At 42.3% G+C, this 245,000-nt stretch overlaps 2 protein-coding genes, 1 long non-coding RNA gene and 6 pseudogenes across 9 annotated transcripts, besides 18 other annotated features; 3 read left to right on the top strand and 6 right to left on the bottom strand.

The window, feature by feature from the left end:
* Positions 1-1,583: 1,583 nt before the first annotated feature.
* Positions 1,584-51,622, bottom strand: REL (REL proto-oncogene, NF-kB subunit). 4 transcript variants are annotated; one of them, NM_002908.4, is made up of 11 exons: positions 51,346-51,622; positions 41,371-41,513; positions 38,651-38,799; positions 32,113-32,204; positions 16,179-16,319; positions 14,901-15,005; positions 14,590-14,802; positions 13,087-13,155; positions 12,718-12,813; positions 12,554-12,622; positions 1,584-11,433 (listed from the first exon to the last, which is right to left on the bottom strand). In NM_002908.4, the coding sequence occupies exons 1-11, from the start codon at positions 51,353-51,355 to the stop codon at positions 10,661-10,663; spliced, it is 1,860 nt and encodes a 619-aa protein (NP_002899.1). In that variant the 5' UTR covers positions 51,356-51,622; the 3' UTR covers positions 1,584-10,660. The 4 variants fall into 4 exon arrangements, with proteins under 4 accessions (NP_002899.1, NP_001278675.1, NP_001424954.1 ...); NM_001291746.2 differs by lacking the exon at positions 12,718-12,813; NM_001438025.1 differs by lacking the exons at positions 12,554-12,622; positions 12,718-12,813.
* On the bottom strand, positions 21,754-21,893 carry RNU4-51P (RNA, U4 small nuclear 51, pseudogene; annotated as a pseudogene).
* Positions 24,788-25,082: a silencer, noted in NCBI's record as "tiled region #13586; HepG2 Repressive non-DNase unmatched - State 15:Elon". NCBI's record gives its function as "represses a minimal TATA promoter and a strong SV40 promoter by Sharpr-MPRA in HepG2 cells {active_cell/tissue: HepG2}" and the evidence as "EXISTENCE:reporter gene assay evidence [ECO:0000049][PMID:27701403]".
* Positions 51,210-51,879: an enhancer, noted in NCBI's record as "H3K27ac hESC enhancer chr2:61108452-61109121 (GRCh37/hg19 assembly coordinates)". NCBI's record gives its function as "activates a minimal SCP1, AML or CMV promoter by ChIP-STARR-seq in primed H9 embryonic stem cells {active_cell/tissue: H9 hESC(primed)}" and the evidence as "EXISTENCE:reporter gene assay evidence [ECO:0000049][PMID:30033119]".
* Positions 51,210-52,027: a biological region, named in NCBI's record as "H3K27ac hESC enhancer GRCh37_chr2:61108452-61109121".
* Positions 51,488-52,027: a silencer, noted in NCBI's record as "silent region_11521". NCBI's record gives its function as "represses an Ori minimal core promoter by ATAC-STARR-seq in GM12878 lymphoblastoid cells {active_cell/tissue: GM12878}" and the evidence as "EXISTENCE:reporter gene assay evidence [ECO:0000049][PMID:35858748]".
* Positions 51,882-85,436, top strand: REL-DT (REL divergent transcript). Its single transcript, NR_033980.1, has 3 exons — positions 51,882-51,964; positions 76,276-76,422; positions 83,962-85,436. It is a non-coding gene; the product is annotated as an REL divergent transcript (long non-coding RNA).
* Positions 59,414-59,463: an enhancer, noted in NCBI's record as "active region_15825". NCBI's record gives its function as "activates an Ori minimal core promoter by ATAC-STARR-seq in GM12878 lymphoblastoid cells {active_cell/tissue: GM12878}" and the evidence as "EXISTENCE:reporter gene assay evidence [ECO:0000049][PMID:35858748]".
* Positions 59,494-59,593: an enhancer, noted in NCBI's record as "active region_15824". NCBI's record gives its function as "activates an Ori minimal core promoter by ATAC-STARR-seq in GM12878 lymphoblastoid cells {active_cell/tissue: GM12878}" and the evidence as "EXISTENCE:reporter gene assay evidence [ECO:0000049][PMID:35858748]".
* On the bottom strand, positions 80,411-80,976 carry RPL21P33 (ribosomal protein L21 pseudogene 33; annotated as a pseudogene).
* Positions 88,730-88,949: an enhancer, noted in NCBI's record as "active region_15823". NCBI's record gives its function as "activates an Ori minimal core promoter by ATAC-STARR-seq in GM12878 lymphoblastoid cells {active_cell/tissue: GM12878}" and the evidence as "EXISTENCE:reporter gene assay evidence [ECO:0000049][PMID:35858748]".
* Positions 91,708-92,127: an enhancer, noted in NCBI's record as "active region_15822". NCBI's record gives its function as "activates an Ori minimal core promoter by ATAC-STARR-seq in GM12878 lymphoblastoid cells {active_cell/tissue: GM12878}" and the evidence as "EXISTENCE:reporter gene assay evidence [ECO:0000049][PMID:35858748]".
* Positions 98,598-98,717: an enhancer, noted in NCBI's record as "active region_15821". NCBI's record gives its function as "activates an Ori minimal core promoter by ATAC-STARR-seq in GM12878 lymphoblastoid cells {active_cell/tissue: GM12878}" and the evidence as "EXISTENCE:reporter gene assay evidence [ECO:0000049][PMID:35858748]".
* Positions 98,828-98,877: an enhancer, noted in NCBI's record as "active region_15820". NCBI's record gives its function as "activates an Ori minimal core promoter by ATAC-STARR-seq in GM12878 lymphoblastoid cells {active_cell/tissue: GM12878}" and the evidence as "EXISTENCE:reporter gene assay evidence [ECO:0000049][PMID:35858748]".
* Positions 98,908-98,967: an enhancer, noted in NCBI's record as "active region_15819". NCBI's record gives its function as "activates an Ori minimal core promoter by ATAC-STARR-seq in GM12878 lymphoblastoid cells {active_cell/tissue: GM12878}" and the evidence as "EXISTENCE:reporter gene assay evidence [ECO:0000049][PMID:35858748]".
* On the top strand, positions 101,267-101,532 carry RN7SL632P (RNA, 7SL, cytoplasmic 632, pseudogene; annotated as a pseudogene).
* Positions 101,922-102,151: a silencer, noted in NCBI's record as "fragment chr2:61058180-61058409 (GRCh37/hg19 assembly coordinates)". NCBI's record gives its function as "represses an EF-1alpha promoter that drives an FKBP-Casp9 reporter gene in an ReSE screen in K562 erythroleukemia cells {active_cell/tissue: K562}" and the evidence as "EXISTENCE:reporter gene assay evidence [ECO:0000049][PMID:32094911]".
* Positions 113,491-113,540: a silencer, noted in NCBI's record as "silent region_11520". NCBI's record gives its function as "represses an Ori minimal core promoter by ATAC-STARR-seq in GM12878 lymphoblastoid cells {active_cell/tissue: GM12878}" and the evidence as "EXISTENCE:reporter gene assay evidence [ECO:0000049][PMID:35858748]".
* Positions 125,842-125,941: an enhancer, noted in NCBI's record as "active region_15818". NCBI's record gives its function as "activates an Ori minimal core promoter by ATAC-STARR-seq in GM12878 lymphoblastoid cells {active_cell/tissue: GM12878}" and the evidence as "EXISTENCE:reporter gene assay evidence [ECO:0000049][PMID:35858748]".
* PAPOLG (poly(A) polymerase gamma) lies at positions 131,110-176,928 on the bottom strand. 4 transcript variants are annotated; one of them, NM_022894.4, is made up of 22 exons: positions 176,701-176,928; positions 172,901-173,062; positions 171,389-171,455; positions 164,645-164,726; positions 164,306-164,415; positions 162,685-162,738; positions 161,566-161,677; positions 158,073-158,162; positions 153,421-153,559; positions 152,417-152,489; positions 151,191-151,311; positions 150,426-150,510; positions 149,987-150,040; positions 146,130-146,249; positions 145,576-145,685; positions 141,314-141,435; positions 140,907-141,067; positions 139,481-139,569; positions 139,005-139,225; positions 138,421-138,486; positions 138,176-138,232; positions 131,110-136,134 (listed from the first exon to the last, which is right to left on the bottom strand). In NM_022894.4, exons 1-22 carry the CDS (start codon positions 176,715-176,717, stop codon positions 136,036-136,038), a joined length of 2,211 nt encoding a protein of 736 aa, NP_075045.2. In that variant the 5' UTR covers positions 176,718-176,928; the 3' UTR covers positions 131,110-136,035. The 4 variants fall into 4 exon arrangements, 3 of the variants coding, with proteins under 3 accessions (NP_075045.2, XP_005264558.1, XP_005264557.1); XM_005264501.3 differs by having other exon boundaries at positions 176,847-176,928; XM_005264500.5 differs by lacking the exon at positions 138,421-138,486.
* Positions 173,569-174,068: an enhancer, noted in NCBI's record as "H3K4me1 hESC enhancer chr2:60986263-60986762 (GRCh37/hg19 assembly coordinates)". NCBI's record gives its function as "activates a minimal SCP1, AML or CMV promoter by ChIP-STARR-seq in naive H9 embryonic stem cells {active_cell/tissue: H9 hESC(naive)}" and the evidence as "EXISTENCE:reporter gene assay evidence [ECO:0000049][PMID:30033119]".
* Positions 176,703-177,012: an enhancer, noted in NCBI's record as "active region_15817". NCBI's record gives its function as "activates an Ori minimal core promoter by ATAC-STARR-seq in GM12878 lymphoblastoid cells {active_cell/tissue: GM12878}" and the evidence as "EXISTENCE:reporter gene assay evidence [ECO:0000049][PMID:35858748]".
* Positions 190,071-191,034: an enhancer, noted in NCBI's record as "OCT4-NANOG-H3K4me1 hESC enhancer chr2:60969297-60970260 (GRCh37/hg19 assembly coordinates)". NCBI's record gives its function as "activates a minimal SCP1, AML or CMV promoter by ChIP-STARR-seq in naive H9 embryonic stem cells {active_cell/tissue: H9 hESC(naive)}" and the evidence as "EXISTENCE:reporter gene assay evidence [ECO:0000049][PMID:30033119]".
* Positions 197,068-197,266: a silencer, noted in NCBI's record as "fragment chr2:60963065-60963263 (GRCh37/hg19 assembly coordinates)". NCBI's record gives its function as "represses an EF-1alpha promoter that drives an FKBP-Casp9 reporter gene in an ReSE screen in HepG2 liver carcinoma cells {active_cell/tissue: HepG2}" and the evidence as "EXISTENCE:reporter gene assay evidence [ECO:0000049][PMID:32094911]".
* On the top strand, positions 197,271-198,806 carry ATP1B3P1 (ATPase Na+/K+ transporting subunit beta 3 pseudogene 1; annotated as a pseudogene).
* On the bottom strand, positions 213,455-213,556 carry RNU6-612P (RNA, U6 small nuclear 612, pseudogene; annotated as a pseudogene).
* On the bottom strand, positions 221,262-221,745 carry RPL26P13 (ribosomal protein L26 pseudogene 13; annotated as a pseudogene).

The raw sequence follows: 245,000 nt of genomic DNA, 5'->3' as shown, positions 1-245,000 counted from the left end.
CAACAGGTTTAAGACATGCAAATGCTTACCATCACTTACCAGGAAAATGCAAATTTAAAACCACAGTGAGGCACCGCCTCAAAACTATTAGAATGGCTATTACCAAAAAAGATGAAAGACAACAAGTGTTGGCAAGGATACGGAGTAAAGAGAACTTCTGGCACACTGTTGGTGGGAATATAAACAGAAAACAAAATTTAAAATAGAACTACCACATGATCCAGCAATCCTACTATTTAGGTATATGTATCCCAAGGAAATAAAATCAGTATGTTGAAGAGATATCTGACTCCCATGGTCTCTGCAGCATTATTCATAATAGCCAAGATATGGCATCAACCTATGCATCAATCAATCAATAGATAAATGAAGAAAATGTGGTGTATATGTACAATGAAATATTATTCACCCATAAGAAAGGAAATTCTGTCATTTGAAACAACGTGGATGAACCTGAAGAACATTATGTTAAGTGAAATAAGTCAGGCACAGAAAGACAACTACTGCATGATCTCACCTATATGTGGAATCTAAAATAGTTGAACTCATAGAAGTAGGGTAGAATGGTTGTTACTAGAACTGCGGAGGTGAGAGTGGGATAGGGGTTGCGGAGTTGGGGAGATGTTGGTCAAAGGATTTAAAATTTCAGCTTGATAGGAATAAGTTTAAGAGATCTACTGTACAACATGGTGACTATAGTTAATAACAAATATATTCTTCAAAGTTGCTAAGAGTAGATCTTAAGTGTTCTTACAAAATAACTAAGTGAAGTAATACATGTTCATTAGCTCAGTTTAGCCATTCCACAACGTATGCATATTTCAAAACATCATGTTGAACAAGATAAATATTAATATATACAGTTTTGTCAATTAAAAAAAAAAGGATTTAAGAAAAGAGGAGGCCAGGCCAGCTATGGTGACTCACGCTTGTAATCCCAGCACTTTGGGAGGCCAAGGCGGGTGAATCACTTGAGCCCAAGAGTTTGAGACCAGCCTGGGTAACATGATGAAACTCTGACAAAAAATACAAAAATTGGCCAGGCATGGTGGCATGCGCCTGTAGTCCCAGCTACTTGGGAGGCTGAGGCGGGAGGATCTCTTGAGCCCAGGAGGCAGAAGTTGCAGTGAGATGTGATTGTGCCACTGCACTCCAGCCTTGATGACAGAGTGAGACTCTGTCTCAAAAAAGAGAAGAGACACCCTAGATCTCCATCCTTCTCTCTCTCTACCATGTGAGGATGATGGGAAGGCAGCCCTCTGCAAGCCAGGAGGAGAGCCTCAGCAGAAACCGTCCTAGTACCCCTGATCTCGGACTTTCAGCCTCCAGGACTCTGAAAACAGATTTTTGTTGGTTAAGCCAGAAAAGGAAAAAGGAAAAAAATCTTGTAAAAAGGCACTTCAGTACTCTACAAAATTATTTCAAAGGACAGTTACAAATGCAACCATATTCAGCAACAGCATTCCATAAAAATGTCTAATGTTTCTAAGCAACTAAAACTACCTTTTCCTGTTAGGAAGATGCTATAAATATGAAGAAAATCTGATATTTTAAAAGTTAAATAGCAACAAAATTTCAGCAAGTGTTTTAGAATTTTTCCATTTATTATCAAGAAAAAAATCACTATATACAAAGATATTGCAAATGTAATAAAATATTCTGTATAATAAACAGCATTTTGGCATTTTAAAAACAACTGTATCTTGATACTAAACTTAACATTAAATAATTGAACAGTACCTGAGAACTTTAAAAAAATCACTTTCATCAGTGCCTCCAAATTCATTTCAGTCATTAAGCATCTACAAATACTCAGTCAAAAAAAATAGGATTTTGGTATTCTGCTGGGATCTACATTCATCACAGCCAAAGGTATTTTAAGTACATACTTTTAAAACAGAAATCACTTCTAAAGGGTTCACCTGGTCAAAAACCATACATTTAAGAACGCTGGTTACCCAAAAGCTTTGTGTTTTCCTTGCCACATCATCTTAAAGCTACTTGAACTGTGAGACAGTGACCAACATTATTAGCTAATTACCCAGTAAAAATTGAGTGTATCACCAATGAAGTCTCATTAAATTCAGTTCCACAAATGGATCCTCAAATATTCCAACCTTATCTATATTTTATTACATCTTATGGAAAACTATGTTTGATTAGATAATAAAGTTTAAGAGGAAAAATGGGCAAGATGAATGTTTGATACTTTTACCAAAAATTTATATTTCATTTACTTGCTGATTTCCCTGAAAACTCAATTTGTTGAAGAAGCAACATGCTGTACTAATTACTGTGTATTACTATTCACACACAAGTGTTTAATGAATTTTACTTGTAATTCTTTAAATTTTTGAAAGTCCAATAGTAAACTAAAGTTGTGGAAACAACTGATAAGAATATTAGAGGATAATAAATTCTACATCTTTAAATAGGTAAGTACTAGCTGGTGGTATTTTCCTAAAGCCACAGACATTTAGAATAAATAGAGTGATTACTTTTGAAAACTTTGATCTGTATTTTGTTTATTAATAGGGCATGAGTGGTTTTGTCTGTGCTTTTTGCATGCATGAAAAACATTACAGACATGATTACTTTCAAGATTCAATCCTACCCACTGTTAACTTTGTGCTTAACTAAACTCTGCTAAGATGTATTAGTTAAAATATTAATTTGACTACGTCTTAGGCAAAAAAAAGGCATAAAACTAGATACAGACAACCCATACATTTATCTCTGATTAGTCACCTATTTCTGGGCTTATAATAAATGATAAGCCAAAAGAAGGCTCTCCAAAGCTGGGCAATAACTAGTTAATGCTAATGAGAAGTCCATCTCAGGTTTCTTACTAAAGAACCTAATCCATAATGATTTTTCTCACTCTGCTGTGTATTAGATAACTAGAAGGAGTATCTAAATTAAAGATTAATCCGGGACATAGGATATACAGATATTGGTTTATTAACAATATTTGATTCGCACTATATAATTTACAGTGTTTCTTCTTATGTACCATTTTATTTAGTACAACACAACCTGTTAGGTAGCAGGCTGGGTATTACCTGAGTAAAAAGTCCCTATTCTTTCCATTTCTCCATGCTATTTAAAAGCATGTGGTGATCCTTCAATAAATTAAAGATATAACAAATTATTTGATGCCATTAGGCGGCCTGGATCACCAATTCTAAGTCTTTTTTTTTTTTGAGACAGGGTCTTGCCCAGGCTGGAGTGCAGTGGCGTAATCACTGCTCACTACAGACTCAACCTCCTGGGTTCAAGGGATCCTCCCACCTCAGCCTCCCTAATAGCTGGGACCACAGGCACATGTCACCATGCCTGGCTTTCTTTTTCTTATTTATTTATTTATTTATTTTTTATTATACTTTAAGCTTTAGGGTACATGTGCACATTGTGCAGGTTACTTACATATGTATACATGTGCCATGCTGGTGCACTGCACCCACTAACTCGTCATCTAGCATTAGGTATATCTCCCAATGCTATCCCTCCCCCCTCCCCCCACCCCACAACAGTCCCCAGTGTGATATTCCCCTTCCTGTGTCCATGTGTTCTCATTGTTCAATTCCCACCTATGAGTGAGAATATGTGGTGTTTGGTTTCTTGTTCTTGCGATAGTTTACTGAGAATGATGTTTTCCAATTTCATCCATGTCCCTACAAAGGACATGAATTCATCATTTTTTATGGCTGCATAGTATTCCATGGTGTATATGTGCCACATTTTCTTAATCCAGTCTATCATTGTTGGACATTTGGGTTGGTTCCAAGTCTTTGCTATTGTGAATAATGCCGCAATAAACATACGTGTGCATGTGTCTTTATAGCAGCATGATTTATAGTCCTTTGGGTATATACCCAGTAATGGGATGGCTGGGTCAAACGGTATTTCCAGTTCTACATCCCTGAGGAATCGCCACACTGACTTCCACAATGGTTGAACTAGTTTACAGTCCCACCAACAGTGTAAAAGTGTTCCTATTTCTCCACATCCTCTCCAGCACCTGTTGTCTCCTGACTTTTTAATGATTGCCATTCTAACTGGTGTGAGATGGTATCTCATTGTGGTTTTGATTTGCATTTCTCTGATGGCCAGTCATGATGAGCATTTTTTCATGTGTTTTTTGGCTGCATAAATGTCTTCTTTTGAGAAGTGTCTGTTCATGTCCTTCGCCCACTTTTTGATGGGGTTGTTTTTTTCTTGTAAATTTGTTTGAGTTCATTGTAGATTCTGGATATTAGCCCTTTGTCAGATAAGTAGGTTGCGAAAATTTTCTCCCATTTTGTAGGTTGCCTGTTCACTCTGATGGTAGTTTCTTTTGCTGTGCAGCAGCTCTTTAGTTTAATTAGATCCCATTTGTCAATTTTGGCTTTTGTTGCCATTGCTTTTGGTGTTTTAGACATGAAGTCCTTGCCCATGCCTATGTCCTGAATGGTAATGCCTAGGTTTTCTTCTAGGGTTTTTATGGTTTTAGGTCTAACGTTTAAGTCTTTAATCCATCTTGAATTGATTTTTGTATAAGGTGTAAGGAAGGGATCCAGTTTCAGCTTTCTACATATGGCTAGCCAGTTTTCCCAGCACCATTTATTAAATAGGGAATCCTTTCCCCATTGCTTGTTTTTCTCAGGTTTGTCAAAGATCAGATAGTTGTAGATATGCGGCGTTATTTCTGAGGGCTCTGTTCTGTTCCAGTGATCTATATCTCTGTTTTGGTACCAGTACCATGCTGTTTTGGTTACTGTAGCCTTGTAGTATAGTTTGAAGTCAGGTAGTGTGATGCCTCCAGCTTTGTTCTTTTGGCTTAGGATTGACTTGGCGATATGGGCTCTTTTTTGGTTCCATATGAACTTTAAAGTAGTTTTTTCCAATTCTGTGAAGAAAGGCATTGGTAGCTTGATGGGGATGGCACTGAATCTGTAAATTACCTTGGGCAGTATGGCCATTTTCACGATATTGATTCTTCCTACCCATGAGCATGGAATGTTCTTCCATTTGGTTGTATCCTCTTTTTTTTTTTTTTTTTGCAGAGACAGGTTTTCCTTATATTACCCAGGCTAGTCTTGAACTCCTGGGCTCAAGCAATCCCCCTACCTCGGCCTCCCAAAGTGCTGGGATTACAGGCGTGATCCATCCACCATGCCAGTGCCCTGCTCCATGTCTCTCTTAACATGGAAACCATCATGAGTTTTCCTGAAGTATTAGGTTAGACGTTGACAACCCAGCTGTTTCTGTTCACTATGGTTGTGAGAAGCCCAGTTATTTAAAAGGCCATTAAGATTGAAAATAGATTTAGAGGTGTAGGTACAGACTGGGAAGGGGCATGAAGGAAATTTCAGGGGTGCTGGAAATGTCCTAAACATGGTGGTGACATGGGTGTTAACATACATAAAAATTAATTAAGCTGTACATTTAAAATTAGTCCCCTTTATGCATTTTACTCTACATGTGTTATCCTTGCAAAGAAAAAGACTGACATCTTTGAGAGCAAGAGTTTTTGTCTTATTCACCTCTGTATAATTTCCAACATCGTGCTTTGCACATTGGACATTCAAAAAATGTTATACAAGATTGACTGCATCAATACTGGAGTGTTGTGTGAGGGTTAGGTGCTGAGGCTGAGAAGTGTATGAGGGAGACCTGAGATTAAACCTGCCACATAAAGTGGAGAGAAGTAGCAAGGTCAGGGCTATGAAATAATCCCAAAAACTTTAGAATTTCTACATAATACAGTTGACACTACTATTCTCAATAGAGCTGCTTTCAGTCTCAAAGGGCTGTGGTATGTGTGCGTGTGTGTGTGGTAAAAAAGGGAAGCAGCAGGTCAAGGAAGAGAAGTGTTATTTCACAAGACTTAAGTAATCTTGTCATTGCTGCTTTTCCTGCCAGAAAATCATTACCTTTCCCTTTAAAAATCATTTCCATATACATTTTACTAACTCCCATGTCAATTTCACCCTTCCTTTTCTAATAATAGCTACTATTTATTCAGCACCAACTAGTATACTAGGGACTATGCTGGGTGCTGGAGTCCCAATGACGAAAGAGACAAACACTTAAATAAGAGGATGTCCGTAATACAGGCATGTACAAAGCTTCACCTCAAGTAAGGAGGCAGGACCAACCTTCATACAGAAGCCCAGCCTTCAAGGATGAGTGTTCTAGTTCCAGAAGAGCAGAGGCAGAGTGGGTAACATGCTAAAGGTATGGAGGCCTGAGAGAATTGTTTTTTTTCAAGGAATGCTAGCTATGTAATAAGGAATAGGGAGAACATGGTATTTTAACTGGAACATATGGAAAAGATTATTACTAGGGAAAAAAGAATGAAGGCCTTTACTAAGAAGGCAGCAGGAATTAAGAAGGGACATATTCAAGAGGAGACAAGCTCAAAAGGACTTGATGATTAAGTATGAGTGTGATGGAGAAAAAGAATACAATACTTTGAGGTTCCTAGTAAGTATCTTGGGTGGCGTGGTAAATGGTAATGCCATTATGGAAGGTAAAGAAGAGAGCGAGCCAGTTTATCAGGACATTCAGGTAGCATGAAAGAAAACTGAACCTGTGGGCTCTGATAAGATCATCGGAGGGCGGGTAGGGGGAAATAGCACCAACTGAGGGGAGGGGTCAAGACTCATGGGAAATAAATCTCAGGGAGGAATCTTGACTACCACAGAAAACCCAGAGGAGTATGCAAAGAGGGAAGTATAGGAGGTTATACATAGGTCAAGCAGTGTGAGGACTGAAAAAAAGACACTAGATTTGACAAGGCGGGCAGTCTCCGCTCATCTTTCCCAGAATATCCTAAGAAAATTGTAGGAGCTAAAGACAGAGATGGCTGGGCTAAGGAATAACTGGGAAGGGAGAAAATGGAGGCTGGAGGCATTTCAGAAGTCAGGATGCAAATGCATCCAAGTGGTAGGAAAGGTTTTATTTGGTCTTTCCTTTTAGGCTAATGAAGACATTTACCATGTTTATACAAAGAAAGGAATCACTAAGTGGTGATGTAAGGATAAAGTAAACACAGCCTGGCAGAGAAAGGAGGAGGGATCCAGTGCACAAGTAGAGTTCAGAAAAAGTGCCTCAGATACTAAAAGCAGGTGTTAAAAGAGCAGGTGAAAGCATGAATATATGTAGAGACAGAGGAGAAACGTTACCAAATTCATTTTAAATTAAAGTCTATACAGGGTCAAAAAATAGCACCTGAAAAATGAAAAATCCATTGGGAATATTCTACACACAGAGGTAGCAGAACCTTAATTCTGCTTACACCGCAAAACTAGCCAACACTTATTTAGTTTTAAAAAAATATTCTAAACACAGATGTAGCAGAACCTTAATTCGGCTTATACTTACTTATACTAAGTAGCCAACGCTTAATTAGTTTAAAGAAAAAAACCCATGCAGCTATTCTAACAGTCAGTGTTTAAACTGATTGGTGCTAATTAATCCAAAACTATGAGATTCTGTATTAAAAAAAAAAAAAATCTCCCCACCTATCATCCATCATCATCTAGAGACATCCTGGGTTCACATTTTGAACAGAAAAGAAATTGTGCCTTCAGGTTTTTCTTTCTCCCTGGTAAGTTCTATTTATGTGCTTATGATTTTAAAAATTTATTTTAATTTATATTTTTAAGTAAAAAAATTACTTTCTACCTTTTTTATTGAATTCTATGATTCTTGTGAGATTTCATAATGGCTGCTCATGAAAAATTTATAATACAGAAATATTTCCTTTTGAAATAATAATTTCTGAGGAATATTAATGGTACTCAGGGGTCTTTCTTTTTTTTTCTTCCTGAACCATCCTGAGCCCAAGTCTCACTTTGCTGTCTTCCCTATTTCCCAGTATCATTTAACTGAGAATTTTTGTTTTTATGGCATTCACACATTTTTCTATTTGACCGAAACGACTAGTTTATGTAAAGTTATGGTTTGGTTAGACATCGTGTAAGTAAAATGACAGACTGTTTCTTGCTAGGAAGATATTCAACATTTAGGGCAGGTTCTAGTTGTAAAACAAACTAGGTAAAGTTAATTACTTAGCATAATGATAATTCCATCATAATTAAGATTACTGCCCAACTTTAATCTGTAATAATAAAATATAATGATCTAATTAACCCTTACAATGTCTTTGGGAAATAAAAGGGCAAAATAAATAATTATATATCAAATGAAAACTCCAAAATATAACTACGTTTTGAAGCAAAGTGAAAGGTTTCTAAATGCCAGAATTACCAAAAGTCACGAAACACAAACAGCAAATAAAGTGTAATGTTACAGCTATAACAACTCACATAAAGTATGCAGAAACAACTAGGAAACACTGAGAATTTTAAATCTGATTAAGGAGCTAGTAGAGATTACCCAGCATTCAGCTCACCATTTGAAACCAGCCAAATGAATATGTGACAAGTCTCTTTTAAAAATCTTGCACTTTGAAAAGGAAATGTGTTATAAGTGTTACTCAATCTGGAAGTTGCAATGAGCTTGACAATGTCAAAACATGGATTTAGAGATTCTCAATGAACCTCTAATGTTTTACCTTCAATAAAATCTCTTTTCATAAAAGGAAAAAAAAGATTACCCAAATTCTACCATCATTTTGCCACTGGGATTATTTTCCTTTCAAACAATTTGGATGACCATTATTATTCCTGGACTTGAATGTACACGATTCTCATAAACCCAATGTCACACTAAGTAAAACTGCAAAAATCATATACGTCTTATAATTAAAGTTATTATTTCTTTCAAAAACCAAAGTTCTATTAGTAATACTTTTAATGTTCAATAAACATTTACTGAGTGTTTAATATAAGGTAGGCATTTTTCTACAAATTGGAGATTCAACAATAAAGCACAAAAATTTCTGTCCTTAGAAAGTTTATATTTCGGTATGGGAAAACAAACAGTAAATGAATAAATACTTAGTAAAGTCAGATCGTGGTGAGTGCTATGGACATACATAAAGCAGGGGGGAAAGGGAATGCTGATGTATATATTCAAGGACGACCTGCTCAGGTAACAGTGGAGTGACACCTGAAGGATGTAAGAGTGAACTATGCATTTTTCTGGGAGAACAACATTCAAGGCAGAGGGAATACCAAGTACAGACTGTCCAAGGCAAGTGCATACTTGATGCTTTGAGGAGCACTGAGGCCAAGGTGCCTGGAGCTGCATGAGGAGGTGGGATATGGTGGTACCTGAGGTAGGACAGGGAGTCTAGGCCTGCAACTTTTAAGGACTTTGACTGCTCTGAGTGAGATGAGAAGCCAATGAATGGTTTTGAGCAGATGAATGGTATGAGTTGACTTGTTTTAAAAATAATCATTCTGGCTACTTTATGGGGAACAGACTGTAGGAATGCAAGGATATAAGAAGAATTTTTGTAGATGACAGCTTCAATCCAGGGAAGAGATGATGGTGGCTTGGAATAGGGCGTTAATAGTAGAGGTCAAAAGAGGTGGTCAGCTTTAGATATATTGTGAAGGTAGGGTCTACCAGATTTGCTAATGGATTGGATATGGGTGCTAAAAGAAGAATCAAGGATGACTTCAGGGTTTTTGGCCTGAGCAACCAGAAGTATGGCATTGCCATTTACTGAGTTGGAGAAGACTGAAGGAGAAGCAAGTTTGGGAGGGAAGACCAAGAATTCAGTTTTGGATATGCTGAGTGTGAGCTTTAATTAGATTTCTAGATAGAGATGTCAAATAGGCAGTTTTATGAGATCACAGGGAGTGAGGACATCTAAGAAAGGCGAATGGTCCAAGGAAACTTCTTCCCCTTAAAAAATGAGTGTACAGCTAAAATCATAAGCAACTTTAAAGGCATAGATTGAAATAGTATAAAATGTAGAAAACCTCCCATACCTTGAAAGCTCACTTCAACTGCCTTCTGCCCAACTTAACATTTTAAAGACATTTTGATATACATACAAATCTAAGCTCCAAGAAGCCTAAGAAAACCCCTTAGGGGTTACCTTGGCCCATGGGCCTCAAAAATAAAAAATTAAGTTTTTCAATGGCATAGCCATTACAAGTTTTATCTTAAATTTGCTTGAAATTTAAGAATACATTAAAACATTATAAAAAGAAATATAAAAAAGTGTGTTTTTTTTGTTTTTTTTTTTTTGAGACAGAGTCTCACTCTGTCACCCAGGCTGGAGTGCGGTGGTGTGATCTCAGCTCACTGCAACCTCTGCTTCCTGGGTTCAAACAATTATTGTGCCTCAGCCTCCCAAGTAGCTGACAGTACAGGCACGTACCACCATGCTCAGCTAATTTTTGTATTTTTAGTAGAGACGGGGTTTCACCATGTTGGCCAGGCTGGTCTCGAATTCCTGGTCTCAAGTGATCCACCCGCCTTGGCCTCCCAAAGTGCTAGGATTACAGGTGTGAGCCCCTGCGCCTGGCCTCTGAGTTGTCTTTTTATGACAGCTTCCAATTTTGTATTCGCTATGTCCAAAGTTGTATGCTTCTTCCCTGAAAAAAGTTTTTTATATTCTCAAATACAGTATTATATTCTCAGTCAGTATTATATATACAGTATAAATATAGTATTATATCCCCAGTTAGACAAATACAAAATGCTGCATCTATATAGGTGGTATCAAGATTTAAAAGGATTTAAATCTTGCAAGTTATACTTGAAAAAATTCATATGGAAAGGAGTCACTCAATTGCTCATTTTGCATACTGCCAATACCTGAATACTGACTATCTTGAACAAAACCATGACTGTTTGGATTAGTACTGTTTGATGGTCCCGACTCATTTATCATGCTGTTATCTGCACAACTGAAGTCAGATCCCTCAAATGCATCTGATTGTGAAACAAAAACAGTAGTATTGGAATTGGCGCCTGCTGACATACTGGAAGAGGACATCTGATGGAGCTGTCTCAAGTCTCTTGGGTCTAACACTGAATTACATGAGGGGTTTTCAAGATTCATGCTCAGAAGTCTTGGATTATCAGTCTCTCCCATGCTGTCACTGCTGGTTGTCATCATATTCACAGAACAATTAGACAGCATGTTGGGATCAGAAATACCATATAAATCTGCTGATGGCATGGATGACGCTTCCATTCCGACTATGTCATCGGCATTGTTGTAAATGCAAGCATTAGAAGCATTTAAATCATTCCCAACAGGTATTCTCAGGAATGGTGGGATACCTTGCGAATTAGAAGGAAGTGTCCTTGTTGAAAAACTACTCAGTGGGTTTGTATTGCCTGAGCGTGGGGTGGGGTGGGCCACTGATGACCAGCTTGAAGAAGGCAGAGGTGCCATTGAGGCATGATGTGACAATCCACTTGAGATGGGCCCAGGTGAGGGATAGTAGGATTCTGCTTGACTTGAAACCCCTGTAGGCATTTCTCTCACAACTGCATCATGAGAAAACAAGTTTGGTTCTGTGGGAGGAAAAATTTATTTTACGAAATTAAAATGAACAAAATTATAAAAAGCATTTCTAAATTAAAATTGCATAAGCACACAAATATATATAAAGAAAAATGTCAAGGAAACCAATGTAACATTTCAAATAAAAAAATGTAAAAAGCACTAAAATTATTACACGAATCCAAAATGAAATTCTGTAACGTATATACCATTTTACAAATACAGGTAAAATGATTTTGGCAAGTTACTTTGGCATATGTAATTTCACTTCAATTAAATATGAAAATCTAGTTTCTGAGGCTCTATAAAGGTATTTTTGAAAACTAAAAGATAAATATTAGAATTACAATTAATGGGATTCCAAATAGCCAAAATCATCTCTTACTCTTCACTTTTAGGAGAAAATGGAAGGATGGAGACAACACTCATTAGGGATAAGAAAATACACATAACTTTTAAGATATATTACAACAGAACCCTAAGAGACTATAAAATTCACAGTCAGAAAAAAATTACAGAAAAAATTAATTCTGTATCTATTTACATATTATACAAATGCTTTACAAACTAAACCAGGAAAAAGCAATGATTTAAGAATGTACGTGGGGGAAAAAAGACTTCTTCTAATTAGCCCTCGGTTGAATTACCTAAACTAGGGATTGGCAATTTTTTTTTCTGTAAAAAGTCAGATTGTAAATATTTTAGGCTTTGTGAGCTATATACAGCCTCTGTTGGAACTATTCAACCCTGTTGCCATAGTGTTAAAAAAAAAAAGCAGTTTAGAGATAATATTTAATCAAATATTCATGGCCGTGTTCCAGTAAAATGTTATTTATAAAAACAGGTAACTAACCAAATCAGTAACATTTTTTCATAACGCAATGTAATTAATAAAATTGCTACCATATGAACAACATGTAATTTCTTGAACAATAAATCCCAAAAACATAATCAGTTTCTAACACAACCTTCAGAAGCCATGCTTAATTCATTCTATACTGAAAGCATGAAAAATCTGGAGAGAAAATTTTCAAAGAAGCAGTTATTCATTCCTAAAAATAGAATTCCAATATATTGTGCAAAGTACTGGTCTTTCTGATCACAAGAAATATGCTATAGGAAATAAAATACCTTTTTTGAAGTATCTTCCTTCTCCAATTGAACCGAGGAGACCAGGTCTTGGTCTCTCAGGAAAATTAACTGTTAGGATAAAGTTTTTCCATTATTAAATGTCATTTGAAAAATAACATTATCAGTTAAAATCTGAAAAACTGGCCGGGCGTGGTGGCTCCCACCTGTAATCCCAGCACTTTGGGAGGCCAAGGTGGGTGGATCACCTGATGTCAGGAGTTCAAGACCATCCTGGTCAACATGGCGAAACCCTGTTTCTACTAAAAATACAAAAATTAGCCGGGTGTGGTGGCACATGCCTGTAATCTCAGCTACCCGGGAGGCTGAGGCAGGAGAATTGTTGAACCTGGGGGGCAGAGGTTGCAGTGAGTTGAGATTGCCCTACTGCACTCCAGCCTGGGTGACAGAGAGAGATGCTATCTCAAAAAACAAACAAACAACAAAACAAAACAAAAATAATAAAATTTGAAAAACTGAATAAAGTAAATAAAACAAAACCTATTTAAATATGAATCGATCCAAACTATTCTTACCGTGATCCTGGCACAGTTTCTGGAAAAGCAGAGTTGTCTTTTGTTTCTTTGCTTTATTGCCGTAAGTATCTGATTAGAAAGAAACCAGGAAAGCAGATAAAAAATTATAGGATTGTATCCTCTCCTTTAATAAACAAATATTTTATTCACATATAGAAAATGTTTTCAATAAATATGTATGTAAGTTGGATTTAATAAGTATTATAGAATATGTCCCAAATCAGTAGTATCAGTAGAAAAGGATATTTTTCTCTTAGTAAAAAATTGTTTAAAGTAATCTCAGCACTTTGGGAGGCTGAGGCAGGTGGATCACTTGAGCGCAGGAGTTTGAGGCCAACCTAAGCAACATGACAAAACCCTGTCTCCATAAAAAAACAGAAAAATTGGCCAGGCGCAGTGGCTCATACCTGCAATCCCAGCACTTTGGGAGGCTGAGGTGGGTGAATCACCTGAGGTCAGGAGTTTGAGACCAGCCTGGCCAACATGGTGAAACCCCATCTCTACTAAAAATACAAAATGAGTCGGGTGTGGTGGCGCATGCCTGTAGTCCCAGCTACCTGGGAGGCTGAGACAGGAGAATTGCTTGAACCCAGGAGGCAGAAGCTGCAGTGAGCCAGGATTGCGCCACTGTACTCCAGCCTGGGCAAGACAGAGCAAGACTCCATCTCAAAAACAAAAAAACAAAAAAACAAAAAAACCCCACAAAAATTAGCCAAGTGTGGTGGTGCGCACCTATAGTCCCAGGTACTCACGAGGCTGAGGTGGGATGATCACCTGAGCCCAGGAGGCTGAGGCTCTGGTGAGCCACGATCATGCCACTGTACTCCAGCTTGAGTGACAGAGTGAGACCCTGTCTCAAAAAAAACCCAAAACAAGCTGTTTAAAATATTCATCTTGTTTTCTTATCACACAAGTCAATAATGTCAACTAATGCAATAAGGTTTGATAAGAAACCAATATAGAGACTACTCTCTGAGTGGTAAGTGCACAAAGACTAAAACAGACCTTCAAAAATAAAATAGAAATTTTAGTAAGCAGTTTAGATACTTTGAAATTATTCCATACTAATCAAACCTCTTCTTGAAGAAAGAGATGCAGAGACCAGCCTAGCCAACATGGTGAAACCCTGTCTCTACTAAAAATACAAAAGTAGTAGCCCAGCGTGGTGGCACGTGCCTATAGTCCCAGCTACTCAGGAGGCTGAGGCAGAAGAATCGCTTGAACCCGGGAGGAGGAGGTTACAGTGAGCTAAGATTGCGCCACTGCACTCTAGCCTGGGTGACAGTGAGACTCTGTCTCAAAAACAAAACAAAACAAAACAAAAAACAACCCAACAAATAAAGAGATGCAAAGAGCATAAAGAAAAAACCAACAGAAAGCTTCCAGGAAAAGAAACATAAATTATGAATATACATAACTGTACTCAAATGAATATTACAAGAAGATGTTATTAGCAGGACCACTTCAAGAAATATATAAATTATTACCAGCAAAATGTCATACCTTTTTCATCTGGCAGATATCTAAAATCCATAGATTCACTAACTTCCTGGTCAGAAGGTCTCCGCAACTGCATTTTTACTGTTACGGGTTCTGTGATAGCTTTGCAATATGGTGGAGTTTTGAAAACAATGGCTACTTGACGGTGTACATCAGCTTGTGAAAAGATGCCTTTTGCTTCCCAATCGTTCAACACAAAACGAACTTCTATGTCATCTAGTCAATAAGAAACCAAAAAAAAAAAAATGGGAAAACAAAGTAACTGCATCTATTAATCTAAAATTTATTCTAAATTCAATGAAATAAATAAATACCTTTCTGAACTTTGTCACAAAGTAGAAATATTTCATCTCCTCCTCTGACACTTCCACAATTCTTGTTTACACGACAAATCCTTAATTCTGCAGTATTTGGAGCACCTAAATATAAAGGATTTTCAAAAAAATGAGTTGCTACCTTAGTAATATTTTATTTCTTTTTGCAGGGAAGAATTTGAGGAAAAGCATTCACAGAATAAAAGTTTTAGTGTATAGATAAATGACACTAAATACATTAATCATCTATTTATCTGTCCACTTCCTTTCTAACTGCTTTACTTTAGACTTTGTGGCTTCATTTCTAGGTAATGACATATTCTCTAATTACATCTCCCTGCTTCTAAATTCTGATTCCGCCAATCAATCCTACCCACTGTCACCAGATTAATCTTCATAAATCATGACCACATCCCCATGGCAATACAATTTTCCCTATGGCAATACATCTCCCTATGGCAATACAACTTTCATGCTTCCTTTATAGCCCTAAGTCTCTCTATCCTTCTACACATAAAACAGGTATATCATACACCATTGGTGGACGTATATCTAAGTCTATGTACACACACACACACGTACACACACACACACACACACACACACACACACACAGTATTTTGGGGGAAAGTTTCATAATCTTTCAAAATGAGATATATCCATATCCTTTGAGCCAGCATTTGCCATGCAGTGAGCCATGACTGCACCACTGCACTCCAGCCTGGGTGACAGAGTGAGACCCTGTCTCCAAAAAAAAAAAAAAAACCAATAAAAAAAAATATACAAGAATATGTATTGCAGTACAGTTTGCTAGGCCAAAAAGAAAAAATGAGAAAAGAAACAAACCAAATGCCTTGTAAGAGGGTAATTAATAAAATTATGATATAACTACATAATAAAATATGCTGCTACTGAAAAGAATAAGGTGATTAAAAGGAAAATGTCCAAGATATATGGTAAGAAGAAAGTTAGTTTTTAAAACAATCATCACTTATGATTTTAAGTTGCCAAAATTGTACTGTGTCAAAAATGATGATGATGACAATGTATCTGTGTATATACAGGAAGAAGAAACTGGTAAAATATGCACCTAAGGATAGTGATTATCTCTGGAGGATGAGATTAGAGAAGATTTCCTTTCTGTTATATATTTCTCTAATGTCTGGAAGTTTTCCTATCATGAATATATTGTTTTCCTAATTACCAAAATAATTTTAAGAATTAAACTATTACAAAAAACAAGTTAAGACTACAAATATAAGAAAATGAAGTACTTACGGTTGTCATAAATTGGGTTCGAGACAACAGGAGGAAGAGCAGTCGTCAAATTACCATGTTCATCAGGGAGAAAAACTTGAAAACACAGTCTCACCACATTGAGGTCACAATCTTCAATATCATTCAGCTGTTTTTCAGGGACTGAATAGAAAAAAAAAATTTTTTAAATGTAATAGTCACATAGACCTAAAGACTTGCTAGGTCCTCCTCCCTGCCCATTATAGCCAATAACCTTGAATAGCATCCAAATATGTATGAATAAAAATAGAACAGTATACAATCTCAAGAATGCCTTTTATCATTCTTATCAAGTAATCACTATCTAACAGTATTTGATAAATTATAGCCATGTTCAGGAAGTAACTATCCCCTCACCTGGGATTTAAAGCAAAATCCCAAGTTGACATTAATAACAAATCAAAGTTTTAAAAAATAGTTGCAGGTTTGTACACAACAAAGAATGGCATTTACCCATTCATTCAACAAGTATGTATTTGGTCCAGTTGTTGTGTTAAGGACTCTGTAAATTATCTCCTAAATCTGTACAAGAATTACTTTCATCCCCATTTTACAAACGAGGAACTGAGTTTAGTTCGTTTTTTTGACATGGGGGTCTCACTCTGTTGCCCAGGCTGGAGTGCAGTGATGCGATTTTGGTTCACCTCAACCTCCGCCTCCCAGGCTCAAGTGATCTTCCCATCTCAGCCTCCTGAGTAGCTGGGACTACAGGCACATGCCACCACGCCCAGCTAATTTTTCTATTTTTTTGTAGAGATGGGGTTTCACTATGTTGCCCAGGGTGGTCTCAAACTCCCAGGCTCAAGTGATCCACCCACCTTGGCCTCCCAAAGTGTTGGGATTATGGGCGTGAGCCACTGAGCCTGGCCTGGAACTGACTGTAAAGAGATGAATTACTTGCCCAAAGTTTCACAGTGACAGGGTGGAAATGTGAACTCAAGTCATTAAATTTAGAGCCTATGCTTTTAAAAATTGAAATCTATTAGAAAATTGTACATGTGTTGTACATAAAAATGACATACACAAGAGTATCTACTAAATGTGGATCAACATTTTAAGGATGAAATACCAAGAAACAAAAAAATGTTAAGATAGCTAGTTTCCATAAGAAATTTTACGTGCAAACTTAAAAAATGTTTTAATTAAAAATTTTACAGTTCTATAAAACTAGAAAAGCTCATGATAGAATATAGTATAATAGTTTGTTAAATTAGTATTTGAACCAGAAATCCAGTTCCAAAAGAAAATATTGCCTTTTCAAATGCCATAAGCTATAGCAATAAGTCATATTTTTAAAAAGCAAGACATGCACATTATTTACATAACAATTTTACTTTGCAAAGTATTAAATTTTGAAACACTAAATTTAGAAACATAGTTAAGCCCAAATTCCTTATTTTACAGGCAATAACTAATAAAACTGATAATGTATTTTGTACTGTTTTTATTTAATGACATTGAGAGTCTACTTAGCTATCACAACATTTATAAGTATCCCAGTATTAGCATTCTTATGCTTAATCTTTGAAACAGTGCATAAAAACACATCTGTACTCTGTACAACTGAAAGGTCAAAATGTTATGATACCAACACTTGTGTTACAGCAGCATACTCTACTGGCACTATTGTGTAGGCAATATGAGAGCTACCTCTTCAAAATCCATTTTTACAGCATTATAAATGTAGCATTCAAGATATTAGTGTCTCTCAATTGCAAAGATGAGTAATCAATATGCAAAAAAGATAAATTTGTAGCTAGATGTTCCTGGTAAGTTTAAAAACAAACCTATGTGAACTCTGTGAATGGATAAACAAAGTGTGGTATAGACCTACAATGGAATAAACTCAGCAATAAAAGAGAACAAACTGGCCAGGCGTGGTGGCTCACACCTGTAATCCCAGCACTTTGGGAGGCCGAGGTGGGTGGATCATGAGGTTGGGAGATCGAGACCATCCTGGCTAACACGGTGAAACCCCGCCTCTACTAAAAATACAAAAAATTAGCCAGGCGTGGTGGCGGGCGCCTATAATCCCAGCTACTTGGGAGGCTGAGGCAGGAGAATGGTGAACCCGAGAGGCAGAGCTTGCAGTGAGCCGAAATTGTGCCACTGCACTCCAGCCTGGGCGACAGAGCAAGACTCCATCTCAAAAAAAAAAAAAAAACAAAAAAACAAGCTATGGGTATACACTCCCAAATGAATGTATCTCAAAACCATGTTGAGCAAAAGAAACCAGATACAAAAGTATACTGTATGCTTCCATTTACATGCAGTTTTAGAAAAGATTAATCTCCAGTGACAGAAGGCAGATTAGTAATTGCCTGAGGCAGAGGCAGGGTAGGGAACTGAGCGAGAAGGGGACCAGGGAAATTTTAGGGGGTGATGGAAATGTTCCATAGCTTGATTGTGGTTATGTAGCAGGACATATTCGGGTAGATTTTATTGTATCTCAATAAAAGTTTATTTTAAATATTTTTAAATGGCACATAAAAGAAAAATAAACAAACTGGTCAATAAGCCAAAGTTCAAAAACATTTAGTCACATAATAGTTCTACTACAGGGAAGAAATTCTACTTACTTCTCAAAAAAAATCACTGTTTATGAGATTTTGCTTTGAATCTTCTCAATGTGTGGAAATACAATTACTACTGCATCAGAATTACTTTCATCTCTGCACAACATGGTTAAAAACTACTGACAGGCAAGAATCATGACAGATACCCGTTTTTACCCAATGCAAGATTCAGTGTAAGGCTGAAACCCCAGCTCAAAGCTTCTTTTCTATAAAGCCTAACTTCATCCTCTGCAATGGAGGGAATATTTCTCCTCTCTAAATCAGTGCAAGACTTGACCTATACCTTTCTTATGCCCTTAAAAGTTTTAAAATCTTACATGATAATCATTTATGTATGCCTCTTCTATCCTATTAGACAAAGTTTCAAATGAAGTCAGAAGGGATGTCTGATGTATCTCCACTAGGTGTTGAACCTAGTAGTGATATTTATTATACATTTTCTCAATTAACATAAATGACTGAAGAATTACTTAAAGTCCTATTGAACAACCAAACATTTAGATACTTTTACAAGTTACTGAAGAAAGCATAAAGTAAACGTTAATAAAAAGAAGTTCTACTTTGGTAATGATAGATGATAATCTGTAAACTGGACCAATTCAACCATGAGAATAAAGTGGACAAAATATGAAACAAAATTTCTCTAATGACATTAGAGAGCTAACAAGGTCATGAAAAACCATGCGACCAAGATATGAGAGAAGAAAACCCACAGTTCAGAATGAGAGGCCACTTTTATCTGAATATAGCCTGACAATTTTCTAAGAGATGGTTAAGAAGATTGAGATGAACTCTCAATAAACTATAGGGAAAAAATAAAGGAGTTGAGAGTTTGCCAAGGATGTGGGATCTGATAAATACCCAAGGCTTTGGGGGATTTGAGGTCTGAAAGAGCTATACCCTAGGAGTAAGGGTGAACTGGAAACATATCAGATTTCAGGGATGAAAGCCCAACTTCAAATAACCTAAATCATTCACTGATTTTAGGTGACCTGGGATTGCTAGTGTACCCGGCCACTAGCCAGAAGAAAATTTTCTGCAGGGAGATAATATTGTAGGCCTAAAATCTTTACTCTTTTTCACAGAAAATGACTGGTATTTTATCTTAAATAACCACACATATGAGGAGGCAAAATAAAAAATTTTTTTTTAAAAGAAAGCAACAGGCAATAAAAACATACCACAAAGGATCCAAATAATGAAGTTTTCAGACATATAATTTAAAGTAACTATACTTAATATATTCAAGGAATTAAGATTGAGAGTTTACTGGAGAACTTGAAACTGAAAAAAAGGAATCAAATTCTAGAACTGAAAAATATAATAAATTGAAATTAAGAATATAATCAAATTTATCAAAAGTTTTATAGAAAACACTTTGTGTCTTGTCTTTTTATACCTCAAGGATTAAAATGTTTACCAACATAGTCTACCAAAAGTTTTTAAAATGTTGATTCACTTTTAAAGCCTTTAATCCATCTTCAGCTGATATTTGTATATGATGTGAGGTAGGGAATCCGACTTAATTAAATAACTATTTTTTTTTCAAGCTTCATTTCTCAAACATTTCCTCCTTTCCTCTTGATATGACATGCCACCTCTGTCATACACTAAAGTCGCATATTTCCTTAGCTCTGTTTCTGGGCTCTCAATTCTTTTTTCAATAATTATACATTTTTATTTTATCTTATAAAAATTGGGTGAATATGTAGATTTAAATTGACAAAACTGTGTATTGAACAGTTTTGTCTTTTATAGCTTAGAAGAAAGATTTTGGGCAAAAATGAAATCTCTCTTTTGGAAATGATTTATTTCTATTTTATAATACTTCTGAGCACTGTTGCAACTTCAGAAGATCTTTTATATTTTTAATTTCAAATCTGCTTATATACACAGTAAGTCTTCACTTAATGTCTTCTAGGATGATGTCTATAGGTTCTTGGAAATTGCAACTTCAAGCGAAACAACACCATAATAAAACCAATTTTACCATAGGCTAATCAATATTAATAAGAGTTAAGTTTCTACGGCAGACTATGGGTCACAAAAACATCACTAAATTTATAAGACCAAAACGCTTGCAATATTAAATATTGAAATAAATCTGAGCTATACATACATTTAAGAAAGATTAATAAAAACAAGTTAAGATAATGATTTACCCAATTATTCCAGTTCAGGGTCACAGGTGATTGGAGTCTCTTCTGGGCTCTCAATTCTACTCCAATGAGTCAATCTATCTATTCTTATCCCAATATGACACTGCCTTAATTAGTATTAATACTTCTATCTGATGAGGTCAATTTCTCCTCATTGTTCTTTTTCTATATTCTGTTCCTGTTTAGAATTATCACATTTAATATGGAGTTGCATTGAATCTACTTATCAATTGGGGGAAAATGACTTTTTTTTTTTTTTTTTTTTTTTTTGAGACAGTCTTGCTCTTTGCCCAGGCTGGAGTGCAGTGGCACGATCTCAGCTCACTGCAACCTCCGCCTCCCGGGTTCAAGTGATTCTCCTGCCTCAGCCTCCCGAGTAGCTGGGACTACAGGCCTGTGCCACCACGCCCAGCTAATTTTGTATTTTAAGTAGAGATGGGGTTTCATCATCTTGGCCAGGATGGTCTCAACCTCTTGACCTTGTGATCCGCCCGCCTCGGCCTCCCAAAGTGCTGGGATTACAGGTGTGAGCTACCACGCCCGGCCTGGGAAAATGACATTTTTACAATATTACTATTAGAGAACACGGAATACCTCTCCATTTATTTAAGTATTCTCTAAGATCTCATAATAAAATTTTATAATTTTCCCTAAAGAAATCTTATCATTTCTTTGATTTGTTTCTACATACTTCATATCTCCTGACAATATTTGTTTTAATGATGTTTTCCAGTTATTTGCTGCTGAGATATGGAAATATGACTGACCTTTATATATTAATTTTACATCCACTAACCCTTTTAAACTTTATTTTTTATTCAGTCTCCAAAAAGACTGTCAAAAATTGCCAATGCTGACTATACTGCAAGTCATGACAGCAGGATATTAGGAAAAAGTTTTCAATTAACAATAACCACTCCTAAGATAAACCTCACTTGGCTATACTGCCAATGCACAAAGCTCACTCTTTTAAACTTATCTAAATAATCCATTTATATATCTTTTGGGTTATCACTATAATAATTTCAAATAATTATAGTTTTATTTCCTCATTTTTCAATCCTATGCCTCTACTTTTTGGGGGGTCTTACTGTACACTGGCTACAATGCTCACTGCTCTGGCTATGACCTTCACTACGATGTTGAATACAAGTGGTAAAAGTGTGCCTTGGTTTCTCATTCTTAACTTCAAAGCGAATGTTTCTGATATTTCTCTTATTTAGGATAATGCTTGCTGTAGGCATTTTAATAGATACATATCATTCTATAATACAAAATGCAGTGTTTTATTCTGTAATGTCAAAATTGATACTCAGTTTTGTTTGTTTTGTTTGAGACAGAGTCTCACTCTGTCGCCCAGGTTAGAGTGCAGTGTTGTGATCTTGGCTCACTGCAGCCTCTGCCTCCAGGGTTCAAGAGATTCTAACGCCTCAGCCTCCCAAGCAGCTAGGATTACAGGCATGCACCACCATGCCTGGCTAAGTTTTGTATTTTTAGTAGAGACGGGGTTTCACCATGTTGGCCAAGGTGGTCTGGAACTCCTGACCTCAAGTGATCCACCCACCTTGGGCCCCCAGTGTTGGGATTACAGGTGTGAGTGGCCGTGCCTGGCCTGATACTCAGTTTTAACATTTGCAGAAACTAACGGAAGGAAGCATGAGACCAATCGACTTCTCTCAAATTCCTCTTAAACTAGTTTAAAATTTCACTTTGTAGTTAGTCAAAATATAAGGTAATAACTGTTCTCCTGTTCTCCTTCCTTTTTATGTTTTTTTTTTTTTTGTTTTTTGTTTTTTTTTTGAGATGGAGTCTCACTCTGTCACCCAGGCTGGAGTGCAGTGATGTGAGCTTGGCTCCCTGCAAGCTCCGCCTCCCGGGTTCACGCCATTCTCCCGTCTCAGCCTCCCGAGTAGCTGGGACTACAGGCGCCCGCCACCATGCCCGGCTAATTTTTTGTATTTTTAGTAGAGACGGAGTTTCACCCTGTTAGCCAGGATGGTCTTGATCTCCTGAACTCGTGATCTGCGCACCTCAGCCTCCCAAAGTGCTGGGATTACAGGTGTGAGCCACCGTGCCCAGCCCCTTCCTTTTTATGTTAAATGTTTAATCTACCTTTAGAAAGAAATATCACTCCTTTAACCCTAAAATCAGTAGGTGTGTAATGAGAATTTCATTCTTAACCAAGAAGATATTATCATGCTATATTTTTCATAAGCAGGAATTAAATTTTAAAAATCAATTATGTCTACTAGCTCTAGAAGTGTAACATTTCTAAAATTCTAATACTGTCAAACACTACTGAAATAAAAATAAATAACAAGGCAAAAATACACAGCATATGGAATAATAATTTTATTTTTTTTGAGATGGAGTCTTGCTCTGTCGCCAGGCTGGAGTGCAGTGGCGCCATCTCAGCTGACTGCAACCCCCGCCTCCTGGTTCAACTGATTCTCCTCCTGCCTCAGCCTCCCAAGTAGCTAGGACTAGAGGTGCACGCCACCATGCCCAGCTAATTTTTGTATTTTTAGTAGAGATAGGGTTTCATTATGTTGGCCAGGATGGTCTGTATCTCTTGACCTCGTGATCCGCCCATCTCGGCCTCCCAAAGTGCTGGGATTACAGGCGTGAGCCACTGCGCCCAGCCTGGAATAACAATTTTAAGAACTATGTCTCAGTCGGGCATGGTGGCTCATGCCTGTAATCTCAGCACTTTTGGAAACCGAGGCAGGAGGATCACTTAAGCCCAGGAGTTCAAGACCAGCCTGGGCAACATACGGAGACCCTGTCTCTACAAATAATAGAAAAAAAAAAAATGAACTAAGTCTCACTTAAGGAAAAATATAAAATTTAGTTATAATTAATTTACATTTTTGTTACTTAAAAAGTATATAAAGTATCCCCTATGTATAATAATAAAAGTTGACATTTAAGTGTTCATGTGCCAGGCAAACAGTAAAGGTGCTAGAAGTATACTAGAAGTATATCATTAATTTACTCAACCTTTCAACATACTTATTGAGTATCTATTATGTGCTACCATAGTAAAGTGTTAGATACAAATTTGAAAAGACAATGCCTGACCTTAGTGAGATGAGTATCTGGATGAGAAATAGATACATAAACTAAAATTATATAATACAACATGAAAAACTTTATAATGGAAATATGCTCAAGGAATACTGAAAGCAAGAAAGTACACAAGTTCTGCCTAGGGTAATGAAAAAAAGGCTTCGAAAACTCTGACTGCAATAAAGAAAGGACAATGAAGTACACATGAGCCATTTTTTCAAACTTTAAGTTTTCAGTTGTAAGGAAAGGCTTTTTCTTGTATTAGACCAGACTTTAGAGATAAGAATCTATGTTAGACTACTTATTAAACTGTATTCCCTTTCAGACTACTAAGTAATGTAGTTTTCCCAAACTCAACTGTATAGCAGCCTTTTACTCTCATAACAACTCAAGATTCTCTACATGGGAAAACAGTAAACTACCTAATAAAACTTAATTGCAAATTCTTTATTGTCAAAATCAATTTTATTGCACAAAATTTAATATACAGTTTAGATATTCTATGGAGTTTAACTGCCGCATACTAGAAATCCTAACATTTCATTACCAAAGTACATAACTAGAAAATGATATATAATTACAAATTTTTTTCAGCTTTTGCAGTTAAGAGTCCTCTACAAAGTCTAACTGCCACTCTTGTTCTAGCTAAGTAAACACTGTTAAAATCTGATATTGGAGTCCCTAATTAAATTCCTCACCCAATTTAGACTTTGGCAATTAGACAATTTGAATAATCCTTTACTTGAAGCCTCAAATTTGACAGTATTAGACTGCTTTATGCCCCGTTTGCTAGAGACTGTTTCTTAGTTTTAAAGAACAAATGGCAAGAAAGATAAAGGCCGGCCTTAAAACACACTAGTTGGGGAATCTATTGTGTGCAGGTAGGAAACTCAATAGCTCAAGGCACTTAGCTGAGAAGATAGAGATAACAGTAAAACAAATACATTGTTTAGGTGCCAAAGTGAAATGGAAACAAGATTCCATCACAGACCCTGTCCACAAGTAGCATGAAATTAATATTTTAAGAAAATTCCTGAAGAATCAAATGATCTAACAGATAACACAAAACTTTCAATGATTAATTGCTGAGTATACCGTATAATTAGGAAGATGTTATCTCAGACTTAAGAGAACTGAGAAGGCTTTCAGGGCATCTCAGGTAAGGAAAACAACTGTGATATTTTTGGTAGAAAAGTACAAATAAGGCGGGGCGTGGTGGCTCAAGCCTGTAATCCCAGCACTTTGGGAGGCCGAGGTGGACGGAACACGAGATCAGGAGACCGAGGCCATCCTGGCTAACACGGTGGAACCCTGTCTCTACTAAAAAATACAAAAAAATTAGCTGGGCATGGTGGCGGGCACCTGTAGTCCTAGCTACTCGGGAGGCTGAGGCAGGAGAATGGTGTGAACCTGGGAGACAGAGCTTGCAGTGAGCCGAGATCACACCACTGCACTCCAGCCTGGGCAACAGAGCGAGACTCCGTAAAAAAAAAAAAAAGAAAAGTACAAATATGACATGTTCGTCCATTTATTCTTTCAACCGTTTTAGTTTGTTTGTTTTTTTGATACGGGGTCTCACTGTCACCCAGGCTGAAGTGCAGTGGCACAATCTGGGCTCACTGCAACCCAGCCTGATAGGCTCAAGTGATCCTCCTACCTCAGCCTCTGGAGCAGGCTGGGACTTGCAGCACGCACCCATGCCCAGCCAATTTTTTGTAGAGATGGGGTTTCACCACATTGCCCAGGCTGGTCTCGAACTAGACTCAAGTGATCCACCCATCTTGGCCTCCCCAAGGGCTGGGATTACAGGCATGAGCCACCGTGCCTGGCCCTTTTAACACATTTTAATTAAGCTTCTTTCATGTGCCAGAGATACAAGGAAGACAGTCCTCATCCTCCAGAATTTCATGATTTAGTGTAGGAAAAACATGTAATCAAAGTTATAGCAAACCATATTAGAAATATGTACAGGTACTGGCTGGGTGCGGTGGCTCACGCCTGTAATCCCAGTACTCTGGGAGGCCAAGGTGGGCGGATCACCTGAGGTCAGGAGTTCAAGACCAGCCTGGCCATGGTGAAACCCCATCTCTACTAAAAATACAAAAAAAATTAGCTGGGCATGGTGGCGCGTGCCTGTAGTCCCAGCTACTCAGAAGGCTGAGGCAGGAGAATTGCTTGAACCTGGGAGGTGGAGGTTGCGGTAAGCCAAGATTGCACCATTGCACTCCAGCCTGGGCAACAAGAGCGAAACTCTGTCTCGGAAAAGAAAAAAAAAAAAAAAATATATATATATATATATATACACACACACACATACACACACGCACACACACACACATACATACACACACATATATATATACACACACACACAGGTACTTTGGGAAAACAGAGAGAAGGTCAGGGAAGGCTTTAAAGACGATGTGATCCTTAAACTTGGAGGGTGAGTAAGAAAAATTCACCAGGCAGATCAGGGTATTTCATGCAAAGGAACTGCATGTATAAAAGCACAGAGGTAAGAAAGAACATGGCTCTTCTAACAGTGCAGATAGTTCAGAACGGCAAAAACAAGTAAGTGCATGTGTGCACTCAGTGGTAGAGGAAGGAGGGGTAGGAAGCTGAGGTACAGAATGAAAGCTAGAATGGAAAGGAAGGCTTCCAGATTATGAAGGGCTTTAAAGGCCATATTTGAGAAGCTGAACTCAGCATGTAGATCAGATCAAAGTTTCTCAGAGTATACTCTGTGGATCACTTGCATCAGAATCATCTCAGATAGAGATTTTCAAATTGTAGCTTGGGAACCACTGATTGTAAAATTAATTTAGTGGGCTGGGTAAGCACTAACAATGCAAGAGAGAAAGAAAAAGAAGGGAAAGGAAAGGTACAGAATAGAATTGAGTACACTGCATGTAGTGGGGCGATATGGTTTGGCTCTGTGTCTCCACCCAAATCTCATCTTGAATTGTACTCCCATAATTCTCATGTGTTGTGGGAGGGACCCAGTGGGAGATAATTTGAATCATGGGGGTGGTTTCCCCCATACTGCTCTCGTGGTAGTGAATAAGTCTCACAAGATATGATGGTTTTATCAGGGATTTCCGCTTTTGCATTTTCCTCATTTTCTCTTGCTGCCACCATCTAAGAAGTGCCTTTCACCTCCGCCATGATTCTGAGGCCTCCCCAGCCATGTGGAACTGTAAGTCCAATTAAACTTCTTTTTCTTCACAGTCTCAGGTGTGTCTTTATCAGCAGAGTGAAAACGGACTAATACATAGGGTATCGCTGTCCTAAGGGTGTGGTGTATGTATATATATTGAACTCAAAAACAAAATCTATTTCTTACTGTGGGTCATGGTGAAAGAGTTAAGAAATACTGATCTAGATGTTTGTTAAAATGCAGATTCCCAGCACACCTGTCTTTCAAGTCACCTGCTTGGCCCTCTTCCAAGTGTATTTTTCTTCCTTTCCTTCCTGCTCTAAGGCTTTTTAATAAACTTTCACTCCTGCTCTAAAACTTGTCTCGGTCTCTCCTTCTGTCTCCTGAGGAGGCAAGAATTGGGGCTGCTGCAGACCCGAACAGATACTTTTGGCTGCTAACACACTTTGGTGCCATGTGACTCGGATAAGTTATTATTTTAAAAATATTTTTTAAAATGTAGATTCCCAGGACCCATACCAGCCCTATCAAATTAGTGGAAGTGTGGCCTGAAATCTACATTTTTAACAGTACTAAGATATTCCTATGCACATTCAAATTGAGAACCACTGCTGAAAGGCTCGGGAAGGAATGAATTTGCAAACAGGCTGGGTGTGGTGGCTCATGCCTGTAATCCCAGCACTTTGGGAGGCTGAGGCGGGCGGATCACAAGGTCAGGAGATTGAGACCATCCTGGCTAACACGATGAAACCCCATCTCTACTAAAAATACAAAAAATTAGCCGGGTGCGGTGGCGGGTGCCTATAGTCCCAGCTACTCGGGAGGCTGAGGCAGGAGAATGGTGTGAACCCGGGAGGCGGAGCTTGCAGTGAGCCGAGATCGTGCCACTGCACTCCAGCCTGGGCGACAGAGGGAGACTCCATCACAAACAAACAAAGAAAAAACAAGTAAACAACAACAGGAAACATAAATAGTGGGAAGGATTAACTGGCAGGATTGTTCCTTCCCCAAATCAATATTCATCCAGGCGGCATGGTAGAGTTGTTAAAACCATGACCTTAGAGTCAGGGGCTCCCTATGTTCAAATCCTAGCTCTACCACTCATCAGCTATATAACCTTGAACAAATTACTTTCCTTTTCTTTACTTAGAGACGGGGTCTTGTTCCGTCGCTCAGGCTGAAGTGCAATAGTGAGAACACCGTTCACTGCAGCCTTGACCTCCCAGGCTGAAGCAATTTTCCTACCTCGGCCTCCTGAGTAGCTAAGACCACAGTTGTGCACCCCTGCATCTGGTTAATTAAAAAAAATTTTTGTAGAGATGGGGTTTTACCATGTTGCCCAGGCTGATCTCAAACTCCTGGGCTCAAGCAATCCTCTCCACCTTGGCCTCCCAAAGTGCTGGGATTACAGGCATAAGACACCGTGCCTGGCCTACTTGATTTTTTTTTTTTTTAATTATTTTTTTTGAGATGGAGTTTCACTCTTGTTGCCCAGGTTGGAGTCCAATGGCGTGATCTCGGCTCACCACAACCTCCGCCTCCTGGGTTCAAGCGATTCTCCTGCCTTAGCCTCCTGAGTAGCTGGGATCACAGGTGTGCGCCACCACGCCCGGCTAATTTTTTTTTTTTTTTTAATTGAGACAGAGTCTCGTTCTGTCGCCCAGGCTGGAGTGCAGTGGAGCAATCTTGGCTTACTGCAACCTCCACCTCCTGGGTTCAAGCGAATCTCCTGCTTCAGCCTCCCAAGTAGCTGGGACTACAGGCGCGTGCCACCACGTCCAGCCAATTTTTTGTGTTTTTAGTAGAGACAAGGTTTCACCATGTTGGTCAGGCTGGTCTCGAACTCCTGATCTCGTGATCCCCCCACCTCGGCCTCCCAAAGTGCTGGGATTACAAGCCTGAGTTCACTTTTCTATGCTTCCATTTTCTTATTTTTAAAATTGAGTTATTAATAGTACCTATTTCGTAGGCTGTTATAAGGATTAAATGAAATAAAATATATAAAGCACTTACTATCTACCAACAACTATTTTAATTGCCATTATGAGAATTCACTATTAATATCATGCCTGAGTCGGGCCCAGTGGCTCACACCTGTAATCCCAGCACTTTGGGAGGCCAAGGCAGGCGGATCACTGGACCCCAGGAGTTTGAAATCAGCCTGGAGAATATGGCAAAACCCATCTCTACAAAAAATACAGAAACTCTGGCCAGGCGTGGTGGCTAACACCTGTAATCCCAACACTTTGGGAGGCTGAGGCAGGAGGATCACTTGAGGTTGGGAGTTCAACACCAGGCTGGCTGACATGGTGAAACCCTGTGTCTAATAAAAATACAAAAATTAGCCAGGCGTAGTATACATCTACAATTCCAACTACTCGAGAGGCTGAGGCACGAGAATCGCTTGAACCCAGGAGGTGAGGGTTGCAGCAAGTCGAGATTGTGACACTGCACTCCAGCCTGGGTGACAGAGTGAGACTCTGTCTCAAAAAAAAAAATTAGCTGGGCATGGTGATGCACACCTGTAATCCCAGCTACTTAGGAGGCTGAGGTGGGAGAATCACCTGAGCCTGGGAGGTCAAGGCTGCAGTGAGCTGTGATCACATCACTGCACTCCAGCCCGGGCATCTCAAAAAACAAGCCTGATTCTGAGCTGCCAAAACTAAGAAAAAGAAATTCCACAGACAGCATCTTCCTTTTTAATGCCTTTACCACTGGAGTCAAGGAACCTGCATATGAATTCCAGGTCTGCCACTTATATTTGCAGCATGATTTGGGACAGTTAAATAACAAAAGTCTTGGCATTCTCTTCCATAAAGCAGAATTGTTCCAACGATTAAATAAAGTAGTGTGCATAAAGCACTAACGTTTACTCCCTGACATACAAGAAGTGCTTAATAAATGATAGCTATCACTTATAATTTCCTTGTTTTATATTGCATCTAGACTTACCTGCCTCTTTAAAAGTCTGGCCTATTAATTTGGCAATGAATCACAATTTTAAATGAGCATACTCTTGACCCAGAAATTTTCCACTTCCAAAAATTTATCCTAGGGAAATAATCACACAAGAGCTCACAGTGTATATTCAGTGGAGCTTTTAAAACAAAATGAAAACAACATACATGTTCATTAATAGAAGACTAAATAGACCGGGTGCAGTGGCTCATGCCTGTAATCCCAGCACTTTAGAAGGCCGAGGCAAGTGGATTGCTGAGCTCAGGAGTTTTGAGACCAGCCTGGGCAACATGGCGAGACCCTGTCTCTACAAAAAATACAAAAACTAGCTGGGCATGGGCATGGTGGTGCACCAACAACTTGGGAGGCTGAGGTGGGATGACCGCTTGAGCCCAGGATGTCAACGCCGCAGTGATCTGTGATCACATCACTGCACTCCATCCTGGGCGACAGAGCAAGACTACCTCAAAAAAAAAAAAAAAAAAGATGACTAAATAAACAAATTATGTTCTACCCAAACAATAAAATATTCTGTTAAAAAAAAAAACAGATTTGTAAGTATTGACATGGAAAGTTTAAGGTATATTCCTGAGTGGAAAAAAATGAAGGAGTAGAATAGGATATATAGCATGATTCCTTTTTTATAAAATATATATGTCTACATATAACTACACATGTATAAAGAAAATTCTAGAAAAATATACATCAAACTTAATAGCAGTCTCCCCTGGTAAGACTGGAAGGGAAGAAGGTGACTTTTACTTTCCGCTTTATACTAAATAGTGTGAAAAATAAAACCTAAAGAGATGCAGATCTTATGGTTCATAAAACAGTAATTACCTGTGAATATATTCCTTAAATTATCAACATATCTCTTAAATTATTTTTATACATCCAGGAAAAATACAAACCAACAGTATAAGGATGTCTCAAATATGACCAAGAAATATATTCTTTGAAAATATTACAGTCATTTAATTCCTGACTTCTGCATATTTAAGTAGCTGCAAAGACTTCAGAATGGAGGCTACTCTAAGTATAGGATGCCAGCATCTAGTGTGGTAGTACTTATCTATTCAAACAATACAGAGTGCTTACAAGTAACAGTTAGCCAGGGAGTATTAAGCATTTATACTTACAGCATGAGGCAGATAGTACCATAAGTATAAATACTTAATAAATGCTATCCCCAATAAAATTCACTGAACAGTAAATATCTAGTCATATACACAAATATGCTATGAAAATACTTTGTGTGATTTCTATTATTTCTATGCTTCTTCTTCCACATTGGGATTAAGTGTTACCCTTGAGCTAAATGCACTCCAATACCTTATAAACACAGTGCCTATTTAACACTCAAAAGGGGGGAGTGTATGTTGTCTGCTGGAAGTGGCATAAGGAAGGCCATGTTCAAAAGGATCACAACATTTTGAAGTTTTATTATATAAAACAGTGACACTCTCCAACAATACCAAAAACCTCTCTGTGCATAAGATTTTTTTCAACAACTGTGAAGAAACTATTTTAAATAGTATACGTCATTCCTCAGATACAGGTACATGTCAACAAGTAGAAAAGTAAACACAGAACTTAAAACACAGGTTGAAGATATAAATAGCTGGGCACAATGGCTCACGCCTGTAATCCCAGCACTTTGGGATGCCAAAGCGGGTAGATCACCTGATGTCAGGAGTTCGAGACCAGCCTGGCTAACATGGTGAAACCCCGTCTCTACTTAAAATACAAAAATTAGCTGGGTGTGATGGTGGGCGCCTATAATCCCAGCTACTCCGGAGGCTGAGGCTGAGGCAGGAGAATTGCTTGAACCTGGGAGGCGGAGGTTGCAGTGAGCTGAGATCGCGCCATTGCACTCCAGCCTGGCGACAAGAGCAAAACTCCGTCTCAAAAAAAAAAAAAAAAAAAAAAAGAGAAAGAAAAAAGAAACAGAAATCAACACCCAAATAAATAGAAATGATTTTATCAAACATACTTACCATTGAATGGATTGATTCCTGCCTTTATTCTTGTAATAATAGCTTCTTTTACTTCTTTTTTCTTCACACATCGAATACCCAAATTTTGGAAACTAGCAGGAAAAAAACAATATTCAAAACTGCATTATAAACACAAGGAATATTGCAAAAATCAAACATATAGCAATACTGAAGTTATCATGCTGTCAGTTGTACATACCAAAGCATGAACGTGCTTCCAATTGCTCTGATAAAGATGAGAGAGTAAGAAGTGGGATTATATGGCTGGGCGCGTGGCTTGTGCCTGTAATCCCAGCACTTTGGGAGGCCAAGGCAGGTGGATCACCTGAGGTCAGGAGTTCCAGACCAGCCTGATCAACATGGAGAAACCCCGTCTCTACTAAAAATACAAAATTAGCCAGGCATAGTGGCACATGCTTGTAATCTCAGCTACTCGGGAGGCTGAGGCAGGAGAATCACTTGAGCCTGGGAGGCAGAGGTTGCGGTAAGCCGAGATCACGCCATTGCACTCCAGCCTGGGCAACAAAAGCAAAACTCTGCCTCAAAAAAAAAAAAAGAAGTGGGGTTGTACTTCTAAGAACTGTTAAAAGAAAAATAATATATACTATATCATTTTAACATACAGTGTTTTACAATTACTAATATGCCTATGTCAAACATACCAAAATATAGATTAACAGTAAAGCAATATTAAATGGTAAAATTTGCCTCCCAAACAAATTCAGAATCAAATCAATAAAGTCTGTTTGATAATGTAAAGCAAAAGCTGTAAAGAGATGTTCACAGGTTGAAGCCCACAGGTATGTTTTGCTAGGCTCACAAAAGTGTTGCCTATATTTTTAAAAATCTGCACAGGTTATCTACATTTAGAAATCAGGTAATTGCATATGAACATCTGGATTTCCGGCTTCTCTTGTACATTTTAAAGACCTGGCAATACTAGGTTGGCACAGAAACAACAGGCTAGGGACTAAGCCCCATTTATTCAGGGCTCTTTAGTTTGCTACAGTGCCTGTTAGTCCTCCTACACTTGATCCACACCACTCATTTATGCTGCTTGCCTAGCTCCACAGAGATTTGCTTTTTGAGCCCTGAATTCACTGTTATTAGCAGTAGAATATGTTTTGTGCCACATTATATAAAGTTATAGCCATTCATCATAAAAAATTACTAAAATGTTTTTGTATTAGAAAGAAGTTTAATGCTAACAATATTTAACAAGTTTCAAAATGTCATTTATGAAAAACTTCCCAATAGCTACAAATACTACTAATTTGCATATGTGTAGCATAGACGATGGTGGGGGGAACTCCCCCACCACCACCAGTCATACTTGTTCCCACATGGAAAAACCATGACATCAGTAAAATTGGGTGGGCGTGAATAAGGAAGCAAAACTCAATTATAATAACATTACTATTGTTCAAACTTCACATGGCACTTGCAACCGGAGGCTACTTTGTCTGCCTGTCTCCATACTCATGCTGTCTTATGCTCATGTTCTTCACATCTACAATTTTGCTAGCATCTAAAATATCTTTCACATTTCCTTCCTCTGCCTCCAATAACTACAAAAATAAATCTTAAAAAACATTTTTTTTTGAGATGATCTCACTCTGCCACCCAGGCTGGAATGCAGTGGCACCATACCGGCTCACTGCAACCTCTGCCTCCCAGGCTCGGGTGATCCTCCCACCTCAGCCTCCTGAGTAGCTGGACTACAGGTACATGACACCCTACCTGGCTAATTTTTGTATTTTTGTAGAGCCAGGGTTTCACCAGGTTGCCCAGGCTGGTCTTAAGCTCCTGGACTCAAGCAGTCCACCTGCCTCAGCCTCCCAAAGTGCTCGGATTATAGGCATGAGCCACTATGCTTGGTCAGCTAAATCTTGAATTCTTAATCCTTTCTTGAAATCTTGCAACTATAATCCTCTTCCTCAAAAGTATTTCCACTTCTTTGAAAGATTCTTGGTTTGATTCTTTTTCTTTGGTAAAAGATTTTATAGAATTCTTCATATTAATACATTTATATTACTTCATTTTGTTTCATCTGAATAATCTCATATTTGACTGCTATTCACGGAATATTAGGGGTGGTGGTAATTTTTGAAATTCTGAAATGAAGGATCAAGAGATTGTTTGAATCAATTATTCATTCATTCATTCACAGACATTCAACAAGCTTTGGGGTTCGTACTATATACCAAAAACTCTGCAAAGTAATGGGGATATACAATCCCTTTCCTCAAGAAGCTTACAGTCTAGTGGAAAGATTGGCAAACTGTAACTCATGGACCAAATCCAACATCTTGTCTGTCTTTGCAAATAAAGTTTTATTGGAACACAGCCAAACTGATGTTTACATATTATCTATGGCTGCTTTCATGCTACAACAGCAGAGCTGAGCAACAGAGACCATACAGCTTGCAAAACCCCAAACATTTACTATCTAGTACTTTACAGAAAAAGTCTGGTAGTCTCTGGTCAAGTGGATATACATTAAATAATCACACATACACAAATGCTAAACTGCAATCATAACAAGTTTTATGAAGGAGGTATACATGATGTTATGGGAGCCTATGCTGGAACAGAAGAAAAACACTTCCAGGCAAAAGGAACAGGCCACACAAAGACCCCTAGAAAAGAGCAGTGGAAACAGAGGAAACTAAAGGAAGGCATTGTGAGTGGAGTATAAAAATTAAGGAAAGCAGAGTTTAATAGAAGGCTAGAAATAAAGGTGGGTCATGTGGGCCTTATAGGCTATATAGAAGGAATGCTGTCTTTATTCCAAGAGCCAAATAAACCCATTAAAATGTTTTAAGCAAGGGAAAGACAATTTCATTTGTATTTTAAAAGATCACACTGGCTAAAGCGAGGAAAGATAGAGGGTTTGGAAAAGGTACAAAATGGTTAATGCAAGACCAGTCAGGAGGTTATTCCAGCAGCCCCAGTTTAGGCTATAGTGGTAGTATGACGGTGATGAATTTCACTGAGTGAAGTGGATAGATTCAAAACCAGTTGAGAAGGTAACTGTTAGTAGATTCAATGTGTACACCTGGATGAGGAATGTCAGAGATGACACCTATAGGTCTTTTATCGCAATCACTAACATACGGCACATTGGAAGAAGACCAGTTATGAGGGGAAAGAGATATGATCACAGTAAAATCACGTTTGGGGAATATTCTATTTGAAGTGCTTTTTTTTTTTTTTTTTTAAAGAGATACAATCTCGCTCTGTTGCCCAGGCTGGACTCAAACTCCTGGGCTCAAGCAATCCTCCTGCTTTGGCCTCCTGAGTAGCTGTAACTACAGGCATGGGCCACTGTGCCCCGCTACTTAAGGTACTTTTGAGACATTTAAGGGAATATGTTGAGAAGGCAATCAGACTTACTACCATTCCCCACCAGAAGGAACCAAGAATCTCTGGAAAAAGCTGATGACTTCAGGGCTGGGGCAAGCAAAGCACAAGTTGGCCAGGCACGGTGGCTCATGCCTGTAATCTCAGCATTTCGGGAGGCTGAGGCAGGAGGATCACCTGAGGTCACGAGTTTGAGACAAGCCTGGCCAACATGATGAAACCCCGTATCTACTAAAAATACAAAAATTACCTGGGTGTGGTAGTGCACGCCTGTAATTCCAGCTACTTGGGAGGCCAAGGCACAAAAATTGCATGAACTTGGGAGGGGAAGGTTGCAGTGAGGTGAGATCGCACCACCGCACTCCAGCCTGGGCAACAGAGCAAGGCTCTGTCTCAAAAAAAAAGGAAAAAAAAAAAGAAAAAAGAAAAGCACAAGTCTTGAACATTTCATTTTGTCAGAAAGTAAAAAAGTGCTCAAAGAAAGATGACGGCATATCAAAAAAACACAGGAGACAGTTTGAAGAGGCTTGCATTAGTCAAATCTGGGTCAATTTGAAAATCAAAAGAATAACAGAATAACTATAATATATTAAATACAAGAATGCATGAGTTTACAGTGATACTTTTTAAATGGAGAAAGAGAGGAAGGGAAAGTTCTTCTTTATAATAGAATGCCAAGATAATATCGCCAATAATGTAAAAAACTGAAGGGATATTTTTAGAGTTATACTGCATCACTTCTATAGATTTCTTGCCCAAAATGTTTCATGTTAACATGAAAATATTATTCATGTTATTCATGTTAAATATAATGTTACCTATAGTGTGTAATCCTTAATGGGATCCTGAATTGGGGAGAGAGTTGGAACAGCCATAAAGAGCATTATTAGGACAATAAGTGAGGTGGTCCAAAAATTTAACTGCCTGTAACTAAGAAAGAACAGCCAGAAAAGCAGGAAGTAAAATGGAAGTTTGTTTTCACAGAAAGCAAGGAATAAAAATGTTTCAAGTAAGGAGTGATCACAGTGTAAAATGTTGTTGGGAGGTCAAGTAATATAGACAAATATTTGCCAAGTGTGTATAATACTAGATATTTTCTTTTGTGTTATTATTGTAAGAGGAGCATTTAAAGTATTTTTTTCTAAATGGTTATTACTAATATATGTGGAGACTATTAATCTCTTTTCTGTTGCCATTAGTTCATTTTTCCCCAAAAGCCAATACATGTTCATTACAAAAATGAATTATAAAATATAAGTTAAAAGAAAAACATAAAACCCTACAATCTTACCCACCCAGACAACTACTATTAATACCTTAGTATTAACATATACACATCATGTATATGTATAAATTTATCTTAAACAAAAATAAAATTATTCTTTACATATTGTTTTAAAACCTATTTATCTGGCCAGGTGCCGTGGCTCACGCTTGTAATCCCAGCACTTTGGGAGGCTGAGGCACGTGGATCACCTGAGGTCAGGAATTCGAGACCAGCCCAGCCAACATGGTGAAACCCTGTCTCTAATGGTTTAAATACCAAAAAATTAGCTGGGCATGGTGGCACATGCCTGTAATATCAGCTAACATGGGAGGCTGAGGCAGGAGAATCACTTGAACCAGGGAGGTGGAGGTTGCAGTGAGCCGAAATCACACCACTTCACTGCAGCCTGGGCAACAAAGCAAGACTGTCTCAAAAAGAAAAAAAAAAACAAAAAACAGAAAACCTATTTATCTAATATATTGTGACTATATTTACATACCAATAGACATATTGGCAATATGATTTTTAAGGCTGTACAGGAGTACATTGCATGAATGTATCAGTTTATTTAATTAATCCCCTTTGCTTACTATTTGGATTGCTTCTAGCTTTTTGCCATTACAAAGAGAACTGCAATGAACAGCATTAGAGCATAATGTCTGAACACACTTAATTATTTTCTGAGGCTAAACTCCTAGAAGTGGAACAGCTGGCTCAAGAGGCATTAATATTTTTCAGGCTTTTGCCATGTAGTTAAATTGCCTACCAGACGTCTTTATTAATTTACATTCTAACATGATGAATGGGCCCATCTTCTGGTAGCCTCACTATCATGAAGTATTACATGACTATTTTTATCTTAGAACTATTGTTGTATGTTAATTCTATAACCTGCCACTTTCTAAATAATAACTCTAGAGTTTTCCAGTTGATTTTTCTCACATCCAGGCATTTTTATGTTAACTGTAAATGGGCGTGGCACAGCAGCTCACGCCTGTAATCCCAAGCACTTTGGGAGGCCAAGGTGGACAGACTGCCTGAGTCCAGGAGTTCAAGACCACCCTCGGCAACAAGCAAAACCCCATCTCTACAAAAAATACAAAAATTAGCCGGGCATGGTGGTACATGCCTGCAGTCCCAGCTACTCAGGAGGCTGAGGCTGAAGATCACTTGAGTCTGGAGGTGAAGGTTGCAATGGGCCGAGATCATGCCACTGCACTCCAGCCTGGGTAACAGAGCGAGACCTTGTCTCAAAATAATAATAATAATAAGTTAACTATAAATGAAAAGACAGAGGCTAGGCACGGTGTCTCACACCTGTAATCCCAGCACTTTGGGAGGCCGAGGCAGGCAGATCACCTGAGGTCGGGAGTTCCAGACCAGCCTGACCAACATGGAGAAACCCCATCTCTACTAAAAATACAAAAAAATTAGCCAGGCGTGGTGGTGCATGCCTGTAATCCCAGCTACTCGGGAGGCTGAGGCAGAAGAATCGCTTGAACCCAGGAGGTGGAGGTTGCAGTGAGCCGAGATTGCGCCATTGCACTTTAGCCTAGGCAACAAGGGTAAAACTCCATCTCAAAAAAAAAAAAAAAAAAAAAAGACAGAGTGAATAATTATTTCAAAAACTGTCCACCCCAAGAAAGGAAATCACAGTATACAAGAAGTTTACGTTTACTTTTAATAACAATAAAAATGTCTTCCTGCTAACTATCATAAGATGTGTCTACTAATAAAGAATGAAAGGGTAGTTCTAATGCAAATAGTAAAAATGTAAGTGTAAAATACAGTAAATAGAAGTAGAATGAGAAAATTATTCTGCTAAAAAGTAACAGATTGTCATGGAGAAGAAACAGAACATCCTATGTCTTATCTTATTTCTGAAGATGTCTGTAACTGTGTACTTACAACAAAGGTCTGCGTTCTTGTCCAAATTCTGCTTCATAGTAGCCGTCTCTGCAGTCTTTTCCAACTAAATCATGAGGATGAGGTTTATATGGGTCATTCTTTGTTACTAATGTAATTCTCACTTTTCCTTTTCCATAATAGTTCATAATCTGAAAAAAGGGGGAAATTAAATACATGATCCAAATAGACTGCATTATAAACTGATCTACTAAATGAGAATTCAATTTACATTAATTATAATGTAATTGGCACTAGATAAATAAAATCCAGCTGACGAACAACTGCAGTTTAGATGAAACTTTCCAGAGAATACCAGTACAGAAAAACTTACCTCTCAGTTTCTTGACATATTTTCTGCCCTAATTTCAATTGGTCATATCATTTGACTGGGCTTATTTTCCTTTCAAAACAAGTAAAACTCTACCCAAATTTTATCCATAGAACATGAGAAAACAGATGTTAAGTCACTAAATGCCCAGCTCTTTAACGTACTGTCATACCATAAACATTCCTTGAAAATATATTTAAGCCGTATTGGAAAGGATAGCACATAAATATGATCATTTTACTTAATATATGACATTTCACTTCACAAAAATATTTGTTCAGTAAGCATACCCCAAGTGTTTACTCTAGAATAGGCAATAAATCAAATTGAGTTTAACAACATCAAATTTCACATAGAAAGTATAGCTAGAACACAGAGTAAAAAGGAGAGTTTAACATGGAAGAGGAAGGAGGACAGGAATTAATGCTTAGTTTGAAAGCTAGTAAAGTTGCAAGAACAAAGCAGGGACTATAAAAACCAGCATACCACAAAGGAGCAAGGTAAAGTAAGAATGGGTAGCTTACAAGGTAGAGGGCACTAAAATCCATAATTTTGAATTTAAATAGAATTTGAAAGTAACCAAGAAGTATTACATTTCTTTCTGTATGAAAGAGAAGGTAATTGCTCAAGACTATAAGTAGGCAAATACAAAACTCAAGCTGTAAAGTGTTTAGGACCTACTGGAATGGTAAAAATACATATCTTAGAAATAGAGATGCATAGGATAAGATGAATTATGAAGAAAAGTTTAAAAATGACTCAAAAAACTGGACAAATAGTATTTCCTTATTTCCTTTTTATTAGCATCTCATCCATTTTAACATTTAAAAGACTTAGATAACCCAAATCCATATTACTGCCAAAAATGTGATAAAAATAGAAATCTGGAATTCAATATATATAATTTTGCCATTGGTTTATTCTATAATTCAGCAATTCCCTTTAAGTTCATCAACAGAATAGATTTTGTAAATAATCTAGTTATAAAACAGTGAATTAAGATCTGTTGATAAAAGTAACACTTTTCAAAAACAAAAACAAAAAGCAACACTTTTCAAAATCTACTTTGCCATTAAAGTTTTTAATTGGCATTTAAAGGATAAACCCTTCATTGAAAGTCAAAGAAAAATAGTTTACAAATAGAAAATAGAAATTTAGTACATTGGGCTGGGCATGTTGGCTCACACCTATAATCTCAGCACTTTGGGAGACCAAGGCAGTCGGATCACGAGGTCAGGAGATTGAGACCATCCTGGCTAACATGGTGAAACCCTGTCTCTACTAAAAATACAAAAATTAGCTGGGCGTGGTAGGGGGCGCCTGTAGTCCCAGCTACTCGGGAGGCTGAGACGGGAGAACTGCTTGAACCTGGGAGGTGGAGCTTGCAGTGAGCTGAGATCACGCCACTGCCCTCCAGCCTGGGCAACAGAGTGAGACTCCGTCTCAAAAAAATAAAAAATAAAAAAATAAATAAATTTAGTACATCTTGGCTGGACGCAGTGGCTCACGCCTATAATCCCAGCGCTTTGGGAGGCCGAGATGGGTGGATCACCTGATGTCAAGAGTTGGAGACCAGCCTGGCCAACATGGTGAAACCCCGTCTCTACTAAAAAATACAAAAATCAGCTGGGCGTGGTGGTGGGCGTCTGTAATCCCAGCTACTCGGTAGGCTGAGGCAGGAGAATCACTTGAACCCAGGAGGCGGAGGTTGCAGTGAGCTGAGATCACGACATTGCACTCCAGCCTGGGCGACAAGTGTGAAACTCCGTCTCAAAAATAAATAAATAAATAAATTTAGTACATCTTATAACTATTAGTATGTTTACCAAAGTCATTTTTGGTCAAAAGCTTTTTAAAATTTATGCTAATGTGAAAAAACTGCATTTATAAAGTGGTATTTCAAATCAGTCAATGACCCAGAGAATCAGAGACAAGCAATAAAGTTAAGAAAAAGGAGAAAAAAATGTTCTAGCCCTAAGACTAGCCAAGAAGAATTATGATTGAGTTCTCAAATCCATGTTTAATCTACAGAATAATATCACTCACCTCTGCAGAGAATGGGTTTTCCTTATTATCTCTGTGTTCCATGAAAAAGAACATGATCCAAAAGTTGCCAGTGTACTCTCAACATTGAGTCGCTCTACTTAGGTTAATACACAAGCACCATAGAACTATCTGCAGTGGGGAAGACTCCATTTTATATTTAAGAAATGTCCTTAGACATCTATCTAATAGATGTCTTTTTGACAGATCCGTTTAAAAAAAAAAAGGAAAAAAGAAAAAGATAAACCTGTGGAGATGACTGTGAAGAAACTGGCCCTTTAAAATAATTGCTATAGCTAGTATATGAAGCAACTAATAGTGAGATAGACACAGAAGAAGGGTCTATTACCTGGATAGAAGGGTATGTTCGGTTGTTGTCTGTGCTGTGCTCCCCTGGAATGCTGCCTGCTGATCGCCCTTCACATTTGTATCTAAAACGCATTCCCCTCTGCCTGGGTTGTTCAATTATCTCTATATACGGGTTATACGCACCTGAAAAGTTTTTAAAAAGGAGGAGGTCAGTGAGATTAATATAGCAATTAATAATGGATTTTAACATTCTGTTTTTTTTATAACAGCAGACTAAAACAAAGATTTTTTTCCTCCTAACATTAAATAACAAGACCGAAATGTTATCTTGGAGATTGGCTGGGAGAGGCACCTTTTTTTCCCATTCAAATTGAGTCCCTATGTAGTGTCAAAACAAGTCATTCAAACCATATTGACTGGTTAGCACTTTATAGCTTAATATCTATAGCTAACGTCAATATGAAGTTCTGAGATAACCACTTCAGAGATATCTGCCTCCCACGTGAGACCTAGCAGAAGGGTTTCCCCCAAGATTCCCCAAGAAGGGTAAAGAAGGCAGTATTCAGAAGTAAAATATCACACTCCTAAAGTGAGTTAAATATATTTAACTGCTTGATTTTACATCATATTCATAATACTGAATGAAAAGACCATTCACTGAAAATGAAAATGCATTTAAATCCTTGCAGAAGCATATGTAAGTTTTTTATATCTCCATTCAAATATTAAAGGACTTACACACAGTATATCAAAACAAGCCCCAGGAGGGACTTTAGGCTCAAAGAATGTGCAATCAGTCCCATGCAAACCTTTTCTAAAGACATAATAGAGAAAAAAAAGTATTCACTTTCTATAATAACTAAAATTCAAAATATGCATCTGCAGAATGAACTGCTGCTACATATAATAACATGGACGACTCTCAAAATGATTATGCTGAGTGAAAGAAGTTAGACCAGAAGAGCACATACTGTATGATTCCATTTATATGAAACCCTAGGATATGTAAAGTAATATACAATGAACGATAGCAGATCACTGGTTGCCTAAGAACAGGGATATATGGTGGATAGGAAAGGCAGGGGGGACATTATCTTGTGATGATGATTCCAGGGTTGTATACATATGTCAAAACTTGTCAAATTGCATACTTTAAAAGTACAGTTTGTTGTACATAAATTATATGTCAATAAAGCTATTTAAAATGTATGCAACTTTACTTTTATTATCCAAATTGTGGGGGAAAAGGTAAATAGACACTCAACTGTACTTGCAAGTAGGGGAGTTAATAGGGGTGTGAAGATGTTTTCCATTAAAAAATAATAATAATGTGTCCCTTAATCACTTTAGTGCTGACTAAGGCTTATCCTGTTAGAACGCAAGCAATCCTGAGAAATGGTAACACAGTGGGCCTTATCAGAACAGTATGGAGAAGAGGCCTTTAGAATCCTACCCCAGCTACTTCTTAACAGTAAGACCAAGGAAATGTGATTAAAATTAAAAATCTCTTAGTTTCCTCCTCTGTAAAATAGGAATAATCATAATAGCACCTACCTCATTGGGTTGTTGTGAAGATGACAGATTATATGTGCTAAATTCTTACGAAGTGTCATATATACATACACATTCAATAAATGTTGTCTACGTGAAAAAATGCTCATCATCACTGGCCATCAGAGAAATGCAAATCAAAACCACAATGAGATACCATCTTACACCAGTTAGAATGGCGATCATTAAAAAGTCAGGAAACAACAGGTGCTGGAGAGGATGTGAAGAAATAGGAACACTTTTACACAGTTGGTGGGACTGTAAGCTAGTTCAACCATTGTGGAAGTCAGTGTGGCGATTCCTCAGGGATCTAGAACTAGAAATACCATTTTACCCAGCCATCCCATTACTGGGTATATACCCAAAAGATTATAAATCATGCTGCTATAAAGACACATGCACAAGTATGTTTATTGCGGCACTCTTCACAATAGCAAAGACTTGGAACCAACCCAAATGTCCAACAATGATAGACTGGATTAAGAAAATGTGGCACATATACACCATGGAATACTATGCAGCCATAAAAAAGGATAAGCTCATGTCCTTTGTAGGGACATAGATGAAGCTGGAAACTATCGTGAGGACAAAAAAACCAAACACCGCATGTTCTCACTCATGGGTGGGAATTGATCAATGAGAACACATGGACACAGGAAGGGGAACATCACACACCAGGGCCTGTTGTGGGGTGGGGGAAGGGGGGAGGGAAAGCATTAGGAGATATACCTAATGTTAAATGACAAGTTAATGGGTGCAGCACACCAACATGGCACATGTATACATATGTAACAAAGCCGCACGATGTGTACATGTACCCTAAAACTTAAAGTGTAAAAAAATAAAAAATAAAAAAAAATGGTGTCTATTATTTCAGATGCTTTCTTGAAAACAATGATTTAGTGATACTATGGTGGTATCCCAACTGTCACTCTAAAGGACCTTATAGAAGAGCAAGGCAAACAACATATATTATTAGACTACAGAAGGAAGGAAAGCACTAACAAAATTCTGCGGAAATAAGAGCGAAAGAGTCAGGAATGCCCAACTGTGTCAGTGGAAAAAGAGCGGTTAATGAAGCAAAAGAGCGGAGGAAATGAAGAGGAAAAAGGTAGGTATTCTAGGGAAAAGGGAACAGTGTGTCCACAGAGGAGGGTTTATTTAAGAATCACCAATGTAAATGGAACACACTTTCTCTCTTAAAAAGAGAACTAAAAGTCAGAGCACACTTGGCAATGTGGATTTCATTTTATGTGTGATGAAATCAATGAATATTTTGATGCAGGCAAATCACATGATCAGATTTGCATTTTAGAGTAAAAGTTTTAGTCACAGTGAACAGATAGAAAAAAGAAAGCAATGTCATCAGTTTAGAGACCACTATAATAATGTGGGCAATGATGAGGGTATCTCTGATATATGGCAGTGATAAGATGAATGAAGGATTATTTAAAAGATAAAATTGACAGCACCTGGTGCCTGAACAGTAGGGTTAAGAGAAATTAAAGAATCACTGATAGCTCAGAAATTAAAGAATCATTGATGATTCCATGGCTTCTACTTTGGGTTACTGAATAAAGTATTACTGTAACTTTCAATTTTATTCTGTATGGTGTAAACTCCCTGTGTTTGAATCTACTACCTATTTGTTTATTCAGAAGATGAAGAGCCAGAGAAAACTGACTTTAACCTAAACAAGTTCATAATCCTTATTTCAGTTTTACTCAAAAACATAAGATATGCAGATGAGTATTTCACGATTTTATCCTTGCATATTTTAAAGATTTCAAATTCACATTGCAATTTCAAATATTTCATACCCTTATATATCCTTGTAGGAGTATTTAAGAAAGTATATTTTCCTCTTAAAAACTGTTAAAATCAACATTACTTTTTAAGTCACATTTTAAATAATTTATGTGGCTGAAGTAAAGGCCAAATAAATCCCTGCCCACTACTTATTTAAAGGTGTCTTGGTGGGAAACTGATATAAAATGACATCGTTAATGATAAGTGTTTAACTTTGGGAAGAGAGAGTGTGAATAAAACTGCTAGGTTCATAGTGAGCATTCAAATATTTCACTGAGGCTGGGCATGGTGGCTCATACCTGTAATCCCAGCACTTTGGGAGGCCAAAGTGGGTGGATCACTTGAGGTCAGGAGTTCCAGACCAGCCTGGAAAACATGGTGAAACCCCATCTCTACTAAAAATACAAAAAATTAGCGGGATGTGGTGGCAGGCACCTGTAATCCCAGCTACTTGGGAGACTGAGGCAAGAGAATTGCTTGAACCCAGGAGGTGGAGGCTGCAGTGAGCCAAGATTGTACCACTGCACTCTAGCCTGGGTGACAGAGTGAGACTCCGTCTCAAAAAAAAAAACAAACAAAACACAAAAACAACAACAAAAAAACCCAAAACTTCATTGGTTACATGACACTTCTTTAGATTGTTTACAAAAAGAACAGAAAAGTAGTTGTTGAAAAGATTAAATATTTTTAAATAGTAAAAATTACATAAATATCAGTTATCATATAATATTGAGTATTTAAAGTCCTTGGAATTTATTTTTCCTACTGCAGAAGCTCTTAATTGGTAAAAATTAACAAGCTGGGGGAATGTAGAGTATTACAACCAAGTAACACAGTATACTGTAATACTCTACATTCCCCCAGCTGGAAATAATCTCCCCTCCTTTAAACTACCATAGTATTCTGTGTATAGCAATTATTCCAAATAACTGTAATTTAGGGAAAACTTACCGTCTTATTTCTTCTTGAGATAAAGCTACTTGTTTTATTTCTTCAAGCTACTTGAAGGCAGAAATTGTGTTTAACTCATCAGTGCCTTGTACAGAGATATTCATTAAACATCTATTGAATGAATGACTAAAAAATCTTAAGGTCTTTTGTTTATACAAGTTATTCAAACGTTAAATAATCATATAAGTGATTAGTCAGATTTTTTAATTAGATTCCACTACTAAGGAAAAAAAAATAGTGCTTTATAGGTACCAGGATTGCTACACCTCAGTATTTCCTCATACTCATTCCTATTTTGATTTATCTGTGTTTATGATTTTTAAAAAACTTCCCAGCTATAAATCATTTATATAATGCATCAGTACAATGCACCAGTTATCTCCTTCCTCAGTACTGTGCTTTGCACAATGCCATTCTTCCTGAATATAAAATGTGTTGAAATGTAGTCATCTATGGAGTGCAAGAGGGTAAAACATAAATCAGGAAATTGTAGGGAAAATAAGTACTCTTAACTAAGATAACCTCAAATCGCCACAGTTTTGAAAAGCACCAAAACGTCTCCAAAATTGACTCTAAACAAATTGATTACTGTATTTTTCTTTAAGCAACACTATGCAAAGCTGGGACTGACCCCTATATTCTGAATAGTATTTTAAAAGGCTAATATACATCAGAATAACTTCTAAAATACAGCCAAAATGTTTGTAAGATATATCTATGTTTTTATTTGCGCTTAGGCAAGAAAGAGTGCTATTTTAAAACATAGTGCCTATCTAATAAAGCATGAGCTTTTAAAATAAAAAAATTACATTGAAATGTTTAAATGGATCATAAATTATCGGAAATAGACACATTATTAACAAACACTTTATTGCTAGAATTAGCAACCAGCATCAAGTATACAGAAAAAAAAGCTAATTATTGTAATTATAACATTATTTTAAGACCCCTTTATATACATTTCTCATTTGATCCTCTTAACTTTAATCTCCATTTGAAAAATAATAGAAATTATTATCCCATCTTACACATGATAAAACTAAAGTTGAAAATTATATGAAGTTATAATAAAAATGAATTATGAATGGTATGCTAATATGGCAGTGCCAAATTTAAAAAACAAGCATAAAAGCAACTGGAGGTAATAACTGATACAGCACATAATCTGCAATCTAAAATAAATGCAACTTAATTTAAGAAGATAATGCATCCTGGTATAGCCAAATGAGTATTTAGATCCAAAGAAATCCCTAGAACAGAGTTCATACTGGGGATGTACATCAGAATCACCTAGGTAGTTTTTTCAAAACATACATGTCCTTACCCCACTTGAGATGTTTAGAAGATAAAGAAATCTTCATAGTTTTTAAAGCCCAGATACACGTTGCTGAAAAAGCCTTCCAAGAAATTCTAACACACTCCTGATTAAGAATAATTGTCTTAAAACATGAAGTGGAAGCAACAATGCACATATTGAGAGAAGTAATCTAAAAATTCAGGTACAAATATGGACTGGGACGTGAGTAAATTAGGCAAAGCAATTCTGGCTACTTGTAACTTGAACTTGTGTTTATCTCCCACTTAAAAAAGAACCTTATTCAAATGCAAGCAAGAAAAAATGACAATATAGAGATAACCTTCAAATGCTTTCATTTATTTAAAAAGTAAATAATTTACAACACAAATATTTTAACTCTTGCAACACATCACACAAATGATTGTCACACCAGTGTGTCAACACCACAGTTGAGAATAGCTGACTAGACTGCATGTCTCTCATAAAGGTCCTCGGTGACAGACTTTGCCTGAGACCTAAAGGAGCCAATGGAGCTAACAATATATATTTTTCCAAATATCACCTCTACTCAATTTGGAGAAAAAGAAAATAAGATCTATTATTTTTTTCCTCAAACTAGGTCTCTCATCAGCCAAAGGCTATGCCAATATATCAGGCTGACTTTATTACTCCAATACATCAGGCTGACTTTCAACTGGGCCTTAAGAATCAAAGAAAGGAAATTTTCAGATGAGTATTCAACTGATTTATGCACTACAAGGTAAAAACTGTAAAAGATTCTGGCAATAGGGATTCTGTTACCAAGGGGGAAAAAAGGTAAGTCTTGAAAAAACTCTTGCACGTGCCAGGGTAAAATAAATAAATTTTAAAAGCTGTCCTAGATTATACAGGTATTAAAGTTAAAAACAAATGGCAAGACCAAATCACCTCTGTTTTAAAAATAAAAACAGAGGAGGCCCAGATAAATATGAATTTCAGAAAAACAATTTTATCCCATGCAATATTTGGGTCATGTGCCTACAAACAAAATCATTTTCAGAGAACCCATATGAGAGAAAGTTGGAACAAAATGAAATTCTGAGTCCCTTAAATTGTATTTGAGAAAGATACTATGCATAACCTAGATGTTCCTAATTATGATTCATTGTCTGGCTCCTCCCTAGTCATTACATTAACTCATTCCCTTTATCTGTGCCTATCATACGTCACCTTAATTATTTAACTCCATTGTTATTTCTATTTTTTCATGTGTTGCATTTCTGAAACATTCATGCTCATGTGTGGCATTTTACTTAAAAAAAGAAGTCATTTACTGTAGCTATCCATTCCTAACTTCCAGCTCTGTTATTAAAGATTAAGTTGCCTCACACTTACTTCCATTTCTCCCCTTTAATCGAGAAAAACAACAATTCTCTTGAAATTCACACTACAAATAGTTGGTAAGAAGTGAGGTTTACAAAAACAATTCATTTCTGTACTTCCTTCCTATTGTGTGACACAGAAGAACCATACTAAGAAAAATGTGAAGAAAAATAAATTATCTAAATTTTAAAACATTTTACCAAAGACAGCACTAATTATTAGTTAACAGAGCTATATGCCACACAAAGACATTTTGCTCTTTTTACTGGAACAATGAGAAGGTTTAAATTCAGACATAAAATATCTAATTTTACTTATATTAAATAGAATAAATATACAAAAGCAACAACTGCCTACTATGCATACCTTAGATGGGTTTGGGAACATTTTTCTTCACTATATCTATTATTAATTATGTCAAAAGACTGTGATCAAGGTGTAATTTTTTTAAAAAGCAACGAAAGGCAGCTTAATACAAGCTGTGAAATCCTAATTAATCTGCTAACTTATCTAAACAAAATTTAGAATCATATTATATACATGATTTTAAACTACATTCTAACTTACATAATTTTGCTTATAAGATTATGATTTATGTTACTTTTACATTATAGCTATCACATATTCAACTACATATACCTATTTACATATGACATCTGGTAAGAAATGAAGAAATGCTCTTAAATACTTCGTAATGAATAAAAGTTACTTTCTGAGGTTTTAATACTACCTTACTACAAACAGAATCTAAACTAGACAATGAAAAACTAAGCAATTTCTTTTTTTTTTTTTTTTTGGTCACTCTTCCGGTTAAATTACTGTTTCAAAACAGAATAGGAATTTAGAATTTTATTAGTGAATCTTTTTCTTTCTCTAAGGTCTTTATAACAGATTAAGGAAAAGTACACAGATTCCTGTAAACATTTTTTTTTTTTTATTCCAGGCCTGGCAGTTTTCTAACAACTGAATTACAATTTAAATAACTTGTTACATTTTAAATAGTCCCATTTTAATGCAACTCTTAGAAAAGACCAAAAAAAAAAAAAAAAAAGTTAATCACCCTTCAACTTCTAAACCTTTAAAACTTTCCATTTCTTTAAACATTTCCTCCTTACTTTTAGGGAATCCTTCCTCCTCACAACAGCACAAAATACAGTGTCAATGAACAAATTTAAATTGTATCAAATTTTAAAATCCTGTGGGTCTTACAATACTCTATATAGAAATGGTTGTTTCCTCTCTCAACTGAAAAAATTAGAAGTATTAAATTCATGCAATATATCAATAAAGTTTGATTAAATCGCCAAGAGCCTGAACTTACTTATAATGCTAGGCATTCTCCATTACTTCCAAACAAAATCTTTCTGATAACCAATACATTAACAAAATATTTGAAGTCATCTTAGCACTTCTAATCTACACATGCTTTGAATTCATAAATTTACACGATTATCTGAAAGTCTGGTGTCACTTAAGTGGGAAAAGGGAAAGTTGAAATATTTTAAACTACACTTAGTATTCTCACAACCACAAACAAACTGAAATCAAATGTCATGTGAAACACCCCAATTTCCTTTTCTGCCTACAGCAATAGCTATGGCATTGTTCTGCTCAACCTTTTAAAAAGGTTCTTTAAGCTTCCTACTTCCTCATCTCTACTAGACATCAGCCTACTTCTGAGGGTCACTGGACCAGGCAGTTTGGGGATAAGAGTCAAGTTCATAAACGGGGCCCCCTCTTCATTCTCTTAGTACAGCATTTAACATGCATTTAGCCCTCCCTGCCTTTGCTCACGCTGCTTCCTCTGTCTGGAAAGTGTCCCCCACTCACCTTGCCAAAATCCTGGTAAAAGACCAACTCGACCCCAGGCTACTTGATTTATCCCCCCGCCCCGGCTCTCCCGTCCCCCTCAACCTTAAGCTCCAGGCAGCCCCAACCACATCTGTGTATATAGGAGACTTTCTTGCTCTGCAATGTTTCTTACAAACTTATTCCCCCCCAAAGGGAGAGATCGAGCATTTATTAAGGGAAAATATATAGTCACATAAGTGATAAAGTTGTATTCATTCCTACTCATTATTTTAAAGCTCGGATATTCTAAAACTCCTCTTTCCCCTTATTTCCAGCGAGGAGGAAGGGGGATTCAACGTCTCTATTCGTCAGATTAGGAACCTTGAGCTTTATCTCACAGTAAAAACTACATTTTTTTTTTTTTTAAATAGAGACAGGGTCTCCCTCTGTCGCCCAGGCTGGAGTGCAGGGGCGCGATCTCGGCTCACTGCAACCTCCACCTCCCAGGTTCAAGCGATTCTCCTGCCTCAGCTTCCCGAGTAGCTGGGATTACAGGCGCGCGCCACCACGCCCCGCTGATTTTTGTATTTTTAGTAGAGACGGGGTTTCACCATGTTTGCCAGGCTGGTCTCAAACTCCTGACCTCTGGTTATCCACCCGCCTCGGCCTCCCAAAGTGCTGGGAATACAGGCATGAGCCACCGCGCCCGGCCTACACTTGGTCGAAGCAACATTAACACTTAAAATACCACGGATTTTCTAATTCGTGTTAAAATACCACGGATGATTTTTAAAGCCGTGACACATTTTGTACAACTGTCAGTACAAGGGGGATCACCTCTTTGCATTTGATGAAATTAAACTAAAAAGGGGGAGAGAGCTTGCCCGAGGTCTGAAGGTTCCTCATTCCTGTTCTAAAACATAAAACCACCATCTTCAATACATATACATTTTTAATGAGAACTCTTCGTCCTCCTTTGGTTCGCTTATGACTTCCCTAATCCTAAAATCAAGTCGTTGGGAATTTCTAAGGTTCCTGCTATGACAACAGGATCGAATTACAGAGCGTGGCTTGGATTCTGCACGCAAACCCTGAAGCAGGTAACTTTTTTAAAAGCTGACAATTTTACCATATGAGATTTTAAAGACAGAACGCGCCCCAGCAAAAACTGAGCTCCCTAAACTCACTGCGGCAGGACCCCCTTCAGAAGAGCTCCTTTCCCCCGGCCCAGGCCCGCGCCCCATGAACACTCACCGGAGGCCATGGCTCCGCTCCCCGCACCTTCCCGCAGGCAGCTCCCAGCGTCCTGGCCGGAGGCGGCCGCAGTCAGTCAGTCAGGAGGCCGAGGGACCTCTGCCGGCGGGGCCCCCAGTCCCCCGACCACCCTAGAGGCCTCCTCCTTCTTCCCGCCCTCCGCTGGGTTTGCGGCTCACACCTTCCCAACCCCTGAATTCTTGCACCCCGGGTCACCCAGCGTCGCCGTCCACCGTACGGGAGCCAGGGGCAGGGGGCGGAGCGGGGAGAGCCGAGTGCTGGCCCAGCCGAGAGGCGAGCAGCCTGGCGGGAGGGGAATTTCCCGCGGCTGACGTAGGCCCGACGCAGCAACCCTCACCCGGAGGCGTGGGCGGGGCGACCTCGCGGCCGCCGCGCGCGCGACCGCCCCCAGCGCCCCGCCCCTGCCTGTCCCCGCGCACGCTCCCCGCCGGCCCCCACGCATACGCCCCCGGCGCTGCTGCGGCGGCTGGCTTGGGAGGGGGTCGAGGGAGCGGGAGCTTGGGGTGGGCTTCGGGAGCGCAGGGAACGGCGGGAGCCGGGAGGTGACGGCTAGCAGCGTGAGAAGGCCGCTGGCTCCTGAGAAATCCCCCTCCTCCAGGTTGTTCTTCCGAGTGTGGTTTAAAGTTCAGGAGCGGGCGGGAGGGTGCGGATGACGTAGAGAGGGCCGGCCGCTGGGGAGCTTTTGGGGGCGCGCGGGGCCGACTCTCCCGGCCTGGGAGGGCGACGGCCGGGGTTTTCGAGAGGTGGTTCCCCCTCTTCCCGACTTCGCACATGCAAATCTCCACCCCCGCGCCAGCGGCGGGACGTTGCGCCCTGTAGGGGGAAGTGGTGCTGCGGCGGGGGTCCTGTCTTCTTCTGTAATTCCTGTATTTGCATACGGGGACCCCCCCCCCGACTGATTTTTTTTCCTCCATCTAAATTGCGAGGGTACTGTGAACTTTACGTATTTTACCTACTGAAACCCGTTTAAACTCAAAAGGTCCGCACTTGGAGTTCGTTGTCTCATTAGGCAGTGCACTGAAGTTTAGTGGACACTATATCCTGAGATTTCACACAGATGCCAAGAAAGGCGGAAATGGAGCACACATTTAGTGCATTAAAGGACCTAGGATAACTTCGTTTCCTTCATTTGAATAGTACCTGCTATGCATCAGATAATGTCCATACTTAATCTATGACGTATTTATTATTCCTAACTTTATAGATGAAGTATTCGGGGTTCAGAGAAGTTACTTCAACATACAGTACTTCAGAATGCTGATAAAAGGCACAGTTTAAAGCCAGGGTTGTCTGACTCCAAAGCTCCATGCCCTTGCCCCTGTCCCTTACTAGTTAAAATTAGTACGGAGAGGTAATGGGGAATATCAGCCTGCCATACAAGTGCCCAAAACTGGGGGACCCATATGGGCAAATAATTTAAAATATCCTGCCAACCCCAAACTGTTCTTTCCACGAAATGCGCAATGTACAACAAAAGAATGAAACAGTTTTATTATTGGATATGTACTAAAACGTACCATGATGCACATCACAGGCAATCCACTGAAGAGAGTGCAAAGACCAAAAAAAAGGAAATCTCACCTTTTCATATGGTCAGGCACGTACAATCCATTACATACCTATTAATTGTCTTTATCCAAAGGAAAATAATGGGAAGTTATCTTGGAACCAAGAGCCAAGGCTTAAACCCTCCTAGAGACAGAAACATGGAGCACCATCCTTGATGTTCACATTTCCAAGAGATGGCTCCGAGGCCCGCAAGAAAGACCTTCTGAGGACGCAAAACTAGCAAGAGGCTTATTTAGCTTTTTAAAATATGTACATACATTTCAAAGAGACGGAAAACATTTTCAGTTCTCTGAAGGAATTTCAAAATGAAAAGTGACTGGGGGAGAGGAAAGTTCTGAGGAGGTGACATTTGAGCTGAGTCCTCAGTTTAAGAAAGAGCCGGCCAGGCGCAGTGGCTCATGCCTGTAATCCCAGCACTTTGGGAGGCTGAGGCAAGTGGATCACGAGGTTGGGAGTTCAAGACCAGTCTGGCCAAGATGGTGAAACCCCGTCTCTACTAAAAATACAAAAATTAGCCAGGCGTGGTGGCGGGCGCCTGTAACCCCAGCTACTCAGGAGGCTGAGGTAGAGAATTGCTTGAACCTGGGAGGCGGAGGTTGCGGTGAGCCGAGATCATGCCACTTGCACTCCAGCCTGGGCGACAGAGCGAGACTCCGTCTCAGAAAAAAAAAAAAAAAAAAAAAAAGGCCATTCACAGGGAGATTCAGGGAAAGAACATTCCAGCTGGGGGAACAGCAGGCAGCAGGTCCTTGAGATAGGAAAGAGCACAGTCAAGAATTGTCCCTCATCCTCATGACCTTCAAACGTCTCATCAAACATTCACTTTCATGTAGTTGAAATGCCTATTTTAATAATATATGGTTAGAACACAACTCCCTTTCATATATAGATATAAAATATTTTTGTATGGTTTTTAATATATACTGAATTTCCCAGGAATGCAAATATTGTATAAATTGAGGGCAGACTTTTATTAAAAAATGTTTTAAAAGTTGGAAAATTGTAACTCTGACAGCTCATCAATACAACACAGTATGCCAGCTGTGGTGGCTCACACCTGTAATCCCAGAACTTTGGGAGGCCGAGGCGGGTGGATTACCTGAGGTCAGGAGTTCAACACCAGCCTGGGCAACATGGTGAAACCCTGTCGCTACTAAAAATACAAAAATTAGCTGGGCGTAGTGGTGTGCTCCTGTAATCCCAGCTACTTGAGAGGCTGAGGCACGAGAATCGCTAGAACTGGGGAGGTGGAGGTTGCAGTGAGCCGAGATCACACCATTGCATTCTAGCCTGGATGACAGAGCAAGACTGTGTCTCAGAAAACAAACAAACAAAAAACCACAGTAGTATCAGGCTGCATTTGCAGCACTTGCATTCACACTGATTCTAGGTACAAGTACAAACATCTGGCAACTTCATTATGTCTTTTTTTTTTTTTTGGAGACAGGGTCTTGCTCTGTCACCAAGGCTGGAATGCACTGGCATGAACACAGCTCACTGCAGCCTCCACCTCCTGGGCTCAAGCTATCCTCCTACCTCATCCTCCCAAACAGCTGGGACTACATGCCCGTGCTACCACACCCAACCCATTATGTCTTTTTTTTTTAAGAGACGGGGTCTTGCTATGTTGCCCAGGCTGGTCTCGAACTCCTGGGCTCAAATGATCTTCCCGCCTCAGCCTCCCAAAGTGCCGGGATTATAGGCATGAGCCACTGCATCTGGCCCCATTATGTCTTTTGATGTAGTTATGCCCAAGCATTTACATACTGTAGTCGATATTATTTTCCTAGAAATTGCTTTCTTTTTAATTCTTGATATTGCTGTTAGAACATAATTTTTATTTATTTGAAAATATTCATGTAAGGTAGATTATGAATTTCACTTCAACCTACTAAAGGGGATGTTACAAATATATGTTATAAAACAGTGGGCACTGATCTGAAAGGGCAGAGAACCTTTAGAACCTTTAGAACTGTTGATGCTAAAGAACTTACCTTAAACATATGAAAAAAAATTTTTTAATGATGCAGCAGTTAAAAAGTCACAATCCTCCAGGAAAGAAACAAATCTGATTAGCAAATGGATGTGTTCTGAGTCTGTGATCGCAGAATATGAAAAAGTAAGAGTGAGGGGTCAAAAGTGAAATTGCTCCATAAGATATTTTTTTGTTGTTGAAAGAACAAGACACCCATCATTAAATTGAATGGATACAGTTAACAACAGTTTCAGAATAAAATCAAACGTTGTGGTCACCATAGGTTCATAGAACTGGAACAAACATATATTATTTTGGCATTCTTGAGCTTTCCCAGGCAGTAACTAAAGGTGACCGAAGTCATCATCCTAGGGGCATGCTAGTATTTGTTTAGGTCTGTTAGTGTGGGGCATGGATAAAATAATGTGTGCTCAGTATCTGCAGTAGTTACAGGCCAAGGCTGAAGCCTAGTGGAGAACAGGGCTCAGAGAAGCCTCTTCAGAGTGTCATCAAGGAGAGTCTTTGTAACCCACTACCCGGATTAAGATACAGAACGCTTCTAGCCAGCCACTCAGAAGGCTGCCTCGGAGCTGCTTCTAGTCAATATCCACCCCCAAAAGGCACCCGATATTCTGACCTCCTTGACAATAATTAGTTGTATCTGTTTTTGAACTTGATATGAATGGATTCATACAGTGTATACTCTTTTAAGTATGACTTTCTCACTTAACAATTGTATGTGTCATGTCCGTACTGTGTGACAGTAGTACATTCTTTTTCATTATTGGGGAGAAATCCATTGTATGAATATAGCACATTTTATTTATCCAGTCTACTGTTGATAAATATTTGAGTTGTGTCCACATAGTTGTCCATCTTTTGGTGGTTATAAGCACTTATTTCTGTTGATATACACCCAAGAGTAGTACTGCTGGATCATATGGTAAATACATGTTAGTTTTAGTAGACACTGCCAGTTTTCCAGGGTTGTTGTACCAAATTATACTCCCACAAAAAAACTTAAGAGGCCGGACGGACACGGTGGCTCACGCCTGTAATCCCAGCACTTTGGGAGGCCGAGGCAGGTGGATCACCGGAGGTCGGGAGTTCGAGACCAGCCTGACCAACATGGAGAAATCCTGTCTCTACTAAAGATACAAAATTAGCCCGGCATGGTGGCGCATGCCTGTAATCCCAGCTACTTGGGAGGGTGAGGCAGGAGAATCGCTTGAACCCGGGAGGCGGAGGTTCCAGTGAGCTGAGATTGCACCACTGCACTCCACTCCAGCCTGGGCAACAAGAGTGAAACTCCTTCTAAAAAACAACAACAACAACAACAACAAAACTTAAGATAATTCCATTTGTTTCACCAACACTTGGTATTGTCCTTTTAATTTTAGCCAGTCTGATGGAGGTGTAGCAGTACCTTCTTGTGGTTTTTATATACATTTCCCTGATAACTAGAGATGCTGAACTCCTTTCCTTTCTTTCTTTTTTTTTTTTTTTTGAGACGGAGTCTTGCTTTATCGCCCAGGCTGGAGTACAGTGGCGCAATCTCGGCTCACTGGAACCTTCACCTCTCAGGTTCAAGCGATTCTTCTGCCTCAGCCTCCCAAGTAACTAGGACTACAGGCAAGCCCACTGTGCACGGCTAATTTGTGTATTTTTGTTTTGTCTTATTTTATTTTATTTTTGTATTGTTAATAGAGACGGGGTTTCTCCGTGTTGGTCAGACTAGTCTCAAACTCCCGACCTCAGGTGATCCGCCTGCCTTGGCCTCCCAAAGTGCTGGGCTTACAGGCGTGAGCCACTGCGCCCGGTTGTATTTTTTTTTTTTTTTTAGAAGAGACGGAGTTTCACCATATTGGCTAGGCTGGTCTCCAACTCCTGACCTCGTGATCCACCCCGCTCTGCCTAACAAAGTGCTGGGATTACAGGCGTGAGCCACTGTGCCTGGCCAAGATACTGAACACCTTTTTACAAATGTACTAGTCATTTGGCTCTCCTCCTTTGCAGAGTACCTGTTTGAGTCTTTTGCACATTAGAAAAGAAAATGGGGCCAGACGCGGTGGCTCACGCTTGTAATCCCAGCACTTTGGGAGGGCGAGGTGGGCAGATCACGAGGTCAGTAGTTCGAGACCAGTCTGACCAACATGGTGAAACCCCGTCTCTACTAAAAATACAAAAATTAGCTGGGCATGATGGCACGCACATGTAATCCCAGCTGCTCAGAAGGCTGAGGCAGGAGAATCGCTTGAACCTGGGAGGCAGAGATTGCAGTGAGCCAAGATCACACCACTACACTCCAGCCGGGGGACAGAGCGAGAAAACATCTCAAAAAAAAAAAAAAATTGGATTATCTATCTTTTTCTTATTGATTTGTAGACATTCTTTATGTATTCTGGATATGAGTATACCAGTTGGGTCCTTTGGGAAGCAAGTACCAATATGAAATTAACAGTGCAAGAGATTTATTGGGGGTAACATCTATGAAAGATAAAGGGGAAAGAAAAAAGTTATAGGCAGGGAAAATCTTAAGATGCAGGTCTGACACTGGTGAAAAGAAAGGGGGAAGGAAGGTAAATTTGGTAGAAAGAAAATGAGATGGGAGTGCATCTTTGAGGAAGTCTCAGTAAATCCAATGGGGAGCTCTAACACAAACACTGTGCACAGAGATAGTTAGCCCTTATACTACCTCTGTACTTAATAATTGGGTAGGTGGCTCCAAGGAAATATGTGGCTTTGGCTTGAAAGCTGAGGCAGATCCTCTCTAGAATGGAGATCTGAGCAGAGCACCTCTATGGATGCCACAGAATTGTTATAAAATATATGCATTGCAAGTATCCTCTCCTAGTCTGTGGCTTGCCTTTTCATTATCTTAGTGAAGCTTTTTAACTTAGTGTTAATTAAGTCTGATTTATTTTCTTTGATAGTGTTTTTTGTGAATGTTAGAGAACTCTTCTTGGACTGAGGTTATGAAAATATTTTCCTATGTTCTAGAAGTTTTATAATACTCAGTAATATTTAATGGAGGCTCTGAAAAACATCTGCGGAATTCTCTGTGTTTCACAGCTAAAGGCCCTGGCTTTGCAAACACACAGGCCTGGATTTGAATCTTAGCTTGTCCTAGATTGTTAGCTGTGAGACTCTGGGCAAGTCCCTTAGCCTCTCTGTGCCTGTTTGCTTATCTGTAAAATAGGGGTAGTAATATGGTACCTACCTCACAGGCTTCTTGTGAGGGCTAATTGAGATCACTAATACAAAGTGCCTGACACAGGGAAAGCCCTCAGAAATGTTGGCAGGTTTTTTTCCTGTTTTATCATAAAAATGTTTGGGGCCAGGCATGGTGGCTCATGCCTGTAATCCTAGCACTTTGGGATGCCAAGGTGGGAGGATCGCTTGATCCAGGAGTTCAAGACCAGCCTGGACAACAAAATGAGACACCATCTCTACAAAAGATTTTTTTTTTTTTAATTAGCCAGGTGTGGTGACACATACCTGTGGTTCCAGCTAAGCCCAGAAGGTCAAGGCTATAGTGAGCCATGATCCTGGCACTGCATTCCAGCCTGGGCAACAGAGAAAGACCCGTCTCAAAAAAAAAAAAAAAAAAAATTCAAATATACAGCCAAACTGAAAGATTTTTTTTCCGGGAACATATGTATACCCACTAACTAGATTCCACCATTAACATTTTGCTGCACTTGCCTTATCACCTGTCTGTTTATTTTTCCATCCCTCTGTCTATCCATTCATCTATCTGGTTTTTAAAAATGTATTTCAAAATAAGTTGCAGACACTGGTACTTTGCCCTCTGAATAAGTCAGCACGTATGACTGTGATTCTTACACTACTCTAATAACCAGAGTGATTGTATCTGTTGGATTCATTGGGGTTCTCCCTCAGATAATTCTAGATAAATGGCCAAATTTCGTCTTTGATACCCCCATTATCTGAGTTACCTGTCTTCCGTTATGTAGTTTATGTAGATGCTTTACATCAATTTAAGCCACATGGTTCTCTTACAAAAAATTAAACCTTATCGAGAGTATGCCCTAGTCCCAGTTAGCATACTGCAAATCACTGCCCAACTCTCTGTAGTGAGGAGGTGTCCTTCCTATTAAGGACAAATAGCTGCAACAGCTGGGTTCAACCACTATGAGTGAATTTTACCAGTACTGTTGGCCAAACCCCACTCCTGCTCTCCTGTTTACTTACTGCATTAGTATTGTTTGAGATCTCTGAAACTCAATTATGTGATTTATAAGGTTGTAAAAAACAAAACTTAAGGGCAAAAAAAAAAAAAACAAAAAACCCATAAAGAATGAGAGCCAGGTGTGGTGGCTCACCCATGTAATTCCAGCACTTTGGAGACCAGGAGTTGGAGACCAACCTGGGCAGCATAGTGAGACCCCCATCTGTACAAAAAAAAACAAAAAAAAATTAGCCAGGTTTGGGGGCATGCACCTGTAATATTAGCTACTTGAGAGACTGAGGTGGGAGGATCACTTGAACCCAGGAGTTTGAGGCTGCAGTGAGCTATGAACACACCACTGCACTCCAGTCTGGGTGACAGAGCAAGACCCTGTCTCTTAAAAAAAATTCATAAATAGTTTGGTGTGTGGCAGCAGACCCAGATCCTGTCATCACTTTTGCCTGCTGTCCCTCCTATCTAAGACAAGTTCATGTGCTGCCGTCTTTAAAGCACACTTTAGGAGAAAGGGATAGTCCCTAAAGTAAAAACTATACCTCTGAGGAAACCTGCCCCACTCACCTATTTTCATTTAAGGAACTGAAACATAAGATTAATGAACACCCAGAGAAATGAAATCTTAGTACATAAAAACTCCAAAAAGCATTCGTAAAATATCCATTGTTAAAAATTTTCTTGGCTGGGCACAGCGGCTCACACCTGTAATCTCAACATTTTGGGAGGCTGAGGCAGGAGGATTGCTTGAGCCCAGGATTTCAAAACCAGCCTGGGCAACATAGCGAGACCCTGTCTCTATTTAAAAAAAAAAAAAAAAATCGGCAGGGCGCAGTGGCTCACGCCTGTAATCCTAGCACTTTGGGAGGCCGAGGCGGGCATATCACTTGAGGTCAGGAGTTTGAAACCAGCTTGGCCATCATGGTGAAAACCCATCTCTACTAAAAATACAAAAAATTAGCTGGGCATGGTGGTGCACGCCTGTAATCCCAGCTACTCAGGAGGCTGAGGCAGGAGAATCGCTTGAAGCTGGGAGGTAGAGGTTGCAGTGAGCCGATCTCGTGCCACCGCACTCCAGCCTGGGCGACAAAGCAAGACTACATCTCAAAAAAAAAAAAAATCTCTTTTTAATCTTTTTGTTTATATTGTGTAGGCCCTATACTGTGGTATGCTAGTTTTGCGTATATAGCACTGCCTAGAAGTATGACACAGTGTGCTAACTTGGGTTTCTCTAACTGTAGTAATGTCTGATGTGTCACAACCATGAGATCCAGTGATTACTTGTTCCAATTTAGAATTAACATTTTTCAGAACAAGTAATGAAGTCATCATCACCTTCAAGTCATATGGTGCCTCTTTTATGTCTCAACAGGAGAGAGTTAGTTCAATTTTAAGGTTGGAAGGAACCCTGTAGATCATTTAGTTCATCTCCCTCGTTTTACACATGAGGAAAATGAGGCACAGGAAGTTTAAGTACCTTGCCCGTGTTCATTAGGTAGTTAATTGCTGAGTTGAAACTTGAAACCAGACCTCCAGACTCTTTGTTTCTTTTTCACTATGTCACATCACATTTCAAAATATGACCTAAGATATAAAACAATATAACTGGCAGCCATAATCTTACTAATAAAAATGCAAATATATGAAGGTTTAGCGTTCACAGGTTCCATATCTTTTAAGACTCTTCATGTTCTTTTCCCCAAAATTCTCAATTCAATACCTGTGTAGGAAAAGTAAAAATCAGTGCATTTACTTCTTTAATTAAAGGCATTGACTGTGTCTTGTTCATCTTTTATTCCCTAGAGTGGCTAGTACAGTGCCTTTAGCATTGTAGATGCTCATTAAATGTCGAATAAAATATAAATTATTACACATTGAATCACACCAGTATTGATATGAGTGACAATGTATCACCACTGGGCGTTAGATACCATCAAGAAAAACAAAAAGAGGCACAAGGCTCAACTCCTACCCAAAGTGATAACTATGCCTGCAGAGAGGTATGATAGTGATTATATTAAGACGGGTATCAAAATCATGGATTACTGTCATGAAAGCAAGCAAGCTGGGCCAACCAGTTACTAAGTTCATATGTATATTTTACTTATTTATTTTTAGATTGAGATGGAATCTCACTATTGTTGCCCAGAGCTGGTCTCAAACTCCTGGGCTCAAGCAGCCCTCCCACCTCAGCCTGCCAAAGTGCTGGGATTATAGGCGTGAACCACTACTCCCGGACCTAAATTCTTTAATAACATTCAAAGTCTTTAATTTTTTGCTAAAATATGTTTATTTTTAAATTACAACCTAAAAAAAGACACATATAAAACATTAAAGAAAGGCTGGGCATGGTGGCTCACACCTGTAATCCCAGCAGTTTGGGAGACCATGGTGGCAGGATCAGTTGAGGCTAGGAGTTCAAGACCAGCCTGGGCAACATGGTGAGACCCTGTCTCTATAAAACAAAACAAATAAACAAAATTAAATAAAGATTGGAGAAAAGAAGAAAACTCACTTATAATTCTGCCTCACTAATACAGACATCACCTACGTGCATGTGTGAGTATGTGTGTATGTGTTGTCTTCTAGAGCTTTTTCATATGCAGGCTTTGGTTTATTTCTTCTGCTATTACTTGATCATGGTAAAAAAATTAAGGCAGAGAAAATGAAAGTCAAGTAAAATGACCAACCCCTATGCAAAAAATAACCAAGAGTAGTGATTTGGAGTATATCCTCATGTAACTTTTATATATTTTATATCACTATGTATCATTTATACATAAACTTTGGTAGCCTGGATTTTTTTTTTCACCTGACATTATATTACATTTGCCATAGATTTTTTTTTTTTTCTTTTAGAGACCAGCTGTCACCCTGCAGTGGCACAGTCACGGCTCACTGTAGCTTCAAATTCCTGGGCTCAAGTGATTCTCCTGCTTCAGCGTCATGAGTAGCTGGGATTACAGGGACAAGCCACCACACCTGGCTAATTTTAAAATTATTTTTGTAGAGATGGGGTCTCCCTATGTTGCCCAGGCTGGTCTCAAACTCCTGGGTTCAAGCAGTCCTCCTGCCTTGGCCTCCCACCGTGCTGAGATTATAGGCGTGAGCCATCGGGCCCGACCTGGATTTTATACTGAGCACTATAAGGAAGGAAATTGTCTAGAGAATAGATATCCTAGGAAACTGGGAATGGTTCCAAGCCTTGTAGGTCCTAATCAGCTTAAAGAACAGATTTTATATAACCAGGGAGTTGAAAAATTGGAAAAGTAGGAAATTGTGAGCAGGAGGTTGGGCTTTCTAAGTTATCGCATAAAAAAACCAGGCTTGGGCTGGGCGTGGTGGCTCACGCCTGTAATCCCAGCACTGTGGGAGGCCAAGGCGGGTGGATCACGAGGTCAGGAGATTGAGACCATCCTGGCTAACAAGGTGAAACCCTGTCTCTACTAAAAATACAAAATGTTAGCCAGGTGTGGTGGCGGGCGCCTGTAGTCCCAGCTACTTGGGAGGCTGAGGCAGGAGAATGGCGTGGATCTGGGAGGCAGAGCTTGCAGTGAGCCAAGATCGTGCCACTGCACTCCAGCCTGGTGACAGAGCAAGACTCTGTCTCAAAAAAAAAAAAAAAAACAAAAATAGCCAGGCTTGTATTTAGATATCTAACACCACTGAAATTGAAGACAAGCATAACTTTCACATAATATTTACAGCAATCTATCAAAAAGTCTAATGAGATTTAAAATATATTAAACCTAATTTTGGATATTCCAGATGAAATGTTTTCATTTTCTTTCTTTCTTTTTTTAAGACAAAATCTCACTCTGTCGCCAGGCTGGAGTGCTGTGTCGTGATCTCGGCTCGCTGCAACCTCTGACTCCCTGGTTCAAGTGATTCTCCTGCCTCAGCCTCCCAAGTAGCTGGGATTACAGGCACGCGCCACCATGCCCAGCTAATTTTTTTTCTGTATTTTTAATAGAGACAAGGTTTCACCGTGTTGGCCAGGATGGTCTCAATCTCCTGACCTTGTGATCCGCCCGCCCCTGCCTCCCAAAGTGCTGGGATTACAGGCTTTGGGAGCCACCGTGCCCAGCTGAAATGTTTTCATTTTCATAGTAAATGTATACATCTTTATTTTTACTTAGTGCTTAATTAAAAGTGATAGATCAAGTCGGGTGTGGTGGCTAATGCCTGTAATCCCAGCACTTTGGGAGGCCGAGGTGGGGAGATCACTTGAGGTCAGGAGTTTGAGACCAGCCTGGCCAGCCTGGTAAAACCCTGTCTCTACCAAAAATACAAAAAATTAGCCAGGAGTGGTGTTGCACACCTGTAATCCTAGCTACTTGGGAGGCTGAGGCAGGATAATTGCTTGAACCCGGGAGGCGGAGGTTGCAGTGAGCCAAGATCGTGCCACTGCCCTCCAGCCTGGGCAACAGAGCGAGACTCCATGTCAAAAAAAAAAAAAAAGGTGATACATCAATATTATAAATAATATACTTTCCTATTACTGGGTGTATTTTGAATACTTTTTTTACCTTAGACTTTTGAAACAATCTTGGTCACATTACTTTTTTTTTTTTTTGATACAGAGCCTCACTCTGTCGTCCAGGCTGGAGTGCAGTGGCACAATCTCGGCTCACTGCAACCTCCACCTCCTGGGTTTAAGTGATTCTCAATACCTCAGCCTCCTGAGTAGCTGGGACTATAGGCATGTGCCATCACGCCTGGCTAATTTTTGTATTTTTAGTAGAGATGGGGTTTCACCATGTTGGCCAGGCTGGTCTCAAACTCCTGACCTCAGGTGATGCACCTGCCTTGGCCTCCCAAAATTCTGGGATTCCGTGTGCAGCCTGGAATAGGTTTTTGCTGTGGTTTGAATGTGTCCCTCAACATTCATGTGTTGGAAGCCTAATTCCCAATGTCATAATATTAAGAGGTGGGGCCTTTAAGAGATGATTAAGTCATAAGGGTGGTGCCTTCATGGATAGGATTAGGGCCCTTATAAAAGGACTCAAGGTTGAAGGGGGAGCTCTCTTGCACTCTTACCCTTCTGCCATGTGATGACACACCAAGAAGGTCGTTGCAAAATGTCAGCACCTTGATCTTGGACTTCCCACCCTCCAGAACTGTGAGAAAATGAATTTCTGTTCTTTATAAATTACTCAGTCTCCAATATTCTTTTATGGCAGCTCAAACGAACTGAAATAGTTCTTTGGGTTTTTTTTTTCCTACTCATAAAAAGGAGCACCCAGGAATTCACTAGACTTTGCTGTGTCTGCATGTGATAAGTAAACCACAGAAGCCATTTTAAGACATGAGTTAAAAATAAAGCCACCATGGGCTGGGCACAGTGGCTCATGCCTGTAATCTCAGCACTTTGGGAGGCCAAGGCAGGCAGATCACTTGAGGCCAGGAGTTCAAGACCAGCCTGGTCAACATGGCCAAACCCCGTTTCTACTAAAACTACAAAAATTAGCCAGGCGTGGTGGTGCACGCCTGTAATCCAGCTACTTGGGAGGCTGAGGCATGAGAATCGCTTGAACCTGGGAGGTGCAGGTTTCAGGGAGCCAAGATTATGCCACTGCATTGCAGCCTGGCAACAGAGTGAGACCCTTTCTCAAAAAATAAAAATAAAGCCACCATACTGAAGATGTTAGAGTAGAAAGAATTGGAAGGAATCTGAGTTTTTGGTGACATGATTAGCTGCTGAATTGGAACCATCCTACCTCAGACTCCTCGTTATATGAGATAATAAATATTCCATTATGATGTAAACCAGTTGAGTTTCCTGTTATTTGCAGCCGAAAATAAGAGAGATCCAACTATCCCTAAAAGAGAGACTCAGTCTGGCTGAGGTCTGAGCTCCTGAAAAATGGTCTCCACCATGTATTTCCTTAAACTGAGCATTTAATTCTATCAATCTTAAGACATAGTACTTTAATTTTCACTTCCTGTATTATACTTAACAGTTACCGTACGCGTACTGTTGCTCAAGACCACTGGCGGATTCAGAAATAGAACACAGTGCCTAGGTCAAAATGGAAGTTTATAACTTTAATGAAGCCCTTTGACAGAGGACAGGAAGTCAAAGTCAACCAAACAGGAAGTAGGCAGAGCAGAACAGAGCAGCCGGAAATATTTGGGCCTGGCACAAGAATTGGTCTATATACAGAACATATATAAAACAAACAAAATATTTAGAGCTGAAATCTTTAAATTTGTAAACACTTAAAGGGGATCATTTAAAGAAGAAAGAGAAGGAAAACAAGGAAGTAAAAGGAAGACAGAAATGTCTCTTGCCAGAGTAATTATTGCGTAAACCAAAGAATGTTTCTGCACAGCTTGTAGCAGTTTTAAAACATTATTTAATTAAATTAATTAATTTATTTTCAAGGCAGGGTATTGCTCTATCTCCAGGCAGGAGAGCAGTGGTACAATCACCGCTCACTGCAGCCTCCATCTTCCAGGCTCAAGCAGTCCTCCCACCTTAGCCCACCAAGCAGCTGGGACCACATTAGGTGCACACCACCAGGCCCAGCTAGTTTCAGTTTTAAAACATACCTGCAAATTCCTTGATCTCCCCCCCATGATGAGGTGAACTTTGTGGCCCTCCCTTTGAATTTGGGCCAAACATTAGTGACTAGTTGACCAGTAGGGTATGGCAGAAATGATTCTCTGTGACCTTCCGGACTCAGTCAAAAAAGGTGGTGCAGATTCTCCCTGGTTCTCTGGACCCTGCATTAGAGCCTTGAGCCACTATCTAAGAAGCATTACTACCCTGAGACCATCATGCTGCGAGGAAGCACAAACTAATTCGTGTAAACAGATCACATGGAGAGGCCCTGACATCCCAAGCTCTCCCAATGCCTGCTCTTCCATCTCCTGCCACTGCATGTAAGACATTAAGCCAGAACCACTCAGTGGAGCTCTTCCTGAATTCCTGACCCACAGAAACCATGAGATAATAAAATGATTGTTGTTGTTTTAAGCCAGTAAGCTTTGGGGTGGATTGTTAATGCAGCAATAGATAACCAGAACAGTAGATGAGGTGATTTAAATGCTATGGCTTTTTAATAAGTAAGGAAAGAACTCAAGGACTCATTAAAAGTCATTATAACTAATTACTATAACCATCAAGATGAAGTGGTAGTTTCCAGTCAGAGGACCTGTTAGCAATAATAAAAGCAAATAATTATTGGTGAGGCCAAGCGTGGTTTAAAAAAAAATCTCGCTTCTGAAAGAACACTTTAGTTAAAATGAAATATTTAAATACTATGCCATATTTCTCAAGAGCAATTTGTGCAAGCAATTCTCTTTTTACCACTTTTTCTTCACATCTCAGAGATTCATAGTATCTATAAGCTATGACAGATATTTGGGCTGATTCCTGATATATCATAACTCAGCAACTCAAAAAGCTACAAGCTGGGAGATTGAGGACTCCTATGCACTGGGTACCACTTTCTTGGCCTTTGGATATTCAATCATTTAACATTTCTGTAAGGGAAATGTAGCCAGTGGGACCCTATCTGTGGGATAAATTTCATGATGGAAAAGATAGGATGTTAGAGGTGTCAAAGACTCCTAAGACTCACACTTACAGTATTGATTCTTGTTTTAAAGTGTTAAAAGGACATAAATAAAAATTAAGATCAGTCAAAGCAAATACAGAAAAGTGATATGGAAAATGTATATGAAATGTCCAGAGTAGGCAAATCCATAGACAGAAAATAGATGAGTGATTGCCTGGGGCCAGGGGTACATGGGGTCTGACTACTAAGGGATTTCTTATGGGGTGCTGAAAATGTTCTAAAATTAATTGTAATGATGGTTGTAAAATTGAATTTACTAATATCCATTAAATTGTATACTTTAAATGGATGAACTGCACAGATGAATTGCATGGTGTGTGAATTATATCTCAAAGCTGTTATAAAAAAAGTAACTGGAAAATTATAGAAGATGAAAACAGATTAAAAATAGATCCTTTTTATCAGAATAAAAATGTTTCTACCTATGCTTAGAAATTCCCTGGCTAAATGAGTAGGTGACACTGAGATTCCTCTAGAGAAGAGTTCAGCAAACTTTTTCTCTAGTAGGCCACATAGAAAATATTTTGCAGCCTGGGCAACATAGCAAGACCCCATCTCTACAAAAAAATTTTTGAAAATTAGCTGGATATGGTAACCTGTGCCTGTAGTCCTAGCTACTTGGGAGGCTGAAGTGGGAGGATTCCTTGAACCCAGGAATTGGAGGTTATAGTAAGCTATAATCAGCACCACTGCACTCCAGCCTGGGCAACAGAGACTCTGTCTCTATTTTTTAAAAAAGAAAATATTTTAGGATTTGTGGGTGTGTTAGTCCGTTCTCATACTGCTTCTAAAGACATAACTGAGACTGGGTAATTTATAAAGGAAAGAGGCTTACTTGACTCACAGTTCAGCATAGCTGGAGAGGCCTCAGGAAACTTACAATCATGGCAGAAGGGGAAGTAAACACATCCTTCTTCACATGGCGTCTGGAAGGAGAAGTGCTGAGCAAAGGAGGAAAAGCCCCTTATAAAACTATCAGATCTGTGAGAACTCACTCACTATCATGAGAACATCCTGGGGCTAACTGCCCCCATGATTCAATTACCTCCCACTGGGTCCCTCCACAACAGGTGGGGATTATGGGAAGTACAGTTCAAGAAGAGATTTGGGTAGGGACACAGAAAAACCGAATCAGTGGGCCAAGAGGCAAAATTGTGGATATTATGTAGGTCCTCATATAACAAGAGAAAACAAACTTCTGCACATTTTAAATAGATGAAATTAAAACTTTAACAATAATTTAGTACAATGTTTTTGTAATAGAAGTCTACTAATGAGAAGACAGATTCCTTTTCGGGGGATAATATTTTGTTTAAGTGATGTTTAAAGTTAGTGTTTCCTATCATCAGATTGACTGCAAATGTTATTCTGAAAAAAATAATTCCTAGTTCATGGGTCATACAAAATCAGGCAGTGGGGCTGGATTTGGCCCATGGGCTATATAGTTTGCCACCCTGTGCTCTAGAGGAATAAATTCCTAAAGGTTGATACATCATTTCTTAGGGCTTCTGTAACAAAGTATCACAAACTAGGTGGCTTAAAATAACAGAAATGTATTGTCTCACAGTTCTAGAGGTCAAAAGCCTTAAAGCAAAGTGTTGGCAAGGCCATGCCCCCTCCAAAGGCTCTAGAGGAGGATGCTTCCTTTCCTCTTCCAGCTTTTAGTAGCCTCAGGTGTTCCTGGCTTGTAGCAGCACAGCTCAAATCTCTGCCTCTGTCTTTATGTGGTCTTTTTCCCTCTGTGTCTGCGTCTGTGTCTGTGTTTTGTCTCCTCTTCTTCTAAGGACACCAGTCATACACTAATTCAGTATGATCTCATCTTTTTTTTTTTTTTTTTTTTTTTTTTTGAGATGGAGTCTTGCTCTGTCTCCCAGGCTGGAGTGCAATGGTGCAATCTTGGCTAACTGCAACCTCCGCCTCCTGGGTTCAAGCGATTCTCATGCCTCAGCCTCCCAAGTAGCTGGGATTACAGCTGCCTGCCACTGTGCCCAGCTAATTTTTGTATTTTTTAGTAGAGATGGGGTTTTGCCATGTTGGCCAGGCTGGTCTCAAACTCCTGACCTCAGGTGATCACTCCACCTCGGCCTCCCAAAGTGCTGGGATTACAGGTGTGAGCCACCACTCCCAGCCTGATATCATCTTAACTAACTACATCTGAGATTCTAGAGAGGGCTAATATTTGTTTCTTTAGTTTGTTTCCACTTTAAAACTTTTTAAAACAATATAATGTGTAAAGATTCTAGTAACACCCACCACCCCCAAAAGAAGAAAATGATAAAGCTCACAAATTTGAAATCCATCCCTGTTTGTGCCGTCAGAATCTGGGATGTCTCAGTATGGTAAAGTTTGGAGGTTTTATGGATTGTCTCATGCACCAGAAGGGTAGCTAGAAACATCAGGCCACACCTATAATTTAACTTTCTTGAGGGAGAGGAGATAAACTCTTGGAAGCAGAGATGCCTTTTGACCTGTGAGACTGTTGCGTATGTTGTATTTACCAGTAGACCATGGACAGGTGGGAGCAGCAGAGTTGTCTCATGGATTTCCTCTTTATGACTGAGACTTCAATGGTTAAAATTTGAAAAAAAAAAAAAAAAAAAAAAAATTTCCTCTTTAACCATGTTATCTTCAACTGAGCAATTTTGGTGTTCAAAGAAGTGCTTTGCAGTCATAAAATCATGAAATGTTCACATTGGAAGAAACCTCACTTCCTCTAGCTTAACAGATGAAGAAACTGAGGCTCAAAGTGAAAAAACTATGGGCTCAACATCATTCATTCATTCAACAGATGTGTATTAAACAACCACCACAAGGCAGGCTGTGTGCTAGGCCCTGAGACCTAGAAGTGAACAAGGTAGACACAGTTCCAATTCAGAAGGAGCTTCAGGTCTAGAGGACTTGACCACATAGAAAGTGACCACATATCGATAATGGTGACAAGTGTTACACAGGACAAGTGCAGGAGCTGGAGCCCAGGCAAGGAATGAAAGGGCCGGGCTGGGCATGTGGGAGCTGATGGATGGAGCTTTCTGGGCAGATGGAACTGGAATGGAATGTTTGATGTTCTGAGGTGGGGAGGAGCAAGGCGTTTAAAGGAATAGAGAAGGCCAGTGTGTCCGGAGTGCTGTGTGTGAAGATAAATTAGTTCTTCATGAAGCAAGCCAGGGGAAAGATCTTGAAGGGCCTTTTAAGCTATGGTGAGCCCTTGGACTTGATCCTTAAAAAAAGCTTTTTTTTCCCTCTCACTCTCCTTCCCAATGGACTTTATCATATGACCAGTTGGGAGCCCTAAAAGCTTCTAAGCAGGACAATATCATGCTCAGATTTGATTTTAAAACACGTGAAAGGCCTTGCATACTGATTGAAGAATGGTTGAGAGATCAGGGAAGAAGAGAGCTGAGCTCATAGAACTGTAAGTTAATGCTATGTCCAGGCAAGAGTTGATGATGGCTTGTACTGGGGTATAGCTATGATGGTGGAGAGAAGTGGATGGATTGGATAAATGATCTGTTCATAGGATTTACTGTATCTGAAAATTCATATATAGAAGGATGAAAAAGAAGGTGTCAAGAATGACTTTCAGGTTTTGGGCATGAGCAACAGTATGGAGAGTGGTAACATAGAATGAAACAGGAAACACTGGAGGAGCCCCAGGTTTGAGGGTAGAAAGAGGAAGATGATGAGTTTGCTGTGAGTATGTTCAATGAGGAGCCTGTGGAACAACAAGACAGCTGTCTATATGAGTCTGAAACTGGAGATATACATTTGAGAGTGGTTGTTGGGATTTAAGGGAACCAGTGAATGATGTCCCATACATTCCGAGTGCAGAAGCAGCTGAGAACTAGATATTGATCTTGGGAATCAAAAGTCTCAATTTTTTTATTGGTTAAACTGGATTATAGAATGGATCTTTTATCCATAGACAAAATTGGGCTTTTTAATATCTTCCCCCTGAATTTCACCTATTGGACCCTGATATAGTTTGGATGTCGCCTTCAAATCTCATGTTGAGATGTAATCCCCAGTGTTGAAGGGGGGCCTGGTAGGAGGTATTTGGGTCATGGGGGTGGATCCCTCAAGGCTTGGTGCTGTCTGCCGCATAGTGAGTGAGTTCTCAGGAGATACGGTCTGAAAGTGTGTGGCACCGTCACTCCCTCCCACTCCACCCCCATGCACTCCTGTTTCCTCCATGTGACGTGCCTGCTCCTGCTTCCCATTCCATGGTGAGTAAAAGCTTCCTGAGGCCTCCCTAGAAGCAGATGCCGGCACTGTACAGCCTGCAGAACTATGAGCCAATGAAACCTCATTTCTTACACATTACGTAGTCTCCAGTATTTCTTTATAGGAACGCAGGAATGGCCTAATACAGCGCCCAACTGCAGACCTCCCTACTGCAGAACAGAGCCTGGCCCAGTAAGATTGTGTTTTGTAGGAGAGAGGACTGGGTGCCTGGTGCAGGGGCACCAACCCAGAGAGGAAGGGAGAGGAGAGGAGAGAGAGGCACTCAGCTGTCTGTGAGTCACCCACTTCGGGAAGGACTAAGTGTTCCAACAGGAAACAGATGGTACATTCAAAGTGGAACCTGAAGAGAGTTTAGCAAAGGGACACCACCTTTAACCATGTCCACACCTTGCGGAGGTGTGGGCAAGGTTAAAAGTACCAACAGGGGATGCAGATGCATCCAGGAACTAGATACTAGGAAGTTCTAGTAGGGACAAGGGGCGGGAGCTGTTACGGTAACTCAGTGGGAGCTGTTGCCAAGGCAGGCAGAGATGCTGCTCAACAGGAATGTGGCAGAGGAAAGAAGCCAGAGCCAAAACTGGCCAGGTGTGAGTGTGGGCTGTGGGGGGAGGTAAATATCGTCCTGTCTACTCGCTCTTCGCCCCTTATAACTCCCTCCTATCGATGAAACCCACCAGAAGCCAGAGGACTGTCATGAGTAGGGAATGTAGTCTGCAGCAGTCAGCCTGCCCAGGCACAGAGCAGGGCAGAGAAGGGTGGAGAGTGGGCCATTCGAAAATTACCAGCATGGGTAATGAGGGCTGGAGAGAGGACAAGAGGCATCACTCTGCTCTCCTACCAGTGAAATTCCCTGAGGTGAGCCTTGGAGACCTGCTACCCTGCTCCCATTTTATAAGGCTCACCTCCACCTCTCTCTCCATAAAATCCATTGCTCTTTTGAATTTTTTCTTCAACCACTCATGGGTAGTTAGCTTTTGTTCCAAAAAGGCTGTGAAGTGGGAGCAGAACCATTCTTTAATTAAATTATCAATGCCTACTGCATCTTGGGGTGAAAACTCATCACTGTCCTATTTCTTAATCTCATATGTCCTCAGCTGTAGCATCCAATTGGCTCACCAGAAGATATGAAGTAGATCAAATGATAATAGAAATGTATGACAATATGCTGTCTGACAGTGATACAATGCCAATAAAATGGAAATGTCCTAAATAACCTACTTTTATTACAGTGTTGCATTGAGTCTAAGATGTCCATGTTCATTTTCTTCCCCCACATTTTTTTTTTTTAAGAGACTAGGTCTTGCTATGTTGCCCAGGCTGGTCTTGAACTCCTAGGCTCAAGATATTATCCCACCTAAGCCTCCCGAGTAGCTGGGATTGCAGGCACCCACCACCATGCCTGGCAATTTTTCGTATTTTAACCTCTCTGAAATTGTTATTCATATTACAGTCTCATCATCCAGGCTGCAGTTACGATGGAGTTGTCATTGTCTGCACATGTGTATTAAAACTTTAAGAACAGATACCAGCAACTTGGAAGAAAATCCTGGAGACAAAACGAAGCACTCTGCTATAAAATGCTCTATCATCAGTGCTCTTGGTGACACAGAGAGTGACACTGAGATGCACACAGGCCATTCTGAATTAAAAAGTGATTCAGTCAGAAAGAAAGATGAGTAGTTGCAGGGGCTGGGGGAGCAGGAGGAGTGGAACAGGGAGTGACTGCTAATAGATACAGGGTTTCTTTGGGGAGTGATAGAAATGTTCTGGAATATTCCCTTGAAGGATTTTAATTTAAAAAGAAATCAAGAGAAATGTTCTAGAATAGATAGTGGTGGGTTGTACAACTTTGTGAATGCACTAAAAACACTGAATTATACACTTCAAAGGGATGTATTTTATGGTGTGTGAATTATATCTTAGTTTTCAAAAAGTGATTCAGAACATGGGGAAAAGCTTGATAATGAGCACATGAGAACTCTACACTTACTGTGCATCCAAAATTATTTCAAAATAAAAAACTTAAAAAAACCTTTTGGAATATCATCCAAAATTGAGGTCCTATATAGAAAAATCTGTATTCAGAGTATGTTACTGGCTTGTGTGAACTATGTCTTAGGGGGGAAAAAGACATTCAATAAAAACTTGTCCAACTTTCAGCTGGGCGTGGTGGCTCATGCCTGTAATCCCAGCACTTTGGGAGGCCGAGGCATGTGGATCACCTGAGGTCAGGAGTTCGAGACCAGCCTGACCAACATGGTGAAACCCCGTCTCTACTAAAAATACAAAAATTAGCCAGGTGTGGTGGCAGGCTTCTGTAATCTCAGCTACTAGAGAGGCCAAGGCAGGAGAATCGCTTGAACCCAGGAGGTGGAGGTTGCAGTGAGCTGAGATTGCGCCATTACACTGTAGCCTGGGCGACAACAGTGAAACTCTGTCTAAAAATAAAAACAAACAAAAAAAACTTGTTCAACTTTGAAAGCAAAGATGATTCAGAATATTTGGATTCCTAATATAAAGAGCTTCTAAGAGTACTTTACGTTATTTTGCTTCTATTTTCCTTTTTATGCATGCACAAGAGCAACCTATGATACAAATCTATGTCCAAGTAAGTCTGAAATAGGTTGTTAATGAAGTATAAACATTTTAAGTGACAAAAGAGCATTTTGTCAAAGTTTAGCCAGCATTTTTCCCCTTCTTAATAGTATGTTATTAAATACATTCCCAAGGAGGTATGCCCCCCAAATCAAATTTCCTTTCTCTTATAAGGTAAAGACCAAGGATATTAAAGTCCATGAAGATCTCCTGCACTCTCATACCGTTCAGCCTCAGCCCAGGGCCTTCACTCAGTGACCGCAGCCAATGTCTCTTGTGTGTTCCACTTTTAGAGTCCATCGGGTTAAAAGGACAGAGAAGATTATCCCAGCACCAGCCCCACACCTGACTTAGAAAACATGAACTAATCTGCTGGCCCCTACAGCAGTTAGACCAGTTATATCAGTCCTGATTCTAGGTTATGAGCCACAGAAACCAACATTGCCTGATTTAAGCAAAGAAGGAATTTATCCATAGTCCATTGGGTAGTTGGGGGAATTACAGGGAAGACAGGAAAACCTGGCTTTGCATAGTATGACCTGTGAACTAGTCTGAAGAAGGCATTGGTGGCAACTGAGCGGTGTCCCCATCATCATGGGGAATTCTCTGTTGGGCCTCATCTGTGCATTGCTGACTCCTGGTTCAAAGTCCAGAGTGGGTCCATCTCGCTGGCCGAGCCTTGGTCACATGGCTGCATCTTGGCCACATGACTGCAAAGGAAGCTGGGAAAGTAAGTGACATTTTATGCTTCTATAAAAGGAGATAGACTCTGCCTCCCACCAAGACTTTTAAGGAGGGGAAAGAGGTTCAGTTGATGAACAGACAAAAATCATATGAACATCTACTTCACCAATCAAAATAAAGTCCCCAGAATCCCAGAATACACACATAGTATTGGCACCAGCTAACAAGCCTAGCAGAGGCCCAGCAGTATCTGTGGGAAGTAGAGAAAACAGAAAAGAAAAAAACTTTTAGATATCAGCCTTGTCTTAATACCTCTCAATCTATGTCGGTTTTCCGTAGTTCTTGACTGGTGAACTTTACACTGTGTTAGGAGAAGTCTTTCATCAGGAAGTTAATTATGGCCTAGGGCACGTCTGGAAATTGAAACCTTCCTGGCCTCTTGCAAAATTTAGAAATTTTCAGTGATGCTTTAGAAGTTACTGGAGAATCCTGGGGCCCGGCGTGGTGGCTCACGCCTGTAATCCCAGCACTTTGGGAGGCTGAGGCGGGCAGATCACGGGGTCAGGAGATCGAGACTATCCCGGTTAACACGGTGAAGCCCTGTCTCTACTAAAAATACAAAAAATTAGCCAGGCATGGTGGCGGGTGCTTGTAGTCCCACCTACTCGGGAGGCTGAGGCAGGAGAATGGCATGAACCCAGGAGGCGGAGCTTGCAGTGAGCCGAGATCCCGCCACTGCACTCCAGCCTGGGCGACAGAGAGAGACTCCATCTCAAAAAAAAAAAAAAAAAAAGTTACTGGAGAATCCTTTCTTCCCCATTCTGTAGATTTAAAGCCCCTTAATTTCCATTTCCCCTGTGTCCCCGTCGAGCCAGGAACACAGCCCCATGTCCCCTCGTAAGCAGCCATTGGAATGGTGTGCTGGTAAACTGGCTCTCTCAAATAAATAAATGAATAAGCCCTGATTGGCAATATTTTCTCATTTGGTGTAAATACTCTCTCTGTGGAAGATTTTAAGCTGTTAAGGTTGTGCCATGCAAAATTCCTAAATATTTATCACCCCTTTTGAATGCCTAGGAGCGATTGCCCTCGCTCTGTCACCCAGGCTGGAGTGCAGTAGTGCAATCTCGGCTCACTGGAATTCCCGCCTCCCTGGTTCATGCGGTTCTCCTGCCTCAGCCTCCCAAGTAGTTGGGATTACAGGTGCATGCCACCGCACCAGGCTGATTTTTGTATTTTTAGTAGAGACAGGGTTTTGCTTTGCCACGTTGGCCAGGTTGGTCTTGAACTCCTGCCCTCAAATGATCTGCCCGCCTTGGCCTCCCAAAGTACTGGGATTACAGGTGTGAGCTACTGTGCCCGGCCGTTGCCTGGATTTTCATAAGGCTGTGATACCTACCTCTTGGGGCAGTTTTCTCACTTGTTTAATCTGGAGAATCACTAGTAGTGGATTCCTCAACTGAAGCTGCTATGGAATGTATGTTCCCAGGGGCAGAGGTCTTCATTTTGTTCACTGCTGTACTCCCAGTGCCTAGAACAGTACCTGGCACATAGAAGGTTCTTAGTACATGTTTGTCTGTGGTTCTGAGGCTTTTCACTAAGGCCTAGTGAGGACAAATATCTCTGCCATGTGCTGGTCCACAGAGCACTGCCTTTCCCTGCCTTGAGGATTAAAGCTGTGTCAAAGGCAGCAGCAGATTACGTTATGTTCTGTCTTTTACGGAGAAGTGGAATATGTGTGTGATCGTCTATATGCCTCTGTTGTTCCACTTCTCTTTTTGGGACAGGGCAGCCCAGTCTTTCACATTTTACCTTGCTTCTTCAGTTGACCATTTCCTTCTTTATCGCATGTCAGCCAGCACTGTTTGCTGTACTGATTAGTGTTTTCATCTTTATTTCCCTTTGTTTTTGAGTCAGGACATTTGTTCTTCTGATATGCTCCTTAAGTTCTGTTTCATGGGGTACACTATAGTGAGCAGTATGAAATTATGAAGTTTTGAATCTGCAAACAACATGACTGTTGAAACATATCTTGTCCTTCTTTCTCCTTGCAGGTGGTTTTGTCCTTTTGGACCAATTATCTAACCTGGGCCTGGACTCCATCTACCACTGTCCTGCCTGGTTCACTGCAGCTCACTTCATCTTCCTGTGCCTTCTCTGAAAGGGCCCCTCCAAAAGTTTCCTGGGTATGTCCCCTCAAGGTACATACCATGACTACATTCCCACCTGTAGTATTCTAATTGAACCACCTTGAAACTCACTGGTAATGCTGGACACATTCTGTGCCCATCTTCCCAGACCTCCCTCCCCAAATCCTGCCACAGTTGCACGACTACCTGGTATAACTTTTGTAGTCTTTAAAGGGCGATTTCCCCAGTTAAACTTACTGTTGACTCCTTATCTGACCTTTTAAGAGAGGACCTCTCAAGAGCTTCCTGGAACTATGCTCCCTGGTTGAGGGTGGGGTAGGTGTGTAGATTATTCCATTCTCTTCTCTGAAATCTCTCCTTTTTTATTGGAGTTCTTTGGACCCGAGTCACCCTTTCCGGCCTAGTAGTAGCCAAAGGAAAAGAGTCTCTATTAATAATACCTTATTTGAGAGCAGTTGGGTCCAAGCATATCTCCCTTTGCCTTTTAGATTGGACTAGTCTTGCCTTCACAATCAAAACATTTCTCTTAAGGAAATCCTTCCCTCTACATGGCAATGGTGGTAAGGCTCAGCTTTAGCCAGTCAGCATGGACACTGGCTGCAAACAACCCAGGTGTGTCTCTGGCTGAACCCCAGGCTTCTTCCCCTGCTGTCCTCCCTTCCCCCATTATCAGCCTAGCTGCATTACTTCTCTTTCTCTCCAACTGCTCTCATTCTGACTTCAAGGTCAGCGTGTCTCAACCAGTTCAGCTCCTCCTTGATTCTTGGAGACAGTGTGTTCTTGCCACAGGTCTTTTTACTATTCATTTTTGGTTTTTTGGTTTCTTTTTTTTTTTTTGAGATGGAGTCTTGCTCTGTTGCCCAGGCTGGAGTGTAGGGGCGTGATCTTGGCTCACTCCAACCTCCATCTCCCGGGTTCAAGTGACTCTCCTACCTCAGTTTCCCTAGTAGCTGGGATTACAGGCATGCGCCACCATACCTGGCTAATTTTTGTATTTTTAGTAGAGACGGGGTTTCGCCATGTTGGCCAGGCTGGTCTCAAACTCCTGACCTCGAGTGATCTGCCTGCCTCAGCCTTCCAAAGTGCTGGGATTATAGGCATGAGCCACCACGCCTGGCCAGTTTTTTTCTTTTTTTCTTTTTTTTTTTTTTTTAGACAGGGTCTTGCTCTGTGCCCAGGCTAACTAAGTGCAGTGGTACAGTCATGGCTCACTGCAGCCTTGATATCCCGGGCTCAAGCAATCCTCCCATCTCAGCCTCCTGTGTAGCTGGGACTATAGGCATTTATAAACAGCCACTCCTGGTTAATTATTTATTTATTTTTTTTAGAGATGAGGTCTCATTATGTTGCCCAGGCTGGTCTCAAACTCCTGGAGGCATGCAGTCTCCCCTCCTTGTTCTCCCAAAGTGCTGGGATTACAGGTGTGAGCCACCCCATCCAACCTATTCCTCTTAATCTTTGGTTTTACTAATATTTTCATTAATGCCCCAAAAGATGGCCAGCCACCTGTAAAATAAGGTCCCCAGTTTCTCTATCTGTTCATTGATAAAAAGCCACTACCCTCTGTGGCTGAACCTCCAAATCTGGGTCTCTGATCAAAACCATGGCCAGGGTTAAGTAACAAATCTACAGAGGACTTTAAACTATGCCATGGGTTTTGAGGGTGATTCTAGGAGTCTGGAGGTAAGTGTACAGAATCAGGATATTAATTCCACCACAGTTCTTTTCTTGGCCCTAAAATCGGATTCAGGTCAACATAACATAAATAGGAAGAGAATTTGAAGCAGTTGATTGAATGCGTGGAAGGCTAGAACCACACAGGCTAGTGTACTCTAACCCAGTGGTCCTCAGACCAGTAGCATCACCTAGGAACTTGTTAGAAATGCAAATTCCTAGATTTTACCCCAGACCTACTCAATCATGGAGTGGAAGCCCAGGAAACTGTATTTTAATAAGCTTACTCAGTGACTTTTATGCATGTGAGAGTTTGAGAACCGAAGCTGTAGCCCACATGGAGCTTAGCTTCCTTTGGCCTGTCCCTGCCTGAGAAGCATGATAGGCACGACAAAAAAGTATCCCAACTACTGATATCTAAAGAATGTAGTCACTGAAGCTCTGCAAGTTTTAAGTGACTGAACGATTCCTCTAATGTTGGCGGCACCTGCTTAGATCTATCAGTTACAAAAGTCTGCGCAACCTGTGTATACTAAGGTAGCAAAGGCCTGAGTTTGCTGAGGTCCTGTGACACCAGTCTCATTAAACTGCTGTATCCTAAATAAGTCAAGGACCTAGAATCCCCTCCTGTCCAAAGCATCCTTCTTACTGGGTGTATCTTAAGTCTCCATCCCTGTGCCCGTTCCTTAAGCTTTCCTGGGCTTTGGGCCCTGTGCGGGTTTTGAGGGTGGTGGTAGACGTACGCATCATCTACCTTCCACTGAGTTGGAACCAACTGAGAAGTAGAATGAGTCCACAGCTAGGGATCAATATCAACTTTATTGCTGATAAAGTTGGATTGGAAAATGCAGCTGGGACTCTGCAGACACCACTAATCTTCCTAATGCCTTCCCCCGCACTGAATCTCCCCACTCCGCTGTGGACCTCCCCTCGGCAGAGGCAGAGGCCCCTTGGTGAAATTGCCAGACCACCCATGTGGTCCAGTTTGGCTCCCTAGAGCTTATGCAGCCTTTCCCCAAACCCCACTTCCATCCCCCCATCGGTTCATTTACCTGGTCTTTGGAAAAGAGTGGTAAATGGTGGAGAGACAGCCAGGGGAGGTGATCCAGTACTGTCCCCTCTGGGATGGACGTGAAGATAGAGAAATAAGGCTTTCCCTGGCTGTGGGAATCATATCTTAGGTCATGGAAAGAGTCGAGAATAGGAAGAGAGGAAGGTCAGGACTGAGGCTTGAGTGAAGCTTACATGTAAACATGGTTGCAAGGAGGAAGCCCCAAACTAAGAGGAAAAAGGAGAGTAGGAGGAGAAACCCAAGGAGCGTGTGGCATCACAGAGGCAGAGGCAAGAGCATTTTAAGGAGAGAGTGATCCGCAGGGTCAGAGTTTCCTAAGTGGGCAGTAATATGAGGAACAAAACCAATTCCTTGGACTTAGCCACATGGAACCACTGGTGACTTTACAGAAGGGTGGAAAGGGGAACTGAGGTTTAAGGTAGTCACTGGAAGGAGACAGGGTGTCCAGGGGGAGGCTAGAACTTGTTTGAACACTGACACAGAAGGACAGCCACATGTACTGTGGAGGCTATGGTGGGGGCTATAGCCCAGGCCCCACACTCCTGGCCAGGCACCTTGGGTACAGGCTCTGTCAGTCTATCTGGAGGACCTTCCCTAATTTGCACAAAAATCCTTCGTGAGCTAACACCTGCCCTGGATAGGAAAGATCTCCCAGCTTGAGTCCTGAGATACCTCCAAACCCCAATTAGGGCAGCAGCGACAAAGGCACTTCTTCATTTAGAGTTTGCCTGCAATTTTGTTAGGACCTAATTATGTTAGCACCCATTGATCAAGTATTTAAATTCTAATCTGATAAAACATCTAAACTCTCCCTTAGTGACAACTCCTTAGTTTCCTAGGAACCACACTTTAGATTAACAAGGAGGGGACTGCAAAGGCAACGGGGCAACTCTGACTCTCAGGATGGGAGAGCATCTCCCTGGACCAATTGCTGCCGTCTCTCCTGTCTTGATCCTCAGAGCCCATATTCCCTAAGAGCTGGTCTTCAGGCATGGTTTTTAGAACCATGGATTTGACTCTTATTTACAATATCTTACCTTTTTCAATTAAATAACTTCCAACTATGATATCATAGAAACATTACTACCACCAGAGACATCTTAATAATAAGCTGCCCCTGCTAATACCACACGCGTACAATTTCCCACACAACTTATCATATGTTCACATTTCTAGAAAACCAAAATAAATGGGATTGGAAAAAACTGTTTAGCAATTTTGGTCAGGGTGCATTTATTTATTTATTTATTTGTTGTTGTTGTTTTCTTTTTTTCTTCCCTTTTTTTTTTTAACAGTCCAGAGGTCTTTTAATTTTTTTTTACACCGATTACACCATGAATTCATCATAGGGAAGAGAGTCCAGCAGCTCAGGCTGTTTCCTGTTGGCTCTCACACAGTGCACTTCTCCGGGTGAAGCAGGCTGGCACCTCAGTTGAACCCAAGTGCCTTCCTCATTGGCTTCCTTCTTTTTCTGATCATTTTCCGTCACATGTTTCAGGAAGCTATGGCGGCTGTGCTTAATAATGCTATGGTGGCTGTGCTCAATAAATACCCACATTAATTCTCTTGGCAAGAATCTTGCCCTCAACTTGTTTGTTTACAACAATGCCAACAGCATGCTGTGGAACACTGTAGACTCTTCCAGTCTCTCCGTGATAACATTTGTGGGACATTCCTTTTTGAACAGTACACATTCCCTTATGTCTACAATATCACCTTTCTCGCAGATTGGCATATATGTGGCCAAAGGAACAACTCCATGTTTTCTAAAAGGCCTAGAGAACACGGGTTGCGTGCCTCACCTCTTTGTGTTTGTCATTTTGGGAAATTACTGGAAGATGCCAGTTCTGGCTGAAAGGGTCATTTAGTTCATATTAAGATTTAAATCTGGCTGGGTGCGGTGGCTCACACCTGTAACTCCAGCACTTTGGCAAGTTGAGGCAGGAGGATCCCTTAAGCTCAGGGTTCAAGACCAACCTGGGCAACAAAGTGAGACCTTGTCTCTAAATACAAAAAGAAGAAAAAGATATAAATGTGTTATTAAAGGGGAAAATTAGGATCGATGCTAAAAGTTTATTTTAAATTGGCCTCAGGATAATTTAGATATATAAATTATTTTTTAATACACACACACATGCACACACACGCACACACACTCCTATGAAACAACCAGAGTTCCTTTATTTTATTTTATTTTTTAGTTTTTTTTTTTTTTTGCCTTAGATCCAGGGACAGACTGGATGACAGCCAGATTTGAAATGTCTGCACTTTGGGTGCTATAATTAGGAGTCAATCAACTATTTTATGTTAATAAAAATCTACCCATGTTTCTGGTATGCCAAGGTAATAGAAATGACAAAACAAAATGATTTATTATCAGGAAATGACTGAAGGAGATAACTGCAATATAAAAGATAAAGAATGATAATTACTGTTATACATGTGGTAGCCAGAAACTTAGACCGTTTTCTGGGGAAAAAAATTAGTACAGGCACATTATCCACTGTAGGACATTTATGACAAACTCTTTTTTAGGAGGTTAAAATATGATACTGGAATGTAATAGGCTTCAAAATAACATAATAATAAAACATGTTAGGGACTTATTTACAGATGAAAATGACTTCTAATGGGATTTTGGCACTTCCTTTCTACAGGGTCCAAGGTGGGGTGATCTATGCAAAAGTCCATTCTAGGCTTAACAAGGCCTTCTAGAAGTTTTAACATATTCTAGTCTTCCTGCAAGGCCTAGGAGGGAACCAGCTATATCCTGTCCTGGAGATGGAGGATGCACGACCACTTTGAAGAGACATAACAGATCTATGTAGAGGAATGGTTCCTGGGTTCAGACAGGGCTATTGCACGCAGGAGTGAAGAGAGAGGGGTCAGGATGGCCCCCTGTGTGTACAAAATTGTTGCCAATGGGGATGTGGGGTGGGCATTGGGGAATGAAAATGAAAGGAAATAAATACATAAATAAAACAAAAGTGACCTTTTACCACCCAAATATATAATAAGGATGATGATGATGTGCCATGAACTGGGGAGTAGGATTAATGGTTCAATTAAAAATGCATACATCAGCTGGGCACCGTGGCTCATGCCTGTAATCCCAGCACTTTGGAGGCTGAGGCAGGCAGATCACCTGAGGTTAGGAGTTCGAGACCAGTCTAGCCAACATGGTGAAATCCTGTCTCTACTAAAAATACAAAAATTAGCCAGGTGTGGTGGCAGGCGCCTGTAATCCCAGCTACTTGGGAGGCTGAGGCATGAGAATCACTTGAACCTAGGAGGCAGAAGTTTCAGTGAGCCGAGATCGCACCACTGCATTCCAGCCTGGGAGATAGAGTGAGACTCTGTCTCAAAACAAACAAACAAACAAAAAATGCATCACACATACATGAATAAAATATACCCAAAGAGAGCAAGGTTTGTTATCAAGTAGGTTTGTTTTCAGTGCCTTTTTACTTTCCACTCACCTCCTTTCACATTCCTGCTTTCCTAGCTTTTCTTTCCCCAATCTTGGGATGGCCCCCTGGCTGCCCAGGGACTCCTCACTGTGAGCTCCTCCCCAGGGAGCATCCCATGCTGTCCACACATTCTCCTTTCTCTCTTCCTTGGTATCTTTCTGTCCTCTGCTTCATTCATTAGAACTGGCAAGAGGGCCCTTGCCCTGAGTCCTGCACTTTAGAGGGGCCTGCTCCTGCCATGCCCCTCTCCATGGGGTGAAGAGTCCTTAGGACCAAGGGGACTCCTCCCCAGCCTGGAGCCCATGCTCTCCTTCAAGATCACAGTTTGGGAACCTGAGAACTCAAAGAGCCCCAGCTCTCCTGCAGGCCTGTTCCCAGTATCGGTGGTCTCAAGGGCAGACTACGTTCGTGGTGTGTGCATCCCAAAGCCCAGAGTACCCAAGGGGCAGCTGGACAGAGCTTGAAAGTGCAGGCAGGGGTGCCCACATACCTATACGGGAGGCCCCTGTGGTGTGGGAGGGATCCAGGGTGGGAGGAGAAGGGAGGCTGGACATGAGCTGGGGCTAGGGGCTGGCTGGCCCTTCATGTGCCACCACTTCTGGCAGAGAAGTCTAAGTAGAGTCTGAGAATTCTGAAGTTGAACCCAGCCTTCCAAATTGTCATCAGGGTAGGAAGATGGAACATATTTCATCAGTTTGTTGGCTTGATTATAACTTTTAAATATTTAGACACACATGGTGTAGACCTCTTTTGGAACTGGCAGGTGTAAAGGATTGTCTTGGATTGAACCCTCTGCCTTCCACAAGGACATCTGGGGCTTTGAAAGGTGGCCCCTGGAAACATGGGGTCTTTACCCAAGGAAGGGCTATCCTGATCAGAGCACGGTAAATACTGTGGCAAGGGGTTGGTGCAACAGAGTCTTTGGTCTCCCTCTGATCACACTAGGTAAGTGGCTGCCTCATCTGTCTTTGATGGCTGGTCCCAGCTGGAGGATGGGTTGGCCATTCAGTGATCACTACTGTATATAAATGAGCAAAGCAAACTGCCCCCTGTCTACCAGGCACTGGGGCTGTCAGCATCTCCTCCACCCTCTCCCACCTTTAACTTACACAGGCTGAAAATAGCTTTTTAATTTTTTTCTTAGGACATGCCACTGGATAGTGTTGGTTTTTTTTTTTTTTTTTTTTTTTTTTTTTTGAGATAGAGTCTTGCTTAGTCACCCAGACTGGAGTGCAGTGTTGCAATCTCAGCTAAGTGCAGCCTCTGCCTCCTGGGTTCAAGTGATTCTCCTGCCTCAACCTCCTGAATAGCTGGGATTACAGGCGTGAGCCACCACACCCTGCTAATTTTTTTTTTTCGTATTTTTTTTAGTAGAGATGGGGTTTCACCATGTTTCCAAGGCTGGTCTCGAACTCCTGGGACCTCAAGTGATCCGCCCACCTCGGGCTCCCGAAGTGCTGGGATTATAGGCATGAACCACCGTGCCTGACCAGGATGATGGGAATTTTTAATGGGAAGGCTGTGACACAACCTAAAAGAGGCACCATTAGTGAGGCAAGCAGGCAGAAGTCTTTGGATAGGAGGAGCAATGAACCTGGGAGAGAGCATCGAGCAGGGGCACATGTGGAGAACCTGCTTCGGAACCTATTAGAGGCAGAAAAGACCCTGGGCAAGTCCAGTTCCCATGGATCAGGCATTCCTTGGATTGTCCGCCCTGCATTTGTCTTCTCTCTTTCCCTTTTCCTTGCAGTACCCCGAGGCTCCCACTCCTGTTCCCGGAACCAAGCTAGGTCCGGCTGCATTTTCTGGAGGCTCAATAACAAGAAGCAGACAAACTAGGAAAGAAGGGAATTGACTACTATAGCCGGATACAGGGAGAAGGCCGGAGATAATTCCACCAGACCAACTCAAAAGTGTTAAAATTTTCTTAGTGCAGTCTAGCATTCGCCTAAGTCTATTGGTAACTAATTTTGTTTCAACTAGAAGGTCAGAGGCAAAAAAAAGAAATGCTAAGTCCGATTAAAAGGGCCCCAGTACCTTCAAGGCCTGTCTATGGTGGTACGGAGTGATTATTTCTATCTTATCTCTTTTACAGCTTGGTCTGGAGAGCTGCCTTAGACTTCCCAATGAATTTATTAAAACAGCTGCCTCTGTAACCTTGACTTGTCTCAGATTTTGTCGACCTGAGATGGGTCCTGGCACTAGGAATGTAAAACTGTCTCTATTATTTTGGTTTGCTCCAGCAAGGGAGAAGCCCATGCAAGGCTCCTACTGACTGTATGTTTCATTTCTAGCTTGGATGTCTCAGCACCGATTTCTCTAGGTTTAACTATTTGCTCAATGTTCAGGCAGCACTGTGGAAATCTGTCTGTGTAACGGGTGCTACGCAGGCCTGTCTGTGCGACTGTCATGCAGGCCTGTCTGTGCGATTGTCAGGGAGAATTGGCCTGCCACACTCCCACTCATTTCTGCATTCTCATTAAGGCATATTAAGGATTAGAAAGGGATTGCTAGGCCAGGCCTGGCTAGTCTTCCTTAAATGGAACTTTCAGAAGGAAAGGGGAAAACCAAAACAATTTCCCCCTTCAACTTTTTAACTGTGTTTCTCTTGGGCCAAAGACCTCTTAGGGATTTCCCCCGGGAGCTCTTTTTGCGAAGGATGTTTTGTTTTTCCTTTGTGAATAGGGACTAATTCATTCATTAAAGCAACATCTACTGAGCTTGTATTACAGGTAAGCACTGCTCCAGGTGCTGGGGAAAACGGAGTGAACTGAAATCACAAAAACCCTGCAGCGCTCATGCCATGTACGTTCTATTGAGGAAAACAAGCAATAAACAAGATTAATAATAACAGCAAGCGTGTGTGCACACGTGTGTGCGAGTGTGTTCGGTGGTGAGAAGTGCTAGGGAAAAAATAAAGGAGAGTGGCCAGGGAAAGCAGCACTGAGAAGGTGACAGTTAAAGACCTGGGCCAGGCACAGTGGCTCACACCTGTAATCCCACCACTTTGTGAGGCCGAGGTGGGCAGATCACCTGAGGTCAGGAGTTCGAGACCAGCCTGGCCAACATGGCGAAACCCCGTCTCTACTAAAAATACAAAAATTAGCCGGGCGTGGTAGCAGGAGCCTGTAATCCCAGCTACTCGGGAGGCTGAGGCAGGAGAATCCGTGGTAGCAGGAGCTTGTAATCCCAGTTACTCCGGAGGCTGAGGCAGGAGAATCACTTGAACCCGAGAGGCAGAGGTTGCAGTGGGCAGAGATCGCGCTACTCAGCCTAGGTGACGAAGCAAGACTCTGTCTCAAAAACAAACAAACAAACAAAAAAAGGGAGGAGGAGGGAAGAGGCATGAGAACATCAGGAGGTGAAGCGTTCCCAGCACAAAGAACAAGTGCAAAGGCCAGAGGCAGGAGCAAGCCTGGCAAGGTTAGGGATCCGTCCGCAGGCCAGCGCGGCTGAATTGAGAACAGGGTGAGCATGAGAAAGAGTAGAAGGTGATGTCAGAAAGGTGTAGGTGGGTGGGTGGGGGTCATGGAGGGCTTTTCTTAGGACTTGGATCTACTCTGAACCAGATGGGAAGCCACTGTATAATCTAAGCAGTGCAGGGACAAGATCTGAGTTACATTTTAACAAGACCACTCTGGCTGCTGGATTGAGAATAAACTGTGAAGGACAAGGGTGAGACCAGTTAGGAGACTATGGCAGTAATCCAGGGAAGAGAAGAAAGTATCTTAGACCAGGGCAGTAGTAATTGAGACAGTGAGAAGTTGTGAGATTCTGGAAATATTTTGAAAATAGAGTTACTCGGGAGACTGAGGCAGGAGAATCGCTTGGACCCGGGAGACGGAGAATAAACTGTGAAGGACAAGGGTGAGACCAGTTAGGAGACTACTGCAGTAATCCAGGGAATTTGACTTGAGCAACCAAAAAAAGGGAATTGCCATGAACTGAAAGAGATGACTTAACGGGTCCAGGTTTGGGGAAGATCAGGTATTCAGTTACGGGAGTTGACATCCCTGTGAGATGTCCTAGTGGAAAGGCCAAGTAACTAGTCAGTTTGGAATTCAGTGGAGAGGTCAGGGCCTGGAGATAAATTTTGGGAGTCCGGAATTAATAAATGGCATTTAAAGCCAAAAGATGATGGCTGGGTGCCGTGGCTCACACCTGTAATTCCAACACTTTGGGAGGCTGAGGCGAGTGGATCATTTGATGCCAGGAGTTCGAGACTAACCTGGCCAACCTGGCAAAACCCCGTCTCTACTACAAATACAAAAATTAGCCAGGCATGGTGGCGCACACCTGTGGTCCCAGCTACTTGGGAGGCTGAGGCATTAGAATCACTTGAACCAGGAAGGCGGAGGTTGCAGTGAGCCAAGAACGCATCACTGCACTCCAGCCTGGGCGACAGCAAGACTCTGTCTCAAAAATAAAGTAAAATAAAATAAAGCCAAAAGATGATGAGATTTTTGAGAAAATGATGGTAGATGGAAAAGAGAAGTCCAAGGCATGAACCCTGAAACAGTCTAGTGTTTATGATTACGAAGAAGAGGAAAACAAGCAAAAAAGACAGGAGGGCCAGCCAGTGAGACAGGAGGAAAATAAGGAGAGTGTGTTGTGTGTCCTGGAAGCCAAGCAAAGATGAATCAAAAAGGGAGCAATTGACCATGCCCAGTGCTGCTGATGGAGCAAGTAAGATGAGGACTGGGGAATCCACTATTGCATTTAGGAAAGTCAAAGTCATTGGTGACCTTGAGAAGAGCTGTGCCAATGGAGTGGAGAGGGTGAAAGTCTCATAGAAAAGGTTAAAAAATGAAGAAACATTGGGAGGCCTAGGCAGGCAGATCACCTGAGGTCGGGGGTTCAAGACCTGCCTGACCAACATGTAGAAACCCCGTCCCTACTCAAAATACAAAATTAGCCAGGTGTGGTGGCACATGCCTGTAATACCAGCCCCTCAGGAAGCTGAGGCAGGAGAATCGCTTGAACCCGGGAGGCGGAGGTTGCGGTGAGCCAAGATGGCACCATTGCACTCCAGCCTGGCCGACAGAGCGAACCTCTGTCTCCGTAAACAAACAAACAAAGCAAACAAACAAAGCAAACAAACAAACAAAGCAAAGCAAACAAACAAAGAATTTGAGTCAGTGACCACAGACAACTCTTTGAAGGACATTAGTTGTAAGTGGAAGAGAGAAATGGAAGTAGAGGAGGAAGAAGAGTTGGGAGAGTTTTTTTAAAGATAGGAGAAGCTGGGTGTGGTGGCTCACTCCTATAATCCCAGCACTTTAGGAGGCTGAGGTGGGCAGATCCCTTGAGCCCAGGAGTCTGAGACCAGCTTGGGAAACATGATGAAACCCCATCTCTACAAAAAATACAAAAATTAGCCAGGTGTGGTGGTGCATGTCTGTGGTCCCACCTATTCAGGAGGCTGAGGTGGGAGGATCGCCTGAGCCTGGGAGGTCGAGGTGGCAGTGAGCCATGATTGCATCGCTGCATTCCAGCCTGGGTGACAGAGCAAGACCCTGTCTCAAAAAAAAAAAAAAATAGGAGAAATAATTGCCTTTTAAATTTATGGAAAAGATCCAATAGAGAGGAAAAAACAGGATTCAGTAGAGAGGGAAAAATTGAAGATGTAGAGGACTCATGGGCTGTTTCTGGTAGTATTAAGAATATCAGGCTGGGCGCAGTGGTGCACATCTGTAACACCAGCACCTTGAGAAGCTGGGGTGGGAGGATGGCCTTAGCCCAGGACTTCAGACCAGCCCGGGCAACACAGTGAGACCCCATCTCTACATAAATAAGTAAATAAAATTTAAAAATTAGCTGGGCTTGGTGGTACATGTCTGTAATCCCAGCAACTCAGGAGGCTGAAGCAGTAGGATTGCTTGAGCCCAGGAGTTTGAGGTTACAGTAAGCTATGATAGCACCACTGCACTCCAGCCTGGGTAACAGAGCAAGACACTGTCTAAAAATAAAAATTAAAAAATCTACATTGTATTAAATGCTTACTATATGTTTGTTTTTATAGATAATATTCTCTTCTTAGAACCTAAAGTATGTATATTATTATTCCTATTTTACTAATGAGGAAATCGAGACTCGAAGAAATTGAACCCTTTGTCTAAGGTCACCCGGTGAGGACAGGGAAGAGCTGGGGGTCAGAGCCTAGCTGGTCTGAGGGACACTCAGGCCAAATTGCTCCTGAAGGCACCCTTCACTTTTCTGGTTGTGTAGAGTCCCAGGCACAGAAGGGACACATTTCCTGTTCTTCATTCCTGTCTGAAGGGAGGGTCTCTGTGTTTCTCACAACCAAGGCCTGAGACTTTGGTGGCAGGGAAAGTCTGAGTCATTTATTCTGCTTTCTTTTTTTTCTTAAACTCTGGTACAGAAACTCTCAAACAACTGAGAAGGTGCCTCGACATCTGATTTGCCCCAAACCTCTATACACTGGACATCTTCTGAATAAGGCTGTGTTGTATGTTGGGACAAGCAAAGGGATGGAAATCAAGAATTCTGGGTTTTAGTCCTGACTGTCACTACATGGCTGTGTTACTTCTGGTAAGTCAATTAACTTTGCGTTGTGTCCTCATTAGCAAAAAGGGAACACAAATGTCTGTACTGTTTTCTTCCTGGATAGTTGTGAAGACATCATAGTCTATGCCCTGTATCCCTAGCACTCCAGCACACGTGAGACCATATGCCATTTGCAAAGCATGTGATATATGATGGCATTGGTGGTTCTTCTCCTCATGCACAGCAGAATCACCCAGGGAGCTTTTACGTATACTGTTTTCTTGCTAGAATGTGGAGCAACTAGAATTCACAAACATTGCGGAGCAACTAGAATTCACAAACATTGCTAATGGGAGTATAAATTGGTAGAATCACTTTGAAAAGCAGTTTGGCAGCATCTACTAAAATTGAACCAAATCCTACCCTGCAATCCAGCAATTCTGCTCCTCAGTTTATACCCAGATAAAAGTGTGCGCACATGCACTGGAAGGCACATACAAGGATGTTTGCAGCAGCATTATTTGTAATTGCTCAAACTAGAAACAACTCAAATGCCCAGCAGAACAGACAAATTGTGATATACCCAGTTATGCAAATATAAAAAAATGTATGCTTTGTGATAATTCACTGAGTTGCACACATGACTTGTGCACTTTTTTGGCTATTTATATATTACTTCAACTAGAAAACAAAACTGGCTGGGCACGATGGCTCATGCCTGTAATCCCAGCACTTTAGGAGGCTGAGGCACAAGGATTGCTTGAGCCTAGGAGTTTAAGGCTGCAGTAAGCCATGACTGAACCACTGCACCCCAACCCTGGGCAATGGAGCAAGACCCTGTCTCAAAAACAAAACACACACAGAAAAAAAACAAAAAGCAAAACTGCTGCTTAGTTTCCCACCCCAGACCAATTAAATTAGAAGCCTGCGGGTGGGGCCCGGGACAGGTGTTTTCAGGAGTGCAGCCAGGGGTGAGAACACTGCCCTCTCCTTTGTTGGTGCCATTCCGTCCCAGGGGGAAGATCGAGGACTGTGTCTGGGTGCTGCTGAAAGTGCCTCTAGGTGGTGGGGGGACAGGGCTGTCTTCGGGAGGGAAGGAAGGCAACAGGAATGGCCCACACCTCCACACCTCTGAAAGTGAGGACAGGCTTCTCCCCTGAGGTAGTGAATGAAGACTACCACCAGCCTTCAGGGGCTGCTCCTGACCGTCCTCCCTTAAGCAATTCCTGAATTTAATTTCAGGCTTACTATTCAGAACAGTTGCAGCTTTTCGGTATTTTTATTTGCCTGGTCCTTTGTGGAGGTTTTGTCTCTTCATTTGTATTTTTGTGTTTTACTGTAGTGGCCTAGTTTAAATTCTTTTCTGTCTTCCTTTTAATACTATAATCTCTTAGCCTACAAATTAAACAACCACATCCAATTGTGCCATCATCTGCCAGGTGGTGTGGGCTGGTTTTCTAACTCTTGTCCTACATGTGAGGGACAAATTCTGAATGCATGCCACTCTTAGTCTTCGCTATTCGCGACTATTCTCAATTAAGAAAAGGCTTATAAACGTGGAGACCCTTTAGTATCTCCTGACTTTATTCTGATTTCTTTTTTCTATGGATCTCCTCTGTGGAGATATTCTGGTTTCATAAATGAAAAACATTTATGGGTCAAGCTATGTAGCTTGATAAAAGATCCTACTACAATTTTAACAAATCAGGGGTTTTACCAAAATAATACCACTAGACCTCAACTTAAATAGCATTTTAACAAGACTGTGGCCTCTTTAACATTTGTTAAAATAGCTAGATATAGATTTTTAAAGTTATTTTTATTACATAATATTGAAGATATTATCAAAAGAAATAAACTTTGTTATAATTCTAAACTCATAGCAAAAATTATATAGATTTTGTGTATTATATAGATTATATAAGGACCTTGAAATAATGCACAAATGTCTTTCTAGATGCAAACACATTCTTCATATGACCATTATAATTTCTGAAAGAAAATCTGTATACATACATATGTATTATGTGGGAAAAAAAAGCCATCTACTGTGGCTATCATCGGATTATGAATGATTTCACATGTTTTCACTTTTTTTTTTTTTTTTTTTTTTTTTTGAGGTGGAATCTCACTCTCGTCCAGGCTGGAGTACAGTGGTGCCATCTCGGCTCACTGCAACCTCTGCGTCCTGGGTTCAATCAATTCTCCTGCCTCAGCCTCCTGAGTAGCTGGGATTACAGGCACATGCCACCATGTCCGTCTACTTTTTGTATTTTTAGTAGAGGTGGAGTTGCACCATGTTGGCCAGGCTGGTCTCAAGCTCCTGACCTCAGGTGATCCACCTCCCAAAGTGCTGGGATTACAGGCATGAGCCACCGCGCCCGGCCTGTTTTCACTTTTGTTTGTATTTTTTTGCTTCAGTAAAAAAGAGTTGAGAATAAGTAGAAAATAAGAAATATAGGCATCCTTCTGTATGTTGCAATGAAGGTCTTAATAGCAAAGAAACTGGCTTCTGGGACCAGCAGTATCAGCATCACCTGGGAACTTGTTAGAAATGCAAATTCTTGAGCCCACCCCAGACCTGCTAAATTAGAAACTCTGGGGGTAGGTCCAGCAATCTGCTTTAAGGAAACCTCAAGGTGACTCTGATGCATACTAAATTTGAAGACCACTGTTCTAAAGGATAGCACAAAACCAATTTGGCAAATGCTTAAGAGAGATCCAGTCTGGGAATAGATGTTTTGTTTTGTTCAATTTGGTCTCTGCCCCTTCCCTTCCTCAGCCAACCCGATTCATCTTGCTGCAATCAAACCTGTACCAGTGTTTCTCAACCCTGGCTGGGGAGCTCTTAAAAATGCCTGTGCCCAGGTGTCTCTCCAGGCCAATCTAATCACACCCTCTGTGGATGGGTCCCGGGCATCCAGGTGCTCCTGCTGTGCGCCAGGCTTGACAAATTCTGTTCTATATTCAGGTACTTTTGCGGTTGAAACAGATGATTGTTAACACCTGCCCTCAACTTCTTTCATTTATTTCCTGCAGACTCTGTGAAGCAGAACTCGGGCCTCTAGCGTCTGCTAGTCTAGATCTAAAGGTGTTTCCTGAGGGACAGTTTGGCCTGGCATGCAGGTACCTCTGCAGACCACAACAGTGCACCGAAAACACCCCCTCCCAGCACGCACACAAGTCTGGCTCCTCAGCCAAACATCAAACACCAACACTGCTGCCCATGCCAGATGCCAAGTGAGATAATGTGTGTTATACCCTTAGTGTGTTACAAAGAGAAAAGATTAATAAATGTTAGCTATCCTTATCTTCATTATCTAAATAAGGCATGTGGATCTCTTTTCATTTAAACTCACAAAATACCTGCTTAGAAGGCCTATCATGGTTGTTTCATCTTGAATTTTGTAACCATCAACTTTCATGTGAAGCCAGTGAGGGACCACTCACAGTCATGAGGGATGTTCTAAGCCAGCAGTTCTTAAAATGTGTATCACACGGGATCTTGTTAGAAATGTAAACTCTGGGCCCGGCACGGTGGCTCACGCCTGTAATCCCAGCACTTTGGGAGGCCGAGGCAGGCGGATCACGAGGTCAGGAGATTGAGACCATCCTGGCTAACACAGTGAAACCCCGTCTCTACTAAAAATACAAAAAATCAGCTGGGCGTGGTGGGCACCTGTAGTCCCAGCTACTCGGGAGGCTGAGGCAGGAGAATGGCGTGAACCCGGAAGGCGGAGCTTGCAGTGAGCCGAGATCACGCCACTGCACTCCAGCCTGGGTGACAGAGCAAGACTCCGTCTCAAAAAAAAGAAAAGAAAAGAAATGCAAACTCCGCTAGGCCTGGCGGCTTGTGCCTGTAATCCCAGTGCTTTAGGAGGCTAAGGTGGGAGAATTCTTCAGCTCAGGAGTTCAAGACCAGCCTGGGGAACATAGTGAGACCGCCCCCCACTGCCCCCACTCCACCACTTCCCTGCTCATAAATGAATGAGTAAAAAGAAATGCAAATTCTTTATTTTATTTATTGTTTTTGAGACAGGGTCTCACTCTGTTGCCCAGGCTGGAGTGCAGTAGCTCCATCTCGGCTCACTGCAGCCTCCATCTCCTGGGTTCAAGTGATTCTCCTGCCTCAGCCTCCCGAGTAGCTGGGATTACAGGCACCTGCCACCATGCCCAGCTGATTTTTGTATTTTTAGTAGAGGTGGGGTTTCACCATGTTGGCCAGGCTGATCTGGAACTCGTGGCCTCAAGCCATCCACCCGCCTCAGCCTCCCAAAGTGCTGGGACTACAGGTATGAGCCACCATGCCCAGCCAAGAAATGCAAATTCTTGAGGCCTACCTCAGTACTACTATATCAAAAACCCTGGAGGTGGTGCCCAGCCACCCATTTTCACAAGGCCCCCTGTGTTTCTGATGCATGCTCAGGTTTAAGAACTGCTGCTCTAAGCCTTCAGCCTCTCGAGCTTGTTGGAAATGCATGACCTCAGGCCCCACCCCAGATGACTGATTTAGAATCCCCAGGTCATTCAGATGCACATTAGAGCTTGAAAAGCACTGCTCTCGACTGTCCCCCACGGTCAGATTAGAATTAGAGCACCAGAAAGGGGTACTCTTAGATCAAAGCTTCTCGGCACCCCACAGAAATGCTGTCACAAGACAACAATTTAGGTGTAAGAAATCAACACATGAAAGACATTTCTGTATCTGTGAAAAAGAATTTTACTGCCATTCACCATCCCTGGATAAAGATTCTGTCAGCTTTCTTAGAGTTTAGAGCAAGCACGTGTGTCCTTTTTTAGAAAAGAAGGTGAAGTTATGAAACTCATGATACCTAAATTGCCAGGACACTTTCATTTTAGCTCAATTCTTTTTTTATTTTTTGAGATGGAGTCTCGCTCTATTGCCCAGGTTGGAGTGTAGTGGCGTGGTCTCGGCTCACTGCAACCTCCGCCTCCTGGGTTCAAGTGATTCTCCTGCCTCAGCTTCCCGAGTAGCTGGGATTACAGGTGCCCGCCACCATGCCTGGCTAATTTTTGTATTTTTAGTAGAGACAGGGTTTCACCATGTTGGCCAGGCTGGTTTTGAACTTCTGACCTCAAGTGATCTGCCTGCCTCGGCCTCCCAAAGTGCTAGGATTACAGACATGAGCTACGGCGCCCAGCATTTTAGCTCAATTCTAAGAAATATTCTTAGTCTAGGTTTTCTCATATAGCTCTCTCTTCTCTTGCTTAAAGTGATCTTTGCTTTCCATTCTTGTTTTAACAATCTATTATGGCTGCATTTTTTAAATAAGTAGCTTCAAATATTGTGTGAGAACATAAGGAGAAATATCTTTTCCTCACCCATCGCTAGGTTTACAGTGGAGAAAGCTCTATAACAAAAGACAGATTAACAAGAGAAAAACATGCAAATTTATTTGGTATGTTTTATGTGACACAGGGGCCTTTTAAGCAAATGAATACCCAAAGAAACAGACTTGTGTATTATTGCTGGCTTTGATGAAGAGTGGACGGTCATGGAGAAATATAACAGGACAAAGGGGATATGATCTAATGATAATAAACTGCAGGGAGCTTAGCAACATACGTTTGTTCAAATTCTTCTTTGTGTTCCTATGTCTTCAGAGATAAGAATGTTCCTTTCTTCTGACCGGGCACGGCACGGTGGCTCACTCTTGTAATCCCAGAACTTTGGGAGGCTGAGGTGGGCAAATCGCTTGAGCCCTGGAGTTCGAGACCAGCCTAGACAACATGGTGAAACCCTGTCTCTACTAAAAATACAAAAATTAGCCAGGCTTGGTGGCACATGCCTGTAATCCCAGCTACTTGAGAGGCTGAGGCAGGAAAATCACTTGAACCCAGGAGGCAGAGGTTGCAGTGAGCTGAGATCGCGCCACTGCACTCCAGCCTGGGTGACAGAGTGAGACTCTGTCTCAAAAAAAAAAAAAAAAAAAAGAAAAGAAAAAAGACTGTTCCTTTCTTCTGGATATAGGGAGGGCACCTCTTGAATAAAAGTCTTATGATCTGCTTCAGGGCAGAAGGGCAGGGAAGGGTCAGAGAGACCTTCCAGTAAATGGCTTCTCAAATTCCTTCAGCTTGAAATACTCAGTGTGCCAAGGTGCTGTATTTTGGGGATACCATGTCCTGAACCACATCAGGGCTACTAAGAAATGAATGTCTGTGCTATGTCTTGAAGCATCTCTGCCTGGATAGAGCACAGTGACCCCAAGAGCTCCATTCAGATTCCCTTTGCTCCATGAAGTGTTCCTGCTGTTCCCTGGACAGCTGTAATTAATATGGCCCCAGATAACACAGTTTGTGATTTATCATTATACATCACACTCTGCCTTATATTTTGAGGTATGTTTGTAAAGTGCTTAGGGTAGTGTAGGAACATACTACACACTCAAATGATGATGATGGCCATTATTATTGCTGTTGTTTATGTATATATATGTGTCATTCCTACTCAACTGTAAGCCTTGTTGGGGTGAGGAGAGGACCTTATTTACTGATGGATTCCCAAGCGAGCCTGGTTTATGCTGCACTCATAACAGTTTCTTACATATAACATTAATGAGAATAAATATTAGAGTACTTTGAAAAGGAAGACATGATTTATTATCATGAATTGGAGCATTGGGTCTCAGCTAATCCTATCCAAAAGAAGCTGTTTGACCAACAAGAGCACCACATCCCCTAGCCTCAGCCCCAGAGGGCAGCAGAAAAAAAAAGGAAGTGAAGGATAAATGTCACCGAAATTCTCAGTGAAACAGAAGAAACTCTGACCAAAACCAAAATGGAACCCACTGAAAATGTTAATGGTCATTTTTAGTAAGTCACAAGAAGGTTAAGAAATGCTATTTTAATAAGTAGAACAATTTCATTTTCCATATAGCCTTGGAAATTGAGATCTAGATGGTTTCTTTTACCTAGTCTCACATCAACTTTGCACCTCTTTAGCTGAAAGCAATATGGTTTCGCCTTCATAACTTGTGGAAAAAAAGAAGCAAAAGGGATAATATCTTAAGTAATTGTTTACAAGAGAAAAGCACGTTGGAAGTGAATGTTATATGTAGGATTATCCAACATAGTATTCTGGGAGGAAAAAGTTCAGACAGGAGAAGAAAATTGAGCAAAGAATAAGTTTGCATGATGTATAGAAGCAGGTTCATGGAGAAACCAATAAAGTCTGAGCCCCAGCTTCTTCCAACACCCCAAGAGGGGCCCTAGCGATTTTGTGTTTACAATTATGCATTAGTGTTCATGAAAAGGGCTTCCTAAGGTGCATACGTTTCAGGCTCTATAAAACTTGAACCACTCCTGATGAAATGCCTGTAAATTTGTGTAGCTCTTGTTTCTCAGCTTTACCTTTTTGCAATCATTTAGCTCTGCCTTGCTAAATGAAGTGATGCAACAACTGGGGACTTGGCCATAAGGAAGAAGGTCCTTGGAGAACTGCTATTTGGGGAGATTATCACAGCTGAGTTCAAAGTAGTAAAATGTGGACACTAGTATGGTTTTCATCAAGGATTATCATTGTACTTCTAGGGTAGTGATTCCCAACCAGGGGCAAATTCTACCCCCAGCGGGGAGGGCTGCTACTGGCATCTAGTGGGTAGAGGCCAAGGATACTGCTAAACATCTTATAATCCACAGGGCAACCTCCACAGCAAAGAATTATCTGGCACCATATCTGGTTAGTGCTGAGGTTTAGAAACTGTTCTAGGGTGCTCCTTTTACTACAAGTCAATTGACAATCCAAGTTGTCAAAATGAATGACCAGCAGCGTAAGGTAACATCTCAAAGGCATTCTGTCTCAAAGGCATTTGTTGGGTCTGTCATAAACCATTGTTCATCATATATCTGGCTCTTCCTTCTGTACACACACATAGGAAGGTTGTTAGGGCAGTGACTTGAACGAAAACTGGTGGAAACCTGTCTGATGCTAACGGCTGCGAAACAGGGAGTCCTAGAATTACAGGCACCGGAGTGGTGCTTTGTTGTGCAAACCCTGATCAAAAGATCAGCCTCCCTAAAACTAGAGTTTAGACACTTCCTTCACGGATGTGAATGTCCACACAATGTTAATGGAAATGTCAATCCCTCTCCCCAGCTGCTGAGATCCCACTCCCAGGCTGCTGAACCCTACCAGTTAAAGTCCCAGAGTTACCAATGGACTGCCCCAAATTCCTGCCCTTGGACCTTTGCTGGTCCTTTACCACCTCATGGCCTTCCTTCTAGTCCCCTTCTGACTATCTCTGTAATAGTCCCATGGCGGCTCATTTCCCCAAAGCCCCTAAACCATCCTTTCCCTGTTACCCTTCTGTGGATGCCTACACCTCCTGCTTCCCTGAGATGAGTTACAGTAGTAATCACAGCTGCTACCATGTATGCAGCAGCCATAAGCACTAGGCTGGCGCCATAACTACACTTCATCTGCGAGGCGAGTATCAATAACCTTGTCTTGCAGATGATGAATCCCGGGTTTAAAGAGGCAACTTCCTCCAAGTCACAATGCAGGCACTTGGTCCTCCAAGTCACAATGCAGGCACTTGGTCCCAGGACTGCCTGGCTCCAGTAGGAACTCCCTATGCTTACTTCTCTCCTCTCCCCAGAAAAATCTGTTTTTATATTGATCCCTGGATTTATTTTTTCTTTCTTTCTTTCTTTCTTTCTTTCTTTCTTTCTTTCTTTCTTTCTTTCTTTCTTTCTTTCTTTCTTTCTTTCTTTCTTTTTCTTCTTCTTTTTGAGATGGAGTCTTGCTTTGTGGCCCAGCTGGAGTGCAGTGGAGCAATCTCAGCTCACTGCAACCTCTGCCTCCCAGGTTTAAGTGATTCTCCTGCCTCAGCCTCCTGAGTAGCTGGGATTACAGGCATGCACCACCACGCCTGGCTCATTGTTTTTTTGTATTTTTAGTACAGTTGGGGTTTTGCCATGTGGGCCAGGCTGGTCTCGAACTCCTGACCTCAGGTGATCTGCCCACCTCGGCCTCCCAAAGTGCTGGGATTATAGGCGTGAGCAACCGTGCCCGGCCAATCCCTGGATTTTAGATGAGGAAAAGTTCTTTCAAACCAAAGTTGACTCCTCCATCTTGATCTTGTTCTGCTGTCTCCCACTGTCCTTCACTCTGTCTTTTATCTATCACAGCCTCCTAGCTCCTCTCTAGCGGCTCCTTCCTTTACAAATGCACCCCCGACCCTGCTTCACGAGCAAAGTCCTGCCTCATCTGCTTCCTTTGCTTCACTGTCAACTTGTCAAAGGTAAGAGGGTCTCAGTTTGGCCACTCGTCTGCTCCCTCATTCATTTCCTGTCCTGTCCATGAACAAAGTCTTGCTCTCTTCCCTGGCCCCGTGCCTCAGGATGGTGATTTGTCTGTGTACCCTTGGGACCCTCTGCTCTCTCTGGATGGAGACCATGTCTACCTCCCACCCTTTTGTTTCTCAGTGCCTGGGACAGTGCCCTGAAGAGTGTGCGTGATGGGGATGACCTCACATTCAGACCAAGGCAAAAACCAGATAAACCCCTCCCTCCCAGGGGGCCAGGGAGATGGCTGAAGCAGGGCTCCTAGGGAAATTCCTTCGGGCTGGAGCTCTATTCAACAGAATGACAACACACTATTGACATATTTAGAGCAGTGATTACCTCATGGAAATACCCTATTTTCACCAGGGACTGAGATCCAAGCTTCATATCTAAATGTCATGTATCTCTTCACTATAACTGAGGCTCTGAGAAAACAGAAACACATGACTACATACTAGGGGATTCAATTCCTGTTTTTCCTTCCTGTTTGTCCTCTTCTAAAATAAAAAAAAGAAACTTCTTGGTATTGTTATCCTGAGGGTATATTACTCCTACATATGTGGAGATAAAGTTAAATGAAACAAGTAGTTTCTGAGCTGTTGGCAGTAAAGGCCATCCATTTTTAAAAGGAAATTAAGTAACATCTAAATCTATATTTGATGGCAAAGATCCCTGCTCTGGGTAATTCCATTCTCATACCCTCTCCACTGAAATGTCTGTAGGAATTTCCATAAGTTGGTATTAGGCTTCTGTCTAACCTTCATCCATCTATCTACTGGTTCATTCCTTAATTCAATAAATCTTTATCCAACCTGTATGCTCAGTCATTGGACAAGAGAGAAGAAAGACACTGTGCCTGTTCTCAAAGAGCGAAGTCTAACGTGGCACCTACAATTCAGGGTGACAGGTGCTGGATAAGAGAAATGTAGGGTGTGGCAGGAACATCCACATAGACGCTGACCCCAGACTTGGGGGCAGCCAGTCAGGGACAGTTTCTAGGAGAAAGTAACATCTAAGGTAAACTCTAAAAGCGGTAGGTGAAGGTGGAAGGGGTCAGGTTGCGAGGAGAGGCTGACCAAACAAGAGAGAATAACGTTTAGAAGGCCCAGGTCAAGGGAGAGAGAAACAGAGACAGAAAGACAGAAGAGAGTTTTAAGGGACCAACAAGTTAATGCTTACTGGATCAGAGAAGAGGAGATGAATGGAGAAAGATTCAGGCACATGAAGTGGGTGCCATTATCATCCCCACATCGCAGATGTGGAACTGAGGCACTGAGAGGTTAAGTAACTTGCCCAAGGTCATCCAGCTAGTACGTAGCAGATCCTGACTAAGCCTAGTATCTGTGCCCTTCACTGCTGCCTTTGAGATCATTTTCTTTTCTTTTTTTGGAGACCGGGTCTCGCTCTGTTGCCTAGGCTGGAGTGCAGTGTTGTGATCGCAGTTCACTGCAGGCTTGATGAGATAATTTTCAAAATTCCCTCCCAGCTATGGTTTGGAGGCTCCAGGAGAAAAGAGTAGATTGAGGCAGTAATTTTATATTCAGTGGGAAGTCTAAGGGGGAATGTCAGCCCCAGAAAACCTGTCCTCCTCTGCCTGCTGCCCTCCATAAGTCAGATTAAGGCAAAAGTACTGCTATTCTGGGGGGATTTTCATTTCAATCGGGTAGGGCCCAGCACGTTTTCAGCACCCTAACTAGCAGGGGAGATTGAGGGAGACATTTTGGGATAGGGGTCCAGCCTGTGTCCCTTCAAGGGGATAAATATGAGGGACCACATCATCATATAATCAGAGGCATCTTTTTGCCTAGAAAGGTTGGTATGAATCACTAAGCTCTTAATTTTCTGTCAGAGAATGACTTAGGCTCTTGAAAGTTACACATTAGAAGGTTTTTTTCCCCCTTATAATTACGAATGGCATAAGTGAGAATTACTCAAGTTGACTCAAGGAGTAAATTGTTTTATTCAAAGGAGCTGAGTTTTGTTTCATTCAGTGACTGATTTTGAGCTTCATAGCCCTTAAGGGGGAAGACAAATAGGCTTTAATGCCATACATTTTGCAAGGGAAGACTTCAAAGTGGTGAAGTGTGTGAACAGTTCACCCAAGGGTGGGACATGGAGAGCAGACTTCTCACGACCAGATAATTTCTCATGGGCAATTACCCACCAGTGAGATTAACCCTTTACCCAATGAGAAATTGAACATTTGTTCACAATTAATACTCCCTAGAATAAAAATTCTTCAGTTTGAGAAGTGTCACCCCCAAATGCTCACTTTTCTTGTTTCATTCCAGTTGCCTAGTTCCTTCTCAAGGGATAGACTAATCCCTTAGCTGCTGAGACCAGCTTGAGTTGAAAGGCCCATCTCCAAGACCGCCTATGGTGATATGGATGAGGACTTTTCCATGTTTATTTTCAACACTGGTGGAGTTGATGGTCTGGAGAGTATGTGTGCACATACATATAATATAAAATATTATACATATTATATATACACAAACATATATTATGTGTGTGTATATATATAAATATATATGAAACTGGATATATGTCATGAGTTGGATTGGAAAAGGAGCTTTGGAAAAGCTGATGACCAATGACTATGAGCATGAACATATTGGTTTGGTTAAGGCAGAAAGAGTGTGTGTGTTTTGTATCCTTGTTTATACCAGTACCTAGGGAACTCAAAGTCACATGGAAATTGGATATGGTTTATCAGTTAGCTCTGTCTACTCAAACCATTCCTCCCACCAAAAAATGGACAGCCCTTTTACTACTATTTAAAACTCTTTCTTCCACTTGGCCAGATCTGATTTTGTAATTCCTTTCAGGCAAGTGGATAGAAAGCTTGGTGAAAACTTCTGCTTGTTGAATTATTGTATAAATCATTAGTTGATTCATCACTATGAAAATTCAGGAATGCCGGCTATAATGTGCTATGCTGATCAGGTGTCTGCTCTGCTCTGATTTTGGCATCAATGTGGTGACCTCCCAGGAGCAGGGGACCACTGGGTTGCCTAAGGAGGGGTAAACCAGCCCAGGTTGGAAATGGAGCAGGTCAAAACTCCCGAGCTGATCAGTAGCAGCATCGCACCTGTGAATAGTCACTGCCCTCCAGCATGGGCAACATAGTAAGACCCTGTCTCTAAAAGAAAAAAAAGAAAGAGAGAAAAGAAAAATCAGGAATGTCATTTATATAGTGATTAACCCGTTTTTTCATTGGGACATAGGCTGACATATGTGCCCTTTAGATCCATACTGTGGTCAGAAAATTAGCAGTTAGCAATAAGCCTTTATCCTTGTTTATTTCTCTGTTGCCATTGAGTTTTCTTGTCACAGTAGTGAGAAAATAGATGGCATGGCACTTCTGGCTTGGAAGTCATTGAGAGAGTGATTGAATGGAAGAGGAGAAGGGAAGTGAACGACTAACAAACTCAACTCTACCAAACCAGTGTCTTCATGAGTGCTGGAACAATAAGCATGCCATGGTGGTTCTCATTCCACAACCATTTATTCATTCAGACAAATAGAGCTTACTATGAGCACACACTAGGAAGACACAAGGTCTGACCTCGAGAGCTCACGCTAGGACTTGCCCAAAAGTGGGCCCATCAAAGGTGCTGAAAAGAACAGACGTGCATTTGCAATCAGCAGGCTGCCTCCCCTTTTCACAAGGCACAATGGATTGAGTTATCTTCCACATTCCTCAGTCCTGAACTTACCTGTATTAGTAAAGTTGAGAGGGACAGGCTCAGAATGATTTAGACAAAAGAGGAGATTGATTGGAAGGCATGTAACAGAAAGTTCAACAACCAAATCACAGGAAGGGCAGGGCATCAGGAATGAGGGAACCAGCGAATCCCTCCCTCCCTCACCCCTGCTCTCCATTCCACACTCCTCTCTGGCCAACTCACTTCCTTCTCTCTCTGTGGAGAGGGGCTCTCCCCACAATGGTGGTGCCCCAGCCTCACATCTTCCAGACTTTATCCTTTTCCTTCTTTGTCTCTTTAGTAGGCTCAGCCCCCTACCTGCCCATCAAATGCTGGAGTTCCTCCAGGCTGCATCCTAAGCCCTCTTACTCCCTCCCTGAGATCTTGCTCATGTGAGGTCAATCACCACCTCTACCTAAAGGATTCTCAAATGTATTCTCCAACACAGGCCTTTCTCCAAGCTCTAGGCCTGTGTATCCAAATGCCTTCCTGATATCTACTCTTGGGTATCTCAAAGGCATCTGAAACTTTCCCCTTCTTTCTTGGTAACAGAATCCCCATGTTGTTGGAAGTGGCAATGAACTCAGTGAAAACACGACATTTCCCAGCATCTCTTGCAGCCAGAGGTAGACAATGAGATGTAAATGGAAGTAATTAGATTGAGTTCCTGCAAAAGTCCTTCACAAAAGGCTGATTCAGCTGGATGTTTTGCCATTTTCATCCTTATGCCTTCCTCCTTCTGCCTGGCATGTGGACATAATAGCTAGTGCTACAGTGGTCATCTTGAGACTATGAGAACTTGAAGATGGAAACTAGCACCCAAAATGGCAGAGAGAATCGTAGAAGGATTTTGGGATAAAGGTACCTATTTCCTAGCTTTAGACAACTTTTAGGTGAGAAATTATAAATTTCTATCTTATTGAAGTCCCCTCTATTTATAACTAGAAGCCAAACACAATTCCTAACAGATATAACAGCCTCCTCCTACCCTTCCAGCCTTATCTGGAACCTGGCCCCCCTGCACCCTTCTCCCTCTCTCGTCACACTGCCCTCTTGCTCTCCCTGCACTTGCCATGCCCTCTCCTGCCACTCAGTCTTCTCACATGCCATTCCCACTACCTAGATCTCAGCTCCGTCATCGTTTCCTTGGGGAAACCATCCTTGACCTACTTCCCCAGGTAGTTCCCCCACCACAGGTTCTCAAAGTGCCACCAGCCTCTCTTTTTTTGCATCTGTCTTCAGTGTAATTTTATATTTATTTGCATCAGCTTTGGACTCACACATATCCCTCTCACTAGATTGTAAGCTCTGGGGAGGCAGGGACTTTGACTTTTCCTTTTCTTACTACTGTATTTTTATACCTAAGCACGGTATTATAATAAGTGTTCACCCCAAAAGAGAAAAATGTTGAATACATTAATGCACCACAAAGGAATTACTCAGACCTCTCTGGTCTATGTTTTTAAAATCCTGGGGAAGAATTCTGAATGGCCTAGCTAGGACCAAGTTTCCACCTCAGGACTGTGGCCAAGAGCAGGCTCTATAAGAATGTGGCTGGCCGGGTGCAGTGGCTCACACCTGTAATCCCAGCACCTTGGGAGGCCAAGGCAGGATGATCCCTTGAGCCTGGGAGTTTGAGACCAGCCTGGACACCAAGCCAGACCCAGCCTCTAAATAAAAATAGAAAATAAAATTAGCCCAATGTGGTGGCATGTGCCTGTTTTCCCAGCTACTTGGGAGGCTGAGGTGGGAGGATGGCTTGAACCCAGGAGTTTGAGACTGCATTGAGACAATGATTGCACCACTGTACTCCAGCCTAGGTGACAGAGCAGATCCTGTCAAAAAAAAAAAAAAAAAAGAAAAGAAAGAAGAAAGAAAGAAAGAATGAACGTGGCAGCCCCCATTCAAACCACATGTCCAGAATAGGGAAAACAATAATCCCAAAAGAAACGAAAGGAGATGGGCAGAACAATAAACATCCACACTCTTAAGGCCATCCTTGATGCATATTTTAATATGATTTTACCTGGAGGAGAGCCTGTGGAAGGAGAGTACACAATATAATTTGGCTCAGGTCCTCCATGCCCTAGGAAAGGATGTGGTCCCCAAACTCCTCTACATAAGGCTGGGACAACCTTGTCATATTCCCCCGGGGTCTATTATGCATTCATTGTCAATAGATTAAAAAATGAGATACGCTGTTTTATCTGAATTTATGATTCCCATTCAGTTCAACAGACACCTTGAATAAAATATAAGCTCTTCGCTTAGCCCAAAGCCCTTACCCCCTCATACCTCCACTCCTTCCTGCCCCCCATTGAGTTCCATCCACTCAGGCCTCCTCTGATTTCTCAAAGCCTGAGCTCAGTCCTGCCTGGGGAACTTTACACTGCTGTCCCCCTCTGCCTGAAACTCTCTGCCCCTAGATCTGGGCAAGGCTGGCTCCTGCGGAGGCCGAGCCAGCAGGGCTGCCAGTTTGGGCACTGCACAGAGATGCTGGACTGTGGGGGTGGTGATATCTGAAATTCAGTCCCAGTGCTGTCTGCTAAGTCTTGTGCTCTGAGAAGAGGTACATTTTTCTTCACCAAATACAGCATCCTGTAGCAAAGTCAAGGGTCCTTGGAGCTACATTTGGCTAATGGGGAGATCTTTGTCTAATTTATATACACCACATAAGGCTAGTAGTGGTGGCTGGGCTAGAGGGCCTCCTCATCAGAGCTGGAGAATTTTCTCCCCTACTGGATGATGACCATGTGGCTAAGTTGACACTAGAGCCAGAATCTTGAAACTTAGGACAAAGGTCACCTGGTCGCCAGTCGACCCCTCTAACTGAAGATGAGGGAGAGGGAGCTTCAGAGGGTGATCCCAAAAGCTGGTTCTGGGCTCTGCCTGTCTCCGTACTTTTTCAGTTCAGTTACTTCTTCACCTATGCACTCCATGGCCCACTATCTGAACTCCCAACATGTGTGAACCAGGGATTACAGACCCTGCTCTCAGGGAGTTTGCAGTCCACAGGGAGATACAAATAAAATAATCACACCAACAACATGGACATTAAACTGTGATGAGTGCCAGGTGCAGTGGCTCACGCCTGTAATCCTAGCACTTTGGGAGGCTAAGACGGCAGGATCACTTGGGGTCAGGAGTTTGAGACCAGCCTGGTCAACATGGTGAAACCCCTTCTCTACTAAAAATACAAAAATTAGCCGGGAGTGGTGGCACACGCCTATAACCCCAGCTACTGGGGAGGCTGAGGCAGGAGAATCGCTTGAACCTGGGAGGCAGAAGTTGCAGTGAGCTGAGATGGTGCCACTGCACTCCAGCCTGGGCCACAGAGCCAGACTCCGTCTCAAACAAACAAACAAAAACTGTGATGAGGGCCAGAAAGGAGGAGTGGGTGGGCTTTGAGAGCACGAGGTGGAGGAACTTCACCTAAGGTGGAGGGGTGGGGGTGAGAAGACGTCCTTGAAGAAGTGATTCCAGTTGAGAATAGAAGGACAGTGGCTGGGTGCGATGACTCATGCTTGTAATCTCAGCACTTTGGGAGGCTGCGGTGGGTGGATCACTTGAGCCCAGGAGTTCAAGACCAGCCAGGGCAACGTGGGGAGTCCCGGTCTCTACAAAAAATAAATAACTAGCTGGGTGCAGTGGCATGTGCCTATAGTCCCAGCTACTTGGGAGGCTGAGGTGCAAGGATCTGCTTGAGCCCGGAAGATCGAGGCTGCAGTGAACCATGCGTGTGCCACTGCACTCCAGCCTGGATGACAGAGTGAGACTTCGTCTCAAAAAAACAAAAAAAGAGACTAGGGGATGGGTAGGAGGTGACCAGGCAGAGAAAGGATGGGACATGTGGAAAGCAGTAGCCTGGTCCAAAGAAGTTCTTAAAGGAAAAACTTCAGCCAAATTAAATTTAAGAGTTTGAGCATAAAAGGATTCGCCAATCAGGCAGCCTGCTGAGCCAGAGTAGGCTCAGAGACTCCAGTGCAGTCACATAGTGGAAGAAGATTTATTGACAGAAAAAGGAAAGCGATGTACAGAAAATGAAAGTGAGGTACAGAAACAGCTGGACTGAAGCCAGGTGCAGTGGCTCACACCTGTAATCCCAGAACTTTGGGAGGCTGAGGCAGACAGATCACCTGAGGTCAGGAGTTCGAGACCAGCCTAGCCAACATGGTGAAACCCTGTCTCTACTAAAAATGCAAAAATTAGCTGGGTGTGGGGTCATGCACCTGTAATCCCAGCTACTCAGGAGGCTGCGGTGGGAGAATGGCTTGAACCTGGGAGGCAGAGGTTGCAGTGAGCTGAGATCACTCCACTGCACTCCAGCCTGGGCCACAGAGCAAGACTCCATCTCAAAAAACAAAAAAGGAAAAGAAAAGAAAAGAAAAGAAACAGCTGGATTGGTTATAGCTCGGCATTTGCCTTATTTGAGCGCAGTTTGAACAGTTGGCTACATTTGATTGGCCAAAACTCAGTGATTGGCACAAGAGTAGGCTACAGTCTGTTTACAATTCCATTTAGGTTATAGTTCATGATGTACAGAAAAACATTTAGGCTGAACTTAAAATATGTAAAGAGGTAGCTTCAGGCTAAACTTGATATAACAAAATACAGAGGCCTGGACCCAGCTCATGGTGCAGGTCATGCTAGTGCCCAGAAGTGTTTCAAACAAGGCTTTTTGTCTTTTAAGAATCTGCTGTTATTCATCACTGAGATGACATCTGCATATCATTCTGGCAAGTGTTCCCTCAGGTCCAAGTAGAGCATGACTCAGTGGCATGTTGGAGAAGGTTCCTTTCTGCTCGCATGGGCTGACTGCGCATATCCCTTCCCAACTGCACATTCAGTGATGTCACATTGGTCTAGTGGCACTGTTGCTTATGGTGGCAGTATTTGCACCAGGGAAATCAGCACACACTGCAAAGCAGGGCATTTTGTTTTTCTTAGAGAGCTGATGATAAATATTTACTAGCATGCCACAGCATGAGCCACCTTTCACAGTCCCAGAGAAGATGCCCAATTTCTCAGAGCATCACAAATTTTCTTGAAAAGATTGGATTTATGACAAAGTGACACGACAGCCTTTGGATCCTGCCTCAGACAGCTGGAAAAAGCTGCTGCCAACCTACTAAAGATCTAGCATGATTTCTGTCACTCATGGAATGTTTCCTGCAATGGGCTTTCAAGAAACAGAACTTCCTAACTGCTGTCATTTGAGGGGGATGGAGGGGGTTGGACTTGGCCAGTCAGCACTGCTTGCTAATTCCCTCCATGGCCAGAGACTGTTACCACGTCCTGGGACAAATAGTAAAGGCACCTAGGACCTCATCTCTCTCCTCTGAGGACTAGCAGTTGATTAGCAACATAGGACAGTTAGAAATTATGGGTGTAGGCCAGGCACAGTGGCTCATGCCTGTAATCCCAGCACTTTGGGAGGCCGAGGTGGGCAGATCACCAGAGGTCAGGAGTTCGAGACCAGCCTGACCAACATGGCTAAACCCCATCTCTACTAAAAATACAAAAAAATTTAGCCAGGCCTGGTGGCGGGTGCCTGTAATCCCAGCTACTCAGGAGGCTGAGGCAGGAGGATGGCTTGAGCCCGGGAGGCAGAGGTTGCCGTGAGCCGAGATTGCGCCACTGCACTCCGGCCTGGGGCAACAGAGCGAGACTCTGTCTCAAAAAAACAATACAAAACAAAACAAAAAACAAAACAAAACAAAAAACCCAAAAGCAAAACAAAACATAAAAACAAACAAAAAGACCTCACAAATTATGTGTGTAATTCTGTAATTCTGATCCCCAGCTTTCTACCACCCTCGTGCTTTTGGGAGGGCCTGATTCAGATGAAGAGTCTCCTGAGAGCATGGATTGTCTCAGATGAAGAGTCTCCTGAGAGCATGAACTGTCTCAGGTATCCGTGTGTTCCTCAGTGTCTGGCTTGGTGACTGGCACACAATCTTGCACTAGATACTGGCTTTTGAATTAATGCACGCCGTGAAAGAGAACCCAGAAAGTCTGCACAGCTAGAGCTTCTCCTCACCCTGGGTTCTTTGTGATTTGACTTGCTGGTGATTTCTATTTATCCTGCTAAACTCAACTCAGGGGAGCCCTGGAAGCCCCTCCTAGTACGCTGACACTGGGGAGATATGATCCTCCTTATCACAAGGTATCCCCAGTACCTGTCCCCCCAGGTGGTTCTCCCCACTCTGAGTGTCTACATCTCATTCATTCCTCCAGTCCCAGTCCTTGGCACAGTGCTTGGTACAGAATAGGTGCCAGTGACTATTTAATGTGTGAATGAGGGGCTGAAGCTAGTGCAAACAGGAGCTTAAAGTTCAGGAAAGATTGGAGAAAGCGACACTTAACAAGCTCCTTCTGTATGCCAGGTATATGAAGGACAGCGCAGAACACGGCACCCCAAAATATGCTACTTTGGCATAGGATTATTTTGAGCTGACAACCATTGAGAAGAAGCAGATACATGAAAGGCTCTCTGCTTGCCCTCTATTTGCCCAAAAGCAAGACACAAATTTTTTTTTTTTTTTTTTTTGAGATGGAGTTTCACTCTTGTTGCCCACTCTTTTTACTCCCAGGCTGGAGTGCAATGGTGTGATCTCGGCTCACTGCAACCTCTGCCTCCCAGGTTCAAACATTTCCGCTGCCTCAGCCTTGTGAGTGTCTGGGACTACAGGCATGCACCACCACACCCGGCTAATTTTTGTATTATTAGTAGAGACAAAGTTTCACCATGTTGGCCAGGCTGGTCTCGAACTCCTGACCTCAGGTGATCCGCATGCCTTGGCCTCCCAAAGTGTTGGGATTACAGACATGAGCTGTGGCGCCTGGCCCAGGACACCAATTTGTAAAGGTTTCTCCTCCTCTCCTCTCTACCAAGAAGGACAGAAGTTAATCACTGGCGAGAAGTCTAGACCTTTATAAACCCAGAGAGGGCACCAGAGGAATACGTACGTACGTGTGATGCACATGTTAATCTATTTTTCGTCAGTTGAATTTACAGGGCCCCAGCTGGAAAATTTAGGAGAGTAGAGGGAAAAAGATTTTCTTCCCCTACGCATTGTACAAAGTCCTTGCATACTTTCTCTCTTTTAATTTTTACAACCCCTTGAGGTAAATTCTACTATTCCCATTTTACAGAGGAGGAACTGAAGATCAGAGCTGTTAAGTAACTTACTCAAAGTCACACAGCTCATCAAAGGAGGGCCTCCTATTAGCGTCCAAATATAACGTTGTGCCTTCTACTGCACAGTGATGTAGGGTGGGCTGGAGTCAGAACACTCAATTGTAGCCCATGAGACACTGCTGGGTATAAGGACCCCTTTCTTTGCCTGCTGCTTGCCTGCAACATTACCACCTTCACCCCTTGAAGCCAGTTTGTCTGCATATTGATTTGATTTAGGCTTACAGGACTTCAGGGTCTATTTCCATTGTGCTTCTCAAGGAACATTTTGCAATATTTGTTTCATTCACTTCAAGTTCTTAAGACTTATGTTTTCCCATTTATGGGTACATGGACCAAGAAGCTGATGGAATCAGTAAGTGTATTTTGCTGAAACTCTTGACCAGTGTGTCTTACAGTGAAAACTAAGACTAAAATCCTAAGCCCCCAGTCAACTGCATGGACCCACTCTTGGTCAAGGGGAACCCCCGAGACAGCCGAAAAACAGACTACCTGGCCATAATGGGAAGGAGGGTCAGACCAGCCTCATTATACCCACTCCCTTTTGGAGTTTAGGCACAACTGGCCAGCCTTAATGTTAAAATAGAGATCACAAGACTGACAAAACAGATTCTTTGTGGCACTAAGATTCCAGATTTTAAACCATGCGAGGCCAGGGTGAAGTCATGCCTGCAGGCCATCAATTTTGCTATGTAGCATCCTTATCTTAATTTAAAACATTCTTTTTTGCTGACGCCAAATTTTAGACAGAGCCTTACTCCTTTAACCAACTGTAAATTAAAGAATATCTGAATCCACTTATAACCTGTAAGCCCTCCACGTCAAGATATCCCGCCTTTTTGGGTCATACCAATATATACCTTCCATGTATTGATTTATGTGTTTGCCTGTAACTCTTGCCTCTCTAAAATGTATAAAAGCAAACTAATCTGACTGCCTTTGGCACACTTTTTTTTTTTTTTTTTTTTTTTGAGACAGAGTCTTGCTCTGTTGCCCAGGCTGGAGTGCAGTGGCGTGATCTCAGCTCACTGCAACCTCTGCCTCCCGGGTTCACGTCATTCTCCTGCCTCAGCCTCCTGAGTAGCTGGGATTACAGATGCCTGCCACCATGCCCGGCTAATTTTTTGTATTTTTAGTAGAGACGGGGTTTCACCATGTTGGCCAGGCTGGTCTGAAACTCCTGACCTCAGGTGATCTGCCTGCCTCAGCCTTTCAAAGTGCTGGGGTTACAGGCGTGAGCCACCTTGCCCGGCCACCTTTGGCATACTTTCTTGGGACCTCTTGAGGCTGTGTTTCCCCAGGCCATGGTCATTCACATTGGCTCAGAATAAACCTCTTTAAAATATTGTACACAGTTTGTTTTTTTCCATTAACAGAGTGTAGCTCCAGGATAACCTGCATCAGAATCCCTGGAGCCATGGGTAAGATTTAGCGTCTCAGCCCATAGAGCAGGTCCTTGGATGAGACCCTGAAATATGCATCTTACCCAGGAACCCCTGTCTGAATGTTTTGAAGGAATTTTCAAGGATCTGTTTAAAATTTTAAGGTACAATTTACATAGAGCTAAGTACACAAATCTTAAGTGTATTATAGCTAGAATTTTTATATAAGGGTACAGATTTTAACCTAATTACACATTTGTGGAATAACCATTCAAATCAAGATAGGGAAGAAAAATTTCCCTCTAAGTCTTCCCTGAGGTACATACTATGCTGACTGTCACCGTGGGCTAGTTTTTGTTGTTCTTGAACTTCATAGATCATACAGCACATACTCTTTTGCATCTGTTTCCTTTTACTTATACTATGCTTTTGCAATTTGTCCATGTTGTATGTGTAGCAGTAGTTAGTTCCTTTTTACTGCTGGTAAAATTGCATTGTATGAATATAGCCCCATTTACTTATATATTGATTGTCTTGTTGAAGTTCATTTCGATTGTTTCCAGTTTGTGGTTATTATGAATAAAGCTGCTGCGAGCATTCTTGTAATAGTCTTTTGGCTGTCTTGGGGACTTGAGGTTTTCTTGGGCAACTACCTAGGAGTGAAACTGCATCAGGCTTAAGGTTTGACAGAGAGGTAGGTGAGGGCTTATATATAACCATGAACAAGTAATGCATGTTGGGCAGGAACATCAACAGCTGCCACCCCAAAGGAAGAGAAGGCCTGGTGGGGCACTCAGTGGCTGAGCCTAGCTCATGGACTTCCAAAAGGTGATATTGAGGCTGGGCACGGTGGCTCACGCCTGTAATCTCAGCACTTTGGGAGGTCGAGGTGGGAGGATCATGAGGTCAGGAGTTTGAGACCAGCCTGGCCAGCATGGCAAAACCCTGTCTCTACTAAAAATACAAAAATTAGCTGGGTATGACGGTGTGTGCCTGTAGTCCCAGCTACTTGGGAGGCTGAAGCATGAGCATCGCTTGAACCTGGAAGGTGGAGGTTGCAGTGAGCCAAGATTGTGCCACTGCACTCCAGCCTGGGCGAAGAGCGAGACTCCATCTCAAAAACCCCAAAAATCAAAAGGTGATATTGCCCCCAAGGGGCTGAAAATTGTTTACTGAGAGGGATGTGTATGTGGAAAAAAATCTTAGACATTACAATGGTTTGTGGCCTTTAGATATGCTGACATACAGTAATGTCATGGGGAGAGGAGCGATAAGAAAAAAAATATCTTCCAAGGCTCCTGAGGGGGTGAAAATGAAAAAAGCTTGAGAAACATCAGTCTAGATAAGTCTGGACTTTCTCATATCTCCAAAGCAGAACCTGCAAGGGTGATCTCACTCTTTGGTCAAGGAGAGTAAATTGGGAATAATAAGCCTCACAACGCAGAGATGCCCAGGGAAAACCAAACAGCTAGGCCAGGTGTAGTAGCTGCCGTCTAACATCCCAGCACTTTGGGAGGCCAAGGCAGGTGGATAGCTTGAGCCCAGGAGTTCAAGACCAGCCTGGGCAACATGGGGAAACCCCATCTCTATAAAAAATACAAAAATTAGCCAGAAGTGGTGGTACATACCTGTAGCCCTAGCTACTAGGAAAGCTGAGGTGGGAGGATCACTTGAGCCTGGGAGGTTGAGGCTGCAGAGAGCCAGGATCGTGATGTGGACAGGAGACAAGGAAGTACTGGGTAGAACAGGGTGGTTCCCCGGCAAAGACCTCACCCTCAAGCCTGAAGACCTGTGGCCCTAAACGAGGACAGGCATTCCTGTTTTCACGCCCCAAAAGTTGCCTTTTGGCCTGCCATGGCCCCTATCCTGTACCATCCTGTACCCATATAAACACCAAACCCCAGGCTCCAGAAGCAGACAAGCAGGTGAAAAGATGAGAAGACAAGCAGATGCAGGGTGGAATGGAGGGCGCGGCAGAGAAAGACAGAAGAGGAGAAACATCTGAACGCCGAGAGGAGTTGGGCTGTTGGTGGTGGGAGAGGAGTTCAGCTCTGGACGGCCCGGCTCCAGGGGAAGACTGTCTTCCCACTCCATCCCCTGCTTCTGTCTCTCTATCCATCCCCGCTGAGAGCCACCTCCACTACTCAGTGAAATTCTCACATTTATCCTTCAAGTTCGTGTGTGACTGGTTTTTCTGGGATGCTGGACAAGAGCTTAGGATACAGAAAGCTGTCACATTGGCCCTCTGCCCTTGCGGAAAGGCAGAGGGTCCACGGAGCTGGTTAACACTTGAGCCGTCCATGGACCGCAAGGCTAAAGGGGCACATTGTAACACACGCCCACTTGGGCCCCTGCACCTGTCCATCTGCGTGCTCCCCCTCCCTTAAGGGCTTTGAGCAACGGTGGCGGTGGCGACCCAACAGGTGAGCCACACCCCTGTTGTGCATCCTGCGGGGGGATCAGGGAACTCTACCATTTCGGTCATGCCACTGCACTCCAGCCTGGGTGACAGAACGACACCCTGTCTCCAAAATAAATAAATAAAACAAAAACTAAAACTAAAACTCCCAAATCGCTAAATTCTTGTGTGCATGTCGGGTAGGGTAGGGGCTTGTAGGGACAAGGACACAATGGCGCCCTGAAAGGACAGGTAAGTAACCACAGTCTAGATAGATCCTGCTCTAGTCGGCACAGGGACCACCTGACATAGAAGAGGAAAAGTTTCTTGGGTTCACACCTTTCGTTGAGGGAGGAAGTGATGAATGTCTCCGTAGGCCCTGCTGGGCGTCACTGAAGATCAGATCCGGCGTGGAGGAAGCTCGGGAACCACAACACAGCCGCCACACTCGAGGCTTACTCGGCACCTCTCACCCATTGTTCTCCTTTAACTCATGCATGATGTTTCCGCCCTCAGCAGGTCTTCCCTTGTGAGCGAATGGAAAGAAAGTAAAAAATCTGGAAAGAATGAATGCACCAAAGAGAGAGCAAAAACCATGAATCAAGCCAGAGGGAGACACACTCAGCCCACAGACACCAGGAAGGAAGGGAGGCTTTGAGAGAAGGCTTGCAGCTCTCCTTCACCCCTGTTCTCTGTAAGCCAGGTGTCTGGTGGGCCGCTCACTGCATCTGAGGGGTATGTGGCCAGCTGTGAGAAGGACCACAGGGGCAGTGCACCCCACCAGGCCAGGCACTGCCTTCAGCCCTGGATGATACATACCGGCAGTGTAGGACGGTGGTGGAACCCACTCATAACCAGTGTGGCCTGAGCAGGTTACAGACCCATCCATTCTTTAGCTTTCTGTGCTTTGGTCTCCTCATCTGCAGAACAGGGCTGGGAATAATGGTCTCTTCCTCACTGTGGTGTTACGAGGATTCAATTGGTGAATATATGTTAAGTACTCAGAACAGATCTTGGGACATAGTCTCGCTATGTGGGCACTGGCTTTCTTTTTTTTTTTTTTGAGACAGGGTCTCGCTCTGTTGCTCAGGCTGGAGTACAGTGGCAAGATCATGGCTCACTGCAGCCTTGAACTCCTGGGCTCAAGGGATCCTCCCCACTCAGCTTCCCAAATAGCTAGGACCATGGGTGTGCTACTATCCTTGGCTAATTTTAAATATATATTTTGTAGAGATGGGGTCTTGCTACATCGCCCAGCCTGGTCTTGAATTCCTGGCCTCAAGTGATTCTCCCACCTTGGCCTCCCAAAGCATTGGAATTACAGATGTGAGCCACCACACCCCACCAAGGACTGGCTTTTATTATTACAAAAAACAAGTGATACCGGCCCTCAAGTTGCTCCCACACTAGGGAGGGTACCACCTTTCCATTTCTTATTCAACTGAAAAGGCTGACAGGAAAGAATGACTTTAATAATACTTTTGCCTGTTCTTATCTAGACTTCAGGCAGGGATACTGCTGCCCCCTTGGGGTTGTCATTTCTTGACTGACTCACTTTCCCCTTCTTTCCCCCTCAGCAGCCAGGCTCCCAAAGGGGATGATCACTGACTTTGGGGTGGGGGTGGGATATGTAGCCAAGAGGAAATGTTGATCGAACCCCTGATGACTCATGAGTCACTCTACGTTGGACTCCACAGGGTGAGGTCACAGTACAGACAGGGAGCCCAAGCTCAGGGTCTGAAATGGAGCTTGGCCAAGAAATGGAGCTGTTTTCACACAAGGGATGCTTCAGAGCCGTGGCGGTAACTGTGGACCCTGCACATCACATTCTCTTCCTTCCCATGTTAGTTTGTTAAGAGGGATATGATGAGCTGGGGTCACGAAAACACAGGTACGATTGATTCCTCTGCTTGTTGGTGTGGCTTTCAGGGGCCCAGCTTATTTGTTCTGTGTCCACCTACCCATAGATCCTTCAACCTCCTTGGGAAGCCATCGAATGAATTATTCTGAGCATCACGGGTTGCATTATCCAGGAAACAGTTTCCACGACGGCAGTTTGTGCACAGAAAGTTTATTGGGGAATGCTGTCAAGATTAACACCTGTGTGGGGAGAGCAGGAAGCCAGATGAATAGAGGAAGAAGCTGAACTTTAATGCTGTGGAAACAATGGCTTCCACCAATGCCACAAGGAGCTCTGGAGCAAGGATGGCCCTTTGAAATTGGAGCATAGGGCAGGTTGCTACCCTTGTATTGACCATGGGATACAGCCCCTGCTCTAGAAAGTAGTAATGGCCTTGAGTGAGGCAGCTTCTCCTCAGCCCAGGGCAAACCCTGGAAAAGATGCAGCTGCAAGCTCCAGCTGCCAACACTCCTGGGAGCTGGCATTATCAACACCTCTACTGCAGCCCAGCATCCACCACACTGGGCATAGGCTTTAGACCTTTCTTACTTTTACCAAGTGTGTTTGTTTGTTTGTTTGTTTGTTTTGACAGTCTCACTCTGTTTCCCAGGCTGGAGTGCAGTGGTGTGATCTAGGCTCGCCGCAACCTCTGCCTCCAGGTTCAAGTGATTCTCCTGCCTCAGCCTCCAGAGTAGCTGGGATTACAGACATGAACCACCACGCCCGGCTAATTTTTTGCATTTTTAGTCAAGACAGGTTTCACCATGTTGGCCAGGCTGGTCTCAAACTCCTGACCTCAGGTGACCCGCCCATCTTGGCCTCCCAAAGTGCTGGGATTACAGGTGTGAACCACCGCACCCAGCCACTGCCACGAGTTTAAATCGTTTGCATTCTCTACGATCTTTAAGTATGATAGTTAGGGACACAGGTTTTGAAGTCTGACAGACTTGTGTTCACATCCCATTCCTGCCATTCATTTGACAATATTTATGGAGTATCTCTCTATTTCAGGTGCTGTTCAAGGCACTGAGGGTACAGCAGGGAATAAAAGAGGTAAAAGCCCTGCCTCTGGGGCTGATGTTCCATGAGTGACAGGAGGACACAGATGATTAAAAGAGAAACATGGAATACATGATGATTAGTGCCATGTGATAATATATACTTATTACACTTAAAAAATTAAGTGGGGCATGTGGGGGCGGGGCCAGGGGGGAGGAGGGAACTCAGGAAAGGCTTCCCTGAGAGGTGTGGCCATGGAGAGATCAGGGAAGCTGGATTGGGGGTTGGGGGAAACTGTGCAAAGACCCTGGGAAGAAGGTGTGCTGGGGGTGTACAAGGCACGCAAGGAGGAAGAGAAAATGGGTAGAGAACAGGGTTTCAGAAGTAGATAAAATCAGAGAGGTTTATATGAAATATCCAGAATGGGCAAATCTATAGGCACAGAAAGCAAGTTGCTTAGGGCTACAGGAGTAGGCACAATGGGGAGAGGTGACTTTGGGGTGCAAGTTTCTTCTTGAAATAATGAAAATAACCTGAAAGGCACTGAGATGACAACAGCTGCACAGCTCTGTGAATATATGGAAAGTTATACAATGGTTTTTTCAATGTACGCTTTAAATGAGTGAACTGTGTGGTGTGTGAATTGTATCTTAATAAAGCTATTTATTGTGTGTGGGTTTTTTTTTTTTTTTTAATGGAGTCTCGCTCTGTCGCCCAGGCTGGAGTGCAATGGTGCGATCTCAGCTCACTGCAACCTTTGCCTCCCAGGTTTAAGAGCTTCTCCTGCCTCAGCCTCCTGAGTAGCTGTGATTACAGGCACCTGCCACCATGCCCGGCTAAATTTTTTTTGTATTTTTAGTAGAGACGGGTTATCACCATGTTGGCCAGGCTGCTTTTGAATTCCTGACTTCAAGTGATCTGCCTGCCTCGGCCTCCTAAAGTGCTAGGATTACAGGTGTGAGCCACTGCGCCTGGCCAATAAAGCTATTTAAAGAATCAGAGTAGTGACTGACACGGGACTGTACCATGCAGAGCCTGGTGGTCCACGGTCAGGATTTGCACTTTGACTCAGATGGGACACTACCAGTTGGTTTTAACCAGAAGAGTGAAATGATAAGATTTACATTAAAAAAGAATCCCAGGCTGGGCACAGTGGTTCACGCCTGTAATCCCAGCACTTTGGGAGGCCAAGGCAGGTGGATCATGAGATCGAGAGATCGAGACCATCCTGGCCAACATGGTGAAAACCCGTCACTACCAAAAACACGAAAATTAGCTGGGTGTGGTGGCGCACCCCTGTAGTCCCAGCTACTAGAGAGGCTGAGGCAGGAGAATTGCTTGAACCCCGGAGGTGGAGGTTGCAGTGAGCCGAGATCGTGCCACTACACTCTAGCCTGGCAACAGAGCGAGATTCCATCCCAAAAACAAACAAACAAACAAACAAAAAAAGAATCCCCGCTGAGACATGGTGGCTCACACCTGTAATCCCAGCACTTTGGGAGTCCGAGGGGGAGGATTGCTTGAGCCCGGGAGTTTGAGACCAGCCCAGGCAACTATTGCAAGACCCCATATCTATTTCAAAAATTAAAATAAATAACAAAAAAAAAGAAAAAGAAAAGACTCCCTCTGCTGCTGTGTTGAGAATTGGCTGAAGGGGGACACTCGTGGATGCAGGGAGAGGAGCAAGGAGCTTAATGCAAGAATCCAGGTAAGAGGTGATGGTGGCTTCCAACCAGGTGCTGGAAGCAGGGGCGCAAGTGGTTGAAGGTAGACATGCTTCAATATCAGAGCTGGCAGCAAGTGCCCCGAGTATGGCTGGCTGTGGGTGTGTGAGAGAGAGGAGCTGAGGTTTCTTGGTTCTAGCTGGTTCTGGAGTGGAGCTGCCATTTACTAGGATGGAGACAGCTGTGGAAGCAACACATTTGGGGTTGGAATCAGGAGTTTCTGTATGATGTGTGAAGTCTGAGAGGCCTGTGAGAGAGACCTCCTAGGCAGTTGGGAATTGTGTCCAGAATTCAACATGGGAGCAGTCTGCGCAGGAGACTGTGCAGGAATCTGGGAGCCATCAGCATATCATGGAATTTATTCTTAAGACGGGATCAGACCCTCAGGAGATGCAGAGACACACGAGTTACAGACAAGTGTCTAACCCTTTGAGGCTTATTGTCAAAGCTATAGGATATCTACCTTGCATGGTGGTTGTGAGTGAACAGCCGATGCAGAATGGACCCAGTGCTCAGTGGGTAGCTCTCTCCCACTGAATTTTTTTTTTTTTTTTTTGGTCTCAGAATGGCACTATTGTCGGCTTAGCTCCCTTTGGATCTTAGTGTCTTCAGTCTTCTTTCTTTTTTTTTCTGTACCCTTATTAGAAGTGAAGGCTAATCCTCAGCCTTATTATTTAACTACTTGATCCAGCTCAACACTGAGCACCAACTGAGAAAAAGCTGCTCTGCTAGAACATCAGCTACCTGAGGATCCTGGCCCACACTTTCCACTCCTCAGGGATGCACCTTCCAATGGAGAAAACAGAAAACCCCATCGCCTTCCTGAGAATGTACGGCCAACAGCAAGGCTGTGCAGGTGCAACACTGGACTGGGGCTGGGGAGACATTAATTCAGACTGGGGACATTTGTGGGACTCATCAAGGAAGCAGAACATGAGCTTGAGCTTGAGAGTTGAAAAGGAATGTGTTGGGGAAAGATGAAGAGCAGATGGGGTGGGAGTGGAAGGGAGGGCAGCACAGGCAGATGTGACGAGAACAGACCAGAGAAATCCTTTATGGCTAAAGCAGGGTGTTTGTGGTGATAGGGTAGAGGGGACTCAGACTGGCTTGAGCTAGACTGGAGGAGTTGACAGGGGGCCACTCCATGTTAGCAAGCATCACCCACGGGTACACCCCGAGTTGTCTAGTTCCCAGAATTCCTCCCCTAAAATCTTTTGGCTCCTCTCACTCTTAAGCCCAGCACATTAACTCATTAGTTTAGACGAGACTGCCATTTTCTGCCCAGCCATCCAGGAGCTAACCTCCTCTATTCCCGTCCTGTGGTTCTATCGCTGTGGCCCATCTCTTGCCAGCATCCTCAACTGTTTGCCTCTTTGGCTTTTGACCCATCATCTTATAAACTTTGAGTCCTGGATCATTTCAATAGCTTCTCTCTCTTCTTTTATTTCAGGATGTCGAGGTGGTTGGACAACAATCCTTCAACTGCATATGGCAGGAGCTTTAACTTTGTTGCCCCTAGTCTCAACTGGGTCCTTAGGAGTACTGTTCCATTCTTTTATGCATCCTTACCCAGCTTAATTTTCCATTTTCATGGTGGCCATGCCAAACCTTTGTTCCTCTTCTTAACTTGTTCTCAGCAAAGAAAATGGAAGGCTTTTGGGCTCATGCTCCTTCAAATGTTTGCCTTCCCTGCATGCAAACTTGTGTACTTTATTTTATTTTATCTTTGAGACAGGGTCTCGCTCTGTCACCCAGGCTGGAGTGCAGTACATGAACATGGCTCACTGGAATGAGGCGCTTCTTTATGCCACCACTCACAACAACCACGGAAGGTAGATCTCCTATAGCTTTGACAACTAAGCCTCAAAGGGTCAGACACTTGGCCATGACTTGTGTGTCTCTGCTCCTCCTGAGGGTCTGATCCAGTCTCAAGACTAAATTCCATGAATACGCTGATGGCTCCTAGATTCTATCTCCTGCATAGATGACTCCCATGCTGAATTCTGGACACAATTCCCAAATGCGTATGGCCTCTCTCATAAGCCTCTCAGGACTTCACATATCACAGAGAAACTCCTGATTCCACCCCAAAATGTGTTGCTCCTGCAGCTGTCTCCATTCTAGAGATAGCTTCCACCTCCTGGGCTCAATTGATCCTCCCACCTCAGCCTCCTGAGTAGCTGGGACTACAGGTGCACATCACCATGCCTGGCTAATTTTTGTATTTATTTTTTGTAGAGACAGGGTTTCACCATGTTGCCCAGCCTGGTCTGGAACTCTGGTGCCCAAGTAATCCACCTGCCAGGCGTGAGCCACTGTGCCTGGCCACTTGTCTACTTATTAGCTGTCTATTGCTGTGTAATAAATTACTCCAAAACTGAATGTCTTAGAACAATAAACATTTATTATCTTATAGTCTATAGACTCTGGTTTTGGTTTAGTTGAGTATCTCTCCTTCGGAGTCTCTCATAAGATTGCAATCAAGCTATTGGCTGGAGCTGCAGTCACCTCCAGGCTTGACGGGCTGAAGGCTCCTAAGGTCGTTCATGCAGCTTTACATAGGGTTGACTTAAAACAATATGACAGCTGACTTCCCCCAGGGCGAGCAATCCAAGAGAGAACAAGACAGAGTGCCTGTGATATTATGATATATATAACATATTACATATATGTGTGTATTTTTGTCCACAGTTCCTGGCTGATAACTCCTATAGTCCTTCTTAGGAGTTATGTGACTCCTAAGTTAAGTGACTAAAACAATAAGCATATCTTTTGTTAAAGTATTTGTCCCTTTGTCCTTGGTTCCTAAAGTAGCTTCAGAATGATAAAGGTGAAAGACAGTGTTTTGTTATAATGTTGGGGCACTTTAGGCCTCAGGAAGCAGAATCTCTTTCTCTGACCTTCTCCTGCGCCCCTTTCACCTGATCTTTTTTTCTCCCCAAGGCAGGCCATAGGAACTAAAAGTATAATCTTCCCCCACCTTTCTGCCTTGGTACTGGTCATAAATAAATTCTCTGGCCTACTTTGTCTGATTGTAGGTTATAAGACCCCCATTTTAGAAGGGGTCGTGCCCCATACCCAGGAGAAAGGAATGCTGCACAGAGGGCCAAGAAGAATCTAAACCGATGGGCCTTGCTGAATTTCCTCACTCAGCCTATTCTTATTAGATTATACCCTTTCGGTCCAATCACATTTCTACATAGTTGTCCAGGCTTCAGTCATGCCTATCCAATGAAGTCTCCAGGCCCAGGAAGACGGGGCATGTCAATCTTCTGAACAGCTGAACTCATGGAGGCTTCCAGGAAGGTGAATAAAAACTCATTAAAGAGGCCAGGCGTGGTGGCTCATGCCTGTAATCCCAGCACTGTGGGAGTCTGAGGCAGGTGGATCACTTGAGGCCAGGAATTTGAGATCAGCCTGGCGAAACTCTGTCTCTACTAAAAACACAAAAATTAGCCGGGTGTGGTGGCAGGTGCATGTAATCTCTGCTACTAGGGTGGATGAGGCAGGATAATTCCTTGAACCCCGGAGGCAGAGGTTGCAGTGAGCCAAGATAGCGCCGCTGCACTCCAGCCTGAGCAAGTCTTAAAATAAATAAATAAATTTTAAAATAAATAAATAAATAAAATAATAAATCAGTAAACGTAAGTGTTTCCCAGAGTTTCATGAGCCACTCCAGCAAATGAATCATGCCTACAGAGGGCATCGTGGGAACCCCAACTTGAAGCTGGTCAGTCTGAAGTTACGGAGGCCTAGACTTGCGACTGGTGTCTGAAGTGGGGGCAGTCTTGTGGGACTGAGCCCTCAACTTGTGGGATCTGATGCTATCTCCAGGTAGATGGTGTCAGTGTCAGAACAAAACTGAATTAGAAGACATCCAGCTGGTGTCCACTGCAGAACTGACTGCTCGCTTGCTGGTGGGGAGATATCTCCACACATTTGCTCACAGAAGTCTTCTGTGCTGATTACTGTGATATGACAGCAGAGGAAAAAGTTTGTTTTTCAATACAGTGCCGAAGATGAAAGCCACATGCTTTTTATAACCTAATATATCAGAAGTGACATCCCATCACTTGTACAGTATCCTTTTTTTTTTTTTTTTGAGGCAGAGTCTCTCTGTCACCCAGGCTGGAGTGCAGTCGCACGATCTCAGTTCACTGCAACCTCTGCCTCCCAGGTTCAAGGGATTCTCATGCCTCAGCCTTTCGAGGAGCTGGGACTACAGGCATGCACCACCACGCCTGGCTAATTTTTGTATTTTTAGTAGAGACAGAGTTTCTTTTTTCTTTCTTTCTTTTTTTTTGAGACGGAGTTTCGTTTTGTTGCCCTTGTCGGAGTGCAATGGCACAATCTCAGCTCACCGCAACCTCTGCCTCCCAGGTTCAAGTGATTCTCCTGCTTCAGCCCCCCGCATAGCTGGGATTACAGGCATGCGCCACCACACCCGGCTAATTTTGCATTTTCAGTAGAGACGGGGTTTCTCCATATTGGTCAGGCTGGTCTCGAACTCCTGACCTGAGGTGATCTGCCTGCCTCGGCCTCCCAAAGTGCTGGGATTACAAGCATGAGCCACCATGCCTGGCCGAGACAGGGTTTCACTATGTTGGCCAGGGTGGTCTCGAACTCCTGACCTAAAATGAGCTGCCTGCCTCGGCCTCCCAAAATGCTGGGATTAAAGGTGTACACCACCACACCCAGCTATGTGAATAGTATTTTATGTGCTAGACGTGGGTCAATAAGTGTAGTGCCCCCTCAAGGGGAGGGGTTACACCAAAGCATGAACACCAGGAGGCACAGATCGTTGGGGGCCATCTTAGAAGCTGCCTACCACAACTTCTCCTCTTCTTTCCATGTTTCTACTTGCCTCCAGGGCCAGTTCCTCAATATGTGCAAATGTCCCTGTCTTCTGGCTCTGGCTCTATAGAGTATCCACCATTGTTCCATTGCCTTCTTCCCCTCAACCTTAAGCCATGTCCATAAATCTCCCAAGTTAAAAATAAACCTTCCCTCCACCTTGATCTATGACCAGTAGTCTCTCCTTCTTTCCCCTGCAACTCTTCTTGAGAATGTGACCTTTCTTCTCTGCAATCACTTCCACCTCCACAGCACTGCTCTGCTAAGGTCATCAGTGACCTCCAAATGCCAAATCACATACATACCTTTTAATCCAAGTCTTAGTTGTCCTCCGCAGCACTGAATGCCATTAACCCTCCTCTTCAGCTTCTCCTGTCTTGCTGACTTCACCTTTTTGGCCTCCTCTATCTTCACTTACCCCTAAATCTGAGATTGTCCAGGCTTTGCCCACACTCCTTGGATTCACTCCCTCTGACTCCCCACCTCCCGTACTTCCAGCACCTCTATGTTCTGATTACTATTGCTGCTGTGAATTTTAGTCTTCCAACTCACATGTGAAAGAAGTAACACAGGTTTTTTTGGGGTTTTTTTGTTTGTTTTGTTTTTGTTTTTTTAGACAGAGTCTTGCTCAGTCTACCTAGGCTGGAGTGCAGTGGCACCATCTCGGTTCACTGCAACCTCTGCCTCCCAGGTTCAAGTGATTCTCCTGTCTCAGGCTCCCGAGTAGCTGGGATTATAGGCGCCCACCACCACGCTTGGCTAATTTTTGTATTTTTAGTAGAGACGGGGTTTCACCATGTTGGCCAGGCTGGTCTCGAACTCCTGACCTCAGGTGATCCACTCACCTCGGTCCCCAAAGTGCTGCGATTACAGGCGTGAGCCACTGCACCTGGCCATGACACACTTCCTGACTTTGTTTAAATCAACTTCAATCTGATATTGAGCCGCCTTCTACTGAGCTGACAGGAAATTAATCTCAGTAATTGCTGAATGTCCCACATTCTACCCAGGGGTGTGCCAAAGTCGGCTCCTCCTGGGAAGTCTTGCTAGGCAAAGGCACTGGTCTTCGGCTCATGCTAATCACTGCTGAGGTGCTTCCTGGTCTGACTGCATTGTCCCTTGAGGTTTAATAGCCTTGCTGCTTAGAGCAGAGGAACCTTTGGCAAAGTGAATGCTCCCAGGCCTGGGGTCCAGCCTTCCTAACTACACAGATCAAACCACCCCCTTTAGGACTTGTCACCTCCACCAGTGACCTGACATGGAGCAGCACCCAGACCCCAGTCTGCTGTAACCTGCTATTTCCTCTCTCCCAATCCCAGGGTGACTCTCTTCTCTCTCCTCTTGCAACTCTCAAAGTCCCCACCCCACGAACACCAAACAAAGACAACCAGTATCTGTTCTTTACCCTGCAAAAACATCTCAGGAAAGGAACTAGGCCTGGCCACCAGCTTGGAATGCAGAGAAGGGAAAAACAGCAAACAAAACACAAATTAGCCTGGCACGGTGGCTCACACCTGTGATCCCAACACTTAGGGAGGCTGAGGTGGGAGGATCACTTGAGGCCAGGAGTTTGAGACCAGCCTGGGCAACATAGGGAGACCACAATTCTCCAAAAAAAATTTTTTTTAAAGCTGGGCATAGTCTCAGCTACTTGGGAGGCTGAGGCAGAAGGATCGCTTGAGCCCAGGAGGTCAACACTGCAGTGAGCCGGGATCACACCACTGCACTCCAGTCTGGGCAAGAGAATGAGCCTCTGTTCCAAAAAACAAACCAACCCACACAAATTAATACTGTTGGGAGCCTGCCAGTGGGATTCAATACACGACACTCTCTTTTCTCCCTTGTGAGTTTAGGACACAGACGGAGTCCAAAACATTTGCCTTATTACTAATACAGCTCATTGAAGACAGCGGCTTTGAGTGTGCTCCAAGCACGGGCTCTTCACAGTCAAGGCCACCCGCAGACACAGCAGAGCCACTGCGCAGGGCGGGAAAAACGTAAAAGGGAGGAGCCACAGGGTGTGGCCGCACATGCTTAGTTCCCTCCCCAAGCTGACCAATCGGGTAAGCCACCCCTCCTGCTTGTCAGGGCAAAGCCCAGAGCGGCCCGGAGTTCCTGCAGCAGGTCTGGGGAGGTAGGAACCGAGATTCCCGCTTAACAAATATCCATAAAGATGAGTCTGTCACGCTGTGAAGCCTGGACATCCAGCCAAGGCCTCTCTCTAGGGCTCCAGACCAATACTTCCCATGGTCTACCGTACATCTCCACGTGGATGGCCATGAGGCTAGCTCCAGTTCAACACCCCCAAATCTAAATTCAGGTACCCTCTCCCGCAGCCCTCCCCTGGTATCTCAGAGTTGATTAATGACAATACAGTCAGCCTTCCAGTCCAAGGAAGGTGGGCACCCTCCTCCACTCTTCCCTGAATACAGTTTGTCAGCGACCCCATCCTTTCTACCTCCAAAGTTTGGAACGTATTCCTTTATGTTACTTTAGTTTCTTCTCCCCATACTGCAGGAGCCTCCTTATCCTTACCATCTCCATGCCTCTGTCTTTTCCTCTCCCTCTCTTGTCCATGGGAAGCAGGACTCTGTCTACATTCCAGCCTCATACCTTTTCCCCAAATGCAACTAATGCTCCTTTCACACAGCCCTACTACAACATCCAATTTCCAGAACCTTTCCAGCCTTCCACCTCCCCCAGCTTTCACCTGGAAAACTCTTAATTGGCCTACAACATTCAGCTCTGGGGTTGTTGTTCCCCAACACCATCCCTGACCAAGGCAGAATTAAGGGGTCCCTCTGCAGTGCTCCCAACAGCACAGCATAACCTAGATATTTGTCAGCTAACTTTCTACCAGTCTGAGAGGTCCTTCAGTGTAGGGACAGGTTTAAATCTTGTTTATGCTCTGGGTGCCTAGCTAGCTCAATGCCAGGTGGATGCTAGGGGCTCGATAAACATTTATGGAATGAATAGCCATGTCCCACGGGCCCCATCAATTTAACCTTGTCAAGCCCATAGCATCTTTTCTTCTCTGCTTCCCCACGCCCTTCACCTGGTGACCTTGGTGCAGCTAATTGGTTGAAGAGTGCACAGGGAATTTAATGGTGCTTTCCCTCTGGTGTGCTCAGCTGGAGGCAGGCAAAGCAGGCTTCTCAGCAGGCAGTGAGTGGGCCATGCTAGGGGAGTGACTGCTTTGTGCAACCTCGGGGCCTCCTGCAAATCAGACTCAATCGCCTTCACTTCCTGTGCTTAGGGAGATTAGATACTGCCTAATCAACGCCAATTTTTTTTCTTTTCTTAATATTTGAAACTACCAAGTACCAGTTGCCATCCTAGTGGGTGGCTTTCAGAAATCCCCTCTTTTCTGGTGTTTGACTTCTTGTGAGTTTCAAGAAACCAATCTATTTGGAAAGAACCTGCACATAGAAGTTCTTTGAACTGCTGAGAAGCCCTGGCAGGAAGTGACTTGGGATCTGGGTTAGACAGTTTTGTCTCACTCCCAGGAGAGGTGGGAGTAATGAGATACAGTTGCATCTGTGTGTGGGCGTGGCTTTAGATCATTCCTGTGGCCATCTCTCCATGTGTGGCCCATTTTCTAGATCTAGTCAGAGCTGAAATTAGGATGGCTGTTTCTGCTATAGAACATCTATTACACATTGGTGCTGCACTTTGCCAGGCATTCTGGGAGTCCTGGGCTGGCAGAGATGAGCCTGATAAGCTTTTTCATCTCAGTTTAATGTTATAATCTTTTGTTGTTTGTTTTTTTGAGACAAGGTCTCACTGTCACCCGGGATGGAATGCAGTGGTGTGATCACCGCTCACTGCAGCCTCAACCTCCCAGGCTCAGATGATTCTCCTCCCTCAGCCTCCCGAGCAGCTGGGACCACAGGCATGTGACACCATGCCCGGCTAATTTTTTAATTATTTGTTGAGACAGGGTCTTCCTATGTTGCGCGGGTTGGCCTTGAACTCCTGGGATCAAGTGATCCATCTGCCTTGGCCTCCCGAAGTGCTAGGATTACAGGTATGAGCCACCATGCCTGGCCCTATTATAATCTTTAAGTGAACTAAAGTACTCAGTGAAAAACTTTTTTCTTTTCTTTTTTTGCCAGAGACAGGATCTCACTTAGTTGCCTAGGCTGGAATGTGGTGGCACAATCATAGCTCACTGTAACCTTCAACTCTTGGGCTCAAGCAAACCTCCTTCCTCAACCTCCCAAGTAGCTGGGACTACAGGCACATACCACCATGCTTGGCTGATGTTTTCTTTTGTAGAGACAGGAGTCTCACTGTGTTGCCCAGGCTGGTCTTGAACTCCTGGCTTCAAGTGATCCTCTCGCCTTAACCTCCCAAAGTGTTGAGATTACAGGCATGAACCACTGAGCCAGGCCTTCAGGGAAACTTTGTAAGAATTCAATGAGTTCTACACATTTCTCTGAATAAAACTGTTTTGAGAGGTATACTTGGAGAAGGGCTTGGTAACAGGGCAAAGGCCATGTATTTTCACACTATTGCACAGGAGGTGGAGATCTATTCCTCAGTCTGGCTGGAGAGACAGACACTGGCCTTCTTCCCCGATTCTTGTGATGTATTTTTAGGAGAAGGGACGCTCACTGTGGGTCAAGCACGATGCATAGTGTATGACATATGCTATTTCATGTAACTCATCATGCCACAAAAAAACTCTTGAACTCCACTTTATACTAGGAACTTTTGGATTGCCTCTTTTAATCCATTTAGCAGCTTTTTGGGTGTAGAGTCTGTTATGATCGTCACCACTTTTTCAGAAGAGAAAACTGAGGGACTGAGGCATTAACTTCCACCATTTCTTATAGTCAATAAGTAAGTGCTAGAGCTGGCAACTGAGGCTAGGCCATTGAACTACAGAGCCTCTTAAACCCTTCATTTTTTGTCATATGAAATAAGTGTTGAGATTCCACTTTACAGATTAGTAACCTTGAACCCAAAGGTTAAGCAATTTGTCCAAGGTCTCACAGGTGGTAAGAGATGTAGCTGAGGTATCTACGTAGGTCTGTGGGCTTCAAAGTCTGCAACATTCTCCTACCCCCTACTGGTTAGACAGTGGATATATTAGTTTAAAAGTCAAAAAGTTCAGCTGGGCGCGGCAGCTCACGTCTGTAATCCTGGCACTTTGGGAGGCCGAGGCGGGCAGATCTCCTGAGGTCAGGAGTTCGAGACCAGCCTGGCCAACATGGCGAAACTCTGTCTCTATTAAAAATACAAAAATTAGTTGGGCATGGTGGCACATGCCTGTAATTCCAGCTACTCAGGAGGCTGAGACAGGAGAATCACTTGAACCTGGGAAACAGAGGTTATAGTGAGCTGAGATTGTGCCAGTGCACTCCAGCCTGGGCAACAGACCGAGACTCTGTCTCAAAAAAAAAAAAAAAAAAAAAAAAATCTACTTTCCTATTTCTCATTCTTGATATCTGCTCCCTAGAGGCAAACATTTTCATAATTTTAAGACTTTTCTCCTACTGATTACTTACAAATTTCTAAATAACTTGCATATATTATCCTAGATTTTTGTCTTAGATATTTACTACTCACTGCCACTGAAGATGAGGATTTCACTCTCACACCCTGTCCTACCTCCCTCCCCGATTCTTCCGAATATAGTTACAATTTTTGGCTAGTTCAATATTCTCTATTCTCTACTTGTAAAGACTATGTGACCATTCACAGCCAAGCCACTGATGGCAGCAGTGGCCCACCTGGAGCGGCTGCAGCAGGGAAGGTGCGGCCAGGGCTGCGTGTGCCATGGAGCCAGCAGGAGCCTGGAACAGGCGGGACCCCTGCCCACTTCTGAATTGGAAGGGCAGGAGCCTGATGTTCCTGGGTGCAGCTGCAGCCACCCAGTCACGACTGCGGACCCAGGCATCCCTAGCTTTTAGGGACCTGGGAAGCCCCTCTTCCCCGACAGGCTCGGAAGTGCCTGCTCCCGCTGCTTGGCCTTTCCCTGCTCCCGGCTCCCACTCCAGGGTAGAGCAAAGTTGGAGCCGAGCTTGGGTGCTGTCACGACCCGGCCAGGTGTGTGTGCGCCCGGAGTGGCGCCGACACACCAGCCCCCTGCTGCCTAAGCCCCTCCGGACTTTGGGCACCGAGGAGCACAGGATGGGGGCCAAGGGGGTACTGACGGTGGCTCCACGTGGGCCTGCAGGTGCCCCTTGGTAGGAACAGCCTGGGCACCTGCCTGCCTCAGCCTCCCACAGTGCTGGGATTACAGGTGTGAGCCACTGTGCCCGGCACAGACAACGTGTCTTAATGGCCTCAGGAAGTTTTGTTTGCCTTCTTGCATCTTAGTTCCTTCATTGGGCTTCTCTTTAAGATAATCCTATTTAAATTTAAAAACAAAACAATCCTACCCCTCAAACCAAACAAGGACTCATGTGTTTTCCTCTTAAATATTTTCTGGGTATTCACTACATAAAGATTTTTGGATAAAGCTCACTTTCTTTTTTTTTTTTTTTTTTTTTTTTAAGACATGGAATCTCACTCTATCACCCAGGGTGGAGTGGAGTGGCGTGATCATAGCTCACTGCGGCCTTGACCTGCTGGGCTCCAGCAGTCTGTCCACCTCAGCCTCTTGAGTAGCTGGGACTACAGGTGAGCACCACCACACTGGGCTAATTTTATTTGTAGAGACACTATGTTGGCCAGGCTGGTCTTCAGCTCCTGGCTTCAAGCGATCCTCCTTCCTTGGTCTCCCAAAGTGCTGGGATTACGGGCATGAGCCACTGTGCTTGGCCGGAGGTCACTATTCTCAAACCTACAATCTTGTCAGGGGAAACAGGTAAACTGAGCATTACACAAGTCAGAATAATTTAAACGTTCAAACGTACAAGTAACATACTGAAAAGGTAAGAGTCTGGCTAGGGTATCATGGAAGTCTCTATGCAGCAGTAAGCCAAAAATGTCAATAATCAAAGATTGGCAAGGAAGGCCCTGAAGTATATATTTTTAAACACTATCCATTAAAACAGTTTGGTTGGATCATATGGTTTGAAAGATGGTTTTTAGGATAGGGGATTAAAAAGCAGTACATTATTTTATTTTTATTTTTTGAGATGGAGTCTCACTCTGTCTCCCCCAGGCTGGAGTGCAGTTGTGCGATCTTGGCTCACTGCAGCCTCTGCCTCCCGGGTTCAAGTGATTCTCCTGTCTCAGCCTCTCAAGTAGCAGGGATTACAGGTGCATGCCACTACCACCTGGCTAATTTTTGTATTTTTAGTAGAGACGGAGTTTCACCATGTTGGCCAGGCTGATCTTGAACTCCTGACCTCAGGCCATCCACCCGCCTCAGCCTCCCAAAGTGCTGGGATTACAGGAGTGAGCCACCATGCCTGGCCCAATATATTTTTCTTTATTTTTTGAGACAGGATCTCACTCTGTTGCCCAGGCGGGAGTGCAGTGGCATGATCTCGGCTCACAGCAACTCTGCCTCACAGGCTCAAGCAATTCTGCCTCAGCCTCCTGAGTAGCTGGGATTACAGGTGCATGCCACTACCACCTGGCTAATTTTTGTATTTTTAGTAGAGACGGGACTTCACCATCTTGGCCAGGCTGGTCTTGAACTCCTGACCTCAAATGATCCACCTGCCTCAGCCTCCCAGCGTGCTAGGATTACAGGTGTGAGCCACTGCACCCGACCCCAATACGTTTTATTTTTGTCCTTAGTACTGTAACACATTTGGATCCACGAAGAACCTGTTATGATGTTAATTGACTTTAGAAAACATTTTATCACAGCATGGTAATTGTGTTAGTATGTTATGTCCTAGGAGCAGTGAGTTGCCCCAACCAGAAATTTACACTCCAGAGATGGCCACCTAGCAATCCAATCGAGAAGCCCACACTTCAAAAGTGACTACTAGAAGCCCTTGTTATCCATAGCTCAATCAATGCAGACTTTGCCAATTAGCTTAATAAATGTCAAATGTGTTTCCATTGGTGACATGAACAGCTTGCTAGTAATACTAACGACGCAGACACAAGCTCTTATTTGTGAATTCAGCACTAGCACATGGATTGGCTAAAAACCAGTCACTGTCCATTCTTACAAGAGGTTTAAGAATGTAACGAGCCCTGTAACCTGTACTTGTATGCATAGTACCCACAGCTTGATCCTGTGTCCAGCCATTATTAGTACGGAGGACTGATTGCCTGATCCTGATCAGAAGGGTGACAGAATTTTGCCCCTAGTGCTTGACATAGACACCTCAAGTGGCCTTTTCATGAAAGGGTGGTCAGACCACCAAAAGGGACAGAAAGCTGGGACACTCCATTAAGGTTATAGAGCAGACTGTATAAACTGTTGTGCCACCGCTTGCTGATAAACGTTTAATAAATGATTCTGTGTGATGCACATTAGGTCTGAGCTTTGCATTCATACTAAGTGGGTAGTAGATACCATTATCTACCAAAAAGAGTCTGAGTGGTAAATGACAAAATTGGTTGTCACTGAAAAGTTAAGACTTCTGGTACTTTTGAGTTAGTCCCAAATAACATCACTCAATCATCACCTATTTATCAAAGCAATTTTATTTGATTACTTATTCCAGGCAAATAATGAGGTTCATGTGTACAACTAAGAAATCAGACAATCCAAATAAAAGGCAGGGTAAATTAATATGAACTACACAAACAGCTAGCTAGAAAGGAACAGCAGCTCCATTCATTTTACATAGTACTGTAGAGTGATGTAGCACCATTAATCTCAAAGATATCCTAAGTACTTTCTAAGATAAGTACGTGGGTCTTTGTTCAAATGTAGCAATAGCTTAAAACTTATAGCAAGCTTGATGATCATCTTATGTTCAACTAATTTCAAATATAAAAGTATATCCGAAAAATTATTTCAGAAAAAATAGGGGCTGGGCACGGTGGCTCACGCCTGTAATCCCAGAACTTTGGGAGGCCGAGGCGGGTGCATCACTGGAGGTCAGGAGTTTGAGACCAGCCTGGCCAACATGTTGAAACCCCATCTCTACAAAAATTAGCCAGGCCCACATGGTGGCGGGCGCCTGTAGTCCCAGCTACTTGGGAGGCTGAGGTAGGAGAATCGCTTGCACCTGGGAGGTGGAGGTTGCAATGAGCCAAGATTGCGCCACTGCATTCCAGCCTGGGTGACGGAGCGAGACTCCATCTTAAAAAAAAAGAAAAGAAAAAATAGACAATTTGGGGGATGACGTGACCTTATGCAATTGGAAAAAAAAAACCATTATTGAGACTGGTTTTCTTCCATCATCTGCACTATTTGCTACTATGACCAATTTAAATTCTAAGCTTTGGATGATTTAATAGGTAGTTATTTGAACACACATACAATTTTATTTATACAAAGTTTTTTTTTTTCCCTAAACTATCACTTTTATATTTATTGGTCTGTTTAGTTTGTTCTGGCCTGAACTACAAACATGGAGGAGCAAGAGAGTTTTCATGCTACAGAACTCAACATTTTGGGATCTTTAATGATTTATTCTATTTTCTACCATTTCTAATGATCATTCTAAGCTATTGTACTGTGATAATATTGGGTTGAAATTTGTTGAACTAAAGTTTGACCCTGTTAACGAATCTAAGTTATCATGAGGCCATCTGTAAATCTGAGATTAAGCATTTTTCTAAATACCGAGGACTTTACAGTTTCATTTTAGGTTATAAACTTAGAAATTCAGAATTCCAGAGTCCCTCACCAGCCCATTTTACTAGTTAGGAGCCACAGCACATTTTCAGAAATATACCACAGCAAAATCAAAAGTAGAAAATTATATAATATTCCAGGATTATTCAATCCTGGTGGTTCCTAACCCTAACTCCCATACTTTTGCCACTTCGAGAAGCTGATCTAAACTATGCACTTTCCCCAAGAAAAATGCATGTAAACTAGAACTTCTTATACACAATTATAAAGGATTCCCTAAGGGTTCATGATTCTCAAGTTAGGAATTCCTATTTCAAAGGTGTGGAACATAGTGGAAAATAAGTTTAGCCCATTTTGATATTGCCCATCTTTACCTAATTGCTACTATAGTGAAGTAAGCATTTTAATAATGCTACTAAATTGCTGCTTTAAAACAAAGCACTCATTTTAAACACTAACATAGATTTTTAAAATTCATTCTCCTGGCTGGGCACAGTAGCTTATGCCTGTAATCCCAGCACTTAGGGTGGCCGAAGCAGCCAGATCACTTGAGGTGAGGAGTTCAAGACCACCCTGGCCAACATGGTGAAATCCCATTTCTACTGAAAATACGAAAATTAGCTGGGCATGGCACAGGCCTGTAATTCCAGCTACTTGGGAGGCTGAGGCAAGAGAATCACTTGAACCCGGGAGGCAGAGGTTGCAGTGAGGTGAGATCATGCCACTGTGCTCCAGACTGGGTGACAGAGTGAAACTCTTGTCTTCATAAAAAAATAAAAAATAAAAAAATAATAATTCTCCTGTCCCAGTTTTACAAAGTTTTAAGCCATGTACCTCTATCTTGAATTGGTTAAGTCCCTAAGGTTTAAGCTAGCAGGTAATTGTTTTCCTTTCATACATATTCTCCAGAGCTACTGAAAAATGAGCAAATTAAAATGTAATGCCCTTGTGAAAATGAACATGTGTCTATATACTGAAGAACAGATTATTTGACTTCATAAAATATACTTCTAGGTATTTTTTCACACTTGAAAACAAACACGGCCGGGTGCGGTGGTTCACGCCTGTAATCCCAGCACTTTGGGACGCCGAGGCAGGTGGATCACCTGAGGTCACAAGTTCGAGACCAGCCTGGCCAACATGGTGAAACGCTGTCTGTACTAAAAATACAAAAATTAGCTGGGCGAGGTGGTGGGTGCCTGTAATCCCAGCTACTTGGGAGGCTGAGGCAAGAGAATAGCTTGAACTCGGGAGGTGAAGGTTGCAGTGAGCCGAGATTGGGCTACTGCACTCCAGCCTGGGCAACAAGAGCAAAACTCTGTCTCAAACAAAACAAAACAAAACAAAACAAAACAAAACAAACACATGTACTTAGTGCCTCTCATCATAACACAAAATCCCAGATCATACTTTCTCCTTTTTTACTTGGAACTAGTACAATGGAAGCTTCCCACCAAGTTAACGAAATGTACTCAAAGTTCTACCTACTGGTCAGGATAGAAAATATTTTATTTCTGACAAACCCCACCATCTCAAAAGTATTTTATCAACTCCTCAGTTACCAAACAGGTTGAAGAATGCTATCTTTGAGGACTCTAATGTTGACTCATTGACATGTTGAATGGGCTCCTTAATCTAAAATAAATGCCTATCCTATAGTACAAGGTTAGACTTGTTGCTTCCTTATTAAAGAAAAACTCCACTAGTCACTCCAAAGATCTATTTACATAATGGGGTAAACATGGATACAGAAGGAATTCCTAAAGATACTTTGAAGGCTGATTTAAAAGCAAAAGATATGAAATGCAGAAATGCATACACATCCAGTATATAAAATTTAATCAAATTCCTTACTAAAGCTTTCAAAAGTTGAAGTCAGGTGATAATTCTTCGGTTCTTTCATAATCATTCATTTTTGCTCAAATAGACTATTTGTAGAACAATCCCAAAACATCTGAATAAAGGGAAAGAGTCAGCTAAGACAACAGCTTTGCCAAGGAAGCTTCAACTTGGTTATGTGATTTTATTCTTATCTTTTGCTGCTATATAAAAAGGGAATAATAGAACAAACATTTTTTTCCTTGTTGTTCTTTACTTCTAAGACTCTTTTCATGTTTTCCATGGTACAAGGTAAACATTAGAATTTACATTTTGGAGACCTAAGGGGCAATGAACAGGAGTGGGACCTGGAGGATACGGCTCTCTGGCAATTCAAGAATTTCAACTCAATGGTAAAGGGCTTGCAAGAGAAAATGGACTGCTATTTCTCCACTTGCTAGATGGCATCCCGTGAGTCCTATAATACACGAGGTGTCTTCCCCACACTACTCAATGTACCATTTTGGGTTTTTCCTACTGGACCTACTAAATGCTGAGTGAAATCTAAAGAAGGTGGTAGATACTAGCATTCCTGGCTGTGTAATCTATACATTTTCATTTTAAATATAGTAATTCAAGCATAATCCATATTTAAAAAATTAGACTAAGGAGAGACAATAAAGGTTTTAAACGTTTCTCTTTGAAAAGATGGTATCTTACAGTACATACAAAAATACTCTGAAAATACATACGACTTCATTTACAAAACACTGAATCAACATATTACAAGAATTACATGGTTATGGATTTTAATAAACTGAGCATGCATTCATGAAACTTAAAAAATATTAAGAAATGCATTGAAAAAAGCAGCGTAAAAAAAGACAACTCATATAGTTAAATAAAAATTACAAAGGTCCTGAGCCAATTAATGGTTGGTAACAATGTCATTCAAAATGCCTTTAGGTTTCAATAAAATCCACTGCTTATTTCTGCATGCCTAGTCCGTGAAGAAACTATTTGAAGTTGTGGGGTAAATAATGATCAGGAATTATCATGCCAAGTTAATTTTACACCTCAAAAATACAAGTGTGCCATACTTAAAGGTTATCTTATTGTTGATGCTGGAATGAGTTGCTCCTCAGTAAAAAATACCAGTCAACTAACAAGAATGGCATGAAATAGGATATGTAACAATTTTACCATTCATATACTGACTTTCAGTATCCTGGTTATATTTTGATTTTTAATAAAGATGCATTTCAAAGGCCTCCATGGGAGGCAAAATATAGAGAATTTATGGTGCCCAACTCTTATGTAATCACTGGACTAATCTTCCCTGGTAACTATGCAACATTTGGACAGAAAGGCACACAAAAAAGTTTAAATATTTCATGTGCCAATCTGGAAAAAAATAATTTAAATCAACAGAACAGACAGTACATCTACACAAATGAGGAAAGCAGAAAAGATACCTCACATTCATTTATCTCAGGTTTCAAAGTGGCTTCAATGCTAAAGTAAATGTATTAACATTTGGAAAATACAAGACAATTTTTTTGTTTGTTTTCAATTTTTTTAGCTCTATACAATGATTACAACATAAGACAAAAAAAGAAAAACACAAAAAACAAAACAAAAAAGGAGTTCAGGACTTGTTATCAGTGTCCAAGTGGCTAAGAACTGGTTCCCATAACAAGCATTGAAAGTTAAGGCAGTAAAACCCCCAAATGCAAAGCTGTAATACTGTAGATGGCAATTTGACAGCAGGTGATCCTCAGAGAAGTGTATGTAGCAATCAGTGAGAGAATGCTACAGCATCTACAGGTCAAAGTTTGACAGTTCAAAAACCACTTCAAGGTTATTAGACTGAAGGCTGTCACTTTCACCTTATTTCACGTATGACAGCCACTTCTATTTAAAAAACAAGTGGCTGCATCTATGCCACTAAATGATTGCTTGTTCACTTAAGTGAGGAGGCACTGCTTTTACCGATTAAGGGTCAGTCGAATGGAATTTTTGATGACACGGATGTTGTTTGCTGGAACTGGAGATGATGAATCTGGTAGTTCTTTACTGGGTAGTCTCTATTAGAAAGAAAGAGGAAACAAAAAAGGAAAAGCACATCATATATATTATAAAGGCCCAGCTAGAAAGTCAGTCACAAAACTTGGGGAGTTTTTCTCCCAAACCCTCTAGCTCCTAAACACTCAAGTATGCAATGAATATTTCCTTCCGTGTTCATAGGGAACTCTTGCTTTCGGAACTGCTACTTCTTTTTACAGTCAGAGGTGAAAAGCAGAGGGATAAGAGAAAGGGTAGAAGTGGCAGGAGTGTGAATATGTACAGGAAAAGAGGAACTGCCATGCCTGGATCAAGAAATGCATAAAGAACACAGTCCTTAAGGTCAAGCAAAGAAAAAAAAAAGGAAGTTCATGGTGACTAAACAGGAAGCTCTTGGGGTGTGAAGTGAAAAATGAGTGTGTGCAGTAGAGAAAAATTTAATATCTGAGAGTTATGTCCCTCAATTTGTTTCTGTAATACATTCATGAAGAAGACCACTGACTCAATCTGTGAGATACTTAAGTTCTCAGGAAAACTGAACTTTGTACTTAGGCTAGATAACTTTGATGGTTATGAAATTCAGGGACATCGGTTTGAGGGATTCTGAGGGCATTAAAGATTATTACATAAAGAAGGCAAAATCTAGGGCCGGGCATGGTGGTTCACGCCTGTAATCCCAGAACTTTGGGAGGCCAAGGCGGGCGAATCACTTGAGGTCAGGAGTTCAAGAGCAGCCTGGCCAATATGGTGAAACCCTTTTCCACTACAAATACAAAAATTAGCCACTACAAATACAAAAAGATCGCGCCATTGCACTCCAACCTGGGCTACAGAGCGAGCCTCCATGTCCAAAAAAAAAAAAAAAAAAAAAAAAAAGGAAGGCAAAATCTAGACTTCTGTAATGGGGATAGTTTCTTGTCAAGAGATGACTGCTTAATTCTCCTCTTGTTTTACCTTGGCTAAGCCAGTATCTGTATCATATCCATATGCATTAAAACAATTATGAGCAATTTCAGATATACAAAGAAGTAGACACCAGGGCAATAAGGACTTAAATGCCAAAACCAAGTTTCAGACATTATTACAATTTTGCTGCAATTGTTTGGTGTACCCACTTTCCCTTTAGACTGGATATATTAAAAAATCCAGATATGTCATTTCACTCTTTTGTACTTCAATATCCATCTCAAAATTTTTTCTTCCACCATGACACATAATTATACGTTCATATTTTTTGTAACTTAATCTTATGTTAAAGGCTCAAAATCTACAACTAATAGCCTGTGAGTATACTATTTTGCTTTAGAATAGCTACTACATCCTGGAGAACCTGGCAGGGTAACAGTTGATGAAAAGCACTTTACTATTTAATGGCCATTCTGTTTTATTATAAATTATAATTTATAATTATCATCATATATATTTATAATTATTTATCATTATTATAAATAAGCCATTCTGTTCATTATAAACTCTCAGAGAAGGTTTTTCTCTATTTACACAAGGCTGGTTTTTGAGTACTTGCTTTTTAGCATACCACACTTAATACTACACACATTTTTAGTTATAAAAGTAATTCTTCAAATAATAAACATTTAAATTACAATTTAGGGGCGTTTAGCTCATGTTTTAAAGGTACTTACTATATATACCACTACATTTGGTTCCTCTAAAATATTAATACATATGGTTCCTAATTATCAAACCTATGTTTTGGCAGTAAGCAATAGTACACAACAGAGATATACCTCCAGGTGCTTGGTAAGAAATTAATGTGCTGAGCATCCAACTGCTTCTTTAAAGATAAAAAACAAAGGGTGAACATAATCTAAATAGATAATAAAGTTGTCTTAAACTACTGCCTCTTTTTTAGACTTTTGAGGTACATACATTCAGAACTATATACTTGCTATCTCCAACCCCAACTACACTGCTAGTCCTTGGGGACAGGGACAAAATCTTACTTTTTCCCAGTGCTAGGCTCTTAATAAGCCTTTTGTACTTGTAGATTACCTATGAGTTTTTACCTATGTACTGTACCTATGAACAAGACTATCTTGTTACCTTTTTGCGTGATGTATCAATAGTTGGAATAGGCATAGATTCTCCTCCAATGGCATCCTAAAAACAGAAGAATCAACACAAGTGAAAACTAACTTTCCTATATGCAAACACTTATTTCTACTTAAAATAAAACCTAACGAAAACCTGAAAATAAATCTAATCTGACCTACTTTCTAATATGGCACTTTTCCTGATACATGGCGCTTTACAATAAATATTCTGAAGCACACTATTAATATATTTACCACTGATTTTCTTTTTCTTTCTTCAGCAGTGCGGGGGTCCTTAAATGTTGATTCAAGTCGAATAAACTAAAATATAAACATTGAAATAGATTGCTATTATGTACCTACAAAAACCCATATAAATCTATATAAACTGGAAAACTAGTTATTGGTTACACTATTATAAAAATTACTATAAACATGGATTGGTAAGAGAAGATAATTTAAATTAGATTGAATTCAACTGCCACCGTTAATTTCTACAGTTTGGGTGATCTTTTTGGTTAAATCAATTCAGATTCTAACAAATATAGTTTTACCACCACCTACTGGAAGCAGGGCATATCAACACACAAGAAATGAGATTTTGTTATCAGTAATGACTTCTGTAAATCAAGGAGAAACTCAGACCAATCATTCAAATTTTCAGACGTATTAGTAATTTCAATTTAGGATGAGCAATTAATATTGTTTCTTTAAGATTTGGGTAAATATTCTTTTCAGCCAACTCCTAACAGAACACCAACAGCTATGGAAAATTGTTTCTTTAGTATTAACTATAAAAAATATCAACTACTGAATTACCACTAAAGTTGTAACTTTACCTTTTCTACGTCTTTCAACCTCTTAGGAGTCCCATCTATGGATGGGGAATGGGATCTCTTAGGTGTAACAGTCTTAGTTATATTTGACATTCCATTCAGATGCGGTTGTCCCTGGGCAGGGTTGTGAGGTGTTGTGATTCTAGGAATGACATTTCGTCCTACTACGGTAGGAATGGTACACACAGTGGGGGGTGATACAGTTTTTACTGTAGAGTCAACTTCTGAAAAGGAAAAAAAGGATTTTAATAATTAAACATTTATGTAATTTTTTTTTCCTTGAGACAGGGTCTCTCATTCCCATCACCCAGGCTGCAGTGCAGTGGCTTGATCACAGCTCACTGCAGCCTTGACTTCCCAGGCTCAGGTGACCCTCCCACCTTAGCCTCCCCAGTAGCTAGGACTACAGGCGTGTGCCACCATGCCTAGCTAATTTTTTGTAAATATAATTATTAATATATACAAGTTTAGATACCTACTTGCGCCAATCACTGGAATGGAAAGTCCTTGGGCTGGTGGTACACTCAGTGGCTTCTCCACAATTACAGCAGCAGGCTCAGCACTATTCCTAATGAAAGTGTTAAATTATCATCAATAAATGATTTAAATATTACTTTTTTTCTCCTTTTTTGAGAAAAGGCCTCATTCTACTGCCCAAGTTGGAGTGCAGTGGCACAATCACAGCTCACTGCAGCCTCAACCTCCTGGACTCAAGTAACTTTGCCACCTCAGCCTCCCAGGTAGCTAAGAACATAGGTGTGTGCCATCATATCGGGTTAATTTTTTAAATTTTTATTTTTGTGGAGACAGGATCTCACTATGTTGCCCAGGCTGGTCTTGAACTCCTGAGGCTCAAGCAATCCTCCTGCCTCAGCCTCCCAAAGTGCTGAAATTATAGATGTGACCCACCACGCCTGGCCCCATTAGTTATTTAAAACACTCTTGTTGTAACATTTACCACTGCTTTTTTTTTTTTTTTTTTTTTTTTTAGACATGGTATTGTTCTGTCACCTAGGCTAGAGTGCAGTGGCATGAACACATGGATCACTGCAGCCTCAACCTTCCGGGCTCAAGCTATTCTCCCACCTTGGCCTCCCAGGTAGCTGGGACTACAGGTGTGCACTACCATGCCGAGCTAATTTTTGTTTTTGTTTTTTTGAGACAGAGTCTCGCTCTTGTTGCCTAGGCTGGAGTGCAATGGCACGATCTCAGCTCACTGCAACCTCCACCTCCTGGGTTCAAGCGATTCTCCTGCCTCAGCCTCCCAAGTAGCTGGGAATACAGGCACATGCCACCACACCCTGTTAATTTTTGCATTTTTAGTAGAGATGTGGTTTTGCCATGTTGGCCAGGCTGGTCTCGAACTCCTGACCTCAGGTGATCTGCCCGCCTTGGCCTCCCAAAGTGTTGGGATTACAGGCGTGAGCAACTGTGCCCGGCCAATTAATTTTTGTATTTTTTTGTATAGACAGGGTTTTGCCATGTTACCCAGGCTGGTCTTGGAACTCCTGGGCTCCAGCAGTTCGCCTGCCGTGACCTCTCAAAGTGCTAGGATTACAGGCCTGAGCCACCGTGCCTGGCCACAACTGTTGGCTCAGGCCTGTACTTTAACATTTCATTGAACTAAAAGGGGGAAAAATGCAGAGGACCCAGTAAGAAGAGAAAAATTTAAGCAACAAATGTGTACATTTCTGTGTACCTATCTAGTCCCATATGCTCATAAGCCTATACCGTTTCCCACAGGATTACCACGAGTTATTTCTAAGCAAGAAATTGACCAGCAGCCAGTAAAATGAAATCTTTTAACAATTTTAAAAGGCAGTAGCAGAGGTATAGAAAAGTTCACATTATCCTCAAATAAACTGAACAGAAAACCAAAAGGACACATTTGAAATAAAGACAGACCTTTCTGTTTCTCCTACAGAAGGGCTATCAGACTTGGACGCTGGAGAATTAAAAGGTGTTCCATTATCAGTGTCTCTGGAGCTATCCAGACAACTGCTATCCAGAGACAATCTTTTGGATTGAAGTCCGCCCGAGCTTCGATTGACATCAGAGAGACTTTGCTGAAAGAAGGGAACGATTTTAGGATTTCAAAATGCAAATGACAATATAAAGACTGGTTTCAATTCTGAAGGTCACTTAAGCAAATTATCTCTTGTGATTAATGAAAATGAGATTTTAGTCCTAGATTGAACTGCCTATATCTTCCTTATTTTTCTCAATAGGTTTGGGAGCTGTAGAATGCAAATTTGGTCCCAGATCATTTGTCTGAGTAAAACCATACTGAAGGGTTAAGATTATAAACTCACCTTTTTCTTCTTTTGAAGAATTTCTGCAGGAAGGTAGTGGTGAAGTTGTTTTTTCTTTACATGAGTTGCTTCAATTTTCATTCCCTCCTTTAGCATATTTATATTGTTTGCCTGTCTGTACACTGTAACAATGTTAATATGTTAAATGGGAAACTTCTTTCTGAACCAAGGGTTCTGCCTAATTTTTCTGAAATGCATATACTTTTACTATCTCCCCACTATCACCACCGGCCACCCACCCACCCACAACCCTCTCACAAAACAAATATTTTTAATACACTTCCATCACATCACAATCCTATTCATGAATCCACTAGTTTTTCTTTTTTTGAGATGGAGTTTCACTCTTGCTGCCCAGGCTGGAGTGCAATGGCGCAATCTCAGCTCACCACAACCTCCACCTCCTGGGTTCAAGCCATTCTCCTGCCTCAGCCTCCCGAGTAGCTGGGATTACAGGCATGCGCCACCACGTCCAGCTAACTTTTTTGATTTTTCGTAGAGACTGGGTTTCTCCATGTTGGTCAGGCTGGTCTAGAACTCCTGACTTCAGGTGATCCGCCCACCTCGGCCTCCCAAAGTGGTGGGATTATAGGCGTAAGCCACCGTGCCCAGCCATGAATCCAATAGTTTTTCCATGTCCACTTTCTAAGACTTTCTCATAATCAAACCTTGTTGATAGAATAAATATATTTAAAAAACGGTATTTTCCAGATCTTATTTTCTGATATTTTCCCCAAAGGCAATCTCTCCTCATAACTACTTGCCCAGGTCTAAGCTAATTCTTTTTTTTTTTTGACACAGACTCTCGCTCTGTCATCCAGGCTTGAGTGCAGTGGCACAATCTTAACTCATTGCAACCTCTGCCTCCGGGGTTCAAGCTATTCTCCTGCCTCAGCCTCCCCAGTAGCTGGGACTAGAAGCGCATGGCACCATGCCCAGCTACTTTTTGGATTTTTTGTAGAGACAGGGTTTCATTATGTTGGCCAGGCTGGTCTTGAACTCCTGACCTCAAGTGATCCACCCACCTTGGCCTCCCAAAGTGCTGGGATTACAGGTGTGAACCACTGCACCTGGCCTTCTAAGCTAATTCTTAGGCCAAATATCCAAGGTGCAATTCAAGCTATCCTCCTCCTCCATGAGAATTTACTACTGCAGCTACCACACCAATCATAGAATGACAGACTTCAGGAACCATCTTACAAATACATCCTTATTGTACAGTTGAGAAAAGGAGGCTAAACAGCTCTGAATACCTTGCCAGGATCAGAATCCACACAGCCCTAGATTCCCATTCTAGTGCTTTTCACGCCTTATAAGAAAATGGGTTTTATTAACTCACACACAAATGTCTTAATGTTTTAATTGTAAATATACCCAATGAAAAAACAGGTTTTATTAACTACCACACAAATTTCTTAATGTTTTAATTGTAAATATACTCAATGAGATTATAAGCCCACTGAAGACAGGGATGGGAGGCTTGTTTTACACAGCAAGTACTGTGAGATGTAGTAAATTATTTAATCTCTTGGGGCCTCAAGTTTCTTAATCTGAAAAATAATATCTTATAAATTTATAATAAACTATGTCCCAGTCTTATCCTTTCTAAAAAATTTAAGCCCTAATTAGAATGGAAAAATTTATGGCGAATGTTTTTATTCCAGATTGATTATGAAAGAGTTACCAGGAGTGCTTGTTTAAGTTGCAGATTCTCTGGCTCCCTCCCCAGAGTGTGATTTAATGGTTCTAAGGTGAAACATAAGAATCTGCATTTTCTTTTCTTTTTTTGAGATGGAGTTTCGCTCTTGTTGCCCAGGCTGGAGTGCAACAGCGAGATCTCAGCTCACTGCAACCTCCGCCTCCCAGGTTCAAGCGATTCTCCTGCCTTAGCCTCTGGAATAGCTGGGATTACAGGCACCCGCCACCACACCTGGCTAATTTTTGTATATTTAGTAGAGATGGGTGGGGTTTCACCATGTTGGCCAGGTTGGTCTTGAACTCCAGACCTCAGGTAATTTGCCCGCCTTGGCCTCCCAAAGTGCTGGGATTACAGGCGTGAGCCACCACGCCCAGCCAGGAATCTGCATTTTCATGATAAATATGAGGGCTCTTTCAAAAGAATTCAGAAAACCCAGATGAGCCAAGCCAATACCTTTAATAGTATGAATGTATAACTATTCCAGATTCTTAAGATAAATAACCCCAAATTTATAACAGATACATTAAGATATTCCAGAGTTGTGACTAGAGGGCTAGATGTGAAAGACATACTTTTCACTGATCCTGAAATATATTCAGCAATTCTGTACTTACTGATATTTATTTCATATCAAAAACATAAAAGTCTGGCCAGGTGCGGTGGTTGACACCTGTAATCCCAGCACTTTAAAGAGGCCAAGGTGGGCAAATTGCTTGAGCCCAGGAGTTCGAGATCAGCCTGGGCAACATGGCGAAATCCTGTCTCTATTTAAAACAAACAAAAAACCCATAAAAATCAAGTCTTTTATTTTTTATTTTTTATTTATTTATTTATTTTCTATTTTATTTTATTATTATTATACTTTTAAGTTTTAGGGTACATGTGCACAATGTGCAGGTTAGTTACATATGTATACATGTGCCATGCTGGTGTGCTGCACCCATTAACTCGTCATTTAGCATAAGGTGTACTTCCTAAAGCTATCCCTCCCCGCTCCCCCCACCCCACAACAGTCCCCAGAGTGTGATGTTCCCCTTCCTGTGTCCATGTATTCTCATTGTTCAGTTCCCACCTATGAGTGAGAATATGTGGTGTTTGGTTTTTTGTTCTTGCCATAGTTTACTGAGAATGATGATTTCCAATTTCATCCATGTCCCTACGAAGGACATGAACTCATCATTTTTTATGGCTGCATAGTATCTCACTTTGTCACCCAGGCTGGAGAGCAATGGCGCAATCTCGGCTCACTGCAGCCTTGACCTTCTGGGTTCAAGCAATTCTCCCACCTCAGCCTCCCAGATAGCTGGGAGCACAAGGCACGATACCTGGCAAACTTTTTTTTGTATTTTTTGTAGAGATGGGGTTTCACCATGTTGCCCAGGCTGGTCTCAAACTCCTGAGCTCAAGAGATTCACCCATCCCAGTCTCCCAAAGTATTAGGATTACAAGCACTTGTGAGCCACCGTGCCTGGCAAAAATCAAGTCATCTTTAAGACTGTGATCACAAACCCCGGTTGTACATACAAAGAGCTTTCCTTTCTTTGTTTTAAAACAGATAACATTCAGCCAGGCGAGGTGGCTCACACCTGTAATCCCAGAACTTTTGGGAGGCCGAGGCAGGATCACTTGAGGTCAGGTGTTCAAGACCAGCCTGGCCAGCATGGTGAAACTCCGTCTCTACTAAAAATAAAAAAATTAGCCAGGACTGGTGGCACGCACCTGTAATTCCAGCTACTCGGGAGGCTGGGGCATGAGAATCACTTGAACCCCAGAGGTGGAGGTTGCAGTGAGCTGAGATCGCACCACTGCAGTCCGGCCTGGGTGACAGAGTGAGACTCTGTCTCTTAAAACAAAATAAAATAAAACAGATAACATTCACATGCTACAAAACTTAAAGCGTTGAAGAGTATTCAGTGATGTCTCCTTATCCTGTACCCTGACCTAGAAGCAACCAGTCTTGCCATTTTTTTTAAACTAAGTATCCTTCCAGAGATATTCTATGCATTTGTAAGCAAATGTGTATTTATTTTCTTTTATTTTTATATAAATAGCACAGTGTACACAGTGTTCTGAATTTTACCCCCCACTTAATATATCTTGGAAATTGCTTCATAATGCTTTTTTTTTTCTTTTTTTCTTTTTTTGAGACAGTCTCACTCTGTGGGCCAGGCCAGAGTGCAGTGGGGCGATCTCGGCTCACTGCAACCTCCTCCTCCCAGGTTCAAGCAATTTTCCTGCCTCAGCCTCCCAAGCAGCTGGCATCCGCCACCACACTCTACTAACTTTGTATTTTTAGTAGAGACGGGGTTTCACCGTATTAGCCAGGCTGGTCTCGAATTCCTGACCTCAGGTAATCTGCCCGCCTCTGCCTCCCAAAGTGCTGGGATTACAGGCATTAGCCACCGCACCCGGCTCCTTTCCTGTTTTAACAGCAATACGGATATGCCATGTTCACTTAACCAATTGTGGAACTTTAATAAGTACAGCCAGCCAGATTGTAGGCAGATGACACTGAGTAATAGCCAGGTTTGAGAATCACAGCTCTATGATGATGGAGTCTTACCTGTATCAGTAAATGACTGTATATCATATGTCAAGTCTATGTTGACACTTTCTGCATTTTCTACTCTCCGAAAAATTATCCCAAGGAACCACATTGATACGTAATTGTTGCTATAAAGTAAAATTTAAGAATTTCCATTAATTATTATTATTTTTTACAACTTTACAGATGCTATTTCATAATTAAAACTTGGTCTCTATGTCTCTATCTCACAAATACAGATTTCAGTGGTCTGGCCAGATTCTTAAAAGTGACATCCAGAACTGGTAAGTTATCCCCTGTTGTTCTGAGAAGGATTAAGCAGCTATGAAAATGACTTACTAAATATATTCTTAAAGATGCTCCAAATATTGTGATGGTGTTTTGCTGGGGTTTGTGGGCTACCAAAGTAGTTATGTACTTATTTTTAATGCCTAGACACTCAAACTCAAATATATAATGTGTCATACTCCCATCAATGCCTGTTAAACAAAAATCTCACAATTACTCTGAAATGATGCATATACCAAATAACATTATTTAAGAAATAAAGTATTATAAAACAATTAACTTACTCTTTATGATGTTCCTTATTCCCTGGGAATGACTGGGGATTCACATGGGCAAGAGTAATAAATTCATTCCGTTCCAAGTTTCCAACAAGTACACGGATTTTAGATTCTACTAATCCAACCCTAAAATAAACAACAAACACAATTTATCTTATGTCCACTTTAAATTTGAAAGCTACACTCAAGTAAACCAAACAGCATATTAACTACGAAGCTTTACATGTTCATTAAAAAACTTCGGGCTGGGCATGGTGGCTCACATCTGTACTCCCAGCACTTTGGGAGGCAAGAGTGGGTGAATCGCCTGAGGTCAGGAGTTCAAGACCAGTTTGGCCAACACGGCAAAATCCCGTCTCTACTAAAAATACAAAAAATTAGCTGGGTGTGGTGGTGAGTGCCTGTAATCCCAGCTACTTGGGAGGCTGAAGCAGGAGAATCACGTGAAACTGGGAGGTGGAGGTTGCAGTGAGCTGAGATTGTGCCACTGCACTCCAGCCTGGGCAACAGAGCAAGACTCCGTCTCAAAAAAAAAAATTTCAGGCCAGGTGCAGTGGCTCATGCCTGTAATCCCAGCACTTTGGAAGACTGAGGTGCACAGATCACCTGAGGTCAGGAGTTCGAGACCAGCCTGGCCAACATGGTGAAACCCTGTCTTTACTAAAAATACAAAAAAAATTGGCCGAGTATGGCGCACACCTATATTCCCAGCTACTCAGGAGGCTGAAGCACGAGAATTGCTTGAAGCTGGGAGGTGGAGGTTGCAGTGAGCTAAGATCACCCCACTGCACTCCAGCCTGGGTGACAGAGTGAGGTTCCATCTCTAAATAAATAAATAAATAAAATAAAAATTTCAGCCCAATATATTAGGAACCCCATTTTAAATGCAATTGTAAACACAATTGATTTTATATCAACTTTAAATATGAAAGCTACACTCAAGTAAACCAAACAGCATATTACCTATGAATCTTTACATGTTCATTTAAAAATTTCAGCCCAATATATTAGGAACCCCATTTAAAACGCCATTGTAGTAAATGACAAGTTAGTAGATTTCTGTGTGTTCTTTTTTTTAATAGAAGAACTAATCTATGTAATGCATTCCTGAATCTAAAATACCCTTAGTTAAGACTATAAAACAGTCATGGCTTAGGGCATGAACAAAAACTGCTGGTTTATCTAGTCCTGAATCTTTTTCTACCTTCAAATCTTATGTCTCAAACCTAAGGCTAGGCTAGGCCAGGTGCGGTGGCTCATGCTTGTTAATCCCAGCACTTTGGGAAGCTGAGGCGGGAGGATCACGTGAAGCCAGGAGTTCGAGATCACCTGGGGCAACATAGTGAGATTCCATCCCTATAAGATAAAAAAAAAAAAAAAAATCAGCCAGGTATGGTAGCAAGGGCCTGCAGGCCCCAGCTACTTGGGGAGCCGAGGCAGGAGGCATCGCTTGATCCCAGGAGTTTGAGGTTGCAGTATGATCACCCCACTATACTCCAGCCTGGGTGACAGTGAGACTCCGTCTCTAAAAAAAAAAATAAATCCTAAGGCTAAGATAAGTTTAAACAATGAAACTAATATTGGCACATAATATATGAAACAATCATGCTTGACTTTGCATTTAAAAAAATTCACGGGCTGGGCACGGTGGCTAACGCCTGTAATCCCAGCACTCTGGGAGGCCAAGGTGGGTGCATCACGAGGACAGGAGATTGAGACCATCCTGGCTAACATGGTGAAACCCCGTCTCTACTAAAAATACAAAAAATTAGCCAGGCGAGGTGCGGGCGCCTGTAGTCCCAGCTGCTTGCCAGGCTGAGGCAGGAGAATGGCATGAACCTGGGAGGTGGAGCTTTCAGTGAGCTGAGATCGCACCACTACACTCCAGTCTGGGTGACAAAGCAAGACTCCATATCAAAAAAAAAACAAAAAACAAAAAAAGAATTCACTAAATTTGGATCACATCCTATTAAAATACAGCAAGTCTCATCGGATTTCTGCAATTTTATTTCTATCTCACTTAAGAAATGTGACCGATGGCAGCTTGCTTATTAATGACTTTATGAATTAGAAACATTACAAGAACATTTTAACATTTTTTAAAAACATCAGCAAAAGCTTATACATTATAATTATGTGTGCTTTAACAGTAAATCTACAAAAATCTGTGTTATTCCAGTGTCATCTAAATGACGGGTTGGCAAACTTTTTCTGTAAAGGGCTAAATAGTAAATTTTAGGGTTTCTGGGCCATACAGTCTTTGTTACACCTATTCAACTTTGCTATGAAGCACAGAAGCAGCCATAGATAATATATAAACGAAGAAACATGGCTATGTTCCAATAAAACTTTATAAAAATAGGTGGCAGACTGAATTTGGCCTAGACCCTATTTTCTGACTGCAGATCTAGACAAACAAAATACTGTTTCAGTGACAGGATTATTTTCAGAGTTCCTTTAATTACCAATGAAATAAGGATTAAACTCTTGAAGCAAAAATAAAACAGTATTGCTGTTTTGCTTTTCCAGAAGTCAGACCCAAGGAAAGTACAACCATCTCTGGTGGTCTAACAGCTTCCGTCTGATAGAGCCAAGGATGTGAATATAGTAGAGGCAGAAGGGATAAATTTAGATGCACTAGAAAGAACACACTACTTCTTGACCACAAATATCTCTTACCTGTTGACGGAAGCTTAATCTGAAAGATTTAAGCCATTATCTCCTAAATTAAAAGGATATACAAAATGTCTTTTCTACTGAGTTTTGTTGGAGGTAAACACAATGGCAAAAATGAAAAACTCAGGCCGGGTGTGGTGGCTCACGCCTGTAATTCCAGCACTTTGGGAGGCCAAGGCGGGTGGATCACGAGGTGAGGAGTTCAAGACCAGCCTGGCCAAGATGGTGAAACCCCGTCTCTACTAAAAGTACAAAAATTAGCTGGGCGTGGTGGTGGGTGCTTGTAATCCCAGATACTCTGGAGGCTGAGGCAGAGAATTGCTTGAACCCGGGAGGCGGAGGTTGCAGTGAGCTGAGATCACGCCACTGCACTCCAGCCTCAGCAACACAGCGAGACTCCGTCTCAAAATAAAAAATAAAAACAAAGAAAAGAGAAACTCAGATGGTAGCTATCAGAATCATCCAAACTAGCTCAAAATTTTGCTTAAATCTGGCTGAGAAGCAATAAGAAGCAACATCTATACATGTGTCTTTTGCTCATGTCCCTCCTGATTCTGAAACATTAATTTGATGGCATATTTTAAACACTGAAGCTCCATGGTCATGCACAACAATCACCAGTAAGATATAATAATTTTACGGATCACTTGAGGTCAGGAGTTCGAGACCAGCCTGGCCAACATGGTAAAACCCCATCTCTACTAAAAATACAAAAATTAGCCACAGGGCATAGAAGTGCACACCTGTAGTCCCAGCTACTCAGGCGGCTAAGGCAGGGGAATCACTTGAACCCAGGAGGCGGAGGTTGCAGTGAGCTGAGATTATGCCACTACACTCCAGTCTGGGTGACAGAGGGAGACTCCTTCTCAAAAAAAAAAAAAAAAAAAAAAAAAAAAGGCCGGGTAAAGTGGCTCAGGCCTGTAATCCCAGCACTTTGGGAGGCTGAGGTGGGCGGATCACCTGAGGTCAGGAGCTCGAGATCAGCCTGACCAACGTGGCGAAACTGAGATCGCGACACTGCACTCCAGCCTAGACAACAGAGACTTTGTCTCAAAAAAAAAAAAAAAAAAAAGAGATATAATAATTTTGAAAATCAAGCAAGAAAGTACTTTATAAATGGTAAAGCACCATATAAATAAGTTACTATCACCACACAGTAGGTAGAAAACTTGAAATAGAAGTCTTACCACTCTAGATGGTTTTCTTCTGTTGATGCGCTGGCAGTCAATACTATATAATGTCTGAAGAATTTTCAGCAACAATCAGGAAAAAAAGCCAGAAAAATTGTTACAGCCTGCTTTTTAATCATCCCCTTTTTTCCCTCCCTCTCACTGAACAAATGAGCTAATAAAGGCACACAGTTTATGAAAATTAAATGTGCTCTGATTTTCACAAAATTAATTCTAGGTCCTACAAGTAAAAAACAATTCACTTTAAAAAGTCACTAATACTGGATTAGATACTACCAGAATAAAGAAACACTCTTATCTCTTAGGATTTTTGTTAATCTATTCTCTCTTGCTTAAGAAATAAAAGAGCTGTCACCTGCCATATATTAACTATGTTTAACATTCTTCTTTAAAAAAAAAAAAATCACATACATACAAAATACAAAATTTCACGTACCTATACTTTTGAAAGAAATTCGGTGGCTCAAGTAGTTTGGACCAATCTGACTTTCCTTGAAGAATTTCATCTGTGACTGCAAGACCTAAATTAAAAAAAAAAAAAAAAAAAAAAAAAGAAGAAGAATGATTTTGAAAAGGGACCAGCTCTTAAATCACTCTACTACTACAAAATCTCAAACTCCACCAGACGAAATTTTTTTTTTTCTTTTTTTGAGACAGAGTCTCACTCTGTCACCCAGGCTGGAGTGTGGTGGATCTATCTCGGCTCACTGCAACCTCTACCTCCTGGGTTCAAGCGATTCTCCTGCCCCAGGCTCCTGAGTAGCTGGGATTACAGGTGCCCACCACCACTTCCGGCTAATTTTTGTGAGACAGGGTTTCACCAGGTTGGCTAGGCTGGTCTTGAACTCCTGACCTCAGGTCATCTGCTCGCCTCGGCCTCCCAAAGTGCTAGGATTATAGGCATGAGCCATCGCGCCCGGCCCACCAAACTCTTGAGTAACAAAATATAAATATATATAATGTTGTTTCTTAGAACACAAAAAATTAGTTTCAACCAGACTGGGCTGGCTCCATTTTTGGCCTTAATATTATCATATACTTTTGAAAACTCATTACTAAAAAACAAAATAACCATACTTGAAAGAATTTTTAGAAAGAATAGGTATAACTCTAACTGCCAATCCATAGCTGCAACAGAGAATAAAACTGTTAACCAAAAACTTGTGGGAATATGTAAAGGGCAACAGGGCCACATGTTTACCTTGTTTAAATTCTTCTACCATTACTGTTCGAGTTGATGTGGACACATTATACGTAGAATTCTGTTGTGGGTAGGCAGGGGTGATTATGGGCATGAGATGATACCTATCTGATGGATTTACCTGTGAAATTAGAAGCAGAATAACTGATCTATTCTCCTATTTCAGTTGTTCTCACTTCATTTCCCCAAAAGTCTGAAGAATATGAAATATAAATTTAATACTACATTTCCTCAAGTTTAAGAAGTACATTTTCCCTCCCCAACTGCATTTATTTCTGAAGTTGGATATGTCTGATAGTCAAAGTCAAAGGAAATACTGCAGAAGTATATTTTTCCTCAGAAAAGCTGTTAAATTGATGTGCATCTTATAAACAATGATCTCTTATAATCAAGGAAATACAGTATTATAACTACAAAAAGCATTATCTGGTTTAATGGTTCTCAATCCTTTTTCACCACCCACTCAATGGATGACTTCCCCTTGGTTACCTAGAGGAATGAGCACTCACTCTAAAAGCAAATTAAAATGCAAGATATGGGAGAATTATGCTACCCTGGAACAATGAATTTGCTTTAAATTGTATTGCAAAGTAAATCTTTTATTATACTTTAGTACTTTATTATTAGTAACCAATTACTTTTTTTTTTTGAGACGAAGTCTCAACTCGTCACCCAGGCTGGAGTGCAGTGGCACAGTCTCGGCTCACTGCAACCTGTGCCTCTGGGGTTCAGGTGATTCTCGTGCCTCAGCCTCCAGAGTAGCTGGAACTACAGGTGTGCACCACCACGCCCGGCTAATTTTTTATATTTTCAGTAGAGAGGGGGTTTCACCACGTTGGCCAGGCTGGTCTTGAACTCCTGACCGCAGGTGATCCACCCGCCTCGGCCTCCCAAAGAGCTGGGATTACAGGCGTGAACCATCATGCCCAGCCAAGTATCCAATTACTTTTGAGACATTTTTTCCACACTGGATTATGACACTGTCCATAAGACACCCACTCATCTTACATGGGCGATTTTTAATGACATAACATTTGGATCAGCATTAGTGATCCTAATCATCTGCACAAAAAACAAAACAAAAACCACAGCAGAAGGAGGAAGGGGACTATAGTTATATAGAAGGAAGAACAGAGACAAGAGGAACTATCTTTAACTAGACTGTAATTTAGTGAAATGTCCTCTTCCTTAAAAGCTTTAAAGAAACTCCATAATAAATCACATACCCGAGGATCCCAGACAGGCAAATTCAAATTGCTTTCTTCTGGTTGCTTCAGCAGCACAGGATTTGGCCATTCCCTGACATGAATAAGGCAAATTAACTTACACATGATCTCACTTCAGGTACTACATGAAACTTTATAATTATTAGATTGTTCTAACCTTCTACAGAGTGAATGTTCTGGGTATTTGGTATTAAAGGAAAAAAAGGCCGAGCATGGTGGCTCATGCCTGTAATCCCAGTACTCTGGGAAGCTGAGGCAGGCAGATCACCTGAGCTCAGGAGTTCGAGACCATCCTGGGCAACATGGAGAAATCCTGTCTCTACTAAAAACACAAAAATTAGCCATGCCTAGTGGTGCACGCTTATAGTCCCAGGTACTCAGGAGGCTGAGGTGAGAGGATCACTTGAGCCCAGGAGGCAGAGGCTGCAGTGAGCTGAGATGCATGCACTCTAGCCTGGGCAACAGAGTGAGACCCTGTCTCAATTAAAAAAAAAAAAAAAAAGGCTAGGTAAGAAAGTATACAAAGGAAAGGCTGCTCATTTTAATGCAGTGTTCTCTGAAAGGGCAAATATTACTTTTCATTAACTGTAACTAATTTACACCTGAATCTTTCACTTCCTTCTCATTTGCTTTCATGGATTTAATTCCGATAATTTAGTAACAGCAACAGCCAACATTTACTGAAAATACTAATATATCAATGTGATTATCATCTCCATTTTACAAATGAGGAAAGCTTAAACGACCTCTACATAACTAGTAATTTGCAAAGCCAAACTTATTTTAACTGCTCTCCCAAGCTAAAGGCCCACATTTACAAATCCCTGGAAGAAGGTGCCAATTAGATGTCCCACCATTGCCTCAAAGTTGATGTTTTATACTTTCAACTTTACAAAGCAATGTAAAACAACAGAAAAAGTCTATGTATAGCTCTTAAATTTCCAAACAAACTTACGCATAGGTAGAGATTAGTAAACAGTCAAAGTACACACGTAAATACTTACCACTTGGAAAAAACTAAAAAGAACTTATGAACTAAAGTAGATGCTGCTGCATTTGGATACAATTGGCAAGTTCTTGCAACTAGCATTGCCCAGGAGACACCACCAAGGAATCCTAGCATGTTGGAATAAATACCACGTCCTAGAAAATCAATATATTTGTTAATTATTATTAGGACCTACTATCTGTGACATTCTTTTTTTTTCTGCTCTTTACAAGGTGAATGAATATCCGTGACATTCAACAAGGTAACTTTATTCATAAGACGGTTGGTTGGAAATTTTCCCCTATAAACAAAACATTAAAACTGATAAGCAGACCTTCACATTAGGCCCACAGTCTAATTAGTAAACCATAAATTGCTAATCTTACCCTCCTTACTTTCCCTTCTAATACAGACACCTCAGTTCTTTGCCTCAGTTCCAACTGCCCAACTGGGCTCCACTGATACTACATTGAAATTCCCCATTTTTCAGTATTTAGGATTGAGAGAAAAATGAAAGGAAGGAGACATTTGGAGAGACAATGGGGAAGAATGAATATTTAATTAATAATCATATTCATGGGTATTTTTAAATCAAGTATAAAGCTGGAGACTTACTTCAGTATTTCACAGAATTTGGATACCTCTCCATAAAGTAGAATACACCACTGATATCATTCATTTCTATTTTTTTTTTTCTTTTTTTAAGAGATGGGCTCTCACTCTGTCACCCAGACTGGAGTGAACTGGCACAATCATAATTCACTGTAGCCTCAAACTCCTGGGCTCAACTGATCCTCCACCTCAGCCTCTTGCGTAGCTATGATTACAGGGGTGCACCACCATGGTTGTCATGACCGTTTTTTATATAGCTATCTATATTATGTCCCGCCAAGCGAGCAAAAGAAAAAAACCTACAAAATACCAATTTCAGATGTGGTAAATATGAAAAATATGCATCTAACTGACAAAACATGGCATTTAATCTTTAAAGAAGGGCAAATTGTTCATGTTATCCCTTCAGTGCAAATTTTACTTTATCTTAAGTATACAAGACACTTGAGCCCAAGGACAAATTCTACTTGCTTACTATCTTTTTAGACCTGCACTGTCCAATATGGTAGCCACAAGCCATGTGTTGCTATTTTTTAACTTGTAACAGCTTTATTGAGATGTAATTCACATACCATAAGATTCGTCCATTTAAAGTACACAATTCAATGGTTTTTTAGTATACTGAGAGTTGTGCAATCATCAACATGATCAATACTAGAATGTTTTCAGCACCCCGAAAAGAAACCTTTAACTGTCACACTCAGCCAGGCACTGTGGCTCACACCTGTAATCCCACCACTTTTGGAGGCCAAGGCAGGAGGACTGGTTGAGCTCAGGAGTTTGAGACCAGCCTAGCTAACATAGCAACACCTCGTCTCTGCTAAAAAATAAATAAATAAAATAAAATAAAATAAAATAAAATAAAATTAGCCGGGTGTAGTGGCATATGCCTGTAGTTCTAGCTACTCGGGAGGCTAGAGTGGAAGGATCGCTTGGGCCCAGAAGGTTGAGGCTGCAGTGAGCTATAATTGCACCACTGCATTCCGGTCTGGGAGATACAGCAAGCCCCTGTCTAAAAAAATAAAATGAAATAAAATATAAAGGCATACCTCGTTTTGTTGTGTTTTGCTTTATTACACTTCACAGATACTGAGTTTTTTACAAACTGAAGGTTTGCGGCAACCTTGAGTTGAGAAAATCTTTCAGCACCATTTTTCCAAGAGCATAAGCTCTCACTTCATGTCTCTGTGTCACATTTTAGTAATTCTCACAATATTTCAAACTTTTTCATTATTATTATATCTGTTATGGTGATTTGTGATTAGTGATCTTTGATGTTACTATTGTAATTGTTTTGGGGCACCACAAACTGAGCCCATATAAGACGGTGAACTTGGTAAATGTATATGTTCTGAATGCTCCACCAACTGGTCATTACCCATCTCTCTCCCTCTCCTCAGGTCTCCCTACTCCTGGAGACACAACAATACTTAAATTAGGCCAGTTAAGAACCCTTAATGGCCTCTAAGTGTTCAAGTAAAAGAAAGAGTCGTATGTCTCTCACTTTAAATCAAAAACTAGAAAAGATTAAGCTCAGTGAAAAAGGCATGTTGAAAGTTATGATAGTCCGAAAGCTATGCCCCTTGTGCCAATCAGTTAACCAAGCTGTGAATGCCAAGGAAAAGTTATTGACAGAAATTACAAGTGCTACTCTCCAGTGAATATAGGAATGACAAAAAAAGTAAAACTGCTTTATTGCTGACAGAAAAAAAAAATTTTTTTTTGAGACGGAGTCTTGCTCTGTCGCCCAGGCTGGAGTGCAGTGGTGCCATCTCAGCTCACCACAACCTCTGCCTCCTGGGTTCAAGTGATTCTCCTGCCTCAGCTTCCCGAGTAGCTGGGATTACAGGCACGTGCCACCACACTCGGCTAATTTTTGTATTTTTAGTAGAGAGGGGGTTTCACTATGTTGGTCAGGCTGATCTCGAACTCTCCTGACCTCATGATCCGCTCGCCTCGGCCTCCCAAAGTACTGGGATTACAGCTGTGAGCCACTGCGCCTGGCTGCTGATAGAAAATTTTAACGGTCTGGATGGAAGATCAAACAAGACACAATGTTTCCTTAGGCCAAAGTCTAATCCAGAGCAAAGCCCTAACTTCTCTTCAATCATATGAAGGCTGAGAGAGGTGAGGAAGGTGCAGAAGAAAAGTCTGAAGCTAGTGAAGATTGGTTCATAAGGTTTAAAGAAAGAAGCCATCTCCACAACTAGAAGTGCAACAAGTGCTGATGCAGAAGTTGCAGGAAGTTATCCAGAAGATCTAGTTAAAATCATTGATGAAGGTGGCTACACTAAACAACAAATTATCAATGTAGATGAAACAGCCTTATACTGGAAGAAGATGCCATCTAGGACTTTCACAGCTAGAGAGGAGAAGCTTGGTTTCAAAGCTTCAAAGGGTAGGTGATTCTCTTGTTAGAGGCTAATGCAGCTGGTGACTTTAAATTGAAGCTGGCCGGGCATGGTGGCTCATGCTTGTAATCCCAGCACTTTGGGAGGCCAAGGCAGGCAGATCACCTGAGGTCAGGACTTCAAGATCAGCCTGGCCAACATGGTAAAACCCTATCTCTACTAAAAATACAAAAATTAGCCAGGTGTGGTGGCACATGCCTGTAATTCCAGCTACTTGGGAGGCTGAGGCAGGAGAATCACTTGAACCCAGGAGGCGGTGGTTGCCGTGAGCTGAGATCGCGCCACTGCACTCCAGCCTGGGCGAGACAGTGAGACTCCATCTCAAAAAAAAAAAAAAAAAAAAAAAAAAATGAAGCCAATGCTCATTTAACATTCCCAAAATCCCAGCGCCCTTAAGAATGATGCTCACTCTACTGTCTGTGCTGTACAAACAGAACAACAAAGCCTAGATGACAGCACAGCTGTTGACAGCATGGTTTACTGAGTATTTTAAAGCCCATTGGTGAGATCTACTGCTCAGAAAAAAAAAAGATTCCTTTCTAAGTAGGACTGCTCTTTTGACAATGCACCTAGTCACCCACGAGCTCCAGTGGACACATACTAGGAGATTAAAGTTACTTTCATGTCTGCTAATACAGCATCTATTCTATAGCCCATGGATCAAGGAGTTATCTTCTTGTTTTACCATTTAAGAAACACATTTTGGAGCCGGGCTTGATGGCTCACGCCTGTAATCCCAGCACTTTGGGAGGCCGAGGCGAGCGGATCACAAGGTCAGGAGTTGGAGACCAGCCTGACAAACATGGTGAAACCCCGTCTCTACCAAAAATACAAAAAATTACCCGGGTATGGTGGTGCGTGCCTATAATCCCAGCTACTTGGTAGGCTGAGGCAGGAGAATCACTTGAACCCGGGAGGCAGAGGTTGGTGTGAGCCAAGATTGCCCACTGCACTCCAGCCTTGGCGACAGAGCAAGACTCCGTCTCAAAAAAAGAAAAAAAAAAAAGACTACAGTATAGTGTAAATGTAACTTTTATATGCACTGGGAAACAAAAAAAAAATTGTAATTTGCTTTACTGCAGTTGTCTGGAACCAAACCTACAATATCTCAGAGGTGTGCTTAAATAATAATACAGAATGTGCTGTGCCAGCTCAGTGGTAAGCAAAGGGATTTTTATGAACCTAAATATATAAACTATATATATAAACTAGTAACAGTTCCAGGCTTTATTAGAAAAGTGTTATAAGGTAAAAACAAGTGAAAGTCATCACTGTAGACTCTTCACTTAATGAACACCTACTACAGTATAAACCAGACTCTTTGCTGGTGTGAATACAAAGATACGTAAGATGGTGTTACCCACAGGGAGGGTATCAGTCTTCAAGTTCTGAATTATTCTGACTGCCTGACTGAACCTAAGATGAAAAGTCAGGGCTTTAAGTTTTTACCCAAGGGAGGAAGAGGTATACTACTTATCAAAACACCATAACCACTGTACTTGAAAAGCAAATAGCTATTACAGAGTTTATTGGCCCTTAACCTCCAACAATATCATTAGGTTCAGAGTTTCTATATATGCTTCTTTCACTGGCAAGAGAAAATTAGAATTTTATAATGCAAACATAAAAGACTAGGGATACTTACGTTTTGCCCATAATTTGACAGCTCTTAGGGTGAGTCTAAAAGTTTCTTTATTTGGCACTAAATGCAAAATTTCATCAGTAACTCTACAACCTGAAAAAGACAAAGCATTCATTTTTCACTATGCAGCAAATTCTCAGTTAATTCAAATGCCCTCCTAACTTCCAGACTCTCGAATGCTAAAAATATGAAAGATAATAAAACATTGGGGCTTATTTTATGTGTATGAAATTTACCACTTATGAGAAATCAGTTTGCTTTAGGGTAATTAAAAAAGACATGGGTAATGCAATCCAAAATGAGATGTGCCTGAGTATTTTTTAGTTTTCTTCCTTGACTATTAATCAAATACCTCCCAATTACAACACTGTAATTACTTCAATGTAAACCTTTTCCACAAATACTGTAATTTACTGTTACAATCTGGAAATACACCAAAGTGCAATAATGATTCGGTCAAACAAGACACTATAAAACATTGGTTCTCAATCCCAGCCCTTTGGTAGGCTGAGGTGGGTGGATCACCTGAGGTCAGGCGCTCGAGACCAGTCTGGCCAAAATGGTGAAACCCTGTCTCTACTAAACATACAAAAATTAGCCAGGTGTGGTGGTGGGCATCTATATTCCCAGCTACTCAAAGGGCTGAGGCAGGAGAATCGCTTGAACCCGGGAGGCGGAGGTTGTAGTGAGCTGAGATCACGCCACTGCACTCCAGCCTGGGCAATAGAGTGAGACTCTGTCTCAAAAAAAAAAAAAAAGACATTAGTTCTCAAAGTATGGTCTGGGTACCCCTGGGAATCTGTGAGGTCAAACTTTTTTTATAATAATACTAAGGCTTTTTTCACCGTGTTAACATTTGCACTGATGGTGCAAAAGAAACAGTGGATAAAACTGCAGGTACCTTGGCAGTCAATCAAGATGGGGCAACAGCGTGAACCCGGGAGGCGGAGTTTGCAGTGAGCCGAGATCGCGCCACTGCACTCCAGCCTGGGCGACAGAGCGAGACTCCCGTCTCAAAAAAAAAACAAAAAACAAAAAACACATGGGGCAACAAACTGCACTAGCAGAAAAAAATATCTTCACCACCACACACTTGCAGTTAAAAATAAAGGTGGGGAAAGAACATGTGAAACTGTGTAAGTTGTAAGCTCAACTACCTGCTTTTTTCAAGGAACACCAGTTTCACCTGAAAAAATAACTGGCAGATAAACTATAGTTATTCAGTTAGGTATTTCCTTAAAAATGGACAAAAGGAACCTCTCAGTTCAACTAAAACAAATGACAAAATTTGTTGCCAATAATAAAATTTAAGCTTTCAAGTTAAATCTGAATTTCAGACAACTTTTATCTGTTACTATGAGCTTGACACCTTTCCATACTTTTCTGTTGAGACTGGTCACTAATGACTGCTGGTTTTTTTTTTTTCACATTTTATAGTGAAATGTGTATTAACATTTGGAACATCCAAATAATTTTGTGAACCAATATTTTCCAAATGACCAAGGCATGATAGTACAAAATCATGCATGAATAAAGGGACCACTCAAAGAACAAGACAGATCAGTGGACTGTCATGTAACAGAATACAACAAGTTTGATATGATTTTAGATTCCATACTCTAACCTTTAAGAAACTATCATTTTTATTCAGCAACAAAACGGAACAAATACAGATAAACCTCACAAACATGCCAAATTAAAGAACCCTTACGCAAAAGACCACATAGGATTATTTTTATATGAAACGTCTTTAAGAGGCAAATCTACAAAGAAATAAAGCAGATTAGTGGTTGCCTGGGACTGCGGATTGGAAGGGGAAATGACTGCAAATGGGTATAAAGGATCTTTTGAGGGTGATAAAATATTCTAACATTGGATTGTAGTGTACTAAAGACCAGTGAAGTCCGGGCACGGTGGCTCATGCCTGTAATCCCAGCACTTTGGGAGGCTGAGGTTGGCATCACCTGATATCGAGAGTTTGAGGCCAGCCTGACCAACATGGAGAAACCCCGTCCCTATTAAAAATACAAAAAGATCAGCCAGGCGTGGTGGCACATGCCTGTAATTTCAGCTACTCAGGAGGCTGAGGCAGGAGAATCGCTTGAACCCAGAGGCGGAGGTTGCAGAGAGCTGAGATCGCGCCATCGCACTCCAGCCTGGGTAACAGTGTGAGACTCCGTCTCAAAAAAAAGAAAAGAAAAGAAAAGAAAAAGACCAGTGAGGTGTATAATGGTATGTAATTATATCTCAATAAAACTGTTAAAAAGAAAAAAAATGTTACTGGCCAAGTTTAAGAAGAATATCCATAATTATCTGAAAAGGCTATTAAAACACTCCTCCCTTTTCCAACTAAGAGGACAGATTTTTTCTTTCTTTTTTGAGACGGAGACTCGCTCTGTCACCCTGGCTGGATTGTGGTGGCATGATCTCAGCTCACCACAACCTCCGCCTTCTGGGTTCAAGTGATTTTCCTGCCTCAGCCTCCCGAGTAGCTGGGATTACAGGTAAGCACCACCACACTTGGCTAGTTTTTTATTTTTAATAGAGATGGGGTTTTACCATGTTGTCCAGGCTGGTCTCAAACTCCTGACCTCAGGTGATCTGCCTGCCTTGGCCTGCCAAAGTGCTGGGATTAGAGGCATAAGCCACTGTGCCTGGCCTCTTTTTTTTTTTTTTTTTTGAGACAGGGTCTCACTCTGTCACCTAAGCTAGAGTGCAGTGGCGTAATCACGGCTCACTGCAGCCTCCACCTCGGGGGCTCAGGTGATCCTCTCACCTCAGCCTCCTGAGTAGCTGGAACTACAGGCGAGTGCCACTACATCCAACTAAATGTTTTTTATTTTTGGTAGAGATGGGGTTTCACCATGTTATCCTAGCTGGTCTGGAAACTCCTGGGCTCAAGTAATCCATTCACCTTGGCCTCCCAAAGGGCTGGGATTACAGGCGTGGGCCACCACGCCCGGCCAGATTTTATTCTTATATGTTAACCAAAACAAAATATTACAATCAATTGTAGACACAAATGAGAATCTAGCTGTCTTCTATCAGGCCTAATATTAAAGAGACTTGCAAAATGTTAAAAAAAAAAAAGAAGCCATTCTTCACACACAAAAGTTTATATTAATTTAAAATGGGTTCATTATTTATAAATGAATAAGTACTTTTTAAATTTCTCAGTTTTTATTTTTTAACATGGTAAATATTGACAGATATAACCCACATAAACAAAAGCTTTTTGGGGTCCTCCATAAATCTTAAGAGTGTAAAGAAGTCTTGAGACCAGTAAGTTTGAGAACCAGTAATATAAATATACACAGCCTTTCAAATAAATTTGTGGTTTTTAGGATTCTTAAATGTGGTCACATTATCTGTATAAGGAAAATTACATTTTAAACTGAGTCCAATCTCCAAAACTGAATAGTCAATTCAGCAAAAATATCTATATTTCTCTAATTGTTCTGAAGCAGGTATCTGAGATTTCTTTTTAGAAGCTTACCATTTAAGCTGCGAATACACCTTATATCAAGGCTTCTCAGGCGAGAGTCGTCTCTTAGATCTAAATTATCTGATATGGTTTGTATTGCCAGTCTTGCAAAGACTAGATCAATCTTTGGAAAGATGTGAAAAAAGAGAAAAAAATTACATTTTCTCCTTTTAATCCATCCTCTCCCATCCCACCAAAAAATGTGAAAAGCTCTGGTTATGAGTTTGGGAAGTTCTACCAAAGCTTCGATAGGCCTATGTAGGCAGTCTCACATGGGAAAATCACTATAAAGTTGTGTTAAGGTAATTAAACTTTCAATTAATGAAAGCATTTAAATGTTAACATATATGCCAAGCAGAAAAAAAAATCAAAGCCTTATGAGCAAATTTCTAGATAAAGATAGAAGATCCAACACACATTTACATTCACTCCCTCTTGAAACCTCACTAAAATACCACGAAAATTCAATTTTATTTTTGTGTTTAGTATTATTTTGATGTTAAAGGCAAAATTCACTAGGACAAAGAACAGAAAGTGACAAACAAAAGCTATGAAAGCTGGAAAGCAGATGGACAAGTGGTAACAGACCCAGTAGACCTAAGAAAGCAGATAAAAATGTCATATCTAGGAAATAAGGTCAGGAGGCTGTAAATAAATGCAGACAAAAATAAAAAGGAACATTTAAAGAATAAAATAGTATTCTTAGAAATTAAAAATATGGGCCAGGCGCGGTGGCTCATGCCTGTAATCCCAGCACTTTGGGAGGCCAAGGTGGGCGGATCACGAGGTCAGGAGATTGAGACCATCCTGGCTAACACGGTGAAACCCCGTCTCTACTAAAAATACAAAAAATTAGCCAGGTGTGGTGGTGTGTGCCTGGAATCCTAGCCACTCAGGAGGCTCAGGTGGAAGGATCACTTCAACCCAGGTGCTCAAAGGTGCAGTGAGCTATGATTGTGTCACTATACTCCAGCCTTGGCCATAGAGTTAGACCCCATCTCTTCATTAAAAAAAAAAAAAGAGATTACTTGATTTTTTAAAATATGCATTTATGTTAAGCCTGATTTCAGAAAACAAACTTACAAGTTTAAACAGTTCAATTGTAAAGTCAGAAAAATATTAAACACTTACTTCAATACCATCAAATTCAAATTTTATAACAGGTACAAAGGCATCTTCTACAGCCTACAAAAAAGGAAAACAATTATAACACATAGGTGTAATCCCTTCTTTATCCTTCCTAACTACCAATAATGTGAATATCTTTACTCCCGATTTGTATTTTAACCACATAGAAGTAATCCCTTCTTTATCCTTTCTAACTACCAATAATGTGAATATCTTTACTCCCGATTTGTATTTTAACTCAATAGACAAAGTGAAAATGTTTCTGGTCTTACATTCCAGGTAAGTATTTCTACTTTGTGACCTGTATTATGTAAGATACACAAAATGCCTGTTACAGTATCTAATTTATTATCCCTCTAAAAATATTCCTCAGAACTGGAAAGCAAAACTGCTATCGTCTGCAGCCATAAAAAACAGTGAGTTCATGTTCTTTGCAGGGACATGGATGAAACTGGAAGCCATCATTCTCAGCAAACATAGGAACAGAAAACCAAACACAGCATGTTCTCACTCATAAGTAAGAGTTGAACAATGAGAACACATGGACACAGGGAGAGAAACATCACACATTGGGGCCTGTCGGGGGGTGGGGGACAAGGGAGGGAGAACATTACGACAAATACCTAATGCATGCAGATCTTAAAACCTAGATAATGGGTTGATAGGTGCAGCAAACCACCATGGCACATGTATACCTATGTAACAAACCTGCACGTTCTGCACATGGTATTCCAGAACTTAAAGTAAAATTAAAAAAACAAACAAAAAAACAAAAACCTGCTATCATCTGGGTACTTATAATTTCGAGTCTAAACTGAAAACTGATTATTTAGAAAGGCTACTAGAGTTAGAAATTTTAAAATAATGAAAGCTCATGATTAATCTATCAAAAATTTAATTAATACAGTTGAGATTAGTAGAAACCATTAGGTTTTCTGAGTCTTCCTTAACTCCCCAACCTAACAAATTCTTAACTTCCTTGTCTAAAAACATTCCCAGATTCCCCAAATATCACAGATTCTTTGACCTTCACCTTATTCTAGCACTTCAGAATGCATTAACACTGTTTTGTTTATTTAGTTCACATAACCCCCTCCTCAATAAACAATGTCTTGTTTACTATTGTATCTGTAAGACTAATGCCAGCATCTAACAAATTACTAGTGCTGAAATTTTATTTGCTGAATGAATGGCTAGATATACACATATAAAGAGTTACTAACTGAACCTTACACATAATAGCACTCATCATTTGATATGTATCAATCATTGTTGGCTACTACAGTAAATGGTTTATGTAAATATCTCATCAATACTCAAAAACCTTATAAAAAAGTTATTACCACATCTCTGTTTTACAGATCAGGAAACAGGCTCAGAGGATTAGGTTACTTGACCAAGATCTAGGAGCTATTATGTAGTAGATTCTAGATGCCAACCCAAGTCTGTATAACTCTAAGGCCCATGTTCTTAATCATGATTTAATCATCACTTATTAAAGCTACTCTTATTAAATACCTCCTAATAGTAACTTAGAAGGTATTTCAATAGTTTTAAGCCCTAGTTTTTATAGATATTTGTTACTAATCTAAATTCAAAATATTAAATGCCAGAGGATACTTACTCTTAAGTTTCTAATGCCATCTTGATGTTTCAATTTTTCAAAAAAAGACTGAAAAAAATCAGATCTTTCCACATGTCTTGGAGCTACACAAAGTGCATCAATGTCAGCTCCTGTAAATTAAAGTAGTTCTTAATTAAGAATATATTATGTGTTATATTCTTTGTTAAAGTACACACAAACATATGTACAGAAGAAAGTATGGAAGTTGAGTACAAGAAAATGTTAACAATGATTAGCTCTAAGTAGTGAAATAGTGGGAACTTTGTTCTCCTACATTTTCTAATTATGAAGAGTTTGTTATTGAATGTTCTTAGCACTAGAACACAGAAAAGCAGTTACCTTTGGTGTGTACTCCAAGCCTATAGGATCCAAATGTGAAAATTTTACCACCAACAGTAGCCACAACAGAAGGTGGGAGGTTCTAAAATAAAATTAAGCGGAAGACATTCAATTATTCAAATTATTTAGCATAAAAGTCACCTCAATGTTGGCTGGGCATGGTGGCTCACACTTGTAATCCCAGCACTATAGGAGGCCAAGGCCGGTGGATCACCTGAGGTCAGGAGTTCAAGACCAGCCTGGCCAACATGGCAAAACTTCTTCTCTACTAGGAATACAAAAGTTAGCTGGGCGTGGTGGTGGCCACCTGTAATCCCAGCTGCTTGGTAGGCTGAGGCAGGAGAATCACTTGAACCTGGGAGGTGGAGGTTGCAGCGGCCGAGATTGTGCCATTGCACTCCAGTCTGGGGAACAAGAGTGAAACTCTGTCTCAAAAAATAAAAAAAAAAATCACCATAATGTCTACTGACCTTTATTGAGCAAATGATACATGATTAGATTTGCCAACCTTGTCAAGATTAGATTTGTAAAAGTGCTTCACAGATCCTCTGGTTGTGATCTGAAGTAATAAGGGTATTCCCAGAGGAAAGACAAAACAAATTCACCCCCACTACACATACATACATCCCTATCTGAAGAAAAGCTTTTCTTTTTAATCACTTGACCATACTTGTCCCCTCCAACTGCCTGTCTTTCGCTTCATCACTCTTTCGGTAGTCAACAAGGAACTCTCAGTTACCAGACTAATGTGCTTTCACCTCTCTAAAACATAACACTCTTGGCCAATCCCATATCCCCTTTAGTTTTTGTGACAGGTATGTTTAATTTCTTGATTCTAGCTCTACAACCTTTCTGTAAGAACGGAGTCATTCCTGACATGATCTCCTTATGAGAGCTATTCTAACAAGCTTAATTAACATTTCTTGGATTATAATGTAATTAAAATGCTACTTTTTGGCTGGGCGTGGTCATGCCTGTAATCCCAGCACTTTGGGAGACTGAGGCAAGAGGTCCACTTGTGTCCAGTTCAAGACCAGCCTGAGCAACACAATGAGACACCATCTCTACAAAAAAGAAAACATTAGCTAGGCATGTGGCGTGTGCCTGTAGTCTCAGCTACTGAGGAGGCTGCAATGGGACAACTGCTTGAGCCCAGGAGGTTCAGCCTCAACAACAGTGAGACCTTGCCTCAAAAAAAAAAAAAAAGAAAGAAAAAGAAAAAAAAGCTAATTTTCACCTCTTGAGAGCTAGTTCCAAAAGCCCATCAGATAGTCACTCAAGTATCCTGATCCACTTCAATATCCAGCCTCAAGCAAGCAAAAAAATTCTTCCAATGATAACAGTCAGATATTGCTTCTGAGTTCTCTATTTTTGTTCCTCATTATCCTTACTGCCCAAACCTTTTCCTTCTTCTTGGCTTACCAATTCTTAGCTTATATCCCTCAAATTTGTGGCCTCCTTTCTATTCAACGACTACTCCCCTAATTCTAGGCTATTTAATGGCATCCTAAACTACCCCTAATTAATCTTCCTTTTCTCTTTCACTATCTTGTATAAAATTCACTGGCTGATGTTCTTAAATTACTCTATTAAATATAGTTGTTGTACTCAAAAGTTGCCAATGTCTTCTTCCCTAACTACTGAGGTAAGGATCCTTGGGCCTGTTGTTGAAAATCTCCACGACATGTTCCTAGGGATCTTTCTTGCCTTGTCTTCTTATCTTCCTTTCTGAAGCTCCAACTACCTACCAACCAACCAACATGGTTACAGAATCCAACCTCCTTTTCACTGCATTTGCCATTGTTCCTGCCTCAAGTGCTTGCCCATTCTTTCTGGGCATCTTTTGTTTTTTTGGGTTTTTTTTTTTTTTTTAAACAGATGGAGACGGGGTTTCACTGTGTTGCCCAGGCTGAAGTGAGCACAGCAGTGTGATCTTAGCTCACCACAGCCTCAAACTACTGAGCACAAAATATTCCCCCTGCCTTGGCTTACAGAGTATCTGAGACTACAGACAGGTACCACTGTGCCTGGGTAATTTTTAAATAATTTTTGTAAAGATGGGGTCTTGCTTTTTTGCCCAGGCTGGTCTCAAGTTCCTGTTTTAAAGCGATCCTCCTGTCTCAGCCTCCCAAAGTGCTGGGATCACAGGCATGAGCCACCATGTCCAGCTTCTGGCTATCGGTATCATCCACTTTTAGAAGTTCACTTCAAGTTCCACCTCTTCCATGAAGCCTTCCCTGGTTATCCTTACTCCCTAACAAGCTTTTTTTTCCTCTGTGCTTTCTGCCATTACAATTCTTAAATTCTTTTTTGCTATATTTACTGACTTCTTTGGCATGTAAAATCATATTTCATATTTAATCTTCAATCATATTTACATTTCTCAGAGTTAAGAACTGTGTCTACTGCTTCTCTGTATTTTCTCACAATGCCCAGTACAAGTTCTAAAGAATATCTGCTGATTAACTTCAACTTGAATGTAAGTATCTATATAATAGGATATTATCCTTGTTAATGCTTCTGTGTAATGAATATTAAGGTTAAGAGTATCACAAATAATTTTATAGCTAGAAAGAAGTTAGTAAATTAATCAGATTTTTTAAAGAGACAGAGTCTTGTTATGTTGCCCAGGCTGGCCTTGAACTCTTAGGCTCAAGATCTTCCTGCTTCAGCCTCCTGAGTAGCTGGGACTACAGGCATGCACCACCATGCCCAGGAATCTGTAAATTTATTGATGATTAACATGAATGAAATGGACAGAGAAGACAGGACCTTAAAAAAATCTTTTAGTTCACATTTCTATTTTGAGAAGTCTGATTCTCGCATGATTTATGAGAAAGTGATATGCTAAATCAGTTTGCCACAGCCATAGTATCTAACCAAAATGATTTGATGTGGGATTCTACACTATTTAAAGTTTAAATATCCCAATTGTGTACAGATTCAAATCATCTTTGATTAAACCCAAATCCTTCAGTTACTTTCCAAAGTAAAATATACATAAAGAGAATTACAGGCTGTGAGTGGTGGCTCATGCCTATAATCCTAACACTTCGGGAGGCTGAGGTGGGAGGTTCACTTGAGCTCAAGAGTTCAAGATCAGCCTGGCAACACAGTGAGACCTCGTCACTTTTTTTTTTAAAATCAAAAAAAAAAAAAAAGAGAATTATAGGCTGGGTGTGGTTGTGACTCATGCCTGTAATCTCAACACTATGGGAAGCCAAAGCAGGAGGATCACTTGAGTACAAGAGTTTGAGGACAGCCTGGGCAACATGGCAAGACCCCATCTCTACCAAAAAAAAAAAAAAAAAAAAAAGTAGCTAGGCATCAGGATGTGTACCTGTAGCCTCTGCTACTTGGGGGGCTGGGGTGAGAGGATTGCTTGAGCCTAGGAGTTTGAGGCTGTAGTGAGCCATGATTATGCATGCCACTGCACTCCAGCTTGGGAGACAGACTGAGAGATCCTTCCCCCATTCCCCCACACAAAAGAGACAATTACAATTCACAAAGAAAAATGACCTCATCTGCTCAATGGAAGATGTTAACTAACTTTATTTTTTTTGACTACCTGTCACTAGCATTTCCATCTGCTCAGAATTTGACTCATCCAATAACTTCAACTATTGATAACCCTGGTGAGTTCAGAAATGAGGCAGACAGCCTTTTGGCAACAAAAGTAAATAGCATAAATACCATGTTAAACTCAACGACTGTAGTCTTTAGGAGACTCAACTTTATTCTGAGCCCACTGTTTAAAAGAACCAATTCTACATATTCATCATAGCTACAGAAAAAAATAATAAAAGCTGTAAAAGAAAGAATTCTAGACCGGGTGTGGTGGCTCATGCCTATAATCCTAGCACTTTGGGAGGCCAAGGCAGTTGGATTGCTTGAACTCAGGAGTTCGAGATCAGCCTGGCCAACATGGCAAAACCCCGTCTCTATCAAAAATACAAAAATTAGCCAGGTGTGGTGGTGCATGCCTGTGGTCCCAGCTACTAGGGAGGCTGAGGTGGGGAGGTTGGGAGGACTGCTGGAGCCTGGGAGGCGGAGGTTGCAGTGAGCTGAGATCGCGCCACTGCATTCCAGCCCGGGTGACAGAGTAAGAGCCCATCGCCAAAAAAAAAAAAAAAATCTGCAGTTGTTTACCTAATTTCTAAATCCATGCAGATTAAGGGGCAGAAAGGGACTTTACAGCTAGACACACTGACAACTGTGAGTTTTAAACAGTGGGCTTTCTTTTAAACAGTGGGCTTTCAACTGACTGCTGTTAAGGCAAAGATAGGAAAACTATGAAAAACAAAAACCTTAAAATATAACAGTATGGGCTACCTAGTGATGAGGCAAATGGTATCACCCAGTTGAACATTCTCTCCCTCATTCTGGTACAGCCAGTAAAATAACCTTCGCAGTGGTGATTCTCAGACAATAATAAAAATTCAATTGTGAGGCAGGGCATGGTGGCTCATGCCTGTAATCCCAGCACTCTGGGAGGCCGAAGAGAATGGATTACTTGAGGTCAGGAGTTCGAGACCAGCCTGGCCAACATGGTGAAACCCCATCTCTACCAAAAATTCAAAAATTAGCTGGGCATGGTGGCGTGCACCTGTAATCCCAGCTACTCGGGAGGCTGAGGCAAGAGAACTGCTTGAACACAGGGGTGGAGGTTGCAGTGAGTCAAGATTACGCCACTGCACTGCAGCCTGGGCAACAGAGAGAGACCATGTCTCAAACAAGAACAAAACCAAGGCCAGGTGTGATGGCTCACACCTGTAATCCCAGAAATTTGGGAGGCTGAGGCGGGTAGATCACCTGAGGTCAGGAGTTTGAGACCAGCCTGACCATTATGGTGAAACCCCGTCTCTACTAAAAATATAAAAATTAATTGGGCATGGTGGTGTGCACCTGTAGCCCCAGCTACTTGGGCGGCTAAGACAGGAGAATCGTTTGAACCTGGGAGGTAGAGGCTGCTGTGAGCTGAGATCTCGCCACTGCACTCCAGCCTGGGTGACAGAGCAAGATTCTATCTCAAAAACAAAAACAAAAACAATTATATTCAAAATATAGTTAGCCTTCCGTATCTGCAGTTTCCACATCTGCAGATTCAACCAATCACACACAGATAAAAAATACTGGGGGGAAAAAGCCATAAAAAATCAAGCAAATTTTAGGCAAGGCGCAGTGGCTCATGCCTGTAATCCCAGCACTTTGGGAGGCTGAGGTCAGAAGACTGCTGGAGACCAGGAGTTTGAGACCAGCCTGGGTAATACAGTGATACTCTTGTGTCTACAAAAAATAATAAACAAAATAAGCCAAGCACAATTGTGCATTCCTACAGTTCCAGCTATTCAGGAGGCTGAGGTGGGAGGATCACTTGAGCCCAGGAGTTTGAGACTGCAGTGAGCTATGTAACTGTGCCACTGTACTGCAGCCTGGGTGACAGAGGGAGATCCTGTCTATAAAAAAAAAATAAAATAAAATTTATGGTTGGGCGTGGTGGCTCAAGCCTGTAATCCCAGCACTTGGGGAGGCTGAGGTGAGATCATGCCACTGCACTATAGCCTGGGTGACAGAGCAAGACTCTGTCTCCAAAAAAAAATAAAATAAAATAATGAATAAAATTTAGGCTGGGCGCGGTGGCTCGAGGCTGTAATCCCAGCACTGTGGGAGGCTGAGGCAGGCGGATCACCTGAGATCAGGAGTTCGAGACCAGCCTGGTCAACATGATGAAACCACGTCTCTACTAAAAATACAAAAATTAGCCCGGTGTGGTGGTACACGTCTGTAGTCCCAGCTACTCGGGAGGCTGAGGCAAGAGAATCACTTGAATCTGGGAGGAGGAGGTTGCACTGAGCCAAGATTGCACCACTGCATTCCAGCCTTGGCCAAAGAGGGAGATTCCATCTCAAAAAAAGAAAAAAAAATTTAAACATGCTAATAAAAAAAAAATTACAGTGACAACTATTTACATAGCATTAACATTGTATTAGATATTTTAAGTAATCTAGAAATGACTGAAAGTATGCAAAAGGATCTGAAAAGGTAACATGCAAATATGTACTATATTATTTCATATAAGGAACCTGAGCATCCACAGATTTTAGTATCTTTGGAGGTCCCAGAACCAATCCCCCGGAGGATACCAAGGGAGGACTGCACTACACAAAGCAGGAAATTGTAATCAATTTCAGGAAAAAAATAGTTAAGCTACAGGAGGGGAAAAAGGTTGTGTAGTTATAAATTAGTTTGCAAATTCCTATGTCTTAGGAACCAAGCAGGTAGGCAAATAAGGGAATCCCACATGAGAAACATAGTAACTGCTCAATTAATCACCTTGCAAAGAAAACAGGGAGTGGTGGGGGCCATGAGGCAATGGAAGACAGGAGCCCAATCCCCTTCAAGCCTCTTCCTGCTGTGCACAAAGGCAGGCCCAGCATTGCCAGATCTAATACTTTATAAAAACAGCTGAAATGTGATTTTTAAGTAAAATCTGATATTTAAATTTTGGCCTACTACATATGAGTCAAATAAGACAATTATGTGGACTCACAGCTATATATTGGCTACTTCTGGGTAATCCTCATCTACTTAGAAATTCAACTGTCTAGACCAATTCATTCCTACATATACCAGAGAGCCAAGCTTTGATGTATTTCAGATACTTCTCAACACCTGCATCTTATTGCCAGGATGAATGGCCAAGATATAATAAAAACAAGAATTCCACATAGTTTAGAGTCTTACCTTACTCTCGCTGACATCAGAAATCCATTCTTTTACTAAATTGTTCAATTTACCAAGAACCACCAGCCTATAAAAAAAAATGCTTCAGATTAAAACAAACAAACAAATGAACAAACAGTATTTTTAAAAACCCATATAGGCAGTACCCTTTGTGTTGATGCTGGGGTAAAACCATAACATATATGTGATAATGCTATCACATCTACTGACACAGGGCCATCTCTTTGGCATTTTTAGATCCTTAACAGTGCCAAAGAGGTGATAAATCTGATTACAGTATTTTAGTTTTTGAGCTATTTTCAAAAATTCAAAAAGCCTAATAAAAATCATAAAATTGCCTTCAATGAGGCTGTAAAGGCTTAGTGAACTGTCAACTTTCTTGGCTTTACTATGGAATTAATTCAATACAATGTGGTAATAGAAGCTAGAATTCTCTCATTGCTAGTAATAGGTCTTTGACTAATTAAAATGGGGGAACTAATTACTGGCTAATTTCTGTCTAATAGTATTAAAGTAGTTTGGTATTATTAAAACAACTTATAACCAATGGTGTAAATGAATCCACATTTAGAAGAGAAAAGTAGGGTTTAGACATACCAAAGATAACATGCAAAACTGAACGTCTGTCCAAACTTACTTCTTCCTCAGTCTTCCACAAATAATGAAATTCCATCCTTCAAGGTGCCAAGACCAAAAATCTTGGCCATCATCCTTGACCCCTCACACACACATTCCAGTCATTAAACCCTAAGAACCCTACCTTTAAAATATATCCAGATTTCTACTTTTTATTACCTCTACGACCATCCTCCAGGTTCTAGCCACCATCATTTCCTCCTAGGGCTATTATAATGGCTTGCTAACTGGTTTCTCTGCTCTGCCCTTGCACTTCTCCTAAGATTACTCTCAATACAGCAGCCAGAGTGACTGTTAAAACTTTTTTAAGTCATCATGTCAATCTTCTTTTCAAAACCCTAATAGCTTCTCATTTCACTCAGAATAAACCAAACCTTGACAACACCTTACAAGGTCCTAAGAGCTCTTGCCCTCCAAGCTCCTTCCCACCTTGCTTTCATTAAGCCTATATTTTCCTGCTTCCTCACTGCTCAGACACCCAGGGTATCTTGCTATGCACTCTTCAAATACACCACTTCAAGAGTTCTGCCTAGAACACTTTTCCCTCAGATAGACACATGGCTCCCTCCTTCATCTTTAAATTTTCCCTTAAATGTAACTTTCTCAATGAGGCTTTCCCTGAAACCTCTACCCCCTCAGCTTTTTCTCAGTAGCACTTATCATGTGTAATATTACTCATGAGTGTCATACTGATATTATTGATGACAAATCTCTTCTTCTAACCCCTACCTAAAATGTAAGCTCCAAGAGGGCCAAGATTTTTCTTTTTGTCATTTCTGCACCTGTATCTAGAGACACAGTAGGTATTCAATATGTTCGCAGAATTAATGATTAAATAATGCACTGTCAAATATTTTATGGTTTTCAATGACATACCTGTGGTTCAATTCTTCCTCATCTTCAAACACTCCAAATGGTTTCATGGCGTCAATTAATTTCTGTGTGTAAATATGATCAATTTCTTTAGGAGATGCCAAACTAATTGGGGAGGTAATTCCATAATGCTTTTGTTGACGCTGGCTGTCCAGCACGGTGTTTCTGTTCAAGAAAATAAGAAAAATGAAACAAAAAATTTAAAGTATATACCATACTGATACACTGAATCTCTCAATCTACTCATGTTAATTTAGCTACCTTAAAAGTTTACTTAGTAATAACAGTAGTGGCAGACACTTTCTTGTAAAGGAAAAATGGGTATTTTATGTTTATGTTTATGAAGGGGCTATTCATACTGCCTGCAGCTTTCATGGTTAGGATGTTTTTTCAAGCCAAGCGCAGCATGTGTTGGCATCAAGACAATTGTACCAACACCACTCAGCTCAAACCCAGAGTTTGATTGGGATCTGTGCCAGGGCCACCTCCACTACCCTGCAGACTTAAGTCAAGTGCCATCCAGATTCTAGAATCTTTGAAAAGCAGTCAACCACTTGAAATAAAGCTTTTAGTAAAAACAATGGGTTTTTTTCCCCAGGAAAGAAATGAAAACATCCCATTAGAAGGTCCTTGTGAAATAATCTGGCTTTTAAAAAGAAATCACAATTAGATTTGTCCTTGGGAAACCGAGGTTAACATCCTCTGCTTGAATCAGAGTTTACAGTCCTAGTACTTTGTGATTCTAGTTAATTATTCTCTTCATTTTAGACTGGTACCCATACCATCTTCACATTGAAATAAAATTCTTTATACTACTGGCAATCTTTTGGAAGATACATGAGCCACCCTCCAAACATCTTAGCCATCAAGAAACTACGGTCTTGAATAAAGTACAACAGAAGTTCTGAGACTTTTTTTTCTTTTTTTTTTTGAGATGGAGTCTCTCTCTGTCTCCCAGGCTGGAGTGCATTGGGGAGATCTCAGCTCACTGCAACCTCTGCCTCCTGGGTTCAAGCAATTCTCCTACCTCAGCCTCCCAAGTAGCTGGGATTACAGGCATGTGCCACCACACCCAGCTACTTTTTGTATTTTTAGTAGAGACGGAGTTTCGCCATGTTGCCAGGCTGGTCTCGAACTCCTGACCTCAGGTGATCCAACAGTCTCGGCCTCCCACGGTGCTGGGATCACAGGCGTGAGCCCCCGCGCTCAGCCAATTCAAGTTCTGAGATTTTGAGTTTACACAAACTAATCAACTTCAAAATAAATTCTGGGACCAACAGGGGTTGGCAAAACTTCTAATTTTGCTATGAAAGTAAAAACATACACACTAAACGACCAACACTACCATTTATCTTCACCATGCTTCCATGAAGGGCCATTAACACCAAGAGTAAGAATGTAATCTCAAAATTAGAAACAATCTTTCAAGTTGAATAAATTAGCCCTGTAAAAAATAACATACAATAGAGATTGTTTAATTGTTTTTGGATTCTAACTGGTCAAAACACTGTCTTACCACTACTAAGTACACAGAGTAAGACACGCTGTAATAGCTAAAGATCTCATTAGAGGCCGGGCGTGGTGCCTCATGCCTGTAATCCCAGTACTCTGGGAGGCCAAGGCAGGTGGATTACTTGAGGTCAGAAGTTCAAGATCAGCCTGGCCAACATGGTGAAACCCCGTCTCTACTGAAAATACAAAAAATTAGCTGGGCATGGTGGCGGACGTCTGTAATCCCGGCTACTCGGGAGGCTGAGGCAGGAGATTCGCTTGAACCCAGGAGACGAAGGTTGCAGTGAACCAAGATCGCGCCACCACACTCCAGCCTGGGCAACAAGAGCGAAACTCCGTCTCAAAAAAAAAAAAAAAAAAAAAATCTCATTAGGCAGAGAGGGAGAAAGAATCAAATGGAAGATAAAATAGCCTGTATACCTTCCAAAATGACTCAAAAAAAAAAAAAAAAAAAAAAACCCCAGAAACCAAAATACTGGTTAATTTATCTTCTGTATTTATTTTGTTGTAGAACAAACAAAACTTCAATTAGTTATTTCAAGTGGTAATTTCTTTTTAAAGATTTGGCTTTTTACCTCTGAGAAAGCTAGAGCAGTGTTTTGGTATTGTTTGTGTAATACATATGTAAATATATACGGTAAGTGAATAGGACAGAGTAATTATCTACATATCTATATAGTATCACTCAATCGCAATAATCCTAAGGGGTATTGAATAAGTGCCATTTTACAGATAAGTACCTGAAAGTCAAAGAGAGGACAAGCCAGAATCTGAACTCCAAAACCTCTTTCCACTACTCCATTCTCTCCTCTCTAACTACTTCAGCTCTGACACCATGATGACGGGCCTCACTTTTTTACCTGTATGCTGACAAAGTTGGCCAACTAGCCTACTGGCCCTAAAATTCCAAATCCAGGTTCTGAACTTCCCCCATCTAGAGGGGAGGGGAAAGTAAACAACAGAATCCCACATTCCCTTCAAACCATCAATTTCACTTACAGGCAAACAACCTAGAGAAATTCTAGTTACAAGCGTACAAAGAGACACCTAAAAGAACGTTCACTGTCACATTGTAACATTAAAAACTTAGAAATAAAATAGTCACTAACAGGAAAAGAATTAAATTAGGGTGTTTTCCTACAATAGAATACAATACAATAATTAATATTAATTAATTACAACTAAAATACTAACATGAACAAAGCTCAGAGATACTATGTTGTGCTAAAGAAGTTACAGAATTCCAAGTGTGATACGAGTTATATAAAGTTTAAAAACAACTAGAACTATGCCAGTTATTATGAACACATGTGTATGTAGTAATAGCATTAAAAAACATGCAGCTCCCATGATTCGAGGGCGGAAAAAAAAGAAGTAAAATAAAAAACAGGCAGCAACGATAAACATCAAATTCAAGACTGTGGAGACATCTGGAGCAAGAGATGATTGGGACCAGAGAAGGAGGTAGGAGAGTCCTTCAGATGTATCTGGAATGCTTGATTTCTTTTTAAAATAAATACACAGATACGTATATACACACCGTGTGTGTGCGTGTGTGCATGTACGTGTATGTGTGTACAGTTACGTTTTGGGAGAAATGGGTGGTGGCTCCACAAATGATGCTTATGTTATTCTCTACATTTTTCTGCATGTTTAAATTATTTCCTAATAGACCAAAATGGAAGAAGCTACAACAAAATCTTGCCAAGTACGGGAACTGTTTCTGACTTATCAAAGTGTGAACAAGAGGTACAGACCGGTAGATGTTGTGGGTAGGTGGGGAAGCAGGGGGTGAGGGAGAGGGTGGGGACGGCGGTGAAAAGACTGTAGCCTCATATGAAAGAGAAACCCTTGGGCTGCGATAGGTCTTTCACTCCTGAAGACCTGGAGACAGCCGGTCGGGAAGGGAGGAGGGGGAGGCAGGGGGATGGTATTTGCGCCAATGCAGACAGGAGCAGACGGGCTCAGACAGTGCTGGGGGCAGGCGAGTGACCGACAATTTCTCCCTACGGACACAGGCACCTCTTTCCCTCCTCATCCTTTTCTGAGGGCGTCCTCGGAGGCGGGACAGCTGGGGACTCCCGGAGTCCCCGAGTCCGTGCAGGGGTGGCCAGGTGAGCCGCCGGGTTTAGGGGAGGTGCCCTTGCGGACCGGCCGGGAGCCGGGAAGGAGACCATCCCGGCGAGCTGCGTGCAGGGCGCAAGGGACAGGGAACGGAAACAAGGACACAGTCGGACCACCTCAGCTCACCCCTACCCGCCTCACCCCAACCGCCGCCCCCCACCACTTACGCAGACATCTCTTTCATCGCTTCCTGCGTCTCCCTCTCCAGCGAGTGTTTATCGCTCTGGAGTCCTGTTCTTGCTGTTCCCTTCTCCCCCTGTTCACTTTCCTCCGGTCGCTAGTAGCTCGCTTGCTCGCTCACTTTCCCACTTACTATGGCTGAGGCATCCAACCGAGTAGTGAAAACACCACAAAACCGGCTCTATTTATGACAATACAGCGCGGCCGACGCCAATATGGCGCCGCTTCCCAGCCTGCCTCTCGCAGGTCTCAGCCCCGCCCCTGGAGGTCTGGACCACCCTCAGCCACGCCCCCTCTGCCTTTAGGTCCCGGGAGGCTCCGGGGCCCCGCCCACAAGCTCAGGGCTCTCAGTATACCGTTGGTTCGAAGGAGTATTTATTTGGTACTCTCCTTTGTCCGCGGTACTGTCAATGCCGGTAGACCGCTTGGAAGGAAATTTGGAGATATGTTTTCCTTGCCTCTCGAATGGCAGCATATATCATACATTTTTTAAAAAGGTCACACCCTTGCCTAGCAAAAACTATTTCAACGCCTCCGTTATCCTACATCTTTGATTTAATTATAGTTATACATAATTAACTCACCAGTTGAGATTTTGTCTCGAAAGGGTCACACCCAGGAACATACGACTTTCACACAAGTATCCCAGGGAAAAACAAGCTTGTAAATTGGAGGCTTAACTGTTCACTTCACCCCTAAGTACCACCTTTGATTAGTGACATTCTGGCATTTAGCTGACAGAGGTTGAAAATAGTAGCTAGCAGTTTGCAATAGGATAAATCCCAGGCTGAAACAAAAATCTTACACTTTTAAATAGTGGAAATCATGTTCGATGTGAGTGTGGGGATGAAAATGAGAAAATAATAACCAATTTTAAAATGCTGAAAGGTAGAAGTAATTTCAAGCACTAAATCATTACAAAGAAAAGGAAGTCAAGAACTGCTTGCTCTTGAACATAACTCAGAGTCACAGTAAATAGAGGAGATTACTTGCTGATTAATTCATTAAAAAATATTTATTGAGGCAAGATACAGTGGCTCACACCTGTAATCCCAGCACTTTGGGAGGCCAAGGTGGGAGAATTGCTTGAGGCCAGGAGTTCGAGAACAGCCTGGGCAACATAGTGAGACCCTGTCACTACAAAAAGTTTTAAAAAAATTAGCTGGGCATGGTGGCCCATGCCTGTAGTCCCAGCTACTCAGGAGGCTGGGGTGGGAGGATCTCTTTGAGTCCAGGACGTGGAGGCTGCAGGAAACCAGGATGGCACCACTGCATTCCAGCCAGAGTGATAGAAGGAGACCCTGTCTCAAAAAAATAAATAAATAAATAAATAAATAAAAACTACAAAACATATTTTTGAAAACCTGAGCAAGGTGCAGTGGCTCTTGCCTGCAATCCCAGTGCTTTGTGACGCCAAGGCTGGTGGATCACTTGAGGCCATGAGTTCTATTAAGACCAGCCTGGCCAACATGGCAAAAACCCATCTCTACTTAAAAGCAACAACAAAAACCTGACGTGGCCTGGTGTGGTGGATCACACCTGTAATCCTAACATTTTGGGAGGCTGAGGCGGGTGGATCACTTGAGGTCAGGAGTTCGAGACCAGCCTGGCCAACATGGTGAAACCCCATCTCTACTAAAAATAGAAAAACTAGCTGGGTGCGTGGTGCGCCTGTGATCCCGGCTACTCAGCAGGGTGAGGCAGGAGAATTGCGTGAACCCGAGAGGCAGAGGTTTTTTTGAGATGGAGTCTCGCTCTGTTGCCCAGGCTGGGGTGCAGTGGCGTGATCTCTGCTCAGCCTCCTGAGTAGGTGGGATTACAGGCATGCACCACCACGTCCAGCTATATTTTTGTATTTTTAGTACAGACGGGGTTTCACCATGTGGGCCAGCTAGTCTCAAACTCCTGACATCAGGTAATCCGCCCACCTCGGCTTCCCAAAGTGCTAGGATTACAGATGTGAGCCACCACACCCAGCCAAGCAGTGTTTTATTATTTATTTATTTATTTATTTTTGAGATGGAGTCTTGCTCTGTCACCTAGGCTGCAGCACAGTGGCATGATCTTGGCTCACTGCATCCTCTGCCTCCTGGGTTCAAATGATTCTCCTGTCTCAGCCTCCCGAGTAGCTGGGACTACAGGCGTGCGCCACCACGCCTGGCTAATTTTTTGTATTTTAGAGATGGACTTTCACCATGTTGGCCGCACATCTCAGCCTCCCAAAGTGCTGGGATTACAGGCGTGAGCCACCGCTTCCAGCCTAATTTTTGTATTTTTAGTACAGACAGGGTTTCACCATATTGGTCAGGCTAGTCTTGAACTCCTGACCTCGTGATCCGCCAGCCTCAGCCTCCCAAAGTGCTGGGATTACAGGCGTGAGCCACCATGCCCGGCCACGGTGTTTTAATCAATTGCTTTTCTTCCCATTTTCCTGTCTTTGTTAATCTACCTGGGATTTAATGACAGTCCCTAACCCCCATCTCAATAAGGATACTGTATTTTTCCCAACCCCAATTTCAATAAGGACATTTTTCTTATTTGCAGTGTATATTGTAACTGTATTTGTTAAGTTAAAAATTTTCAAATGACAAAACTAACCCATGCGCATAAAAAAAAAGAGCGGACGTCTGTCCCTCCTTTCCATCTCTTGCCCAGGCTGGAGTGCAGTGATGTGATCTCAGCTCACTGCAACCTCCACCTTCCGGTTTCGAGTGATTCCCCTGCCTCAGCCTCCTGAGTAGCTGGGTTTACAGGTGCCCGCCACTATGCCCAGCTAATTTTTGTATTTTTAGTAGAGACAGCATTTTGCCATGTTGGCCAGGCTGGTCTTGAACTCCTGACCTCAGGTGATCCGCCTGCCTCGGCCTCCCAAAGTGCTGAGATTACAGGCGTGAGCCACCGTGCCCGGCCTGTATTTTATTTTTGAGACAGACTCTCCCTCTGTTGCCCAAGCTGGAGTGCAGTGCTGTGATCTTGGCTCACTGCAATGTCCATCTCCTGGGTTGAAGCCATTCTCCTGCCTCAGCCTCCCCAGTGGCTGGGATTACAGGTGCGCGCTACCATACCTGGCTAATTTTTGTATTTTTAGTAGAGATGGAGTTTCACCATGTTAGCTAGGTTGGTCTCAAACTCCTTTCCTCAAGTGATGTATCCGCCTAGGCCTCTTAAAGTGCTGGGATTACAGGCGCGAGCTACCTCGCCCCGCTGACATGTATATTGTAAAATAAAATTTATATACTTGAAATTGTCCTCTTAGAAGTTTATACCAGTATATGCTCCAATATGTATGTGATGATCTGTTTTCTCAAACATTCACAAATACTGGGTATTATTATTATTATTATTATTATTTTGAGACAGAGTTTCGTTCTTGTTGCCCAGGCTGGAGTGCAATGGCGCGATCTTGGCTCATTGCAACCTCCGTCCCCTGGGTTCAAGCGATTCTCCTGCCTTAGCCTCCCGACTAGCTGGGATTACAGGTGCCCACTGCCACGCTGGGCTAAGTTTTTGTATTTTTAGTAGAGACGGGGTTTTGCCATGTTGACCAGGCTGGTCTCAAACTCCTGACCTCATGTGATCCACCCTCCTTGGCCTCCCAAAGTGCTAGGATTACACGCATGAGCCACTGCACCTGGCCAAATATCTTTTTTTTTTTTTTTTTATGGCTGGATATGGTGGCTCCACGTGGTGGCTCCGGCCTGTAATCCCAGCATTTTGAGAGGCTGAAGCGCGTGAATCACTTGAGGCCAGGAGTTCCAGACCATCCTGGCCAACAGGGTGAAACCTGACCTCTACTAAAAATACAAAAATTAGCTGGTCATGGTAGTGCACGTCTGTAATCCCAGCCAGTTGGGAGGCTGAGGCACAAGAATTGAGTGAACCCGGAAGTGGAAGTTGCAGTGAGCCAGTACACTCCAGCCTGGGTAACAGAGGGATACTGTCTCAAAAAAAAAACCAAACCAAAACAAAACAAAAAACAAAAAACCAACCATAAAAGCAACTTTTGGCCAGGTACAGTGGCTCACACCTGCAATCCCAGCACTTTGGGAGGCCGAGGTGGGTTGATCACTTGAGGTCAGGAGTTCGAGACCAGCCTGGCCAACATGGTGAAACCCCGTCTCTACTAAAAATACAAAAAAATTAGCTGGGTGTGGTGGTGGGTGCCTGTAATCTCAGCTACTCTGGAGGCCGAGGCTGGAGAATGGCTTGAACCCAGGAGGCGGAGGTTGCGGTGAGCCGAGATCTCGCCATCGCATTCCAGCCAGGGCAACAAGAGTGAAACTTCGTCTCAAAAACAAACAAACAAAAAAACCCAAAAAACAACTTTTTAATTTGGCTGGTTGTGGTGGCTTATGGTTGCAATCCCAGTACTTTAGGAGACTAAGGCAGGAGGATCCCTTAAGCTCAGGAGTTGAGACCAGCCTGGACAACTGCAAAACCACAACTCTATTTAAAAAAAAAGTTTTTATGCTTATAAAAAAACTATAAATATACAGAAAAAGTAGAGAGAATAATATAATTAACACCATATACCCATCATGTAGAATTTTTTTAGCATTTGGTCATGTTTCACACATTTTTCAGTGAAATCTTTTTAAGTAAACACATAAAATTTTACTCCTAAATATTTTGATATGCATATCTAATGAGAACACTTTCCTGTACAACCATAATAATATTAATACACTCAAGTATTTCCACTTGTTGCCCAAATATCTTTTGCACCAAGCTTGTTTATAGTGTGATCCAATCAAGAAGTATGATTGCATTTGGTTGTTGGGTCTCTGAAATGGCTTTTTTTTCCTTAAAAGTATTTTTTAATTAGCTGGGCGTGGTGGCAGGTGCCTGTAATCCCAGCTACTTGGGAGGCTGAGGCAGGAGAATTGCTTGAGCTCGAGAGGTGGAGGTTGCAGTGAGCTGAGATCGCACCACTGTACCACTGCACTCCAGCCTGGGCGACAGAGCGAGACTGTCTCAGAAAAAAAAAAAAAAAAAAGGGGCTTTATTTTTTAAGAGCAGTTTTAGGTTCATAGCAAAATTGAGAAAAAAACAAGTATTTCCCATGTGCTGCCTCCCCCAAGACATGCATAGCCTCCTCCATTATCAACATCCTGAAATATATTTTAATCTAGAACAGACTTTCTCCCTAGCTTTTTATTTTTCCTGTGACATTGATTTGTAGAGAGTAGACTAGTATTTCCTTAGAATGTTCCAACTTCTAGATGTTTCTGGTTGTTTCCTTGTGGTGTCATTTAACAATAACCTCAGTATTTTCTATTAATGGAAGTTGGATCTAAAGGCTTGATTAGATTCAGGCTAAATACTGCATCATACTGGAAGGCACATAGTGAAGCTCTGTTTATCCCATTATTAATGATATTAAGATTGATCACTGGGTCTGTGTGGTGACAATCATCTTAGAACTCCTTAGTAAACTGCAGGGTGATAACTTTAGCACCAGATAAATATACAGCTCCCCAACCTTTCACCTAATTGTTTCAGCATCCATTGACAATTCGTGGCTTAATTAATTATTTCCCTAGGGATTGCAAATTGTGTTTTTTTTTTTTTCAATTCTGTCTACATTGATAGCTAGCCTTTTTCAGGAAAGAAGGGCTCTTGCTCATCAACTGCGCTATTAGGCTACTCCGCAATAGGTTACTGCAAATAACCTAATTCTTTCCCCTTTCAGATAAGAACTTGGTGGAATGGCCACCTGTAGAAAAGTTTTCGTTTATTTGCTTGCTTGTTTTACTCCTCCTCCTCTTTTTTTAATTTTTAAGTATTCTATGGACACAGGGATATTTATTTATTTATTTGAGACAGAGTCTAGCTCTGTTGCCCAGGCTGGAGTGCAATGGCACAATCTCGGCTCACTGCAACCTCCGCCTCCCAGGTTCAAGTGATTCTCCCTCCTCAGTCTCCTGAGTAGCTGGGAGTACAGGCATGTGTCAACATGCCTGGCTAAGTTTGTATTTTTAGTAGAGATAGGTTTTTGCCATATTGGCCACACTGGTCTCAAACTCCTGACCTCAAGTGATCTGCCCACCTCTGCCTCCCAAAGTGCTGGGGGATTACAGGTGTGAGTCATCGCACCTGGCCCGACTCATGGATTTTTATATAGTCAGTGTGTTTCAATTTGTTACAGGCATTGTTCTTTTGATGCTAAAATCGTCCCAACTTTGGCCAATAAATGCCTCTGTCAAGCGGCTGGTTCTATTAATTTTTTTTTTTCTTTGAGGTAGAGTCTCACTCTGTCGCCCAGGCTGGAGTGTAGTGGCATGATCTTGGCTCACTGCAACCTCCACCTTCCAGGTTCAAGCGATTCTTCCACCTCAGCCTCCCAAGTAGCTGGGATTACAGGCGCCTGCCACCATGCCCAGCTAATTTTTGTATTTTTAGTAGAAATGGGGTTTCTCCATGTTAGCCAGGTTGGTCTTGAACTCCTGACCTCAGGTGATCTGCTTGCCTCAGTCTCCCAAAGTGTTGGGATTACAGGTGTGAGCCACGGAGCCCAGCCAGTAGTTTTTAAAAATTTAAAAAATCAATCTGACAGGTTGGAGAATGCTATTTCTTTGTGATTTTAACTTGCAGATCCCTCATCAGTGGTGAAAGGTGAGCATCTTTCATATTTTACCAGTGGTGAATATCTTTCATATTTTACCAGCCATTTATATTTCTTACTCTGTGGATTGCCTATTCATATATTTTGTCCATTTTCCTATTGGTATAACTATGTATATGTATATATAACTAATTATCAACACTCATCTCTACAGATGAACTGTTTTCAGTGCTCACTGCCAATCTCTTCCAGCTACAACTTTCCTATTCTTGAATTTTTTCTTTTGATCATTTCCTGCTCTAGAATGGCAGCTTATTCAGAAAAGGGATACATTTTCTTCTGGCTTATTTGAAAATGCCCTTCTACTACATGATAACATTTTCTTCAGAGCTTGATAGATGTTTTATTATTAGCTGTTGTATCTTAGACATTGTAAAGATTCTTCCTTTTTTGAGACAGGGTCTTGCTTTGCTGGCCAGGCTGGAGTGCAGTGGCATGATCATGGCTCACTGCAGCCTTAACAACTGGGACTCAAGCGATCTTCTTGCCTCAGATTCTCCTGACTCAGCCTCCAGAGTAGCTAAGACTATAGGTGCACACCACCATGCCTGGTTAATTTTTTTTTTTTTCATTTTTAGTAGGGACCGGTCTTGCCATGCTGCCCAGGCTAGTTTTGAATTCCTGGCCTCAAGTGATTCTCCCACCTCAGCCTCCTGAAATGCTGGGGTTACAGGCATTAGCCAGTGTGCCCAGTGAAATTCTTATTTTTGAAGTTTAAAAATTCCTCCAAATTAGGCCTTTTTCCTAGAAATGTGTACAGAACAAGCTAAACATTCTTTTTTTCTGAGTATTTTTTTAAAGATTAGATACATTCTTTTTTGTTGTTGTTCTGCTATAAAAAGTATTACTGCTTCTATTCCATTCATTGGCTCTTTTATTTTTTAAAAGTTCATTCAGATAAACAGAATTGCAACATGGAAGAATGTTAAAATGTTAGTACAAGTAATTCATGGAGAAAAATCTTTAAAAATTATTATCTTGGCTGGGCGTGGTGGTTCACACCTGTAATCCCAGCACTTTGGGAGGCCAAGGTAGGGGGATCACCTGAGGACAGGAGTTCGAGACCAGCCTGATCAACATGGTAAAACCTCATCTCTACTAAAAATACAAAATTAGCCAGGCATGGTGGCTCATGCCTGTAATCCCAGCTACTTGGGAGGCTGAGGCAGAAGAATTGCTTGAACCGGGGACGCAGAGGTTGCAGTGAACCGAGATCATGCCATTGTACTCCAGCTTGGGCAACAAGAGTGAAACTGCATCTCAAAAAAAAAAAAAAATTATCTTAACTTTTGTAACTATCTACTGGGTTGTTTACTTGTCTGTAGGACAGGGACCATCTCAGTCTTGTACACTGGGTCATCCTCAGAACTTAGCACAGCTGCTCAATAAATATTCATTGAATGAATTCAACTATTATTTTCTCTCTTATATCTGCCTTTATCTCATCATTTCTCCATCTTTTGCCCCAACTGATAGACTATGTCTACCTTGCCTTCTCCCTCACTAACTTAATAAATATTCTGATGTGTCTGAATGTTATACAATTACTCCATTGAAACTTTTTCATCTCTGGACTCTTTCATTGACTTGGAGAATTTCTTTTTTTCGGCAGATTATTGTAGCATGGTATTGCTTGCACTGGTCATTAGCAGGTCAATATGGTGGGCTGTGAGCACTTTTTAAAGAATGAATAGAAAAGCGTGGTGATCCTACTTGACAGTAGGATCCTCCAAAAACAATCTTGGGAGCTAGTGCTAGGGTTGCCTGCATGTTGTGCCAGGTGGGGCTAAGGTCTCCCCTTCTATCAACAGGAGGGAGCCTGCACTTAGCTTCTCCCAGGATGGCTTTCTGCTGGGTTGCTGGCTTTCCCAGACAACTAAACAGCTGGCAGCTAAACTCAGCCACGCTGGCTCTAAATAGTCTCTGTGTCCACATTCTGACACATTTTAAGAGGGTGTCATCTCAGGGGGCACACATCCTTCCATTGGAACACATATAGCACATAGCCTTAGCAACCCTCTGGGATGATGGGAGAGTCTGCGACTATGTCCTCTCTTGGTGACCCTTGGCTTGTATGTTTCTCCATTAAAGCCTGTTCCTTAACTCAAGCTGAATGACCATGTGAAATTCATCCCAAGCCCTGTTGCACAATGGGTGGCAACCATGAAGGGAATCCCTACTCACTTTGAACAACCCAAATAAAATGAAAAATACATATTGTTAAATGGGCTCCAAGAGGATTCATGTCTGGTCTTACTTGGTCGATTTTGAACAAATAGGAGCTGAGCTGGATGTTGTCAGAAATTGATGTGGATCCCCAACCAATTTTTCTTTTTGAGACAAGGTCTTCCTGGAGTGCAGTGGTGTGATTATGGCTTACTGCAACCTCTGCCTCCGTGGCTCAAGTAATCCTCCCACCTCAGCCTCCAAGGGTAGCTGGGACCACACATGTGCAACCATGCCAGGCTAATTTTTTTTATTTATTTTTAGTTTTTTAGTTTTTGTAGAGATGAGATCTCCCTATGTTGCCCATGCTGGTCTCTAACTCTTGGGCTCAAGTGATCCACCTGCCTCAGCCTCCCAAAGTGCTGGGATTACAGCCATGAGCCACTGCACCTGGACTCCCAATAAAAATTTTAATGGTAGGACATCAGATCCAGATAAAATAAAAAAGAATAAAGCTGGCAGTAGTGAAATCTCAGAAATGTAGTAGAATTCTTATAAAATTGTGAGGGAGGAGCAGAGTAGAATGGGGAAGGTAGAGTGATAGCTGAAGCCATGTTTCTAATGTGAGTAGGATTGCTAGGAAAAGGACTCTCTCCTTTAAGGTTTTATACTTAGATGGCTAATTTGTGCCTCGTTGAGACCTCAGAACCACCACTAAGGGTGTCAGAAGAGGAAAGGACATCCAAGTGTTGCAATTCCTAAAAGGACTGTCAACAAACTTTTCTTTTAGCCCCCTGTGACAGGGGGGTAGAGTGTAAGGTATATAAATGTTCTTTGGTCAAGGATAGGCTGAGGCAGACGTCCGGCCCACTTGACTCAGTTGAGTTTGGTGTGCAGGCACACACCTCCACTTATTGTATAACCTGTTTGTGTAAATTCATACTTAGCTCTGAGCCACTGTTGTCTGTAAAAGATATAATTGCCCTGCTAATGCTGTATAGGAGCCCTTAGGGCTCGGCTTGGCTCAACATGGCTTGACATGGCAGGTGCTCTGGGGCCCAGAGAAAGAGAGAGACAGCCAAAGGTGTCCGTCTTGCAGACAGACAGGAGGGAGCCAGGATACAGCTCTGCTTGCTTGTGCCGAGAGAGAGAACAAGCTGTTGCCCTGAAGGCAAAGGAGAGCCGGCCACACAGCTGTGTGTGGAAGCTGCCAACTCAAGCAGCTGAGACAGGGTGGACAGTGTGAGAGAGACAGCGTGAGAAAGCTGTCGATGACAGCTACTGCTGAATAAAATAATCTCTCACCTGCCTACGGCCCCCTGAGTATTTCTGCTCATCCATCCATTCCCCTCGGACTTCAGTATGGGCTGGGCCCGGACCCCAGGATCTGAAAATTGACAAGTATGGGATGAGATGAGTGGGTCTTCAGCCCCTGAGGGCTCCTGAGTTGGCTATGTGGCCGTGGCATGGGCTGTGGAACTGGGTGGCAGCAGTGGTGCTTGGATGAGCCCCAGTGGAAACATGGGAGGCAATGGATGGGTCCCCTGCAAGTGTGGAGAAGGCGCTGAAGCACCTGGAATTACACAGCACTGAGAAGAAGCATGCCTTTACCGGCAGAGTCAGATGGGCATTTGTGACTGTGCGGCAGGAAGTGCATGCCCAGTCCATGTGGGATGCAGGAAGGAGGAAGAACCTCTGTGGCAGGCTAGCCCTGTGGTCTGCCAGGAAATATGGCATGAGCAGCTGTTAGGCCCCAAGAGTGGGCCGAGAGACACACCCCACTACCGTGGTGAAGCACATTTCCTGTGGTGTCTGTGCCCCTGCTGAGTTGTGGGGGTGAGGCAAGTAATGTCGGCAGTCATATACAGATTTAGTGCAAATCATTCAGGAGAAGGACATTCCTTCTTCCCAATGTGCAACCCGCTCCTGCCTGAGCGTTCCAGTTTAGAGAGTACCTGCTGCAGTCAGGCAGAAGTGTAAAGCCTTTTCTGTTTGATAAGAGACTGGCCAAGATGCATGGCTGAGGGGTTACTGGACAACCAGAGCTACCTGTGGACTTGGCAATCCACTGGTCCCTGAACCTGGGTAAGTTTCTGGGCAGAGCCACATTTATTGACGGCTATGAAGACTGGTCAGTGAAAGTGAAACCTGTATCTCTACATCTTGGCTTCAGCCGCTTGGCTCTCTGCTTAGGCACTGTGTATGTCTGTTCCATACCCGAAGACATTCTGGGGTGGATGTTTTGCACAGGTTAGTAGCTGTGCTGTCTGTCACGGACTTGATGGACCACTTGACAATGGAACTGGGACAGTCCACCGAGAGCCAGGAACAGTATGCCTTCATGGGAGGGCAACAATGGACTTTTACAGTGTTGCCGCAGGGCTATATGTATAGCCCCACCATGCGTCATGATTCTATCAATAATGTTATGCCAACCTCTGATTTTCTTGCAGGTTTAGAAGCAGTAGCACCCTTCTTGCCTGAGAATGGGATAATGAGGCTGAGACAGCTTTTCTGGGTAGTAAACCAAGGGTGCCCATTCATGTAACCACATTCATGTAGATATACATGTAACCACAGATAGTTTTGGATAGGGTCTATAGCAATGCATGGAGCACTTGGAAGCGCCAGTGGGCTGTTAGCTGTTAGCTGAGCTCCGGTGTTCATTAATAAAGAAGCAGTTAGTGACTGCATATGCTGCCCTTCAGGCTCATAAGAACATAGCAGGATGGGTTACAGTTGTCGTGCAGACAACTTACCTGGTAGCAGGATGGGTGTGTTCATAGGTAATGATCCCCTGGACTGGGACAACACAGACATCTACTTTAGTGAAGTGGGCTGCCTACTTAGAACAGCAGAATATGCTGAGTACAAGTCCCTTAGCAGCAGAGTTACAAGAAGCCTTAGGACCTGTAGTCCTGATGCAAGATAAGGTCATGGGGCCTGAGGCACTCCTTGATCCTGAGCCTTCACCATTAGTAAGGGCATCCTCCCATTCCTAATAGGCATGGTACAATGCTAAGTCTAGCTGGGGTGCTATTGCTGCCTGGACTCCTGGTGCAGTCCAGCCTAGTACTAACACCATATGGTTTGATACCAGGTGTAGACAGAGTAGCTAATGAGCTAAACTCAGGGCAGTGTGAATAATCTCCAAGAGGGTGACAGCTATGGTAATCTGTGATGATAGGCAATTTATTGAAGCTTATGTATGTAATAGGCCTGTGTGACCAGAGCCTCTGTCTAAGGCCTGTATGACAGTCTGATGTGTCAAGCCTGTGTATGTATATTGGGCCTCTGTGCCCAAAGCTTATGTGTGTCAAGCCTGTGTACCGGGCCTGTGTGCCCAAACCCTATGTCTCTCTTGGCCTAGGGGGTGGACGGTAAGGTATATGGATGTGCTTTGGTCAAGGATAGGCCTTGGATGACCCAGCAAGTTTGGCACGCCCTCCACTTGTTATATGACCTTTGTGTAAGTTCGTACTTGGCTCTGAGCTACTATTGTCTGTAAAAGGTGTAATTGCCCTGCTAATGCTGTACAGGGGCTTTGGGGCCCAGTTTGGCTCAACATGGCTTGACGTGGCCGAGAAAGAGAGAGAGAGAGAAAGAGAGAGCCAAAGCTGTCTGTCTTGTAGACAGATAGGAGGGAGCCAGGACATAGCTCAGCTTGCTCGTGCCCAGGGAGAGAACAAGTTAAGCCGCTGACCCTGAAGGCAAAGGAGAGCTGGTCATACCTGTGTGTGGGAGCTGCCAGCTCAAGTAGCTGAGACAGGGTGGACAGTGTGAGAGAGACAGTGTGAGAAAGCTGCTGATGAGAGCCGCCGCTGAATAAAATCATCTCTCACCTGCCTACTGCCCCCTGAGTATTCTTTCTGCTCATCCACCCACTCCCCTCGGACTTCAGCATAGGCCGAACCCAGGCCCTGGGATCTGACAGGCCTCTACCACTCCATGTTATGGATGTCAGAGGGCACCTTGTAGCATCTCTGGTTTACGTTGATAATTTGTTGTCTCCGAGGAAAGATTCCCTTGCGTGGTTTGGTTTTTATTTTGTTACCCAGTTCATTCAGCATGGTTTAATTTAGCATAAATTCCTGGGTTTTTTTGTGGGTTTTTTTTTTTTTTTTTTGAGTCGGAGTCTCACTGTCCCCAGGCTGGAGTGCAGTGGTGCGATCTCGGCTCACTGCAACTTCTGCCTCCCAGGTTCAAGCAATTCTCCTGCCTCAGCCTCCCGAGTAGCTGGGACTACAGGTGTGCATCACCATGCCCAGCTAATTTTTGTATTTTTAGTAGAGACAGTGTTTCACTATGTTGGCCTGGATGGTCTCGATCTCCTGACCTCGTGATCCGCCTGCCTTGGCCTCCCAGAGTGCTGGGATTACAGGCGTGTGAGCCACCACGCCCAGCTTCCTGTGTTTCTAATATGAAATTTCCGTGGCTGGTGCAGATGTTTGTACAACTTGTAGCTTTTTTTTTTTCTTAAAGTTTGGTGCAAAGTCAGGTATCTATTCATTTTCCTGTACCTAGAACGGTAAAGTCCTGGATATGCTTTAAGTAATTCAAGAGCCCATTGATTAGATGAGTTTGCCCTCAGAAAAACTTCCAAGTCTCTGGATTTTCATGATTTATGTTTGTAAGGTGAGGCTCCCTGTTTTCTTGCATTAAAAAACCCACTAACTTCATTGGAAGAGCCTTTGCTCTGTGAGCTTAGATGCGTCAAACCAAACAAGGTAGCGATCCACAGCTTTCCTAGGAGGCATCTTAACTACTGAAGTTAAGGAACTCAGTCATCCTTCTCAAACGTTTGTTCTCCACACATTAGGAAGGGCAGAAAAAGTCTTTATTCCAATGTTAAAACTTTCCCCCAGAACTCAGGGGATTAATGTATAAACTCAGTGGACAGGGAGGTAGGTTTTCTGCTTCCCTCCAAATTGAAGCCGAGATTAATTACGGTATTCACCTATTCCTGAAACATGCTGGTTAATGGTTCCTAGCTGTGCACTCCCCGAAGCAGCACTGGTCCCACAGTTCTTAGCGGACTCACTTGCTTTGATCAACTCATTCTCTCTCAGCAGGCCAAAACACTAGCCACAGGACACAAGTGCTTAGTTTACAATCATGTTAATTTTGCTTTTTGTTTGTCTTCAGTGGTTGGAGATTAATGAGTAAAAAGGGTGTTTAAATTTTCAACCAGCTTTCTTCTAATCACTTGGCTGCATTGTCACTGGCAGTTTTATTACTTTGATTCCCTGAATCAATCAGGTGTACAGTTTCTATGTCCAATGTAGGTTATGGTGCAGGAAAAGACAGTCCTACCAGGAATTACTGCTGTTGCTCTGGATTCCAGGAAGGCCTACTGTGAAAATGCTTAAGCACTGTTGTAGGACTTTTCTTTTTTCTTTTGAGACAAAGTCTCGCTCTGTTGCCCAGGGTGGAGTGCAGTGGTGTGATCTCGACTCACTGCAACCTCCACCTCCCAGGTTCAAGCGATTCTCCTGCCTCAGCCTCCCGAGTAGCTGGGATTACAGGTGTGCACCACCACACCCAGCTAATTTTTGTATTTTTAGTAGAGACAGGGTTTCACCATGTTGACCAGGCTGGTCTCAAACTCCTGACCTCAAGTGATCCACCCACTTTGGCCTCCCAAAGTGCTGAGATTACAGATTTGAGCCATGAGCCGGGCCTATATTTATTATTATTTGGAGACAGGGTCTTACCATGTTGCCCAGGTGGGAGTGCAGTAGCTATTCACAGGCATGATCATAGCTCACTGCAGCCTCGAATTCCTGGCCTCAAATTGAAAGATTCTCTCCGGGCCCTGAAAGCTTAAGGGAATGAATAACTCCTCCCTCTTCAGGCCCAGTCCCAAGGCGCAAGGCCACTTGTGCCAGCAGCATGCGTCAGTAAGATAGCAGAAGCAGGAAGAGAGCTGGCCGAAAGACACGAACCCCCGAAGACGGGAGAGAGGCTGTGTGGGTGCTGCGTAGCAGTTACCTCAGACTGAGACACTTCCTGATTACAGGAGACTATAAAACCCCTGCCCCGTCCTCTTTTGGTGCTGACGCCATATTAGGCCTCAGCCCACCTGCACTGAGGTGCTCATTAAAACAGTGTGTTGCTCCACACCACCTCGTGTTTGTTGGTGCCCTCTGAGGGTTCGAATCCATACAAGAGCCTTGCACAAATGATTCTCCTTTTTCAGCCTCCAGGATAGGTGAGATTACAGGCAAGTGCCACCTGGACTGGATTATTCCTTGCATTTTTAAGAAATCTGACATTTTCTAAACATTTTACAAAGGATGTTGCTATGGCCATTTCTCATAGTTAGGGAATCAAATTAGTTTGTCTGTTGGAATGGTGAAAGTTAATTAAGAATTTGAAGTAGGCTGAGCATGGTGGCTCACACCTGTAATCCCAGCACTTTGGGAGGCCGAGGCTGGTGGATCACCTGAGGTCAGGAGTTCGAGACCAGCCTGACCAACATGGAGAAACCCCATCTCTACTAAAAATACAAAAAATTATCCAGCCTTGGTGGCACATGCCTGTAATCCCAGCTACTCGGGAGGCTGAGGCAGGAGAATCACTTGAACCCGGGAGGCAGAGGTTGCAGTGAGCCGAGATTGCGCCATTGCACTCCAGCCTGGGCAACAAGAGTGAAACTCCGTCTCAAAAAAAAAAAAAAAAAAAAAAGAAAAAGAATTTGAAGTAAATTCATTAGAAGATGAGTTTGTTGCTACTTCAACTCCTCATCCTGTTTTCCTAACTGAGGAAAACGAACTCCATTCTGTTGCAGGTTTTCTTCAGTGTATGCTTCCTGGTGTATACAGAAACAAACCTAGCCTGGATGATTCTCTCTCAAAGAGGTCTCGTATCAGAGAAATCCCCCTCAGGTCTAATACATTGTAATGGAGATTTTGTACACAAATTGCAGCTGACTATGCCTTGCTCCCGGCAGTAAGGGACAAGGCTAGCTTTGCTTTCACATAGTGAGGACTTCCGGAGTGCAAACCTGATCACAATACTTCTTGCCTTCACATTTTTAAATGTTCCCTATGGCCTCTGGATGATACTCTCACAAGTTTATAGACGCCTCTCTCCACTGTGAGTTCCTTCTGGAACAGTGGCTTCTTTCTTTATCATTGTGCTGCCAGCTCCTAAAACAGTCCTGGGGACAGGAGGTCCTCACTGAAGAAATATTTAAGGCATTGAGGAAAGAACTTCATCCTGATGCCTTGGCATGAAGATGCATTCAGAGGTCCCAGGGGTGTAATGACATTTCTCAGGACCTCAAGCCTGGGTGATGTGTGACATTCATTTCTCAAGCCCACAGGGGCTCTCCCTTACCCTTCAAAATCCCAGGGAGGGTATCTGAGAGAAGCTTAAGAACTTCTTTTAGGCCAGCTGCGGTGGCTCAGGCTTATAACCTCAGCACTTTGGGCGGCTGAGGCAGGAGGATCGCTTGAGCCCAGGAATTTGAGACCAGCCTGGACAACATAGTAAGTCCTTGTCTCTACTAAAAATAAACTATTAGCCAGATGTGGTGGTGCGTGCCTGTGGTCCCAGCTACTCAGGAGGCTGAGGCAGGACAGCCTGAGCTGGGGGAGGTCAAAGTTACAGCAAGCAGTGATTGCACCACTGCATTCCAGCCTGGGTGACAGAGTGAGACCCTGACTTAAAAAAAAAAAAAGCCGGGTACGGGGGCTGTTGCCTGTAATACCAGCATTTGGGAGGCTGAGTGGGGAGGATTGCTTGAGCTCGGGAGTTGGAGACCAGCCTGGGCAATGTGGAGTCCTATCTAGGGAAAAAGAGTCAGGCTGGCAAGACCAAAAGAAAGCAGAAAGAGAAAGCAGATAACCTGTTGGTCTGCCTTTCTTCATGGTCCAGGATATGTAGCCCTCCTATATCCAATTTATCACAAGACACCTGTAGATTAATTAGCTCATTGCAACGTTGGTGTTATCAGCACTGCTCTAAGCCCTTGTCAGCAGACAGTACCATCCTATAAAATCCCCAGCAAGCCTTTGTCTCCTTGCAGTCTGCCCCTCTCTTGCTGACCTGCCCCTTGCACCGTTGCAATGTATTTTCATACTTTCTCTAATAAATCTGCCTTTCTTTACCAACAACTGTCTTGGTAAATTCCTTTGCCGCCCGCATGATAGCAGTCTCAGATAGTTGCCACTCACCTGCAACAGGCAACATGGTGAAACCCCATCTCTACAAAAAATACAAAAATCGGCTGGGGGTGGTGGCGCGTGCCTGTGCTCCCAGCTACTTGGTGGGGCTGAGGAGGGAGGATTACTTGTGCCCAAGAGGTTGAGGCTGCAGTGAGCCATGTTTGCACTGCTGCCCTCCAGCCAAAGAAACAAGAAACAAAGAAAAACCTTGTCTTTAAGAGCAAGGATTGTGGGACTCCAGAGTGTGGCTGTGCATGAAACGCAATGAAGTGGGCAATATGCTGCTGGGGGCAGAGAAAAAAAGGACATGTGTGACCTAACACAAAAGCTAGAGCTGGGTCTAATGGCAAAGATGACTATCAGGCTGCTTGTGGGACTTGTGGGATGCTGCTACGGCAAGCTGCATTTTCTAAGATTGCCATGACAGTATGTATCTGATTCCACGTGTTCTCCTTACAGTGTGACTGGATATTTCTCCAATGAGAGATGGGTCTATGTTCCCTACCCTTAAACCTGAGTAACCTTTTGTGTCTACCTCAACCAAAAAAAATCTGGTGGAATGATGCCATGTGACTTCTAAGATTAGGTCATAAAAGATTAGGTCATAAAACAGCTTCTCCCTGCCTCTCTGTTAGGGTACCTGCCTTGGGAAACCCTGAGCTGTTACGTAAATCTAACTACCTTCAAGCTGCCTTGCTGGACACACCACACAGAGTTAGAAGGGGATGTCTGAGGAGCCGCAGGTGTTCCAGTACCTAGCTGTTGGAGTCTCCTCAGCATAGGCACCAGGCATGTAAGTGAAGAAACCTTTGAGATAAGCTAACCCCAACCAGTCAGTCTGCAATTTCATGAGAGACCTTGAGCAGAACTGCCCTTGAGCTGCTCTAGAATTCTTGACACATAGAAACGGTGAGAGGTAAAAATGATGATTGTTGTTCAAAACAATTAATTTTATGGGTGATTTGTTACATAGTCATAGTGTTTGGGAAAAGGAACTAGACACATTTACCAAAATTGACCATAACCTGGGCCAAATCGTAGTTAGGTTTTAAAAAAACCATTTGGGGTAATTGCAATTTAGTCTTTTTTTTTTTTTTTGAGACGGAGTTTCACTGTTGTTTGCCCAGGCTGGAGTGCAATGGCGCCATCTTGGCTCACTGCAACCTCTGCCTCCTGGGTTCAAGCAATTCTCCTCCCTCAGCCTCCCAAGTAGCTGGAATTACAGGTGTGCACCACCACGCCTGGCTAATTTTTGTATTTTAGTAGAGATTGGGTTTCACCACGTTGCCCAGGCTAGTCTCGAATTTCTTATCTCAGGTGATCCACCCTCCTCAGCCTCCCAAAGTGCTGGGATTACAGGCAGGAGCCACGGTGCCCGGCTGCAATTTACTCTTAAAAATAAGAACCTAGGTGCCAGGTGCAGTGGCTCATGCCTATAATCCCAGCACTTCGGGAGGCCAAGGAGGGTGGACTGCCTGAGGTCAGGAGTTTGAGACCAGCCTGGTGGTGAAACCCCATTTCTACTAAAATACAAAAATTAGCCAGGCATGGTGGCAGGCACCTGTAATCCCAGCTATTTGGGAGGCTGAAGCAGGAGAATCACTTGAACTCGGGAGGCAGGGGTTGTAGTGAGCCGAGACGGAGCTACCGCACTCCAGCCTGGGCAACAGAGCCAGACTCCATCTCAAAAAAAAAAAAGAAAGAAAGAACCTAGGCTGATTGCCATGGCTCATGCCTGTAATCCTGGCATTTTGGGAGGATGAGGCAGGCAAATCACTTGAGGCAGGGAGTTTGAGACCATGGCAAAACCCCTTCTCTACTAAAAAATACAAAAACAAGCCAGATGTGGTGGCACATCCCTGTAATCCCAGCACTTTGGGAGGCTGAGGAGGGTGGATCACTTGAGGCCAGGAGTTTGAGACTAGCCTGGCCAACATGGTGAAACTCCATCTCTACAAAAAATATAAAAATTAGCCAGGTGTGGTGGCACATGCCTGTAATCCTAGCTACTCAGGTGGCTGAGGCACGAGAATCCCTTGAACCTGAGGGATGGAGGCTGTAGTGAGCTGAGATTGCTCCACTGCACTGCAGACTGGGCAACAGAGCAATACTCAATCTCAAACAAAACAAAACAAAACAAAAAACCCGCAAAACAAACAAAAAAACTGGCTGATGCAGGAGGATCATTTGAACCCAGGAGTTTGAGGCTGCAGTGAGCCGTGATCACACTACTGCACTTCAGCTTGAGGGACAGAGTAAGACCCTGTCTCTCAAAAAAAAAAAAAAAAAGAGAAAAAAGAAAAAAAGAGAAAAGCGTAGTGGTTCATGCCTGTAATCCCAGAACTTTGGGAGGCCGAGACAGGTAGATCACCTGAGGTCAGGATTTCTAGACCAGGCTGACCAACATGGTGAAACCCTGTCTCTACTAAAAATACAAAATTAGCTGGGTGTAGTGGTGCATGTCCATAATCCTAGATACTCAGGAGGCTGAGGAAGGAGAATTGCCTGAACCTGGGAGGCAGAGGTTGCTGTGAGCCGAGGCTGTGCCACTGCACTCCAGCCTGGGAGATGGAGCAAGATTTTCTCTCCAAAAAAAAAAAAAAAAAAAGTCTAATGTCAATGGATAGAAAAGATCTTTCCTAATCTGATAAGTGACTCAATGAAAAACTATAGCAAATATCATATTAAATAGTAAAATAGTAGTAAAATATCAAAGTTTTTCCTCTTGAAGTTGGGAGCAAGACAATGATAACCACTATCTCTACCTTGTCCTAGCAAATACAGAAGGTAAGAAAAAAACAAAATGTATAAGGCTCAAAACAGAAGGAAAAAACTGTCATTATATGGAATTGACATACTTGTATGTCAAGAAAATTCAAAATAATCTACAGAAAAATTATTAGAATAAAAATAATTTTAAAAGAATTAAAACATTAAAGGCCGAGTGCAGTGGCTCACGCCTGTAATCTCAGTACTTTGGGAGGCCGAGGCGGGCGGATCACCTGAGGTTGGGGGTTCGAGACCAGACCAACAAGGAGAAACCCCGTCTCTCCTAAAAATACAAAATTAGCCAGGCGTGGTTGTGTATGCCTGTAATCCCAGCTACTCGGGAGGCTGAGGCAGGAGAAACGCTTGAACCTGGGAGGTGGAGGTTGTAGAGAGCCGAGATTGAGCCATTGCACTCCAGCCTGGGCAACAAGAGTGAAACTCTGTCTCAAAAAAAAATTCTTTTTAAATAAATAAAAAAGAAAGAAAAAGACTGATGAACTATTCTACAGTAAAGAAGCCTAAAGAGACATGATGTGGTATAAAAGGTATTTGGTTTCTTTCTGCCCCAGAACTCCTAAAATCCTAGAAATTTCCTGAGTGCTAGGAGGATCTTCTGTTATTCATAATTAGCTCCTTTGATAAGTCCTGAGTTTATGCTAATGAACCTGCTTAGGGCGGGGCCCGTAGATAGCTTCAGGATGGGGCTAGTCACCAGAAAGTCCAGGTGATTAGAGGATTAGAGGATTGGAACTTAAGCCCCACCCACCAACATCTGGAAGGGCTGAGGGTGCAAGAAATTTAGCTCTATTAAAAATTTAAACACTGCAGTCGGCTCGAGTACTCCCAGTAACGAGGAGGTGTTCTCGGTCGTCCCACCCTCCCCTGCCGTCGCCGGGCTGCGCCGCCGGAGCCGGGACGCGCCTCCGCTGCCCTCGCCTCCTCCGTCCCCGCTGCCCTCGCCGCCCCCGTCCCCGCTGCCCTCGCCGCCTCCGTCCCCGCGGCCGCCGCTCCCCTCGTCGTCCGCGCGCACACGATGAAGAAGGAGTCCCTCAACCAGAGCCTCGCCGAGTGGAAGCTCTTCATCTACAACCCGACCACCGGAGAGTTCCTGTGGCGCACCGCCAAGAGCTGGGGTTTGATCTTGCTCTTCTACCTAATTTTTTATGGGTTCCTGGCTGCACTCTTCTCATTCACGATGTGGGTTATGCTTCAGACTCAACGATGAGGTTCCAAAATACCGTGACCAGATTCTTAACCCAGGACTGATGGTTTTTCCAAAACCAGTCACTGCATTGGAATATGCATTCAGTAGGTCTGATCTAACTTCGTATGCAGGGTACACTGAAGACCTTAAGAAGTTTCTAAAACCATATACTTTAGAAGAACAGAAAAACCTCACAGTCTGTCCTGATGGAGCACTTTTTGAACAGAAGGGTCCAGTTTATGTTGCTTGTCAATCTCCCATTTCGTTACTTCAAGCATGCCGTGGTATGAATGATCTTGATTTCGGCTATTCTCAAAGAAACCCTTGTATTCTTGTGAAAATGAACAGAATAATTGGATTAAAGTCTGAAGGAGTGCCAAGGATAGATTGTGTTTCGAAGAATGAAGATATACCAAATGTAGCAGTTTATCCTCATAATGGAATTATAGACTTAAAATATTTCCCATATTATGGGGAAAAACTGCATGTGGGGTATCTACAGCCATTGGTTGCTGTTCAGGTCAGCTTTGCTCCTAACGATACTGGGAAAGAAGTAACAGTTGAATGCAAGATTGATGGATCAGCCAACCTTAAAAGTCAGGATGATCGTGACAAGTTTTTGGGACGAGTTATGTTCAAAATCACAGCATGTGCATAGTATGAGTAGGATGTCTCCACAGAGTAAATTTTGTGTTGTCTGTCTTCATTTTGTATCAGCTGGACCTTCCATTCTAGAATTATGAGACCACCTTGGAGAAAGGTGTGTGGTACATGACACTGGGTTACATCATAACGTGCTTCCAGATCATAGTGTTCAATGTCCTCTGAAGTAACTGCCTCTTGCCTCTGCTGCCCTTTGAACCAGTGTACAGTCACCAGATAGGGACCGGTGAACACCTGATTCCAAACATGTAGGATGGGGGTCTTGTCCTCTTTTTATGTGGTTTAATTGCCAAGTGTCTAAAGCTTAATATGCTGTGCTATGTAAATATTTTATGGCTATAACACTGTCATATTTTGATGTCAACAGAGTTTTAGGGATAAAATGGTACCCGGCCAACATCAAGTGACTTTATAGCTGCAAGAAATCTGGTATGTGGAGAAGTTCTGCATGTGAGGAAGGAAAAAAAGACAATAAAAATGTATTTGAAAAATATTTTTAAAAAAATTTAAACACTAAGATTTGATGAATTTCCTTTCTGCTGAACACCTGGAGGTGCTGGGAGGGAGGCACACCCACAGGTCGTGGCAGCACCACACCCCTCCCCCCGTACTTTGCCATATCCATCTCTTCATCTGGATGTTCATCTGTATCTTATGATTTTTTTTTTTTGAGACAGAATCTTGCTCTCTTGCCCAGGCTGGATTGCAGAGGCACGATCATGGCTCACTGCAACCTCTGCCTCCCAAGTAGCTGGGATTACAGGTACGTACCACCACGCCTGGCTAATTTTTGTATTTTTTCTACAGATGGGATTTCACCATGGTGGCTAGGCTGGCCTTGAACTCCTGACCTCATGTAATCCACCCACCTTGGCCTCCCAAAGTGTTGGGATTACAGGCCCAAGCCACTGTGCCTGGCAAAGACCCTGTCTTTTTTTTTTTTTTTTTTTTTTGAGACGGAGTCTCACTCTGTTGCCCTGGCTGGAGTGCAGTGGTGCGATCTCAGCTCACTGCAACCTCTGCCTCATGAGTTCAAGCAATTCTCCTGCCTCAGCCTCGTGAGTAGCTGGGATTACAGGCGCCTGCCACCACGCCCAGCTAATTTTTGTATTTTTAGTAGAGACGGGGTTTCACCATGTTGGCCAGGCTGGTCTCGAACTCCTGACCTCATGATTCGCCTGCCTTGGCCTCCCAAAGTGCTGGGATTATAGGTGTGAGCCACCACGCCTGGCCAAGACCCTGTCTTAAAAAAAAAAAAAGGCAGGGCGTGGTGGCTGACACCTATAATCCCAGCACTTTGGGAGGCCAAGGCGGGCATATCACTTGAGCCCGGAAGTTTGAGACCAGCTTGGCCAACATGGTGAAACCCATCTCTACTAAAAATACAAAAATTATCTGGGCATCGTGGCGCGCACCTGTAATCTCAGCTACTCAGGAGGCAGAGGCAGGAGAATCGCTTGAACCCAGGAGGTGGAGGTTGCATCACGCCATTGCACCCCAGACTGGGCGACAGGGCAGGACTCTGTCTCAAAAAAAAAAAAAAAAAAAACACACAAAACGCCTGTAATCCCAGCACTTTGGAAGCCTTGAACCTGGAAGGCAGAGGTTGCGGTGAGCCAAGATTGCACCATTGCACTCCAGCCTGGGCAACAAGAGCGAAACTGTCTCAAAAAAAAGATAGAGTCTTGATCTGTTGCCTAGGCTGGAGTGCAGTGGCATGATCTTGGCTCACTGCAACCCCCACATCCCAGGTTCAAGTGATTCTCCCACCTCAGCCTTCCAAGTAGCTGGGATTACAGGTGTGAGCCACCATGCCCGTCTCATGGCGGACGTACAAAAAATTTTTGTATTTTTAGTAGAGAAGGGATTTCACCACGTTGGCCAGACTGGTCTCCAACTCCTGGCCTCAGTAATCCACCTGTCTTGGCCTCCCAAACTGCTAGGATTAGGCAGGATAATAGGACCTGGAGGCAGGGAACCTAAGGACTTCCGAGAACTAAATCAAATGGAAACATCTCATCTATGACAGGAAATATCCTTCTCATTTACATAGGCTGTACAGTGAGTAAATGATTTTGTAACTTTACTTCATCCTCTTCATTTACATAGGGTGTACGTCAAGTAACCAATGGAAACCTCTAGAAGGTATTTAAACCCCAGAAAATTCTGTAACGAGGCTCTTGACCCCCTATGCTCAGGCCTGCTTTCACCCTCTGGAGTATACTTTCATTTTCGAGAAATCTCTGCTTTTGTTGCTTCATTCTTTACTTGCTTTGTTTGTGCATTTTGTCCAATTCTTTGTTCAAGACGCCAAGAACCTGGACACCCTCAACCGGTAACAGGACTACAGGCATGAGCCGCCACGCCCGGCCTATGATATCTTTTATAATAAACTGGCAATGTGTTTCCCTGAATTCTGTGAACTGTCTTAGCAAATTAGTCAAACCCAAGGAGGAGGTCGCAGGAACCCTGGTTTCTAGCCAGTCAGAAGTACCAGTGGCCTAAGGATAGCGTCAGAATTTTCATTCACTCATTCATTCATTTACTTATCGTTCTTGTGGGTACATAGTAGGTGTATGTATTTCTGGAGTACATGAGATATTTTGGTACAGGCATGCAATGTATGGCTCAGAATTGAACTGAATTACGGGACACCCTGATGGAGAATCCACTGAAGGATTGCTTAGTGGGATAAAATCCCCACACATTTTGGTGGCCAAGGGTCTCAGAAGTCTTCTCTGTTGATTGTGAGATTAAAGGCCAAAAAATAACGGTTTTTATTTTTTGTAGAAATGGGGTCTCCACCTGTCACCCAGGCTGGTCTTGAATTCCTGGCCTCAAGCAATCCTCCCACCTCACATCATTGTACTGGGCTTGGTTTTTCTTTTGACGCATGACAACTAAGTGCAATATGGGATGCTGGATTGAATTCTGGACCAAGGTTTTAAAAAACTTTTTTTATTTTGCTACAGGGGACATTAGTGAGATAACTAATGAAATTTAGATAAAGTACACAGATTATAGTACTGTGTCAGTGTTAATTTCATGATTTTCATAACTGTATTGTGATTATGTAAGGGAATATCATTGTTTTTACAAAGTTATTTAGAGGTAAAGTGGCATCATGTCGGCAATTTACTCAAATGTATAAACAGAGGGGCCAGGTGGGGTGGCACACGCCTGTAATCCCAGCACGTTGGGAGGCCAAGGCAGCTGGATACTTGAGGTCAGAAGTACAAGACTAGCCTGACCAACATGGTGAAACCTCATCTGTACTAAAAATACAAAAATTAGTTGGGTGCGGTGGTGCACTTCTGTAATCCCAGCTACTTGGGAGGTTGAAGCACAAGAATCATTTGAACCCGAAAGGCCAAGCTTGCAGTGAGCTGAGATCCCAGCTGAGGTGCGCAGACTGCTTGAACCCAGGAGGTCAAAGTTGCAGTAAGCTATGATCATGCCACTGTACTCCAGCCTGGGTGACAGAGTGAGACCCCATCTGTAAAAAAAAATAAATAAATAAATTGGTATGATCACTTTGGAAAGCTGTTAGTATACTCAATTGAACACACACGTACCCTAAGACACAGCAATTTTACTACTAAATATATGTCCTGCAGAAATATGCACACAGATGCACCAAAAGACATATACAGGAATATAATTCACATCAGCCCCAAACTGGATACAACCCAAAAATAGAATGGATAAGTAAAATGTGGCATATTTATAGAACTGAACACTACTGGCAATAAAAATGAATGAACTGCAACTATATACAACCACGTGGATGAATTTCTCAAACATAATGTTGAGCAAGACACAAAAGAACACACGAATATGAGTCCGTTTACATATACTTCAAAAGCAGGCAAAACTAATTCTTAAAAAATTTTTACTTTTTAATTGAATTATAACCAGAGAAAATGTACAAATCTTAAATGTATGGCATTTTAACATATGGAAAACATTCATAATGAATGTTAAATACCTAGATCCAGATATGGAATATTTCATTCCCCAGTAGCTGTGTCCCCCTCCCAGATGATAATTCCAAACCTCAACTACTATTCTGATCTATTTGTACCTTGAATTAGTTTTTTCATAGACTACTATTGCTTTTTTTCCTTCTATTTTTTAAAGACAGTCTTACTCGGTCACACATTAAATAATAATTACCATTGCCCCTTCCCGCTAACCCCTAGCAGTCAGTTTCACTTTTTGTCTTTATGATTTTTTATTATTTATTTAGAAACAAGATCTCACTCTGTTGCCCAGGCTGGAGTGCAATGACATGAACACAGCTTACTGCAGCCTCTAGTTCCTCGGTTCAAGTGAGCCTCCTGCCATAGCCTCCCAAGTAGCTGAGACTACAGACACATGCCACCATGACCAGCTAATTGTTTTAAATTTATTTTTTATGGAGATGGGGTCTCACTCTGTTGCCCTGGGTGGTCTCAAACTCCTGAGCTCAAGCAATCCTCCCACCTCAGCCTGCCTGTGTTGAGATTACAGGCATAAACCACCATGCCTGATTTTTTTAAAAATAATTTTTTGTAGATATGGGGTCTCCCTGTGTTGCCCAGGCTGGTCTTGAAATCCTGGGCTCAAGTAATCATCCTGCTTTGGCCTGATTACTATTTCTACTATTTCTTGACCTGACTGTTGTTTCCATAGATGTAGACACCTTTTTATTATTTATTGATCTCTATATTTAGGATTTGTATACTTTTCTGTATATATATTACACTCCAATAAAAGTTTTCTCAAAAAATCCAAAGATTTTATTAGCTATTGCTCCTCAACTCAGCACAGTGACTGTAGAATTTTATCCAGGTATGTTCTAAGCATTAGCTTCTTTCATTTCTGCTACTACAGGCATATTTCATGATTTTATTACTATTATCATTTTATGAGTCTGCCTATTTTTTTTATTTTTTATTTTTTGAGAGGAGTCTGGCTGTGTCGCCCAGGCTGGAGTGCAGTGGCACAATCTCGGCTCACTGCAAGCTCCACCTCCCAGGTTCATGCCATTCTCCTGCCTCAGCCTCCCGAGTAGCTGGGACTACAGGTGCCCGCCACCATGCCTAGCTAATTTTTTGTATTTTTAGTAGAGCCAGGGTTTCACCATGTTAGCCAGGATGGTCTCGATCTCCTGACCTCGTGATCCGCCCACCTCGGCCTCCCAAAGTGCTGGGACTACAGGTGTGAGCCACCACGCCCGGCCGAGTCTGCCTATTTAAACTAAAGACTCATATTAAAATAGGAAGGGGGATAACATTTAAAAAATTACTGTATTATAAAAGTCATTGTTTCTCTGTGAGGAGAGATGATGAATATATGAATTGTTTTTTCTCTCTCATCTTCTAGTTACTAAAGAACAATCTGAGATCTGAGAGACATTCTGAAGAGGTGGTGAAAAGGGCTTACCAATGAGCACGCAAGAGCATCTTGTTTGGACACAGTGTCTACCCGGATACCCCTAGTCGGTCCCATTTAGATGAAAATATGTCTCTGGCCGGGCGCAGTGGCTCATGCCTGTAATCCCAGTACTTTGGGTGAGGCGGGTGGATCACCTGAGGTCAGGAGTTTGAGATCAGTCTGGCCAACATGGTGAAACCCCGTCTCTACTAAACATACAAAAATTACTTGGGCATGGTGGTGTGCAACTGTAGTCCCAGCTACAGTCTCTCAGCCGAGGCAGGAGAATTGCTTGAACCCAGGGGGTGGAGGTTGCAGTGAGCCTAGATGGTGCCACTGCACTCCAGCCTGGGCAACGGAGTAAGACTCCATCTCTAGATAGATAAATAAATAAATAAATAAATAAATAAATAAATAAATAAATAAATAAAAGTATAGCTCCAAGTCTTGTCTTCAACGTTAAAGTCTAACACTAACATCCCAAGGCAGAATCTTATTATTTCCAGTGGTATTCGTTGTCATGAATTCGTTAGTTTAATGCTGGGACTATATATAATTCTTTTTTTTGTTTGTTTCAGTTTTTTTATTTTGCAGAGCATAGTAGAGGTGTGAGACTATATATAATTATATAATTATCTTGGCTGTTTTCTGAGAAAACTTACAGGAGGAATGGATACCAATAATTTTTTTTTTTTTAGACGGAGTCTCAATCTGTCCCCCAGGCTGGAGTGCAGTGGTGTGATCTCGGCTCACTGCAACCTCTGCCTCCTGGGTTCAAGCGATTCTCCTGCCTCAGCCTCCTGAGTAGCTGGGATTACAGGCGTGTGCCACATACCTGGCTGGTCTCAAACCCCTAACCTCAGGTGATCTGTCCACCTCGGCCTCCCAAAGTGCTAGGATTACAGGCATGAGCCACCTGTATCAATAACTATTGAAACTAGAGTTTTATGTAAGAATTGACATGTCTTTTTGTTGTTTATATTTCTCCCCACGTCCATGATGTACAACCTTCCTATTTAGAGAATGTTGAGCTGTTGTGATGACTAATGTTAAATGATATTATATTTATCTGAATTAGTTTCAATTTAATCACCATTTCATGAAGTCACCTCAAAATGAATTGATGACTCTAAGGAAATAATCACTTTTAGGAAACAATTAGTTTGGACACTGTGTTTCTACTATTAGGTGAAAACCAAATAGAATTTTATGTTTGAAAAATTAGCAGCTAATTGCACTCAAATCATGACTCTCTCCTGAGGAAAGTACTTTGCAGATTATAATTATCAGTGATACTTTGTAAATGAAAAAGCAAGCATTGAAGAAATTAAGGGTTTTGTGGTTCTCTGTGAAATTAGAGCCAGGAATGAGACTCTGTGTTTCTGGTTCTTGTTCTTGTACCAAACCATCTGACCATAGATAGGCAACTTTTAGAATTTAGCCAAGAATAAAGGAAATTGTCAAGATAACCTTAATAAATTTATGCAATATTAATATGCAATCCTCTTTCACATTAAATTTATGAAATCATATTTAATGCCGGGCCTGCTGGCTCACACCTGTAATCCCAGCACTTTGGGAGGCCGAGGTGGGCAGATCACTTGAGGTCAGGAGTTTGAGACCAGCCTGGCCAACATGGTGAATCCCTGTCTCTACTAAAAGTACAAAAATTAGCCAGGCGTGGTGGTGTGCGCCTTTAGTTCCAGCTACTCGGGAGGCTGAGGCAGGAGACTCGCTTGAACCTGGGAGGCGGAGGTTGCAGTAAGCCAAGATCTCTGTTCTAGCCTGAGCAACACACTGAGACTCTGTCTCAAAGAAAAAAAAAAAGAAAAAGAAAAAAAAGAAATCATATTTAATGTATACTTTAAGATATGAAATTTTATATTCTCACTTTCAGCTGGGATCCCTAGTCGCTTAAGAGAGTCATTCTTTTTCTTCAAAACAGGGTCTGTCCCTTATCGCCCAGTCTGGAGTGCAGTGGCTCGATCTCAGCTCACTGTGGCCTTGACCTCCCAGGCTAAAGAGATTCTCCTACCTCAGCCTCCTGAATAGCTGGGAATACAGGTGCACGCCACCACACCTGACGTTTTGGAGAGACGGGGTTTTGCCATGTTGCCTAGGCTGGTCTCGAACTCCTGGGCTCAAGTCATCCTGTTGCATCAGCCTCCCGAGTAGCTAGGATTATAGGCGCCCACCACCATGCCCAGCTAATTTTTTATTTTTGGTAGAGGCGGGGTTTCGCCATATTGGCCAGTCTGGTTTCAAACTCCTGACCTCAAGTGATCTGGCTGCCTCAGCCTCCCAAAGTGCTGTCTTTTTGTTTTTTTGAGACAGGGTCTGGCTCTGTTAGCCAGGCTGGAGTGCAATGGGATGATCACAATTTACTGCAGCCTCAACTTCCTGGGCTCAAGTAATCCTTACTGCCTCAGCCAGGCACACACCACCACGCCGGGCTAATTGTCTGTGTTTTTTGTAGAGACAAGATGTCACCATATTGTCCAGGGTGATCTTAAATTCCTGGGCTCAATCCTGCTGCCTCGGCCTCCCAAAGTGCTAGGATTATAGGTGTGAGCCATCTCGTCAGAACATTTGTTTTCTTTTCTCTGGGATAAAAGTTCGGGAGGGGCCGGCGTGGTGGCTCACACCTGTAATCCCAGCACTTTGGGAGGCAGAGTAGATCATTTGAGGTCAGGAGTTCAAGACCAGTCTGACCAACATGGTGAAACCCTGTCTCTACTGAAAATACAAAAATTAGCTGGGCATGGTGGTGCGAGTCTATAATCCCAGCTACTTGAGAGGCTGACGTACTAGAATCGCTTGAACCCCGGAGGTGGAGGTTGCATTCATTGAGCTGAGATCGTGCCACTGGACTTGAGCCTAAGAAGCCGCTCCAGACTCCATCTCAAAAAAAAAAAAAAAAATTCCAGGAGGGGAAGGCAGTTAGTTGCTGGGTCAAATGGTAGTTGCATGTTGTTATGGAAAAAATTGTTTGTTGCAGGCCGACAAGAAATTGCATGGTGGCACACGCAGGTTGTTCCAGCTACTTGGGAGGCTGAGGCAGGAGAATTGCTTGACCCAGTGTGGCAGAGGTTGCAGTGAGCCAAGGTCACTCCACTTCACTCCAGCCTGGGCAACAGAGGGAAATTTAATCTCAAGAGAAAAAAAAAAAAAAAAAAGCTTGTCTGGTGTGGTGGCTCATGCCTTTAATCCTGGCTTTTTTTGTTTGTTTGTTTAAGACAGAGTCTTGCTCTGTCACCCAGGCTGGAGTGTGAGTGGCATGATCTCGGCTCACTGCAACCTCTGCCTCCTGGGTTCAAGCAAGTCTCCTGCCTCAGCCTCCCGAGTAGCTGGGACTACAGGTGCGTGCCACCACGCCCAGCTAATTTATTGTATTTTTAGTAGAGACGGGGTTTCACCATGTTGGCCAGGCTGGTCTCGATCTCCTGACCTCGTGATCCAACTGCCTTGGCCTCCCAAAGTGCTGGGATTACAGGCATGAGCCGCTGCAATCAGCTGAATCTGGCATTTTGGGAGGCCAAGATGGGAGGATTGCTTGAGGTCAGGAATTGAAGAGCAGTGTGGTCAAGATAGTGAGACCCCCATCTCTAATTTAAAAAAAAATTTTTTTCAGACTGTTTTCCAGAGTGGTTGTATTATTTTACATACCCACCAGCAGTGTATGAATGATCTAGTTTCTCAAAATCCTCACCAGCATTTGGCGATGTCACTATATTTTATTTTGGCCATTCTGATAGATGTGAAGGGATATTCCACTGTGGTTTTAATTTGCGTATGTTTAATGGCCAGTGGTGTTGGACATCTATTCATGTGCCTTTTTGCCTTCTGAATAGTTTCTTTGATGAAATGTCTGTTTATATCTTGTGCCCACGTAATTGGTTTGTATTTTTACTTTCGAGTTTTGAGGGGTTTTTAAAAATATATTTTAGATATTAGTCCTTTGTCTGATGTAAACTTTGCCAATATTTCCCCCTACAGTCTGTAGCTTTTACTTATATTCTCTTAACAGTGTCTTTCATAAAGCAAAAAATATTTTAATTTTGATGAGGGCCAAGTTGTCAATTTTTCCATCATGCTTTTGGTGTTAAGTGTAAGAATCCTTTGTCTAGCCTGAGATCCCAAAGACTTTCTCTTACTTTTTTTTAAAAGTTTTATAGTTTTACATTTTACATTTAAGTCTATGATTTATTTTTGTGAAATTTTATAGAAGATATGACGTTTAGGTTGAGGTTCATTATTTGCCTATGCATGTTCAATGCTCCAGCATCATTTGTTAAAAAGGCTATCCTTCCTCCATTGAATTGCTTTCATACTGTTGTCAAAAATCAATTTGCCACATTTGTGTGGGTCTATTTCTGGATTCTCTGTTCCTTCACCAATATCACTCATTTGATTACTGCAGCTAAATAGTAAGACTTAATATTTGGTAGAGTGATTCTTTTCTGTTTCTTCTTTTTCAAGATTGTTTGAGCTATTCTAGGACCTGTGCCTTTCCATATAAATGTTCGAATAAGCTTGTCTATGTCTGCAAGAAACCTTTTTAGGATTCTTATAGGAATTGCATAAAACCTGTGGATAAATTTTGGAGGGAACTAACATCTTTGTTATTTTGAGTCTTCCAATCCATGAACATGGTATGTCTCTCAATTTATTTAGGTCTTTCAGAATTTCTTCAACAGCATTTTGTAATTTGTAGGATACAGATCCTGTACTGTTTTATTTTATCTATTTATATACTTTTTTGGGACAGAGTCTCACTCTGTTGCCCAGGCTGGAGTTCAGTGGCATGATCTTGGCTCGCTGCAGCTACTCTGCTTCCTGGGTTCAAGTGATTCTTCTGCCTCAGCCACCCAAGTAGCTGGGAATACAGGTATGTGCCACCACTCCTGGCTCATTTTTAGTAGAGATGGAGTTTTACTATAGCCAGGCTGGTCTTGCACTCATGATCTCAAGTGATCCACAGGTCTTGGCCTCCAAAAGAGCTGAGATTACAGGTGTGAGCCACTGAGCCCAGCCCTGTACATGTTTTATAAGTTTATACCTAAGTATTTAATTTTCTTTGGAGTGATTGTATATAGTATTGTGTTTTTAATTTCAGTTTCCACATGTTTATTATTAACATATAGAAATGCAATTGATTTTTCTGTGTTGGTTTTGCATCTGTGACCCATTTATTGGTTCTAGGAATTTCTTTGGCAGATTCCTTGGAATTTTCTGGATAGACAATCATATCATCTGCAAATTGGGACAGTTTTATACTTACTTACGTCTTTCTTTCTTTCTTTCTCCCTCTCTTTCTTTTCTTTTCTTTTCTTTTTTTTCTTATTGCACTTTCAGTACTATGTTGAATGAGAGTTGTGAGAGGACATCCTATTTTAGCGGGAAAACATTCAGTCTTTCACCATTAAAAGTATGATGTTAGTTGTAAGGTTTTTTTTGTAAGCCTACATTCATTTTGGAAACAAATCTACCATGTTGGCTTTTGATTAATCCATGTTCTGGAAAGTCCTCTATGATTTCCAGTTTATCTATTGTTCCTTTTGTAAGAGCAGGTACATACCATAAATTCTGCCCTTAGATCAAACAACTTTGATGTTATGGTACTTCAATTGTCCTACACATCCCTTCTGAACCACCCCTCCTATATGATATAAAAGCCCTGAGTCGGCCGGGCATGGTGGCTCACGCCTGTAATCCTAGCACTTTGGGAGGCTGAGGCTGCCAGATCACCTGAGGTCAGGGGTTTGAGATCAGCCTGGCCAACATGGTGAAACTCCATTTCTACTAAAAATACAAAAATTGCCAGGTGTGGTGGCTCACGTCTGTAATCCCAGCACTTTGGGAGGCCGAGGCAGGTCGATCACCTGAGGTCGGGAGTTTGAGACCAGCTTGACCAACATGAGAAGCCCTGTCTCAACTAAAAATACAAAAAATTAGCTGGGCATGGTGGTGCATGCCTGTAAGCCCAACTACTCAGGAGGCTGAAGCAGGAGAATCGCTTGAGCCTGGGAGGCGGAGGTTACGGTGAGCCGAGATCACCCCATTGCATTTCAACATGGGCAACAAGAGCGAAACTCCATCTCAAAAAAAAAACAAAAAACAGAAAAAAGAAAATCAGCCGGGCGTGGTGGCACACACCTATGATCCTAGCTACTCAGGAGGCTGAGGCAGGAGAATTGCTTGAACCCGGGAGGCAGAGGTTGCAGTGAGCTGAGATTGTGCCACTGCACTCAGGCCTGGGTGACAGAGTGAGACTCCGTCTCAGAAAAAAAAAAAAAAAAATGCCCTGAGTCTCGGGAGTAAGGGTGCAGCATTCAGCATCTTGTCATCGCTGCAACCCGAGACACAGATATAACTTCTGTTAGTAAGTCTCTATTAATGTTTTTTCTAAGAAGCTGGATTTGTCTGCCTCTTTCTTCAGCCTCTCAGCTTCCTCAGACTTTGGGGCAGATTTACATAGATCTGCTGGCCATGGAACAATGCTTTTTATCAAGTTGGGGAATTCCTTTCATTCCTGGTGTGCTGAGACTTTTTAATTTTATTTTATCTTATTTTATTTTGAGACAGGGTCTTACTCTGTCACCCAGGCTGGAGTGCAGTGGTGTGATCATAGCTCACTGAAGCTTCAATTTCCTGGGCTCAAGCAGTCCTCCTGCCTTAGCCTCTGTAGTAGCTGGAACATTTTGCTAAATCCTTTTTCTTCAATTGACATGATTATATGATTTTTCTTTAGCTTATGGATGTGGTGGATTACACTGATTATTTTTTGAAATATTGAACCAGCCTTGCATACGTAGAATAAATCCCACTTGGTTATGGCATATTATACCATAAACAAACCATTACCATTTTCATGCATTGTTTGATTAGATTTGCTAATATTTTGTTGCGGCTTTTTGTGCCTAAGTGATCTGTTGTAATATATTGGTCTTTAATTTTTTTTTCTTTTGCCTTCTTGGTACTTTGGCTCAAACCTGTAATCCCAGCACTTTGGGAGGCTGAAGTGAGTGGATCATTTGAGGTCAGGAGTTCCTGACCAGCCTGGCCAGTGTGGTACAACCCCATCTCTAGTACAACTACAAATATCAGCTGGGAGTGGCGTCAGGCGCCTGCGGTCATAGCTACTTGGGAGGCTGAGGCAGGAGAATTGCTTGAATCCTGGAATGGGAGGTTGCAGGGAGCTGAGATCGCACCGCTGCATTCCAGCCTGGGCTATGGAGCAAGACCCCGTCTCAAACAAACAAATAAAAAATACAGAAAGAACATTTACTCCAAATTACATTTAAGAAAATTCACCATTTTGGAAAACAAATATTCTAATACTAATAATGAGACCAAATCACATGCTTTATATAATTTTTCCTGTTACATGATTAGATAGTAAGCCACGACCAGGTGAAGTGTCTCATGCCTGTAATCCCAGCACTTTTGGGAGGCCAAGGCAGGTGGATCACTTGAGGTCAGGAGTTTGAGACCAGCCTGGCCAACATGGAGAAACCCCTTCTCCACTAAAAATACAAAAAATTAGCCAGTATGGTGGCTCACGCCTGTAATCCCAGCTGCTCAGGAGGCTGAGGCAGGAGAATCGGCTGAACCCGGGAGACGGAGGCTGCAGTGAGCTGAGATTGTGCCACTGCACTCTCTAGCCTGGGCGACGGAGTGAGAATCCATCTCATAAAAAAAAAAAAAAAAAAAGATAGTAAGCTATTCTTTCATAGAGTTACTCAGATTTAGGGACATCAGAAATGATGTTTATAGCAAGCTCTTGGTCAAAACCAAAGTCAATTGGCTGATTCTGGCTTAACTCATTTTAATATATGCCTAATGTATTTGTTTATTATATAATATAAAATAATATACTGCGGTAATACCCTACTGCAGTAATATATTATGTATCTGCAGTAGGGTATTATTAATATATTATCTTAGTCTGTTTTATGTTGCTTATAACAGAATACCTGAAGGTGGGTAATTTGTAAAGAAAAGGATTTTTTTTTTTTTTTGAGACAGGATCTCACTGTCACCCAGGCTGGAGTGCAGTGGCACAATCTCGGTTCACTGCAACCTCCACCTCCCAGGCTCAAGTGATCCTCCCGCCTCAGCCTTCCAAGTAGCTGGGATTACAGGCATGCACCACCATGCCCGGCTAATTTTTGTATTTTTAGTAGAGACGGGGTTTCGCCATGTTGGCAAGGCTGGTCTTGAACTCCTGACCTCAGGTGATCCACCTGCCTCGGCCTCACAAAGCGCTAGGATTACAGGCGTGAGCCATCGAGCCCAGTAAGTCATCATCTTTTAAAGGCCCATCTCTTAATATTGCCACATTGGGGATTAAATTTCTTCTTTTTCTTTTTCTAAGATGGGGTCTCACTATGTTGCCCAGGCTATTCTTAAACTCCTAGGCTCAAGCAGTCCTCCTGCCTTGGCTTCCCAAAATGCTGGGATAACAGGAATGAGCTGCCATCTCTGGCAGGGATTAAATCCTAACACAAGTTTTGGAGGGGACAAATACCTTACAAAACATACATAAAATTTTTTTAAGTTAAAGCACAAGATAGAAGCTGTAACATTTTCTTCCTGTATTCCACTGAAATTTCTTCTGTACATGGGGTGTGTATTACCCCTCCTTGTAGACCACTGACCTGTAAGACAGAGTTCAAAGTCCTTCCCCTGTTATAAACAGAGTCCTTGCCTCTCACCTCTCCCGGCTTGAACCTTATACTCCCACAACATTGAACTTTTTTTTTTTTGAGTTGGAGTCTCACTCTGTTGCCCAGGCTGGAGTTCAGTGGCATGATCTTGGCTCACTGCAACCTCTGCCTCCCAGGTTCAAGAGATTCTTATGTCTCAGCCTCCTAAGGAGCTGGGATTATAGGTGCCCGCCACCATACCCAGCTAATTTTTGTACTTTTAGTGGAGATGGGGTGTCGCCATGTTGGCCAGGCTGGTCTCAAACTCCTGACTTCAAGTGATCCTCCCAGCTCGGTATCCCAAAGTGCTGGGATTACAGGCGTGAGCCACTATGCCAAGCCTGAATTTATTTATTTATTATTTATTTTTATTTTTAGAGAAATATCTCGCTCTGTTGCCCAGGCTGGAGTTCAGTGGCATGATCTTGGCTCACTGCAACCTCTGCCTCCTGGGTTCAAGCAATTCTCCCTGTCTCATCCTCCCGAGTAGCTGGGATTACAGGTATGCACCACCACGCCTGGCTAATTTTTGTATTTTTTAGTAGAGGTGAGGTTTCACCACGTTGGCCAGGCTGCTCTCGAACTCCTGGCCTCAAGTGATCCACCTGCCTTGGCCTCCCAAAGTGCTGGGAATACAGGTGTGAGCCACCGCGCTGGGCCCTGAATTTATTTTATTTTATTTTATTATTTATTTATTTTTGAGATGGAGTTTCGCTCTTGTTGCCCAGGCTGGAGTGCAGTGGCGCGATCTCAGCTCACTGCAACCTCTGTCTCCCAGGTTCAAGCCATTCTCCTGCCTCAGCCTCCCAAGTAGCTGGGATTACAGGCATGTGCCACCATAGCCCGCTAATTTTGTATTTTTAGTAGAGATGGGGTTTCTCCATGTTGGTCAGGCTGGTCTCAAACTCCCGACTTCAGGTGATCTGCCCACCTCAGCCTCCCAAAGTGTTGGGATTACAGGTGTGAGCCTCTGCACCCGGCCTGAATTTATTTTTTTAAAAATATTTTTATTATTTGTTTGCTTTGGAATGCTTCATGAATTTACATGTCATCTTTGTGTAGGGCACGCTAATTTTCTCTGTATTGTTCCAATTTTAGTATATGTGCTGCTAAAGTCTCCTACATGTTGTGCTATTTCTTGCCTCTGTGCCTTTGTTCAGGCTGTTGCCTGTACTAGCATGCCATTTCCTTTCTTCGTCTGGCTAACTTGATTCATTGTTTTGTCTCATCTCAAACACATCACACTCTCCAGGAAGTTCCCTGACATTTCTTTTTTTTCTCCCTTGAGGTTGGGTTAGGTGTCCCTCCTCTTGGCTCCTAAGTTCCCCGTGTGTCATTCTATTCTTATTTTTTATTTTTTTTTTTGAGATGGAGTCTCACTCTGCGCGATCTTGGCTCACTGCAAGCTCCGCCTCCTGGGTTCACGCCATTCTCCTGCCTCAGCCTTCCAAGCAGCTGGGATTACAGGCGCCCGCCACCAGGTATGGCTAATTTTTTGTATTTTTAGTAGAGACGGGGTTTCACCGTGTTAGCCAGGATGGTCTCGATCTCCTGACCTTGTGATCCACTCGCCTTGGCCTCCCAAAGTGCTGGGATTACAGGTGTGAGCCACTGTGCCTGGCCCATTCTATTCTCATGCCTATGAATTGTATTTTTTTGTTTTAATTTTTTAATTAATTTTTTAAAATTTTATTTATTTATTTATTTATTTATTTATTTATTTATTTATTTATTTTGAGACAGAGTTCCGCTCTTGTTGCCCAGGAGGCTGGAGTGCAATGGTGCGATCTTGGCTCACCACAACCTCTGCCTCCAGGGTTCAGGTGATTCTCCTGCCTCAGCCTCCCAAGTAGCTGGGATTACAGGCATGTGCCACCATGCCCGGCTTATTTCGTATTTTTAGTAGAGACAGGGTTTCTCCATGTGTGTCAGGCTGGTCTTGAACTCCTGACCTCAGGTGATCTGTCTGCTTTGGCTTCCCAAAGTGCTGGGTTTACAGGTGTGAGCCACCGCGCCCAGCTATTAATTGTATTTTAATTGTCAGGGAGCTACCTGTGCTGATTTAACTTATGTTTCTATCACCCTGGAGGATTGGGGCTGAAAGAGAAATTAAGTTGGGTTATAGAAAAGTAGAAAAAGTTGGTCCAGGTGCGGTGGCTCAGGCCTGTAATTCCAGCACTTTGGGAGGCTGAAGTGGGTGGTTTACCTTAGCTCAGGAGTTCGAGATCATCCTGGGCAGCATGATGAAACCCTGTTTCTACTAAAATACAAAAAGATTAGCCGGGCATGGCAGCGTGCACCTATAGTCCCAGCTACTCAGGAGGCTGAGGCAGGAGAACTGTTTGAACCTAGGAGGCAGAGGTTACAGTGACCCAAGATGCCAAGACTGTGCCACTGCATTCCAGCCTGGGCAACAGAGCGAGACTCTGTCTCAAACAAAAAAAAAAAAAGAAGGAAAAGAAAAGTAGAAGAAGTTGTATTTTTTGCACACTTGAGAGTTTTCAGACTGAAGTTTGAAACTACTAGTCTTATTGACCTTGGCTCTTGGTACAGAGAGTTGTACTTTACCCAGATGTTAGGTTCAAAACGGAGTTATGTGAAAAGCACATATATATTCATCAGGTAGAGTGCTAGGAAATAGATGGCATTGCCAAATGAAGATATTTAAGGAGAGTTTAAAAGGGGACTCTATGAAGCTATTGCTGTGAGGTTTACGTCCACAATGGATTGGGCAACACTCAAGACTTGTCATAGCACGTTCTGTTTCCATTCCTAGGCCTGCAGAGGCCATGAGAGGAACTGGTTACAGGAACGCAGAGTCAGAGAAAACTGTGTGGGCAAGGTCACCTGACAGAGTATAGACGTTTGAAGTGACCTGATGGGAAACAAGCACCCTGACCTTGTTCTTCCATCTCCTACCAGCAGCCCCCACCTTTAACTGAACCCAACTCGAAGGCAGAGAGCAAGTCAGCCTGTTGCTGATGTAGTCCCAGGCACAGGGCATGGTGGGTAAGGTGGAGAGAGCATCAAGTGGACACACCAAAGACATCCAGCACAACAGATAACCCTAAGTATCACAGTAGGTATTGAGTCAGACGTGAGCAGGGTAGGAGAGCCCCCCTCCTCAAACCACCACTAGGAATGTCAGGCAGCCATCAATCAGGTGATGTTCAGGTGGTTATTAAATGGTATCTCTAAAATAATAATTGGTCACAGCCAGAGCCAGGGAAAGGCAGTCTCTCAATAGATAAAAACACCTGAAACTGGTGATCAGCAGCTTCCCAATAAGATCTCAGGAGTTGGGCAATTGGGTTCAAGCATGCTCATTAAGAGACAAAATGGGCCGGATGCGGTGGCTCACACCTGTAATCCCAGCACTTTCGGAGGCCGAGGTGTGCAGATCACAAGGTCGGGAGTTCGAGACCAGCCTGGCCAATATGGGGAAACCCCGTCTCTACTAAAAATACAAAAAAAATTAGCTGGGTGTGGTGGTGCATGCCTGTAATCCCAGCTACTCAGGAGGCTGAGGCAGGAGAACTGCTTGAACCCAGGAGGTGGAGGTTGCAGTGAGCCGAGATTTTGCCACTGCACTCCAGCCTGGGCAACAGAGCAACACACTGTCTCAAAAAAAAAAAAATAAATAAAAATAAATAAATAAATAAATAAAAATAATTAAAAAAAGAGACAAAGTGGTGGAGTTTAACTGGTATATGACCTTCTACATGACCTTCCTCTAGGAATGTTAGACTAGTAAGGGAAGTATGTTAGCGGTGGAAAGTATCCGAGTCACACAGCACCAAAACATGTTACCAGTGGCGAATCCGTACAAGTCTGCAGCAACCTCAATTCTTGCCTCCTTAGAAGAAAGAATTTAACTGAAGGGTGTAAGGCAGAAGGAGAGACCGAGGCAAATTTTAGAGCAGGAGTGAAAGTTTATTAAAAAGCTTTAGAGCAGGAATGAAGGAAAGGAAAGTACACTGGGAAGCAGGCGACTTCAAAGGCAAGTGTGTGGTTTGACCTTTTGACTTGGGGTTTTATATGCTGGCATATTTCTGGGGGCTTGCATCCCTTCTCCCCTGATTCTTCCCTTGGGGTGGGCTGTGCTTATGTGCGGTAAGCCTGCTAGCACTTGGGAGGTGAGCACGCATGGTGTGTTTACTGGAGTTGTGCGCATGCTCACTTGAGGTGTTCTTCCCTTACCAGTCGAATGTCCCTAGAAGGTGGCCATGTATGTTAAACTCCGTCATTTTGACTCTTAATGCTCGTGCTTGAGCCTACTTGCCCAACTCCTAAGATCTTATCGGGAAGCTGCTGATCGCCAGTTTCAGGTGTTTTTATCTATTGGAAGACTGCCTTTCCCTGGTATTGGCTGTGAACAATTTTAGAGAAACTGTTTAACAACCACCTGACCATCACCTGATGGTTGCCTGACATTCCTGGTGTATGTGAGTGTGTTTGTGTGGGGGGCTCTCTTACCCTACTCATGTCTGACTCGCTGTCTACTCTAACAAAAGTACCTATGAAAACCCCTAAAATCCACTCCCAGGCCCCTGTCCACTTAGCCTTGAGGTTCCATGTATGAAACCTTGAAATAAGTGACTTATCATACAGTGATGGAAAATGCTAAAGTCTTTTCTTTATTCCTTTACGTCTGAGAGGATTGCTCTCTCTCAGCTATTAAACCATTACTCTCTGACTGAAGTGGTGGAGAATTCCATAATGAAGATGATTAGCAAGATATCATATGTCACAAACTCAAATGCCTTGGGGGCCAGCAGGTGATGGAAATCAGAGCAAATAAAACATGGATGGATGCAGTTGCAGGCCAGTGGGTGATCTCCGGCTCACTTTCTTTCTGATACCCCTTGATATGGTTTGGCTGTGTCCCCACCCAAATCTCATTTTGAACTGTAGTTCCCATAATCTCCATGAGTCATGGGAGGGACCCATTGGGAGGTAATTGAATCATGGGGGTGGTTTCTCCCATCCTGTTCTTGCCATAGTGAGTTAGATCTCACGAGATCTGGTGTTTTTATAAGGGGCTTCCCCCTTTGCTGGGCATTTGTTTTCTCTCCTGCCGCCATGTGAAGAAAGACATATTTGCTTCCCCTTCCACCATGACTGTAAATTTCCTGAGGCCTTGCCAGTCATGCTGAACTGTGAGTCGATTATTATTATTATTATTATTATTATTATTATTATTTCTTTTTGAAACAGAGTCTTGCTCTGTCGCCCAGGCTGGAGCGCAATGGCGCCATCTTGGCTCACTGCAACTCCGCCTCCCGGGTTCAGGCGATTCTCCTGCCTCAGCCTCCCGAGTAGCTGGGATTACAGGCAAGCGCCACCACACCTGGCTAATTTTTGTATTTTTTTTTTTTTTTTTAGTAGAGACGTGGTTTCACCATGTTAGCCAGGCTGGTCTCAAACTCCTGACCTTGTGATCCACCCACCTCGGCCTCCCAAAGTGCTGGGATTACAGGTGTGAGCCACCATGCCCGGCCTATTATTATTATTTTGAGATGGAGTCTCGCTCTGTCACCCAGGCTGGAGTGCAGTGGTGTGATATCTGCAACCTCCGCCTCCTGGGTTCAAGCAATTTTCCTGTCTCAGCCTCCTGAGTAGCCAGGACTACAGGTGCCCGCCACCACGCCTGGCTAATTTTTGTATTTTTAGTAGAGACAGGGTTTCACCATATTATTCTGGCTGGTCTTGAACTCCTGACCTCAGGTGATCCACCTGCCTGGGCCTCCAAAAGTGTTGGGATTACAGGCATGAGCCTCCGCGCCGCCTGAACTGTTAGTCAATTAAGCCTCTTTCCTTTATACATTACCCAGTCTCACATATGTCTTTATTAGCAGCATGAGAACAGACTAATATACCCCCTTTCATCAGTCTTTAATAGTGAGGAGAAACTACCCTGTTGGCAAATTGTTTCCGGTTTCTGGGTGGGATTGGTAGAAAGCCTTCTCTTCCATGCCCTGCTGAAAGGCTGATCTCCCTAATAACTGCAAGCCATAGGCTAGGGCACTTCTGAAGGCCTACTATGTGCAAACACTGTTCTAAGTGCTTCCACCTTAATTGGCTTCTTTTTTTTTTTTTTTTGAGACAGAGTCTTGCTTTGTCACCCAGGCTGGAGTGCAGTGGTGCGATCTCAGCTCACTACAACCTCTGCCTCCTGGGTGCAAGCGATTCTCCTGCCTCAGCCAACCGAGTAGCTGGGATTACAGGCACCTGCCACAATGCCTGGCAATTTTTTTTTTTTTTTTTAGTAGAGACAGGGTTTTACCATGTTGTTCAAGCTGGTTTCGAACTCCTGACTTCAAGTGATCTGCCCACCTCAGCCTCTCAAAGTGCTGGGATTATAGGCATGAGCCACTGTGCCTGGCCCTCTTAATTAGTTTATTTAATCCTCTCTACATCGCCACAAGATAGGTACTACTATGATCACTATTTTACAGGTGAGCAAATGAAGCACAGAGAGGTTAAGGAGGAACAGGGTTATCTGTTACAACTCTTCAGCAGGGCATTCTGGGCAGTTCTGTCTAACTTGTGAGAGGCAAGGGGACTATCTGTTAATTATTTGTTATCAATATTATTTTTTGAGCAGAGCCTTGCTCTGTCATCCAGGTTGGAGTGCAGTGATACAATCTTGGCTCACTGCAACTTCTGTCTCCTAGGTTCAAGTGATTCTCATGCCTCAACCTCCCAAGTAGCTGGGATTACAGGCATGCACCACCATGCCTGGCTAACTTTTGTATTTTTTAGGAGAGAAAAGGTTTCACCACGTTGGCCAGAATGGGCTTGAACTCCTGATCTGTACTAGTCTGTTTTCACGCTGCTGATAAAGACATACCTGAGACTGGGCAATTTACAAAAGAAAGAGGTTTAATGGACTTATAGTTCCACATGGCTGGGGAGGCCTCACAATCATGGCAGAAGGCAAGGAGGACCAAGTCACATCTTACTTGGATGGCAGCAGGCAAAGAGAGAGAGAGAGCTTGTGCAGGGAAACTCCCATTTTTAAAACCGTCAGATCTCATGAGACTTATTCACTATCATGAGAACAGCGCAAGAAAGACCTGCTCCCATGATTCAGTTATCTCCCACCAGGTCCCTGTCACAACATGTGGGAATTACGGGAGCTATGGGTGTGAGAGAGAGCCAAACCATATCATTCTGCCCCTGGCCTCTCTCAAATCTCTTGCCTTCACATTTCAAAACCAATCATGCCTTCTCAACAGTCCCCTAAAGTCTTTTTTTTTTTTTGAGATGGAGTCTCGCTCTGTCACCCAGGCTGGAGTGCAGTGGCGCAATCTCAGCTCACTGCAAGCTCTGCCTTCCGGGTTCATGCCATTCTCCTGCCTCAGCCTCCTGAGTAGCTGGGACTACAGGCGCCCACCACCACATCTGGCTAAGTTTTTGTATTTTTAGTAGAGACGGGGTTTCACTATGTTAGCTGGGTTGGTCTCGATTTCCTAACCTCGTGATCTGCCCGCCTCAGCCTCCCAAAGTGCTGGGATTACAGGCTTGAGCCACCGCACCCGGCTGTCCCTAAAGTCTTAACTCATTTCAGCATTAACTCAAAAGTCCACAGTCCAAAATCTCATCTGAGACAAGGCAAGTCCCTTCCACATATGAGGCTGTAAAATCAAAAGCAAGTTAGTTACTTCCTAGATACAATGGGGGTACACGAATTGGGTAAATATAGCCATTTTGAATGGAGTAAATTAGTCAAAACAGAGGGACTACAGGCCCCATGCAAGTCTGAAATCCAGCAGGGCAGTCAAATCTTAAAATTCCAAAATGATCTCCTTTGACTCCATGTCTCCTATCCAGGTCATGCTGATGCAAGAGGTGGGCTCCCACGGCCTTGGACAGCTCCACCCCTGTGGCTTTGCAGGTATAGCCCCTCTCCTGGCGGCTTTCACTGGCTGGCATTGAGTGTCTGCGGCTTTTCCAGGTGCACGGTGCAAGCTGTTAGTAGATCTAACATTCTGGGGTCTGAAGGATGGTGGCCTTCTTCTCACAGCTCCACTAGGTGGTGCCCCCAGTAGGGACTCTGTGTGGGGGCTCTGATCCCACATTTCTCTTCTGTGCTACCCTAGCAGAGGTTCTCCATGAGGGCCCTGTCCCTGCAGCAAACTTCTGCCTAAGCGCCCAGGCATTCTCATACATCCTCTGACATCTAGGCAAAGGTTAAAAAAAAAAAAAAAAAAAAAAAAGGCCAGGCGTGGTGGCTCATGCCTGTAATCCCAGCACTTTGGGAGGCCAAGGTGGGTGGATCACCTGAGGTCGGGAGTTCAAGACCAGCCTGACCAACATGGAGAAACCCCATCTCTACTAAAAATACAAAATTAGCTGGGCATGGTGGCTCATGCCTGTAATCCCAGCTACTCGGGAGGCTGAGGCAGGAGAATCACTTGAACCTGGAAGGTGGAGGTTGCGGTGAGCCAAAATCGAGCCACTGCACTCTAGCCTGGGCAACAAGAGCGAAACTGCGTCTCAAAAAAAAAAAAAAAGGTAAAATAATAATAGCAACAAAAACAAATCTTTCACGCCTATAATCCCAGCACTTTGGGAGGCTGAGGTGGGCCAATCACGAGGAGAGGAGATCGAGACCATCCTGGCTAACATGGTGAAACCCCGTCTCTACTAAAAAATACAAAAAATTAGCCGGGCGTGGTGGCGGGCGCCTGTAGTCCCAGCTACTCGGGAGGCTGAGGCAGGAGAATGGCGTGAACCCAGGAGGCGGAGCTTGCAGTGAGCCGAGATCGCGCCACTGCACTCCAGCCTGGGTGACAGAGCGAGACTCCGTCTCAGAAAATAAAAAAGATTATTTTATTCCTGCACCTTCCCTATTGTTTCTTTCTTGTATTTGCCATTTTCCTTTCCTACTTGGCGAGATTTGGCTTTCCGTTCAAGGATCTTTTTGTGGCCTTTGTCAAGTTTTAGTCTAGTGATAACCACCTTGCTGGGTGAATGCCCACAGGGACAGCTATGCTGTTAGCCTTTTCCCACTGCACCCGTTCAATGTAGATGGCATATTTCTTCCTGTAAACCTGGATTATTTGGCCAATTTGCTGACCCTTACAGTGTCCTCGCGCAACCTGAACTTCGTCATCCTTTTGGATGGTCTTCGATCGAACATTGTACTTTTGTCTCAGCTCTTTGGAAAGAGGGGAAGACATAATCTTTCTGCGAGTGTGGGAAGGTGCATTGAAATGCCTTTTGCAGTTCTTGCTTCGGTCAGAAGTCACAAAGGGATTGTACTTCATTTTGGCTGCTCCACCTTTGGTGATGGCTGCAAAGGTTTAATAAATCTTATTTATGGGAAGGTATAGTGGGTTGAATGGTGGCCCCCCCAAAAGGTATGTCTACATCCCAACCCCCAGAACCTGTAAATGTGAGCTTATTTGGAAAAGAATCTTTGTAGATGTAATTAAGGATCTCAAGAGGAGATCATCCTGGATTACCTGGATTACCTAGGGGAAGAGAAAAGCAGAGGCAGATTTGAGACAGGTACAGAGAAGGCCATGGGAAGGTGGAGGCAGAGATTGAAGTTGTCCAACCAAGGAACGCCTGGAGCCACCAGAAGCTGGAAGCAGCAGGGAAGGATTCTCCCGGGAGCCTTCAGAGGGAGCATGGCCCCACCTATCCCTTCACTTCGGACTTCTAGACTCCAGGACTGAGAGAGGCTATATTCTGTTTGAAGCCATCAGGTCTGTGGCACTCCACCACAGCAGCTGCAGGAAAGGAGAAGAGAAGGGCTCAGTGGAGCCACGCTGTAGCTGTGAGCAGTGACTCAGATTGACTGGAAAAGGAGGATGTTTGGTCATTTCGGACAAGTTCCTGGTTCTGTTTTTGTTTGGTTCATCACAGTCACAGGGTGGCCTTGTCTGATGTGGATGTTCTGTGACATTACGTTCAGCAGGAAACTATGAAGTCCAGCTGTGTGCCAGGCCAGCTCCTGGAAGAACCAAGGCCTGGCTGGGCATCTGGGGCTGCCTTTCTTTCTCTCATATGTGAAGCTGGGTGTTCTTTATGGACTTCAACCAAAACAACACATCCCGACAGACTGAATGCAGACGCTATGAGAATCCAGCTCTTTTCTATTCAGCCAGATGTTAAAAAGATTTGTCAAAATGTAAAACAATGCCATTTTCTCCCCCATCCCTTTTTTTTTAAAATGGCATTTTTTTTCCACAAAAATTTTGTTTATGAGAACATGTAATGGGTTTTTAATTATTGTTATTTTATTTTATATTTTCTATTTTTTGTAGAGACAGGGTCTTACTACGTTCCCATGCTGGTCTTGAACTTCTGGCCTCAAATGATCCTCCTACCTTGGCCTCCCAAAGTGTTGGGATTATAGACATGAGCCACCTGGCCTATTGTTATTTTTAAATTTATTTAATATGTTCATAGATAAAACATCTTTCAGTTTTAATTTCTAATATAGTAAATATTGGTAAATATAACCCGAATAAACACAAGCTCATTGAGTCCTCAGTAATTTTAAGTGTGTAAATATAACTTATACATATAATATTTAAGTATGTTCAGGGGTTCAGAGACCAAAAATTTTCAGTACTACTTACCTAGTTCACTGTCAATCTTTGTAAATGCATGCGTGCTTGTCTACTTATTGGAGACGGTGTTCTATATTTGTCCACTAGATCAAGCTTGCTAAATATGTTCTCATCATCTATATCTTTTTTTTTTTTTTTTGAGACGGAGTCTTGCTCTGTTGCCCCGGCTCACTGCAACCTTCACCTCCCGGGTTCAAGTGACTTTCCTGCCTCAGCCTCCCGAGTAGCTGGGTGCATGCCACCATGCCTAGCTAATTTTTATATTTTTAGTAGTGATGGGGTTTTGCCATGTTGGCCAGGCTGGTCTTGAACTCCTGGCCTCAAGTGATCTGCCCATTTTGGCCTCCCAAAGTGCTGGAATTACAGGCATGAGCCACCATGCCTTTACATGTTTTCAACACATTTAATTAAGCCAGATTGTGTGGCTTACTCCCTGTGTAACCTAGGGCAATTTACTAATTCCCTCAGGACCTTGTTTTTCTCATTCATTATCTACTGATAATAATAGTGCTATCTTGTAAAGTAGTTATCAATAAATATTTGCTATTGTTATCTTCACTAGCAGTGTTTAGTGTAGGAGCAACAAAAAGGGACAATGGTTGGATTTATACAGTTGGGGTTTTGACTGGGCAACAGGGAAGAAAGATAAGTGGGTAAGGATATTGAGGAGCTCAGAAAAATAATAGTGGGAGTGTAGGTTGGATAGGAAAAGAAGTGGAAGGCTGAGCTGTGAGGAGCAAATGCAGTGGAAGCTTAGTGAGAGGCAGGAGATAGTATGGGGAATGGGGACTGAGTAAACTGGAGAGACAATTACTAGGGCCCATGTGAGGTCCAATGTGAGATCCCAGTTGTGGGCGCAATGAAGGGGTGAGTGGAATGGACAAGTTATCCGCACAGAATAGGGTGGTACTGGATTGACATGAGAACCCAAAGTCTTCTGTGCTGGCTTGACCAGTAGGTAAACAAGGGGTGGTGGAGCACCAGAATGACACAAATCTCCCAGCAGAAGTGATGCCTTGAGAGCGGTGCTGGCAGCTGGGCAAATGCTAATCCTGCTTAGGATATTGGGGCCTTGGGAGAACCTGCCACCTTTCCTGGAGACAAAGGCAGGGGAGCCAGACCTTCTTCAGGACAGCCAGCTTTCAGTCATGGCAAGAAACTAAGCAGTTTCCTATGGGAGGGGTGCTGACAATGTTGGAGGTAGGTTTACTGTGCGAGCAGTGGGCCAGTGGGTCAATGGAGAGAAAACACAGGGACCTTCCATCTGGAGCAGTGGCTGAGGATGGGAAGGGTGGGAAGCATGCTGGCATAGACTGGCCAAGACTCTAAATGATATTCTAGACAGCATGGCTCAGCTTAGAACCCAAAGTAGCATTGGTTTCTTTTCTTTTTTCTCTTATTTTCTTTTTTTTCTTTTTTTTTTCTTTTTTTTTTTTTGCTATGAAGTCTCATTCTATCCCCCAGGCTGGAGTGCAGTGGTATAATCTCGGCTCACTACAACCACCGCCTCCCAGGTTCAAGCGATTTTCCTGCCTCAGCCTCCTGTGTAGCTGGGATTACAGGCACCTGGGTAATTTGTCTATTTTTAGTATAGACGGGCTTTCGCCACGTTGGCCAAGCTGGTCTCGAACTCCCGGCCTCAAGTGATCTGCCTGCCTCAGTCTTCCAAAGTGTTGGGATTACAGGTGTGAGCCACCGTGCCTGGCTTTCCCCCCTCATCTTAAGATCTGCTTCTAAGTGTTGACTTATTTTTATTTTTGAGACAGTCTCCCTCTGTCCCACAGGCTGGAGTGCAGTGACAAGATCTCGGCTCACTGTAATCTCCATCTCCCAGGCTGAAGCGATTCTTGTGCCTCAGCCTCCCAAGTAGCTGTGGCCACAGGCTCTGGCCAACACGCCTGGTTAATTTTTTTGTAGTTTCAGTAGAGACAGGGTTTCACCATGTTGGCCAGGCTGGGCTCCAACTCCTGGCCTCGAGTGATCCGCCCATTTCGGCCTCCCAAAGCGCTCGGACTACAGGCATGAGCCACCGCTCCTGGCCTAGTGTTGGGTCTCTTAATGGTTTTAGGCAAGGAGGGGCAGTTACAGATAGGTCAAGGAGAAAGAGCACTTTCTAAGTAACGTGCTGCCCTGCTGAAGAATAGTCTGTCCCACGAGGTAGTGACTTCATCATATATTGTTTGTTTTTAAAGAAGTGGGATGGACATCTGTCAGGGAAGCTGAAAGTAGGGTTGGGCTGCAGAACTTCAAAAAATTCTAACTCTGAAAAATCTGAAATTTCAGAGTATAGTATTTGGCTATGACCCCCTCTAGTGGCCATTGTGCAGAATTAACCATAATACAAACATTTCAGAACTGAACTCAAAATTTCAAACCTCAAGACTAGCTAGGGTTTGTGGCTTTTAGGGAATATCCTAAATTCTGTTATGTGGATAATTCTGCATGAAATCCATCGAGGTGTCTTGGCTTTTACTGTTTGAATCACATTAATGATTTTTTCTAAATCAGAGGCAGCTGTATCAGGAAGACATCGCTGGCTGGTAGACTTCTGCACCAGGCACATAAAGTCTAGGAGAGCAAAACAAATCAGATTCCTGTCTTCATGGTGTTTACATTCTTGTATGGGGAACAGATGATCAATAACCGGTCAATAAGAAAGTAAGACTCTGATTAATGTTATGGCAGGAAATAGGCAGAGTGTGGTGACAAGGACTAAGGAGGCTGACCTACTTGCATAGGGCACTCAGGGAAGGTTTCTTTAAAGAGGTGACATTTAAATGAGAAGAGGCAGAAGAATATCCCAGGCAGGCAAAACAATAGATACAAAGGACCTGTGGTAGGAACAGCTCATCTAGGAGCTGATGGAAGGCTGACATACCTGGAAAACGAAATTAGCAAATGGCATAAGGCCTGGGTTGTGGCTGGAGGACACCCCAAGGGCCAGATCATACCAGTTCTTGAAGACCATGGGAAACCTCAAAAGCCATGGGAAATTCAGTTTTGATAACTTTCATCCCATCTTAACAGATTGTGTTTATTTATTTATTTATTTATTTATTTATTTATTTGAGATGGAGTCTCGCTCTGTCGCTCAGGTTGGCGTGCAGTGGCACTATCTCTGCTCACTGCAACCTCTGCCTCCCAGGCTCAAGTGATTGATTCTCCTGCCTCAGTCTCCCGAGTAGCTGGGACTACTGGTGCACACCACCACACCCAGCTTATTTTTGTATTTTTAGTAGTGATGGGGTTTCGCCATGTTGGCAGTGGCTGGTCTTGAACTCCTGGCCTCAAATGATCCGCCTGCCTTGGCTTGCCGAAGTGGTGGGATTACAGGCATGAGCCACCGCGCCCAGCCTGTATTTATTTAAAAATTAATTTTATTGAAATTATCTGTACCCATACTTTGCTTCTAAATGGAATAAATATTTTTTAAAAACTTGAATTTGATTTCATATTAACTGATTTTATCTGTTGGTTTCTAAGACCATAGATTTCTTTTGTACTAAACATTCTTTCTCTACCAGCATTGGGTAGTGAATTTAGACAGGTAATATTGAATTGGAAACAGCAGGTTCTTTGTTGGAAAACATAGTACATTATTCTCTAGAAGAGAACATCATCAAGGCACTGACCTCTTTCTAAGGAGGAACTGGAGAGAGTTTTCTCTTTTCATGAAGACAGCTTCTGTGCTTGAACTACTTCATCCAAAAAGAGACTTACTAGAATTAGCCAAGCCCCAAAGTATGAGAGTTTTTCTGCAATGTGAAAAACTTAACATTGTTTTACTTTGTCAGGGAATTTCAGAAATGAGTTAAAAATTTAAAGCTCAATGTAGATTAGTCAGCTTCTTTTGATCTAAATATTTCTTAATTTAGAAGCACTGTGAAAAATGAGGATGACGAATGCTAGACAAAGCCAACACTATTAAGTTTATAAAAGAAAAACATTCAGCATGACTTCAAGGTTGGTGGATGGCACGCATACAGCCAGTGGGCCCATTGTGCTATGTGTGAGCAAACTGTGTGGTTGTGCCAAGGGGATCGCCTTACCTACCTGTGCTGTGTGTCAGCACCCGAGTGGTCTGACAGACTGATAGTAAAGCTCACTTTATTAGATAATACAAGAAATGTGGATATGTTAATTTCTCAGTCAGAAAGTATAGTACTGTCCTGTGGCACAAAATGGGCAATTGTAAGAATGGTAATTGTTGAGAAGGAGGAAGGGAAGAGGGAGAGAAGAGGCATCAGTGGGATTGACTCTGGTATTGAAGGTGACGAGGCATGAGGAAAAGAACACTAGAATTGCCTACTGCCACTGCCACCCAACTGGAGGTAAAGATTCTGTCTGTCAGTATACATGCACTTAATGAGGCCAAGACTCAGCCAGCTACTCAGTCATCTATAGGGAGTGGGAGCAATAATTCTACAACTGGGTATCTTCAAATTCTAGCCAAGATTAAACTTTTTTTGGTTGCAAATTAAATATTCTAAAAAAGAAACTATTTAGCTTGTTGTGGTGGCATGCACCTGCAGTCCCAGCTACTCAGGTGGCTGAGGTGAGAGGATTGTTTGAGACCAAGAGTTCAAGGCTGCAGTTGAGCTATGATAATGCCACTGCACTCCAACCTGGGTGATAGAGCAAGACCCTGCCTCAAAACAAAACAAAACAAAACAAAACAAAACAAAACAAACCCCAAAAAACCAACATTAGTACAGTTTGGAGCATCCAAATCATCCATATAATACCTTTGTGAGCACTGCCATGTGATTTTAATGCCCAAGTTCGCTCTTTTATATACAATCAAGATCATGCTAAGTGATATTTAACTGTTTTGTTTATATGTATAGAATTATTTTATTGGTTTCCATAAAGTGCATATTTGACACTAAAAATAAAATTTAAGCCAGGTGTGGTGGTGTGTCGCTATAGTCCCAGCTACTTGGTAGGCTGAGGTGGGAGGGTCATTTGAGCCCAAGAGTTCCAGACCAGCCTGGGCAACATCATGGGACTCTATCTGTTAAAAGCAAAGCAAAACAAAACAAAACAACAACAACAAAACAAATGGTGCTGGAACACGTGGACATTTATAGGTCAATAAAAAAAGGAACAATAAGTAAATATAAAAATTTGCCTTTTGTTGTTCATTCCAACTAAAACCATGCAGTCTTGCTCAGTCAGCTCATGCTGTGTTTATCTCTGGGATACAATATGGCTAAACTGGCCTAATAAAGGTAGAGATTCTGTCAGTTAGTATATGCTCACTTAATGAGACCAAGACCCCGTCAGCTACTCAGAAGGTCTATGGATCACATTACTTACAACCCTGAACCTAGGTAATAAGTGCATGGATAGAGCACCAGAAGCCTCTAGATTTGGTCAATGTGCTGGCTAATCAAGCTGTGCTTATAGGTCAAGTTGAAAGTAAATGCTGGTACAGGAGCAGACAGTCCTAAAGGTATCCTCTCTGCCAGGAATACTCCAGACCTGCCGGTTCCCATGGCTTCTACTTTCTCAACTTCAATGTCACATTCTCAAAAGGAAAAATTAAAGGATACTATCCATATAAGGAAAACAAATGGAAATAAAAATGCAGCTCTTGAAAGAGAAGTCAATAGCTGGGACAAACTCAGATCAGAAAGGATTAGAATATTAGTAGATTGGAAAGGAGAACTGAGGAAATTAAACATTTTAAAATTCTAGCATTGAAAAAAATCTAGAATTAAATAATATGCATCCTGAAATGAAAGTGCATCCCAAATACCAAGCAGAATATATGAAAATAAGCCCACGCACTGGCCACATTGTGACACTACATCAGAGATAAATAGAAAAATCTTCGAAGCTGGCCAGGAGCGGTGGCTCACGCTTATAATCCCAGCACTTTGGGAGGCCAAGGAGGGCAGATCACCTGAGGTCAGGAGTTTGAGACCAGCCTGGCTAACATGGCAAAACCCCATCTCTATTAAAAATACAAAAAAAATTAGCCAGATGTGGTGGCACGCGCCTGTAATCCCAGCTACTTGGGAGGCTGAGGCAGGAGAATCTCTTGAACCCGGGAAGCAGAGGTTGCAATGAGCCAAGATCACTCCATTGCACTCTAGCCTGGACAACAAGAGTGAAACTCCGTCTCAGAAAAAATAAAAATAAAAATCTTAGAAGTGACCAGAAGGAGGAAGAAAACCAATTATCTACACAGGAATGACAACTACATTGACAGCTGGCTTCTCATCAACAATGATAGATGCCGGAAGACAAAGACGTAAAATTATGAAAGTGTTTGTTGAGAAAAAAAAAACAACCATCAACCTAGAATTGTATGCCCCGTTAAACTATCATTCAAAAATAAAAGTAAAACTTGTCACAGGCTCTCAGTGAAGAGATGGTTAAGAATCTCCTCAAGAAGAAAAGTGCACCCAGAGGGAAAGCATGGCATACAAACATAAGCAACCAACTGACTGAAAGACTAAGCACAGGTGCAGATGAAATATATCAGGATAGGTATTTATGTGGCTGAACAGTCCCCCATAAAACACATTTTTGTATGTTTTTATAAAACAATAAAAATAATAACTCCCCTCAATAAAAAGATCATGGCTGAGTGCAGTGACTCATGCCTGTAATCCTAATACTCTAGGAGGCTGAGGTGGGAGGATTGCTTGAGGCCAGGAGTTCCAGGTTACAGTGAACTATGATTGTGCTGGTGTGCTCCGGCCTGGTCGACAGAGTGAGACCCAGTCTCTTAAAAAACAACAAAAAAGGGCCAGGCGTGGTGGCTCACGCCTGTAATCCCAGCACTTTGGGAGGCCAGGGTGGGCGGCTCACGAGGTCAGGAGTTCGAGACCAGCCTGAACAACATGGTGAAACCTCGTCTCTACTAAAAATACAAAAATTAGCCGGGCATAGTGGCGCATGCCTGTAGTCCCAGCTACTCGGGAGGCTGAGGCAGGAGAATCGCTTGAACTCGGGAAGCGGAGGTTGCAGTGAGTCAAGATCATGCCATTGCACTCCAGCTTGGGCAACAGGGAGACTTCATCTCAAAAACAAAACAAAAGATTGTGTGTATGTTCAATAGATAGTTTATTCTAAGTCCTGTAAAATACTGTAGTCATTACCCTGCTTTAGCAATAATTAACATTTTGCCAACTTTCTTTTTTTTTTTTGAGACAGAGTTTCGCTCTTGTCACCCACGCTGGAGTGCAGTGGCGTCATTTCGGTTCACTGTAACCTCTGCTTCCTGGGTTCAAGCGATTCTCCTGCCTCAGCCTCCCAACTAGCTGAGACTACAGGCACCTGCCAGCATGCTCTGCAAATTTTGTATTTTTAGTAGAGGTGGGGTTTCATCATGTTGGCCAGGCTGGTCTTGAACTCCTGACCTCAGGTGATTCACCTGCCTCAGCCTCCTAAAGTGCTGGAATTACAAGTGTGAAGCACTGTGCCCAGCCTTTATGTGCTTTTTATAATCAGTAAGAGGATACAAATAGGAAGTAATTTTAGATGTTATTGAAAACTTATGGTGAAGAATATAGGCTAAATATTTGACCAGGCAATGTGGCTCACACCTGTAATCCCAGCACTGTGGGAGGCCAAGGCAGGAGGATCACTTGAGCCCAGGAGTTCAAGACCAGCGTGGGCAAAATGGCAGAATTCCATCTCTATAAAAAGATACAAAAATCAGCCAGGCGTGGTGGTGAGTGCCTGTGGTCACTCGTACTTGGGAGGCTGAGGTAGGCGGATTGCTTGAGCCCCTGGAGGTGGAGATTGCACTGCACTCCATCCTAGGCAACAGAGTGAGACTCTGTTTCAAAAACAAAAACAAAAACAAAAACAAAATACAGATTTTGAAAGTGAAGTAAAGTTGTAAAAATTTATCAGTGCAACAGAAGACAGGGAAGAAAAGAGAAAAAACTGACAAAAAGAATTGCAAATAGTAAAGAAAAAAAATGATGGTAGAAATAAGTCTATATAGATTACTGAAACAACAAATATAAGTAAATTAAATTCATACATCGAAAGACAAGTAGCTACCAGATTTGATTATGCTTCTTACAATAGGTACATCTATAACAGAATGACATAGGAAGGTTTAAACTAAAGGAAGGTAATAATACTCAAGAAAAACATAACCTGGGCCAGGTGTGGTGACTCACGCTTGTAATCTGGACCTTTCTCTTAATTTTGCTGTGAACCAAAAACTGCTTAAAAATATATATTAAGGCTGGGCACGGTGGCTCATGCCTGTGATTCCAGCACTTTGGGAGGCTGAGGCAGGCGGATCACTTGAGTTCAGGAGTTCAAGACCAGCCTGGACAACATGATGAAACCCCATCTCTACTAAAAATACAAAAATTAGCCGGGCGTGGTTGTGCGCGCCTGTAATCCCAGCTACTCAGGAGGCTGAGGCAGGAGAATTGCTTGAACCTGGGAGGCGGAGGTTGCAGAGAGCCGAGATGGGGCCACTGCACTCCAGCCTGGATGACAGAGCAAGAGTCTGTCTCAAAAAAAAAAAAAAAAGCCCCATTATGTTAGCTACATGTTATACTGCATTATTATAAATTGCACAAGGAGAAACAGTACATAGATAGATTTACTCATGTTTATATATATATATATATATATTTCTTTTTTTTTTTCTTGTTTTGCTCTTGTTGTCCAGGCTGGAGTGCAGTTGCAGGACCTCGGCTCGCCACAAACTTTGCCTCCTGGGTTCAAGCCATTCTTCTGCCTCAGCCTCCTAAGTAGCTGGGATTACAGGTATGCGCCACCACACCTGGCTACTTTTTGTATTCTTAGTAGAGACAGGGTTTCTCCACATTGGTCAGACTGGTCTCGAACTCCCGATATCAGGTGATCCACCTGCCTCGACCTCCCAAAGTGCTGGGATTACAGGTGTGAGCCACCATCCCCAGCTGGGCTCAAGTCTTAATTGTGATACTTACTCGAATATATTGGGTGAGTCTCAATGTCTTTAAACCTCAATTTCTTCATTTGTAAAGTGGAATTAATGATGGTCCTTCAGGAGTGACTAGAGTATGCTGAAATTTTTGTACAATGTGGATATACAGTAATTAATATTTGCTATTAATATATAAATCATAAATGAGCCAATGCATATAGAAGTAGTTTGAAAATTGTTAAGAGTTATACAGTTATTAACGATAATCATCTTTACCACAAGTCTTATTTTGGTTCTTGAAACTGTATTATTTCCAAAGTCCTGAACCCTCAAGGAACTCTGATTATATGCAGGTTGGTTGATCTCAGCTGGACTGAACAAACCATTGAGAGATGAGCTACCTTTGATAGAGTCTACTTGATGCGGATTACACAGCTGATTATATAGGCTGATTACATAAAGGCCTTAAGAGGGACTAGTTCTCTTAGGGCATCCCAGTGCCTTTTAGTACTATACATCTTAAGTGTCCCAACAAATGAGGTCCTTTGACAGAGAGTGGTAGAAAGAGCAAAGGACAAAGGACACATGAGAACCAACGTTATCAGCTTTGTTCTCTTTTATGTTTGCCTAGGCTGATTCTAGACAGAGAAATCCTAAGTATTAGTTAGGGTTCTTCAGAAAAACAGAACCAATAGGATCTATCTATCTATCATCTATCTATCTCTCTCTATATATCTATATCTTGGTTCTCAGGTCTTCAAACTCAGACTGGGGCTTACACCATTGGCCCCTGGTTCTCAGGCTTTGGAGCTTGGACTGAAACTACACCACCAACTTTCCTGGGCCTCCAGCTTGCAGACTGTGGATCATGGGACTGCTCCATACTCAAGTGAGCCAATCCCTCATACAAAACCTCTATCTGGCTGGGTGCGGTGGCTCACTCCTGTAATCCCATCACTTTGGGAGGCTGAGGCAGACAGATCACATGAGGTCAGGAGTTCAAGACCAGCCTGGCCAACATGGTGAAACCCTGTCTCTACTAAAAATACAAAAATTAGCCGGGCGTGGTGGTGGGCACCTGTAATCCCAGCTACTCAGGAGGCTGAGGCAGGAGAATCGCTTGAATCTGGGAGGTGGAGGTTGTAGTGAGCCGAGATTGTGCCACTGCACTCCAGCCTGGGTGACAGAGCAAGACTCTGTCTCAAAAACAAAAAACAAAACAAAACAAAACACAAAGCACACATCTGAGCCCAGAGTTGGAGACGCTTGCTGAAGAAGAATCCAGGGGAAGGTGAAGTAGTTGCAGGTCAGCTGATGCTCTCCATGCCAAAGAGATGAGCCAACAGATACACAACATTGTGTGTGAACTACAAAAGTGCCTGCTTCCACCTTTTCCGCATAAAAATTAAAATGGCTTTGTTTCACTTCTGCCTCTGAAACCTCATGCAGAAGTGTCTCTTGAGGCCCACCTTAACTGGAAACAAATTGGGAAAGGAATTCTGGGAAATGTAGTTCAGGCTAGTCAAGTTGACGCATTACAGAGGCACGACATACATACCATTTTTGTCTCTTACACAAATGCTACCATGCTGTATACATTCTTTTGCACCTTGCTTAGAGGTCCTACCAAATTCTTTTTTTTCTTTTTCTTTTCTTTTTTGAGACCGAGTTTCCCTCTTGTTGCCCAGGCTGGAGTGCAGTGGCGCAATCTCAGCTCACTGCAACCTCCACCTCCTGGGTTCAAGCAATTTTCCTGCTTCAGCCTCCCGAGTGGCTGGGATTACAGGCGTGCGCCACCACGCCTGGCTAATTTTGTATTTTTAGTAGAGACAGGGTTTTGCCATGTCGGTCAGGCTGGTCTTGAACTCCTGACCTCAGGTGATCCACCTGCCTCGGCCTCCCAAAGTGTTGGGATTACAGACATGAGCCACCACGCCTGGCCCAAATTTTTATATACAGATTTATGGCTTTTTTTTTTTTTTTTTTTTTTTTTTTCAGTGGTGGTACAGTATTCCATTGTGTTTGGGTTGTTCCAATCCTTTGCTATTTCAAACAGTGCTTCAATGAATTGCCTTGTGCATATGTCATTTTGCATGTGTGCAAGCATATCTGTATGATAAGTCCCTGGAAGTTCAATTTCTCAGCCAAATGGTTTCTGCATTTAATTAGGAGATATACCTAATGCTAAATGACGAGTTAATGGGTGCAGCACACCAACATGGCACATGTATACATATGTAACAAACCTGCACATTGTGCACATATGTACCCTAAAACTTAAAGTATAATAATAATAATAATAAAACAAAAAAAATAAAAGATTTGCAGAGGAAAAAGAATACTTATCTATTGTCTAATTGTTCTTTATAGAGGTTATATCAATTTCCTCTCCTGTTAAGTAAAATATAACAGTGCCTGGTTTCCCATACTTGTAACACAGTATATGACCAAAGCTGTTTATCTTTGTACATTTTATAGGTAAAAATTTATATTTCAGCATAGCAGTGTGATTGTAATTTGCATTTTTCTTATTATGAATGGGTTTGATCTCTAGGGGATATTTCTGGGTAGGGAAAGGAAAGAATAAGTTTAGAAATTTCAATTTGAGTTAGATTCAATGTCCCTTTAAAAAGTTATCTTTAAAATACTGGCCCCTTAGGCCGGGCGCGGTGGCTCACGCCTGTAATCCCAGCACTTTGGGAGGCCAAGGCAGGCAGATCATGAGGTCAGGAGATCGAGACCATCCTGGCTAACGCGGTGAAACCCCGTCTCTACTAAAAACACAAAAAATTAGCCAGGCGCGGTGGTGGGCGCCTGTAGTCCCAGCTACTCGGGAGGCTGAGGCAGGAGAATGGCGTGAACCTGGGAGGGGGAGCTTGCAGTGAGCTGAGATAGCGCCACTGCACTCCGGCCTGGGCCTGGGAGACAGGGCGAGACTCCGTCTCAAAATAAAAAAAAAACAAAAAACAAAAAACAAAAACAACAACAAAAAAACTGGCCCCTCTTCTTCCAAAACACATTTGATATTAAAGAACTTCTCGTTAGTAACAAATGATAATACTGATGAGAAATAGTACAATTTTACTATACAGCTCCATTATTTTAGTGAAAAGCAGAGTAAAGTTCAAACTAAAGTGGCTAAACCTGCTTTTATCCCAGTTTACAGTAAAAATATGTACATATTTGGATTGAATGAGGAAAATCTTGTATAAATACCTGGTTTACTGAAATTAAACATCTTTAGAACAATCTTGGATTGTATTAGTCTGAATAACAAGGCATAGATACTAGAAAAAAATTTCTAGGACATCTCTGGATGATCATTAATAACAAAATATGAAATATATTCTACATCCCAGGTGTCCCGTGTAGATCAAAGTTATCTAACACAAGTTTGGAGTTAAGTATCATAATCTGTTCCTGTTAGAGATGGCCAGATTCTCTCATGTTTTTAGTTCTTTCATTCTTAGAAAAAGATTTACAATTTGAATGGAAAGTAATTGATAATCCAAATATGTCATTAGGTATAGCTGGCAAAATATTAATGGTTCACTTTATAACTTAAGTATCTGCATATGACTTTTGTATATTTTATTGTTTCCTAGTTGAAGATTATCCGATTTAGTAGAAATTTTTTAACATTTCAGCTTTCATTCTCTAAACTCTGTCTTCTTCCTGGAAGAACTCTGTTCTACTCAATGAGAACAAAACAGCTCCCTCCTGGGAAAGCTCTTTTCAAAAGTAAGTGCATACATAGCCTGGCCACATAGTTGGTGTTTATAGTGGCGTTACATTTATTAAAGACATTCAGGCCGGGCGCAGTTGCTCATGCCTGTAATCCTAGCACTTTGGGAGGCTGGGGCAGGCAGATTTCACCAGCCTGGCCAACATGGTAAAACCCTAACTCTATCAAAAATACAAAAATTACCCGGGTGTAGTGGTGCACGCCTGTAATCCCAGCTACTCAGGAGGCTGAGGCAGGAGAGTCGCTTGAATCTGGGAGGCGGAGGTTGCACTGAGCAGAGATCATGCCACTGCACTCCAGACTGGGCAACAGAGCAAGACTCTGTCTTAAAAAAAAAAAAAGAATAAAGGAGAGAGCAGGCCGGGCGTGGTGGCTCACGCCTGTAATCCCAGCACTTTGGGAGGCCGAGGCGGGTGGATCACGAGGTCAGGAGATTGAGACCATCCTGGCTAACGCGATGAAACCCCATTTCTACTAAAAATACAAAAAATTAGCCGGGCGAGGTGGTGGGCGCCTGCAGTGAGCTGAGATCACGCCACTGCACTCCAGCCTGGGTGACAGAGTGAGACTCAGTCTCAAAAAAAAAAAAAAGGAGAGAGCCCTGAATTTCTAACTCAACTTCTCAGGGAAGCTTCAAATGTCCCTATATCTTCTTGGATTTTTAAGTGATATCCAAGTAAGTGAGACAAAGATTCTCTGGGATCTAATAGGGCAATGAAGGCAGATATTTTAATGAAGGTGAGAAATTGTGGGTTTGGACACAGGTAGCACTTTTTGATACTCATTGATGAGCTTAAGAATCTCAAAGATATTCAGGAAGTTTAAAAGGCCTTGTAGAAAAAAGGGGTTTTCAGGGACAGAATTATGGTGTCCATAAGAAAACACATCACATACACCAACCCCCTGAAATAGCTAACCTTTGCCTAAGGATGCAAAACAGACTTTCTTGGATTTCTCAGTAAATCCCTGAGGTAATAGGGTACGCTGAACACAGTGAATATTTAAAGAAAGGATCTCTTTGGAGCTTCTGCCAATAAAATATTCTCTAAGTCAAAGAGTAGCCTCACCTCTCAGCTTCTTAATAATGAAAGTGCTGGTCAGAGTAACAGCCTTTGGGCATCCTCAGTGTTAGGAAAAGACTGACCAGTGCTTGTGTATCCTCTAGGAAAGTGTTCTTTTCTCATGCTTTAAAAAATTAATTTCCCCCAGTCTTGATCAGGGGACTATAATTTTGAAAAATTCTACATTTCACTTTAGAACTACTTATTCTGCCAATCTTGATGAAAATAGTGACTGTCTCCTACTGAAGAGTGGAAGGCTTCTTATAGCTGTGTTAAGAACAAGAAAGGATTCTTCTTTTTCTTTGTTCTTTTGCAATAAATTAGAAACAAATGGTTAACAATAAGATGTAAAAATATTAGAGAAAATGTTGAAAGGAGAAAATAAGCCACTCATAATTATGTTGCCTGAGCATAGCAGTTACTCTTTTTGTTTTTGAATGTTGCCTGTTGGCCTTTACTTAAATATGTACATATTTTGGGCATAGTTGCAAGAGATGTTTTTGGCAAGTATTAAGTCACTTTATGTATATTTCGTGCTAGGTCTTTAAGGAATGGGTTTTTTCTTTTTAAAAGTCATCATATGCTGCTAATATGTTTTAAAAGCCATGCCTTAACATATCTTAACTATCATCTTACTTCATTACGGGAAATGCGTTTTCTTCTGGTCATAGACGTTTAGACCAATTGCTTTTTGGGGTTATTCCTAGTTTTGATACAGAAGCCCCATTATCATCCCCTCTTTATCTAGTGTGACATATAGACATGCATTCAGGTGACCTAAAAGTCGTATCTGTCTATTAAAGTACAGGTTAAACAGAAAAGGGGCTAAAATAATAGCCCCATTTCTTGCTCCTTGAGATTGTGATGTTATCTATCATAAGATAATGTTTGCCCACAAACGTTATCAAAAAGTATCAAAACACTTCTCAAAAGTGTTGATAGCTGGGGAGGCTGTGCTTGGTTAAATCTTCCGGACCTTAGCTGATACCTCTCTATGGGAGTAATCAGTGAAAGCTTCAAAGTGTCATATTACTTGTGGCTTTGCATTTTCCATTTATTTATTTATTAATTTATTTATTTTGAGACAGGGCCTCGTTCTGTCAGCCATGTTGGAGTACAGTGGCATGATCACGGCTCACTGCAGCCTTGACTTCCCAGGCTCAAGTGATCCTCCCACCTCAGCCTCCCGAGCAGCTGGTACTACAGGCGGGTAATTTTTGTATTTTTTGCAGAGACGGGGTTTCACCATGTTGCCCAGGCTGGTCTCGAACTCCTGGACTCAGGCAATCTGCCGCCCTTGCAAAGTGCTGGGATTATAGAAGTGAGCCACCAAGCCCAGCCATACTTGTGGTTTTTTAATCTGTAAAGTTAAAAAAGGCATAAAGGGCCAGGCACCATGGCTCATGCCTGTAATCCCAGCACTTTGGGAGGCCGAGGCAGGCAGATCACTTGAGGTCAGGAGTTCCAGACCAGCCTGCTCTACATGGTGAAACCCCATCTGTACCAAAAATACCAAAATTAGCTGGGTGTGGTGGTGCACACCAGTAATCCCAGCTACTAGGGAGGCTGAGGCAGGAGAATCACTTGAACCCGTGAGGCAGAGGTTGCAGTGAGCCGAGATCATGCCACTGCACTCCAGCTTGGGCAACAGAATGAGACCGTAACACAAAACAAAATAAAATAAAATAGGCACAAGGGTACGTAATGATAGATGAATTTGAGAGGCGTTTTAGGGAAAGTCTTCACTTGTTGGTGGTCCATTTTACCTAACCTCTGATTAGTTATCTAGCATTTCAAAGTGCTGGAATTACAGGCGTGAGCCACCGTGCCCGGCTGAGATTTGCCAGCTTTCTTTGCAGCTAGGTGTGGCCATGTGATCCTCCCACCTCAGCTTCCCAAGCAGCTGAGTTCTGGCCAGTGGGATGTGAACTCGTGATGTGTGCCTCTTCCAGGCCTGGACCGTAATAATCTTTTACAGATGAGCCTCCAGTTCTTTCTCTTTCCTGCTTGATGCGGAAGAGCATGGCGTCCTTAGAATCTCTGATTTTCCTAGAAGGGGAAGCCATAAGATGGAAGCCTGTCAGGAGAGAGTCATCCTCTGATTAGGAACACCTATTTTGCACTTTAGCAAGAACTAGTCTTTCATTGTGTTAGGCAAATGAAACTTTGGGGTTGTATCCATAACAGCTGCTAATGTTACCCTAATTAATATAATTATGAAATAGAAGTTATTTGATTTGTATAATCACACACACACAGACATTATTTTTGTTTCTCTGTAAACCTATGACGATGGCAGAGAGGATACTAGCTAAAAATATTTTGAAGTTAAAACACAGCTGGGAACTGAGATACTACTCAGAGAAGAAAATTATCTGTAAGATAATAAGAAGCAGCACAAAGTAATGCTTAAGTAAGAGGGAACTGGGGTCAGACTGTCTGGGTTTGAATCCTGGCTCTGCCACTTGTAATCTGCAACCTTGGACAGATGAACTTTTTTGCTCCCATTTCCTCATTTATAAAATGGAAATAATAATAATAATATCTACCTTATAAGAATCTTGTAAGATTCAAATAAGGTAATATGTATTGAATGCTTATAGCAGTGCCTGGCAAAGGAAGCACTCCATAAATGTTAGTTAATTATTATTACCAAGTAAAAACCTTGTGTCAAGCAGGGGCCCAGAGTCCAGAGGAGTTGGGGGTAGGGTGGGGTGGGGAGGAGAAGCTGCTTCTACTCCTGGTTAGCACCGCGTGTCATCAACGTGATTCCCAACTAGGCAGGTTAAATCTTGTGGTAAGAAGCCTCCCAATGGAGGAACACCTTAAGCTTCTGGAAAGAATATCTCTCCTTCCTGATCATCTGCCACAGGCATCTCCTGCCTCCTGTGGGTGCTCCTGCCTTGGTCAGCACAAAATGGAAGGTTGCACATATTTCCTCCTCTTTCTCTCCAATCCCTTATGTTCTCCATGTCTTCAAGATGGAGAAGCAAAGCAGATATTTAGGGAGCCACAGACCTCTGTATTTATTTATTTGAGATGGCGTTTCACTCTTGTTGCCCAGGCTGGAGTGCCATGGCGTGATCTTGGCTCACTGCAACGTCTGCCTCCTGGGTTCAAGCGATTCTCCTGCCTCAGCCTGATGAGTAGCTGGGATTACAGGCACCTGCCACCACGCCCGGCTAATTTTTTTTGGTATGTTTAGTAGAGACGGGGTTTCACCATGTTGGTCAGGCTGGTCTTGAACTCCTGACCTCAAATGATCCATCCGCCTTGGCCTCCCAAAGTGCTGGGATTATAGGCGTGAGCCACCACGCCTGGTCAGTTGTTATTTATTATTGGTTTTACTTCTAGTTAGCCTCAGGTAAAATGAACTGCCTTCAAAACACCTTCAGTAGTAAGCTAGAATCCTATTTAAAGTCAGTAACATATGGAATCTTTATACAAAATACAGGATTGAGAGACCCAGACTAACAATTTGTTAGGTAGAAAATAGGCATAAGGATTTAAAAATTTGTATTTTTTTGTAGTAAAACTTACATAACAAAATGTTTACTACTGTAACCATTTTGAGTGTATGATTGAGTGGCGTTATACACATTCACAATGTTGTGCAGCCACCAGCACTGTCTATTCCAGAACTGGTTCATCATTGCAAACAGAAACTCCATACACATTCAACAACTTCCCATTCCTCCTTCCTCCCAGCCCCTGGTAACCGCTCTTCTACTTTCTGTCTCTATGTATTTGCTTATTCTTGGTGCCTCGTGTAATTGGAATAATGCAGTATTTGTCCTTCTGTGTCGGGCTTATTTCACTTAGCATAATTGTTTCTAAAGTTTATCCCTATTGTAGCATGTAGCAGAATTTCTTTCCTGTTTATGGTTAAATAATATTCCATCATAGGTGTATATATACCACATTTTGTTTATCCATTCATCTACACGGGGTGTTTCCACCTTTTGGCTATTGTGAGTAATGCTGCAATGAATATTGGTGAACAAGTATTTGTTTGAGTCCCTGCTTTCAATTTTTTTGGGAATATACCTAGAAGTGGAAATGTTGATAATTCGTGTTTTTATGTTTTTGAGATGGAGCCTGACTCTGCGGCACAGGCTGAAGTGCAGTGGTGCATTCTCGGCTCACTGCAACCTCCATCTCCCAGGTTCAGGCGATTCTCTTGCCTCAGCCTTTTGAGTAGCTGGGATTACAAGTGCATGCCACTACACCCAGCTAATTTTTGTATTTTTAGTAGAGACAAGGTTTCACCATATTGGCCAGGCTGGTCTTGAACTCCTGTCCTCAAGTGATCTACGCACGTTGGCCTCCCAAAGTGCTGGGAGTACAGAGGTGAGCCACCACAGCCGGCTAGTTTGTGTTTTTAAATAGGGGATTTGTACATGTGTCTCACTGACAGGAACTGTGTCACATGGTGTATCCTTACTGCAAGGGAATGGGGTGGGGCTGAGAAAAATGAGGTTTTAATTTTTTCCCCAGTCTTTTTTTTTTTTTCTTTGAGATGGAGTCTTGCTCTGTTGCCCATGCTGGAGTGCAATGGTGTGGTCTCTGCTCACTGCAACCTCTGCCTCCTGGGTTCAAGCAATTCTCTTGCCTCAGCCTCCCAAGTAGCTGGGACTACAGGTGTGTGCCACCACACCCGGCTAATTATTGTATTTTTAGTAGAGACGGAGTTTCACTATGTTGGGCAGGCTGGTCGTGAACCCCTGACCTCATGATGCATCCACCTCAGCCTCCCAAACTGTTGGGATTACAGGCGTGAGCCATCGTGCCTGGCCTCCCCAGTCTGTATAGTAGATAAAGGCAAGATAATGTGGGCTCGGAAAAGATGGTGAATGATTCCACCTACAGTACCTGCCACAATTTACATTCTGGAGGATGAATTTAGAACTAAGACTCTATACTCCCCTAGCAGGAAATATGAATAGGCATTGATTCCCGATGGTACTTATAATGTTGTTGGTATTCTATAAATTCAAATTCAATGCCGTCCTTTTTCCTGGATCTAATTTTGAATGATTTTATGACTTAAGGGAACTGCTTCATCTAGTTTCAGTGGGAATTTAGATAAATCTGCTTTTGATAGGTAATTACCCAAGGTTTGGTTTGTATAAAATAAACTTTCCAACAGAAGGGGGGCACTCAACTGTAGATGAAGATAATTAAATGATAATTAAAATGGGGGTGGTTTAGCAATAACAATACAAATGGGGAAAGGGCAAGATGGCATACTGTAAAGGAAACCATTTCTATTGGAATACTCAGAATTAAATACTACTAGTTCTGTTTAAAGACTGCTATTCAAAAATTATTGTTCAATTACTCCAGTATTTGCTATCTAACTTACCCAAAGACATTCATTTATCACCATAAGCTTGGGAATAGGATCTAGCCATTGCAACTATAGACTCCAGAAATTCAGAAAGAAGATTCAGACTTACCTTTGTTATAATGTTTTTTTTTTTTTTTAAGAGACAGAGTCTTGTTCTGTCGCCCAGGCTGGAGTGCAATGGTGAGATCTTGGCTTACTGCACCTCCACCTCCCAGTTTCAAGTGAGTCTCCTGCCTCAACCTCCCGAGTAGCTGGGATTACAGGCGCCCGCCATTATGCCCGGCTAATTTTTGTATTTTTAGTACAGACGGGGTTTCACCACGTTGCCCAGGCTGGTCTCAAACTCCTGACCTCAGGTGATCTGCCTGCCTTGGCCACCCAAAGTGTTGGGATTACAGGTGTGAGCCACCGTGCTCAGCCTGATATAAATTTTAAATGCTCTATTATTAAGAAGAAAATCACCAAAGTAACAATCTTATCAATGATGGATTCAAGAATGGAATGAAGGATGGAAAGAGCAAAGCATGCATTAGGCATTTTGTACGTCTGTCACCTACATAGCTAAAGAAAGAGAGGGATGAAGGTATTAGTTAGGATACAATCTCAGGTGAAGGTAACAGAGCCCCAAAGTAACAGTGTGCTGAACCAGATGGAAGCTTATTTCTGTCTTGTGAAGATGGCCCAGGGCAGGTATAGTGGCTCTGATCCACAAGATCATGCAGAGACCTTGGCTCCTTCTGCCCTGTTTCTTTGCCATTCCAAGCAGAGGGGTAGAGGCAAGAAAAAGGGTGAAGGGATGACTTTTAAGGTATGACCAGATACTTTTAAGGGTATGACCAGAAATCACAACCCATTGTGCTCAGGATTTAGATTTATGGCCACACCTAGCTACAAATGAGTCTGGTTTTTATTTTGGATACCCATGTGTCGAGTTAAAAATTAGGGGTGCTATTATTTAAAAAGAAGAGAATAAATTTTGAGATGTTGTCTTAGCTGTTTGTGTTGCTATAACACAATACCTGAGACTGGGTAATTTATAAAGAACACAAACTTATTTCTCACAGTTTTCACAGCTGGGAAGTCGAAGATCAAGGTACCAGCAGGTTTGGTTGGTGAAGGCTGCTTTTTGATTCCAAGATGGCACCTTGTTGCTGTATGCTATGGAGGGGAGGAATGCTGTGTGAGGCTTCCTTTACAAAGGCCTTAATCCTATTCATGAGGAAGAAGCCCCCATGGCCTACTCACCTCTTAAAGGCCCCACCTCTTAATACTATCAATTGGCCATTGTATTAGTCCATTCTCACACTGCCATAAAGAACTACCTGAGCCTGGGTAATTTATAAAGAAAAGAGGTTTAATTGGCTCACAGTTTCACAGGCTGTATAGGCAGCATGGCTGGGGAGGCTTCAGGGAACTTACAATCATGGTGGAAGGGAAAAGGGGAAGCAAGCATGTCTTTAGATGGCAACAGGAGAGAGAGAGTAAGGGGGGGATGTGCAACACACTTTTAAACAACCAGAGCTCATGAGAACTCACTTACTATCATAAGAAAAGCAAGGGGAAAATCCTCCCCCATGATTCAATCACCTTCCACCAGGTCCCTCCCCAACATGGGGAATTACAATTTGACATGAGATTTGGATGGGGACACAGAGCCAAACCATATCCACCATTAAGTTTCAACAGCTGCATTTTGGAGGGGACACAGTCTAACCATAGCAGATCCAGTGAACCATCTTTGCTACCATAAAACTGTTGCTACTATAGGAAACAGAACAATTATTTTAAAGCAAATTTGGAAAACTTGAAGCCAGGGGGCTCTCAGGTGTGTGCAGAAACAAATCTCTCTCGTCCTCTTGCCATATTAATAACCCATGATTCCTTATGAGTTTTGGGGCTTTTAAGTGGACACCCAGAGCCAGCTATTGTCGGCTACTGCCCTGCATTAGCCCCTTGCCAAGCAAGCCAGGCCCTGGGGAATTCTACTACCATGGGAGATACACGCAGACAATGCTCTCTCTCTCCGACTACATGAGGTATTGCAGAGTGTATTAATTCTCTCTCTCTCTTTTTTTTTTTTTTTTTTTGAGATGGAGTCTGGCTCTGTCGCCCAGGCTGGAGTGCAATGGCATGATCTCAGCTCACTGCAAGCTCTGCCTCCTAGGTTCACGCCATTCTCCTGCCTCAGCCTCCCGAGTAGCTGGGACTACAGGCGCTCACCACCACACCCAGGTAATATTTGTATTTTTTTAGTAGAGACAGGGTTTCACCATGTTAGCCAGGATGGTTTTGATCTCCTGACCTCGTGATCTGCCCGCCTTGGCCTCCCAAAGTGCTGGGATTACAGGCATGAGCCACCGCGCCCAGCTGCAGACTGGATTAATTCTCTACGACTGCCAGTTATTTCCTGTAAAGAGGATGGTGGTCACACCCTTCTCCTGTAAACTTTATCTGCAACCACTTCTCGTTCTGATCTGATGAACAAAAATTTGAAAAGAAGTCAATAGAAAAACTAGGACACAACCATGGTGGTGTGGGAGGCACCACAGGAAGAGGAGTCAATGGGTTGGTTGGAGAAAGAAAGCTTCTATGAGGCCTCTGGGTGGCCCACGGAGAGAGAGGTGGATGTTAGGGAGAAAGAGAACCAAGAGAGGGGAAGAAAATGGATAATGAGGCCAGGTGTGGTGGCTGATGCCTGTAATCCCAGCACTTTGGGAGGCTGAGGCGGGTGGATCACCTGAGGTCAGGAGTTCAAACCAGCCTGGCCAACATGGTGAAACCCCGTTTCTACTAAAAATACAAAAATTAGCCAGGCGCGATGGTGCACGCCTGTAGTCCCAGCTACTTGGGAGGCCAAAACAGGAGAATGGCTTGAACCCGGGAGGCGGAGTTTGCAGTGAGCCGAGATTGCCCCACTGCACTCCA

Source organism: Homo sapiens, chromosome 2, assembly GCF_000001405.40.
Source record: "Homo sapiens chromosome 2, GRCh38.p14 Primary Assembly".
Taxonomy (NCBI): Eukaryota; Metazoa; Chordata; class Mammalia; order Primates; family Hominidae; genus Homo; species Homo sapiens.
This window is presented reverse-complemented; position numbering and strand designations above follow the sequence as displayed.

Coding starts and splice junctions, on each gene's coding strand:
- REL (NM_002908.4), bottom strand. Junction 12,814..13,086: donor GAAACTGTGCCAGGATCACG/GTAAGAATAGTT, acceptor TTGTATTTTTAG/TAGAAACAGGGTTTCGCCAT. Junction 11,434..12,553: donor AGGAAGATACTTCAAAAAAG/GTATTTTATTTC, acceptor TTCCTCCCACAG/AACCAAACTTGTTTTCTCAT.
- PAPOLG (NM_022894.4), bottom strand. Junction 150,041..150,425: donor AATTTCTTTCAAAAGTATAG/GTACGTGAAATT, acceptor AAAATTCTTCAG/ACATTATATAGTATTGACTG. Junction 141,068..141,313: donor TTCTTCAAAAGAAGAAAAAG/GTGAGTTTATAA, acceptor CCCTTCTTTCAG/CAAAGTCTCTCTGATGTCAA.